The sequence below is a fragment of the Phyllostomus discolor genome, chromosome 4, assembly GCF_004126475.2.
Source record: "Phyllostomus discolor isolate MPI-MPIP mPhyDis1 chromosome 4, mPhyDis1.pri.v3, whole genome shotgun sequence".
Lineage (NCBI taxonomy): Eukaryota > Metazoa > Chordata > Mammalia > Chiroptera > Phyllostomidae > Phyllostomus > Phyllostomus discolor.
Genome location: NC_040906.2, coordinates 168,566,314 through 168,833,031, shown reverse-complemented (window position 1 = coordinate 168,833,031; position 266,718 = coordinate 168,566,314). Strand labels below are relative to the sequence as shown.

The 266,718-nt window shown below is 38.0% G+C and overlaps 3 protein-coding genes and 2 pseudogenes across 8 annotated transcripts; 2 read left to right on the top strand and 3 right to left on the bottom strand.

The window, feature by feature from the left end:
- The first annotated feature begins 68,804 nt into the window (after positions 1–68,804).
- On the top strand, positions 68,805–240,426 carry REV3L (REV3 like, DNA directed polymerase zeta catalytic subunit). 6 transcript variants are annotated; one of them, XM_036024575.1, is made up of 33 exons: positions 78,333–78,628; positions 81,314–81,386; positions 117,160–117,349; positions 125,460–125,534; positions 137,246–137,406; positions 139,322–139,418; positions 143,788–143,882; positions 144,453–144,557; positions 145,608–145,692; positions 145,776–145,927; positions 164,050–164,169; positions 165,170–165,407; positions 166,213–166,355; positions 166,989–171,138; positions 174,803–175,710; positions 177,519–177,598; positions 178,878–179,003; positions 186,214–186,406; positions 187,711–187,822; positions 191,333–191,448; positions 193,545–193,663; positions 200,596–200,714; positions 211,951–212,092; positions 213,855–214,099; positions 215,635–215,743; positions 217,542–217,748; positions 224,397–224,506; positions 226,840–226,954; positions 231,571–231,708; positions 233,062–233,252; positions 235,821–236,067; positions 237,519–237,728; positions 239,828–240,426. In XM_036024575.1, the coding sequence occupies exons 3-33, from the start codon at positions 117,255–117,257 to the stop codon at positions 239,966–239,968; spliced, it is 9,144 nt and encodes a 3,047-aa protein (XP_035880468.1). In that variant the 5' UTR covers positions 78,333–78,628; positions 81,314–81,386; positions 117,160–117,254; the 3' UTR covers positions 239,969–240,426. The 6 variants fall into 6 exon arrangements, with proteins under 6 accessions (XP_035880469.1, XP_035880465.1, XP_028364849.1 ...); XM_036024572.1 differs by lacking the exons at positions 78,333–78,628; positions 81,314–81,386 and adding an exon at positions 68,816–69,284 and having other exon boundaries at positions 239,828–240,304; XM_028509048.2 differs by lacking the exons at positions 78,333–78,628; positions 81,314–81,386 and adding an exon at positions 68,817–69,284 and having other exon boundaries at positions 145,779–145,927; positions 239,828–240,304.
- Positions 84,626–85,428, bottom strand: LOC118500307 (annotated as a pseudogene).
- On the bottom strand, positions 94,443–94,985 carry LOC114494156 (60S ribosomal protein L23a-like). The gene has a single exon (XM_036024577.1). The coding sequence runs from the start codon at positions 94,970–94,972 to the stop codon at positions 94,496–94,498; it is 477 nt and encodes a 158-aa protein (XP_035880470.1). The 5' UTR covers positions 94,973–94,985; the 3' UTR covers positions 94,443–94,495.
- LOC114495909 lies at positions 186,765–186,942 on the top strand (annotated as a pseudogene).
- A 16,627-nt stretch (positions 240,427–257,053) lies between the features above and the next one.
- On the bottom strand, positions 257,054–264,633 carry MFSD4B (major facilitator superfamily domain containing 4B). Its single transcript, XM_028510439.2, is given in 5 exon segments — positions 257,054–258,801; positions 258,803–260,022; positions 261,310–261,426; positions 262,485–262,653; positions 264,425–264,633. Coding segments are annotated over 4 exon segments (1,413 nt in total). The 5' UTR covers positions 262,507–262,653; positions 264,425–264,633; the 3' UTR covers positions 257,054–258,747.
- Between the last annotated feature and the right edge of the window lie 2,085 nt (positions 264,634–266,718).

Here is a 266,718-nt window from a genome sequence, read left to right as displayed (position 1 = left end):
GCTTGGGAGACCTGTTTTCTCATCTCGGTTCTATTGCTCACTAGCTGTGTGACCTTAAGCAAGTCTTTTCACCTCTCTGAACCTCCAGGGACTCGTTTATAAAATGACATGGACAAAAAAGTATCTCTGATGACCCTAAAAGGTTTAAGGTCTAAGATCTAAATTCTAAATACTCTTCAGGAATGACTGAGTTTTCATTTTCATAATTATATTTCTCTGGGGATGAAATTACATTTTCTTAACAGGGACATTTTCTTCCTGTGTTTTAAAATCTCTTCAACAATATCCTCACATTCATAATTTTAGGGAAAAAATGTATCTCTTGTTCATCTGGTCTACAAAAAAAAAATATAAATACATATAAATATATAAAAATATAGTAAATTCTATGATATAGAACAAGGAGGGATGATTTACTTATGGCCTGAGATGAATAAGGCGATATGAAGACTTTCTGAGAGAGACCTGCCGCTCCCTTTGTCTGCCTGACCTCTTACACAAGGTTCAGCTGCACTCTGAGACAGGTCAGCCCTTATATGTCACCAGAGGGAAGACACGTACTTCTCCACTATGAATAAGGAACTTTGCTTATGAAATGTAAAGAACACTCATTATATTTACATTATAACCTAGATGTCTACAGGGTAAGATGAATGTCTTTGATTTTTTTTTAAGATTTTATTTATATTTAGAAGAGAAGGGAGGGAGAAAGAGAAGGAGAGAAACATCAGTGTGTGGTTGCCTCTCACGTGGCCTCCACTGGGGACCTGGCCCACAACCCAGGCATGTGCCCTGACTGGGAATCAAACCAGCGACCCTTTGGTTCGCAGCCCACACTCAATCCACAGAGCTATACCAGCCAAGGCAATGTCTTTGTTTTTTTTTTTTTAAAAAGAAAAGAAAAGCTAGTATACTTTAAATACTCATTTGTAAGATTCAATAACAAGTACCTTTATCTTCTCTCTTTTTCTCATCTTTTTTGCCCAGAAAAGATAGCATCATTAAGGATTCTACACACAGTTATAAATAGCATGACCTCAGCAATTAGTTCTCGAAAGTGCTTCTAGTTTGCAAAACTTGAGTAATGTGATGCTATTAGCCCTTCCTCCCTTCAGAGACTGTGCTGAGCACTCAGCCACTACACAACCCCAGGTAGATAAGGAGGGGCGGTCCCTGGTGCACCACAGATAGTCAATGAAGTGTTGCAGCTGGCAGCGACACAACCCAAAAGTGCACGTGCGTGCGCCTGCACACGTGACACCTGGCCAAGAGATGAAAGTGGACCCCTGAAGTTTCTATGGAATCTGATGACCGCAGACATCAAAGGAATTGCAGCAACAATTTTAGAGCACTGGCGCTGAGGTCCACACTCGATCCACTCAGACGTTGTCCTGGTCTGCGTGCGTCCGTCTGCAGGTGTTTGGGTGTGGAGGGGGGTATGGCTGACTCTGTAAAAATAATCCCTTAGCCTCCAGCTTTATTCAAACCTAGCCTGATTTTAGGGGTGACATGTGCAGAATGCAGGGTTAGATTCTTGTCTAATAATATTTAGTGGCTAACTTAATATTTAAAATGTAATTTTTAATTTCAGTGACTGGTTTCAAAATGTCTGCCAGCTTAGTTTAATTTCACTTCCATATTGTTCAAAGACATCTCGGTTCATGGCTACAATCAAAGTATCACACTAGCTATTTCTCAGCTCAGTCCTCAGAAAAATGATTGTAGTTGATAAGCCTTTTCTTTTTTTCCTATTAAATAAATCTCTGTTTTGAACTTTCCAGACCTTGTTTCATGGTCTTGCCAAGTGTCCTTAACCTGAGTCATTTCATCAACCATCTCTTCCACTTTGCCAAACACCCCACTGTCATCATCACCTTTGCCAAATGGATGACAAAGTCCTGTGATCACTGGGAAATGATCCAGAAAGAGTCTCTCAAAACACAGGATCTTTCTGTTTCTTCTTAATAAGCCAGGAAGAATCAGTGAGACCCACCTCCCAGGGGCAGCTGAAAAGACAAGGAAGGTTAGACGGTGGGAAAATATCACCAAGTGGCAGTGCCACTTGTCCTGAAGAACTGCGCACTGGTTTTCAAGAAAATCGCTCTCAATGAGCCCACTGACCAAATAAATAAAAACCAGGCAGGAGAAAGAAAGCACCAAGACCACAGAGATCGGCAAAGCCAGAGCAGTGCAGGAAGTAAAACCGCTTGTCTCTCACGCACAGATGGGCAGAGAAGGGATCCACCAAATACCACACATAACCAAGGTCACGAGGCAGCTCAGAAAGATGAAAAAGTCTCCGGGAAATCAATGTTCAAACACATGGAAATAGGTGATTTGAACAACAGAATTCAAGACTGCAGCCCTGAGAAAACTCAACAAGTTCCAATACAAGAGACACAGGAGGCCATCTGACGAACTCGGAAACAGACATCAGTGAACAAAATGAGTACTTACCGAAGAGACTGAAACTGTGAAAAAGAACCAAATAGACACTTTGGAGATGAAGAACTCCATAAAAGGGATAAAGAATGGACTAGCAAGGGGGGAAAAACACCAACATTAATTTCATTCCCATACCATTTATTTCTGTCACAGAATCTTTAGTCTGGAAAAGCCCCTAGAAATCTGAACACCTGCTGTTTCATTTTCTGAGTGAGAAACTGGGGCTCTGGGAAACCGTGGCTCCTCCAAAGTCGTGCTAGAACCTAGATGTCTTGGTTTCCAGTCTGCGGACATTTATTTGGTGAACATAGAAAGCTTTCTGGGTTTTGATGGCAGATTTGTTCAACAACTGACCCGGCATCTCCCAGAGGTAAACTGAGCCTCATGGACTGAGGAGGCCTGGGGGAGGGTGCACCTCTGGCCTCCAGTGGCTGGAGGATTAAACGATCATGTTGCAACTTGTTCGGTGGGAAATTCTTCCGGGAATTAATTACTGCTGTGATTATATGGAGTGTGACTTTTCTTGGAGTACCTTGGCATGTTTATTTTGTACTGGTATTATATGAAACCAAGGCACAATTTAAAAAACCTTGACAGCTTCCTGAAGCTTACAGTCAAAACCTGCTACTAGTCCAATCAATTTCTCTTAGTTTTATCTGGCCAATCTCCAAAACAAAAACAATAAAAAAGGTTTTCATTTTGAAATATGCACTACTCATCTTTCCCTCACATTTCTGATGCTGCAAGGGTGGCACTGATTTGAATAACACGTAGCTGTTTGCGACACCTGCACTGCCTTCCAGATGAAGAAATGAGAAATGTGTGGGTCACTCGACCTCTCCTTTGGGTGGGGGAGGCTGCAGGAAGGGCACCTTTTATCAGGAAGTGTATCAGCAACACAAAGGAGCCTGGCTCAGTCAATAGGGCTGGCATTCAGGGAGGCCTTGTGCCCGGGCAAGATAGCGTGTTCCTAACGTCATACGTATTTGTTCCAGTTTTCTATTGGAAAAAGCTTTCAGAAAGAATCCCAGAACACTTGGTGGGAGGCTTTCACAGACCTTGGACAGTCACCTGCAGCCAGCCCACCCACGGGTGCCACCTAGGACTGTGTACTTGCTCCCAAATTCTTAGTCTCAGCGGAACACACAGTGCTGTTTGGTTCCCTACTTACCTTCCAAGGAGTGCATGAGATGGGTCTAGGTCATTCCCACCCCGGTGTTTAGGAAGTGTGATATTTGAGCCCTGGCTAAACAATGACAGTCCTGGACCGAAGTGTACCTGGGCAAAAGTGACCATGTTCTGGGCTTGCCTGTTGTTTTCTAGAAACATGCCTATGGAGAGTAATTGCAGTCCCCAGATCTCCCAGGGCTTGCAAACTAAAACCTGGAGGACACACATTTCTTGTCCCTTGCCTGACCTCCCTTTGCTCCCACCACCAGGAAGGCAATGATGGCAGCTGGGGAGACAGAGGAGAGGGAGGGAGGGAGGGGGAGAGGGAGGGAGGGAGGGGGAGAGAAAGAGAAAGAGAACTCATGCCTGATGGATCCCATTAGGCTTAGTGTACAGAGTAAGTTGAGATGAAGTAGCTGCTCTGGTATGCATCCAAAACTGCTGTTCTATTTTTAGTTTCTCCTGCGTGCTTCTTAGCCCCGCGTTGTCCGCCTGGGCACCTGGATCAGCAGCAAAATGTGGAACTGAGCCACTCGTTTGTAAATCTGGAAGGACAGAGGCCATTGATGCAGGGCTTGTTTATGGCTGACAGGGAAGAGGGACCTGGAATGTTAATGAGGACGGCTCTCTGAAGCATGCCTTCATGGTTAGCTAGGAGTTCAAAGGAGGAGGCAGCCTCCGTCCTGCACAGAACAAATGGGACCCGTTGATAGAGGGAAGGAGAAATCAATTATGCTGTCACAGGCGTCCATGTCATTGTGTTGGAGTTGTTAGAAAAGGTAGGACAAGGACCAGATCTCAAAAGGAAACAAAGCCACATGGCCTTGAAGTATAACGAGTTTGCCATGGCAACTGATGGAAATGAGCCTCCCGGGCACTGAGCAGGTGTGTTATCTTACAGAATAAACATACTTCTCTCACTCCCTGGTTTTTATAATAAAACCTGTGTTTGGATTACTTTCCCCTCCTCTTTGTTACCCAGAGAGGTTGGCTGTTGCTCAATCAGCCCAAGGCTCTAGCGAAGGAAATGTAATCAGTGTTATCAAAAGGGCTGCTTTTGAAAAGCTGGCACTGGGCTTGGCTGCCGGCCTTGTCACTGAGCAGCAGCTGGGCCGCAGGTACCTGTCTGGCCTTTGCACTTTTCAGGCGATGTCCTCCAACAGAAAGCCTCTTGTTCACTCATTCATCCAGGCATATGGTGAGGCCAGGCTCTCCCATGGGTGATGCAGTCTTCCAAGGGGAGGAGAGTCATGTTTAGGGGAGGCTGGGACCTGGCCAATTTTCAGCATCCTGTGTTTTCTGGGAAGGGTCCCTGGAGTTCACAGATTAACTGATTCTTTCTTCCAATCTGTTGTTACCTACGAAGTTCAGTTACTCAGAAACTTGCCGAGAGCTGCTGTTTTCCTGAGCTTTAAATGCCTCTCGACTGGGTCCCGGGGTGGTAGATTCCCGTGTCTGAAATGCGCACAAAATGTGGAGGGTTTATACAATCCTCCAAAGTGAAAAAGAAAAGTGTATTTTTTATTGTTGCAAGGTCAAAACTGATGATAAAGTAGGATAGGCATATTTTCGTTGTTCTCCTTTGTGTCTACAAGAAAGCTTCTTCCACTCTGACTTCAAATTGGTTGTCAAAACAAGATGCTCATTCACAATAGGCTCCTAGAACACAGATGATTCTGAAGTAGGTTGTGGCCAAACAACTGAACTGAAGAGAACCTGTGCAGCGGGGACCAGCCAGCACAAGGCAGACCTGGCGCTCGGAGGCTAATGTTCCGCAAACCCCTCCCCTGCTTCTGTCTGTGCTTCTCTCCTCCACCCAGCACCACCCCCAGCCCCTCACAGAGCCCCTGCCTCCCGGACGACACCCTGGATGCCCCCTCACACATCACCTTAACTTTGATCCTAATAAGAAAAAAATGGGTACCTGGAGAATAGAATCTCTGGTGTCACTGGGGGAAAGGGTTTCATTCACTAACCCAACCAGGAGAAATAGTATCGCAAAGTTCAAGTATGAAACCATGTTGTGACTTCACTTTAAGATGGGGACATTCCAAAGTGAGTGGGCAGGGCCTTTCCACATGCAGGTTTTTAAAAATCCAAGATTCAAGCTAGGACACAGGAAGAAGTCCCCGCCTCTCAGGGTGAGCATGAAAGTTCTGGCCCCATCATGCTACCATTTCTAATAAAACTGTCATTCAAAAGCTACGCTCAGAATGGTTACAGAGTGAGTTAAGCAGCAGTTATAGTCAGCAACCAATCTCCAATTACTTATTAAATGCCTACTATGTACCAGGTACTACGCTTGGCACAAAAAGGAGTGATACGTGCTGTTGCCTTCCAATTATTTAAACTCTAGCTGGGGAGATAGGGCACGGCATGTGAAAAGATCTAACCCAAGGCAGCGTAGAGTAAATGCTAAGCGAGTGGGCCAGCAGATCCCTTTTCCCTGACCCTCAGGATGACTCAGGACTGGCCTTGCATTTAAGCACTTTCAAGGTCTGATCTTTAAGGAGGCAGATGACTGGAGGTTTTTCCTAATAAACATTAGACCTGCTCACTTCCTCTTCCCACACATACCTTTTAGATTGTAATATTCAAACTACCGATAAATCACCATGTAAATGAGATCTGAGATTAGGGGACAAAATGTAAGAAATGGGGAAGTATGAAAAAGCATGCAGAGCATGCATATTAAACCAATAAATGATAACGCAGCCCTCAGGGCATATATCAGCCCTTTCTAAAGAGCAGCTTCGCTCCATGCCTCAAGAAGGGCCAGACAACATTGCTGCAAGCAGGCAGGGGAGAATGTGCTTGTTATACTGCAGCCTCGCCATCTGCAGAACAGAAACCTGGCCGGTGCTGGGGTCTGCTGGGAGAGAGCAAGTGGATTTCTGCACTCCGCTAAGTAGGATGTGGAGAATGTTTAAAGTTGAGCCTGTCAGCTAAATATACAAATAATTGAGCAAGAAAGCAGAAAATGATCATTTGTTGCAATGGGCAAAAATACACTCTCCATGAATGAATATTGGCACTGTCCAATTTCCCCAAACAAAACATGTGGCATGGAGGCAGAAAATGCTGACCAAGTTGAGTCTGTGATGTGTCCTAACATGTTTCTCGTTCGTGCATGCGGTGTCGCTTGGTAATCAGACAAACCCGAGTATGAATGAATCCCAGTTCACTTACTTACAGGTTGTGTGGCCTTAGGCACATCGCTTCACCGCTCAGAGTCTCAGCCATAAAGCAGAGGACAGCCCGCCTCCCAGGGAGGCTGACAGAATAAGGTAAGAAGTGTGAGAGAAAGCCCGGATCGTGCCTGGCATGTAGTAGATACTCAAAAATGTTTCTTCTTTTCTTGCCTTTTCCTTCTTGCTTTCTACCTCACAATTAATAATTATTTATGGGGACTTTAAATGTTTTCTTATTTCCAAAAAGGCAAATAACAAATCCTAACCAAAAAAAAATTTTTCATTTAAAAAATGAGGCCTTAGGAGAGGTCAACACATAAACTTTTAAGCTTAACACTTCCATCTAGTTTTTCAGAGGCACTGATCAGTAGAGTCTGTTTTCTTACTAAGGCCTGGCAGAGGCTGCAGCCGACTCACAGAGCTGTCGCAGCACCTGGAGACAGCCCTCTTCCCTGCCCTAAGGCCTTGCCACGACGGAATGAGACTCCCAGCAGCGCTGGCTGGGATGACTAAAAGTAGAACATACCAACCTTAGCAAAGATGTTTGACTTGAAAGGAAAGTAACTTGTGCAATTCACAGTGGGGCCTCAAAAATAGGATAATGGATTTGAACATATTTAGAAAAGTAATTTGAGAAGCATTATTGTGTTCATATTATACCTATTATTAAAAAAGGATATTTTGAATTTGGGTGAGTGAAACTGCTCTGCTCCAGCTCTGCTTTTCCAAAAAATGAAGTATCACTATCATCACCAACACAGTCCATTCGGAACTATCTAGCCATGAAGTTGGTGGTTGCCGGGGTTGGGGGGATGGCGGGGTGCTGATTAAGCAAACATTTAAATTGAGAGTTACTGTACTGGTTAGTGTTTCTTAAATCTCTTTTTTGTTTTCAAAAGGGAAAAGCTTCTCTTGAAACTTCCTTCATGTTGACTTCGGTAATTTTTATTGTATTATTCCTTAAATATGTACAAAACTAGCTATAACTAAGTATAAGTGCTTTATGCATATAGATCATTAAAAACTATAAGAACACAAAGTGAAAATGTTCTAGAGATTTGCTGCACAACAATGTGGCTGACTACAAGTCACTACCAAACTGCACACTTAAAAATGGTTACAATGGTAAGTTTTTTAAACTATATTTTATTTTAACTAGCTATATTTTATCGATGATGCTATTACAGTTGTCTCATTTTCCCCCTATTCCCCTCTGCCCCACACACCCCCTCCTACCTGCATTCCCCCCAGCCCTACTTAGTTCATGTCCATGAGTCGTACATGTAAGGTTTTTTGCTTCTTCATTTCCTATACTATTCTTAATCTCACCCTATTTTGTACCTACCGTCATGCTTCTTATTCCCTGTGCCTTTCCCCTCCGTACTCCCCTTCCTCTCTGATAATCCTCCATGTGATCTCCATTTCTGTGATTCCGTTCCTGTTCTAGTGCCTTTCCCCCCGTACTCCCCTTCCTCTCTCATAATCCTCCATGTGATCTCCATTTCTGTGATTCTGTTCCTGTTCTAGTTGTTTGCTCAGTTTGTTGTTTTTGTTTTTTAGGTTCAGTTTTAACAGTTATGAGTTTGTTGTCATTTTACTGTTCATATTTTTTATCTTCTTTTTCTTAGATAAGTCCCTTCAATATTTCATACAATAACAGCTGAGTGATGCTGAACTCCTTTAACTTGACCTTATCTGAGAAGCACTTTATCTGCCCTTCCATTCTAAACAATAGCTTTGCTGGACAGAGACATCTTGGATATAAGCCTTTACCTTTCATGACTTGGAATACTTCTTTCCAGCCCTTTCTTGCCTGCAAGGTTTCTTTTGAGAAATCAGCTGATAATCTTATGGGAACTCCTTTGGAGGTAACTGTCTCCTTTTCTCTTGAGGCTTTTTTTTTTTAAATATATTTTATTGATTAAGCTATTACAGTTGTCCCATTTCCCCCTTCACTCCCCTCCACCCTGTGCCCCCTCTCCCACCCACGTTCCCCCCCTTTAGTCCATGTCCATGTGTCATACTTATGAGTTCTTTAGCTTCTACATTTCCCGTACTATTCTTGCCCTCCCCCTATCTATTTTCAACCTACATTCTATGCTACTTATTCTCTATACCTTTTCCCCCTCTCTCCTCCTCCCACCCCTACTGCTAGCCCCCCCATGTGCCCTCTATTTCTGTGGTTCTGTTCCTATTCTAGTTGTTTACTTAGTTTCTTTTGGTTTTGCTTTAGGTGTGATTGTTAACAATTGTGAGTTTGCTGTCCTTTTACTATACATGTCTTTTCTTTATCTTCTTTTCTTAGATAAGTCCCTTTAGCATTTCATAAAGTAAGGGCTTGGTGATGATGAACTCCTTTAATTTGACCTTATCTGAAAAGCACTTTATCTTCTCTTCCATTCTAAATGAGAGCTTTGCTGGATAGAGCAGTCTGGGATGTAGGTCCTTGTCTTTCATGACTTGGAATATTTCTTTCCAGCCCCTTCTTGCCTGTAAGGTCTCTTTGGAGAAATCAGCTGACAGTCTGATGGGAACTCCTTTGTAGGTTACTGTCCCCTTCTCTCTTGCTGCTTCTAGGATTCTCTCCTTCGTTTTTACCTTGGCTAATGTAATTATGATGTGCCTTGGTGTGTTTCTTCTTGGGTCCAACTTCTTTGGGGCTCTCTGCGCTCCTTGGATTTCTTGGACAACTGTTCCCTTTGCCAGTTTGGGGAAGTTCTCCTTTATTATTTGTTCAAATAACTTTTCCACTTGTTGGTCCTCCCCTTCTGATACCTCTATAATTCGGATGTTGGAACGTTTAAAGGTGTCCTCTATGGTCTTAAGCTTTTATTTGATTTTTTGAATTCTTATTTCATCATGCTTTCCTGCTTGGTTGATTCTATCTTCCTTCTGGTCCACTGTGTTGTTTTGAGACTCAGATTCCTTCCTTTCACAATTGGCTCTCCTCCGTGTGTCTTCCTGCATCCCTTTTATGGTAATCTGCATTTTTTCATGTAATTTAGATCCAAAATCAACCAGTTCTGTGAGCTTCCTGATCACCAGTGTTTTGAACTGTGCATCTGATAGATTGGCTATTTCTTGGTCACTCAAAAGGATGAGTCCTGGGGGACTGATCTGCTCTGCTGGAAACATGTCTTATGTCTTTCCCTATCTCTCCTATTATTTTACTTATTTATTTATTTTTTCTCCGGTCTGGTCGCTCTTGTTACGGTGGGGGGCGGAGCCTTAGGTGTTCACCGGGGCTGGGCGCCCCAGTCGCTAGCTTGTGATGTTATATGTGGGGGCAGGGGCAGGAGTGGGGACAGGAAGGATCAATGGTGACCCTTCCGTTCTCCTGGAGTCAGACACTTCCCTGGGCTTCTGGGCCGTGAGCTCTGCCCTGGTCCACAGTCGCTGCCCCACTGATTCCCCCAGCCGCTGCTTGCATACTCAGGGATTACCGCTGCGCTCCTGCGTCCCGGATTGCTGTCGCGCCGATTTTGCGCCAAATTTCCCCTGAGCTACGCGCGCCTGCGACCTGCGCCAGCCCCTCGCCCGCTCGCTCGGCTTGTCATCCCCTACCAGTCTGGATGTACGGGTCTACTTCAACTTCTTGGCTGTCCGACTTCCATTTAGATAAATCCTCTGACAGTTCTGATATTATGACTGCAAATCATTGTTGTAAATTATTGTTGTTCTGTTCTTGGTTGTGCAAGGAGGTACGGTGCGTCCACCTATTCCTCCGTCTTGCCGGAAGTCCTCTTGAGGCTTTTAAGATTCTCTACTTATCTTTCTTTAATCTTGGGTAATGTAATTATGATGTGTCTTGGTGTGTGCTTCCTTGAATCCAACTTTTTTGGGACTCTCTGAGCTTCCTGGAATTCCTGGAAGTCTATTTCCTTTGCCAGATTGGGGAAGTTCTCCTTCATTATGTTTTCAAATAAGTTTTCAATTTCTTGCTCTTTCTCTTCTTTCTGGCACCCCTATGATTGAGATGTTGGAACATTTAAAGTTGTCCCAGAGTTCCTAAGCCTCTTCTCATTTTTTTTTTCTTGTTTCTTCATTTTGTTCTGGTTGCATATGTATTCCTTCCTTCTGGCCCAAACCATTGATTTGAGTCACAGTTTCCTTCCTGCCACTATTGGTTCCCTGTACATTTTCCTTTATTTTACTTTTCATAGCCTTCACTTTTTCCTCTATTTTGTGACCATACTCAGCTGTTTCTGTGAGCATCCTGATCAGCAGTGTTTTGAACTGTGAATCTGATAGGTTGGCTGTCTCTTAGTCACTTAGTTGTATTTTTTTCTGGAGTTTTGATCTGTTTTTTCATTTGGGCCATCTTTTTTTGTCTTGGGGCACCTGTCACATAGTAAGGGGTGGAGCCTTAGTTATACACCAGGGTGGGGCAACCCACATGGCTGCATTGTGATGTTATATGTAGGGGAGGGGCCCAGGAGGGAACAGTGCTGCTTGTTCAACTCTCTGCCGGCTTTCAGTCACTTCCCCCACTACCTACAATTAAATTGGGCCCTTCTGGTGCTGATTCCCATGTGGGTGGGCTTGTGTACATTCTAGGACCCTGTGGGTCCCTCAACAAACTCTCCTGTGAGGCTGGGAGTTTCTCCTGCTGCCACCTCAACCCCCACAGGTGTTTTCACTCAGAGGTTTTGAGGCTTTATTTCTCCCACACTGGGACCCTGGGTTTTGAGGTCTATCTCGCTCCCCAGTTGTTCCTCCCAGTTTATCTGCACACAAATGTGCGACTGCCAGCTCCACCAGCGGTCGTCTCACTCATCCTGGTCCACCAGCCACCACCTTGCTGCGAGTCCTCTTTGTCCAGCTGCTGGGCTCTGCCCCTCCTACTGGTCTGGATGAACATTTCTTCTTTAACTCCTTGGTTGTCGGACTTCCATACAGTTTGATTTTCTAGCAGTTCTGGTTATTTTTTTGTTTTTAAATTGTTATTGTCCTTTTGGTTGTGCAAGGAGGTACAATGTGTCTACCTATGCCTCCATCTTGTTTGGTAGTGGTAAGTTTCATGTTATGTATTTTTTACTACCATTTTAAAAAACTATAACAAATGAAAATTACAAATCAAACAAAAACAAAACATCAGATGAATTCAAATAAAAACATCAACTTAGTGTAAATGTGGTAACATTTTCTGAAACTAAAGCCAATGTTTAATTACAATTTATACACCTAATTAGAAAAGCATAATAAGATGCTTTTATGTATTTTCTCTTTCAATTGTTGACTTAGATATTTGATTTTGGGCATGACAGATGGTTATTTGAATCATGGTTATTATCATTGTAATTTTTTCCTCCTATCAGGTTACTCATTTGAAACCATCAGTTGATTATTTTAATTGGTCCAACTGACTTTAAAATAGGGCTCTCCAAAATATAATATTCATAAATAATGTTTTAAAAGCTTCTAACACAAAGTTCTCAATGAAGAATATTTGTAAAGTGGTATTTCATATAAACACAGAATCAAATACCTCTGTTTACAACCTGAAGAAAGTGACTACTTTGCCTAGTTTCTTTTGAGTTCAACCTATGCTACCACGAGACCTATAGTGACTCAGTTTCCTCACCATTTTTCTGTGTTTAAACTACCGTGAACTATAAAACTTCCTTTATGTTGGCGCCGTGAGTCATCAGCCTTCACTTTGCATGAAGGCATCATTTCTGCATTCGGCCAGTCTGGCTCTTTTCTCATTAGTCACTGCCAGTTAAAGCAGCATGATTGTTTTTATGCTAGAAAATCAGAACTAATTTATTGAATAAATTAAGAGGTTGAACTTCATCACATCTTACCATATCATTGAAAAAGAACAGTTTTAGCTTTATAACTTGGAAGGTAATTAAATATGACCTTTATCAAACAGTAGGCAAGATGTTTTTCTCATGTCAATACCAGGAATGCCCATCTAAAGACTGCCAACACTGTAATGCATAGCACAGTGACTAGAGTTAATAATACGGTGTTACATATTTGAAAGTTGCTAAGAAAGTGCATCTAAAAGAAAGAAAGACTACTAACACATTAAAAGTTAAACATTGGCACATCAACCATCATTTGGTGCCCCCTCAATTTTAAGCACAAAGCACTAACACTCCAAGTACGTGGTTATAATATGAACACCCCAGGCAAGCCAGATAAGCTTATATTTTATTACATTTTTCAGATCATCGTCAAATGGAAACACATTATCACTAATAGGCCGTCAATAACAGGTACATAGACTGTTGTAGTTTGAGGAAAAGCTCATATATACAAATCTTTAAAGAATTAGAACACAGAGAAGTGGGATGAGAAGGGCACCCATGTGAGAAAGGCCTGCGCGGGTGTCAGGCCCAAACAGGACGGGTGAAAGGGACATCGCTGCAGAGCACCTGCCTGGCTCCGGGTCAGAGCTTCAGCAGGCTGAGAGGATGGCTTAGTGCAGAGTGTTGAATCCCAAGAGGGTTAAGGATGGAGGGCAGCCTAGCATGGGGTTTCAGAGCCCACATGGGGTAAGGAGAGTGTTTTTGTAAAAGAATAGCCTAGTGTGGAGTGCTGGAGACCAGGCAGGCTAAAGAGGGCACCGCTGTAGAGAGGTAGACTGGCATGGGATTTCAGGGCCGCACCTGGGCTGAGGGGCGTGTCTGTGTAAAAAGGTGATCCAGCATAGGTTGCTATAGCCAAAGCAGGTGTGCTACCTAATAACAGAGCACCTAATATTCCTGATAAACATAGTGTGTCATATTCCTACAGATACATAACTCTATCATAAGGCAACACTAAACGAACACAAATCGAGGGCCATTCTACAAAAGGACTGCCCTATATTCTTTAAGTTTCAAGGATCTGAGAGTCAAAGAAAGACAGAGGAACTATTCAGACTGAAGGAGACTCAGGAGATGAGAAATAATTGCATGGTGTGGCTCTGAACTGGAATCGTTTTGCTATAAAGTAGATTATAAGGCCATGGGGAAACTTGACTGAAATCTGAAGATTAGACTCCAATATATCAATGTTAACTTCCTAATTTTGCTCCTCTGACTGGAGTTAAGTAGGGAAACATCCCTGTTTCAGGAAATACTGAGGTATTCAGGAGTGATGGGAGGGAATCAGATGAGCAGCTTCCTTCCAAAGGGTTTTGTTGGGAACTGCCCTGCCTGGTATCAGAAGCTGTAACCCCTGCCTAGGGCCTAGGCTAAGGCTAAGGGAACGCCCTTGGAACTGTAAGCCAACAAGGAGACCAAAGCTTATCTCCCTGGCAGGAGCACTGCTTCTGCTGCTTCATTCATAACTGAACCCCAACGCTTGGTCGGTTAGCCAATGACAGGTAAGATTCCCCAAGGGGGCAACAATCTAAGACAGGCACGATCACGTGGGAACCCCCCAAAAGAAGGACTTTGGGGGCTACAGCAAAAGCGGGTGATGGGCTCTCACTCCTCAGCTTTGACATAGCCTGAGTCCTCATCATCTGGGAGAAAATCTCCTTATCTCTTGGTTGCCTTAGTTCCCTTGCTCCACTAAGCCTGAAACAATGACAGGGTGGTGCAGCTCTGTGCTGAAAAGAGCGGGTTCCCAGGTGATCAGGCCTAAGAAAGAACATGTAAATTCCTGTGAAACCTTTGTTTAGAATGCTCTCAGTTGAATGAGAAAGGTCCAAGGAGGAAGTTAGTTTGTTCCTTAAAAGTCTTATAGCTCTTTGACCCTGACTCAAAATAGGCCCTCAGACCTCCTTGTTTTCTATTGTTTGATCCTTACTTCCTAGCAATGAGTAATAAGCTTTTACCTGAATTCGTATGCAAATGAAACCAATAAAAAGCCTCTCCAGAGGGGGAACGGGGCACTCTCCCCACCAGGGAGGGTGGCCATGGCTCCCTCCAGGAGACAGGGTGGCCAAGCGCTCCTCACGTGAGGAGTGGCCCTGCTGATCCTATTCCCCCACAGGACCTGGTTGTCTCTGTGTATGTTTTTCTCGTGTTTCAACAAGCCATCCGTAGTGTTCCGTGATCACTGCTGGCCGGTGACCCACGCATCAGGGTTTGGCAAAGAAAAGGTCTTAGTACTTGCAAATTTTCTCAAAATTTGAGATTGTATCATAATTTAAAATGTAACAATACTAAGTTTTAAAAAGAGATGAAAATCATGTATAAAGCATGACCAACTGTACAACAAACAGTACAGGCCACACAGCTGTAAATGTTCCCGTATTGAGCACTTATTATGTGTCAGATACTGGAGTGCACAGTTTGCGTACTTTATCTTACTGAACGTCACACCAGTCTTACAAAGTGGGTATTGCTAGCTTCATTTTATGCATGAAGAATCCGAGGCTCACAGAGGCTAAGTGATTTGCCCAGGTTCTTAACTAACCTATTGACCTGCTCAGAGAAAAGAGCAGAAAAAATGCCCAACGTGTTAGTAGTAGCAGTCCCTGGATAGTGGGACTATGAACAACTTCTGGTTTTTCCTTTTGTAGTTTTCAGTATTTTCCCAAATATCCACCCTGGCATATTGCTTTTGAAATTATGGGGGAAGAAAAGAGAAAGTTGTCATTTAAAAAGTAAACCATTTGTTGTGGAGCAATGTAAAAATATGCTGATCATTCAAAACCATATTGAACAACCCAAATTACTAATAGTGATACTATCTCTTAGAAGTGATATTACTGCTGATTTTCATTCAAAAAATTTTGCTTCTCTGTAATTTATTAAGTTTCTATAATTGCTTCATTCACTCAACCAATATTACTGAGCATCTGCTATGATTTATTTTTGTAAGAAAAATTGAACGTTGCTAAGAAAAAATGTGCAGTATAAGTCCAAAGGTACATACTATATTAAAAAATCAGGAAAGAAGAATATATATGCTTAGAAAAAGACTGGGCAAAAAAATGATAGTATCAGTTATGTTTCAATTGTGAATTAGAGAAAAATTTCATCTCCTCCTAATACTTTTTTCTACACTTTCCCAGTTTTCAACAATATGTGTTATTTATATAGTCTATTCGTGATTGGGTCTCCAGCGCTCAAGGAGCACCTGACACACATGGGAGTCAAGGTTTGTTGAATGAAGAAATGCTTCTGAGTACCAATGCCCCCACAATATAGCTTTTAAAAGCATCACTGCCCTTTATGTATTTATTAGCTTATGGTAGTTGACAAACTTTTCATTCAACCTGCTCCGTTGTGTGGGAGAGGGCCAAAGAGAAGGCCTAGCTGCCATTTACTGGATGGTGGCGTTGGGGAGAGTAATGTTACAGAAAGACAGGGTGGGCAGAAAGAGGAGACACACTATTTATGTTGCTTTACTGTATTTCTTAAGATGTCTAGTCAACCAATTTCCAGGAGAATTGGAGTTGACACATCACTGTCCTTGCATCCATGGAGGGTAGACTTCGTGCCGTAGTAGCTGGGTTCCTTGGGAGTGACATCTGAAATTCACAAAGGAATGGGTGCGGGGAGGATGAGGTTAGGATGACTCAGCCACAGCTCCTATGTTGCTTGTAATTATGAATCTCATTTCTCTGGTGATATAAATTAACTTGGATCATAAACCCTAAGAGAGACCAGATATAAGGCTAATGGGAGGTCATAAGTCCCTTAGCTGGTACGTGAACCCAGCTGAGTGCCCAGCATCCACGTCTGCACTTGGCTGTCCAACCCTGAACTCACTGACGGGGGGGTCATGTGCTATAATGATATTGCCAAGTTTGGAGATTCTCAAACATCATATGAAGCAGTCCTTAGGCATACCCAGGGATTATGAGAAGAAACAAACATTGGAAGTCATCCTTGAATCCTCTCTTTCTCTTACATGTATACATTGGAAAATTCTGTTGCTTCTGCTCTCAAACTCTATCTACAACCTAACCACTGCCCTCACTTGGATTATTGAAGGAGCCTCTTGACTATGCCCTGCTTCAACCCTTGGCCCCTAGTATATTTCCCATAAAGCACCCACAAGGATTCTTTGAAAATCTAACTCAGAGTCTGTCTTTACACAGAAATCTACAATGGCCCTTGCCCTTGGGCCCCACAAGTCTGTTATCTTTCTGATCTAATGTTCTACGGCTTTCCCCTTGCTCACACCCCTTTAGCCACCTCGACTTCCTTGCTCTTCCTCAGACAGGCCAGGCACACCTTTCCCTTACTCTGCCTTCAGCAGGAAGTTGCCCTGCCCCCATCCAGTGGCCCTCTTTCTCACCCCTGAAGTCTCCTCTCAAGTGTCACCTTACCAGAGAGACCACTCCTGACCATCAATGTCAAGTAGAAACCACCTGCCTAGACACCATCTCCTTCACCTGGCTTTTTTCTTCATAGCAATCATCATCATCTGGAACAGTTCTGCTCACCGAGTGTGTCCAGCTTTCCCTAACACATGGTATGAGTGCACTTCCTCACCTTTTGAAGTTGGGTGCAGCCATGTGACTTGCTTTGTCCTGTGACATGTGAGTAGAAGTGTCCTGTGTCACTTTCGGGCATAAGCTTTAAGAGCCAATATGCAATTGACCACTCTGTCTTCTCCCTCTGCCATCGAGATGAACCACATGCCAGACGGTCTGGGTCCCTGGGTGAAGCTGCACAGAGCACAGCCCCCAGCTGACCTGCAAAGAGCATAGAGTGTCTGGTGAGAAATAAATGATGTTGTCTTAAGCCACTGAGACATTGGGGTGTTTGTCGCTGTAAACAACCTAGCCTATCCTGACTGACATACCACATATTTATATGTTCATTGTCTCCCCTGTTTCTATCTAGAATGCAATTTCTATGATGGTAGGACTCTGTTCACTGTTAATTTCTAGTGCCTAAAACAATGCCTGGAGCATGGTAGGTATTCAATAGATGTTTGTTGGCTGACTGAATGATAAGTTGATCACATCAACTGAATTAGAAAGATTTAACAATTGCAGGTGAATCTAATCTTGGACTCACCTACAGAAACATTTATTCTACCTGATCTGAATGTGAACAAAATGGCTCCTGATTCAAGATCAGAAATGTGGCTGTTTATCTCACCAGACACAGCGGGAAAGCACACATCGCCTGTGGGTATATAGCTAGTCACAAAAGCACTAAAGTAGCTGAAGTCACAACACAAATAGAGATCTGGCACACTGCTGAGGGGACGCAGTGACAACATAAATAAAGAGCATTAGCAGGGTTTGTGTGGATGCTGAATGCTGATGTGGTTTCCTTTCCCTGCATGGACATTAGCATTGGTAATGAACTGAGCTTCACAGGCCTGGGATTTTATCTGTTGTTATCACAAATTGGTGGATGAGCCCCTCTCAGGACTTTTGCAAAAGCTGTGTGTGCTTTTGTGAGCTGCTTTCTTTTCATCTGCTTCCTCCTGGTCGTCCTGAGTCTGTGTGGGGATAATGCATTTCCTGTATCATGTGGCACAGTACAAGGAAACTCATTGTACCCCTTTGGAGGAAGAGTACATCTGTAAGTAGTTTTTAAGAGTGTACTGAAGGATCTTGTTAGGGTGACTTATTCTCTCAGTTCCATTTGGTTGATGAAGTGGGTCACGTGACAGATGTGCATAATGAACTGCTTCAGTTGCTGCCAGTGGGAAGCTCAGCCTATAAAATGCAAAATTTCATGGACTCGCTGAAGGCATAGCAAGCTGATCACATAAGAGAGAAGTCTACCTCATTCTGAGTTGTCATTTCTTACTGCCACATACAATGTGCCAGTGTTGCTAGGCTTTTACTTTCCCCCAAAGTAATTGCCCTTCCAGCTTATTCCTCATTCAAACCGGAAAGGCAGTTGTTTCTGCATACAACTCCCTAAGGAACAAACATTCTTAAGATGTGCAAGTAATCATCCATTAAATGCACTTGCAAGGACTCTGTATGTTTTGTGTTTTAAAAAGGAAACATATTTACATCACAGAGCAGGATTGCTGGGTTTTGGGGGGCTTCGTTTTGTTTTCTGCCTCTTCGCCATCTCTTTTCCTTTCACCCTTTTAAACAATTCTTTTCTTTCTCTGTTCCATTTGCTTATTTTTCCTCTTTAAACTTATTGGTAATTCCCCAATGGCTACAACATATGGAATATAATTTACCTCCCATTTTCTGTGGGTGGTGCAGAATAGTGATGTCCAAGCCAAAAAACACAAGCGACAAACCTATTCCAGGAGTAGTCCAACTTGCAGCCCCCTCCAGATGCTCCTGAGTCGCTAAGGAACAGATAGCGAATGAAGAAATAAAAGACAACAATTCAAACTCTAGCCCTAAATACGATAATAGGGGAAATGATTAAAAAGGGCACAAGTCAATTCAATTCATTTCTACCATGGAGTGTCCACATGTACTCAACACTCTGCTAGGCACTGCAGGGAGTTGAAGAGACAGAGCACATGGCCTTTGCCTTGGAAAAAGTCAGTGAATAAATGATGGTGTATGATCAGATATCTAAATGCCATAACAGCTGCACAGAAAATAGAGCTTTAGGTGGTCCCGGAGGAAAGAGCTCAATGAGAACTTAAATTGTCAGGCAAAGTTTTAGGCAGGCAGCAGGAACTGAGCTAAACCTTGAAAGACAGGTAGATTTTAGATGCTGTCAAAGAGCAAAATACTGTTCAAGACATCAGGAGTCATGACATCTTCATCAAATTCAGCTGTTTTGGGCACCTCACTTCATGACCCCAAATTCCCAGATAATCACATAATTTAGCCACACAAATTATCTAAAGAACATTTAAAAATTAATCAGAAGTTAGCATTGGGTTAGCCAAAAAGTTCATGTGGTTTCATATAATAAAAGACACATTTCTCATTTTCATCAATAACTTTTTGATTTGAATATTTTGGGTGTGTCAGCTATCTCCCCCATGGTATAATATTGATTGTTCTCAATTAGTGTCTCAATTTGATTGCTGTCAACTTCAGCTGGTCTGCCCGACCACAGAGCATCGTCCAGGGAGAAATCTCCAGTGCAAAACTTCACAGTCACAGCAATTTCTCCATATATTACACAAATCTCTTTTTGCATATCAGTTGTGTTTTTATATTTCTTGGAATAATAGAGCATAATTTGCTGAAAATGTCACTTATTTTCTTCCTTCTTCAATATTAAAATGAGTATATGAAAATTCACCAATCTTTATCTGTTTTTTTTAAATGCATGCTGATATGACAGCTGTCACCATATAATCCAACAAAATTGTTTCAAATGAAGTTAAAGACAACTAAGTGCTATTACAGCCTAATAGAGCACTATCTTATGGAAAAAACCCAAACGAACTTTTTGGCCAACTCAGTATAAGGCAATGAATCACAACATAAAGTACTAAGCTGTCACAGCTGTAAGCTTCAAACTGATTATGAAAACAGGAGGATTGTTTCTCTTGTACACCCATGAGTGTCATGGATTAAAAGTGCTGCTGAAAACTTAAGAAAATAGAAAATATAATCTGGGAAACAAGAGCTCAATCTTCCAGTAGCAAAACAGCTTATGAAACGTCTTTGGAGCCTTTAAAATATGTTGGATTTGGCTTCAGTGAGTGTAGTGAATTTTCCTTTGTAGACAGAAAGCTGGCACCGGGGCACAGGAGAGCCCCCGGCAACACGGCAACCTCCTTCTGTCTCTGATGCTGGCCAGCAGCCTCTGGTGAAAACCCCTGGCTCTTCTCTGCAGTGGAATGGCAAGACTTGGCAGCAACTGTTGAGTTCACACAGAGACCAGAGTGACTTGTTCTCAGGGTCAGCAACAGTGGAGGTGAGAGGCAGCTCGAGGCCAAGAGTTTGCCTTTCTGACCCTTCTGGAAAAATGTAGCACTGTTGCATTTATTTCTAATTGTAATACTTTGCTGTGGTTTTCCTGGCCACGAAACATGCCCTTTCAACCATTTGCTTTCAAAAGACCTTTGTTAGATTTGACCTGGTTGTTTCAAGTCAAGAGTCATGTGCTGTCTCTTCAGCTCCCTGCACGGTGCCTAGCCTAATGCTCACCAACCACATCTGGATGCTCGTGGTGGAAGTGAATTGAAGTGACTTAGAGTCTTTTTCATCAAAATAGCTACTCCATAAAATTTATTACCCCAAATGCCTCTTATTCCTATTTCACAAAAATTGGTAATATGGTTTCTAAGGTCTTGAGCCCAGAATTATTAGTCCTTTTGGTTATGAAGGGCTGGAAGGAAAAATTAGAGCTTATGAATAATAGAAAGAAACCCTTTTGGACCATCTCCCTTATTCTGAATGCCGTGAATATTTAAATGTGGGAGTACACGCACATGGTATGCATGTCTGTGTGCCTGTGCACAACACACATTCTCACACATCACCTATTTTACTGAAAATGTCCTGATAGAAATCTTTATTTTTATTTTTAAGTCATGGTTGTAGTCCTTTCCTCATGGGCACCTGAGAGGTATATGTTTGCAGGTAGCTGAACATATAGCTAAGTGGTCTGCCTAGAACCTAAAATGAGAATGAGTGAATGGTTCTACTGGGAAAGATTCTTTCCCTTGATGTTTTCGTTCCCAAACTCTGCTACTCCTGATTCCTGCAGGGACTGAAGTCACCGTAGATACTACTCAAAAGTAACAACTCCTGAGAAACTGTCTGGAAAATCAACGTGCGAAAGGCAGTTGGCCCCAGAAACTGAGGACTCTTGGCTACAGCAGTGGCATGTTAAAGCCTCAGAACAGTGAAAGGAACCTGTATTTCCTATAGTTTAAAATGTCTACTGTTTCGGCCTCAGCTTTTGTGAAATTGAGAGAAATGAATTAAAGATTTTGCTTTTAGCATCTTTACATAAATAAAGGATTATTACTGTTATTCCTTAAAAGACAATGAAAATAGGTGCTGAAATATAGATGCCTTCTTAAAATGACTTGGAGTAATTATATTTGTTAAACTGGGCAGCCCTGATATTATATGCTATATAAATCAACTTTCATTATTCTTTAATGATTCCACAATTCTTTTTTCCAGAACTTTGCAAGCTTGACTTGTGTTCACCTTGCTGTGGAATGCTTTTAAATGGCATTTCATCAAAGGGCAGAGGAAAATGATAAATTATAGATGCCAAATCATATAGTAGTGATTTAGGCAGTAATAAGGTAAGGTTGTAAGCAATAAAATAAAAATTTTCCCAATCAACCTCTACATTAGGAACAAAATACAACCTGTCTGCATAATTAAAGAGAGACATGTCAACATGTTTGTTAATATGCTATTCTGAGGGCTTAAAAAAAAACACCTTGAAATCATAAAGCGAAATGCTGGGTGGAGAGTATTATGCTAAGTGAAATAAGCCAGTCAGAAAAAGACAAATTCCATATGATTTCAGTTATATGGGGAATCAAACAAACAAAATAAACAAAAAAGGCAAAAATACTGGGAATATTTGTCAGTTTAAGTGAAAAAATTCTGTATTTATGAATGGGTATGAGGTAACTTTGCTGTAAGTATACTCTGGAAATATAGCAATCAAGAAAGAAAAGAAAAGAACTTGGTTTCACTCTCTTAAGCAGCTGGTGGGGTCAGGACAACGGGGTGGTTAAGAGTGCACCTGGGTCTAACTTTTGGCCAAGTCCCTCCTAACTTTAACTTTTTGGGGTTTCAGTTTCCTCAGCTGTAAAATGGGGAAGACAGTGAGTCCTACCTCATAAGGTTCTGTGAGAATAACAAGTAAGCATTTAAAATAGAATCTAACAGAGGAAGCACGCAGTAAAAATGGGTTGTACAATGTCCTACCATTCCTCTTCCCCAACTCCCTGGCAGCTTCCCTTCTCACCCTGAGTGAAAACCGAAGTCGCTGCCGTGTTCTGAGGCCCCACACAGCCCCCCGTGTTCTCTCTGACCCCACATCTCTGCGTTTTTCCGCCCTCTCCCAGCTCGGCATCCTGGCCGCCCGCCTATTCCTCAGACTCGCCAGGCACCTTCCCATCTCAGGACCTTCAGTGGCTGCCCACCCTGCCTTGAAGACTGTCCCTCAGACATGCTCACAGCTGGCTGTCACTTCCTTCAGGTCTGTGCTTCAAAAGCACCTTATCAGTGACACTGATCCTGAACTGTTACCTAACGTTTCATACCTCATCTCCACTGACATTTCACAGTGTCCTTTCCTGGCTTTTTTCCTCAGCACTTCCTACTTCCACAACATCTTCCTCCTCAGCACTAACTACTGCCCACCATGCTACATATCTCACTAATTTATGTTGTTTATTTCCTACATCTGCCACCAGAATATAACCTCCAAGAAAGCAGGGACTTTTGTTTCAGTCACCGTTGTATCCCCAGTGCCTAGACTGTCTGTCACAATAGTAGCTGTCAATACATATTTAGAGGCTGAATGAATGGATAATGTTCCTTAACGAAAAAATAGTAAGTACATGCTACACATATATTTCCTCATTCCAAAGTGTAATGAAATACAATTTTTTGCCACATAAATTTTTCCTGGTTGCCCTGATGATGGTGAACCATAGATACAGTGACAAGCACTCCTTAAAAGCCAACAGCTCTGTAGTGAAAGTGAAAGGACAAGGTTAGGCCACCCTGGCCGCGATGCAGCAGCAGCTTCTTCTAAGTCTTCATTGGTTCCTCTGCAGGAAGAAGTAACACTGCGTGCGGGACCTCCCTACTTCCTCCCCAGCTGTGGATAAACCAGGGAAGGCTTCAGATTTGCCCTTTCCACCTTGTCCTTTCAGTAGCTACAAAGGAGTGGAAAAGCTTTGTAAGTAACCATGGCACACTATTTCCAAAATCTGAACATGTGCAAAGGCAGAGAATATAGAATACTAGACGTAATTACTGGGGGAAAATTTCTCTATCTACCTCTTTCCTTCTCTCTCTCACTCTCCCTCCACCCCCACCCCCCACTGAAGAGATGGTATTTCTACACATAGACATGTTTAGAGGGGCACAGGCAAGATGAAAAATAAAATTTCCTGAATGCCTACTGTGCTCCAGGTGTTCCACTAGGGGCTTTACACACTTCATGTAATTACATGAATCCTACACTGATGATACTACTATATGCAATCTCTAGAGGAGAAACTGAGGTGAAACCAAGGCTCAGAGAAGTGACCTGCCCACGGCCACCTGACTAATAACTGGCAGAGCAAGGCATGGAGCATTTATCAGGAACCAGATGACCACTTTCATCTTCTCTTTGCCCCTGTAAGCAGTTTCCTAAGCGTTGGACCAATTCGCGTGTCTTGACCAACAACTGCCGAATTAGACAATTAGTGTTCAAGATGGATTTCTGCAACAGAAAGCTGTTGGCTCAGAGCTACTGGGGACTCAGCAGCTTCCCCTACTCTCATCAATGAGGTGAGGACATGTACACCAGGAATGGGCTGATATCAGAGGAAGAGCAATGTCTGGCCCCTTCCATGGTCCCCCTCATCAGTAACCAGATGTGATCTTTCCCTCCCCTAGCAGTCTTAGCTCCTCGTTCTACTCCTTTGACACACTTGTACTGCTCTGCTTTGTTTGATAAAAATGAATATATTCATCTTATTCTAGATCCCTTGAAGGCACAACTGTCCTTTCTACCTGATTCCAGGTAGGATTCCACTGAAAGAGTTAACACCCCTTGCATCTAACCACCAGGCAATGTTAGAGCGAAAAAAGATCACCCCATCCAACTTCCTAATGCTGTTAATGGGGAGACCACAGAAGCAAGACCAAAACCCTGGGTTTCTTGGTTCCTTAGTTTTCCATTATACCACAATACCTCCATTGTCTTTGAGCAGAAGTATGATATATGTCGAATGTGTTTTAAGAAGAAAGTCACCTGGTAAAAGTTGTGTAGGCAACGCAGGGGCCTGCAAACACTGTAGGTGGGGATAGGACAGCAATAGTTCAGGAAGTAAGTAGCAATCACTTTAACTAGGTAGATGGCAGCAGAAATGGGACCAAAGGGGGCCAAATTCAAGAAGCATGATAATGGACTTATGGAGACTCATAACTGATTCAGGAGGATGCATTTATGGGATGACAAAAGGAAAGTCAAAGCTAAAGGAAGAGCAAGTATGGTATAGTTGTTAAGCCAATCTGATTTCAAATCCTAGATCCCATGGGTTTGTTGTATGACCCTCCATTCATTCAATAAATATGTACTGAACGCCAGTATGGGCCAGGCATTGCTCTGGGCCCTTGGACTGTATCAGAGAGTAAAACTGACAAAGATTCTGGAGCTTACTTTCTAGCTATGTCTTAACCTTCTTAAGCCTCAGTTTCCTCATACATAAAATGGATAGAAGAGTATTCATTCATAGAGTTGTAGTGAGCATTAAGTCCTCAACAAGTATTAGGGAACACCATGCCCAAGTTTTGGGTCTCAGTAACTATGATAAAAAAATGACTTTAACAGAAATTGTGAAGTTATACAAAGAAGGTGGTCTTGAGGCAAGATTCAGTGTTGGTGTATTGAGTTATTAGCCCTTTATCATCCCAAATTCCTAATAACATATGTAATCCAGGATCATCACAGAGTTTGATCTGTATGTTTATCTTAGGGAATAGTGGTTTGGATTTGCCTATGTGCCCTGATGTCCTTTAAATAAAGAAGTTGAGACTATAACAAAAAAAAAAACCTCAGATTTTTTAGTTTGACCTGAGTTAGGTAAGAGTGAGAGGCTTCTGTGGAAGGACGCTCATCCTGTTCTGCTGGATCTGGGCTCTGTCGTGATGTGCAAGAGCCCCGGGGGAGCTGGGAATGAGGTTGCACACAAATACTTATCCCTGTAGGATTTTCCACTTACTTTCTGATTTACCAGTCTTCTCTGCAAGACTGTGAACAGGATAAAATTGGGCCTTAGAAGCATTATGAATTAAAAGAATTATGGATATAATAATAATGATAATAATAACAGCTATAATTAAATATTCACTAGGTGGTAGGCACTCCACTGTATTTTACACAATATATTTAATTTAATCCTCTGACAACCCTATACTTAACTCTTATTAGCCCATTTTACATATGAGAACACTGAAGCTCAGACAGATTAAGTAATTTGTCCAAGGTCAGGTACCACAAAATGGTACCTCTGTAGATTAAGTCTAAGCAATTTGACTCCAGATCCGTTTTCATCACTATACCACTGGTCCTTAACATAAGAATCACCAGGGAGCATTCAAAAAATATTCCTGCCTGGGTTCCACCCCAAGAGAGTCTGATTTAATTGGTCTGGGTTGGGGCCCAGGCAGAGATGCTTTTTAAAAGCATCCAGGTGGTTCTACAACAGCCAGGTTGAAAACTCCAATATATAACACAGTCTCTGACTAAGTATACTACCCAAGGTCAGCTGCTAGGAAAAGGTAGAGCTGGGTTCTGAATTCAAATCTGTATGGATCCAGAGTTTGGTTCTATCAACACAATTCCCTTAACCACAACTTCTACCACTTCCACTCTATTGTCATCTTACATATGAAGTAGTTTCACAACTTACACAGCATATTCAAAGACATAGAAAAAGAAGGGTTCTCCAGTCAGCGTAGCTTATGAAAACTGTTGCTTTCAAGAAATATTTCTTCTTAAATTCTCCTCTTCCTCCTAGGATTGTCCTCTGAAAAGTATTCTAAGTATAATGGTGAAACATCCAGTTTTTCTATGAGCTTATAATTGAAGTGGTTCTTTGGGGCAAACAAAAAAATCGTTTTATCTAAAATTTTAATTGAGACCAATTCAGTGCCCTGGGAATCAGTTCCAATGTTTGGCTCAGGTTTCTGGCACTGAGCACTGGGCCCTGGCCTCAAGCCTGCACCGCGTAACCTTACAGCTGCACCGCAGGGCTGCCCGCCAAGAAGCTAGTCTCATGGCAGCACTGTCCTATGGCTTCACACCAGAACATTAAGCCTGAATACCCAGCCTGGCTGAAAGCAAGGCACATGACTGCAACTCACAAGAAACAAACAACTTTCTGGAGTCACCTCGTGTGTCATGGTAGCAGGCTCTGACATTTCTGGGAGCAAAGAGGACTAATTTTCATTTGCTTGTGGAGGAGCAGAAAAGGGTGTTTTTCAGAAAGGGTGTTAATTTACAGCCAGAAAATTGTGAGTTGATATAACCATCACATAAAAGGGAAAACCGTCCATCCCTTCCATTTGTAGACAAGTTTGTAGCAGCTCTTTCAAAAATGGAGAAGACCAGAAACCAGCTACCCTGGTTTAGGGGCAAGAGAGATCAGAGTCTGAAATCTGGTCTTCCCACTAACCAGTTGGGTTTGGGCATATAACTTAATCTCATTGTGCTTCAGTTTATTCATATAGAAAATAAGCTTTGGGTTTATTAAGTGAACTTTAAATCTTGGTCCTAAAATTATATTATATATATGAACATATATTTATAGGTTTTTCTAGTTTGGTATAACCATTTGAAACACATCCTCTTACTACAGAAAATTTAAATTTCTGAAAGTCTGAGGTTGATATTAAAGGTGAATTTAAGAACAAGGAATTATAGAGTTTTACCTGTAGGAGGCTATTTTGATAATACACTCCAACTTCCTCCTATTACCTTCTTCCTTTTGTCTTCTCTTTCTTTTCTTCCTTTTTTCAACAAATATTTTCTGAGTCCTGGTATGCACCAGACACTGAGCTAAGCACTTGGGACCAAGACTGTGAGACCTAGCCTTAAAAAACTTCCAGTACAGTAGAGACAGACCAGTGAACAGGTGATTAAAACACAGTGAAGTAAGTGCTACAGTAGAGGTGACCATAGGGAGCAATGGAAAATAGAGGCCAGTCTCAGGGTGGGTAGGGGTGGGAGTCAGGGAAGCATTCCTGGAGAAACGACATCTGAGCTGAGGCCAGGAATGGAGGCCACCTTTGTAGGCAGAACACAGCATGTGTCTTTGAATATATTACAGAGGGAACTCTGGAATGGTGGGAGGATTGCCCAAGGGCATGCAGCTGGCCAGTGGCAGAGGTGGTAGTGGAACTAGAGCTCCAAAATGATAAGTTTGGGTGAATGGCAATGACATAAATGAATAGTTTTTGCTTTGTGTTTTGGGAGGGGTGAAACATCTCAATTCCTGCCTTTGCTGCCACCAATTTAAGAGCCAGGGCTCTTTTCTGGGGCTCTCTAGGCTTACGATCTCCTGTCTCAGGCTCCAGTGCCTTCAGCAGTGGCTCATCAACACAGCACAAGCACAGCTCAAGTCCATCATCTGAGAAACACCACCACTGATCTGCTATGGATGAGGATCTTCCAGCTGCTGAGTGGTGTGGATGGGTAAAGAACCTGGCTCTGACTGGTTAGGAGACAAGTCTTGGTTAGTGATGGCTCAGTTACAGTTATAAGTCATGATGATTGTTTTCAAATATTTGAAGGATTAGAAGAAGGGCTTAGATTCATTCCGTGTGGGCTGACGGGAAAGAAAAAGAACCGAATGAATGTATAGATACAGATTAGTATATCTTCCCCCAACTAAGAAGGACTGGAGGGTAGTTGCACTGGTAAGTAGTATCACCACCCCAAAAGTATTTTAAACCAGAGCAGAAGCACCACTTCACTGGGGTGTTACAAAGGGGAGTCACGCCTCTAATAAGATTTGGATCACAGAGGCCTAATCAAGTCTTTCCAGCTCAGAACTTCTACGATTCTGTATTTTGACAGTTGCCTGGGCCAACTGAAGTCTAACTGCCGTTCTAATTTCTTAGCTATTCATCACAAAGTATTTACTTTCATTTCTAGTTCATTAGCATTTGCAAGCACACTGTTTTTACATTTCTAAGCAGAGATATACTTATTGTATTTATCACAATATCATATAAGAACACAAGCTAGTGAGAGGTTTTTCCCCCACAGAATACATTAATATATTTACCACAAGGTACTGAAGCTGCCATATTTATATGACAAAATGGGCAGTTTGGTGCGTGCACTGTGTGTATACTCAACACCCACATATTCAGTCTGGTGAGTGTGTACTGCCTTATTTTAGGTATAATTTGTCTGTGTACTTATATGCTGTTTGCTAGGATCTATCCTCTTACAGACCCAAAAGAAATTTTATAAACTTCCTTCCCTTTCTTTGACTTTGGATTTTATTGTGAAAACTGTGCTGCTGTCCCATTACTCTAAATATTGAGCAAGAGAAGGGAGAGTAGAGAAAGTAAACATTGAAGATATTACTGGCAGTTCTGACAGGTAGAATTTAGATTTTAACCCCCAAGTTATTTTGAGAGATCAGTGGTAAAGAGGACTTAACATTGTTTTTTAAGGTAGACCACTCTGTTGTCAACATAGTGAAATAAAACATATCATTTGCTTTTACCTGCTTTATATGCTTGGTGCATGCAATGTGTTATAAATTTATAAAATATATTAAATTATATTACTTAAATATATAATATAACATATATTAACTAAATTGTTTTAAATTAGTGTTTGGATAATATATTACCTGAGATCTAAAATGTGTATTTTTATTCTTTTTTTTTAAAGGTGTTTTATTTATTGATTTTTAGAGAGGGGAAGGGAGAGAGAACGAGAAGGAGAGAAACATCAATATGTGTTCCTCTCACATGCCCCTGGCTGGGGACCTGGCCTACAACCCAGGCATGTGCTCTGAGTGGAGATCGAACCGGTGACCCTTTGGTTCAAAGGTCGGCACTCAATCTACTGAGCCATGCCAGCCAGGGCTGAAATATATATTTTTAAGACAGCATAATAGCTTTTTCAAAAAGGGGAAAAAATGCAAGTCCATTTTCAAAGTGTTCAAAATCAAACATTAAAAGGACCAGTCCAAATGAGCTGCCTCTTCCCTAAAAGCCAGGGAACAGAAATTCCTTTAACATATTATGCAAAGAAACTTGTCCTATACTAGCTCCCATAGTCGACCTCAGAGAGAAGCTTATGTTCAATTATACATAAAGGAAGAAGGAGCCCAGGCCAGATAGATCAGTTATATGGAGCAGCGTCCCAACACGCCAAGGTTGCAGTTTCCATCCCCAGTCGGAGCATACACAAGAAATAACCAATGAATACATAAATAAGTGGAGCAACAAATTGCTGTTTCTCTCCATCTCCCCAATAAATAAAATAAATTTTAAAGAAGCAGATGGAGGTGGAGGAGATGGAGGAGAAGGAGGAGAAGAGTTCCTTAGCTGCTGGTGTAGCTGTGCATTGTGCCCAGGAGGAATGCTGGGAGTGGCTCAGCCAGTCTGTGAGCACAGTGTGTAAAGTCACTGAGAACAGACTCTGGGGTAGCTGTTTACTGTGCATCGGATGAAAAAATCACCTCTCTCAAGGTAATCCTGTGTAGGGCTTCTCCTCAAAGAGTCATCGTTGTAAGACCTCTCCTACAAATGCACAATTTTAGCTTTATAATGTACTGATATGTAGCACATTGAAAAGGGCACCACTAACAAGGGCCAGCAGAACTAGCGAGTACAGTAGCAAGGAGCGATAGATTGGCTAATAGGCTATTTTTTCCCCTTCCAGTTGTTTTTCATAAGATAAAAATGTTTTTGCTAATCATATTTTTACCAGAATGGCAAAAACAAGGGGATACTAGGCAAAATCCCTTGAAATCACTGCAAGGACAAAGCCAGAACCAGGTGGGGCACTGGCAGAAGAGGGCAGTGGGCCATTCTGGGAGGACGACAAGGACAACTGGGAGCAGAGGATGGGACGAAGTCTGCAAAGCAGAGGAGCAGATGACGGAAGATTCTACAGCTGCTCACTGCAGCTGCTCTAACAGTCGCCTCTGCTTCAAAGGAGACACAAATGCGTTTAGAAATGAAAGACATGGGGGCATAGGAAAAAAACGTACCTTCCATTCCCAACCAGCTGGAATATAATCTTCACAAAGCTCATCCTGTTCTCATGAGATGGTTATTTTTAGGATTCAAATATAGGCAAAATACTAACCAGCAAACCCTATGTGCTGCTTAGCTGCAAGCACAATGGATACTCCATTACTGAGAGCACACGGCAATCTCTATGGACAAACTTGTAGTTGGAGTCTTGAACATTAGAAATGATAGCAAGTTAGTAATATGTATGATAGTTTATGGCCTTGCCCACCTGGTTTTGAACTCATAAAATGCTTTGTCACATGTAACCTTCATTTGTATATGTTTTAGGCCACATATGGTTTTAAGTCTTTTTTTTTTTTGACTCAGTACAAATAAGGGTAGTTTATTTCTCTACTCCAAAATGATGTCCAAGGGCCGTGAACCCTACTGAACTCTATACTATCCCAAGGATTGGCTCTGGTTGACTTGAAGTCTTATCCTGAGGAAGCCAATACATTGTTGGGGAGCGAGAGGACAGGGGCAGGCCAACCCCATCCACCCCCGGGTTTTCTCGGGATCCGCAGGCAGCCAAGGCAGTACAGTTTGACCTCCTGATAGGGGCAGCATTTATGATTGGAACTAGGTGTTCTTCAAAAATGTCAGGGACTGAGAGAAGTCACTAAAGACAGGGGAGAGAATTAACAGTAACTGCATAGTTACTGGGCTGTTTTACACATTAAAAAATAAAATAGGCTCATAAAGATTAAGTAATTTATTTAAAGTCACATAGGAGGGTCGGAAGTCAAATAAAGGCCTGTGATAATCCAAAATTTCTTTCTACTACCACAAGACACCTTGGAGGTCTCATAATTCTATAGACCTCTTTCTTCTTAATGTTTATAAAATGCTGACAAAGAATGCTTATTCCACTGACTCAAAAAGTTGAAGCCCATTCTCAGGTGACAGATGCCTTTGTAGGGCAGTGGCCCTCTCCTGAGACTCCAGTCAGGCACTCAGAACCACTTAATTTGCTCCAAGGCCTCCAGCCAGGCCTGAGTCTATGGAGGCCTAGGGCCACTATCTCCCAGCTCAGTTAGATGTGACACACTTCTGGAAGGGACAGTGGTCCATGAGGCATGTTGTCCAAACGGCCCTAACGATAACATGCTACTAAATGCAAAGCACTTAGTTTGGTCGAGAGGTGTTCTTATGAGCATGTGTAGAGAACTGAGATAATTTCAGTGAGCAATTCAACTGACAGAATAACAATGCTGACCTCTAGCATGAAGCCATATTCATCATCTCATCCCATTCTGTCTGATCCTAAAATGCTAGTATATCCTATTACTCCCCAACTCTGTCCCTTTCAGAGAGGATGTCTCTTCATTGTTCTCACATGCTTCCCTCCTTCTTCCCTTCATACCCCAGCTGCTACTGAATCTTCTGCCTAAAATGCCTTCACTTCTCCAGCCAACAAATCCCACCCCATCTTCCAAAGCCCTTCTCAATACCCACCTTTTCTCCACTGAGTGAGCCTTCCTAACTGGTCAGCAGTGGCCTCTAAAATCCCAAGTAACCATAAAGTATCTCCAGCTTTATTTTCAGATGTGATTATGTTCAACTTGGAACTTGACCGAGTGCTCTGTAAACTCTCATTATCTCATCTTTAAATCCTCCCCCCACCCCCAGCTGCTAAACTCAGCATCTTGAAGGCAGAAGCTCTGTTGACATACTAAAATGATCGGCAAAGAGAGAGCACCACAGCAGTATTCCCTGACCCCAAATCTACTCTTTTCTTTTCTTACTCTCTTTTTTCTACTCTGGGTTTAAACCAGATGTGAGCAGAGGAACACTGTCCTTTGAGGCTCACCTACCTTGGCTCAACTCCCATTCCTTCGTGCAGGGGGAGCCCCACATTCCTTCCTAACTGGGGACTCTGGACAGGGATGGGGTGATTTACAGTTTCTTGTCCTAGTCATCTCTAGCTCCAAGTTCTGGCTTAAATAGGCTTAGTTCAGTGGATGGAACAAACATATTGCTATCCCTGAGCCCGACTCCTGACATAGAACTCACTCTTTCTCTGCATCAGTACCACAGGCGGAAGCAGGAGGGATGCCTGCTTGGGAGAAACACCACGAGTGAGGCGTGTGTGTCCTAGACCTTCAACCGTTAATGCTTCATTGAGGGTACTATTTGCTTTTGAGGGTTTAGAAGAAAAACACTTTGTATTAACTCTCTATTGCATAAAGTAGAATACTACAAATTTATTTAGAATTTTCTTTGCCATTTTCTAAATGACTGCTATATTACTTGTGCCATAATAAATAAATGAATGAAGGTACCTTTATTATTTTTCATGTATAACAACCTAGTGACTGCTAATCAAACATACACAGGCTTTTGAAGTCAATCATAATTTTACCTCAAATAGTTATACTGTGTTTTCTGTTTCTTCGGTCCAAATGGGATGTTTCTTGTTGAGAGGAGCAATCTAACATAGTGAGTGGCTACAGACTATGGCGTCAGTTGTGAATTCAAACTCTATTGCACTGCTTACCAGTTATGTGACTCTGAACAAACTACTTAGCCTCTCAGTATCAAATGGGGATAAGAATAGTACCTAGCTCACATGGATTAACTAAAGAAGTGTGAAGTATTTTAATAGCATTAACCCATAGTGAACACTATAGGGGCTAATTATTTATTCACAATGAATAGTTGAAGGCCTAAGACATACATGCTTCACTTTTGTGTTTTTTTTTTCCTAAGTAGGCATCAATTTTTTATTTGGTATCACATAGTTAATGCTACATATGCATTGTTATGGGCTGAACTGTGTCCCCTCAAATCTGTACATTGAAACCCTAACTTTCAAGATCTCAGAATATAACTGTATTTGGAGAGAGGGCCTTTAAAGGAGTAATTGAACTAAAATGAGATCATTGATCCAAAATGACTAGTGTCCTTATAAAAAGAGGAGATAAGGAGACAACAGCATAGAGAGAGGGATAATCATGTGAGGACAGAGAGAGAAGGCAGACAGCCGGAAGCCAAGGAGAGAGTCCTCTGAAGACGCCAGACCTGTGTACACCTTGATCTTGGCCTTCCAGCCTCCAGAATTGTGAGGAGATAGTCTTCTGTTGTGTAAGGCACCCAGTGCGTGCTGTTTTGTTATGGCAGCCCTAACAAACTAGTACACTCATCAAAATTAAATTTCTGTAGCAAAATTAAATATGGCAAAAACAAATGGTTTGGCATTACATTTCAGACAGTACTAAACTGGTAGGATGTCTCTAAGAGGCTGTGATTTTTATGGGGCTGAAATCAGAATGGTTAAGAGCACTGGCTCTAGTCCTTGTTCTGCCACTTTCTAGTCAGGGACCTCCAGGCAAGCAAAACCTAAAGATGCATATAAGGACTGCATAAGCTCCAGTACTTCATGGGTGTGTCAAGACCAAATGAGACAATGTTTACATATATACACGTACATACATACATCTACATATTTTGTGCATAAGGGGTCATGGAGCCAGAGCACTAGGAAATGAAATATAATTTTAAAAGGGTCTTCCCATATATGAAAGAAAAGCAGAAAAAGAAAAAGTAAAACAAAAGCCAACCTTTAGGTGGAAGTAATTCCAGCTTCAGTAACTTTCCTGTCCTGTAATGGAGACAGCTGTGATATAATGGCTTCATGTCCTGATTTGAACCAACAAACTGTGCTTTCTAAAGGATTGCAACTGGCGCTGCTATTGAACCTATCTCAGTGTCTAATTTTAGCAAAAACTTGCTTCCGCAGTATTTAGTCCTACTTAAATAAACAAAGTGTGTTCCCAATTACTAAATGATAGCTCTCCAGTTCATTTTGTAACTTTTCCACACCCCAAGTCAAAAATCACAGACCAGGCATTTTCCCAACTAGTTTCTTTCATGAAACAAGCAAATAAACAAAATAAGTAAGATAATCATGTCTTGAACTATTTCGTTTTTACTAAATAATCCCATCATGTGAACAGATAACTCACATATTTATTTTATTTTTGTTAAAAACAGACTGGCTCTATAAAGATGATACCATGTACAGTGTTTTTAAAGGTCTGACTGAGAATGGCCACACACATGTTCATACCACTTCAATTACAAACAGAAGACCAAAGCTGAGTGATGGGAATATTTTTTTAAGTAGAACTATGATAGCGTGAACTACTTTGGTCTAGGAAGTATTTTTGCTACTTCACTAGTTTGTAATATGACAGAAGCTTGGTTTGCATGATATTTAGATACTTGGCTTTGAAATGTGAAAAATCCTATGTTCAAAAGCTCTTTAATTCAGTGGAAATATTTAAGATGCTTACTATAAATCACAGTACAAATCTGCAAGACAATTGAATTGTTACTGTCAACAGAATAGAAGAACAAAGTCTGAAAATTATTTTTAAAAAATCTTCACGTATAAAAATATAGATAGAGCATAGTTTAAGGCTAATAACAATAACAATAAAAATAATAATAATAATAATACCAGGAAGTAGAAAGGATTTTCCTACTCCTTTTGCCCAATGTGAGAGGCAGTAACTCTTTGGTAGGGCTCCAAAGTTACTACAAAGGCTCTAAAATTCCACATGTTCTCCAAAAACATTAAAGCTGTAGGCTGGAGCAAAGCTAGGATGCTGTATTTCTTCTTTGTGCTATTATAACTCAAGAACTGAGTTATGATGTCCTCAAAGAATGGCACCACTATATGGACAGCGACTACATTTAACTTGAATTTCTGTGATCTGGGGGTCTCTCAGAATGACTGGAAGAGCCGAGGGGGTTTCCTAAATAAAGCAAGCTGTTAAATGATATTATTTCCAAAGCCAGACAAAATCAAATAGAAAAAGAATCAGTAGAATTTCCAGTCAAGGTGACACAGTGAGTTCATGCTTCAGGTTACCCTATATGCTCTAAACACATAGTAATGACAGGTAAAACAGGAAAAAAAGAAAAGCCAAAAGGTCATTTCTGGGTTCAAAAAACGAAGATACATATCTCTATGGACCAGAAACAACAGAAATGCAAAGCATTGAGCTGGGTTAAAGTCGAAGCCTATTATGGTGTGGGTCTTGACAAAGCAATTAGTGGCAACAGGAAATTCAGCCCTTGTGGAATACTGGGACTAAATAGCTCTACTCGATAAGAGACCAAAGCCAGTATCTCAAAGCCAGGATCTGGGGAAGACCAACCAACCTGACTTTCTCACTCCCTGTTTTAGCACTAAAAACACCAAAGCCTTGGAAACCCCTTAGTTCAGAACAAACAGCAATGGTTGGTCAAACAACTTTCCCCAGCCCCATAAAAAGAGGGTGACTAAAACTGTGCCAATGTACTGCTTAAAGCCATGAATTTGTGGGAAGCAGTGGGCCCAGAGAAGCAAAAGGATAGAAGGAAAACATCACTACAGCAACTGAATTGATGTATCAGCTGGCGCAGTTAGTACATTGGCCATATTCCCAGTGACAGTAAGGAGCAGGCACCCAACTAAAGCCATTTTAAGATCTTGTTCTGAACTGGGGTATGGGTTGGGGATAAGGGAAGATGGAAATATTCATCAAATCGGAGACAGGGTAAGATAGGATGACAACAAAAATATCTCCCACTCAAAGTAACTGTGCAAATCAAAATTCTAAAACATATAAGAAGTTTTAATGCTGAAAAAAACAGTTGGGCAATGATGGAGTAATGGTACCAGGCTGGCTCTACTATAAAAAAAACTTTTTAAATAAGCAAGGTAGATAAAATAACCATCTTCAGAAGATGAACAACAGGCAGTATAGATTATGTTTCCTGGAAGAAAGAAAACAAATGAGATGAGTTCCACAGACGCCCCAGCTTTTGCCTAGGGCTCTCTGTGGATTGACATACAAAGAGAGAGAACTCAAGCAGGGCAGAGTGGTTTTGCTGAGCTTAGGGACTGAGGAAGGCGACTACAATTCAAAGAGAAAGATGTGTACAGAAGAGCTCCAGAAATCTGCATAAGGGTCATCTTGAGCGTTTGAACAGTAAGATGCACGTATATGAGGTAAGATTCCATAAGGCCTGGAAAAGAACAACTACTCAGATAACAGCTCTCAGACAACTGCTGGGGACCTAGGACTTGGGCAACACTTTCACAGATCAAGGAGACACTTGCGTTCCAACCAGTGGAGAGACCTCTTAAACACGTGGGTGCTAAGAAATAATCTTCCATGGCATTTCTACATGTCTCTTGACCACTTTTGTCCCAAGCTGTCTTTCCAAAGATGTTTTATAGGCAACAGCCTTTGGTAGGTATACTCTTGCCTGCTAGGATTGTTTCCTGACCAGGATAATAAAGAAAAGGGTTCCTTCCAGGGCGAAGTTTGGGCAGATTTGGTAGCAGCTACTTTATAAGGTGGAAGGTTTCCTAAGCTTAGGGTTCTTCTTCTGTGATGCAGACCCATTGTGTGTATGACTCCCACTTGGACCCTCCCTGCATTGCCCTCATGCAGTTTGGGGGACAAGGAAAACCAATAAGAACATGAAGCTCATGAGGTGGGCTGTGCTGTGAGTAATCAGGTCCTTTGTCTCTGACCTAGGAGTTGCATAGGCAACTGTTGTAGGCTCACTTGCTGGTTTGCAAGAGGGGGTAAAATCTCAGACACTGAATAGTCCCTGACCTGACAGCAGGTACTTCACAGAGACCTCAGAAAAGCCTTATTATAAGTGTACAGCCAAGCATCCCTAAAGAATTCTTTAGAGCAAGTTTGGCAAATCTGTTACACAGGCCGAATTCAACCAATAGTATAGTTTTGCATGGCTTTTAAGCAAAGAATGTTTTTTTGTTGTTGTTTGGGGTTTTTTTTACATATTTTAAGGGCTGTGAAATAAAAAAGAATATGCCAAAGAGACCATATTGGCCTGTAGAGTCTGACATATTACCAGGTCCTTCAAGGAAAAACTTTGTTTACTTCTGAAGGTCTAGACTGTCTTAACATGGCTTAAAAACAAGACTTGAAGTGATCAAGCTGATTTGCAAGTTAATTAACTGCCTGCTGGTACAAAATACTCCTGAAAGGAAGACAAGAAAATCTAGACACTTAACAGCATAACAATCACAATTTCTAGCACCAATACAAAATTATTAGTATGTAAAGAAGCAAGAAAATGTAACTCATAACCAGGATAAAATCCATCAATACAAATAGTCCCAGAATTGACAGAGACAGTAGAATCAATAGAAAATAACTTTAAATAGCTATTATAAAATATATATAAAAATAAAGTAATAGCTATATAATAGCTATTATATATAATAGCTATTATATATAATTATATTATATTATATATAATAGCTATATTTATAATAGCTATTATAAATATGTTCAAGGATGTACTGGAATACATAAAATAATTTGGAAAAAAGAAGGTACCTCAATAGAGACAATAAAATAATGTTAAAAAGAATCATGTGACTTCTACAGTGGAAAAATACTTATCTGAAATTTAAAAAAAAACTAATCTCATCAGATGGACTTAACAGCAACAGATTAGACACAATATCAGATAGTTGAACCTGAAAAATAAACAATGGAAATTATACAACCTGAAGCACAGAGAAGGGAAAAAAATACAGAGATCCCATGACCAGTGGGAAAACATCAAGGAGTATAATTCAGAAGGAGAACAAAGAAAGGTTGAAGTGTTCCCAAATTAGATGAGAACTCTAAACTCACAGACCCAAGAAACTCAATAAACCCCAAGAAGGATAAACACAGGAGCACCACACCAAGGAATATCATAATTAAGTAGCTGAAAACCAGTGATAAAAAGAAAAATTTTTGTTTTTATAAAGAGAAAATCTTGAAAGCAGCCAGAGGGGAGGAAAAAGACATCTCATACAGGAGAACAGAGATAAGAATGACTGCTGGTTTTTCATTAGAAACAGAGCAAGCCAGAAGACAAGTATTGAAATAAAACAATAACAACAACAAAATATTTTCAACTTAGAATTATTTATCCAGAAAATATAACCTTCAAAAATGAAAGCAAAAAAAAAAAAAGGACACTTTCAGACAAAGAAAAGTGAGAGAATTTGTCACCAGCAGACCTGGACTACAAGAATTATAAAGAAAAATTCTTCAGGATGAAGAAAATAACAACAGAGGGAAAATCAAATATACACAATGGAATAGACATTGGAAATGGTATATATGTGGGTAACTATAAAATAAATTTTAAAAAGATTATTGACTGCTTAAAACAAAAATAATTACAATGTATTGTAAGTATATATAATATACATAAAAGTAAAATGTCTGAAAACAATAACAAAAAACTGAAGGGGAGAAATCTAAGTATATCATTGGAAGGTGAATAGAATAACAGTGTTTGAAGGTAGACTGTGATAAGTTAGAGATGGGTGTTTTAAGCCCTGGAGTAACCATGAAAAAGTTAAAACAAAGAGGTACAGCTAATAAACAATAGAGAAGATAAAATGATTAAAAATACTTAAATACTCCAAAAGGTCGCAGGAAAATAATAAAAAGAAGTAAGAATAGATAGGATAAATAGAAAACAAATAGCAATATAGATTTAAATCCAACCATACCAATAATTATATTATCTATAAATGGACTAAGCGTACCAATTAAAAGGCAGAGATCATTTGATTGGATAATAAAGCAAGACCAAACTTGTATACTGCCTATGAGAAATACATTTTAAACATTAAGGTAGAGATAGATTAAAGGTAAAAGTTTTGAAAGAGATATACAATGTAGTAATAATCACAAGAAAACTGAAATGACTGTATTAACATTAGACAAAATAGACTTTAGCTCAAAGAATATTACCAGAAATAAAGAGGAACACTTCACAGTAATAAAAGGGTCAATCATCAAGAAAATATAACAATTCTAAATATGTATGCACTTAAACATAGAGCTTCAAAATGCAAGTAAAAACTAATACAACTGAAGGGAGATACATAGAAGTTCACAGTAATAGTCAGAGATTCCAATTCTTCTTTGATAAAGTAAGTGATAGAACACATCGATGGAAAGTCAGCGAAGATACAGATGACTTGCACGACACTCTCAGCCAGCTTCTTAGTCTACCTGACACTAACAGGCTCTCTGAAACTGCAGACACACACTTCCTTTCAAGTGCACAAAGAGCATTCACCAAGAAAGACCATTTTCTGTACTACAGAGCAAGTCTCAAATAATTTAGAAGGACTTAAATTATACAAATATTGTTTCAAACCACAAAATGGAATTAAGTTGGAAATCAATAAAAATATTTGGCAAAATGCCCAAATATTTGGAAATTAAGTAACATATTTTTAAGTAGCCCATAGGGCAAAGAGAAAATTACAAGAGAAATCACAAGAAAATATTTTGAACTGAATAATAATGAAAACACAACATATAAACATTTGTGTAATGCAGTTAAAGCAGGGCTTAGAGGGGAGTTTGTAGATCATCTTTGAATAGGGACCATGAAAAGAGTAGGTATAAATACCTGAATGTCTGAATTGAATTTTATTTTTATTTTTTTAAGATTTTATTTATTTTTTTTTTAGAGAAGGAAGGGAAGGAGAAAGAGAGAGAGAAACATCAATGTGCAGTTGCTGGGGGTCATGGCCTGCAACCCAGGCATGTACCCTGACTGGGAATCGAACCTGCAACACTTTGGTTCGCAGCCTGCGCTCAATCCACTGAGCTACGCCAGCCAGGTGAATTGAATTATAAAAAATTTTAAATATCAAGTCATTGGAAGCAGAAGAGTTCAAAAGGAGTTAAGATACAAACTTTTTGTTTCACAGTGTATTTCTCTTTAAGTGTAGAAGAAGAGAGCCCCATAACTGCTCCATAGGAAGAGGAATGCCTACAGAGTCCCAGGTAAAGCTGAATGTATATTTAAGTTAGGTCTATAAAACAGAATTGACAAAATAGATTAAAGAAGTTTAGTCAGCATGATTAATACGTCCATGTAGTTCTCAATTACACGCTTATGAAGATAGGTTCATTCTTTCAACACACATTTATTGCGCACTTACTATGTTGCACTAATATAGAAGGGAGGTAAACAGGGATCCCAATCCCAATTGGGATCCCAATAGGGATCCCAAAAATCCCAACCATTCAGGAATCTCACTTTGGGTAGGGGACTGGGGGAGACATACTATAAACAACAATTAACAAGTAAAAATAGGTAGCATTTCACCACACGGACATAAATGTAATGGAGAAAAATAGAGCAGGGGAGTTGGGAGGGTTATAATTTTTAAAGAGTGGGCAGGAAAGGCTTTATTGCACAGGTGATATTTGAAGAAAGATAAAAGAAAAAGTAAGGGGGCAGAGAAGATTAAATAGGGCCTTGAAAGCCTTTGTAAGGACTTGAGCTTTGACACTCAGTGAGATGTGAAGCCTCTGGAGGGTTTTGAGCAAAGGAGCGATGAGACTCTGGACTTTCACAGAATCACTCCAGCTGTTGTGAAAAGGACACCACTTAGGAGGCTACTGCAAGAATCCAGGGCCGATAGCTGCTTCCGCTCTAGTGGTAATGGTTTACGTGGATGGGAATGATCTAATAGAGAGGGTGGGGATGATAATACTGGAGAGAGCAGAAAGTGGCTGAATAACTTTCTTTAAGTAGGAGAAGGTGTGGGATTTAGTGCCCAAGCCACAGGGATTCCGTCCATAGTTACAGGATATCAGTGGTGGGGGGTGGGGGGGACGGGGTCTTGGGAAGCACCTTTCTATTTATTCCCATTTCTTAGCAAAATAGGAAACAAGGGCTGAAAAGGAAGATGGAAGAGGAGGTGTTGGTGGCTGGAGAAGAAGGTATGAAATAAAAGGTTAGGAGAATAAGAGAATGAATAGAATGAATTTGCTATGGTTAATCTTTTCAGCCCTAGATACTTTTAAAACAGTTCTCTTAACATTATTGCTCCTGAATATGTATACATGAAGAAAACGTCATTTTGAAGACAAGTAATTATCAATGTCAATTCCCTCTTTATTTGCATATTCTATTCCGGAGAGAGAGAAAAATCTGTCCTGTAGTAAGGGTAATGTGCCTAAGAAATACATCACTAACTGTGAAGGGAATGTTGGCAGATTTGTAGCTTTCTTGTACTTTCGAAGACATTAGATTGAGGTTCTCCGTTTTGAATTTCTTTTTTATGACAAAACTACTTTCGGAAAAGATTGAGTGTATTATAAATTTAAATGTACTTATGTGTATTTCCCTTTACCCTAAAATTACAGCTGAAGAAAAAATGTTAAGGAAGAAATTAATGTCATTCAGAAAAAATGATTATTTACGCAGCTGGATTACAAATTTTTTTAAAAAGAACATGAAGCTTTCTAATGACCACCTGGCATGGAAAGCTTAGAAAAGATAAGTGATTGTTTTTCGTGGCCTGAAAATATCATCTCAGATAAATAAGTTATATGTTGTGTCATAAATGTGCTATACATTAAATTATAAATCTATAAAAACCCTCATGATGTAATAAGGAGATGAATTATCATTTTATATATTTTTTCTATGGATGCAACTCAGGAAAATATAAAAGCAATCTTGTTGTTTTAGGAGACAAAGCAGTGTGTTCATGCTCCTAAAACATCTTATTCTCCTAAAATTCTGTATCTGAGAAAAAATTCATACCTAAATTACAACATTTATGGACTACATTTACATATATATATGTGTGTATATATGTATATATATAATTTTCCAGAATCTAAGCCTTTTGTAAATATCTCATCAGCCCAACCCCCCCGCCCATTATGGCATCTTTAGGACAAGTATTCCAAGACAGGACTCTCCTGCACTACCCAACATGCTGGTCCAAAGGACAGGTTCTTTACAACTGACACTTTTTTAACAATGAAGTAATGGATTTTCCTTTTGTGTGTGTGGGGTGGGGGGTGGGGGGCAGAGGGCAATGGCAGAGTATTATTTAAGAAAATTAGGCCTCTTCCTATAAACAATTACTGCTCATGTTTGGGAGTGAGATGTTTAAAAAAAATCATTAGAAAAATTCAAAACCAACAAAAGACTCACTATATTGTACTCTACTTTTTGGTATGAATGAAGCAAAAATTAACCAAAGTGAGTCACTGGTTCCTAGAAAACATTTAAGGTTCTGAAAATGCTCTTTCTTTAAAAAAAAAGATTTTTATTTATTTATTTTTAGAGAGAGGGGAAGAGAGGGAGAAAGACAGGGAGAGAAACATCAGTTGGTTGCCTCTCACACATCCCCAACCAGGGACCTGGCCTAAAACCCAGACATGTGCCTGGACCAGAGATTGAACCAGTGACCTTTGTTTTGTAGGATGATGCCCAATCCACTGAGCCACACTCGTCAGGGCTCAATTACTCTTACAGACAAAGGAAAGCAGTTACAATGTTTGGGCAGAACTATTCGTTCTGCTTAGTTCAAGTTTAGTTTTGAATAGCTTTAGGCAGTTGCTCACTCTTGGGCAAGGTCCATCCAGTCATCTCAGGTAGGTTTGATTTTTTTTTCCAGATAAGCAATTTAAAAAATATTGGTTGGAATCGAGACAACTGTACTTGAACAATAATTTAAAAGAAAGAAAAGAAAATCTTTAACCTAATCCCCAAAAGAAGAAAAAATATGATTTACTATGCATCTAATAAATTATGATCCTAAAAAGAGGAAAGAAAAAATATTGGCTGGAAATGAATGACATGAATGGTCAGAGTAGATCCACCCCATGACCACCAGGGCCTTGGGGTCTGTGCAGGTGGTGAGGGAGGCTTGTCCTCCAAAGCTGTTTCTCCACAGGTTAAGAGGGACAACCAGAGCAACCTGGATTCCTTTAATACTACATTATAAATGGTTGAAACGTTATGGAGAGGACTCAAGAGTTTAACTCAAAAAAATTTTGAAGGGCCATTCATATTTTCAGTCCATACCACTTCTTGAAGTTAACAAGAATAATCATAATTCACTGAAATGCTTTATTATTTATCCAACACTTGTCTTTTAATTCCCTCACAGAAAGGAAATGCAACTCAAATAAAAGCAAATTTCAGTCATAATGCCTCTAATATAAGGTATTCCTGATAAGTTTTTTTTAAAAATTGCTAAAATGAGCTGTTTGTTTTATTCATAGCTTGTAATCATCTCAGCGATCCTTGCCCCTCATTTGCACACACAGTTGAAGGCCAACTGTGCTACTCTGCACTCCTGCTTTCGTTCTGCAGCCACCAACCACGTTCAAGCAAGCTTTCAGCATCTCGGGCCTGACTCTCCTCTCTTTCTGATGGGAGTGCATCTATCTTGTGTGAGAAAGGACAGCGTGCCTTACATCAATTGTTGAAATCAACAGTTAATCCTAAAGCCTTATTTTGCATCATTAATATTAGACAGAAGCTGTACAACCTGAGGAAACTCAGAGCCAGCCCACATAAACTTCCTCGCGTGGGGACCTTGCCTTATTCTTCCCCAGGGAAGCTGAGTCTGCTGCCTCTGCGAGCACTCTGTGAAGGCGCTGCAGCGGGTGCTGTTTGAGACCACCACCAGCCCTCCGGGCTTCTCCAGGTTAGGCACCTCTCATTACTCACTTACTTACCATGTAAGTATGTACAGATATTAAATAGTGAATACACCTTTGTCAAATTGATAAATAATTCCACAAGAGGTTTGAACTTGATGACTTCAGTGTTCCTTTCCTGATCTGAAATTCTATTTGTCTCAACTGCCAGCTACAGACTGTAAGAACTAGGAATGTTTATGTGATTATACGGAAGTTGGTCATTAATGGAACATTAATAATTTTCCTGCATTATGTTGGTAATTTAAGACCCAGAGTGAAGTAAAATCCTGTTAATGGTCATTCTACATCAGTGCTGTTCAATAAAAATATAACACAAGCCAAAAATACAAACCACAAATTGAACTTCAAATTTTCTGGTAGCCACATTAACATGGCAAAAAGAAACAGGTGAAATTAATTTTAATAATATATTTTGTTTAACACTACTACACATCCAAAAATATCATTTCAATATGGGATTGATATAAAAACAATTGTAAAGATATTTTACATTCTTGTGTTGCCTTCACACTCCAGTGCGTATTTCACACATGTACATCTCAATTGGGACTAGCCACACTTCAAGTGCTTAATAGCCGTGTGTGGCTAGTTGGCGGCTGCTCTTTTGACAGCGCAGTTTCAGAGCCTGATACTGGAAGTGCTGGGTGAACCAGGAGCTTTTTAGGAATGCAGATCCTTGGAATCAGAATCTGCATCCCCACAAGCACTCTGGGTGATTGTGTGGGCATTAGAACTTTGAGAAGCACTCTTCTAGGGAGAATCCCAATTCTTGTGCCAGTGAAACTTTGTTTTGAATATTTTTATAACTTCTACAGCTCCAATCTGTATAAAAGTTTTGAGAGCAGTATGCTCCCTCTCTCCCCTTTAAAAAAATAATGTTTTCTTTTTCTGGTTACAAAAGCCTAACTTGTTTATATAGAAGAATTAGAAACTAGAAATAAGAACAAAGGAAATAAAAATCACTCGTCGTCCCACCAACCAGAGATAACTAATATTGACATTTTGGGTTTTATCCTTTCGGTTCCTAAAATGTTTATCTCATAATTATGCAATAAATTATTATAAATAATTTAACAGTAACATAAAAAAGTTCCCCTTAATTACTTCCCCAAATGGAGTGCTAGCTTGATCTGTTTATCAGGTGAAGGACATCTGGGTTTTTTCCAGTTTGGGGCAATTAAATCAATAAAGTTGCTGTAAACATTGGCTTTCAGGTTTTGGGGTGAATATATAGGAGTCGGATTCTATTAGAAAACATCTTTTTTTAATGGCTGCATTGTACTTCTGGACTTGAATGTATGTGAATATATAACCATTTATTCATTGAATCAACAAATGTTGGATGCTAACACTGTGTTAGCAGGCAGTGAGAACACTGTGACTGTAGTGTTGGGCCCCATCCCCACAGAATTTGTATTTAATCAAATCCTTATTAGTAGACATTTAAGTTATTTCCGATTTCTTTTTCATAAACAATGAGTTTTGAAATTTCAGTTCAGTCATTACTGATCATTGGCTATCTGCCCCAAATTTTCCTGTGAGTTTTCAAGGGAAAAAGACGAGCAACTAGTCAGCACTCTTCATTGGAGGGTCACTGACCTACAACCACAGGACGACTTAGGGTTGGGTGGCGGGGTGGGAGGACAGACTCCAGCCCCAGGCAGCTGCTGCAGGTTAATTCTAGGTTAAGGTGGAGAACCTGGGATCACCCTTCATATTCCTGGGCCAGTGGTGTTCAAACTTTAGTCAATAGCAGGAACACCTGGAGGGCTTATTAAACACAGATTCATGAACCCCACTTCTGACTCACTAGGTCTGGGATGGGAACCAATAATTTGTATTTTTAACAAGTTCCCAGGTGAGGCTAACACTGCTGGTCCCAGGAACATACTTTGAGAACTGCCCTAACCTATTTCTGGGAGTCTCTGAGCCTGAATCTGAGAATGACTCTCCTTCATCAGTGGTTAGGAATTCAGAGACCTACAGGTAGTTATCTTTGAAGGTATTGAAGTTATTGATGCGGAAGAAAGTTCTGTGGGCCTGGAAGTTCCTTTGTAGGAACACATGACAACTCCACTTGTTCTTCTTGAGCTACTATCTCTAAGTAGGTTTTTCCCTGAGTTGCTTTGGTTGGCAGAGAAATTTGTCCTCTGGTGCTCTCAGCACTGCCAGGAGGCAGGGAGGGATGTCACACTTGAAGGGTTCTTCTGGAGCAGTGTCTTAATATTAAACTCAAACAGTCTCTTTATCTGGGTTAGAGGTGACCGGGTTTCTAGCTGCAGGAGTCTTGGGAAAGCTGCAGGGCATTCACCTGAGACTTCAGAAGGGCTGGGAGAGGACACAGATTTGTGGGTGAGTGTAAAGCTAACCCCAGAGATGGCTTTTTGGTTTCCTTCCCTTAGCTACTTTGGTGGGCAGGTTCAAATAAGGGATTTGTGTCCATTTCCTTCAATGGCAGGTTTGAATCCAGTTTTACCATTCAGTGTCTCCATCAATAACAGTCTTGGGAAATTTCCTAACTGTGAAGTGAGAACAGTATCTTTCCTTAGGGTGACTGCGAGGATATGTAAAGTTACCTCATTAATGCAGTGCTTAACACAATTAGGCCAGTCTTTTTGAAAATAATTATATTTTTATTATTTCTAGAGAGGAAGGCAGGGAGAGAGAGATTTGTTGTTCCACTTATTTATGCATTCATTCGTTGATTCTTGTATGTGCCCTGCCTGACTGGGGATCAAACCCACAACTTTGGCTTATGGGACAATACTCTAATCAACTCAACTACTTGGCCAGGGCAGTAGGCCCCTCTTTATCTCATGGGGCATGGGCCAATAGTGAGGTTGTGGTACACCATGCTGTGGGACCTTCAGTGAACTCATCACAAAGTATGCCTGGTTCTCTTTGTATATAGGGTACTGGTAGTACTCTCTCTGGAAAATGAAGCTGCTAGCTTTGGAGGCCTGCTGTCAAGCCACTCACAAGCATACGCATTCTCTGAGGGGGATGCAAGATTGGAACCTATATTGAGTAACAGCTGACAGAATAATAGCCACACCACACTAGCATTTGAAGGCTTGCCAGGATCTAGGGCACAGGTGGCAAATACAAGGCCCGCGGGCCAAATCCGGCCCTCCATCTTGTTTCATCTGGCCCAGCACCTTGTTTCTACCTGGCAGCAGCACCAAGCTCCTTGCCCCTAGTTAAGGAGTAGTTACATTTATATAGTCCTAAAATTACATTTGGCCCTTTGAAGGCAACTGCGAGGCTAATGTGGTCCCAGGTGAAAGAGTTTGACATCCCTGGCCTAGGGGGACTATTCACAGGTGGGACTTTTAGAACTAGAAGGATAGGGCTGATTCATTTCATTTGATTATCCTGGGAGGTTAAGTGATTGTCTCAGGGTCAGAGAATATTGTAATATTTAGAGTTCCTAACTCTGAGTTGGCCTTGTTTTCAGCTATTCCATCCTTTCTGAAACTTGCCCATTGCTCTATCCATAAAGTGTTTGCTCTGTCTCCCTTGCCGTATATATATTATATGTACAATATGAGAAGGACAGTTCTGTAGCTCCAAGTACTTATTTAGAGAACGATGTTGGGTGAGTAGGAATTTAAGGTCAATTGTGGAGAGTGAAAGTATAGGTTGACAGAAAAAGCACTGGATTCCATTTTCACCTTCTTGCTTTTATATGCCATTCCCAGATGTTCTAAATGGTTACTACTACTTACAGGTTCACTACAAACATTATTCCAACAACCTAATTTTAGCTGGCTGGCATTTTAGTACCTATGTTCATATTTCAATTTTGTTTTAGTAGTCAGGAATCTTTTTCTTGTTGTTTTAGGTGATGTGGACTCTGACCAGTGGGGTCTGTGTGTTGTGGATGCAATGAACAAATTCAGACGGACTGCAGAAGTCCTGTGCAGAAAAGGGACGGCACAGCCACTCTCTGAGAGAGGGCGCCCCGACCCTTGCCAGGACAGGCTTTTATTGCTTTTCTGGGAGCATTACATCAAGGATGGTCCTCATTTACTATGCACAGTTTTGCTTTAGGTGACTACCTTTTATAAATAACAAAGGAAAGGATGTTGCCGATTACTTTCAAGAAAAGGATATTGCAAATGCAAGGGGAAAGGTGGTTGACCTGGTTACACTCGTCCTTGGGAGCTTAGCACAGATTTTAGGAAGTTATTTTAAAGATATGCAATAAACATTTGCTGCCTCAATTCAGGGTGAGGGAGTTTCAGCAAAAAGCAAGCCTCAAAGCAGCCTAGGTACAATGCAGGCCTGGTTCCCCACAGGAAAACTGATCTGGTGCCGCTTCGCTCGCACCAGTTTTCTGAATCAGAGGCTGGGCTACATTTGCCATGTCACATAGATCAGTTCCCTCTTTTTTAGGCATATCTCAGCCAATAACGAAAATTTTCCGCCTGTGTCAGAGACTTACTTAAAGAACAAATAATCAGAAGTCTACTTTTTAAAAAGTCTATGAAATATGAGTTTTAGATAAACATAGAGTATTTGTTTTACAAAGGAAGGTTTCTTTTTTTTCTTTTCTTTCTTAAAAATAAACAGGCTTTGCTTACAACAACAAAAAAAAGCACAAAACCAAACCACTAGCAGAAGAAATGGTAAGAAACTTCAGAATGGTACAGAGTACACTCCACCCTGCTGCCTTCTGAGTTTGTGCTAGTTTGCGGGGAGATGTCAGGCCACCATGGACATGATCTCTGTTACAGGAGAGCTTGACCCCCTTCTCTCTTATCCCCCATTCTCCATAGAAAGAAATTTCACTGGTGGTGGTTCCCCTGTATTCCAAATGCAAAGGAGGGATTTTCTCATTGAGATTACATTAAAAATGGTGGGTTTCCATAAAATGAGAATTGGATAAATTATTGAGAATTGGCCTGAAGAGCTGATGGCCCTTTTATTTTATAGGTCCAAAAACTGGCTGACCACCAACAGACATTTGATGTACAATCTGCCACAGGTTGGGAAAAGGTTATTTGTAAAATTTTGATTTACACAAATTCTTGCAAGTGTGCATTAGGCACACGTGTTCCTCGGGTTCCCAAACTTCCGCTGCACCAACACGTGCGGGACCCGCGCAGACACCCCGCTTACAGCCCAAACATAACCGAGGGTCTGCCACTCTGCTTGCTCTACTTTTGTGGATGTTTGAAATTTGTCATAATAAAAAAGATTAAAAACCTTCAAACATAAACTTTAAAAACCTCCAAACAATTAACCTAAGGCAAAACTGAGAGGCAATCTAAGAACCCCTAATAAGAAGCAAAAACCTTGAATTTTGAATTGCATCTGTAATACAGATAGCAAACCAGTTATCCAAATGTTGAAAACATCTGAAATAATGGACCTATTCTGAAACCTTGGAAATCTCATAGCATTGTACTATTGTTCATAATTAAGAATGTCTTTCAAATGCCTGTAATATTTTTTTAAATCCAGCAATATAAAAAGGAAAATTAAATTCCTCTTTTAAGTACCTTTTCCATATATTTATCTCCTTAAGATGTAGCTTAATAAGTTTATTAGAATTCCTAAGACATAACTTTATTAAACTCAGAGTTAAGACATTTACTCTTTAGATATCTATAGTCAACTAATAAATTTTCTACAACATCCCTTCATATCTTTCATAAACAAAATATTTTAAAACCTACAATGGCATGATATAAAAAGGAGCAATAATTATAGTAGACAAAATAGTAAATGAAATATGATATGCCTTCTGCTCTGTACCTATGTGTTTTACAGAGTAATCATCACAACAGACGTCCTTAGAGAGCAAAGAACGGGAAAGTTTAACAGAGGGGGAAGGCATGGAAGGCATTTTCTGTTATCTTCCACTGTGTGGTCTTTTACTGCACTGTTCTTTAAACAAAAAAAAAAAAAAAAAAAAAAAGGTCTCCACAAGGGCAAATCCTGCTTCAAATGTCCCCTTCCCCTCCTGACTAGAGAATAATGTGTTTGTGTAGTGTATGATTACACCCGACAAGGCTGTGAACACATGTGATTTACTCAATGATCCTATTCTGCTTCCTTTTAAAGATAAAGAATGCATTTAAGTCGATTCTGCATGAGACTGTAATAATTCCTTAGCAGGCTCCATTCTAACAGACATCTTACCTTATTTTAAAACATTAAGAGAAAAGCCATTTCCTTGGTCTTCATTTTCTTTCCAGACAGTATCAATTAATACTTTCATTTATTTCAAAAGACAAAACTATGACACAAATAATTACTTTCAAATCTTTTTAATTTTTCTTTGTATAAGCAAAACATCCCCATAAAAGATTCACTTTTTAAAAATCTTTATATACAAATAACTGTGTAAGAAGGAAAAAACAACTAAAAACAACACAACCACCAACACAGCAGCCCCTGACGGCAGGCCAGGTCAGGGTGCAGATCTCGTGAAAACAAGCTGCTCACATTCCCAGAACCACGATCCCCCAGGAGGAATCCTGTCCTCATCAACTTGCTGGGTGGCAGAGCCCAGAGGAATTACTCAAATGGTGAAAATCTCAAAGCATGGTCACCTAGAGGGAAATGAAGAGACAGATATGATGACTTGAGCATAATTATTTTCTTGTAATAATAGTAAAGACAACAACCTTAAATGGTAACAGTTGCATTAGCTCTGACTTCAACAGGTAGCTATGTGTGTACTTACCAACCGTAGCATTTGTTGGCCAAGGTGGAAAACACAATGTATGCTTGCCACTTGTCTGTAAAATAATATTCTCTAAAGCACTCACCTTTATTGATTACAGATACATGTATGTGGTATTTAAAGTAATAAAACAGCAAACATTTGAGGGCTTACTGTGGACCAGACATACTGTTCTAGGTACTTCATCTGGTTTATTTCTCTTAATACCAGGTACCTTGTCTCCAGAGGTCTTGCTTTTAATTTAGCTCCAGTTTTGTAATGTAAAGTTGGATTTTTAATTCCATAATCACACAGAACAGTTCTTTCAATACTGTAAATTCTATTTCTTCTCTGTGAACTTCCATCTCTCTGATTCATTGTTCACCTTCTGCCTCCCAATTCACCTTCTGGTTTTACCTGCTTCCCAGTACAAACTGGACCCCTAGTCATTTCAGTTGTGCCCCAAACTCCTGCCCAGGCTTCTCCTGCTGAAACCAAATGAGGTGGTTGCCTGCACCAGCAATCTGTTACTACTACTGCTTCCCAGCAGTGAAACATGACTGCTGATTTAATCCAAGAACACTCATGCTGCCTGTTGTTAAGTGGGCCTTCACTACTGCTCAGCAATCCCTCCACCACACGCAGCGGCGTCCACAACAGCTGCTCCGAACTTCTTCCAGGATTAAACTCCCAAATGCCCTCTCTATCCCTTTGTTAACTGTCTTACTGTGGGTTTATCTAAAGTCCACCCAAAGTAGGATTGCCAGATAAAATACAGGATGCTCAAGTAAATGTGTATTTCAAATAAGTAAGGAATCATACTTTAATATAAGTATGCCCCAAATACTGCATTACAGAAATATTTAAATGACATTTAAAATAATAAATAGCAAACTATATACTGGGAGCCTACCAAATATTATACAGAGCATACTTAATACTAAAAACTTATTCATTGTTTCCCCAAAATTCCAATTTTACTGGGCATCTTGTATTTTAATCTGCTAAATCTAATTCAGTCAAATTCCCTTTCTCTCCATTTTCAGAAGTGCCCTTCTTTCTTTTCAAAGGTTACTTCTCTGACCTACAGTAATGATCTTTCTCTTTACTTCATTTTCTTCATTGTACACATTCCTTCCCTTTTACTTTCAACCATCAGGTCATCCTTACTATGATTTAATGGTCCCAATTCTTCATCCCTCCATGAACCCTTGCCTTTTGCCATTTCTCTAAGGTGGTGAATTTCTCTAAGGTGGTGAATTCTATTTCCCTTTCCCTTGAGTCTGGGCTTGGCCATATAACCTGCTCTGGCCAACAGAATGAGGCAGAAGTGCCAGTGTGTCAGTCTGGAGTGTAGTTCTGTTTGTCTTCTTAAAACTGTTCTTCTATCTCCGTGACAAAGGTATGCCCACACAAGCCATATAGTCCTGGGAGGAGGACGATAAGTAAGGAAAATAGGGCCCAGTTTAGTAGGTTTGCAGATGCACAAGCAAGGCCAGCTGACATCAGTCAACTCTCAGACATGTTAATGATAATTATTACTCTTTTAAGCCACTGTGTTTCAGAGTGTTTGTTACGCACCAAAAGCTAAATAAAACATCTGAAAAACCTTTTCTTGGTCTTTCTACCCCAACTTCCTCTCTTGCACTTCCAACCAGCTGCAGAAGACGGCCTTGTTTTTTGGCCTCTGCTCTCTGCTACCTATTCTTGTTATCTAAACTACTTATCTCCTAAATGACACCCCAAACCTAACAATGGTCAATCCTTTGTCTTTGGCTCTGTCCTCATCCATCTTGGCCTCTGTACATCACTTGATACTGTAGAATCACCTGGTCCCTCAGTTAAATCACCGCACCCCCCCTCCCCGCCCTCACTATACTGCACTCGCCTCAATTTCTGTTTCGTCTTTTTAAGAGGCTCGCTTTTTCTCTTCCACTCTTCTGGGAGTTTATTCATTCTCCTAACACCAACTATCATACATTTGACTCACACATCTTTATCTCCATTCCCGATCTCCCTTCTAAGCTCTATTTCGGTTGGTTCTCAAACTATGGCATGCATTAGAATTACTCAGAGGGTTTATTAATATTCAGACTGCTAGGGCCCCATTTCTCAAGTTTCATATTCAGTAAATCTGAAGTGAAGCCTGAGATTTTACATTTCTAACGAGTTCTCAGTTGATGCTGATGCATCACTTTAAAAATCACTATCCTAGTTTCATATTTCCAACTACCAGTCTCTACCTGGTTATCCACAGATGACTCAAACATCACATACAGGGCCAAAGATTTTTAGTTGTAAGCCTAGGAACCAATTTGGGCTAACTAGAGCAAAAACAAGATTTTACGAGCGAGCTCACAGAATCTATGTGAAAGCTACTGAACTATGCTCCAAATAATGACGTAGGTGCATTACCTCTAAGTCTGACAAGGTAAGCAGAGTTTTTTTTATGTTTTTGAGTCCCTTTGTTCAAGATTCAGTTCTAAACAAGTGTCCCTTACAGTTGTGCCAGAGCTCCTCGTTCAGGCCCTCAGAATCAAGCAGGTGGATTATTAAAATAACCTCTTAACTGGTTTTCTTGCCCCTAAGCTAACCTCCAATTCTTTCTCCACATCATCTTCAGTTATCTCTTTAAAGCACAAGCCATCTTCTTCGCCTTGTCTGGTGTCATGTTCCTGTCTTGTTTTAAGTTAAAAAAATTGTTTATAAATACAAGTGGTTGGGGTACTTTTGCTTTAGCAGACTCATAAAATGGGAAAGTAGTTTTAGAAGGTGGGGAATACTTTATATTGTTATGAGAGGACCTTAGTAACTGGGCAAGGGTCAGAGTGGTCCCAAAATTTTGCATAGAAACCTCTCTAGGAGCCTTTAAGAGATCAACATCTCACTGGACTAAAAGTCCCTCAATGACAAGGACGACCTAGTCCTGATTTTATCACCAGTACCTGGCACCTAAGGAAATGAAGAATGTCTTCACCTCCAGGCCCTCCCTACTTTAGATTACAGGCATACTGCAGAGATATTGAGGGTTGGGATCCAGACTACCACAATGATATGAGTATCACAGTAACGCAAGCATTAACCTTTTTGCTGGTGTAGGGTCCAGCCTTCAATTTTTTTCTTTTTAAGAAAAAAGCAACATCTGTGAAGCTCAATGAAATGAAGCCTATTAAAACAAGATATACTTGTACTGCATTGTCTCTTACTTGATTTCCTCGTCTGCAGTCTCTGCCTGCCTACCTCCTCACTACCAGACCTTGCTGTATACCACTACTAAATCAAGCCAACTGTCACATTCTACTCAAAACTTTCTGACTCCATTGTACATGTTTGCCAACTCTCAACTCCGCAGTGTTCAAAGTCTTCCATAACCTGGTTCCAACCATTTTCCTAGGTTTTCTTCCACTCCTTATATTGTCAACCAATCTGGATGAATATTTCTTGAACATAACTTACTTTTTCTGCTCTTGTTAGTTTGGTTCCACTTTTTGGAATGTCTTTCTTCCATGGAGTACATCCTACCCTACATTCAAAGTCCAGTTATACCAGTCAGTGTTCTCAATCTCTTTAAATCCACGACAAACCATCTCAGGTTCTTATTGGTCCTTTTCCCTTGTCCCCCATGCCCCTTAACTTGCTGGTTAAGGATCTTTCTATTTGAAGATTTTGTTAATGTCTTGTTGTATACATACTTCATAAGAGTCAAACACACACCTTTTAAATGATCACTGTATACTTGTATTATTTGTCCTACCAGATTTTAAGAGCTTTTAGGAGGTTTCTGTCATGAATGAATCTTCTGTATTCCCTTGAAGTTTAGTGCCTTACACATAGTAGTGATGAGTAAAATCTGTTGAACAGATAATTAAATGGATGTGGATAATGCAGGGGTTGTGTTCGGGGCTGGTTCCCTTGAGGGAGCAGCCAGTGGCTATGCCAGGAATTTCCAAACTGCTGGAATCAAGTTTAAATCTTGGCAGTTTGGAACAGGAAGGTGAATCTAAACCAAAGATGATCAAGTTGACCAGAGAATCAAATGCTAGGAAGCCAAAAATAAGCATCAAGTAAAAACACCGAAAGGTTGAACATGAGATAAAATATACAGCAAAGGGTATGGAATCAGGCAAAGACATAGTAGAAGCAACAGTTTAATAACAGGTCGATGGGAATCTAGGACAGTGGACTTCTTTAGGGGCTTGTGTATAGATTTACCAAGTCCACATGAGTGGTTTGTTAATAAAATGTAGTTGCCTAAGAATCAGAAGTTGGGTTGGCAGCCATTTATCACTTCTAGCAAAGAAACGCGTACTTGAAAATAAGCTTGTAGTAACAAATACAGTGAAATATAAATAAATCCACTCTGAGAGGTAGATTTATTCTGAGTTCCACTTTTTTGCTTCTGCCCTATCACCTTAATTTGTTTCACAAATTTGTACAAGTTGACATTTAAGTTCTATATTTTTTAATTCTTCTATATTATGGATAAAAAATATTTTAAGAGATACAATATCATGGTGCCCAATACCAAATACAAAAACTCAGAATTTTTTTGCTACATTTTTTTAGACTTTTAATCTACCAATCAGTAAAGCTATAAGAACACTGTACCTAATAACCACTGATTTTTCTGCATTAACTGTTCATAGACTGCAAAAAAAATCTAAGAACATTTTACACATTTAAAAAAACTTAAAATGTAAAATAAAAAATCCTAACTATAAGAAATGCGTATTTTATTGCTGAGAGCTTTAAAGGGTTTAATTTCTATAGCTACCTTGCTCTAAAAAGCATTTGTTTGCCTGTCAATCTGTGAGGTTGGGCTGAGCAGCTCCTTGCCACACACAGTGCTTTCTTGTACTAATTAGCAGCGAGCATTGTGGCAAAGACTAATGTCCACATGAAAAGCACTGCAAATTCACTTTAAATCTTATTGTAAATGTGCAATCGTTCTCTGTGTGAATTGTAAAATAAATTTTGTTATTTTGAATTAAATTAAATGCTGAATAATGTAGTGTTTTAAAGCCTATATTATTCTTCCTGATATCACTCAAAGAAGGATAAACTACCATATTAATGTCTTTAAAAATTAATGTATTTGGCAAGCAATATAGAAAAATAGAAAGAATACTTTTTAAGGAGCTAGGTGACCAGGATCTCACTTACACTGTGGGGTCACAGGCAAGTCATTTATTCTAAGTCTCAATTTCCTCATCATAAAAATTAAAGACATAAAGTTCCAGTGATTCCTGTGAGGAAGACTGCATTGGAATTGCCTGCAGATATTTTGATTTGGTAGATGTGAAAAGGGAAGGCCTTAGTAAGTGTTTACAACACTTCATTAGTGATTTTGTTGCATATTACTGGTCAAGAACCAATGGTCTAAATAATTTCCTGGGTCTTTTGCAATTCTAAAGCCTACTTTTTATATGCAATCAATGGACAACCTTTCATCATTATTCTCTTTTTGTTAATGAATAAATGTGTTTTAGGAAATAGACAAGCTGTTTCTAAATAATGACTAATACTGAGTGCTTACCAGCTCTAAGGTATTATCAACTCATGTAACATAAGTAGTTCAATCCTCACAACAACACTGTGAGGTAGGTACCAGTTTGATCATCTGTATGTTACAGATGGGAAAAACTGAGGCTCAGAAAGTAATTTGCCCAAAGTCACAGAGCAGGTAAGCAGGGAAACTGGCTGGAGCGGCTCAACTCTTAACCAGTATGCTACACTGCCAAACACTACCCACAAGTGTTCCCCAACCAAATAGCACTGCTTTCCCTGCTACTTTAGGGGATAAAAGGATGTTTTGTAGAAATTTTGTGTCGTCAGATGAGGGAAGGCAGAAGCTGGGAAAGGCAAGAACGAAAGGAAGCTGAGCCTAAGGCCCCTGGCCCTGAGTTACAACAACTAGAGACTGCTAAGATTCGCAAAAGCCTCTCTGAAAAGGGTAAATATCCCTAGGAGTGATTTTCCTTCAATTATCATTTCATTCCATTATATTTGAGACATGTTCTTTTTGACTGATCAAATATTAATTTGAAAAACATCAGAAATTTACCTTATTGGATGAACTAGCCCCAAAACAGATTAAGTAGGCACAAAAGCAAAGTTAGAAAGTCAGAGAGAGGGTAACGATAACTGAAATGATTAAGCCTATGACTAGTTTTTGGTATACAAAGGAAAACCTATAACTCTCTGCCTTGGCAAATGGAATATGAGGTTCAGATGGTAGAGACTAATACATTATAAGGATGACCTTTCCTTCCCAACAATATGGAGAGTGATCAGCTGAAATTGGTGGCCCCGCATGTGCAGTATGAGGTGCTAATCTGCACAGCAATGTTACTTTTCCTGTCTGGGTGCACTCAGCAGTCTGGGTATGGGAACCCACTAAGAGCTGGAGTTTTGCCAGGTGAGTGATAGGACACCAACAGAGCAAAGGAAATATGGTTCCTGGCAAAAGAGTGGTTAAGTAATTTAAAATAGAATGCAGCAGGAGATCAAAGGAAGTGAGGTCAGGAGAAGGCTGATAGGGGAGAAGAAAGAGAATTCTGTGGACTGGGGTCCCAAGCCAGAGAAATCTGAGAAGGGTGAAAGGCTGAAGCAGAGTGGGGGAGAGTCTCACTGGAAACGAGGTTCAGGAAACTGAGGACGCTGCACTGGGAGTAACAGTGGGGGAGCCATGATGCAAGTTCTGACCAGGAAATGTGAAGGCTGCATTTACAAGGTTAGAGGTGAAACGCTGTGTGTATGACAAGTTCCAGGGTGTGACAATAGAAGCAAATGGCTCAAGATCACTGGAGACAAGCATGTCAAGGAAATTTAAGGCTGGTGCTTGGTGGGCTGTCTACTTGGGTGATGAATTCACTCAGGATGAAGACAGGAGTTAAAGTAAGAAGACTCTAAGTCATGTGTCACAGTTTTTAATAAATTTAGTCTTAAAAGACTTTGGATAGGCTTAGTAAAGGCAACTAAATAGTCTAGAGAGGGAATGCTTCTGCCTTACTTGTGAGCTTTTAGTCTAAAAACAGTTCATACTAATGCAGAAAAAAGCAGCAGCTTTACAAAAGTGAGTAAGGTTGCCTTTAATTCTTAAGACAAATCTTTGCTCCACTTTTCAAACTTGGCAAGAACCTCTGCTTCACATTTTCATCCTAAGGCTTGGTTTTTACTGAAGTGAAATTACCTGCTAATGCAGGCAAGAAAAACTCAGTTCCCTGCTCTCATAAATTTGTGAAAATAAATGTTTTTAAAATAAATTACTACTCATTACCCCAGCTCTGATTTTAAAACATCTGGTGAGACCAGTGGGTACAGTTCCCCAATACTTTTTTTTTTAAGTATAAAAATACACACATTCAAAGGTTTCTTATAATCTTAAAAGAATGGGGTGGCATGCTATTTACTGACAGGCTGAACTTTACACAAAGAACCTCCACCTTCAACAAGCTGAAATTACTGATACCTTTAGAATGCCACTGTCTTCCTCAGAAAGCAGCATATTTTGCCCAAGTCATATAGAAGTGACTAGATGGTCACCAAATGGTGCAATGCAGAGGGCAGGGAAATACTATTTCTGCAGTACCATACGTCTGATACTGTGCAAGGAAAAAAGAAGGAAATGTCAAATATGATTCCTAATGTCAAGAAGCTTATAACTTGTTGGTCAGTTACATAATGCTTGAGCCCAGAGCCACATCTTACATTTTTAAAAATCACCCACAGTATCTATAACATAAGAGTTTATAGATATCAACAAGAAGTTAATAAAAAGTAAAAATGACAATACAAAAAGTTTAGAATTAAGTAATAAAATACACATATTTAATGTAAGTGGCTCGGAGAGGAGATAATAGTTGAGCTGGTATCACTGTAATTTATGAAAAATTTTGCTCCTATCCTAATTTTATAGTTATTTTAAGCATGTACTGATACATAAAAGTCCCTATTCCTACTCATTGAAATCTTCAGGGAAGAAAAGAACCATGCCAGCTTCTCCTAGAGGTAGGAAATAGAGGTCAGATTTATTCTGTGTTAGGGCATAAGGAGTGACTTAACCTGCACCTTTCCCAGATGCCCAAGGAAGCCAGCTTTGATCAATAGCTCTTTTAAGCCAGCAAAGTTATTAACCAATTTGTTACTGAAACCTTTTCCCTCTTGAATTCTCATATGGTTATTCTTCCATTCATTTATCAAATTATTGGTGCCCTGGCTGGTAAGGTTCAGTGGACTGAGCGCCAGCCTGCAAACCAAAGGGTCGCTGGTTCGATTCCCAATGAGGGCACAGGCCTGGGTTGCAGGCCAGGTCTCCAGTAGGTTGTACATAAGAGGCAACCACACATTGACATTTCTTCTCTCCCTCTCTTTCTCTCTCCCATCCCCTCTGTCTAAAAATAAATAAAATCTTTAAAAAAATTATTGAGCAGTTACTATATACCATATGTATACAACAGCAATGTGTTCCTATCTCTATTATTTCAGATTCCTTCACTACCTTTTCATTCTCTACCCTACAACTCCTCTTCACCCTGTGCTTGGCCCTCAGCTCTATTCATCGGAAAGTCTATCAGTTCTCTAAGGTTACCATGGTCTTTAGGATAATATCTCGCAACCTACATATCCTACACATCCAGGTGGAAGAGGAGGCTAGAGTATCTGAAAGGTCTTAAACTTCCTGATACCACTACGCCTCACTGAGTGTTCCCTCTCAGTCTTTCCAGCTGGCAACACTTTCTCTAGGGAAGTATTAGGTGCTGAAAATTTTCAGTACTCTGAGTCTGTTTTTTCGATATCTTCATGCAATTTCAGCTCCCACTCCCTATCAACTGCTGAGCTTAAGAAATTTTTCTGTTCTTGCTCTTTCCATGCTTTAGGTCTTCACTGAGACTGTTACTCCTATTTCTATCCAGATAACTCCCTTCTTCCTTAAATCATGTTCTTCGCAGAAGCCTTTATTCCTCTCCCTAGACTAGTTTAGACAGCTCTGCTGTGTGACCTTATTGCACTCTGTCCTTTTCTTTTGAAGTATTCATCATCTCAAATGATCTGTTAAACGGCTGTCTTGTTCACTAGACCAGGGGTCAGTAAATAAAAGCCCATGGGTCAAATCTAACTCCCCTGTCTGTTTTTTTTAAATAAAGTTTTATTGGAATCCAGGTATACTCTTTCATTTATGAATTGATGATTGCTTTGGTGTTTCATCAGCAGAGTTGAATAGTTATGAAGAGAGACCATGTGGCCTGAAAAACCAAAAATATTTATCTGTTCCTTTACAGAAAAAGTTTGCCAAACTAGACTAGGTGCACCAGGAAGGCTGAGATCATGCTTGTTGTCTTCACTTATGTATTCCCAGCACCTAGCCTAATGCCTGCCACATATGTATTTTGGACTAATTGTATTTCAATCTCAAGCTTTAACCTATCTTGTCAGTAATGTGAATGAGATCACATTAATTGGCTTTAGAATGCATTGTAAACAGCCTTATAATCATTGTTCACCCAGATGATTGTAGTATTCTAGTCCAAGGAGGGAAAGAGAAATTAATCAAATAATACACAACAAAATATATTACTATAATCAGAGGTAGGTGTTATGGAAACAAAGGAACACTACAACCAGAGTATGGAACAGAGACCCACAGTCAAATATAGAATTTAGGAGGGCTTCCTTGAAGAAGTGATCTTTGACCTAAAAGCTAAAGGTAAACTAACTGAGCAAAAAGAGGTAGAGAAAGGAAGAGCAAACCAGGCAGAAAGAATATCACATACAATTCTCTCTTCTTTGGAGAGGAGCAACATGGCTCGTACCAGGAATTGGATATAGTTCCAGGTATTGGAACTATAAAGCAAGTTCCTTGAAAAAATAAGTGTAGAATCCAAAATGGAACAAATGCTCACTAGGCTATCTGTAATAATATATAACACGAAATAATCTGTTGTTGGCCAACAGGGGGAAAATAGTAAACTATCACATGTCCACAGCACAGCATAGTCTGCATTTGTTAAAATAATGTCTATGGCCCTGGCCAGGCAGCTCAGTTGGTTAGAGCACTGCCCCGATATTCCAAGGTTGCGTGTTTGACTGTTGGTCAGGGCACATGCAAGAATCAACCAGTGAATGCATAAATAAGTGGAGTAACAATCAATGTTTCTCCCTTTCTCTCCTCCCCTCCCTCTCTCTAAAAAAGAAAAAAATTAATGTGAAGAATTTTAATTTTCATGGGAAATGCTTCTTCTATAATATAAAGCAAAAAATAAACAAACAAAAAATCCAGACATTATTTCCACTATGCAATATATTTCTAGAAGTTTTTTTTTAAAAGAATAAATTGCTAAATTTATTCTAGGACTACAATGTTAATAATGACTGCCTCTGGGTGGGACTGAGTGTTCCATATATTTGTTAATGACTTTCCATATTTTCTGTGCCATGCATTTAAGATTGCAGAAATGCATTTTACTGAGAAAGTAAGGAAATTTAAGTGTTCAATCTATATCTACACATCTGAGAATAGTCTTCTCTGGCCCGTGGAATAAGGATATAAAATGAGGATCAAAACCCAGAAGAGTTCACTGTCAATAACAAAGATTATTAGTGAACATTTTCTTGGAATGTGATTTAAGCTGAGAAAAGTGCAGTGGGGCCTTTGGGGCCAGAGAAAACTACACTGAGATATGCTGCTCCATGTAGACACCATGTTTTTGTATCTTGATCAAATTGGGAACTCAGTCTGACCTTACTCTGTGTGTGTTTGGTCTCTTCCTTTCTAGCCATAATCCACTGGAAATGCTCCAATATCAATTCTGGATAAGTAATTTAAATGAGGGTCCTGGAGAGCTCAAGCATCAGTTCTAATATTGCTCTGTTTTGAAAGCTTCTTTCATTTTTTGTTCCCAAAACATCATCTTTAATTTATAGGCTCATTGGTCTCTCCCTTAAAATTATTACTGATAATTTATGGAAGTAGGAGAGTTGAGAGTTGTTTTTAACAAGTTTTGCTTCTCCTTGTAACTGAGAAAATTAATTGATTAAAAAGATGAGAGAAATTCATCTCCTACCACAATGATTAATTTGACTTCCCTTTGGTTTAAAAAAGAAAGAAAACCCCATACTTTAGCCAAAAAATATTTTATTAACCATTCAGGCAACACATATTTATGTGACTTTCTTACACCAGGCAGGTACTATGAGTAAATTGGGGGAACCTGCATAAAGTCTTTTGAGAGTGGATGGAGTTAATAGCAATTGCCCCCAGAGTTTACTGTACTTATTACTTAGGGCTCCCAATCCCTTCTGGAAGCAAATGAGTTTGTTTTCCATCATGGTTTCATATAGGCAAGGCACTGGAAGGAGGGCTGGGTAAAAATTTGGAATACATCAGGGTTTTCATCCTTGGCACTGTTGACATCATGGACCACATAATTCTTCCTGTTCTGAGGGCTGTTTAGCTACATGCCTGAACTCTTACCCATGAGATACCAGTAGCACTCTTTCAGATGTGATAATAAAAAATGTCTCCAGATTTTCACCAAATGTTTCCTAGGAACCAAAATTGCCCTGGATGAGGACCACTGAACTAAATGTATCAGACATTTAAATACAATAGTTAAGAAAACTGAGTTCTATGAAGGTAAAGGAAAGGAATGACACAAAGAATAATTTACCTTGAATTTCACTGAATTTACTAAAAAACAAATAAAAGCAGCCAATTAACTGAATAAGGGAGAAAACCTTGTCAAATTACTATGTCCTTCTGCCTATGCCTTGGTTAGAGATGAATGGAGAGACACTAACAAGACAGGCTATTTCCTACAAGAGAACTGACTAGTATATAGATGCTACTCAGAAGATTCTCTACAGCAGAGAAATAAAAGTAATAGATCTGAAATTATAAGTCATGGGTTCTCACCAAAAAGCTTGATTTCTTTGGGCCTCAGCTTCCTGAGCTGTAAAACTGATGTGTGGTAGGAAGGTGGTAGAGAGGGTTGTAAAAAGAACTTTTAATTTTTTAATTTAACAAATATTGAAGATATATTCCAGGCACTATACTTGGAGTTAGTATATAAAAGATGAAAAATATGGCCCCTTCCTTCAAGGACATTAGAGTCTGTTAGAATGACAGATAAACTAACAAACTAAATAATCTAAGAGTTATAGCACAAGCACGTACAAAAAGCAATGGAAGTCTAGAAAGAACACCTAAATCTGCTTGGAGAAATCAGGAAACCTTTACACTGAAGTGGCATTTTAGTTAACACTTGAAAGATTAATAAGAATTGAATTTTGACAGGAGACATGAAAGGGAGAGATATTCCAGTTAGAAAGGCAAAGGCATAGAGATTTGACGCTTTAAAAAAAAAAAAGTACATTTAAGCAATTACGAGTATGCCAGTGGTCCTAAAGGATAAATGGAAAGGAAGGTGAAATAAAACATTATATTGTAGATGATAAGTTAAAATTTATGTGGTAGACAGATCACCCTTTCGGTAGTGAGGTAAGTAAGTTGGAGGGGAATGAGCCTAGAGACCAAGTAAATAAATGATTGCAATGTCCACCTAAAGGGAGTTAAACCTACAGAAGGACAATAATTATTAGGACAAGAATGGAAATATTCAGGAGAAAGAATGGGCAAGACTTGAAGTCAGGATGTTGTAGGGGTTATAGCTAAGATTTTTTGAGCATTTTGCTAAGCACTTTTTAGTTTGCAATATTTCATTTAATCCTTATAATATGCCTAATAGAGATGGAAAACAATTGCTTTTGATAAAAACTAATTTACCAAAGAATCAGTACCAAATACTTGTTTTACAGAATATTCACCTTGAATTTATTTGACAAATGTATTCTTTGGTAAAATTACCTTTTAATGAATCAACTTTTGGTGAAAAGACTTAGAACCTAAGATAACATACTTTTATATTCATTTTATTGAGGAGAAAACTTATGTCCAGAGTTAGCAAAGGCAGGACCAGATCTACAGAGCTAGAGCTTTTAATCTCCACATGGCTATTTGTATAGAGATAAAGGAAACACAGTGCTTTGGGATATCTTGCTTTAGCTTTAATATGCATGACGTTAATATTCTTAAATCAAGAATTAAAACTTAAAAAAATAAAGACACAATGAAAGCAGGCTCAAAATCTAATATAGTAGAAGTACCATAGTTTCTAATGACAACTTTCTTAGTTTTCTTTTATGGCTTCCCCCCTCCCCCTATCAGCTAACTGATAAAGGTAATGAAAGTAGATGGTCCCCACTGCTTTTCTGTGGTTCTCTGCTCTTTTTGTTAATTACCAGAAATTGCTGTCTATCTGGAGTCAATTACCATTTATATGCATGTGACATAGAAGACCCACTGATCATCTTTAAACTTTCATCCCAAATATTTGTTTCATCACCAGTGTAGGTGGTATCATTTTTCTGGCAATGGGGGGAGGAGGTCACTATATTTCTGCTCTTCCAGGCATACGAGTTTTTACATCTTTCTAACTTAACTATGTATTTTGTTCTGCTTGAGAATCACTATCAAAAACTGCACATGACCTTTCTTGGTGCTGTAATGATTATGGTTCCTAGCTGCAGACAGTGGAGTCTACTCTAGTTCAGTGGAGAGCAGCAGCTCCTCTTTGGGGGCATTCTGTCACAGAGGCCTGGGATGTTAAATATCCTGCACAATGAACTATTTCATTCAAAATACCGAGAAGCCCCTTGAGAAACACAGAGCTCAGGGTTAACTTCATGGGCATGTCAACTGTGTGGTCAATAGGGCCCAGTGCTCGGTTTAATGCTCTGTAGCCACTATTTTGAACATCTTAATAACTTTATGTTTGAACATCTGTTTCACAAGTGAGGTCCAGTGATACAAAGGATTATACATGCAAACAGAAGAGGCAATATGTGTGTTCTTTATTCCTCATCACCCCCTTTGCTTACAGTCTTCGTGATGCCTCATAAGTGCAGGATTCTGGTGACACTACAACATATAGGAACCCTGGGAGTCACGAAATGAGTACAAGGCAAGCATGTTACATTTATGACTGATTTAATAGGGGTACTGACAACTCCAAGAAGCTGTGCTTTCCATTTGAACCAAAATTGGCTTCAGGTATAGAAAGAAGGCAGCCTAAGAAATACAAATGACTAAGGAGCCCTAGCATATCCTTTCTTACTTCTGTGTGTTACTTCCCTGTATTACCTTTTACACGGAAAATGTGATATAGAAGGAAGAGGAATCGTAGGGCAGCCAATAGTTCCTTTTCCTTTCAGTTCTTCCTTACTCAGGTTGGTAGGATGTGTGCATATCAATAAGGGAATTCAAAAGTCGAGTTGGTTTTGTGCAGCATTTACACTGTTCTGATAAGCATGATATGTGCATGCATGCAAAAGCTATGAAATACGTGTAATTTTGGTGATTCCATGTATGAGTTAAATGCTCTTATATTTGTATTTATAAATGGCATTGCATGATATAAAAATGAATGGTAAAATTCATTCTAGTAATTTACAATTGGAATTTTTCTTCACTTAGAACGACATTAAAAAACAAATAGAGATATCATGACAAGTTGAGGGAGGGATGACAAAAGACAGAAAAAGCTTTATATTTTAGTATCTATGGCACTTTTGTCCTGTTTTTTTTTGAACAGAGGACCCTACATTTTTCATTGTGCTCTGAACCCCACAAATTATGCAGCTTGCCATGAGTGAACTAATTTAAGAGAAATAAGTTAAAGGGCAGTATTTAGGTCACAGATCTCCGAGAGGCTAGAGAACCACACCATGGATAACACATATATAGAAACAACGTCCAGGAAAAAACAAACTAGAAAGAACATTCATCTCACATCACAGGGCTGTACTAGTGGAAACCCAGCCCAGCACCACCTGCCAGTCAGCACCTATAACTCTAAAAAGGGATGTCAGAACTCCTCCCCAGTTACCCAGAGGAACCAGACGCCTCCACCATGGTGTTTGCCAGGAAATCCCATCTCCTTGAGACATTAGTTGAGGTACCACATTGCTCACTTTCACAACCACATCATGAATGGGTGCATCTGATTGCTGGAGAGTAGGTCATATGTAGTGATATGCTAAAGCCAACTTATTATCATTAGCATCTTCTCACTAACTCCACATTCAGTGAAGTGACTTTGGTAGCTTAGGGGTATTCACACCATGAAAACTGCCAGTTCTACAAGTCAATCAGGGTCTTTTCCCCTCCCAGCCATTGGTTAAACCTTCACCAGCACATCACTCACCTCATGCCAACACTCTTGCTGCAAGGGAGTCTGGAAACTAATTTTTAATTTTCTAGCTTCTGATGTACAAAAAAGCAACTTATAGGGGTTGGATGAGTGTTGAGTAACCCATCTTACAGCATCTGCCAAAAAATTATGGTAGCCATTGCCTTCTATTCTAGGTTATAAATTGCTAACAGGCAGATGCTAACAGACATTGAACAGTATTGGTGCAGGAGGCTGGGCTGGCTTTTACTACAGGCATGCAGTACATGATGAGCACAGGTCAGTGAACTAGAAGAGATAATAAAGTGTCAACTGATATGACTAACATAGGTACATTTCTAAGATGCTAGAGTATAACCTCTATAGGGGCAGGGATCATGTCTGCTGTGTTTCCCATCTCAAATCACCTGGCAAATAGAAGCCACTCAACAGCAACAACCAAAAAGGAGATGCTTTAAACATATCTAGAGTTCAATTTTGGATTTTTCACATTGTATTGGATAAGACAATTTCAAATGATTTTACTGTTTTTAGATGAGTTAAACTTCTGAATGTCAACAGTTTATTATGATACTTTCGCATACATTATCTCATTTGAACCTTATAAAATCTCCAACTGCCTTTTCTAAAAGTAAATGATGTTGATTCAAGAAGTAGAAGGAAAGAAACCATTTTCCAGAAATAGCTAATCTGTGAATTTGATGCTTTTACCCTTTTCTAGTTAGGAATGGTATAATTTAAATATTACATGCTTGATTATAATACAGTATAGTGATCCTCAATTTTGTTATTTTAGAATGATGACAGTGGTGGGTGGGGTTGCTAACAATAAAGACTTCTAGGCTCCACCCCCCAAAATGTGATTTAGTAAGGGTCAAAATATTCAACTTTAAAGAACACTCTAGTGCCAGAGAATGCTATGAGAATCCTGGCATTGTACATCTGACATTCAACTTGTACAAAATATTTATTTTGCCAGAAAATGCATTTTAACGCGGTAGTCCTATTTTTAAATCATCTCCATAGCCTTCTAAGAGTTAAATCAATTTAAGAGATTTTTGCCTCTTAAAAATATTATTAGGCAATTTCCTGTATATTAGTAGAAATCTTGCCACCTATTTTATAATCATGCTCTGAGGATGAAAACTGCAGGCTAATTTACTGTGGTAATCAGTCTCAAATCCCTTGGAGCATAAATTCTTATTAGTATTATATGTTATGGAATTTACAGACAGCTTCTTATCAGTGATCTATCCCTTTGAGCCTTTTGATTTTCTATTTGAAGAACCACAATGGTTTCCAATAAGGATCTCTCACACCACTTCAAATAGCAACTTACTGCCCATTAAAAGACCTGTATAACACAAGTGTGAAATAAGGATCTCTAATTTGGGTAGATTGAAGATGAGTCAACGGTCCTAATTTAGGGGCATATTTCGAATTTGAAGCCATGATTTCTGCTTCCTATTGCTTCATCTTCTTGTTGGAAAGAAACTCTTATGGATTTTTAAGTGAAACTCTCATTTCCCAAAAGAGAAAACTGAGTCCCTAAGAAACCAAATTATTTGTTCAAGGTCACGCCCAATATTAGTGACCAAGTTATACAAAACAAACAAAACCCTATCAGTTCCAATATAACGGCCACCTCAGCAGCCTGCCTCTTTTTCTTCGATTTCACAACTGCACCCCTACTCTCACTCCCTCGCTTTGAATAAAGTTGTTGAGTCTAACGGTTCCTCTCCACCCCCTTTTGCTTTTATGTGTTGAAATAATAAAACCTAGCACAACCTGTTAATGAATAACACTGGGAGTCCACAACCAACACGGTGACTTCCATCGCTTTTTTTTTTTTTACCGAAAATTTCTCGGAAAGGCTAATCCTCTCCAAGAGGGAGAAGGAAGTCAGTAGCTGACAAGTCCCTACTTGTATGTGCGCGCGACCGGGACGCAGTTTGCCGACCCGGGGCGCAAACCAAGGAACGATATACTACACCAAGAGGGCAGAAAAGGGGCGGGGCGGGTTGGGGGGGGGGGGAGGAAAACACAGTATGGGCATTCCTATGCACTGGCTCTGCCAACTCCGAGCAAAGCTGAACAGAGCGGAGCGTGAATAAATCTCATTACGCAGCCGGGCGCACACACTGCAGCACCGTGAACAAGAAAAGAGCGTGGCGGAGTGCGCGGCACGTTCAGGCAGGAACGCTGAGGCGGCCCTTTTATAGGCCAAAGCCCCCGCTCGCGCGCCCTCACCCCTCCCGCGAGGCCGCGGCGGCACGAGATCTGCGCCTCCGCTCCCTCCTCCCGCGGGCGGGTTTCCTTACCTTGTAAAAAGCCGTCTCCACGGCTGCCCCCGCCTTCTCTGCGGGATGCGAAATGGCGGTCGGCGAGGCGAGCGCCGCAGCTCCGGCCAATCCCGCCCAGCCGCCAAAACGGCCCTGAACACTGGCACCACCCTCCCGCAAGCCCCTCCGTGCCCATCTATGACATCGGCACTCCACCGCCCCCCTCTGCTGCCCCTCACCCAGGTGGCCGTGCCCACTGGCCGAGTCATCGATCCCCTGCGTCGGGCGCGGGCCCAGCTTTCCGCCAGCCTCCACCCTTTCTGCGCGCCCGGGGAAGGGAGAGAAAACACCGTCTCGGCCTGGGTGTCCCGCTCAGGAGCCCGCCCGCACCCTCCCTTTCCCGCCGCGTCCCCTCCCCCAACTACTCGCCGCCCTCCCTTCGCTACACACACAACCTTCTCCCCTCCCCCAGTGGTTGCGTCCGTGACATCATCATCATGGCAACAAGAGCTGCAGCCTGGGACCGAGGAGCCCGTGTGATTCCCGGCGGCGGCGGCAGTGGCGGCAGCACCAGCAGCAGCACCGACGAAAGCGCGAGGGCTTGTCTCCTGTTACCCTTCACCGGGTGCTCTTGAGAAGGCGGCGACAACAGTGCCTACACCGCCCCGCCCGCCGCCGCTCACGGTGTCTGTGTGTAAGGGGAGGGGGACAAGCTGAGGAAGGGAGGGGGCGCCGCCACTGCTGTGGGGCCGCCGCTGCGGAAGGAGCTGCCGCCGCTGCTGCTGCCACTGCCAGGTCACTAGTGAAAAGGAGGCGGTGGTGGCGGCGGCGGCGAACATGTTTTCAGTGAGGATAGTGACTGCCGACTACTACATGGCCAGCCCGCTGCAGGGGCTGGATATCTGCCAATCCCCCCTCACCCAAGCCCCTGTCAAGAAGGTGCCCGTAGTGCGAGTCTTCGGAGCGACCCCGGCAGGTAAGCGGGCGCGGGGCGCGGGCGGGAGCGGGGCGCCGGGGCTGCCCTCCCCGCCTCGCACACGCGCGCACGCCGCCGGCCCTCTCGGTGGAGCTCTGCCGCGTCTCCCTTCCCTCCGCCCTCGTCTTTCCTCGCGTGCGTGACAAGAGGCGCAAAAATGTGGGTCCGCGCTAGCGCTGCTGCCCCCGGCGGGGAGGCGGCGGGCGCCTGGTGTTTACACTGCGTGCGGCGGCCGGGAGCAGGACGCGCACTCTCGGGTTGCTGGCTGGGGAAATGAGCGCCCGCGATCACAGCTCTGGCCCTGGAGGTTGGGCCAGGTGGCCGCACGACGTCCTGCGTGAACGGGTCCCAGGTCCCTGCTTCTGAGATCTGTCGCTAGTGGGACCACGGACCACCCTTTCCCCCAGCGCGTCTCCCAAGTGCCCCTTTCTAGAAAGGGTTTTAAGAGTGGGAAAGTGTCAGCTCTGTTGTCGATCGCTCTTCGTCGCCTCTTCTCACCAGCGCTCCCCTCTGCCCCTTCCGGAGATGCAGTAGGCGGAAGAGTGGCGCCTGGGGCCAGATAATCTTTCTCATTGAAGTGACCGTGTGGTTCCGCTCTCTGTGTGTGTAGGTCGTGACTCTAGTTTACAGACTCGGAGTCTGGGGACGGGGCGGCGTCTTCAGGTGCAATGCTTTCAGGGAAATTTGCGTCCTTGAAAGTATGAAATGCGTGTTGACGGTGCCCGACATAAAATCTCTCACTTAATAACGTACATTTTTTAGGGATACAAACATTTTAAATGCCCTTATGTTGGGTTGTAGAGTTGCATTGTAAGTACACGTATATTTAAACCAAAAAACTATTTTGAAAAACGAAGTGGGGATATAACGGTGACAGAAGCTACTTTCTCAAAAGCTTTTGGGGGTTTATGGTAATATAAATAGGATAGTGGCCAAATTTACGAGGTATTTTTCGTTGTTTTGCTTTTCTACATGCTTTGATCTGCCTACGTGAAATAATGGAGCTGCGTCCAGAAAGGGATGATCTTACTTCTAGCTGTATATTGTCCTGTGGGACTTTAGATGATAGCATTTCCCACTTGATGCTCCTTGTGCTAATCACCGTTCATCCTATTACTACTGTGTCTGTGGACAACCACAATAATAGCCCTACTTTGCCAAACGTAAGCACTCATTCCAACCAGTTATCTTTTCATGTGGATTCTCTTTGTTACAAATGTCAGTGTTTGAGTGCTGTTAACAATTTGTTCAAGGTGTGACACTTTAGATTTTCTGCCCTTTTAAATATAGTGGTGCTGTCTTTGTGTCTAATTGGAATTTCAGTTTAATATACTGTTTGTTTTTACTTCAGGTGCAGAGAAGGAATAAGAGTGATGTTGATATAGCTTTGTTCTGCCAGGTTTCCAATTTATAAATGGACATGTTCATAGGATATACTGTGGCATTTTTGTATATTACAGTTTGTAAGATTGGAATACTTTTCTACACATAGTTTTCTTTCTCCACACAGGTCATTAAATATGTATCCCTGAGTGATTTTCAGGCTCTGTTTTATAGGAAAGTTTTGTTTGTGAAAATAAATGTATTTTACTGTGAGCCAGCAATAATTCTATTACATGAAAAAAATATTCTTTAAAAATAAAGACTATTCTGTATTTGCATTTCTTAATATTTAAAAAGTATACATGTAAACTAATTTATAATAAATATTTATTCCCTCCTGGACATATTACAGTAGATTACCCCTCCCCCCCCCAAAATCCAAATTTTTAAAAAATATATATCTTGAAATATATAATGTAAATGAATATGAAAATAAAACTTTTTGTACATGTATTGAGAATATAAAGCTTGCTACAGAGAAACCAAACTTCAGCTTGTTAAGGATTATCAAATTGAATTTGCTGTCAGTATAGTTCAGTTTCATATGTTAAAAAAAATGTTTTTTCTACAGGTAAAAAAATTTGAAGTCACTGGAATACATTTAGAGAGTATAGCTTTCAGAAATCAAACCAGCATTATTAGCATGTCAGAAACTCCCAGTAAAATTAGTATTAATTAAACATAACTAAAAACTGTTCAATTATCTGCTTCTGAATTTTCCCCAGAGAAGACTATTCCAGTCCACCCAGTAAAATAAAACTTGAAAATAATTAATATAAAAGGGAGGTCAATCTGGTGTAGTAAAAATCTGAATGCTGGAATTTTTAATGAAGACACCGTTTGAAAGTACAACCTGTATTAATAGATCCACAAATTAGTAAAATAAATTAATGAAAAATTGTAACACCTAATAAACCTGTATTAATACAGTACCATACCTAAGCCTTTCACATATAGTAATTAATTTTGGAAGCCCTTAATTCTTTGTCTTGGTTTGGAGACAAGATGTTTTAAAACTGAATTTGCTTTACAAATGAGATCCTGAAAAGGGGCAGCAGAAGAAATTTTCTCCTCCAAAAGTGGCGACTTCAGATTTACCTAATGAATTTGGACATGTTTGGTTTATTATATTTTTACTAGTCAGTTTTTCTATTATTGCATGAAAAGAATTTTTCTGCTTTAGAAAACAGTCCAGTTGGCCTCAGGTTGTCCTGTTTTTTGAGGCCATATCTTGAGTAATTTAAGAAATAAATTGTCTTGGTTTTAAAAGGTCCTATATCATCTCAAGATTGTGGAATTTGAAAAAAGTGTAAAAAAAATAGCATGTTCAAATTTGAATGATAAATCCTGACAGATTTAAATCCTTGTTGACTGAAGATAATTGGTTCCTGAGAGAATCAGTTAAATTTTCATGTGAGTGATGGAATTATTTTTTTTTTAAAAAAACCCTCTTCTGCTTGCTTGTCTTTTGGTCATTTTTAAAATGTCGTGAACATTGTTTTGATATAACAGTATATTGAGCAATATAACAACATTTTGGTAACTTGTTTAATGGAGGGGAAGTAAGGTTATAAATAAGTACAGATCCGTGTTTTTTAGGCTTCATTGTGAGGACCTGACTCACTTGACTTCACCAGGTCCACACCTGGGAAGATGTCCAGTCAGTTTCCACATCCCAACTTTGCTTAGTTGTTTGATGTAACTCCGTGTTGTGTTGAGCTTAGATGGCTCTCTCAGTTTTCTCAGCACCAAGTTAAACAGAATTACCCTTTCAGAAAGCTTCCCTGCTGAGAGGCAGAGTAGGAAGTAAATAGAGGAGTGTGAGTGAGAGGTTCAGAAAGCAAGTAATTAAACAAAGTAGGCCAAACAGACTATAGAGGGAGCTGCTTGTCTTTAGCATTACTCTAAGGAACTCTGCCAATCCACTCTCTAAGTCTTTCCAGCGAATGAAAATTTTAGATGTTCTAGATGCTAACTGTAAAACATGAATCAAATATTTCAACATAACAGCTTGATAATTCAGAAATGTTCTATAGACTTTTGTAGTTGCTTAGTAACCTCACTATTTTTTTTTAATCCGTGGACTATTAAATACGTTTGAAATGACTAAAAATTTGAAAACTATGGCATTTACCAACCATTCAGATTATGAATAATTTCTCTAATAAAAGTCTTGTTTGTTCATAGTCTTTGCTAAGCTATTTTAAAATTTTAAGAATACATGATGCCTATTTGATATAATTCATAGAAAAATTCAGGAGCACTACTGAGATTTAATGATTTACCACAAAAAAATTACTTAGTACGTATTTGAAGTCCTGAGTAGCAGAATTTATTAGCTTTCTCTATTATATTTGATTTAAAATAACAATCAGTAAATCAGAGGCTTAAGCAAGAGCCCTCTTAAATCTACAGACACAATAGAATCTGCTAATAGGTGATTCCATTCGTTCAGTGAACACTTAATGAGAACCTACTGTGTAATATTGAGCCTTTTTTTTTTAGGTGCTGTCATTATGAACATCTTTTACCCTCCAGAAGCTTACAGTATGGTAGAGATGATAGATATGTAAACGTATGTCAGACATAGTTTGGAGTATAGTAGAAATGTGTATAAGAGCCAGGCCTCAAAGAATGACATGTTTAGTGACATGTTCAGGTGGCAAAAAGGGGAGTCAGGGAAGGCTTCATGAAGGAAGTATGGATTAAGTCATTTTAAAGGAATTTTAATTCTGATAGAGGAACAGATACAAGGTAATTTACAAATGAAGCAAAAATTGCTCTCGGAAGGGCAGCTTGGCAATGCATTTAAGAATCCTTAAAGTGTTCTTTTTTTTTTTTTTGACCCAATAAATCCAGTTTTAGGGATTTTAATCTATGAATGTAAATCTTTTGGCAAAGTTTGATTATCTTTTGAATCCATCTACTTCTTTTCATTATTCATTACCACCCTAGTCTAAACTAGTGTTTTTGGATGCATTTGCAACAATAGCCTCCTAATCTTGGCCTACCCCAATCCATTCTGTTCCCTTCCAGTCTATTTTCTACACTGTAATGAGAGGGATCTTTTCAAAAATAAAAACCTGATTATATCACCCTACCACTTGATATGCTTCAGTAACTTTCATTGCATTTAGGATAAGGACAAAGCTATATGTCTTGTGTGATGGCATCTACATTTCTTACAAGGTCTTTCATAGTCTGGCCCCTACCTTTCTATCCAGTCATGGCTTGGGCCATATTCCTCTTGCCTTTGCTCTTTGTGTTCCAGCCACATTGGCCTTATTTCAGTCCCTTATTCTTGCCATGCTCCCTCCCACAATGAAGCCTTTGTACCTGCTGTTCCCTCTGCCTAGAATGTTTTTCCTTTTCTTTCACCTAAACTTTGATTTATCTTTCCTCAGGGAAGCCTTCCCTATCATAGACTCTCAAAACTCCATAAACTCTCCTTCATAACACCTGCTATAGTTGTAATTTTATATATGTTGGAGATTAATGTCTTTTTTTCCCCCAATAACCTCCCTAAATGCTGGTTATGTGTTTATTTTTGCTCGCCATTATACAGGCAGAGCTTACTACAGTGCTTGAAACAAGCATTTGTTGCAGGAATTAATCAACAGATGATAGTCATCACAGAGAACAACCCCAAATGTCCAACAGTTGGGAAACGGTTACACAAATCGGGTATATTCATATAGTAGAATTTGTCATTAAATCATGTTTTAGAAGAATGTAATATAATACAGGAAAATGTTGTCAATATATTATGTGAAAAATCAATTACAAAATAGTAATTTATTAAATATAGAGAAAAAATACACCAAAATATAAAGGTCGTTTATCTCTGGGAGGTGTGTGTTGTATTTTCCAGATTTTCTAGAGAACATGTATTGATTTTATAATTTGATAAAAAAACTGACCATGGACAAAATTAGAAAAACTGGCTTTTTAGATATGGTTCCTAAAAGTAGTAGAAAAGAAAAGACCTGAGGTTCATACTGAACACCAAAATAAGTAGCAACCAAAATGCTTAATTGCATGATAATAGTGTTGAACTTGATTATATAAATTCAACATAGGAACTGCAAAGATGATTCTTACACTTAAGCAAGCCAGTAATTTCTGGCTTTATTATACGCATTTATATGTAAACTGATTTTTAAAATGTTCTGAAAAGTAGTGTGATTTTGGCATATGACATCAATGAAACAACAGAGACCAAAAATATATATAAGAACTTAGTATATGAAAAAAAAAGAACTTAGTATATGATAAGAAGACTGACTTAATAAATAGTCTTAAGATAACTACTTAGTCATCTGGAAAAATAAAAAATTGGCTTCCAGATGAGTCAAAAGATTTAAATATGAAAACAAATAAGCAAAAAATATAGGGTAATTATTCAGTGAAGGCCTTTCAAAGTATGAAATAGAACCAAAGCCATATGGCTGGATTTTACAACATAAAAATAAAATCCTGTATAGAGGGAAAAAAATCATACAGTGAAAAGAGAAACAGACTAATAAATCTTACTTGTACAATTTTCACAAAGGACTAATTTCCTCTTAATATACAAAGAATTCCTAGAAAATAACCCAGTGAAAAAAGTGATCAAAGAGAATTCATGTGAAAAGATGTGCAGTTTTATTTATAATGAAAATATAAATGAATTTAACATGCCTCTCATTACCTACCAAAGGAAAGATTGCCTCTCATTACCTACCTAGGAAAGATTGGTTCCAAGTACAACTTAGGGTAAGAGGAAGGGGAAATGGTCATTCTCATTCATTGCTGGTGGGAATATGAGCTGTTCATTTTCTGTGGAAAGCAATTTTCAAAATTAAAAATGCACATAGATTTTGAACTAGTAATTTTATTCAAGAATTTCATCTTATAAAAGATTTTATATATGTATCAAATGAACATATAAGAATAGTTGTGGCAGCATTATTTGTCATTGCAAAAGATTGAGAACAACCTAAACATTAATCCATAGGGTAGTGGGTAAGTAAATGATGGTATGTCTATTCAGTGGAATACTAGGCAGTGTTTAGTAATAATACTGAGGAAACACTATGTGTACTGTTACGATGCCATGTCTAAGATCTACTAAGAGAACAAAGCAAGATGTAAGACTCCATGTATAGTATCCTTGCCATTTGTGTGATTTTAAACATATAAAATATGTACTTAACATGTAAATATCAATATATATTATATAGATAAATAATATATTTCTGGAAGGATACATGAGAGTTTGGTAATAGTGAGAGGAACTGGTGGCCTAGAGGACAAATGTGGAAGACTAAACTTTTTTAGTAAACTGTTGGATAATTTTTGAATAATTTTACCATGTGCATGTAATACCTACTCAAAGTTAATTTGTTAAGTTACGTTGTGCTTGCAGGAATTGATAAGGAAGAACAAAAATAAAAGATCCCATGTATTGTAAACACTTGTCGAATGATTACTGCAATACTGTTTAATTTTAGGTTTCGCTAGAGGTCTTCTAAAATTCAGAGCTTCCAGTTGATGTTACGCGGCTTACTGGAAGGTGCCTCTAGTGGAGTGGGATCTGAAGGAAGGCTTATAAGCATAAGCAGATAAAGTGATGAGCAACTAGCAGTTACTTTTGTTACTTTTCCTTTTAATATTTTGAATGTGTAGAAGGAGGTGCTTTACTTCTGAAATTTACTTCAGCCAGCCACAGAGCGTATAGCTACTTGTGGAGAAGGGTCCTGGAGTTGCTCTCGAAGTTTGTATTCTGGGTGCCTAAGGAGCATGTCACCCAGTGCAAGGTGCAGCCTACTAATGATGAGAGGACAGGGTAACAGGGATGTTGCCTAGAGGGGGCCAGCTCTTGCCCTGAATCTCTGTATTTGCTTGTAATTGGATCCTCCTACTGATGTGTGTCTGAAATGCCATTTAGCTTGCTGTGAGATGACTGCCTAAAAGTGCATGTGTGTTCTGCAAAAATGAAGTATGGTTGTTATTTTGAAACATTGTTCCTGAGGTGGAAAAGGTTGGATTTGAAATTAATTCACATTATTACAAACATATTTAAACTTTTTCTTCCATAATTATTTAAAGAATAACATTTTTTTTTACCAAGCATTATGTCAATGCTTCCAAATGCCCTCCTGTTGGCCAGTGTGCTGAACAAATATTATTTACAATGTGAAATAGGTTGGAAAATGCTATTCTGGTCACATCCTTTCATTTTATATAAAGAAAACAGAAATCTAAATAGGTAAACTCAGGGATTTGTCCAGTATCCTTTACAGTTGGTTGGTGTGGAGCTGGGTCTGAAAACTCGGGATCTTAACTCTTAGCTTTCGCTGCCTCACATTGGCCCCCAAAACCTTAAGGATAATTGGAGGAAGGTGGTGATAGTTGAAAGATGAACGTATAAAACTTTAGAGGAACTATTAAAAGAACTACATGTACACAGCTTAGAAATCTTTGAGGGCCTACTGTGTGTCCAGTAGTGCTTAAAAATCTGTAGAACAGGATATAGTAGGATTTGTGTTATGATGATTGTAGCTTATTACTTTTAAAAAGTAATAATAATAAAGGTTAGATTATAGCAAGAGGAATTTAGGAAAGACACATAAAAATTGACATTAGAATTGTATGTAAAATTTTTTCCAAAGAAAAAGGGCATTTCTATCAGGAGACCTTTCAAGTTCTGGTGCTAATATTAAATTGTCTCTGTTTTGCTTTTGATTGGATTAAAATCTGTTCAGTTAAAATATGAGTGGGAAATGATTTGGGTTTAAACTGGTTGGGATTAAATAGGCTTCAAAGAATATTGACATTAGGCCTAGGTATTTTAAAGAAATACTTAGAAACATTAAAATATGGGATACAATGTGTTATTTTGTCCCTTTGGCACCTGGCAGCCATTTGAGTACCACCACAGTGATATACTAATAGGAGAGGAAATAATGGGAGTTAAGGTACAGTAAACTTTGGGTAAAACTGTGTTAATCTACAGTTTTCTAGGTAAGATTCAAATAAGACAGGGCTACATGTCTTAGGCAATCAAAAAACAAAAAACTCCACTGTCCAAACATTAAAATGGATGTATGAAACAAAAATGAATTGTAAGTGAAGTAGAATCTTCTTGCGACAGTCTATTTAATCTTTTGATGTGGGACGGTATTTTGTTTTGGTTTGGGGGGGGGGGTCAGTCCTTTTAAGTTTTACAGATGATCTTCTGTATTTCTTCCAGTTCTCTGTAGATTTTTAAATGTTTCATTTTTTAAAGAAAAATATTTTATTGCTTAATTAGTACTGGCAAACTGGAACTGTTTTCTGCAGCAGAAATTGGATATATGTCTAGCAAAGTAAATTCTGAGAAAAAAGTCATAATTGTCATTGGAAAATTTAGGGTTTATTTTTGTTCAATTCCAGTTTCTTTTTAGATAATAGTTGTGGGAAATACTAAGCATTTGAGGTCAATTTCCTTGGAGGCAGTTTTTAAATTTTCTTTGGGTTGAGAGAACATTTACTATATAAACAATTCAAATAACAAAAGAAAGCGTGTTACCTCAAAGATGCTTGTGTAATATATAACAATATAACAATAGTTTTCTATTTGTCTTCCATTTATCAAGGCAGTATAAAAAGAATTAAAAGAAATATATTGCATATATATTTTCACTTCAAAGTAATTTATATATTAAATTAGGTTTTGTTTGAGATGATGAAATGAAAGACTTTGTAAGTAAGAATACATGTTGATATGTGAAAGAAATGTGAAGTTAAAACATGTTGGCATACTCCTAGTTTCTCAGAACAAGAAAATGACTAATCTAAATTTCATTTCAGAATAAAAACCAAGACAAGCCACATAAAAGCAACCTAAAAATTAAACTGTCATCATATTATTTGTTTTAAAACTATGGAGTAATATATCTGAGGAAGATTTCTCTCAAAATTGTTTTTCTCAATTTCAAGTAAGTAATTTATTTTGGTTAATATATTGGGGATGAGGGGGGTGGGGGTGAGCCTTGGCATTGAAATTGATAAATCCTACTCATCCTTAAAGTGACAACTCAAATGTCAAACTCTTTAAAGCCTTCTGTGACTCTCTTGCCCATTCCTAAAAGATTATCTGTTTGGTTTCCCATAGTTTTAGCCCCCTTTCATATTGTGATAAAGGAATTACTACACTAAGTGTTGTGTTTGTCTGGAGGACCAAATCACAGGGCACTACCCTCTGGTGCCTCCCTGCCCTCCCCCAGTACTCTCCACCCTGTTGTCTACTGCGGAGAGACACAGAGAAAGTTATTTTACTTCTGTGAACCTTAATTTCCTCCCCTGTAAAATGAGTTAATAATTTCTGCCTCTTTGGATTATTATGATTATATACAATTACCAGCAAATGTCTGATGTATATAGTAACGTAAGTTACTTTACCCTTCTCATGCCAGAATGGCCACATTACTTCTGTATATAGTAAGCACTCTTTAAAATTGAACACAGTACAATATGCAGATAATGTATTATAGAATTGTACACTTTAAACCTATAAAATTTTACTAACCAATGTCACCCCCCCCAAATTCAATAAAATTTTCTTAAAAAGAAAAAAATACTTACCTCACTTAAAAAATGTTTTGACTTGAAAAATGTGATTTTGTAGCATTTATTTATTCCTCACAATAGGACAAACTAAAATACCTGCACATTGTGGCATAAGGCTTTTTACAGTTGGTCACCAGCTCACACATCTACAGGCTAGATAATTAATTACTTGTTTAAAACACTTAAAAAATGATGATTTTTCATAAATACTTCACCCAGGCCTGATTTTTTTTTTTTAACTGTGAGACACATACAACCACACAGAAAAGTATCCAGGCTGAACTTGCCTTGAAAAGGGGCAGTGTTAAGCCATTGATCAAGGAGTAACTGTAGTTTTCCAATGCTGCAGATTAGGTTAAGTGTAATCTCTTGTGAAAGAGCCTTATTTATCAAAGCTCTCAGTAATGCCTTTTTTTTACATGATGGTGAACATGTTGACAGTGTGGGCCCCAGAGGTCACAGTAAAAGTGACCAATAGGGTTTATTGCTCTCTTCTTGTTTTTGCCTTTTGTGAATTGGTAACACACACAAAAACTGAAGCCTTTGGTTTTTAAGCCTATTTAGGATTGTGGGATATGGCCCAAGAAAATTCATTAGTGCCTGGAGTTTCAATTCTCTTCACCATATTTTTTCTACATATATTTCCAGGTGTTACTTTGTTTTTTAGTAACATTGTCTTTTCATTTTTCCATGAAGTCATTAGAAGATTTTCAGATTAATTTTGATGATCACTCCTTGGTTGATGATGTTTAGTAATTTTAAACTAGAAGTCAGGTTAAGTTAGTCAAAAGATCTTAATTTTACATCATTTAACTAAGAGGTGATACGCCATTTATTGAGAGTCCTTCCTGTGTGCCCTGTTTTAAGTGATTTAATTTTCACATCAACTACAATAGCTACTGTTATCCCCATTTTACAATTGAGGAAATGCATGCATAGGTCAATTTTTGTCTGAAGTTGAATCCCTTTATATGTTCATTTCATAGCATGTGAGGATTAAATTGAGAGAACATGTATTACAATAAATGGTTGTTACCTGCCTAAACAGAAGAAGTGGAGAAGCAAAATATGAGATGTATGTCTCCTAATATTTACAGAATTTGATAGTAGTCGTTATTGAGATATGGCAATGACCATGAATATATTCTTACTACTTTCTTGTGTGATAATATACCCTGGTACTCTGTACTGACCCATTTTTTTCTGAGCATTGTTAATGTCTCCCCCAAATTCATATTCCCATTTGGACTGAGTTATTTTGTTTTATCTATGTGTCTTTGTAAGGTGACAGTAGGACTTTAATATCAATTTAATATAAAGTATTTTTATAAGTTTAGTTTAATTAGGCAGGTAGTACATGAATATATTTTCATTGCAAAATTTTAAAAAACTGAAGCAGGTAGAGCAAAAATTTTCCTTGACCACCAGTCAACGTCTTTTGGTTTTTATAATAACAAACCTCCCCAAAACTTAGTGGTATAAGACAGTAGCCACTTTTTAGCCCATGATTCTGAGCTTTCAGTTAAGCTCTGTTCCTGCTTCTGGCTGGGCTGGCTTGTGTGGCTACAATTAACTGATAGGTCAGTTGGAAGCTAATTGATCTAGGATGGCCTTACCCATAGGTCTGAATATTGGTGTTGGCTGGTGGCTTGGGGCCTGGGAGGGCCATGTGTCTCCAGCAGGTTCTCCTTCATCTGGAGGCAGGACTAGGGTTTACAGGAGCAGCAGGTGAAGGCAAGCCCCACCCATGTATTTTTGGTTGTGCCATGGGCCAAAGCAAATGACATTGCCAAGCCTAGAGTCAGTGTGGGAGAGGTTTGACTCTAGGTTTCCATCTAGGTAGGTTTGACATCTACCTAGATGAGTAGGTTTCCTACTAGTGTATGACTCATGACAGGGTTGTTAACTGCAACAGTCTACTATCCCACTGTTGCTGGCTGTCTCGTTTTTCAGGAAACATTTGTCTGTGTGACCATGCCTGTAAGCAGTTTATTTAACAATTCAGATAATTTAGTTGATTTGTTTTTCTTGTTTATTTCATTCTCATCCCTTAGTGTCATTCCTAGTCCTGTTCACTCAACAGGTATCTACTGAGCACCCAGGAAGTGCACAATAAGTTATCACTAGGTGAGCAGCAGATGGAACAGGACTGCTATGTTCATTATCCAAGTGTGTTAAATTTGCCTACCTATCTGCTTTAATATATAAACAATTCTGTAAACGCAGACAGTTGATATCAGGTGTTGGGGTTTTTTTTGATGACCAACAGCATATGGTCAGTGTCTCTTGTGTGCAGCATTTTTAAAATGTCTTACAAGGACTTCATCAAGTAAAAACTATAATACGAGATTGTTTTGATCTATACTCCCACCAGCAATATGAGACTTTTTTTTGTGTCTTCACCAAGATTATGTTCTCAAATATTTTGACCTTTGCCCATTTATTAGGTAAAAACATGGGTCTCAGTGTAGTTTTATTGTGCATTTCTTTTATTATGAATGAGAGTGGGTGTCTTTCCATATTCTCAAAAGCCATTTGTATTTCTTTCAGTGTACAACTTGTCTATCTCTCGCCCATTTTCCTGTTGCCAGTTAGTCTTTTGCTTATTAATTCCATAGAGCTCTTTATATATTAGAAAAATTGAGTTGCAAATATTTTCCCATTTCGTTGATTCTTATGGTAAATACCTTTTATTTAAATAACTTTCTTTTATAAAGAGCTTTTATATCTTAAACGAGGCTTTTAGATCATTTAGCTGAAGTTAGATTTAAATATTAGACATGGAAATAAAACAGATCCTGACACTATCCCATATTATTTAGAGACGTAACCTTTCAAAACTCTCAGACTTAAAATGAACAGTTTCAGAAGGATCCTATCTTTGATTTACCTTTTTCTCTTCTAGGTTTGGTTTTATTATGAGACCACTCCTTTTGACAAACAGTCCAAGAAGTAGTATCATTCTTTGGAGAGGTTTTTATTAGATGATTAGACTGTATAGCATAGGTGGAAAGTATTTTGTCACATAGAATAAATTGTTAATAATGTTGCTTTGAGTTTTACAATACATATAGTGGTAGCAGTTCAAACAGTGCTCTAATTTATATATAATCCTTTACCTATTTATTCAGCCTTTTACAATGTAGCTGTGTTAGGGTGAGTAGATTAAGCTCACCTTTATATCCAGTGGGCTCCAAAGAAGAAAGAGAAGGAGACTGTGAGGTTTTCGAGAAAGCAATAGTATTAACTACTACCTAAATACTCTCCTTCATTTTAAATCAGATTGTAGGGAGCTAGGAGGAGAGGGTAGCAGAGGTATATGTGACATGTGTAACATCTGACATTATAAAATACTTCTGAGTTCTTCCTTTGACTTCTATATAAAAGGAGACCAGAAAACTGGGAGGCTGGACAGATTAGAATGTTGTGAGTCATTTCATTTGTTTTTCAAAAGTCTTCAAAGTTGGCAGACCCTTTCTTCATATGTAATTTTACCCAGCAGCATCAAAAAAGCAAAACAAACAGGAACCTTTAAGTGATTTATAGTAAGGAATGGCTGAAAGCCAGTTTTTGCCATACTTTACATAGTTTTTAACTTTTCAGAGTTATTGAGATGTTCTTTAGGGTCTGTTATATCATCATTGTTTCTTTGGCAATTAAAAAGTTTCTTATTTACTTGATATCAAATTATTGATATATTATTTACTTGATTAATCCTTTAAAATATTTTTTAACATTTCTGAGGGTATATTTCACAATGTGTACATTTAATACAATAATTTTCCCTCCTGAAAAGCTGATATTAAATGATGGGGCATCTTATAATGAATGACTTTCTAAAGAAAATACAACAGATTGTAATTTTCATCTTCTGTATACCTTTTTAAAAAGATTTAATCTCTCATGGAATGAGATTCTTCCCACTTTCATTTTGTTCTATATTTTTGCTTTGCATGTCTAACATATATTTGATGTGTTATTTGGCACAAAAATCTTCATAACTCATGGCTTTAAGCAGTGCTTTTCAAACTGTGGTCAAGAATCAGCATTAAAAGTAATTACTAGAAAAACAAAATGAGAAAGAAAAACCAACATGCAAAGTATAAGCTCTCTTTTTATTATTATATACACAGATATAGAATTCTCCTGTCAGATTGCTGTTAAAAATCCTAATTATTCTCCAGTTTTGTACTTGCCATGTTGCAGACCTATAAAAAACCGCTAGTTCACAGAATGCATTTGAGTAGCACTGTAGATATCTTTTTATTAAAACTGGAGACCCTTTAATTCTTTTCTTCTTGAGCCCTACTTCTTACCCTATGTCAAAATCATTCATGTTTCTTTTTAGCTTGACTCTTTACATGATATATCATTACTCTTCACTATTTCTAGTTCTCTTAGTTTTACTTTACTGATTCCTTTGTTTTGGGGGCACCTTGCAGCATAGACTATGTTTTGTGTGTTTTTATTTTTATTTTTTAAAAAAGGATAGATACAGCACTGGCTGGTGTGGCTCAGTGGATTGAGTACTGGCCTGTGGACCAAAAGGTCGCAGGTTCAATTCCCAGTCAGGGCACATGCCTGGGTTGCAGGCCAGGTGCCCAGTTGCGGGTAGTACGAGAGGCAACCTGTCGATGTTTCCCTTGCACATCAGTGTTTCCCTCTCTTCCTCCCTTCCCCTCTCTCTAAAAAATAAAATATTTTAAGAAAAAAAGATAGATACATAAATCATTTTAAAAGCACATATACAGAGATATAGTTGTAATTATAAAATTCAAGAAAAAGTATTGTTTTCTTTTATGTGTAATGCAAGGAATTTAGCTTATTTTATTTTCTTCCCTCAACTCCCCAGGTTAATCTTTAAGACTAATTGTTGGAAGTTTTAAACTGTATATCTTTTCTTTCAAAAGTTTTTTAGTTTATTTATTAAATTTCAATACAACAATTTGGACTCAACTTTATGTATTAATTTGTTATGGAGCATAACCACTAATCTATTTAGACAACAGCGTCTATAACCATTCTTGAGTTCCAATTTTGATTTATTTTTTTGGTTGCTTAATATGTTTCCAGGAGAGGCACATGTGGTTTACTTTCTGAACCCCTGAATATCTCAAAAGGACTTTTTGTTGCATGCTCTGTTAATGACAACATGACTCAATGTGGAATATTTTTGTATTTCAGGCTTTTTCATTTAAAATTGTCTAAACATTATTCTGGTGTCTGTTAATATTGACTGAAACAGGAAAGTCCTTTTCATATAGAGATGCTGGTGTTTTTTATTTGGGTATTGTTCTTCTTTGATTATTGTTTCTATTTGAATTGTTACACTTTTTGAAAAAAAATCTATTTGTCAATTGGATCTCTTTTTTTTGAGATTTGATGTCTGATCTTATTTGTTACTTTTAGAAAATCTCATTTTTGACTGAACTCAGACTTAGATGTAGAAGCTGTCAGACAGGACAACCTCCATCACTTGGCAATCTGTTCCTGGTGATTTTCTTTGCCCTTCTATTCTTTTAGCCAGCAGTTAGCATATTCTGAGACCCCTTCCTTATTTTTTTTTAGCACATTGTTTCAGAGCAATACACCGACCCACTTTGTGTTGCAGGACCCATGGAGTAACAAGATGCTGAATCTTGGGTGTTTTGGTCCAAGGTTTATTTACCTTCTTTAGGGGCTTTTTCATGACATACTGATAGACATCATCTTGAGAGGGATTGAAAAGTTTGCAAATTCTGCTATCTCTTTTGGGCCCTGATAGAGCCACAATAGGAGTATCAGTGGAACCAGGAATATCTCCCCCAACCTCCACCTTTTTTTTTTTTTTTAACAATGACCAAGTTGAGAACACTGAGACTGGCATCCCTAGTGCAACCCTGAAGAGATTTGCACTTTGTTTCTCCAGTCCTCTCTGGTCTAAAACAGGAATGGCCATTACTCAGTAGCAGGCTGCTTACTTAACCATGGGTCAAGACACCCTGCTTCAAACCTAGTTTGTCATTCCCACCACTCATGCAAACCACATACCCTTCCATTCTCCACCCAGAGTGTTGGCAGCAACTTCTTTGGCCATATGCTTCTCATTAAAGGTAAGGGGTTTGCGTTCATTGTCCAGTTCAATGAGCTTCTGGCAGCCAGTGGCTGGATAAGAGACGGTCAGCTTCATTCTGAAACATCCTGTCCTCCAAAGCAAACAAAAAAGAGCCACAGTTTTTTTTTATACCTATCTTCCCTCTGATTTTTAACTTTGTCCTTTTGTATTCTTGGTGGACATTTTTGTTTTCATATTCTACATTACTGATATATCTTTTGTAATATTGATTCTATTTTTTCTGACCTCTAGTGTGGGTTTTGGTTTGTTTATATTCTTTTCTTTTTTCTTATCCCTTTGAGTTCCATTTAATCTTTGCATATTTCTATTGTGTTTTTATTCTTTCCTGGTCTTTTTAGCTGATTGCCATGCTTACGAAAGATGTTTCACAGAAACCTTTTTTCTCATTATCTTACTGAGAACACACAGCAGATACTTTCTGCATTTCTTCCATTTCCCAATATATATTATTACAGATTATTTTCTTTGGCATTTTAACAAGATGTTTTGTCTATGCTGCTAAATGTTTGTGTAGGTTCCAGGCTTCACTGTCTATGAACAAGAGGCTATTTATCCAGTTCTTGTGTTTTGCCAGTAGGCAAAGTATGGGAAGTCCACTTAATCATCTTCATTTTCTACTCATAAACTGATAGAACTGCCCTCCAAGATATACAAAGCTAATAATTATGCACAACTCACTTAAATGAAAACATTCATCTAGTGTACCTCTGTTTGATTGACGTTTAAGAGTTTTTCTCTGTTCTCACTGCACAGTCTATTTTCCCTGTTCATACTCACTGACTGTCTACAGTCTCTCCGTTTTTTAGAAGAGAATTTATTCCTGGATAACCTGAGACGATGTGGTGTATGTGTTTTTTCCCAGAGCATTACATGAAAGTCTCCAGGTTATAAAGGTCCTTAGAACTTTTGGTGATTTCATCCGTAGTGGAAACTAATTTAACATCTAGGATGGAGAGAGCCATGCCCCATCAGTTATGTTGAAACTGGAAGTTGTGTTTTTAGAATAGAAGAAAGAGGTATTGAATGAAAGAATATAACTGTGGACATCTAAGAAAGTCTTTAGTAGGCATCTGGTTTATTTTGGAGCAGACTGTTTTTCCAAGTTAAGGCTGTATATCTTAAATATTTAGTGAAAAATTAGGAGATGGGTTATTATGTATTTCATTGATTCTAAGAAGTGCATTTCCCTCCCATTTTTATATCTCAGTAATTGGAATGTATCTTACAATCTAGCAGCATATTTTCCTTAGTGCAAAAATTAATAGTGTTTTATAATCACTAGCATTTTAGATTAGGTAAACTATATTAATAGATATATAGCTTAGTATCATTCTAAATTGAATCTCTCTTTGTTTTGAGTATAGTTAATGATAGCTTTTCTTTTCTTTGGTAAATTTTGGCCTTCCTTGCTTTATTCACTTGGAAACCTGGTAAAGACAGAATGCCAATTATGTACCCTAGCACCATTGCATTTGGTAAAAATGATTAGTGATTTTACTAATGACTTGTGATTAGTAAATTACATATGAACTGCGAGGGCTGAATAAACTGTAAATACTGGCTGGATATTACAGCTTTGGACTTCCCTGAGTTTGATAACTCTAATAATTGAGAAAGTTCTGTTGTAAGGCTCAGGAAGTTGTGTCTGTGGGACTGGATACATTGATTGCTATTTGGTACTTCTAAGGTAGGATAGCTACTATACCAATTCTTGTGATGGCATTCTGTTACTTTTGACCTGCCACTCAGGGGTGCCAAAGGAGCTATCCCCTGATTTGCTGTGAGGATTCCTGCTGAAGAGTAACCACCTGATACTGCCTTGCTGGCATGTTTCATGTTTTATATGCTGCTAGGTATAACTAAGGTCTAACGTGGCCTCTTTGAGTAACGTGAGTCTCAGTGTCCTAGTTGAGCCTAACAAGGGGTATTGTACCAGTATTTCATGATTTTATTTTTTATTTTTTTGTTTGTAGTAGTTGCTGAGTGAATCCATATTATTTACTGTCTATAAGAATTTTAAATTATAAATATATGAGAATATCTAGAATATGTATAGATTAAGGAATAATATAAAACACATCTGTCTACTACCCAAGATAAGAAATAGAATATTATAAATATCTTTGAAGTTCCTGATTGCCTCCTCCTCTCCTGTCTGATTTTGGTTTCTAATATTGGTTACTCATTTACTTGGTTTTCTTTATATATGTGTATATATATACATAGCAGCATATTTGTATATATCCCTAAACAATATACTTGGGTTTTTTTCTTTTTTTTTTTTCAGAGCTACTTATGTGTTTTTTTCTGCTGTGAATCTTTTTTTCTCCCTACAGTATGTTTTTGGGAGTCATCTGTGTTGAAATAGCTGTAATTCATTCATTTTCACTGCTGTATGGTATTGTATTATATGACTTATGCTACAGTTTCATTTATTCATTCTATTATGGATATTTGTGTTTTTGTTTGTTATTTTTATCCCTAATTACAAACAATACTGTTATGAAGACTGTTGTATATGTCTGCTACTGCATGTATATGCAAACTTAACCATAGTTATACTGTAAGCAGAATTGCTGGTTAGGGTATGCACATCTCTACTTTATTAAGTAATGCCAACTTGTTTTCCAAAGTGATTCTACTAAGCTACACTTACATCAGCAGTGTATGAGGGCTTCTGATATTTCATATCAGCATTTAGAATTGTCAGACTTCTGAAGTCTTAAATTAATTCTTGTAGGTATAAATGGTATCTCATTGTGAGTTTGTACAATTTCACTAGTAAGGTTGAATTTTTCTCAGTGTTTATCATCTGCTTATTTTTATCAAATATTGAGAATGGAGTGTTGAAGTTTCCAACTTGTGGATTTGTCTAGTTCTCTTTCAGTTCTGTTATTTTTTGCTTCATGTATTTTGAAGTTTTGTTAGGTCTTTGTGTTTAGGATTATTATGTCTTCTTTGATGAAATGGCCTCTATCCCTAGTAATATTTCTTGTTTTGAAGTCGTCTCTGTGCACTTTTAATATAGCCACTCCAGCTTTCTTTTGATTAGTATTTACCTGGTATATCACGTCAGGAATTACGAAGGGTGTGAGATTTTTACAAGCTAACAAGTTAACTTGCCAAAAATTTAATAGATGCTGGCAATAGACATGAGATTTCTGGATCTCCACTTACCACCTGTTAGTAAGGAGGAACTGGAGAGATGGTTGCAAGCCGGATACTGAGAAGTCAGTTCAAAGGCAGCCACCTCAACAGAGACCCATGGAGAATTCTCTCCCAACATATCTTTTTACACTTTTACTTTCAGCACATTTATGTTCTTACATTTAAAATGCCTTTGCTGTAGACAGAATAATATCGTTGGATTTATTTATCTAGTGTGACAATCTCTGTCTTTTAATTGTGTTTAGATTGTTTACATTTGATGTAATTAGTGATATGGATGGACTAAAATCTATCACTGTGTAAGCTGTTTTTTATTATTCTGCTCTTTTCTCTTTTATCCTTTTTTGATTACTTGGGTATTTTTTTATTATTATTACATTTCCCTCCACTATTTGCTTACTTATTTATACCTCTTTTTGAAATTATTTTAGTGACAGCCTGAGGGTTTATAATACGTGTTTGTAACTAACCACAGTCTTGCATCATATAATAGCATGTAACTGTGAATACTTTATTATGATGGTTTATTCCCATTCTTCCTGCTCATCCCTTGTGCTTTTGTTGTCATTTGTATTATTTTTATGTGCTATCAACAACCAAATTGCTACTGTTTTTGCTTTCAACAGTTACTTTTTTAGAGTAGTTATAAATAAAGTGATATATTTACTTTCATTTATGTCACTTTTAGTGTTGTTGATTTTTTTGTGTGGATAAAATTTTTGTCTGATATATTCTATCTGTCTGAAGAACTTCCTTTAACATTTATTGCACAGCAAGTCTGGTGGTAATGAATTATTTCCTATTTGTTTTTCTTAAGGACTTTATTTTTCTTTCCTTTTTCTTTTCCTTTATTTTTGTGAAATATTTTTGTTAAGTATAGATTGTGGATTGCCTTTTTTCTCTTTTAGCACTTAAAAGATGTCATTCTATTGTGTGGTTTGCATTGTTTTTCTGATACTCTTATCTTGATTTCTGCATTTAAAGTGGCTTGTTTTCTTGGCTGTCACTAAGATTTTTCTCTGTCTTTGGATGTGGTATGTCTTTGTGGATATGTGTCTGTTTTGTTTGATGGTCTCTGGACATCTTGATTTTTTGGTTTGGTATGTTTTATTTAATGTGTAAAATTCTCAGCCATTATTTCTTCATGTATTTCTTTGACCTGTTTTCTCTCTTTCTCTTTCTGTAATTTCAAGTATATGTATGATAGACCGTAAGATACTGTCTCATAGCTCTTTTATGATTTGTTCTGGGTTTTTTCTTTTTGTCCTACTCTTTTTTCCCTGGTATGATGAGACTTATCCTTCAGGGAGATTTCCTTAGTGATAGTGGTTGTTACTGCTATTACTGAAATACTGATATTTTAAAAGGTAAATCTTTAATATAGAGGCCTTTCAGATTAGTAAAACAAAAGTTAATAATAACTTTTTTTTCCAACTGAAAATAGGTTAATTTGATTTTGGAACCACAAGATATGGCCCAGGATTGTGTCTGTTGTGAAGGTAGAATATAATGTCATAGTTCTAATGACTTACAAACTAAGTAAGCTGTTTTTTAGTTTTATATGTCAGTGTTTTTTTATTTTTCTATATGTTAATCACTTGAAAGTCATTAGATTTTCATTGTGAATTATACTTGTTATAATCATAAATATTTAATTTGGAATAAAAATAATATTACTGTTATCAAATAGCTAGACCCAGATATGTTTATTTTACTATTTTAGGACTATGTAGAATTAAATAGACATGAGGTGTACAATACAAATAAGAGATCAACATGTTTTGTTTTGTTTTTTTTTTTTTTTTTAAAGATTTTATTTATTTATTTTTAGAGAGGGAAGGGAGGGAGAGAGAGAGAGAGAGAGAGAGAGAGAGAAACATCAATGTGTGGTTGCTGGGGGTTATGGCCTGCAACCCAGGAATGTACCCTGGCTGAGAATCGAACCTGGGACACTTTGGTTCCCAGCCCGTGCTCAATCCACTGAGCTACGCCAGCCAGGGCTTGTTTTGGTTTTATAGTTACTAATTGAGAAAGGGGTTTGGAAGTGTAAATGGAATGCCTTTTAAAGGAGAGATTTTTCTACATATGGAAAATGTAAGACAATGAAAAATTAATAGACCAATTAGAATAAATAAAACAAACTTAGAATTTGAAAATATCAAAGTATGGAAAAATTTTGAGTATGTACAGATGCCTTGAATTACCAAAAGTGATAAAAGATTTAGTTAGTTCTTTTCTTTAAATTACATGTAGGTGAGTAAAAGATAATGTTATCTCAAAAGGAAAGCAAGATAATGCTTCTAATTTTTTTTCATTTACATCAATTGAGGTGTGTCAGATTTACAAAATAATAAATATTTGGGTGTGTCTGATTCAAGCATCTAAAAGTATAATCATAAGAAATTCTTACATTTCAAATCTGAAGCTTATAATTGTAGAATGGGTATTAGTATCTTTTAAAAAGTTGTTTGGGGGAACTGACTAATTATAAGCACTTTTATGTGATCTCTGCTTTACCTAGTAAGAGTCTTTGTCTTGGTACATCATACTTACTCACACAGGAAAAGTTTTGTTTGACACATGTTTCAGTAGCTGGCAGATTTTGAAATGGGGATATGTCCAAGTTGATACTAGAGAATAGTCATATAAAAGGACAAGGAGCCAAATGCATGAAGCATTTGCTTTTTTGGCAGATAACCCAGTATATACAGATTCATTATAAAAATTCAGGTAAACTTGATAATGGACAGTTTCTTGGTTAAATTCTCACTACAGCCCCAGTATGCACCCAAGAACAGAGGGTCAAGCTTCTGTTGACTACTCTGTTTTCTGGTTCTACTCTTGCAATTATTTTTCCTTTGATCCAGAGGAAGATTCTGAATTAGTTAAATGCAATTGGAACCTTGACTGTGTACATGCATGTACACACATGCACAAAAAGTTGAAATTGCATAGTGTTCTTTTATCTTTTTTTTTAATCTTCACTTGACATGTTTATTCATTTTAGAGAGAGAAGAGGGGGAGCCAGAGAAACATCTATGTGAGAGAGAGAGACATAGATGGGTTGCCTCTCGTACACACCCCATCTGGGGATCAAACCCACAACCTAAGTATGTGTCCCAATGGGGAATCCAGCCTTCAGCCTTTTGGTGTACAGGATGCTACTCCAACCGAGTCACTCTGCCAGGATGTGTTCTTTAATCTTAATATGTTTTTCTCAGTAATTATTCTTTGATACATTGTAGGGCTTTGGTAAGTATTTATTGAAGAAAAGAAGAGGAGTTATTTCTTTGTATGTAACTTAAACAGATGGAAAACCCTTACATTGTAGATTAAGGACTTTCAAATTCATTCTCTGTTTCCATTGTTTCTAGAAATAATTCGGAGTTTTATTCTGGGAGTGATTTGACACTTTTAATGCTTACTTTTGGAAATAGTTTGGCACTTTCAATACTTATTTTTATGCTTGGATAGGTGGGACCAGAGCAAACTTTATCTAGGGCTAATACTGCTCTAGTGCTGAGGCTACTCCACCTGATGTCCTGTGAAGTGTGAGATTTTTTCTTGTCTGAATGAAACACAGATTATTCCCACTACTGTCTGAGCCCCTGAGATCATTCCCTATGTTCCTTCTAATTGGTTCTTTTCCTTTTTCAGGTAGATTTTTCAAAAGCATGTGCTGATATTACTCAGTAGAGACTTGAGAAGGGAATCCTCTGCATATTTCTCTTCTCTTCTCTTCTTTCTCTTCTCTCTCTGCAGTTCTCTCCTCTGTGGTACTGTACTAGGCAAATTCTAGCAAGTTTGACCTCCCAATTTTCTCAGCTCAGGGAGCTTGCTGGGTTCCACCTGGGTTCCTTCTCCCTCTGCTCTCTGGAAACTAAGCAGAGAGCTGTTGGAGGGACACTCATTTTTTTTCCTTTCTTTTAAGGATTATTGAGTGATGGCCCAGCTATTGTCCAATGTCTGAAAATTATTTCATATATTTCTGGGTTTTTGTTGTTGTTGTTGTTTTAAGTTATTTCAGGCGGCAGGGTAAATCTGTTCCCTATTACTCCATCTAAAATGGAAGCTCTGTCAACTCATTTTTTAAAGATTCAGTTCAAGCTAACTCCTCTCCAAAATGTTTCATAATACATGTTCTAGTCAGGAATCATTTAGTTACAAAGAACAGATGCCCTTTCAAAGAAACTCTAATAGAGAGAAGATTTATTATTATAATGCAGGAAAATCTCTCAGATCTTTATCACTTGGTACAAACAGGTCTGGCTTCTCTTCCATTCTCTCTCCTGTGCTTCAGTGTCCTCTGCAGGGTTCTTCCCACTTGCCTTTGGCTCTCACTTGCCAAAGTATTAACTCTACCTTTCAGCTCTACTCCTTATACTATGTCATCAGATTATCTGTCTATGTGAATGGCCCCAAGGTGCCAGGAAATTAATATTAGTCTTGGGTGAGCCAAGTTCAGTAGTGACATGACCATGATTAATAATAAAATTTTTAATTAAAAAATTTAAATAAGTTTTTTATGTAAGAATACCAACCTGTAAATTCCAAGTAGGAAGTTCAAGTCTCAGATAATATTCAGGGTAGCTCAGACATTTTGCTTTTGGATTATTAAATAATATGATTCATCTATAAACATTTGCAGAGCATGTGTTATATACCAAACACTGTGGAAAGCACTAGTGACACAAAGGAGCTTATATTCTAGAAAAGGGTTTGACAAACTATAGCCTTCAGAGCCAAATCCAGCTCTACCACCTGTTTTTGTAATGTAAGTTCTCTTGGATCACAGCCCCTCCCGTTTATTTGCATATTATCTGTGGCTGTTTTCGTGCTTCAGCAGGATTTAAGTAGTTGCAACAAAGACCCTAAGGCCCACCAAGTCTAAAAATTTATGCTTTGTCCTGTTACAGAAATTTGCTGACCCCTGGCATAAGGTGGTTATTTATTTACGTACATACAAATATATATATTAATATAAAAAGTTTGAGTTCTTTTTGCAGTGTCAAGACCTTCTTTAATCAGGTCTTAGACTTTGACCATTAATATTTATGAAGATGATAAGTTACTTTCCTAAAGTCTTTACATTTTATAAGTTCTTTGTTTCATTCATTAAGACCATAGGGTTATTTTGTTTCTTAATTAATTCTGGTTGGATTCAAAATATCTTACATGAGGGCATCTGGGTTTACTGATGATTCAGAACACATGTGGTGTGGTATTTGGCAAGAGCCTAAAGGCCAAGTGTTGTAACCACCCACATAACAATCTTTTGCAAACTAGCAAGTGTTTTTGTAATTTTAGCAATAAAAACATTTTTTCCCTGCAGTATGTTAAATCAAAAAGTAATATACTTTGAGATGGTAGATATACTTGAAAATTAACTTGTTCTCAAATATAAAACACACAAAAGCTCAGGAAATGCCATCTGTGTCTAAAAGTGCTTGTGAGGTTAGTAACAGTATATAATTCCTCTGTGTTCGTGGTAGCTATTAGTTAAGGCCAAGAAGTCTTATACAGATTTGCATGAAGTTATTCACCCTTTAAGTCTCTGCTACTATAGCAAGAAGAGATCTGTTATTTTTAATATGTGCCTGTCTCTTTAAAATGTGATTGCCACTAATCTGAACGTCAAATGCTCGATTCTTCTACTGTTCAGGAGATTCCTGCTGAAAAGCATCTAAGATAGAAAAAGTAGAGTCCCTGTGATTTGGGGAGTTTTTATAACTAAGGTAAACCATCCCAGTGTACCTAAAATGATCCTAATTAGATAATTATTAACAGTGTCCCCCGTTAGTCTCAAAAACCCTAATTTGGATGATTTATTTAACCCTATTAATCTATAATCATGTTGACCATTGAGCAGCTGGATCTGCTTTATTTTTTTATTTTATTTATTTTTTTTTTAGTACAAAATTTTTATATTTAGAATTAGCCAGCTGGACTCAGTTTAGATGATCCCAATTTTGTTGGCAATATCCAAAGCATCATAGTCTGGAGCCAGTCGAACATATGCCTTCTTCTCCCCATCAGGTCTGATCAGGGTGTTGACCTTGGCCACATCAATATCATACAGCTTCTTCACAGCCTGTTTGATCTGGTGCTTGTTGGCTTTGACATCCACAATGAACACAAGTGTATTGTTGTCTTCTATCTTCTTCATGGCTGACTCAGTAGTCAGGGGGAACTTGATGATGGCATAGTGGTCAAGCTTGTTTCTCCTGGGGGCGCTCTTCCGAGGATATTTAGGCTGCCTTCGGAGCCGCAGTGTCTGAGGCCTCCTGAAGGTGAGTGACGTGCGGATCTTCTTCTTTTTGTGGCTGTGGACGCCTTTTAGCACTGCTTTCTTTGCCTTCAAAGCCTTTGCCTTGGCTTCGGCTTTGGGAGGGGCAGGGGCTTCCTTCTTCGCTTTGGGCGCCATCTTCATGAAAAGGTGGATCTGCTTTAAAGTTTAGCATTTCAGCAGTCTGAGCATTTATTCTGATTCTAAATGTCACAGGAGAGTTAGTGGATATAGGGCTGCAAGATAGCACAGTTGTTAAAGTGAAACTTAATTCGGACATAGACTCATCTGATAGTAGAAAACCTAGATTATGTGTCTCCCTTTGGCACAAAGATCATTGAATCCCTAAAATTATCTTTTTGTGTAGTGTTGAGGAACTTCCTTGGACTCTCTCCAGTCTTCGTTTCTAGGCTTTTCTTTTCCTGTTTTTCTCTTTCCCATGAGCCCCATGTTTCAGACCAGCTTATATACTTGGGTTTTTCTGAATATATTCTAAACTTTTTCAAAGCCTTATACCTTTCCTATTTGTTCCCTCCATTTTTTCTTGCTCTATCTTTTCAAGTCTGTGCCTATTAAATTGCTACCCATCCTTTAAGTCACTTCCATGAAGCCTTTTTTTGCTACATCCCCATTCTAATTCATTTTTCTGGGCTCTCTGAACATTTTGTTTCCACCTGTGTTATGTCTTATAATGTGACTTGGTGCCCAAACCTTATTCCCAGGTCTTTAATGGCAAGACTATTTAATTCACTGAAAAATCCACATTACCTATACAAAGCCTTTTATGTATTAGGTATTCAGTGAAAATGTATGCTCAGTTGTTGGCATATTCCCCTCATTTCTTTAGAATAACTAGAAAATGTTTTGGAAAGAGATTATCTTTGTAAACTTTGTAAGGGTAACTAATATGTCAATTTCTAAATTTATTTAATGCCTTTAATTTTTTTTTACCTGCGTTATTAACACTTTTTTCTTCAAATAGAAATATAGTCTCATTGACATTTTAACTAGGACAAAAAGTTTTCATTTTTCCTTCCTTCCAAGGCAGTTTCCCATGTTCTAAGATCTTCTTACATTCTTTTCCCATTGCCATCTTATTTAGTTAATTCCAGAAAATGATGATCTGTTGCCTTCCATAAATCTCCCTCACTTTGGCTACTATATTTCTGGAGAAGAAGTAAGAAGAAAAGTATTAAATTCTCATTGCCAGATGAGGAAGGCATACTTTAAACATTAACCTGGTTTGTAAAATTTGCTAATGGCAGAAAGGAACAATAAGCAGGTGACATTACATCCTTGGCGTTTTCTTTTCCTTTCAAATGAGTCTAATTTCATAAGACATGACTTGGGGAAGCTTGCAGCTAGCTTCTTAGGCATGTTATCTGGAGTACATAAAAATTTCTTACTTTGTTTTGGTTTGGGTGAAAGTAGAAGTTTACTGGAATTTTCAGAACCTGAAACCAAAAGGTGACCTTGATTCTAAACAGTTATCTTTGCTATAGCTGTTAATAATCAAACTTTCACTTGTCCTTGATCTAGACAATGGCAGTTGGGATGTTTTGTTACAGAATTCTATACATTGCCTTTGTCACCTTAAAGTTTTACTTTTATTCACTTAGAATAATAATTGGCATTTTACTTCATATAAATTATAAGCTAAAGGTTGTGACTTGTAAATGAAATAGGATAAATCATTTGGTCTCATACTCCTCATTTGCGTAATAGAATAAGTTCTTGAGTCAAAATATGTGTGATGATTGCTTAAATCTAAAGTTAATCTGTTCTCATGTTAGGAGAATTATGATTATAACACAAAGGCTATACTACTACTATCCCTGATTTATGGTGAAAGCATTTCAAATTAATATAGCATCTTCAGGTGCTCAGCAATTACACTTTATATTTTACTTTGTTCTGTGAGTTGGATATTGTTTTGGAATACCTGAGAGTTCTGGAAACCTGTCAGAGGGGAACCTTACAGTGAGGCTTACATCAATTATTATAGATTCATAGATTCATTGATAGCTTCTCAGGAATACATCAAATTCAACTTTAGGAAATTCATTTTGATTTGGGCAAGAGGCAGGCTATATATGTTTAGGGCAGTGGAAGAGGTGATTGGACAATCCAACTAAATGTTAATCTCACTCTTGGTGTTTCCCTACTTTTGGCTTTTCAGTCTGTAGTAATGATTTAGTCATCTTGAATGGTGCCACCACAGACTCATCATGGGAGGAAAGAAGTAATATTTGACAGAGAAATTCTCATCTCTAGATCAGAATAACTAAATTAGTTGTAGTCTAACAACAAGTTTAAAGGTTATGAGTTGAAGTGTCTTTTATGTTGTTTATGGAGATAGATTTTCTAAATACAGTCATACCTCAGTACACATCGGCTTCAGAACTTATCAAACCTTGTACTCGTTGCATTTAGACGGAAAAAAAAAAAGTTTCAGCACCCAGTGCTTGCTCAGGACTCATCACACTTGCTAGAAATTATATGAGTCACACCACCACCCCACTAGAGAACATGCCTCATGAGCCAGTACTCATCCATTTTGGCATTTGTCACGAGTTCCAGAACAAATTAACGAGTACTGAGGTACCACTGTAGGGGATTTAGAAATGGGCGACTTAGTAGGCTTGAGAAGAGACTCTGAAGACTATTATCTAGAAATGCTAGAATTAGGTACTCCTCTTGGCATTTTATAAGATTAAACAGGACAAATTGGTGAACATATAAATTATTTTTATTTAAAACAATATAGGATAGATGTTTAGGAGATGTTATTTGAGAAATAACAAGTAAATTTGGAATCAGCATTGACAGAAGCAAGGATTAAGGAAGAGTATGGATAGTGGAAGAACTGTCAGTGTTATTAACTACATAGATATTCTTATTAAAGATTTTTAAATGTTTGCATTTCATTCAATGACCTTTTAGTTTTGAGTTCTTTTTTCTTAGCTGTTAATTCATTGGAGAGTGTCTTAGCAGTGATTTTTAAAATAGGTACTTTCTTATAAATCACTGATTTTACTGGGTAAAAATTATATCCCAGGAGGCTTTTTTTGTTTGGTTTTTAACTTCTTTGAAGTGGTGCTTTGGTACAGTGAAAAGAACACTAACTAGGAATCAAAAACTTAGTGCTTCTGGGTCTGAGGTCCTTGGACTTCTCATTAAATTAACTGTGTGACTTTGGGTTCTCTGAATCTCTTCTCTCATGTATAAAATGGGTAAACAAATTGTGATATATCCATACAAGAAGTTACTATGAAACAATAAAAAGGAATGAAGTACAATGCAGGTGACACCATGGATAAACATCAAAATCACTGTGCTGGGCAAAAGAATTCAGGCACAAAAAATTATGTATAATGTGATCTCATTTTTATGAAGTGCTAGATAAAACTATTGTGAAAATCAGAACAGTGATTGCCTTGGAGGAGGTGGGATCAACTGAAAACTGGCACAAGGGATTTGGGGGGTAATGGAAATGGGAAATGTTCTGTGACAAAGATACACATATTTGTCAAAATAAGTCAAAGTACAGTTAGTATTTATATATTTTCACAATATGGATATTTTATTACTCTTCCCTCCCTTCAGAAAAGAACAGTAAATAAATATTAAATTCTAGTACATATGCCTTTCTCAGTGGTAGTAATTCTAAACTTAATTTTTATGTTTGGTAGGCTTGTATAAATAAGTAAATGTGTTTAGAATAATGGAATCCACTTTTCTCACTGCTGGACAAGAGAGAAACATGGAAATGGGGACAACTAGAATGCCTCTGGGGTATTGGGTTGTAATTGGAGGTATCAGTATGAACTCATAGTTTTTATATATAGAAAAGGATGGACGGATAGATAGAAATGTGAGGGGGGGGTTACACGCATATATATAAATTTCCTAGCTCTGTGTTCTTAGAAGTTCTAAATGATATTCCCGTAATAGTAAACACACTTTGTGTCCAGATCTCGATTTCTAAATAACATTCTTGTCTAAAAGGATCCCAGGCTTCCAGCCCTGGCTGGCGTAGCTCAGTGGATTGAGCTCGGGCTGCGAACCAGGCATTGCAGGTTCAATTCCCAGTCAGGGCACATGTCTAGGTTGCAGGCCATAACCCCCAGCAACCGCACATTGATGTTTCTCTCCGCCCCCCCCCGCCTTCCCTCTAAAAATAAATAAATAAATAAAATCTTTTTTTTTTTTTTTTTAAAGGATCTCAGACTTACTTAAGAGATAGCTATGCCTGTCTATGCCTGGGGCAAAGTACAAGATGAGCCTATCTGATAGGTTCCAAAAATAAGGAAGTGTTCAAAGAATGATAGGAACATATCAAAAGAACATAGGAGTTCTGTTTCCACCCAGACATGAAAGAAATTAGAAGTCATCACTACTGTCCTCACAGTCAGATCAAAGTGGAACAAACTAAAAATCAACAACTCTTCTTGGATCCATCAGAGAATTGAGGTCACAGATTAAACCATAGCCCACAAAACTTGGAGAGACAGGTGAATTTAGAGAATCACTGGGAGCGGAAGCTGATGGAGCCAGAAACTGGTTGGAAAGCTTACATTGTAATTGATGAACTGCTGAAGCTGACTGTGGATTAGCCTGAGAGTTAAAAACTGCTGGGGGCCCAGTGTTGGTGGGGTGGGATGGGGGGGGGGGGGGAGAGACCACTGCTGGGTGGTCTCTCACACTTTCATGAGTTTTTGCTCTGTGGGATTTACCTGGTTCTCCCAGTAAATTTTTTTTTTGGGAGGGGGCATGGAAATCTCATGGTCCTAGTAAAGGGAGAGGAATAATAACCATTTTGAAATATGCTCACAGCATTCTGGTCTCCGTCTGCCCACCAGGGAAACTACTAGCCTAACCACTTTAGAGAAAGGTAAATACCTAACTACAGCTACCTCTAGCTTTGCTTTCTCAACTAAGCCAATGAGTGAGAAAGTGGCCCACTAAAAGCCCCAGGCCTAATCATAGGATTATAGAACCTTCCCTCCTCTCCCCCAGTTTACATATCAATAGGGCTTCTCCATATTAATAGAGGATTACAGATGAAAGAACTGCAAGGCTTGTATATTAAGGACTTTATATGCAAATCCAGAGACAACAAGAGACAAAAATAAGGATACTAGAAGAAATTTTAGCCCCTGATACCTATAGCTAGATTAAATGCAGCCCAACTCCTGGTCAGATACAGCAGAGGTTTTGGAATTATCAAACTGCATATTTAAAATAACTGTGATTAATAGGCTAAAGGCAAGAACAAATGGGTAATATAAGCAGATGGATTGAAATTCTAAGAAAGAATCAAAAGGAAATACTAGAAATTAAAAACACTGTGACAGAAATGAATGCCTTTGATGGGATTATTAGAAGGAGAAGTGAGAAAGGAGTGAAGGAAATATTTTAAGCACTAATGGCTGAAAAACTTCCAAAATTAATGACAGACACCAACCTATTGATCCAGGAAGCTCAGAGGACACCAAATAAGATAAATACAAGCCTACACCTAGGCATATCATATTCAAACTACAGGAAACCAAAGACAAGACCTTGAAAGAAGCCAGAAGATAAAGAACACCCTACCTATACAGGAAGAAGGCTAAGTGTTCTTTGGACTTCTCTTCACAAACCAGGCAAGCAAGAAGAGAGTTGAGTGAAATGTTTTGTATTAATAGAAAAAAATCACCAACCTAGAATTCTGTATATATTGAAATTATTCTTCAAAAGTGAAGGAAAAAATAAAAACTTTCTCAGACAAAAATTCAAGGAGTCTGTCACCAGTAAGAAATGTTACCTGCCTTGTAAAAATGTTAAGAGAACTTCTTCAGAGAAAAGGAAAATGAGTAAGTCAGAAACTCGGGTATACATAAAGAACATTAGAGAAGAAAAAGTGAAGGTAAAATCTTTTTTCTAATTCTTAACTGATATAATAGATACAATGTATTGGTGATTATAGTTTATGGATAAGTGAAATGAATAATAGCAGTGTTGTAGGTGATAGTAGGAAGGGATTTGGAAAACTTACGAGGTACTTATACTACCTGTGAAGCATAGTGAACATAGAGTAGATGTAAATGTATACAGCAAACTACAGAGCAACCACTAAAAAATTTCAGTTTTTTTAAAATACTTTAAAGATGTTGCTCTAATGACTTCTGGTTTGCTTTGTTTTTGATAAGTCTGGCAATATGTTTCTGTCCAAAATTTTGTTATGCTTCTAATTTTTATGATTTATCACTCTGTCCTATTCAGGGCCTCATGTGACCTATTGTATGCTTAGTAGAACTACTGGCCATATCAGTCTGGTACACTAAATGACTAAACATTGTGCTAAGGAAACTTCCCTTTAATTCACATATAGAAATTGTAGGATATGTGGGGGGAGGGAAAAAAATGGGTATAGGGACCCTGTGCTGCTTCTACCTTTTGGTAGAGCAAATACTGCCCACAGGGGTGGGCAGAAGTAGGTTTACGGTGGTAAGTACACAACACAGAATTTATTCTTGTATTATCATTTATTCTCAATATGTTTTTCCATGCAAACAACTATAAACCTAATTTTGCCCATCCCTGTACAGTGAGTAGTTCATTTTCATTGTTTTATTGTCTAAAAAAACTTTCTTCATTGACAGTTCTTTCATAATCTTTATTCATTCATTCATTTATTTACATATTTATTTTTGGTAATGATGATCACTTTACTGTAAATGAAACATCTCTCTATAATTTGACAAAGTATCTTAATGTGATGTAAGGTTTAAAAATACTATACTGGCTTCCAGTCAAGATGGCGATGTAGACAGACATGGCTTGCCTCTTCATACAAACCACATCAAAATTACAACTAAGCCCCAGCTGATGTGGCTCACTGTATTGAGCATCGGCCCCTGCGAACCAAAGGGTCAACGGTTCAGTTTCCTATCAGAGCACATGCCTGGGTTGTGGGCCAGGTCCTTGGCTGGGGGCCTGTGAGAAGCATCCAATCAACGTTTCTCTCCCTCTCTTTCTCTCTCCCTTCCTCTTTCTCTAAAAATAAATAAATAAATCTTTTTTAAAAAATTAGAACTGAAATATAGAGCAGCCATCACTCAGAACAGTCAGAAATCAGGTTGAATTGAAGTCTGACAACTACAGAATTAACAAAATCACAATCATTCAGACTGGTGGGAAGGGCACAGACACGGAACAGGCTAGTTCCTCACCCATGTGTGGTGGATAAAAACTTGGAAAGGATATCTTAGGAGCAAACAGTCCCAGCCCCACACCAGGCCCCCCAGCCCCCCGCCCCAGGGTTCAAGTGCCGGAAGATAAGTCCCCACAATGTCGGCCTGCAAAAACCAGTGGGGATTGAGTCAGTGGAAGAAATTTCTGGACCCCCCCCCAAGCAGTTCCTCTTAAAGAACCCACACATGGACTCACCTACTCAGACTCACTCCCTCTGAGCTCTAGCACCAAAGCAGCAGCTTGAAAGGTGTACTGGAGCCCTGGCTGGCGTAGCTCAGTGGATTGAGCGCGGGCTGGGAACCAAAGTGTCCCAGGTTCGATTTCCAGCCAGGGTACAGTCCTGGGTTGCAGGCCATAACCCCCAGCAACTGCACATTGATGTTTCTCTCTCTCTTTCTCTATCTCCCTCCCTTCCCTCTCTAAAAAATAAATAAATAAATAAAATCTTAAAAAAAAAAGAAAGAAAGAAAGAAAGAAAGGTGTACTGGAAGAGGCTGAAGTGTCTGGCATTGGGGCAGAGGACATTGTCCCTTTTCTGAGCCCTCCCCACCCAGCCACGGAGCCTGCAGGCTGGTGCCATATTTGAGACTCCATCAACCTGGCTAACACTGTTTGCCTTTGAGATCCCCAGAGACTCCGCCCAACCTAATCTACAGGCCCACCCAAGCTGCTTTTCCATAGGAATGCCTAGTCTTATTTCCTGTTCCACAACTGCCTAAATCCTATCAAACAAGCAATAGCTGGCCTCCATGAGCCCCAGGCAGGGCCCTAGCAGCAATCAGTTTAGTTTCACAGTTTAGCTTAACCTGGGAACCTCCCAGCCCAGTACAAGTAGCATTCTTCTCAGAATGCTTTATAGCTCAGGAAGGGTGGCCCCTAGCAAAACACAAGTGAGTGGCTGACTTTGCCCTGCACCGACCAAGAAACCCCAGGGCAAGCACACCCAGTGGACAGCTACAAAGCATTTTGGAGCACCATCACCCTGCTCCTCCTGCACAGCTGATCCTCCACAGAGAGCAGAGGTTGATGGTCAGTGGTCACAGCCAGTCCTTGCAGCTGACTGGCCTGGGTAAATCCCTCCTATTGATCTGCCAACAACAACCAAGGCTCAACTACAAGAGGAAGGTGTACTCAGCCCACATGAAGGGCACACCTCAAATAGCCAGCTGGGGTGATAGGGGCAGCTGTACCACTGGACCCTACAGGACACCAACTATATCAGGTTGCATTACCAAGGCACAGAATGAAAGCAGCTCTAACTAATACATAGAAACAAACACAAGAAGGCTGCCAAAAGGAGCAAAGAAATATGGCCCAAATGAAAGAACAGATCAAAACTCCAGAAAAAGAGCTAAATAAAATGAAGATAAGCAGTCTATCAGATGCAGAGTTCAAAACACTGGTAAGGATTCTCAAGGATCTTTGTGAGGACCTCAGCAGCATAAAAAAGATCCAGTCAGAAACGAAGCATTCCCTAACTGAAGTAAAGAACAATTTATAGGAAAATAACAGTAGAGTGGATGAAGCTGAGAATCAAATCAATGATTTGGAGTATAAAGAAGCAAAAAAAAAAGAAGAAGAAACAAGAATCCAAAAAAAATGAGGGTAGTATAAACAGCCTCTGGGACAACTTCAAGAGGTCCAGTGTTCACATCATAGGGGTAGCAGAAGGAGAAGAAAACGAGCAAGAAATCGGAAATCTATTTGAAACAATAATGAAAGAAAATTTCCATAATTTGGTGAAGGAAATAGACATGCAATCCAGGAAGCACAGAGGGTCCCAATCAAGTTGGACCCAAAGAGGACCACACCAAGATGCATCATAATTGAAATCCCAAGGGTTACACATAAAAAAAGAATCTTATGAGCAGCAAGAGAAAAACAGAGTTACCTACAAAGGAGTTCCCACAAGACTATCAGTTGTTTTCCCAAAAGAAACTCTGCAAGCAAGAAGGGACTGGCAAGAAGTATTCACAGTATTGAAAAACAAGGACCTACACCCCAGATTACTCTATCTAGCAAAGCTGTCATTTAGAATGGAAGGGCAGATAAAGAGTTTCTCATACAAGAAGAAGCTAAAGGAGTTAATCATCACCAAGCCATTATTACATTAAATGTTAAAGGGACATATCTAAGAAAAAGAAGATGATCAAAACTATGAGCATTAAAATGATAACAAACTCACAACTATCAACAACTGAATCTAAAAAATAAAAACAAACTAAGCAAACAACCAGAACCAGAACAGAATCATAGGTTTGGGGATCATAGGAGGGTTATCAGCGGGGAGGGTAAGAGGGAGAAAGGGGGAATTGGGGGGAATTGGGATCAATTTCCCAATTGATACCCAATTGGGCAGAGGGGTCAAGAAGCATAACTGGTAGGAATGAAATAGAGAGGGATGTTAAGAATAGTATAGGAAAGGGTGAAGCCAAAGAACTTAACATGTATGACCCATGGACATGAAGTAAGGGGTGGGGTAACTGATGGAGGGAAGGGAAGTATGGGGTGGAGGAGGGCAAAGGGGAAAAAAATGGAGACAATTATAACAGTATAATCAATAAAATATACTAAAATGAAATAAAAATACTATACTTAGTACATCATTAAAGGGATATAAAGATGTATAGTAGTGCTTTTAGTGGCTAATGTTTGTATATTTCTCAATTTATTTTTATGGTACAAATCCAGTCATTCATTTTAATGAATATATTGATTCTACTGGTATCTTCAATTAGGTAATCTCATTACATTAAAGACCTTCAAAGAAAACAGTGAGTATAGAAATGTTAAAAATTATAGAACAGCTTTACTCATACATAATTCACATACCATACAATTTATATATTTAAAGTAGACAATTTAGTAATTTTTAGTGTATTCACACAGTGGTACAACCATCACCACAGTCAGTTTTAGAACATTTTAAGCACTCTCAAAAGAAATGCCACATTCAGTAGCAGTAACTACACATTCTGTCCAATCCATCAGCCCTTACAACCACTAAAAAACTTTTTGTCCCTGTAAACTTACTTATTCTGTACATTTCACATAAATGGAATTATACAATATTGATCTTTTGTGTCTGGCTTCTTTAACTTAGTATCTTTCCATGGTTCATTCATGTTGTGGCATGTATCAGTATTTCATTCCTTTTTATGGCTGAATAAATATTCCACATTGTATGGATATTCCACATTATATTTATCCATTCATCAGTTGATGGACATTTGGTTTATTACCACCTTTTGTCTATTATGAATAATGCTGCAAAGAACATTAATGTATAAGTTTTTGTGTAGAAGTGTATCTTCATTTATCTTGGGCATATATCTAGGAGTAGAATTTTTGGTCCTAGGATAACTGTGTTTAACTTTTTGAGGAAGCAGCTACACCATTTAACATTCCCACCAGCAGTATATGAGGTTTCCAGTTTTTCCACATAATTATTATGACTTTTTGATTATAGCCAACCCAATGGGTGTGAGGTGGTATTTCATTGTGGTTTTGAGTGGCATTTCGCTGATAGCTACTGATATTGAGCATCTTTTCACATATTTATTGGCTATTTGTCTATCTTCTTGAAGAAATGTTTATTTAGATCCTTTCCTTTTTTAAAATTGGGTTCTTCATATTTTTATTATTAAGTTGTAAGAGTTGTTTATTCTAGATACAAGTTTGTTATCAAGTATAATTTCCAAGTAGCTTCTCTTACTCAGTGGGTTGTCTTTTTACTTTCTTTTGGATGGGTAAAATTTTAAGGTCTTCTAGTGTTCAGCTACCAGAAAGTATAGTTGATCAACTTACTAGATTTGTATAATCTAATTACCTGTAACATTATATATGTCTTTGAAAGAAAATTTAGGCTTTTATATGTAAGTTTGGACAGTAAATTTATTTATGTTAGCTATTAATATTATTGCTTTAAATCAGGTTATCAATTGTAATCAAGTTATTAATTTTACTTTGAGACCTTGTATTACTTCCCTTTTGATTGAAATACCATGAAGGACCATGAAGGTTAATGTATGTGACTGTTCTGGCTAAAATGTCTGAAACTAAAACAATATTTATTTTATAAACCAGAATTTTACTTTTCATAGTGAAGGTTAATAAACACTGGTTATTTTTATGACATTTAGTCTAGAAAGTACTTTTTTTTTCCTTTTGAGATTCTAGCTTTGAAACGACTGTTTGCAGTTTAATTTTTTAAGGCTGGGCTTTTTAGAAAAATATGATGATACACTGTGGTGTATGGGTCTTCAAGCAGTACCCAAACTGAGATTCACAGTCACTGTGAAATCCAAGTTGTAATTACTGATTTCCCTGCTATAATAAAAATTGCAAACTACATTATATATGAACTTTGGACATGTCATTTCATCAGATTCTGGACATATTAATCATAAAAGAATTTGTATGTTATATTTTGCTTTTTTTACTGTTGTTTAATATGGCAAGTTGGTCCTTAAGTAAAAATTCAGTCCACTTAGTCCCCTTGCAAATAGGGAAAGATAGGAAGGCATTTATTACAAATGTCTCATTAGCATTTATAAAAAAATTATGAGGAGAAAATAAGATAAAAGCAGTCAAATTTTCTACTAGTCGCAGTCCAAAACCCTCTTAGGAGTTATTCAATATGAAAAAGACATTCATTTGTGTCAGTTTTCCAAAAATAAATTTTCAATTCTCTGACATCAACTTAAGAGTATTCTATAATTTAATTCAGTTTTGACACTAACTACCTGAAGTTAGTACAGACCCCACAGGGTAAGGGATCAAGACTACCTCTACTATAGGTGCTAGTCACAAATGAGGTCTCCACGTCACCTGTACTTTCACCTGGCTGACTGAAAATTTAGGAATTCCATGCCCCCTTTCTCCTTCCCAGGTTTGATAAATTGCTAAAACAACACAGAAGTCAAGAAAATGGTATACTTATACAGTTTATTACAAAGGATACAAGTGAACTGTCAGATGAAGAGATACATAGGTCAGGGCTCAGAAGGGTCCTGAGCTGAGATGCTTCTGTCCCTGTAGAGTTGGGGTGTACCATTCTCAGTGTGTTTACTAACTAGGAAGTTTCCCAAAACTTCATTATTTGAGAGAGATGTTATTGAAGTTTCACTACAAAGGTATTATTGATTATATCTTTGGCCATTGATGATTGAAGTAAATCTTAAGACCCTCCCCTTCCTGAATGTGATGTTGGAGGGATTGGAGCTGAAAGTTCCAACCCTCTAATCATATGGTTGATTTCCTCGGGCAACCAGCCCTCGTTGCATAGCTATCTAAAGGTCCCACTAAAAATCATTTCACTAGCATAAATTCAGGTATATCAAAAGGGGTTTGTTACAAAACACAAAACATACTCCTATCATAAAGGAAATTCCAAGGGTGGTAGGAGGTCTGAGCCAACAACTGGACACAAAGACTCTCTCCCCTTCCCTCCCTCCCTCCCTCCCTCCCTCCCTCCATACACTCACGCACTGCATGTGCTTACCCAACATGTATTAAACACCAACTATATTCCAGGCTCTCTTCTAGGCATTGAGAATAGGAAGAATAAGAAGACATAATGCATGTGTTCAAGGAACTTATACTGTAGGTGTAGAGACTTTACGGAGAAGTAAAGGTATGAGATTAAAATCTCCTAGGCACAGTTTCCCTTGACAGTATCCTAAATTGCATGATATCCACCATATTATCTTTCAACAAGTCCAACAACTTAGTTTACCTCGGATATAGACATTGTTCACTGTTTCCTCAGTTGAGCCTAGTTGAAATAGTTGGCCCACAGTTAGGGCCATGTTTTATGAAAGCTGAAAACTGTCTTTTAAATAGTAGAGTCACACTAGTTGGCTCTCTCAAAAAGAGGAGATGCTTCCACTGTTAGAGACACAAAGTAACTGAGACCAACTAAAAAATGATAGATTTATATATCCTACATCATGTCACTAGAGCATAAATTCATTGACTGGACACACTGGCACCATTTAATTGTGTTCTCAAACTCCCTTATTTGGTCTCTTTCTCTGTTTCTCTACCTTTGTCTTTTCCCATTCCTGTCAGTCCCTATCTACCCAGTTAAAAAATACACGTATGATGTGATTCCACTATGTATGAACATATATGTAGCAAAATGTGATAAATGCCATAATAGATTTATGCAGGCGCTGTGAGGACAAAAATGAGAAAACAGGTTTTTTTAAATTTACTTTTGAGGGTTAAGGAAGGTGTGTATAGTTGAATTAGCAGGTAAGCTGGTTCTTCAAGAATGACAGTTACAGTGTTTTTCATCTAAATACTAATCATAGTCTTTGTTTTCTTCAAAAAATTGCTCTTTACATCAATCTTTTTCTTATTCAATGATGATTCTTCTGGCTATAAAGTATATTAATTCAAGGAAATGTACTTAGCACATCTGAGACATGGCTGAGGCATAGGATTCCAGTACCTAGAGTTGCTTTGGCTTGTGATGCTTCTGTAAAGTCTCCTCATTGGCAAAACATCCCACATTGTACTGGTAAATGTGAAAATGTGAAACTTGATTTTTCCCATTGAAAAGAGAGCTTTATGCTAACATATTATTTGTCCTTCAGCCACCTTCAGCTCTGTATAGTTTTATACCTTCCATTCTGCTATTTGTTTTCTCTATGTTTTATGCCTTTTTGTTTCTCCATTTTTCTATTACAGCTTTTTTAATGCTAAATAGATATTTTTTAGTATACTATTTTAACCGTATTGTATTTTATAATTTTTTTTAGTTATTTGCTTTGTGGTTGCTCTGTGAATTACTTTTAAACACTATAGGTTGGATTAATCCCAATTTAATTTTAATAGCATATAAAATCTTTGCTTTAATATACCCTCATTTGTACACATTACATCTCTATACATTATAAGCATGTTAACACAATTATTATTTTATGCACCTTTGTTTAAATGAGATAGGAAGAGAAAAAAGTTAAAAATACATTTCTATTTTTTGTATTTGCCTATCTACTTACCTTTACTCATGCCTCTTTATTGCTTAGTATGGATTCGAGTTACTGTTTATCATCCTTTATTTGAGCATGAAATTGAAGACTCTTTAGTTTTTCTTGTAGGACAGGTCTGCTAGTGACAAATTCTCTCAATTTTATTTATCTTAATTTCTTTTTTCCCACTTCACCCAGCTCTTCTTTATTTTTGAAAGCTAGATTTCCTAGATACAGAATTCTTGATTGACAGTCTTTTTCTTTGATCACTGTAACTATATCATCTCACTGTCTTCTGGCGTTCATGGTTTCTAATGAGAAGTCAGCTATTTATCTTATTGAGGAAACTGTAAATGATGAATTGCTTTTGCTGCTTTTCCTTTGTCTTTTGATAGTTTGACTGTAACAGGTCTAGGTTTTATGTACTTGAAGTTTGTTGAGCTTACATGTGCAGATTAATTTTCCCCATCAAAATTGATAAGTTTTGGGCCTTATTTTTTAAAATATTCTTTCCACTTTTTTCTCTCTCCTCTCCTTCTGGGACTCATGTATATGTTGGTGTGCTTCATGGAGTTCCACATGTTAATTCTTCTTCATTCTTATTGTTCCTCAAATTGAAGAATTTCCACTCACCTGTTCAAGTTTAGATTTTTTTCTTCTGCCAGTTCAAGTGTGCTATCAATCCCCTCTAATAAATTTTTCATTGTAGTTACTGTGCTTTTCAATTCCAAAATTTCTGTTGATTTTTAAATCAAATTTATCTCTTCGTTTATATTCTCTATTAGTGAAGACATGACTCTCCAACTTCCCTTAAATTCTTCAGACACGATTTCCTTTAGTTTGAAATATTTATAATACTTGTTTAAAGTCTTTGTCTAATAAGACAGATGTCTGGACTTCTTCAGGGACAAGTTCTATTGACTACTTTTTTTTCTATGTATCAGTCATACTTCTCTGTTTCTTTCTATGTTTTAGATTTTTGTTGTGATTGTTGAACACTAGATATTTTAAATAATATATGGAAGTTATGGAAATCATACTTCTCCTTAGTCCCACGGTTTGTTTGTGCTCTGCTGGTGGTGGTGGTGTTTCTTCAGTGACTTTCCTGGGCTAATTCTGTGTATACAGTCTCTATTCTTTGACCTAGCTAACTGGACGTTTTATGACTGGTCAGAGACGTCTTTACATGCTTTGAACCAGCTGGTCTCCTACAACTTTTACTGGTGAGCTCTGTCCTTTTGTGTTGGAGCTGAGCTTCAGGTTAGCCAGAAGTGAAAGATTAGGGGCTTCTCTGGTCTTCCCGAGCATGCATACAGCTCCACACATGTATGTAGCCCTCTAAATTCCCAGGACTAATTTAGAGCTCTTTAAAGCCCTTTATGGACATTTTATTCCTTAGTTTTTTCTTTCAAGTTTTTTGTTCAGTCTCTTGTTAGCTGCAACTGATAAATTTCCTTAGACAATGGTGATGTTTAACAATTGTTGCTAATTATTTTCAACAAAAATGCTGTGGGAAGAACTATGCACATAGAATGAGCTAAGTCTGAGCAAATAAAGACAAGCCCCTGAGAATGGAGCTTTTCAGCAAGGTGTGCCGGACAGGTCAAATAGTGACAGTTTTCTGAGAATGGGCTTTAGAGAACTCCAAAACTATTCTGGCCTCTCCAGTGCCTGTTTGGCTGTTGGTTTTCACAGCTACCATAGTTATACAAGGGTTGGTTTTCAAGGCTTCTGGAGCTTGGGGAGCAGGGGGATTGGATTAGGGTAGGTTAAAACACCACAAAGCTTGCTGTTCTTGCTGAGAGTCAACTGTTTTGTTTTGTTTTTTTCAGTAAACACTGCTTAGGTTATCACAACCTTTAGTTAATTACTACAGTACTGAAAAAAATTTGATTTTGGCAGTATTTGTAAGTGTTCTTATTGCTTTTCGAGGAGCAGGTTTACAAAGGTTCTCCCTCTGCCATTTTGGAAATACCTCTTCCCAGTCTTGTATACTTGAATCTGCATCCTGTTTCCAGTCTCCGATCCAGGCTCTTATTGCTTGCCCTTCTCTTACGCATTTCTACTGGATCCCTGAAACTCTGATTCCATGGCTAACATGCTTAAATGCCCAATTATTTACTAATTGTTACTTTTCTTTCTTGCCTGGCAGCCTCAGGCTCATTCTCTCATATACCACATAAATTGAAACCCTCTGTTTTTCCCTTAGGTATTCGTATTTCTTAAGTTTCTGGCTTAGGGCCCGTCTCTTGTCTATTCTTCATGATCACCCCATTGTTACTCATACTTTCAAATCTTTCTTTTCTAGCCTAGATCTCTCTCATAAGCTCTACATCTGTGTACCTACTTGTGCTTAATGTAAATATTTGGAAATTCTATAATAGGACATAAAATTTCCTCAGTTCAAAACAAAAATCAACCTATTCTTGTTTCTCAGTTTTCTTTGAATGGCGTCTCCTTTCAACCAGTTGCCTAAACCAAAAATTTAGATCATCTTTGTTTCTTTCTCCTTTACTCTACCCCCTATAGCAAGTCAGTTAGGTTCCTCTCGATTCTATGCCCCAAATCCTTCTTGATATTTTCTTTATCTCTACTGACATCTCTCATGTGAATTATTCCAGCGGCCTGCTTAACAGAGCTTCCTATTGTAGTTCTCTTCCCAGCTTCTCCACAGTGTGTCCACAAGGTAATTTTACAAAATGTAAAATAACACAGGTAGAGTCTGCATGTGCACCCACATATACACACACTTTGCCTTTCTCTACATTATATGCCTTGCTCCATGCTAACTACATTTTTCCTGTTTCCAGACCATGCCCTGTTTTCTTTTGCTTTCAGGTTTCTGTGTATACTACAACATTCTTTCTCATTTTGCTTTTTTGTTGCTACCTCTGGGAAGCCTACCTGTATTCTCATAATCTTAGATACTTCTGGGTATAGAATTACCATACCATAATTGCCTATTTACTCATCTTTATTACATGCAAAAATAAAAATCACCCATTATCTGATTTAACGTTTGTATATAGTTTTATGATCAAAATAAACCTAAATGTCACCTGAAATAAATAGTATAGCATATACATTGTTTCATGCTAGAAAATATACATCAACATTATTGATGTATATTGCTGAGGTTGGCAAACATTTTCTGTAAAGGGCCATGTGGTGTATATTTTAGGCTTTCAGGGCTATAAGGTCTCTTTGCAACTACTCAACTCAGAGTAGAGCCTGTAGCAGAAGCAGTCCCAGACCATTCTAAGTGGATGTGATAGAGTCCAATAAAACTTTGCTTACAAAAACAGGCAGCAAGCAGAATTTGGTGTGGGAGTCATACATCTATACTAGTATACCATAATTACTTAATCTCGTATTTTGGGAAATTTATATAGTCTTCATCTTTTTTCACTGTTAGTAATACTATATTAGCATTTGAATAGCTGAATCTTCATGTATATTCTTATTTTTTTTCCTTAGAATAAAATCTGAAAATGTAATTTCTAGGGCTAATAGTATATTCCTAAGGCTTTTAAAAATGATAATAAATGACAATACTTGCCTTCTAATTGTAACTATGAGGAGTTCTGTTTGGTTCATTTTGCAGTTTTGTGGGGTGGGGAAAGAATTATGGAGTGAAAATTTAGAAAGAAGCAAAGAAAGACTGGAGGGAAACAGATCGAGTTAATGGTGATGATATAAAACTTTTAGAAAAGATATTCTAGAAAGAAAATCTGAAAAATTCTATGAATATGAATTTTCCTGTTCATATATCAAGTATTTTTACAGGATATCTGTAGAGTTTTATTTAAAATTTTGGTATATTGAGTTTGATATTGGGAAGTGGGGTTTGCAAATTACAAAATAAGCATTTCTTATTCAATCTCCTAGGATAATAATCAGCTTGTTTAAAAAAACAAAACAAAATAAAAGAAGACAATAAGCTTTTCCATTCTGGATCATGATGAAGTCCTGTTAGTTACAGCAGGAACTGACAAAATACTATTCATGGACCAAATCCCTACCATCCCCTCTTTCTGTAAATGAAACATTATTGGACCCCAGCCATTCCCATTCACTTAAGTAATGCCTATGGCTGTTTTCAGGCTACAGCAGCAGAGTTAAGTAGTTGTATCAGAAATAGTATGGCCCACAAAGCCTAAAATATTTGCTGTCTGCCACTTTACACAAAATAATTTGCAGACCCTGGAATTAGAATAATGGTATGTGTTAGTCTTTCTGTTCATCGAACATGGGTCTTCAAAAATAAAGGTAATTTGGTTATGAATTAATAAGATTTTAGATGCACATTTTAAGAGACCAAATCCAGGCACTTAAAATATAGAAGAAAATATGGAAAAGCAATATAAGAAATCTTGGAATACAGAGGACTTAATGTTTAGTGTAATTCTAGGTTCTATGAAAGATTAGATTTAGAGCACCCAAGTACTTGCTGTTACAAAGGCACCTGCCTTATTTATGCAGTCCCTGCTTACACACAGCTGGAAAGTAGCCAGCTCCACAGAGTTTTGCCATAGTGTCTTTAAAAACCAGCAGTTATTCTGTGACCAGTTTCCATGGGGCTTTCCTGAAACAACTTTGTTACAGTTTCTGAATTAGACATCCGTTAAATTGGAAAATTCAAACTCTTAAAAATTTTTGGAAAACTGTGTTATGTACATAGGCTTATTCTCTCAAATATAATCTTTATTTCTACTGGACGTATGCCTTAATTCAGTTTGACATGAAAATAAGGGGGAACATTCAGAAAGTAGCGATATTTTCTTTATCTCTACATCTTACCTAGAAACAGCTAATATCCTAAATCCTTTAAGAATCTCAAATCATCTAGTAATGTTTCAAATGGCATAGCTTTCTCTAACTATAAACTTTCTTTAAAAACTGTGTGTGGAACTCAGTATAGGAAAAGCCTTAGGACTGAAGACACAAGTTCCTCTTAACTAGGCGACTAAACCTGAGTCCCTAGTACCAATTACCTTCCTGTGGACTTCTTTTACGATACAGAAGCCTCCAATTTAATGCCGAAGCCGCTGATTTTAGGGCATTTTCTCATAGCTGAACCTAATCCTAACCGAGGAGGTACAGGTAGACTAGTTGAACTCTAAGGGACTGTGCCTCATGTGGTCCACACATCTTTGAGGGGTGGAGCTGTTGGAGGGAAATAAATAGAAGTTGTATCTTTGTCGAGATAAAGCAGTGCTATTACAGAACTACAAGTTTTACAGTAATAAAGGATATAATGTTAAGACATGACTCACATTTATTTTTACACATTTTCCCTTATCTTTCTGAATCTTTTATCTTCTCATTTTATTTCCTGTGATGCTGTTCTGTATTAGAGTCGTTAGTGCTATGCCAAGAATTTTTGTGCTGTGGTTCTTCAGGAGATTGTTCTTGAGGGAGGGTGGTGAGAGAGACACTGGACTGTCATCCAGCATCTCCAAGCTGCTGGAGAATCAGGAAGGTACATCTGTGTGGATGCAGTGGCTACAGACTTGCACGGGACCTAGGGTCATTCAGGGTAGGAAGTGCAATAGGCTGAGGACCCTTCACAGCACCCATACTTTCTACAGTAACCCTGGTGGAAGTTCCATTAGTTGTATCAGAGTCCCTCTGTTTTTATAATTTTTTTTTCAGATATTCAAAGGCTTTCACATCATTCCCTTCTCCTTAAGCAGTTATTCTGTTATATTGAGAGTTTGTTAATTCATTTAATATATGTTTATTTAACACATACTGTGTGTTTGTGCAAGGTCCTAGGGATATTAGAATCATTAAGGAAACAGGTGTTTACAGTAATACATAAGAACTGAGAAATTAAGGATTAAGGAAGCCAATGTTAACTTTTTTTAATTGAACTGGCATGGTTAAATGCAAAGACCATTAGTTTTAGGTTTTGTTGACCTGTTTTCAAATCCTGATTCAGTTACTTAATAGTTCTGTGAAACTTTGTGATATTTGCAAGGTTATTCTAAGTTGTAGAAATAAATATATGTAAAGCACTTAGTCCAGTGCCTGCTGAATAACTTATTTCTGCATTTGTCCTAAGTAATTGTAGTTCCAAAGCCTATAAAGAGAAAGATAATTTCTCTGGCCCCTTACTTCACAGGACATGTGAAGAATAAATACTTTTTTTAAATACATGAACTTTGTGATCACCCTGTAATGATAAAGAAATCATTAGTAAAAATCACATTTTACAATTTGGTGTCATAAAATTCACCCAAATTTTCATTAAAATAAAGGGTCTGTACAATTAGTATTTTAGGAACTTACAATATTTCTTGTAAATATGCTGTTATACTAGTAATTCTGTCATCACTGATCTTAGACTTGTCAACTAAAAAGGGAATACTTCTCTGTCTCTCTACGTCCCTCACCTCATGCTTCAGCATGCCAGTCATTTTAACCAAATTGTGGTTTATATCCAGAAGAGTAATGGTTATAACTTTTTAAACATGAGGTGTTTAAAAAGCATTCAAATAGATCATCAGTAAACTGATTAATTATATTTTCTTTGACTCATTCATCATTACAACCTGAATTTTTTCTATGTGAAGAATTCAAAAACTTCAATATTTAGAAAATAGTACCATGTTGTATTTAGCAGTTAAACTAAATAGCCAAAGAATTTGCTTTCCATTGAAATATTTTTTCCTTTGATACTAAGTAGCGTAACTGCTGCTAAAAATAGAAACTGAAATTGGTCTAATGGCAAGACCATTGTAATTCTTCAAAAGTGTGAAAATTGATAGTTTAAATCAGAACTCTATACTGAGAAGGGTGTTGATCTTACTCTATTGTGACTTATCTTTCCAATTTTGCTCTATGGTATGTGATAACTTCTAGACTTAGTAATTCTGTTATAACTACTTTCAAAGTAAGAGAAGCCGATGTTACTCATAAAAAGTGTAAAAACACAGTTATCAACAGAACATTGAATCATTTTTGTACATTTTATGTAAATCATTCTAAATTATACTTAGGAAATACTAAACAATTACTTCCTTTCCTATCAAAAGAAAAAGCCCAGTGAAACAGAGTACAATAAGGGTTGGGCAAGAAGCCCAATAAATTGTGTTGGCAGGAGAGTACAGTGATAGTGAGTGACAGCATGAGAAAAATGGATGTGTTCTTCCATCACTGCTGCTCTCCTCTCTGCTTAAATTAGACAAATAGCATGGACGGAAGGGGAACTAGGGACAATGCTCAGGGAACAGGAGCCGCTTCCACACAGCTAGCTCTGCCAGATTCATGTGAGTAATGGTGCACCTGCTTTTTGTTGTTGCTGTTGTTACTTAACCTCGTCATGGATACATTACTGTTTCTGTGGCACTTCTTTTGTGGGTTCTTACTCATATTACTTTCTTTATCATGGCTGTGCCGGATTGTCTGTTGGCAAGTCTGCACCATTTACCCCTTCTACTCCTTGCTTGATACAATGGCTTCCTGGGAAGTGTGCGTGCTTTTTTTCCCCTCCTCTCATTGTGTCTTCTTGTGTCCCACTCCATCAGATGTGCAATTTAGATATCCAGAAGTCTATTACAGACAACTGATCTGTAGAGATTTCCTTTTGATTTGTTTGTGTCTGGTTCCCCCCCACCCCCATTTTCCCCTTCCCCTAGTAGCAAAATTCCACACACTGAAACTGTTTTTACCTTCTCCTTTCACCTAGAGCTGTCTCTGCCTTAGGGAAGTCTCTTGTTTGAAAACATTTATGCTGAGATAAACATTCATTGATCTACTTAGTCAACTTCCAGTGAATTTTTGTTAAGATTCATAAAACTGCCAAGTGGTATTATAGGACTGTTGTACATAAAACTAGTTAGATTGTGAAGGTGAAATAGTCAAATGTATTTTCACCAAAACTACTATTTAAATCATACTATAATGCTTATGTTTATAAAATGCTCCTAAACGTTCTATTGTAAAATACAGTTAATACAGGTGGCTTTAACTATGGGTTAATTTTTTCAACCCTTACCTTAGATGTGTTGTCATTAGAACACTTAAATGATGTAATTTTGAGCTTTGTACTGTTAAAATGTTTAAATGTATTCTCAAGACTAAACTTTGTAATGTGTTACATTTTAGGTCAGAAGACATGTCTTCATCTGCATGGCATCTTTCCTTACCTCTATGTGCCATACGATGGTTATGGACAACAGCCAGAAAGCTATCTGTCTCAGATGGCATTCAGTATCGACAGAGCACTTAATGTGGCTTTAGGCAATCCATCTTCCACTGCTCAGCACGTGTTCAAAGTGTCGTTAGTATCAGGAATGTAAGTATATGATATTACCTTTTAAATTTTTTATTTATCTGTATTTCTATTGCCATTCTAATTAAAAGAAAATATATCCAATTAAAATATGCTCTTCATTGTTCTTTTACTTCTAATCCTATGGAACTGGGGCAAATTTCTTGCCGTAAATTTTTAGAGTCAATTTTTATTGCAATACCATATAGATGGTTAACGATGATTTTTGTTTTAATCTTTTGTGTTTCTCTGCTTTCAAAAACTAGAAATTCAAGTAATTCATTCAACAAATATGAATTAAGCACCTCTGTGTGCCAGGCATTGCTCTAGGCATTTGGAGTATACTGGTGAACAAAACAATGATTTCTACCCCCATGGAGGTTACATTTAGTAATGGGAAACAGAAAATACCAATAGATATAACATGAAATAAATGTATTTATTACATGATAATTACTACTATAGAACAAAAGATGTGGGGCAGGATAAGAAGGATTAGTAGTATAGGATGGGGAAGTAGGACTGGTGGCAATTTTATATAAGGTAATAAAGGGGAGGTCTTATTGACTAGCAGTTTGACATTTGAGCAAAGACTTAAATGTGGGGGAGTAGGAACAGCATAGATGCAGGTGGCTGGAATGGAGGGAGGAAAGGAGAGTAGAACAAAATGAGGTGAGGGAGATATGAGAGGATGGAGATCATGTTGGCCAATGGTGCTCAAAATACGATTTCCATACTTTGGTTGCCAGGATCACCAACATCAACTTTTCCTGGTTTGACAGCCGTGAGAATGTACCTCTGAGATCTCGAAATATAGAGAGTATAATTGAATAACAGCCCCAGCTGCTGCACTAAAATCCATCTATCATCCCGTAGCTGTAAAATTCCTTTCCATAGACTATATCCCAGTCCATGGTTCAGCATGGCAAACATACTAAGGCAGTCCTGTTCCTGGGAGACACTTGAGGACTCCTGACAGCCTTTCTGAGCTTTCATTACAGTCACACTGCAATAGATGACATCTCTACCAATCTTCCCTCTCTCTGTCTCTCCTTTACTTGGGATCAGACCTGTATCTAAGTCTGGTGGCTACTAAAGTTTGAGAACTTCTGCCATAGGCTGTTCTGAAGACTAGCATTTACTCTGAGCTATTCCATGATTTTGAGCAACCATTACCTAGCTTAAACCTGAAAGGATTACTTTAACAGCTATTAAGAATAGACCATAAAAGAATAAGGATGGAAGCAGAGAGAGCATTAGGACTCTGTTTCATTAATCTGAGTGAGAAAATACACTGGCTGGAACTAGGGTAATTGCAGGGGAGTAATGAGAAGTGGTTAGCTTCTGGATCTGTTCTGAAAGTTGAGTCAGCAAGATTGGTTGTCTCATTGGATAATGGCTTTGAGAAGAATCAGGGATGACTACAAAAGTTTGAGTCTGTACTGCTAAAAGAATGGAAGGTGAAGGTAGAGCAGGCTGGCAGGAAAGATTTGGAGCTTATACTTGGACATAATGAGTTTGATATGTTTGTATGAAATCCAAGTGGAGATCTTAAATCTGTGTACTACTTCTACCTTAATCTAGCCTATCTTCTGGACCACTGCAGTATCATTTTAATTGAATTCCCTTCTTCTATTCTTGCCTCACTCCAAAGCCACAAAATTACTCTTCTTATAATGTATATTGATACTTTTAAAATCATTTAAAATCCTTGAGTGGCTTCACATTATTCTTGGAATAAAATTTAAACTTCTGACCACAGCCAGTGTGATCTGGCCCCTGCTACCTCTGTAACTTTGTTCGCTATGTTCCATCCAGGAACATTGGTCTTTTAGTTTCTTTGATGTGCCAAGCTCTTTCCCACCTTTGTACATGCAGTTGCCTTTCCTTGAGTTCTCCATCCTTCTCCCATCCTTCAAATCCTCTAACCTGTCCAGAGAAGTTTTCTCTGACTTCTCCACTTTAAATAGATTAATTTATTTTATATCTCAGCCTATTCCTTGTTTCCTTTAACACTTAATAGAGTTTGCAGATATTTTAATTTTTTTGTTTATATGCTTAATTTTTATGTTTCTCCCACCATCAAGTAAGCCTCATGAGAAAAATGACCATATTTGTCTTGTTTATCATTATATGCCCAGCACCTTAAATGGTGTTGAGCCCCTTAGTGGATAGGGCTCAATAGCTATTTGGTTGAATAAGCAAATGAGGTGAAAGTTCATACCTCTCTTATGACAGCTGTAATTATGTTGAAGGTAATCATCAGCTTTGTATTCTAACTTTTTTATGTTTAGTGGTTTCTAAGAACTTTTTCATACATACTATTTCAAAGTCGAATCTCCAAACAGCCTAGTAAAATGAATAGTTAATTACCAATCTTTCTATATTTTTGGTAGGTATTTGCTAAAGGCATTGGCATGTTTTTTAATAAGTCTGGATACCCAGGGCAAAAGATGAGCTATTCAATCTAATTTATGACTGCCATTTTTTTCTCATATTTCAATGTTTTGGGGGAGGCTTTTTGCTTACTTAGATCCCTTTTTCCCTTACCGTACATTCTAGCTTCTGGGATTCCTTTACTCCTTCAATATTCTTTACTTCTTTAAGATAGACAAGGTTGCATCACCTACCAAATTAAAATTTGTACAAGATGTATTAATTCCAGTCTCCCTAGACTATGCATTATCCTGAGGCTGAGTTAAGAGAGAGGACCACAACATGGCCTTAGCCTTATTTCTGGGATTCTTTGACACTTGGGTGTTAGGAATCTTTGAGTCAGCTTGGACTCCTGGTGACCCTACTAATAGTGATTCCACAATGTTTTGTCTTTAACAGCCCTGCTTAGCTCCTATGCCTATGTAGGAGCATGCCTATGGCTTCTTCTATGGAGTTAGTCCATCTCATATTTGGTCTTCCCCTCTTCCTACTCCCTTCTATTTTTCTCAGCATTATTGTCTTTTCCAAGAACACTACCTTCTTGTGATGTGCCTAAAGTAGGACAGCTCCTGTTAAGAGATTCTAAGTTCATCTAAGTTAATTAGCTGACATTTTTTCCTTATTTGTGCTTATTTTTCTTCTCATTGTTATATTAAAGAACTAACTTTAATTATCAGATATAAATTTTTAAGCATAAAAATATCTGCCCTCAAACTCTGCTCCATTCTACTTTCTTCCCTCCACAAAGTCTCTCTGTTGAAATTTTTCTGGCAAAATCAACCACAGCCAACAATAGGAATTAAGGGTTGCCAGGACAATTATGCAGAGATTTGCTTGGCCAGAAGAAACACGAAACTGAAATTATGGAGTTTTCAGGTTATATTTTGGGGCAATAGATAAGAAAACAGAATCCTAGATTTACAAAATATTTTAGAGGTTTGATAGACTTATATTCAGTTTTTGAAATTGTGAGATTGTATATGTAAAAAACTAAAGATTGTTAACAAAACTGAAACAAAGCTAATGTGGACTACCAATTCAGATTTAATTGTTTCCCCCATTTATCTGGCTAAAGATAAGTCATATCTCCAGACAGAGAGGGATATTTATATATATGAAAAATACAGCATAAGGAATAAAGAGTTGAATTTTGCAAATGAGAGAGATAAGATTATTTAATATGTCTCTCACCCCTTTCTTCATGGCAAACAAAATGGGGTGTACAGCAGCAAACAAGACAGTGAGTTTTAAGTGTTATAAAAAACAACAAAAAGGCAAGGAAGGGTGAAGAGTAAGGGATAAGTAGTGATGGTCAGAGAAGGGCCTTCTGAGGAGGTAAGTTTAAGCAGAGACCTGAGTGCATATTGAAAGCAAGTCATGCAAAGGTTTAGGGCAGAGAAAATGGAATGGCAAGTTACTTGAGAGTGGATCAAGTTGGAGGGGCTGAAATGTTTAGAATGGCTGAAGGGAAAAGGAAGAGTTGTATGATGTAAGATTGGAGCAAATGACAAGGGCAACATAAAGAACCTTTCAGACCTTGGTAAATAGTTGGATTTTTAAAAAATAGAAATTGCTTTACAGGAATCATACAGATGGCACTGATCTAAAGCTTTAAACAGCTTTTTTAAAAAGTTGTTTAAATATACTTCATATACTGACTCCACTGCCAAATTTCTCCTATATTTGACATCCACTAACTACACTGAAACATGATAGAGAGAAGTGGTATCCTACTAAGTTTCTCTAGTGCCTATCATAAGAGGACACTTTTTAAAATGAAAGGTAAAGGATTGCCAGTCAAGATGGTGGGGAAGGCAGACATGGCTCACCTCTTGGCACAGCCACATCAAAATTACAACTAAAATGTAGAGCAATCATTGTTCAGAACGGTCAGAAATCGAGTTGAGTGCTTGCTGGTATGGCTCATTTGATTGAGTGCGGGCCTGAGAACCAAGGGGTCACCGGTTCAATTCCCAGTCAGGGCACATGTCTGGATTGTGGGGACAGGTCCCCAGTAGGGAGTGTGTGAGAGGCAACCACACATTGATGTTTCTCTCCTCTCTTTCTCCCTACCTTCCCCTCTCTCTAAAAACACACTTAAAAAATCTTTAAATAAAAAGAAGAAATAGAGTTGAATGGAAGTGTGACAACTATGGAATTAAAGAAACCATATCTATCCAGACTGGTAGGAGGAGCTTAGATGCAGAATGGGCTGGGCCCTCACCCACGTGTGGTGGATAAAAATTCAAGAGGGATATCTCAGGAGTCCCAGCCCCACACCAGGCCCCCCAGCCCAGGGTTCCAGTTCTGGGAAGATAAGTCCCCACAACTTCTGGCCACAAAAACCAGTGGGGATTAAGTTGGTGGAAGAAACTGCTAGAGCCCTAAGCAGTTCCTCTTAAAGAACCTACACATGAACTCACCTACTCAGACTCACCCCCTCTGAGCTCTAGCACCAAGGTAGCAGCTTGAAAGGCACCAGCGGTATTACAGGAGAAACTGCGAAGTATCTGGCATCAAGGTAAGCAGAGGCCATTGTCCCTTTCTTATACCCTCCACCCACAGAGGCAGCAAGCTGGTGCCATATCTCAGACTCCATCAACCTGGATAGCAGTCTTTGACCCTCCTTGGAGATCCCCAGAGACTCAGTCTCACCCAACTTATGGGCCCACCCAAACTGCTTTTTCATATGAATGACTGGTCTTGGCTCACGTTTCACAACTGCCTAAATCCTATCAAACAAGCAGTAGCTGGCCTCAGTGAGTCCCAGGCCCAGCAGTAGCAGCATCCAGTTTAGTTTCACAGCTTGGCTTAGCCTGTGAATCTCCCAGTCCAACACAAGTAGCACAAGTAGTAGCCTTCTCAGATTGCTTTATAGCTTAGACAGGGTGGCCCTGGGCAAAACATAGGTGGGGGCCTGATACTCCCCACCCCCAGCACACCCAGTGGATAGCTACAGACCACATCAGGGCACCACCACTCTGCCTTTGTACAGGTGATCCTCCATGGAGGGTAGAGGTTGGTGGTAAGTGGTCACAGCCAGTCCTTGCAGCTGACTGGCCTGGGTAAATCCCTCTCATTAATCTGCCAGCAACAACCAAAGCTCAACTACAAGAGGAGGGTGTACTCAGCCCACAGGAAGGGATACTTTGAGTACCCAGCTTGAGTGATAGGGGAGGCTGTGCCACTGGACCCTACAGGTCACCAACTTCATTAGGCTGCAGTAGGACACAGAATCAAAGCAGCTCTACTTAATACATAGAAATAAACACAGGGAAGCTACCAAAATGAGGAGGCAAAGAAACATGGCCCAAATGAAAGAACAAATCAAAACTCCAGAAAAAAAAACTAAATGAAATGAAGATAATCATTGTCAGAAGTAGAGTTCAAAACACTGGTTATAGGGATGCTCAAGGAACTTAGTGAGGACCTGAACAGCATAAAAAAGATCCAGTCAGAAATGAAGAATACATTAACTGAAATAAAGAAAAAACAGAGAAACAATAGTAAAGTGGATGGAACTGATAATCAAATCAATGATTTGGAATACAAGGAAGCAAAAAACAACCAATCAGAACAAGAAGAAGAAAAAAGAATTTTAAAAAATGAGAGTATAAGGAGCCTGTGGGACAACTTCAAGAGATTCAACATTCACCTCATAGGAGTACCAGAAAAAGAAGAGCAAGAAATTGGAAATCTGTTTGAAAAAGTAATGGAAGAAAATTTCCCTAATTTGGTGAAGGAAATAGACATGCAATCCAGGAAGCACAGAGTCCCAAATAAGATGGATGCAAAGAGGCCCACTCCAAGACACATCATAATTAAAATGCCAAAGGTTAAAGATAGAATCTTAAAAGCTGTAAGAGAAAAGCAGTTAGTTACCTATAGGAAAGTTCCCATAAGATTGTCAAATGATTTCCAAAAAGAAACTTTGCAGACTAGAAGGGATTAGCAAGAAATATTCAAAGTCATGAAAGGCAGGGTCCTACAGCCAAGATTGCTCTACCCAGCAAAGCTACCATTTAGAATCAAAGGCAGATAAAGAGCTTCCCGTACAAGAAAAAACTAAAGGAGTTCATCATCACCAAACCATTATTATATGAAATGTTAAAGTGACTTATTTAAGAAAAAGAAGATCAAAACTATGAACAACAAAATGGCAAAAAATACAAATCTATCAACAGTTGAACCTAAAAAACAAATTAAGCAAACAAGAACAGAGACAGAATCATGTATATGGAAAGTGTTTTGATGGTTGTCAGGTCAAAGGGGGTTATGGGGAAATGGGTAAAGAGGTGAGGGGAGTAGGAAGTACCAATAGGTAGTTACAGAATAGCCACTGGGATGTAAAGTACAGTATAGGAAGTGGAGTAGCCTAAGAACTTACATGCATGACCCATGGATGTGAACAACAGTGTGGGGATTGCCTGACAGAGTAGGGGGTACTGGGTGGAGTAGGGGCAAAGAGGGAAAAATCAGGACAATTATAGTAGCATAATCAATAAAATACAATTAAAAATAGGGTTATATCACAAAAACCAAAAATGAGTTAATATATATTTTAAAGATTTTATTTACTTTTAGAGAGAGGGGAAGGGAAGGAGACAGAGAGGGAGAGAAACACCATTGTGTGAGAGAGAAACAGTTGCCTATCATACACCCCCAACTGGGGACCTGGCCCATAACCCAGGCATGTACCCTAAGTTGAACCAGCGACCTTTTGGTTCACAGGTCGCCGCTCAATCCAGTGAGCCATGTCAGCCAGGGCTGAAAGTAATATTTTTAAAAAATGAAAGGTGATTGGGTATATCCACCTAAAGATTTAATCAATCACTTATTTACAGACATGCTAAGCAGGTACACAACTATTTATTTAGTCTACAGATTCCTACCTGTTCACATATTGTGTCTATTTACATTGTCTCTGAAAAGAGTCATGTGTATGTCAGATGTACATATATAGTTTCACATCCTCCTGAAATGATGAAACATGATAGTCCAACTTATTTTGTCTTGTATTGAGGACTTGTTTCCCTATCATGTAGATTTTTGTTTCTTCCTGTCACATTCCAGTTGATGCTCCGTGAAAAACCCAGCCGCAACACAATTAGGGTCCTTAAGTAAGTCCATGGTTTTTTCGGTCTCCTAAGTTCCTGTCTACACAGTTTTCAAAGGCTTCATTTGAAACTTAAATGTGTGTGTGTGTAATAGTTATACACAAACATATACATAATAGATAAACTTTCTGCCTAATGAACTTGCAAAATTAATAAACATGGTTGAGGAAAATGATAAAATGCTGTTTGTTAAAGGACTTTGCAGATGAAGAACTTTTAGTTTTTGACAGAAAAAATGGTAAATGGGAGAACATGCTGTTTTGTCTCATACACGGTCAGAATAAAAAGTGCCACTTTTGAAGAATCATTATGATTTGCTGCTCTTTTTTTCCTCTAGTTTTTAAAAGTGGCATTTTTAAACTTTTTTTTGAAAAGTAACCATATTTTAATATTTCACATGTTAACCTGTGGTAGGTTTTAATTGCAAAGATCTTGGAGTTTTTGTATTGGGGCCAGGGTTTGGGGTAATATTTAATATAAGTAAGACTGAATTAGGTCAGCTGAGTTGAATTAGAGCAGTAAGTTACATTATTTCATCTCTGAATGAAGAAAATAATTTGATTTTCTTTCTTTTATTCCAGGCCTTTTTATGGTTATCATGAGAAGGAAAGACACTTTATGAAGATCTACCTTTATAATCCTGCAATGGTGAAAAGGTACAAAGTTCAATGAAATAAAAATATGAATAACTATCACTTAAGTATTTTAATAATAAAAAGAGAAATCTAGAAGAAAATCTTATGTAGTTTGTAGCATTAATAATGAAAGAGACCATAATAGGTACATCTATGCATTGGATTTTTTAAGGGTGAAGGGACCTTGGTTTATAGCTCCTAACTGCTGCTTTTCTGTCTTAGATTTAGAGAGTTGTGGAAGTCGATAAGGAGACATCATGGCTGCCATGTATGATCTGAGTGCCCTGTTGGCCAGACCAGATGTTCAATACCGAGAAAAATTAGCTCTTTAGTTTCAAAAGAATGGAAAAAATATGTGAGAGTGAGGTCAGAATGGGAGGGCTTCTGAGGTCTCAGAATCCTGTTGACTCCTTATTGGTAGGTAGTTAGTGAAATTTTATATCCTGGATTTGTTGTTGGTTTTGTTTCTATTTGATTTTCTTGCTTTTCTCATTAAGTCTCCCTTAAGACCTATAGCTTATTCTCTCAATCATCCTGAAGCCAGTGTTATTGAGAGCAGGAAGGGCAGGTATAGAGAAGACTTCAGTCATCCTCTAGGGTTCAAAACAGGTGTTTCCGTCCTACCCAGGGTAAAAGTAGCCCTGGAGAAGTAAGTGCTGAGTGTTGTTTTTTTCAGAAGAGCTGCTCTGCCAGTAGGAACTAGGTTCCAAAGGTAACCTTTCCATAAGATACGAATTGGATGTTTCCCCAGAAGGTATTTAGGTATAAAGGAGATGAGGTTTTCCCCAAATTAGTCCATGAGTACACTGAATCACAGTGGTTATTTCCTTCTCTGGGTAAACAGTGAAAGTTAGTTTTCTTTATTATCTGACCCCAACCTTACCCCAAACATTTCTGTTACGTCAGGTAACAAAACAGTTTTTAAGAATAGGCAGTGATGCGTTCCATCCCATATCCCCTCCAGTCACACTTTCTGATATCCATGGAGCAGCCCCTGTGGATTCTCAGCCAGTTTTGCATACACAGTGGCAAGAGTAAACATCAGTCACTTTTTTCTCATTTTTATCCCCAGTTGTGCTAAGGGGGAACTATGAACAAAATTTGTGTAAGTCTTTTATAAATAACCTGTAAACTATAGTTCTGCTTGAAGTATAAATATAACCTATTTTTCTTCCTGTGACTATAGCAATCAAATATCTAGTAAACTATTTCCAATAAGTTTGCTTTAAATTATATAGTCAGCTTCTCACAGTGCCTATCTGAAATTCCCCGATTGATTGATGGATTCATTAATTTATTTTTAATACTTATAAAATGCCTACATTTTTTGATGTACTATGGTATTTGCTGGGTAAACATCAGTGAACAAAGTTTGTGTGGTTTCTGTTCTTAGGAATCTTATAGCCTAGCAGGGGAGACAGATAATAAACAAGTAACTTAATATCTAACCTAAAATCATGATTTATGCTATGAACGAAAAGAACAGAGTTCTGTGAAAGAAAACATTTTCTCTTGTATGTTATTTTTTAATAATACCTTTACATGTGAATCATTTGTTATGGTATTTGACTAATACATAGTGCAATGGTTAATACCCCAGACCAGATTACCTGCACTGAAAATCTGGCTCTACTACTTACTAGCTGGGTAACTTGGGAAATTTGTTTAATCTTTCTTATCTACAAATAGTGTTGATTTTGGTACACATTGTTCTGATAATCAAAATCTATAAATCACTCAGAACAATGCTGCCATATTATAAGTTCTGTGTAAATATTGACTATAGTATATAATATGTAAAATGTTAAAGTACAACTTTTGGACCTTACCCTCACTCACAACTCTCTTCCCTAGAGGCAGTCACTTTTAAGAGTTTGTATACATTCTTCTATTTTTATATATATACATATATACACATATACACACACAAATATATATACACACATACACACATGCACATATCCTCTTTTTTAAATTTCCATACAAAATTGGTATCACACTAGAATGTAAGTCCACAAGGGCAAAGATTTTTCTGCTAAAGTTTACTGATGAATCCCCAGTTTTTAGAAGTGTCTGGCGCATAGTAGTTAATGAATAACTATTTGTGAAATGAATGAATACTATACTTATCATTTGGGGACTGGCTTCTTGATTCCTCTAGTTGTTCATCACCTATGATTTTTGCTTCCATTCTCCTTAAACTACTTACTCTATTGACCACACCCTAGAACTTCTCCTACCTTTGAGATTTTAAATGCAAGCATCTTGGTTTCTGACTACAATCTTCCATGTCTTTTTTAACAAGTTTTTGAAATAATTTACATGTCACAAAATAAACATATATACACACATAATTTATGATTTTTAGGAAATGTATGGAGTTGTGCATCTATCAGTGTTAGAACCTATTCATGGTTCCAGCAAGATTTTTTTGTCTCTTTTTTCTATCTTTTTAACTCTATCCCACTCTACTGGTTTTTAGCCTTCAAACTCCTTGGCCCCATTCTACTACTTCCACATTTTGTACCTCTCTCCTGCAACTAATTTCTTTTCTTTCCATCTTAGATTCTATTCTTTTACCTTTTCAACTCCTTTTCCTGTCAGGTGAAACCATCAATTCTGAATTAATCTATTTATTTACTTTCTGCTAAACTCTATTTTCTCATTACTGCAGGATACAAAAAAAAATCACAACAGATTGGTGCCACTGTAAATTCATGGTCCTCAACTACACCTGGGCCCTTCTCTTACTTGCCTTACTTCTACTTTTCTCTAATTAAGCCTCTGCTTATCATTCCCTACCCTCTTTATTCAAATGTTAGGTCCATCCTAAAGCTTTGCCTCCTACCTCATAGAGAAAGCAGAACCCATCATACTAGAGCATTGGTTGTTAAAGTGTGGACTGGGATTTCTGAGAGCTTTTGGGGAGATCTACACAATCAAAATTACTTTCATAGTGATACGAAGATGTGATTTGTCTTTTTCACTGTGTTCACTGGTTGGGGGGCTAAAATCCTGGCACCTTGGTCCATATCAGGGTAACGGCATAAAACTACAGTACCTTCCCCCTTATTCATAGGACATATGTTCCAAGACCTCCAATGGATGCTTGAAACTAGGGATAGTTTCAAATCCTATATATATAGTATGCTGTGTTTCTTCCTATACTTACATATGCTTTACCATTTTATTTTGGCATAGCTGAATTGCCAGCATCACTATTCTTACACTTTGGGACCATTATTAAGTAAAATAAGGGTTACTTGATCACAAGCAGTGTGACAGCAGTCAGTGTGATAACTGAAATGGCTACCAAGTGACTAACAGGCAGGTAGCATGTACAGCTGGGATACGCTGGACAAAGGGATGATTTACATCCTGGACAGGATGGAGCAGGACTACAAGAGATTTCATTGTGCCACTGAGAACAGCATGCAATTTGAAACTTAAGAATCGTCTGTTTCTGGAATTTTTCTTCAGTATTTTCAGACCATGGTTGACCTTGGATAACTGAAACCATGGAAAGCAAAAGTGGATAAGGATGAACAGCTGTACTTAGTAGTTGTATTTTTCACCACTGAACACTCACAGATTTAAAAAAGAAAAAAAAAGCCAGTTTTACTTAAGAGCATTTATGAGAATATGGTAAAAATTACTGATTTTATTAAATCTTGACCCTTGAGTATACATGTTAATGTTTCATGTGACAAAATGAAAGTAGGCAAGAAACACATCTTCTGTGTGCTGAAGTGTTATGAATGAATATCTCAAGGGAAAAGCACTTTTATGATTGTTTTTAGTTACAAGCTGAGCTAACCACTGTTTTTGTTCATGGAACACCATTTTTACTTGAAAGAACATCTGATAACTAAAAAAAGTTACAGTGATCTGCCCATTTGACAGACATCTCAAAAATGAACAAAGTGAGCCTGTCACTTAAAGAAGAAAACTCATAGTATTTGTTGCTAATGATAAAATTTGACCTTTTAAGCCAAACAGAGCATTAGAATTTTTGAAATATATATTGGTACTGTGAACTTTATTTTTTAATTATTTTTTATTTTTCAATTACAGTTGACATGCAATGTTATATTAGTTTCTGGTGTACACCCTAGTGTACATTAGACATTATATAACTTACTAAGTGATGATCCCAATAAATCTCATACCTGTCCGACACCATGCATAGCTATTAGAACATTATTGACTGCATTCTCCATGCTGTACTTTACGTCCCATGACTATTCTGTAACTACCAAGTTGTGCTTCTGAATCCCTTCACCTTTTTCACCCATCTCCCAACCCCTCTCCCAGCTGGCAACTGTCAAAATATTCTCTATGAGTTCGTTTCTATTCTGTTTGTTCATTTATTTTGAGTTTTAGATTCAATTGCCACTTAATTGTTCATATCTTTTTTTCTCTCTCTTCTTAAAGAAGACACTTTAACATTTCATGTTATACTGGTTTAGTGGTGATGAACTCCTTTAGCTTTTTCTCGTCTGGGAGATTCTTTGTGTGTCCTTTGATCCTAAATGACAGCTTTGCTGGATAGAGTAATCTTGGTTGTAGGTCCTTGCTTTTCATCATTTTGAATATTTCTTGCCACTACCTTCTGGCATGTGAAGTTTCTGTTAAGAAATTAGCTGACAGTCTTATGGGAACTCCCTTGTAGGTAACTAACTGGTTTTCTCTTGCTGCTTTTAAGATTCTCTCTTTGTATTTAACATTTTGCATTTTAATTATTATGTGTCCTGGTGTGGGTCTTTTGGAGTTCATCTTGTCTGGAACTCTCTGTGCTTCCTGAACTTATATCTGTTTCCTTCACCAAGTAAGGGAAGTTTTCTATCATTTTTTCCAATAGGTTTTCAATTTCATGCTCTTTCTCTTCTCTATCCAGTATCCCCTTGATGTGAATGTTGGTATGCTTGAAGCTGTCCCAGAGGCTTCTTATACTGTCTTCATTTTTTTTTCCTATTTTTTTCTTTTTCTATGCTGATTGGGTGTTTTTTGTTTTCTTATATTCCAAATTACTTATTTGATTCTCAGTGTAATCTACGTTCCTGTTGATTGGCTATAAATTATTTTTCATTTCAGTTATTGTATCCTTCATTTCTGATTGGTTCTTTTTTATGGTTTTTATGGATTTCGTGCTCTTGAAGTCCTCACCAAGTTCCTTGAGCATTCTTATAACCACTGTTTTGAACTCTGTATCTGGTAGTTTCTTTGTCTACTTTTGATGTAGTTCTTATTCTGGAGACTTCTGTTCTTTCATTTGGGACCTGTTTCTTTGTCTCCGCATTTTGATTGCTTCCCTAATGTTTGTTTCTATGTTTTAGGTAGGGCTGATGTGTCTCCTGGACTTGTATGCTAGGTGTCCTGTAGGGCCTAGTGCCACAGCCTTGCCAGTCACTTGAGCTAGGCGCTCCAGGTGTACCCCTTTGTGGGCTGTGTACACCATCCTGTTATAGTTCAGCCTTGATTGCTGTTGGCATCACTGGGAGGGATTAACCACCTAGGCCAATCGGCTTTGAGGTCCAGCTGTGACTATAGTGGAGAAGGAGCTGCTGTACAGGAGTCAAATCTACAAAGAAGAACTTGCCTCAGTTGGGTTTTGGTGCTCACCAAGTCCGCACCTCGAGTACATTGCTGGTGGATGTGGTAATGTTGCAGTCTGGAATGGTCTGAAGCTGTTCACCATGTGCACTGGCTCTGGGGCCTCCTAGGAGGGGCAAAGTCAGCCACTCCCTGTGCCCTACCTGGGGCTACCTCGTATGAGCTACAGAGCAATGTGCAGATGGCTGCTACTTGTGTTGGGCTTGAAGGTGCCCAGAAGAGGTCAAAGTGTGAATCAAGGTGGGCTTCTGCTAGTGCCAGGGCCACTTAGCAAGAAGTAAGGGGTATGCAGAGACCAGATGCTGCTTGTTTGAAAGATTTTAGGAAAGTCGGAAATATGAGGCAAGAGAGGCCAGTGACATGGAAAAGCCACTGGAAACGGCTTGGATGGGCCCACAGGTTGGTTGGGACAGGGTCTCAAGGAATCACCAGGGTGGGACAAACAGTGTGAGGTAGATTGGTGGAGACTTAGATATGGTGCCCACCTGTCAGCTCTGTGGGAGGGGGGTCTCAGAAAAGTAACAATGGCTTCTGCTAGCACTTTTGTCTGGCAGAAAGCTGTTCCCCTCCCCAGCTCTCGCTCTGATGACTGACAGTTCAGTTTTTCCATGTATGGCTCTGGTGCCTTTCAAGGTGCTGCCCCAGTGCTAGAGCTCAGAAGGAGTGAGTCTGTGTAAGTCCATGCATGGGCCCTTTAAGAGGAGCTACCTAGGACTCCAGAAGCCCTCTGTCTCACTCAGCCCCAGTCCCTGCTCTTTTTTACACCCAGAAGTTATGGGGACTTCCTGGCACTGGAACCCCGGGCTGGGGAAGTCTGATGCGGGGTTGGGATCCCCTCACTCCTCAGAGGGGACTTTCATAGTCAAGATACCTCTCACTATTTCAAACTGCCACATGTTTGGGTGGCAGGTGAGATCATCCCATGGGTGATGATCATCCCATTTTGCATCTCCACCTCTCCTACCAGTCTCAATGCCGCTGCTTCTTTGAATCCTCAGTAGTAGGACTTTCATTCAGCTAAATTTCAGGCAGTTCTAAATGGTGGTTGTTCTATAGTTTAGTTGTATTTTTGATGTGGTTGTGGGAAGATTTGAGTACCAAGTTTACCTCTTTCCAGTATTGTGAAGTCCAGTATTGTGAACCTGAATAGCTTCCCATACTTAAGAGATTTGCCCTGGCTGGTGTGGTTCAGTAGATTGAGCACCGGTCTGTGAACCAAAAGGTCACCGGTTCATTTCCCAGTCAGGGCACATACCTGGGTTGCAGACAAGGTCCTCAGTTCAGGGTGCATGAGAGACAACCACACATTGATGTGTCTCTCCCTCTCTTTCTCCCTCCCTTCCCCTCTCTCTAAAAATAAGTAAATAAAATGTTTTTAAAAAGAGAGAGATTTTTCTTATAAGATAGATGATACTAACAAATAATTTTCATGTTGTTTAATGACATATATCAACATTTAGAAGATCTATTTAACTTAGTAGATCTGTATTTTCAAAACGACCAGTGTGTGATGTTAGAAAATCCTACATGGGGGGACTTCCGGCAAGATGGAGGAATAGGTGGATGCACAGTACCTCCACGCACAACCAAGATTAGAACAACAACAATTTACAGCCAGAATAACACCCAGAACTGACAGAGGATTTATCTGAATGGAAGTTGGACAGCCAAGAAGTTGAAGTAGACCCGTACATCCAGACTGGTAGGAGAGGACGAGCCGGGCGGGCACGGGTCGGCGGCAGTGGAGGTCGGGGAAAAATTGGCGCAAAATTGGCGTGAACTCAGCGCGAGAGCCATTGGGGCTCATGGGAATGCAGCGGTGGTCCCTGAGTACACAAGCTGTGGCTGGCGGACCCAGTGAGGCGGCGATTGTGGACCAGGGCAGAGCTCGAAGCCCAGGATCCCAGAGAAGGGACTGAGATCCCAGGAGAACGGAACTGCCGCCATTGTTCCCTCCCGTTCCCGCCCCTGCCCCCGCCCCTGCCCCCGCCCCCGCCCCCGCCCCCACATATAACGTCACAATCTAGCGACTGGGGTGCCCAGCCCCGGTGAACACCTAAGGCTCCGCCCCACACCGTAACAAGAGTGACCAGACAGGAAGAAAAAGAAAAAAAAAAAGGAGAGACAGGGAGAGATATGTTTCCAACAGAACAGATCAGTCCCCCAGGACTCATCCTTTTAAGCGACCAAGAAATAGCCAATCTATCAGATGCACAGTTCAAAACACTGGTGATCAGAAAGCTCATGGAATTGGTTGATTTTGGGCGCAAATTAGATGCAAAGATGCAGGTTACCATAAAAGAGATGAAGGAAGATACATGGAGGCGAGCCAATAGTGAAGGAAAGGAAACTGGGTCTCAAAACAATACAGTGGACCAGAAGGAAGATAGAATCAACCAAGCAGGAAAGCATGATGAAATAAGAACTCAAAAAAACGAGGAGAAGCTTAAGAGCATCCAGGACATCTTTAAACGTTCCAACATCCAAATTATAGGAGTACCAGAAGGGGAAAAGCAACAGATTGAACACGTATTTGAACAAATAATAAAGGAAATCTGGCAAAGGAAATAGTCTTCCAAGAAATCCAGGAAGCTCAGAGAGCCCCAAAGAAGTTGGACCCAAGAAGAAACACACCAAGGCCCATCATAATTACATTAGCCAAGGTAAAAACGAAGGAGAGAATCCTAGAAGCAGCAAGAGATAAGGGGACAGTCACCTACAAAGGAGTTCCCATCAGACTGTCAGCTGATTTCTCCAAAGAGACCTTACAGGCAAGAAGGGGCTGGAAAGAAATATTCCAAGTCATGAAAGACAAGGACCTACATCCCAGATTGCTCTATCCAGCAAAGCTTTCATTTAGAATGGAAGGGCAGATAAAGTGCTTCTCAGATAAGGTCAAGCTAAAGGAGTTCATCATCACCAAGCCCTTATTTTATGAAATGCTAAAGGGACTTACCTAAGAAAAGAAGATAAAGAAAAGACATGTATAGTAAAAGGACAGCAAACTCACAATTATTAACAATCACACCTAAAGCAAAACCAAAAGAAACTAAGTAAACAACTAAAACAGGAACAGAACCACAGAAATGGAGGTCACATGGAGGGTTAGCAACAGGGGGGTGGGAGGAGGAGAGAGGGGGAAAAGGTACAGAGATTAAGTAGCATAGAATGTAGGTTGAAAATAGACAGGGGGGAGGGCCAGAATAGTACGGGAAATGTAGAAGCTAAAGAACTCATAAGTATGACACACGGACATGAACTAAAGAGGGGGAAATGTGCGTGGGAGAGGAGGTACAGGGTGGAGGGGAGTGAAGGGGGAAATGGAACAACTATAATAGCATAATCAATAAAGTATATTTTAAAAAAAAAGAAAATCCTACATGGGTAAAAGTATTTAAAGTGTAATATAGATCAGTAGATTTTAATGTAACATAATGCCAAAATTGTTGGTATAGTTTCAAATTTCACATTGTTGCTAATTTTTGAGAAACTATCAGTCTACTCCTTTTCCATATGGTATCAAAGAAAATCAATATTAATCTGTAAAGCTTAGTGATTCTTCCTTTTTCCAACTGCATATCTATGTGAGGCTGGACAAAATGTCATAATAGGTTAAGCAGAAGCAGTTGTGAGAATCTGTCTTCTACTAAAACAGAAGTTTGCAAACATGTAAAACAATTATTCTTTTCTCACTAAATTGTTTTTTGTTTTAGGAAATACAGTTTTTTAAGCAAATAATGTTAACATAATGGGTTTATTATTTTTAAATTAGTGGATAGGTTTCTTTAAAAATTTTCAGTTTTAACTTTTAAGATGTAAATATCAGTGGATATAAATCACAAGCAAAAGCTCTTTGGTGCTGTCAGTAATTTTTAAGAGTTGAAAGAGTTCCTGGAACCGAAAAGTTCCAGAACCCCTGGAATAAAGCTCTCTTAATTTTCTATCGAAGACCCTCAAACTCTTTTCACATCCATTTTCTCCTTTTCACTACCTGTTTCGGTGAAAGTGATTCTCTTCCTCACCTCCAAAGCTCAAGATCCACCCTCTTTGTCCTTCTCTTCCTCTCTTCTCCTCATCTCCTTTCCCCACACATGACACACACATTGGTACTCATAACCATTCTCCCTGAAGGATTTATCTATTGTTTGTGAATCCAATTTCTTACTTCCCAGTCACTCTTCAGCTGACTCCAGTATGGCTTCCACCCCAGCCATTCTTCTGAAATTGCTTTCACTGATGTTGTTAAATCAAATTAACACCTTTTTGTCCTTTCCCTTGACCTCATGTCAGTTCTTACACTACCTTAAAATAATCCCAAATGTTTATATAATCCCAATGTTATCCTTGTTTTTCTCTTACTTACCTGATCAGTTTATATCTATGCCACTTTGTTGGTTTTTTAACATTTGTGATTGTTCCTTGGGGTTCTAAGACTCAGTTTCTCTGTTTAAAATAGAGATAATAGTACCATCAGTTTGTAGTGAGGATTACTTGAGATTAAATATTAAAGGCACTTAATACAGTATCCAATACATACTGCTTAAAAATATCTTACCTGCCTTTGCTGTGTTAATAAAATTATCTTCATCTCCATTATCATTTATTTTTAATATATTCTTAAAAATCTACCTGACTTATCCCATTATACCTAAACCCCAGTATGTCTAAAACTCAGTTTATTTTTACTCAAAAAAAAAATTCCCCCCAAAAGGCTGTTTTCTTCCGTTCCTTTCTATTTCAATAAATGCAACACCACCAACTAGCTGCTTAAGCAAGAAATCTAGGTGTTATAGTCAGCTCCATAACATATATTCTGCCTTATCCTCCATATCTAGTTAGCCATCAAGTCCTGACTTATGTATTTCTAGTATATCTCCTGAATCAACACTTTTTAAAATCTTATTAAAACTACCATCATCTTAGTTTTTCCACAATAGCGTCTCACTCACTAGTGTTGTGCATTCTCTAGCTAATTTGGTCATTTCACCTTTATGCTTTTCAAAAAATTTTCTGAATTTTTAAAAGAAAAATCTTACTTTAAAAACCTTTTTGGCATTTTGTCTTTTCCAAAATATTGGATTAGCCAAAAAGTTTGAATTTTTTTTTTCCATAAGATGGCTCTAGTAGTGCTTAGTTGTCTTTAACTTCATGCAAAATAATTTTGTTAGATCATATTGTGACAACTGTCCTGTCAGTGTGCATTTTAAAAAAACTTACTAAAATTGGTGAATTTTTATGTAGCCATTTTAATATCAAAGATGGAAAATAATCATTTTCTGCATATTATGCTTTATTATTTCAAGAAAGGTAAAAACAACTGAAATGCAAAAAAAGATTTATGCAGCATGTAGAGAAGGTGCTGTGATTAATGGAATGAGTCAAAAGTGGGTTGCAAAGTTTCATGCTGGAGATTTCTCTCTAGACGATGCTCCATGGTCTGGTGGACCATTTGAAGTTGGTAGTGATCAAATCAAGACATTAATTGAGAACAGTCAGGCTTATACCAAGTGGGTATAGCCGACATACACAAATTACTCAAATCAATAGAGTTATTGGTGAAAATGAAAAATGTGTCTTTTATTTTACAGAGAAAACCATATGGACTTTTTGGTCAACCCAATAGTTAGTTATTAAACTAGGTTTAAAAGTCAAAATACTCTTGCCCTGGCTGGTGTGGCTCATTTGGTTGGAGCACCATCCCGTACACCAAAGGGTTGGGGGTTTGATTCCCAGTCAGGGCACATACCTAGGTTGCAGGTTTAGTCCCCAGGTGGGGTGCATATAGGAGCCCAACAATTGATGTTTCTCTCTCTGTCTTTTGCTCTCCCTCTCCCCCCCCGTCTCTATTCCCCCCTCCATCTACCTTCTTCTCTTTAAAAATCAAACATTTTTAAAAATGGAAAAAAATACTCTTCATCTAAGGTTTTCCTCACTTTCAGAGCATGCAGCTTACTCTATAATTTGATTTAAGCTTTTAATTTCTTACAAAATACAAATGTCCAGTAAATTGAAGTTAAAATTTGAATGCCAATATGATGTTTTATTCTCTGTTAGTATAATCATTTCACTTAACTTCCTAGGAAACATAATTTTATTATATAATTTTTTTCCTAATTTAGGATATGTGAACTCTTGCAAAGTGGAGCCATAATGAATAAATTTTTTCAGCCTCATGAAGCGCATATTCCCTACCTCCTGCAGCTCTTCATTGACTACAATCTATATGGAATGAATTTAATAAATCTGGCTGCTGTCAAGTTCCGAAAAGCAAGAAGGAAAAGTAAGGTTAATTTCTCAATTCAAATTAAAGCATGAAAACAAGGTTATGTAATGATGATTTATAAAGTAACATATATTAATATTGTATAATTGCTGAATGGATAAAGAATAAAATATACAAAATGGTATTAGAGTTTATTAGGAAAAGAATCTCAATTGAAATTTTTTTGTAACAGCTTTATTGAGATATGATTCATATACCACACAATTCACTCATTTAAAATGAAAAATTCAGTGGTTTTAGGATTTTGAAACAAATTTAAAACTTCTCAATATCTATAATAGAAACCCCACAAAAGTTTGTTTCCAATAGGTGAAAAGCATGAAAAAATTTTAAATAAGCAAATATATGTGAGCCATTTATTTTAGTTATAAAAGCCAGATAAGTATTGGAATGATCATTAGAAGGGTTCTCTTTTTTTAACTATGGAAAGTTTTTATAATCTGAAGGCAGAAATATATGAAATTTAGTTGGGAGAAATTAAAAGCAGGGAAATTGCAAGTATGATGAAATAAAATTTATACCTTAATTCATTATACTAAATAGCCCTCAGGTTTTTGTTTTATTTGTTTTGTGCAAGATAATAGGTTACACTAAAATCATAGAATAGATGAATCCGTTTTTGTATTTTATTTTGTCATGTTATTTCAGACATATCACAGTTAAACTGCTAGTAAACTTAATGGCAAATTAATATATATGTGCATAACAACATTTTATCTTATAAGACAAGTTAATATATACATAATGTATTTTTACTTTCAAAATTGAGGTAAATTCAAAAGTGAAAAAGTTAGAAATTTTAATATTATATATGCATATATAATTCTGTCTCAGTATTCAGTTATGTAACCAGTTTTCAAATGAAATGCAAATTACTAATTGCTATATTTGTTAAGGTGAAGTATATAGAAGTACTTATGTAAATATTCTGAATACCACAGAGGCATTTTATATTGTATTTTTTGACATTCACAGTTGAAAAGAAATTATATATTTATTATATGTAATGTATATATGAGTTTCCATGTTCTTTAAGGGAAATACGCTAAAATATACATAAACTATAGGGAAGAATTAGTTACCTGTTGTGAAGATATGTGTTTCGTTGAAATAACAAAGATGGTAATACCCGATCTTAGTCTAATTATAATATTTTGTGATCAAGCCAGCCAAATAAAATCAAAGTATTACATTTAGCTGGAAAGGATTGCAAATTTAATATTTTTCATAATGTCAGGATTCAAGCTTTCTCTTATCTGAAAATTTAAATTTCCATAAGAGATCACAGAAAAATTGCTAAAATTTAGAGACTACTTCCGAAGCATGACCCTAGGACTCACTTTCTGAAAGTGGGACAATTAAGCAAACAAGTCACCTTTTCAGCTGTTGGTCAGATTGTTTTTGCATATGCCGCAGGTTTCCATTCACTGTTGTACTGCCATTACTTCTGGAATGCATTGTGTATTTCTTTCTTTCTTTTTTTTTTTTCAGGGATTAGTATTAAAGTATGTTTTGTATGTCTAGTGGATATCTGGAATCTGATATCCACTAGAATTTTAATTAAGGCTTATACAGAATATCCTAGGAATTTGGATTAAAGTCTATAAAAATTTTTAATCCATCTTTATTTATAAAATGAGATTTTAAGCATACCTATTGAAACAGCCCATTTAAGTGTATTCCTTTTATTCTAGTATGAAAGTCTTGCAGCCATTTCTCTCTCATGAGCATGTAGCATAAACATTTCTTTCCCTTCTTAGTTTGGAACCTTTACTCTCAACTGTGCATATACATTCCTACAGATGTATGAATTTTTTAGGAACTAGTCATATAGGTTATATATTATTTACTTAAAGAGTAATTATATGCAAATTAAAATTAAAATTTTTCCCTTTTACTTTTCTATTCCCAGGTGATTCATTGCATGCAACTGGATCTTACAAGGGTCGGCTACCAGGAAATTCTCTTACTGGTACCTTGTTTCGGTGGGAAGAAAATGAAATACCAAGGTTAGTTAATGTTGTAAAGAAGAAAACTTATTTACATATATCTGGCTGTATTCAGAAATTAGTGGTTACCATCATTTAATGTTAACCTTGTATTTGGTGTTTTTAATATATAAATTTATCAAAAAAGCAAATTTCAACATTAGTATGTTATACAGAATCATACATTTTAAAAAGAGACCATGACAATATACCTAATTATCACTTAATTAATAAAAGGTCTCTGAATGTAAATTTTTATACTTCCCTCCAACATTTATCTTCATTGTGTATTCTAAATTGATACCCTGTAACTTGTCAAGTAAAAATCACATAATAAAATATCAATTGAAAACCTAAATAGTAAATATTTTTAGTAAAAATAACCCTTTAAATTTCTAAATACTAAATATTGGTGAGGAAAAGCGAGTTGACATATTCAGTATGAATAATATAATCTGTGATTTCCTATTATTTATGAGATTATTTTATTAATTTATTTTGAGGAAGTTAACATATTCTAAACATTTAGATTTTCCTACCATAAAGCGGGTAGGTAATCAGTACCTATAAAAATTATTAGTAATAGCTTTATCTACCTAGAACTCAGGGGGATTTCTGTTTTATACCATAAAGCATTGCCCAGACTTTCTTGATCCTTTTATTGATCAATTGGGTATTGACAGGGTGGTGATGGTTTTCCTCTTTTCACTGCACATATGTCATCTGATGCTTTTTTATGAAAAATGCAAGTTGGAAAAAGTGTTTAAATGACTTCATTTTTTATTTCATGAAAGGAAAATGTGAATTTATTAATCAATCGAAGAGAGACTATCAAAATATGTTTTTACAGCTTAATTTAGGTAGTTTAAGACCCTAATATGTACTTAACAGAATTTTCATATTATAGATTTACTTGGGATTTTTTTTAGTATCTAAAATTAAGAAAGAATATCACTAAGTAAACATCAATTTGAAAGAATACGCTGTGCTCATGTGCTCATAGCAGCCTTACTTACAATAGCCAAGATCTGGAAACAGCCTAAGTGCCCATCAGTAGATGAGTGGATAAAAAATGTGGTGTAAATGTGGTGCATTTACACAACAGAATACTATGCAGCAGTAAAAAAAAAAAAAAAGAAGAAGAAGGAACTCTTAATTTTTGTGACAGCATGGATGGAACTGGAGACTTTGAAATAAGCCAGTCAGTGAAGACAAATGCCATATGATCTCACCTATATGTGGAACCTAATGAAGAAAATCAACAAGGGAACAAAACAAAAGGATTTTCAACCTTTTGAAAAAAGAAAGAATATCACTAAGTAATGATAAATATAATGTTTTCTGATTGGAATGTTATCCCAGAATGAGACTTACAAGACTTTGAAGTGATGTGGACAGTGATTTGCCTTACCTCTTGATTCAGCTTAACAAGTATCAGGACTGTTTGATAAACACACACATGTACACATACACATATATTCCTTTGCACTTCTTGGTTTCTTCTCACATACAGCAGAGTTGTTTTTATAATCATGTTGAAATGGTATTAAGTTTAAGAGAGAATATTATTTACCACATCAGTTCTAATGAGTCCAGAGCAAAGTGACCAACAAGCTATTTTTTTTGTCTCATTATTTTACACCTGTGATACTGTCCCTCCGTTTCTCTAAAATGGGAACAAATCAACTTAATCCGAGGATTGTATCTGTTCTCTAGATCCCTTGGTTTTAAAAGTTGTACATTTAGTAACTTTTTAATTCAAGCTCAAGTCCAAGTTTATATGTATTTCAAGCCCTTTTTGAACATACATCTTGCCCTGGCTGGTGTGGCTCAGTGGATTGAGTGCCTGCCTGTGAACCAAAAGATCACTGGTTTAATTCCCAGTCAGGGCACATGCCTGGGTTGCAAGCCAGGTCCCTGTTGAGGGCATGAGAGAGGCAACAGATAGATGTTTCTCCCACATATCAATGTTTCTCTTCCTCCATCCCTTCCCTTCTCTCTAAAAATAAATAAATAAAAATCTTTAAATTAAAAAAAAAAAAGAACATACATTTTTTATGGTTAGGTTATAAGATTGTAGTAAAGTTTCACTGATAGTGAGTTTGGGGAAACCCTGTGTGTTATATTGAAAAGTTTGAATTTTAGAATGTTTTTAAGGAGACTTTTATTAAGAGTTCATGCATCATAAGCAAAGATATAAATAGATAAACCAGTAAAATTAGACAAGGTACTCAAAATTAGAACTTAAATATAGGGATAACTACATATTTTTGTCTCATATTAACCTATATTTTGTGTTTTGGGGATGCTTTTATTGTATTAAATGTGAAAATCCATAATTTCATAAAGTGCAGATAATATATCAAAAAAATTGCCATAAATCATTACTTTTAGATTTTATTAGTCTCATTTCTATCTCCAGTGCTAGCACCTTCTTATCTGTACTTTTTTTTAACAAATGTTTTATGTCCTTTCACAAACATTATTACAAGGGTCATAACATAGAGCACCAGACCTGTAATGAGGTGAGAGTGCTGAGTTGGCAGCTCTACTAACCTTGCTTACTAGCTCATTGCCAATTACCACATGTCATAGACCTTCAGGATCATTGGCTGGAGTGTTGAACCCACAAAAATGGAATCTTCTACAGTAATCTCAACCCTGGCTGCTCATCAGAATGATCTGAAGAAATTTTTTAAATTACAGATGTCTGAGCTCCATCAACACTGATTCTAATTAGGAGGACTGTTTTGTTAAGCTATGAACAGAAGTGTTCAGAGAGGTACAATTGTCTACCATAGTTATCTCTTATCTTTCATGGCTTAAAATGAATGTGTTTGCTTACTCAAATTTTTACGCACTGTTTCTGTGTACTGGAAAGTTTTAATTCTGAAAACTATTTCATTTTCCTAGGATCACCTGTTCTGAATGTCTAAAATAGCTTTTTATTAAGGGCAAGAAATCGCTGTAAATTTCTACTATGAGATTGTAATTTTTGACTTTATTGTTTCCATCCTTTGTCACAGATGTGTTACTCCTTCAAAATTTACCTTTGAAATTCACAATATAGTTCTTTCAAAACTTGTGAAGTTTTTTAGTATAAGGAGAAAATTGTTGACCCTAAACTGTTTATCTGGTATGTTATTTTATGGCAAAATTGATTTTGTTAAATTATATGAATGAAGAAGATAGCATTGAGGAGTTAGTTTTTTGAAAGTGAAATGGGTATATAGTGATAGTTTGGCTAATATGTTTCTTTTCTATCAATGATAAAGATATGTTTTATGTTTTATCTGTATATACATGTATATGTATTTGAATTGTAAAAATTCTGTGGTTTACCATTAATTTCTAATGTTTCATCAAAATTTTCTTAGGGACAGACTATGGAAAATGAGGTTTTGCTAATATATTTCTTCTAAAACATTAAAAAATTCAAATACAAATGTGAATGAAATCTGCCATCATCCACTTTCTAGTAAAATCATGGTTCTCTCATTTTCATCTGATGTCTGTATGGGTAGGACATCTAAATTTTGGAATGAGTGAGATTCACCCTAGAAGATACTTGTATGTTTATTCTGTCAAGCAGGAACAGTTATTGATGTCCTAATCTTTTTTTGTGGCTCTGATTTAAAAAACAAACAAACTTTTGAGTCAAAGCACATTAGCAGGAACAGCCTTCTGTAGTTCTCATAAAAATTAATGACTTTGTGGTATTACATTTCCTAGCTATGATCCTACTATTGAACACATGGTTTCTCAAATCTGTAGTTAGGGAGAATTTTAAAGCATTCTCCAGCTTAGCAGTAGTTGGGGGCAGGGAGAATAGTATCATTTGCACACTTTTCAGTGTACTCACCTCCCCTCATCTCTTGTTGCATATTCTCTCCTCATTTTTTTTTATTATTGTTCAAGTACAATTGTCTCTATTTTCCCCCTACCACGCCCATCTCCATCTCCTTAGTTTTTAAACAATCTGTGATTGCTGAGAAAGATGCCTCTGGGCAAATGATTACATATCTGTATGGTTTTTGATACATCTCTGAGTTACCCGCTGTTATCCCATTCTGTACTGGATATGGCCCACATGCTGAAATGTTGTACATTCCTTATATATAAAATATAATGAACCTAAATGTATAGAATGTACTGCAAATGGATCTCAACTGAGTTGTATGTATACTAGTATTTTTTATATTTTTCTCTTCCTGTTTTCTATTTTTTATATGTATATATACAACATCAATTATGTCATGAATACTTGTGAATTAATATATCACTGACTTTTCTGCTTACCACCTAAACATAAAAAATTATATAGAAAATATTTTTAGAAAATTTGCCCTTACATAATTACTGTGATTTTTTTGGTATGTTTTTAATACAGCTCATTAATACTGGAAGGTGTTGAACCACAGAGTACATGTGAATTAGAAGTAGATGCTGTAGCTGCTGATATCTTAAATCGGCTGGACATTGAAGGTATATGTGTGTGTGTGTGTGTGTGTGTGTGTGTGTGTGTGTATAGTTATTCTTAATATAACTTTTTATTTGTAAAAATTAATGACCAAAGTAGAGTGAAATAATAGGGAAGAAAACATTATGAGAGATATAAGATGTTATAGAAGGAGAATACCAAATGTTATGAAGAGGTACAACTGCTTCTGTACCTCTGATGAGATTATTCTTTATTTGTATTTTCATTCATATGGGTATGTTTGCACAGTCATGGACCTACAGTAAATGTTACAAGTAAATTAGCCAGTATTTTAAAAATTAATATAATCTGACTTCTAATATTTGGGGTATGTGCCAGGTCGTAGGTTACTGGCTATCATCAAATGTTTGAATCTTATTCACTTGTTGGGTTTTTGAGAACCACTGGGAAGAAAACTAAAAACAGAGTAGCATAAGAAATGTAGGTTGGGATAGCTTGTCTGCTTTGTTTTTCTTAAGAGATGGTATTTATTTTTCTAAAAGTTTGGATTTCTTTTTTTAAGTAAGTATTTTTTACTCTAACCTTGTAGTAGTGAAGTATTCTTGTGATTACAGCTCAAATTGGTGGAAACCCTGGTCTGCAGGCTATATGGGAAGATGAAAAGCAACGGCGAAGAAACAGAAATGAAACTTCTCAAATTAGCCAACCTGAATCACAAGGTATAAACCACGTAATACTCTAATGATTTTTAAACAAGATATTTTAATAGAAAAGGTTAAGTCATTGAGTTTTTACCTTGACCTTAAAATTTACTTTTTAAGTTACCTTCAAATTTTCTAGATGTTTTTTCTATTATCATTGCTCCAAACCAGGAATTTGTTACCTTCAGAGTCACTCATTGTCTGTTTTCCCGTAAGAAATTGGTGTCTTCGTTGCCCTTGGTTTTCACCATACCTATGTCCTCCTGTGTCACATTTTTGCTCCTTTTTCATTCTCTAGTATACTTTAACCTTCTGTATTTCTAAATGAGCTACAGAATACTCATAGAAGATTATGAATCCCAACTTGAAAACACTGTTTATTAAGCTTTGAAAATGTACCCATGAAATATGGCCCCAAATTATTATCCCAGTATATCATACAAACTCTCACTTTGATCATCTTCTTCTGGACCTCTGAGGAAAGTACTCATTTTGTTTATTATGAAACCCTGCTACTTCAAAAAGGATTTGAGGGGGCTTAAATAAATGCCATGGACACAACAAAAATATTAAATTAAAGATAAAAGAATAAAAAGACAATTCACAGGGCAAAAGTATTTGAAATACAGTAGTAAGCCTATACTGAAGTCCAATCAAAATTTCAAAATTTTATTATAGTGTCTTGGACACTAAAAATGCTTTGATAAATTTTGAGTGCGTACTTTGATAAATTTTCAGTGCCTTTTAAAATAGAAATATTTTATAAGGGAAAATTTCTAGTTTCAGTGTATGGTACATGTCTATGTAGAGCACAGTGTTTTTCTGTGTTAGATTTAAGTTATAATTGCAGAACTTAATCTTGAACTGACTTTAAGTGCTTAATTATATAGCTTCAATAACAACCATTTCTCTTTTGTTTGTTTTTATAATAGAACTACTTTTAGGTGGTGTTATATGTGTCAAGAGAAGGATAGGAAATTGCTATTTTAAAAGCTATTTTAGGAGAAAAGAAAAAATTTCATTCATTTGCTATCTACATTTTTCTTAATGCACTTTTAAAATTCAAAGATCGCAGGTTTGTGCCAGCAACAGAAAGTGAAAAAAAATTTCAGAAGAGACTTCAGGAAATTCTCAAACAGAATGATTTCTCTGTGTAAGTGCTTATTTATTATAGATCTTAGAACTATTTTACTGCTTTGTTATCCAGTTTATCATAAAGGATGTGTTTTAATTAAGCAGCACGTTATCAGGATCTGTAGACTACAACGATGGATCCCAGGAGTTCTCTGCTGAGTTAACATTGCACTCTGAGGTTCTGTCTCCTGAAATTCTTCATTGTACACCAGCTAATATGGTAGAAGTCCACAAAGACACAGAATTGAGCAAAGGTGAGGTTTTCTTTTCAGGCTTGCAGAAAATACCCTAACAAACTGCATAAGATATTAGTATTTGGTTGGGTTTGCTAAGTTTTTCTTTTTTTTTCCTCCCCTAAGAAATAAACATCATTGATATAGCAAAAACCTCTCTCCCATTCATTTACTTTTTTTCATCTCTATAGGTAAGCACTATTCTGTAGTTGGTGCAAACTGTTACCCTGTATGATTTTATATATTTTTATATATAGCATGGGACTAAAGTAGGTGTACAGTTGTGAGTACAAGAAACAGTGTAATCTTATATTACTATATTTATTAATTATTGTATTATTATCCATACGAATAACTGTAAACTCACTTTTGCCCTACCTTGTATGTATGCCCACAACATTATACTATTATTTTAGATTTTACATAATGGTACCCCACTTGTCATAGATCAGACAACTTGCTTTTTTCATTGAACATATTTTTAACAACTTAATTGAGGTATAATTTACATAACATAAAATGTACTCATTTTAAGTTTATAATTCAGTGATTTATACCAAATTTATAGAGTTTTGCAAATACCTACATAATTTGATTTCATAACATTTTCTTGACCTCAAAAGATTTTGTGTTCTTTTGCAATCACTGTTTCTAAGATTTACCTTTTCTGGACATATACAAATGAATGGACATAAATAAATGAAATATAATATGCAATTTTTTGTGTCTTCTTTCAGTATAACATTTTCAGGTTCATCTATATTGTAGCTATAAGCATTTTTTTAAAGGTTTTATTTTTTTTTAAGATTTTATTTATTTTTAGAGAGAGGGGGAAGAGATGGAGAAAGTGAGGGAGAGAAACATCAATATGTGGTTTCCTCTTGCACGCCCCCTACTGGGGACCTGACCTGCAACCCAGGCATGTGCCCTGACTGGGAATCGAACCAACAACTTTGGTCCACAGGCCAGAACTGAATCCACTGAGCCACACCAGCCAGGGCTAGAAGTATTTTTATTATTGATAAATATTATTATATTATTGCATTGTATGGCTATTACCATATTTTATTAATTCATTCACCAGTTGATGAATATTTGAGTTGTTTTCACTTTTTGGCTCTTAAGAATAATGCTGCTAGGAACATTTGTATGTAAGTCTTTGTGTGGATATATATTTTCATTTTTCTTAAGTAGATACCAAGGAGTGGAATTGCTGGATCATTTAGCAAATTTGTGTTTAATTTTTTAGCAAACTGCCAAAACTGTTTTCTAAAGTGACTACATTCCCACCAGCAATATGTGAGAGGTCCAGTGACTTTCCATCCTCACTAACACTTGTTATTATCTGTCTTTTTTACAGTCATCCTAGTGTCTGTGAAATTGCATCTCATTATGGTTTTAATGATCATTTCCCTCATTACTAATGATGCTGAGTATTTTTATGCCAATATTACAACTTTGAAATCTTTTTTTTTATTTTATTTTAATCGTTGTTCAAGTACAGTTTTCTCCCACTTACTCCCATTCCAGCCCACCCACCCAACCCTCCCCTCTTGCCCCCCATTGCCCCCCACCCCTAGTTTTTGTCCATGTGTCCTCCAAATTTGTTCCTGTAATCCCTACCCATTCCACCCTGGAATTCCCTCTTCTCTCCCCTCTGGCCACTGTCAGGCTATCCCCTATTTCAGTGTCTTTGGTTATATTTTGCTAGTTTTTGTTTTGTTTTGTTTTGTTTTGTTGTTTAGATTCCTGTTAAAGGTGATATCATGTGGTATTTGTCTTTCACTGCCTGGCTTGTTTCACTTAGCATAATGCTTTCCAGCTCCATCCATGCTGTTGCAAAGGGTATGAGCTCCTTCTTTCTTTCTGCTGCATAGAATTCCATTGTGTAAATGTACCATAGTTTTTTGATCCATTCATTTACTGATGGGCATCTAGGTTGCTTCCAGCACCCAGCTATTGTAAATTGTGCTGCTATGAACATCGGGGTGCAAAGGTTCTTTTGTATTGGTGTTTTAGTGTTCTTAGGATAGAGTCCCAGCAATGGAATTGCTGGGTCATAAGGCAGATCCATTTTTAGTTTTCTGAGGAAGTTCCAAACTGCTTTCCATAGTGGTTGTACCAGTCTGCAGTCCCACCAACAGTGCACTAGGGACCCCCTTTCTCCACATCCTCTCCAACACTTGTTGTTTGTTGCTTTGTTTATGATGGCCATTCTGACTGGTGTGAAGTGGTATCTCATTGTGGTTTTAATCTGCATCTCTCTGATGGCTAGCGATATTGAGCATCGCTTCATGTGTCTTTGGATTTTCTGTATGTCCTCCTTGGAGAAGTGTCTGTTCAAGTCCTTTGCCCATTTTTTAATTGGGTTACTTGTCTTCTTAGAGTAGAGTCGTGTAAGTTCTTTATATATTTTGGAGATTAAACCCTTGTCTGAGGTATCATTGGCAAATATGTTTTCCCATACAGTTGGTTCTCTTTTTATTTTGATACTGTTTTCCTTAGCTGTGCAAAAGCTTTTAATTTTGATGAGGTCCCATTTGTTTATTCTTTCCTTTTTGTCCTTGCTCTAGGAGACAAGTCATTGAAAAAGTTTCTGCGTAAAATATCTGAGATTTTCCTACCTACGTTCTCTTCTAGGACTTTAATGGTGTCACGTTTTATATTTAAGTCTTTTATCCACCTTGAATCTATTTTTGTATAAGGTGTAAGTTGGTGCTCGAATTTCATTTTTTTGCACGTAGCTGTCCAGTTCTCCCAACACCATTTGTTGAAGAGGCTATTTTTACTCCATTTTATGTTGCTGCTTCCTTTGTCAAATATTAATTGACCGTAGAGGCTTGGGTTTATTTCTGGGCTCTCTGTTCTGTTCCATTGGTCCATGTGCCTGTTTTTATGCCAGTACCAGGCTGTTTTGATTACAGTGGCCTTGTAGTATAGTTTAGTGTCAGGTATTGTGATCCCTCCTACTTTACTCTTCTTTCTCAAAATTGCAGCAGCTATTCGGGGTCGTTTATGGTTCCATATAAATTGTTGAAGTGTTTGTTCTATGTCTGTGAAATAAGCCATTGGTACTTTAATAGGTATTGCATTGAATGTGTAAATTGCTTTGGGTAGTATGGACATTTTGATGATATTAATTCTTCCAATCCATGAACACAGTATATGTTTCCATTTGTTTGTGTCTTCCTTGATTTCTCTCCTCAGTGTTATGTAGTTTCCTGAATACAGGTCTTTTACCTCTTTGGTTAGGTTTATTCCTAGGTATTTTATTTTTCTTTTTGCTATTTCAAATGGGATTTTTTTCTTGATTTCTGCTTCTGCTGTTTCATAGTTGGTGTACAGAAATGCCTTTGATTTCTGGATATTGACTTTGTATCCCTCTGTTTTGCCAAATTCATTTATTAGGTCAAGCAGTTTTTGGTGGAGTCTATAAGATTTTCTACGTACACTATCATGTCATCTGCAAACAGTGACACTTTTGTTTCCTCCTTTCCAATTTGGATTCCTTTTATTTCTTTTTCTTGTCTGATTGCTGTGGCTAAAACTTCCAGTACTATATTGAATAGAAGTGATGAAAGTGGACATCCTTGTCTTGTTCCTGTTCTTAGTGGAAAAGATTTTAATTTTTGCCCATTGAGTATAATGTTGGCTGTAGGTTTCTCATATATGGCCTTTATTATGTTGAGGAATGCTCCCTCTATTCCCACTTTACTGAGTGTTTTTATCATAAATGGGTGCTGTACCTTATCAAATGCTTTTTCTGCATTTATTGATATGATCATGTGGTTTTTGTCTTTGCTTTTGTTTATGTGATGTATTACATTTACTGATTTGCAAATATTGTACCATCCTTACATCCCTGGAATGAATCCCACTTGGTCATGTTGTATGATCTTCTTAATGTACTGTTGGATGCCGTTTGCCAGTATCTTGTTGAGGATTTTAGCGTCCATGTTCATCAGTGATATTGGCCTGAAGTTTTCTTTCTTTGTTGTGTCTTTATATGGTTTTGGAATTAGGATGATGTTGGCCTCATGAAAAGAGTTTGGTAGTCTTCCATCTTTTTGGATTTTTTGGAATAGTCTGTGAAGGATAGGGGTTAGCTCTTCCTTAAATGCTTTGTAGAATTCTCCTGTGAAACCATCTGGTCCAGGGCCTTTGTGTGTTGGGAGTTTTTTGATTACTGCTTCAATTTCTTTTGCTGTTATTGTTTGTTCAGGCTTTCTGCTTCTTTTTTATTGAGTTTTGAAAGATTATATTTTTCTAGAAATTTGTCCATTTCATCTAGGTTTTCAAATTTCTTGGCATACAGTTCTTCGCAGTAATTTCTTACAATCCTTTGTATTTCTGTAGTATCTGTTGTAATCTCTCCTCTTTCTTTCTTTTTTTTTAATCCCTTTTTTTTTTTAAGATTTTTTTATTTATTTTTATTGAGGGAAGGGGGGGGGAGAGAGAGAGAAAGGGAGAGAAACATCAACGTGCAGTTGCTGGGGGTTATGGCCTGCAACCCAAGAATGTACCCTGGCTGGGAATCGAACCTGGGACACCTTGGTTCCCAGCCCGCGCTCAATCCACTGAGCTACGCCAGCCAGGTTAATCTCTCCTCTTTCATTTCTGATTGTGTTTATTTGGGTTTTCTCTCTTTTTTTCTTGATGAGTCTGCTTAAAGGCTTGTCGGTTTTATCTTTTCAAAGAACCAGCTCTTGGATTCATTGATATTTAGAATTGAGCTTTTAGTCTCTATGTCATTTAATTCTGCTCTGATCTTGGTTATTTCCTTCCTTCTGCTTGCTCTGGGCTGCCTTTGTTGTTGTTCCACGAGTTCTTGTAGATGTAGGGTTAGGTTGTTTGTTTGAAATGTTTCTAACTTTTTTAGGTGGGCCTGTATCACTATGAACTTCCCTCTCAGGAATGCCTTGGCTGTGTCCCATACGTTTTGGGTTGTTGTGAGTTCATTTTCATTTGTTTCCAGAAACCTTTTGATTTCTTCCCTAATATCATTCTTGACCCATTCATTGTTTAATAGCATGCATTTAATCTCCATGAATTTGAGTGTTTTGGGTTTTTTCCTTGGGGTTGGTTTCTAGTTTCAGTCCCTTGTGATCCAAGAAAATGCTTGGTATGGTTTCAATTTTTTTGAAATTGTTGAGGCTTGTTTTGTGTCCTATCATGTGGTCAGTCTTTGAAAATGTTCCATGTACATTTGAAAAAAATGTGTATTTAGCTTCTTTGGGATGGAGGGTTCTGTATATATCAGTAAAGCCCATTTCATCTAGGGTATTGTTCAATGCCACAATATCTTTGTTGATATTTTGTTTGGAAGATCTGTTCATTTTTGATAGTGGGGTGTTAAAATCCCCCACAATAATTGTGTTGCTGTCCATATCTTTCTTGAAGTCCTCTAAGATTTTCTTTATGTATTTGGGTGCTCCTATGTTGGGTGCATATATGTTTACAATATTTATGTCTTCTTGGTGAATTCTTCCCTTGAGTATTATGAAATGACCTTCTGGGTCTCTCTTTATGGTCCTTTTTTGGAAATCTATTTTGTCATATATGAGTATTGCTACCCTGGCTTTTTTTTTTTCCTGTCCATTTGCTTGGAAAATTTGTTTCCAGCCCTTCACTTTCAGCCTGTGCAGGTCTTTTATCCTGAGGTGGGTCTCTTGTAGGCAGCATATGTGTGGGTCATGTTTGCTTATCCAGTCAGCTATTCTATGTCTTTTGATTGGAGCATTTAATCCATTTACGTTTAAGGTTATTATTGATAGGTACTTATTCATTGCCTTTTATTTTATTTTATTTTTAGATTTTATTTATTTATTTTTAGAGAGGGAAGGGAGGGAGAGGGGGAGAGAGAGAGAAACATCAATGTGCGGCTGCTGGGGGTCATGGCCTGCAACCCAGACATGTACCCAGACTGGGAATTGAACCTGTGACACTTTGGTTCGCAGCCCGCGCTCAATCCACTGAGCTACGCCAGCCAGGTCATTGCCTTTTATGTATGTGTGTTCCTCTCTCGCTCTCTCTTTTCCTTTGTTTCCTTAAAGCAGTCCCTTTAGCATCTCTTGCAGAGCTGGTTTAGTGAAGGTGTATTCTTTTAGACTTCTTTTGTCTGAGAAGCTTCTTATTTGGCCTTCTATCTTGATTGAGAGACTTGCTAGGTAAAGTAGTCGTGGTTGCAGGCCTCTGGTTCTCATTACTTGGATTATTTCTTGCCATTTTCTTCTGGCTTGGAGTGTTTCCATTGAGAAGTCAGCTGTTAGCCTTATTGGGTCTCCCTTGTATGTTACTTCCTGTTTCTCCCTTGCTGCCTTTAAGATTCTCTCTTTGTCTTGAAACTTTGCCATTTTAATTATGATGTGTCTTGAGGTGGGTCTCTTTGGGTTCCTCTTGATTGGGACTCTTTGTGTTTCCTGGATTTGTGTGACTTTTTCTCTCATCAAATTAGTGAAGTTTTCCATCATTCCTTTTTCAAATAGGTTTTCTATCCCTGGTTCTTCTTCTTCTCCTTCTGGTATCCCTATTATACGGATATTATTACATTCCATATTGTCTTGCATTTCTCTTAATCCCTCTTCATTCTTTCTGAGCCTCTTTTCCTTTTCTTGCTCTTTCTGGGTGTTTTCTTCTACTTTGTCTTCTAGCTCGCTGATCCGATCTTCTGCTTCATCGATCCTCCTTTTCATTCCTTCTACTATGTTCTTCAGTTCAGAAATTGTATTCTTCATTTCCTTTTGGCCCTTGTTGAGAGTTTCTATTTCCTTTTTTATGCTGATGTAGTTTTCAGTGAGTTCATTGTAGCTTCTCTGTAGTTTCTGGTAGCTCATTGTGAGCTCATTGAGCTTCCTGACAATCATTGCTTTGAACTCAATATCTGATAGTTGAATTGCCTCTATTTCATTTAGCATTCTTTCTGAGGCTTCCTCCTTTCCTTTCATTTGGGGATTGTTTCTTTGTCTTCCCATTGTTTGTGAGACTCTTCTTGTTCACCTCAGCTTCTTATATTGATCTGTTCTGGCTCCTTGGGTTTATGTTGTGAACTTCTTTAATAGAATAGCAGTGAGTTTCAGTGGTGCAGTTTCCTTGATCTCCCAAGCTCACTGATCTTGGGCTGTCGTTGTGTTTGCCTTTGGGTTTTGATTGTTGTTGAGTCCTTCTTTGGTGGTTCCTTCCCACCAGCTGGTTAAATGAGGGTCACTCTGTCCACCACCTTCTGTATTTTGTTGTGCTGGTGAGGGCAGGTTGTGTTGAAGCTGGTTCTTCTGTGTGTATAAGGTTTAAAGAATTCTTGTGCAGTTGTTTGTATTGGGTACTGTCTCTACTGTTTAGTTGTATTTCCAGATAGGTCTTGGATTGAGGTTTGTGTGGTTACTACTCCCTCCTTCACCGTCTTCTGTTGTTATCTGTTAGTGGTTCCTTTGTTGTTGGGTTTCCTCTTCCAGTGGGTATCCTGGTGTTCACCTCCTCCACCTATTCTTTTTTGTCATCAGTTGGAGGGGGGAGGCAAAATGGTTTAAGACAGCAACAGAGAATTCTATGCTATTTACAGTAGTAGCAAGTAGGGAAGAGATAGGAGATCCTTTGACTATGTATAGTGTTAACCGTGATCTTCCACCCAGCTAGCTGATTTTTAGAAAGGATGGAAAGATGATAAGACTCTTGTTGGGGAAGGAAGGATTGTGAGTTGGATCTATAAAGCAGGGAGGTTGTGGGAGGTCAGATTCTGGGGTAAGGTGAGAGTAAAGGATAGTAAATACACGTAGTGTATGAGAGAATAGAGTTAACCACTACAGTAACAGAGTTCAGGAAACTTTGAAATGGGCTAAGATCTTGGGGGGGGGGGTGTTGGGAAGTAATTACAATTGCATGGAACAGCAGTTATTTACAATAATATTATGGCAACAATCATATGACAGAGTCTATGAGATCTAGGTAACAAGAATAAGGAGTACAGAACCTCGAGTAGTGTGCTAATGGGACACAGGTGAGTTAAAGGACAGTAGATTAGTAATACAGTATGGAAAGAGATATCAGAGGAAAGCTGTCAGGTCATACAATACATCCAGCCTAGCAAAGCAGACTATACAAAAAGAAGAGGGATATAAAAATACTATTAAAAAAAGATGTAGGAACACTGGAAAAATAATAATAATACAAATATGCAATAACTTGCAGGTTCTCTGTAATAGCAGAGTGGAATTTATCTCACTGTCCCAGCTGTTGTGATGCCCCTTCTTTGGGTTCAACTTTGGTCTTTTCACAGATCCAGGATTTTGTCTCACTTGTAGGTGTTTAGAAAAAATTTTAAAAAAGTAAAAATAGAAAAGGTAGACGAAGGAAGGAAGAAGAGATAAAATTGGAAGGAAGGAGGAAGGAATAAAACAAGAAATCAGGTAAGAGAGGAAAAAGAAATCAAAAGAGAATAAAAACAATAAAACTTAAAAAATTAAAAATTGTTAAAAAAAATAGAATCAAATTAAAAAGTCTCTTGATTTCAAAGTGGCCAAACCCATTTTTCTGCTCTTGCTGGCTGAGGCAGGCTGAAGGATGATTGGTTTGGCTTTTCTTCCTGGGCCAGCAGAGCTCTCACTGGCTCCTTAGCCTTGTGCCCTGGGTGTGGGAATCAGGTCTTTCCCCAGGGTTACTGCTGTGGACTGGGGTGCGGGAATGCTCTCCCTGCACGAGCGCCCCTTGCGCTGGCACGCCCACGGCTGGGTAGCAGGGAGGCTGGAGCCACTGATCACTTTAGGAGAATTCCCCAAACAGCGTCTGTGTCTATTCACTCCTTCCTCTTGAGAAATGCCTCCTGTTCAAGCCTGCTGCTCCCCACAGTGGCCTGGCTTCTCCCGCCGCCAAACGTTCCAGCCAGACCAGTGACCATGGGGGTCCGGGTCACTGCCTCCAAAGGTGCTCACAGCCCCCGTGTGTTTGCCAGCACCTGGATTCCTCCCAGAGCCACTCAGACCTTGTTTGGCTGGGGAGGGAGCAGTTGACCTGGCTCTCCCCCAAGGACCCTACGGCAAACCCAGCAGCAGCCCGGGCCTGGGGCTGCAGCCCTGAGACCACACGCTGGTCCCGGGACCCCACCTTGTTGCAGCACTCTTCTTAGGGTCCATTCTTTGGTCTGTCGGTTCTGCCACAATCCTTGGTCCCCTATTTTCAAAAATGCTGAAGTATGTTGGTTGCTTGCCTCTCTACTCAATAGATTGGTCAGGATTTTCTCCCCTGAGCAGAGGAAAGCCAAATCTGCTCCTTCCTACTCGGACGCCATCTTAGCCCCCCATCCTGAAATCTATCTTTGTTTATCTTTATATATATTTCTAGATCATTCATTTTAGCTACTGATGAGTGCTCCTTTGTAAGACTAAACAAATTTATTGGTTTCTCTACAACTATTAGATGGTGTTCTTCACGTTAGCACTGTTATAACATTGTTGTATCTGTCATTTTGTGACTGTGCAAGAGTTTCTCCACAAAAGATATGTAGAAGTGAAATTTGCCAAGGTTTAAGGTGTTTGTAGTGTACTATTGTGTTCTGGTAGGGTTTCTGTAATGCAATTACTTTATAGATAATTGGGAAATGAGAATAATGAAAGCTTCACTTAGAAGTCACATTGTTTCATATGCAGTTTTTCTAGGCAAGGGGAGACAAACGAGCAGGAATAGAATTACAGCCTTCAGCATAAAAGGAAAAGCCCTTTTTTCACTGCTGCATTGGAAGCAGGGGCTTTTGACTGTATTAAACAACCAAAAATGAGTATCTACGCCCAGATCTTCCTCCCTCTTTAAGAGTTGAATGCCAGCACTGTGCCATCTCTGACTAATGGCAGGTTGCACCATCTCCTGAGTTCACCTTAACGGCAGTCCTCTCTCAGAGCTCTTCCATTTGCTTTGTTCTAGCATCTGCCAGCTGCTCTCTATAATCGAAACGTAGCCAGCATTTCCATACTATTATTTTCTGTGTACTTTTAACATTCACTATGACAGCCTCTAGACACACTGAGCTGCCTTCCTAACTGGTCAGGATTATCTCCCCTATACCAGTTATTGATTTTGTTAGTGCCCTGGTCACACAGTTAGGTAAATTTTGCCTTAACATTATTTTCCTATAAGCCCTGTTATTTTTAGTGCTCAATTTTTCAGATTTTGAGATATGATAACATTATAGTAGTAATGCCAATGTTACAAAATGGCTCTATAAAATGTACCTAAGATGATATTTTCACAATATATTAGAAGTTGTATTTCCCTACCTCCTCAACATTAGAAAATGTCAGATACAAAGTTTTTTGCCATTTTGATTAGTTGAAATGGTATCTTTTTAGTTTAATTTGTGTTTCCTGATTATTAATAAGTTTGAGCACTTGGATCTCTTTATCTGAAAATTGCTTATTGGTGTTCTTTGTTCATTTTTTATTGGGTCACTAGTCTTTTTTTTACTCATTTGTAGGAGTTCCTTATGTTTTCTAGATATAAAGCCTTTACAGTTACAGATGTTGTAGAGATATTTTTCCTCATCTAGACTTGTACTTTAGAAGTCTTTGAAAATATTTTTAGCTTTCTTTCCCATCATTTTTTCTTTTTTTATTTCTTTCTTTGTCTTCTTCCTTCTTCTTCCTCCTCCTTCTTCCTTCTTCTTTTTCTTTCTTCTTCTTTTTCATGTCTTCAGTTTTAATGTCAATTTAACAATTTTTTTCTTTATGATTTGCTTGTTGTACGTGATTAGTGAAGCCTTCCGTACCTGTATTTCATGAAAATTTTCATCCTTAAGACTTATGTGAGCTTACAATTTGGTTTTCCACATTGAGTTCTTCAATATTTTTGCCATTCTATTTCCCCATTTCAATCATGTTTCCCCTGTGTCAGCAATTTTTCAACCAGTGTGCTGTATGAATTTTTAAAACATGCAATACCTGACTTTAGTCAGGTGCACTGTCCTCTTTTCCCTTAGTATCGTCAAATAAAAACATGACAACAGCCAACACAACAGTTGCTGTCTGGTGCGAATGAATCAAAACTATACCTATTTTTTTGTCAAATTGGCAAAAAATATATTTTTTCATTGTGCCACAGAATTTTAGTAGTTTATGTGCACCATGAAGTAAAAAAGGTTGCAAATCACTGCCCTATGTTAATAATATTATACTGTTGTAATTACGGTTGCTTCATCAAGGGCAGATTTCCCCTTATTTGGCTTCAAAATTGTCTACTCTTGATCTTTAAAAAAAGCTCTCTCATGTTAATTTTAGGATCAGATTATTTCATCTCTGGGAAGAACCCTGTTGAGATTTTATTAGGAATTTATTGTTAATAGACCAATATAGGAACATTTCTTAAACCCTATTTTTCTTTTACAGTTGACATTTAATATTATTTTATATTACTTTCAGGTGTCTACCATAGTAATTAGACAACCATATAATTTACAAAGGGGTTCTCCCAATATTTCAAGTACCTACCTGGTACCACGTATAATTATTACAATATTGACTATATTCTTTATGCTGTACTTTACATCCCTGTGACTTTTTTGTAACTACCAATTTGTCCTTACTTAGTTCACTTTTTTCACCTGCTCAACAACCCCCTGGCCCCTCTGGCAACCGTCAGTCTGCTCTCTTTATCTATGTCTCTATTTCAGGGGTTTTTTTCCCTTTATTTTGCTCCTTAGGTTCCACATGTAAGTGAAATAATACAGTATTTGTCTTTCTCTGACTGACTCATTATACTTAGCATAATACCCTCTACATCCATCCATGCTGTCACAAGTTGTACGTTTTCATTTTTACGGCCAAGTAATATTCCATTATATATATGTACAACCTTTTCTTGAGTGTATTTTACTGATTATGCTGTTACAGTTGTTCCTTTTCTCCCCTTTATCCCCCTTCACCCTGCACTCCCCTCTCACCAGCATTCCCCCCCACTCCTTAGTTTATGTCCATGGATCATACATGTAAGTTCTTTGGCTTCTCCATTTCCTATACTATTTATTCTTAACCTTCCCCTGTCTATTTTGCACCTACTATTTATGCTTCTTATTGCTTACACCTTTCCCCCCATTATCCCCCTGCCGCCTTCCCATTGATAACCTTCCATGTGATCTCCATTTCTATGATTCTGTTCCTCTTATAGTTGTTTGCTTAGCTTTGTTTTCTAGGTTCAGTTGTTCATAGTTATGAGTTTGTTTTCATTTTACTGTTCATAGTTTTTGATCTCCTTTTTCTTAGATGAGGCCCTTTAACATTTCATATAATAAGGGCTTGGTGGCGATCAACTCCTTCAACTTCACCTTTTCTGGGAAGCACTTTATCTGCCCTTCCATTCTAAATGATAGCTTTGCTGGAGAGAGTCATCTTGGATGTAGGTCCTTGCCTTTCGTGACTTTGAATACTTCTTTCCAGCCCCTTCTTGCCTGTAAGGTTACTTTTAGAAATCAGCTGGCAGTCTTATGGGAACTCCTTTGTAGGTAACTGTCTCCTTTTCTCTTGCTGCTTTTAAGATTTTCTCCTTATCTTTAATCTTGGGTAATGATGATATGTCTTGGTGTGTACTTCCTTGGGTCCAATTTCTTTGGGACTCTCTGAGCTTCCTGGACTTCCTGGAAGTCTATTTCCTTTGCCAGATTGGGGAAATTTTCTTTCATTATTTTTTTAAGTAAGTCTTTAATTTCTTGTTCTTCATCTTCTCCTTCTGGCACTCCTATGATTTGGATATTGGAACATTTAAAGATGTCCTGGAGGTTCCTAAGCCTCTCCTCATTTTTTTGAATTCTTGTCTCTTCATTCCATTCAGTTAGATGTTTATTTCTTCCTTCTGTTCCAAATTGTTTATTTGAATCCCAGTTTCCTTCCCTTCATTCTTGGTTCCCTGTATATTTTTCTTTATTTCACTTTGCATAGCCTTCATTTCTTCCTCTATTTTTTGGCCATACTCAGTCATTTCAGTGAACGTCCTGATTACCAGTGTTTTGAACTTTACATCTGATAGGTTGACTATCTTCTCATTGCTTAGTTCTTTTTCTGGAGATTTGATCTTTTTTTTTTTTTGGGCTTTTTTTTTTTTTTTTTTTTTTTTTTTTGTCTCAGCACACCTGTTATGTTGTGAGGGGCAGAATCTTAGGTATTGGCCTGGGCAAGGGGAACCTACATCACTGCATTGTGGCACTGTATGTGGGAGAGCAGTGCAAGAGAGAGCAATGCCACTTGCTCATCTCTAGGCTGGCTTTCAGTCACTCTTCCCTCTACCCACAAGCAAATTAGGTCCTTCTGGTGCTGATTCCCATGTGGGGTGGTTTGTGTACCTTCTAGGATCCTGTGGGTTTCTCGAACAAACTTTTCTGTGAAGCTGGGAGTTTCTCGCACTGCTGCAACCCCATAGGTATTTACAGCCAGAGGTTTTGAGGCTTTCTTTTCCTGTGCTGGAACCCTGGATTGCATGGTCTGTCTCACTCCCTAGTTGTTCCTCCTGTCTTATCCACATGCGAATGTGGGACTGCCGGTCCACTGCCACTGCCTCAACCCCTGTGTGTCTCCTTGCCTTGTGTCTTCTCTGCCCCTCCTACCAGTCTGGATTAATGTTTCTTCTTTAACTCCTTGGTTGTCAGACTTCCATACAGTTCAGTTTTCTCGCAGTCCTGGTGATTTTTTGGTTTTAAATTTGTTGTTGTTCTCCTTTTGGTTGTGCGAGGAAGCAAAGTATATTTACCTACGCCTCCATCTTCTGTATGTACCATGTAGCTTTTTTTATCCACTCATCTGTTGATGGACACTTGGGCTGCTTCCATCTCTTGGCTATTGTAAATAATGCTGCAGTGAACATAGGGGTATATATATTCTTTTGAATTAGTGTTTTGGGTTTCTTCAAATATATACCCAGAAGTGGGATTGCTGGGTCATAAAATAATTCCATTTTTAATTTTTTGAGGAACTTCCATACTTTTTTTCATATGGCTGCACCAATTTGCAATTCTACCATAGTGTATGAGGGTTCCCTCTTCCCCACATCGTTTTCAACACTTGTTTATTGATCTGTTGATGATAGTCATTCTAACAGGTGGGAGGTGATATCTCATTGTGGTTTTAATTTGCATTTCTCTAATTAGTGATGTTGAGCGTCTTTTCATATGTCTGTTGGCTGTCTGTAGGTCATTTTTGGAGAAGTGTTTATTGTCCATTTTTTTTTAATTGGATTGTTTGTGGGGTTTTGTTTGTTTGTTTGGTGTTGAGTCAAATGAGTTCTTTATAAATTTTGGATATTAACCCCTTATTGGATGTATCGCTGGCACATAGGCTCTCCCATTCAGTAGGTTGTCTTTTCATTTTGTTGATGGTTTTCTTTACTGTGCAAAAGGTATTTAGTTTGATGTAGTCCCATTTGTATATTTTATTTCTTTTGTTTCCCTTGGTTGAGGAGATATATCAGAAAAAATATTGCTAAGAAAAATATATGAGAGAGTTTACTACCTGTATTTTCTTCTTGGAGTTTTATGATTTTCAGTTTTACATTTAGGTCTTTAATCTGTTTGGAGCTTATTCTGGTACATGGCGTAAGAAGGTAGCCTAATTTCATTTTTTTTTTTTTTTGCATGTTTCTATCCAATTTTCCCAACACCAATTTTTGAATAGACTATCTTTACCCCATTGTATATGCTTGCCTCCTTTGTTGTATATTAATTGACTATACTGGCTCTCTTCTGTCCCATTGATCTGTGTGTCTGGTTTTATGCTGTTTTGATTACTATAGCCCTTTAGTTTGATGTCAGGTAGTGTGATGCCTCCAACTTCGTTCTTCTTTTTCAAAAATTGCTGTAGTTATTCGAGGTCTTTTGTGGTTCCATATAAATTTTTGGACTGTTTGTTTTAGTTCTATAAAAAATGCCATTGGTATTTTGATAGGGATTGCATTGAATCTATAGATTGCTTTGAGTATAGTAGGAACATTGTAACAATGTTAATTCTTCCTGCCCATAAGCATGATGTATGCTTACATTTATTTGTATCTTCTTCAGTTTCTTTCCTCAGTGTCTTATTTTCCAGATACAGGTCTTTTATATCCTTGGTTAAATTTATTTGTATGCATTTTCTTAATGTAATTACAAACAGGATTTTCTTAGTTTCCCTTTCTGACAGTTAATTATTAGTGTATAAAAATATGACCAATTTCTGAACATATATTTTGTATCCTTACTCTCCTGAGTTTGTTAATTCTACTAATTTCTTGATAGAATCTGTATATATAGTATCATGTCATCCGCAAATAATGGCAGTTTTACTTCTTCCTTTCTGATCTGTATAACTTTTATTTCTTCTTGACTGATAGCTGTGGCTAGAACTTTCAGTACTTTATTGAATAAGAGTAATAAAAGCAGATATCCAGTTTTTTGTTTCACGTCCTAGGGAAAATACTTTTAGTTTTTCCTCATTGAGTATAATTTCAGCCATCTGTGGGTTTGTCATATATATGGCCTTTAGTATCTTGAAATATGTTTCCTCTATTCCCACTTTGCTGAGAGTTTTTATCATAAATGCATGCTAGTTTTCTCAAATGCTTTTTCTGGCATCTATCGATGTGATCATATGATTTTTATCCTTTGTTTTGTTTGCGTGGTGTATTGTATTAATTACTTTGTGAACAGTGTACCAGCATTGCATTCCAGGAATAAGTCTCATTTGATTGTGGTGTATAATTCTTTTAATGTGTTGCTGAATTTGGTTTGCTAATATTTTGTTAAGGATTTTTGTGTATATGTTCATTAGTGATGTTGTCCTATGATTTTTCCTCTTTGCAGCGGTTTTGTCTGGTTTTGGAATCATGTTAATGACCTTATTAAATGAGCTTGGGAGTCTTCTCTCCTTTTGAGTTTTTGGAATAGTTTGAGGAAAGGTGTTAATTCTTTCAGTGTTTGGTAAATTTCACCTGTGAAGCCATTCTGTCCAGGACTTTTGTTTGTTGGAAGTTTTTTTTATTACTGTTTCAATTTCATTGCTTGATTTAGGAACATTTTGAATCTTTCTATATATCAAATCATTTCATCTTTGGACATGCTATATTTCTCACTCTATTTGGTCTTCTTTTATGTTTTCATTAAAGCTTTGAAATTTTTTTGTAAAATTATTTTATGTCTCGTTAGGTATAATCCAGGTGTCTTACAATTATTTCAATTCTAAGTTTTATCTTTCAAAAATTACACCTTCTAAATGCTGCTATTTAGGAACTTCACTGACCTTTGTATGTCAGTCCTATATCCAGCAACTTTTAATAGTGCTGCTAGTTTATATGTCTTTTCCATTGAATTTTCTGTGTGTGGAGTCATTATCTGCAAATAACAATTTTATTATTTCTTTTCCCGTCCTCATACTTTTCAAAACATATTTTAATGCACTGCTTAAAACTCTAGAATAATGTTAAGTAGAAACAGTAATAGTCTTTTTCCTGGCTTTACTTGGAATGCTTCTGTGTCTCATTATTTAATAAGTATGAACTTTACTGCAGGATATCAGTAGATACACTTTAATCAACTTATTACCTCCTCTCTTTCTTGTTGACTAAAAAGATTTGTTATTTTAAACATGAATGGACATTAAATTTTACCAAATGTTCTGAATTTATATCAGTTTTTTCTTTACTGTTAATGTAGTATTTAAAATAATTTTTATTTTTAGTGTTAAACCATTCTTACACTCCTGAAATAAATCCTTCTTTGTCAAAATGTGGTATTTTTTTTAGGTATTACTGTATCTACTTCACTTATATTTTATTTAGAATTTTAACTTTTTTAATAATCAAGAAAGATCCACTAAAGAGTTGTCCCATTAAATAAGTTGTGGAGTATTTTTATTAATCGATATAATCTGTTTTTTGGATATTTGATAGATCTCACCTGTAAAACCTTCCAGGTCTAGTAGTATTTTTTATGGATGGATTTGGTGTTGGGGGGTGGCAGGTAAAGGGAATGGATTTTAAACTACTAATTCAATTTTCATAATTACTGTAAGTTTCTTCAAGCTGTCTATTTCTATTTGAATCAGGTTTTATAGCATATTTTTCCTACAGTTATCCTTTTAATCTGATTTTTCCATGTATTTGGTAGAGTTATTCATAGTATTTAACATCCCTTTGACCTTTTGGCACTTTTCCTTTTATTTCTAACATTTACTTACACCTTCTGTGTTATTTTGCTTATTCTTGACAGTCTTGTCTATTATATCCTTAGTTTCAGAGAACCAGCTTTTGTTTTTATGGTCCTCTCAATTGTCTTATTTTGGCATGAGCTATTTTCACAGTTTTTTGTTTGTTCTTTTATTTTATTAAACATTCTGTATTAGCCCAGCTATGTCTAGAATGTGTTAAAAATATTTTGTCCTGAAGCTTTTAACGACCTTTTAAAAACTGTTGAAAGCACTTAGTTAACTACCTTATAACTGCCCGAAAGTTTCTGCTATATAGCCCCCACTACTATGTGCTTTTATTCTCCATCTCTTCCTCTGACTACATTGTAATGAATTTTATCTTTATTTATAAAATTAATGTTTTTAATTTTATTTTAATTGTTCAAGTACAGTTTTCTGTCTTTTACTCCCATCTCTGCCCACCCCGTAGCCTAAAATTAATCTTAATTAACTTACTTACTTTAATCTTATTTAATTTACTTTCTGTAAAAATGATATATTGAAGACATATTTTTAAATCTTGAAGTGAAACTTCCTGAAAAATATATACTAATGTGAAATGAATTTCCTTTAACTTTTAAGCCATAGAGAATAAAGAAGTTTATTATTAAAATAAGATATTTTGTCTTTTTCCTTTGAGTATTTTAATGTGCAGTAATTTTTATCAGAGTAATATAACTATATGCAAACTAGGTAGGATTGAAAAGGCTAAAGAGGTTTTAAGTATTTAGTTAATTACTAAATTACTAAACCCTTCAATAGATTGAAGGGTTTTTTAATTATTCCTTGTGACTAGTTAGATATTCTTGTGGCTTTTATTAAGTTTTATTATGTTTTTATTTAACATATTTCACTAATACTTCAAATTTTTAAATGGGTTTGCATTGTAATGCTTCCTAATTTATGTAAAACCTAAACAGTAAGTTTAGGCATTGCCTTAATGTTTATATATTTTGTCATCTTAAGGTCATACTAGACACAAAGTAGAAGAAGCTCTTATTAATGAAGAAGCAATTTTGAACCTCATGGAAAATAGCCAGACTTTTCAGCCTTTGACCCAAAGACTGAGTGAGTCACCAGTTTTCTGTAAGTAACAGCCTACCATAAACTTTCCATATTTATAATCAATGAAAGCGCATATGTGAACAGTTTTTTTTCCCCTTTACTGTTATTGTTTACACTATTACAAGTGTCCTGTTCCCCTCCTCTTTGCCCACTTCACCCCAGGGTTATTTTTTTCTTTGATTTGAAGAGGTTAATGTTGCATGTTCCTTACTCTACTTATTATAAAAATGAAATTTTTTATTAAATGGAGTAGTTTTGGTTTTGTTTTCCACACAGCTTTTTCTAAACAATTGTGTAAGAAAATAATAATAACCTTTTTTTAACTTCACTTTTGTTAGAGGAAAACCATATTACTTTAGGGGAAAATGGCTTATTTTGAATTAAATTTCCACAAAGTTAAATATATTATTAAATTATCATAGTTGATTCTTGGTGAGTATCAGAAATCTCCCTGGACGGTTTTTTTTTAAGTGATTAATTTTTGGCTAGTGTAGAACATAATGACAGTTATTTCTGAGTGTCTTTGCACCTCCTTAAACGTCATTTGCTGAATGAGCTAAATAAAGCTTAAGTAAGGGATAGGGTGTTTGTATGTATTGCTTTTAGGGCATTTCCTTAGCATTAATTTATATATTTATTACATACTTTATATTTATTTTCACTATTTGTGACCATATTGGTTTAGTGCTCCTCAAGCTTAATTATGCAGTAAGAGCTTGGGCAGCTTGTTAAAATGCTAGTTCCTAGGTTCTACCTCAGAAATTCTGATTGATATACATCTGAAAGTAATACAAAATAATACTGAATATAAATTGTAATTGAAAAAATATTTTAAAATATTAGAAAAAGATACTCTGATTTAGTAAATATGGGATAGGATCTGGAAATCATCTAATAAGGACACAGTCATTCCAATGCAGATGGTCCAAGGATCTTTTACTTTGTTGTTGTTTTATAATTGATCTGAATTGTTGAATTATTTAGAACACTTATTTGTTGGTGTACTTCACTTCTTTTATAGTGGACAGTAGTCCTGATGAGGCTCTAGTACGTCTTCTTGCTGGTTTGGAAAATGATGGATATCAGAGGGAAAGAAATGGGATGCCATCGCAATGTCTTTCCTTTGGAAACACTAAAAACCCCCAAAATAGTGATGATGAAGAAAATGAACCACAGATTGAAAAAGAAGAAATGGAGCTTAGTTTGGTTATGTCTCAGAGATGGGACAGCAATATTGAGGAACATTGTGCCAAAAAGAGGTAACTTTTTTGTTATTTCAGTTGCTTTACTGTATCATGCAGCAGAGGTAAATGATGTCATCAAGGTGTACATCACATTTCTACTACTTACTTACCTAATAATGGAAGCCTGTACCTTTTGACTACCTTCCTGCAGTTCTCCCTTCCCCATAAACCTAACTTTTAGAAATCATCTATTTATATATGAAGTATTAATATGTGTTGGTAGTAAGTGGTGTCTCCTTATACCAGAAGTTGAATAAAAGAGAGTTAAACTGTTATAGATTAATTAGAACAATAATTATAGAGTCATCTTGACAAGGAATGGCTTCTAGGTTTCATCCATGTTATTTTTTGTCTTTCAACCCTAACCTTATTACCCCTTTTTATTTGCCTTTTCTGATTGATAATGTAGTAATCATGTATTTATGGAGACTTCTTAAAATATGTCAGGCACTGCCCTTTTAGAAATTACCAGGTTCTCTCTCACCCAAGCTGTTATATATGTGTATATCTAATGATAGAATGAAGGGAGAGTATAAGGAAGAACATGATTAAATATGGTGATCCAGGGTATTACAGAGCTTTGAATACAGGAATGACGGTGTGTTGTAGCTCATATGAAAGGGATCATGAAATCTATTTACAATAACTTTTTGTAGGACATGATACTAAACAAAGTAAAGCTGCTTTTCTTTTTAAAGTTACAATTTTCAGATTTTTTTTAATTGTTTTACTACTAGAGATCAAATTAGGCAAATTATTTGAGTCCAACATGCTTTTTTCTAATGGTCATATTCAACTAGTGAATCTTAATATTCTCTAGATCACTGTGCCGAAATACCCACAGAAGCTCAACTGAAGAAGATGATTCATCTTCAGAAGAAGAAATGGAATGGAGTAATAACAGTTTGCTTCTAGCCGATCTTTCTATACCTCAGTTAGATGGAACTGCAGATGAAAATAGTGGTAAGTAAAGAAGTCTCCTGTGAGCATTTCTTACTTTAGGGTCTAAAAATAAATTTCACTTTAAAATGACAGTTAAACTTACGGGTAGTTGGCTGAGTAAGGCTATAACAAGATTGTTATGTTACATTCTTCTCTAGAATTTTTTCTTTTGAGAGAATGTAGATAAATTATTCTTTCTCATTTTTAAGAGGATAACATTTGTTAATCACTGATTTGAAGCTTCATAAACTTTAATCAGTTTATCATGTTATATAAGTAGCATAAGAAACTGTAAGAAATATGCTCAGCTTATTTGAAGTGCTAAAAGGAAGTATATTATTTTATGAAAACTTTTTAAGGTGACAGTATTTTTTCCTTATTTCTCCAAAGGCACTGAATATTAATATAATCTATTTATGATCAAAGGACTATGTGTTTAAAATAATGACTAATACTTAAATGTAACTAACTATTGATTACTTAGCTTGAGTTATTATCCTAATGATAAGAGTAATCTTTCTGTTAAACTAACCATATTAAACACACAAGTTTAATTTCATATAGTTTCTTTTAGGGTGATAGTATCATGATATGGGAAAATATTTTAAAACTTAAGAATTGAAGTGAAATAAATTCTTCTTCCCTTCATTTCAGACAATCCATTGGACAACGAAAATTCTAGAACCCACTCTTCTGCGATTGCAACAAGCAAGCTATCAGTAAAACCTTCCCTCTTTCACAAAGATGCTGCTACATTAGAACCCCCATCTTCTGCTAAAATTACCTTTCAGTGTAAACACACAAGTGCCCTTTCTTCCCATGTTTTGAACAAGGAAGATTTAATTGAAGATCTTTCACAGCCAAACAATACAGAAAAAGGTGTAGATCATTCAGTTGCTTCTTTCACAAATGAAAGCACTTACTCTATGAAATACCCTGGATCTTTAAGCAGTACTGTCCATTCAGAAAACTCTCATAAAGAAAAGAAAGATATCCTCCCAGTATCCTCCTGTGAAAGTAGTGTTTTTGATTATGAAGAAGATATTCCATCTGTTACAAGACAAGTACCAAGTAGAAAGTATACAAACATTAGAAAAATCGATAAGGATGCTCCTTTTATACATATGAACTGTCATACTAGCGAAAGTACACTGGGCAAAAATTCTTTCAACTTTTGTGACTTAAGTGATTCAAAAAATAAATTACCTGAAGGAAATGAAAAAGGAAACAGCACAGCTCTGAACAGTTTATTCCCTTCATCATTAACTGAAAATTGTGAATTGCTGTCATGCTCAGGGGAGAATAGAACTATGGTACATTCGCTTGATAGCATTGCTGATGAAAGTGGACTAAATAAACTTAAAATTAGATATGAAGAATTTCAAGAACATAAAACAGAAAAGCCAAACCTCAGCCAGCAAGCAGCACATTATATGTTTTTCCCCAGTGTTGTTCTTTCTAATTGTCTGAGTAGACCACAAAAACTCTCTCCTGTCACATATAAACTGCAACCAAGTAATAAACAATCCCGATTAAAAATTAACAAAAAGAAACTTGTAGGTCACCAAGAGACTTCTACCAAAATTAGTGACACTGGATGTGCAAAAGATAATTATATACAAAATAATCCTTGTAATGGTAATTCTGAGAAGAATAACATACTGGCCAATGATTTAACTAAGGTCCCCCGTGGAGCTGTTGAAAACAAAACACCTACAGAGAGTTTTATAGATTGTCACTTTGGAGATGGAACCTTAGAAACTGAGCAGTCGTTCGGATTGTATGGAAATAAATATACACTTAGAGCAAAACGCAAGGTAAATTATGAGACTGAAGATAGTGAGTCAAGTTTTGTAACACACAACTCAAAAAGTAGCCTACCTCATCCCATAGAAATTGGTGAAAGTTTAGATGGAACTCTCAAATCACGAAAACGAAGAAAAATGTCTAAAAAGCTGCCCCCTGTCATCATAAAGTATATTATTATTAATAGATTTAGAGGGAGAAAAAATATGCTTGTGAAACTAGGAAAAATAGACTCTAAAGAAAAACAAGTAATATTGACAGAGGAAAAAATGGAACTGTATAAAAAGCTTGCACCTTTGAAGGATTTTTGGCCAAAAGTTCCTGACTCCCCTGCAACCAAATATCCCATTTATCCACTAACACCAAAGAAAAGTCACCGAAGAAAAACTAAACATAAATCTGCTAAGAAAAAAACTGGTAAGCAACAAAGGACAAATAGTGAAAATATTAGAAGAACTTTGTCTTTCCGGAAAAAACGTTCACATGCTATTCTTTCTCCTCCCTCACCATCTTACAATGCTGAAACCGAAGACTGTGACTTGAATTATAGTGATGTAATGTCTAAACTAGGTTTTCTTTCTGAGAGAAGCACAAGTCCCATAAACTCTTCTCCACCTCGTTGCTGGTCTCCCACAGATCCAAGAGCTGAAGAAATTATGGCCGCTGCAGATAAAGAAGCAGTGCTTTTTAAGGGTCCTAATGCATATAATAGCAAGACTGTTAATTCCCACATAGAAAAAAATAGTCGAGCAAGAACGCAAGTGAAGAAATCAAAAACAAAGCTTGTTAATCCTTCTGTAGTTCCTAAGAAAAGGAACAAACGAAATCAGACAAATAAAGTGGTAGATGATGGGAAAAAGAAACTGAGAGCAAAACAGAAACAAAAAACAAATGAGAAAAGTACACCAAGAAAGCACATAATGCTTAAAGATGAAAAACTAAAATCTCAGTCTAGTGCCGAAGTTAAGTTTGTGCTGAAACATCAGAATGTGTCTGAGACCTCACATAGTTCTGGAGATTCTCAACTACTCTTTAAACAGAAAGATGTGTCAGTAATGGGTTCTGCTATAGATCACTCCCTTTCTGCTCCCCAAACCACTGGAATTCATGCACAACAGAATTTACCTGGCTGCTTTCCTTCTTTCTTAGAAAGCAAGAAACCAGTAGATTTGCAAACATTCCCCAGTTCTCGAGATGATTTGCATCCATCAGTTGTTTGTAATTCTTTGGGACCCGGAATCTCAAAAATTGTTCAAAGGTCTCATAATCAAAGTGCTATGTTTACTCTAAAGGAATCAACCTTGATTCAAAAAAACATATTTGACCTTTCGAACCATTTGTCTCAGGTTGCACAGAATACACAGATATCTTCGGGTATAATGTCTCCAAAGACAGAAGAGAATGCAAATACACAAAGGAACTATTTGTCATCTATCGGAAAGTTAAATGAATACCGTAATTCCCTAGAATCAAAGCCAGACCAGGCATATGCCCCTAATTTTTTGCATTGCAAAGACAGTCAGCAGCAGCTTGTATGCATAGCAGAACAGTCAAAGCACAGTGAAACTTGTTCTCCAGGAAATGCAGCATCAGAGGAAAGCCAGATGCCTAATAATTGTTTTGTGACTTCCCTGAGAAGTCCGATCAAACAAATAGCATGGGAACAGAAACAAAGAGGCTTTATTTTAGGTATGTCAAATTTTAAGCCCGAAAGGGTAAAACAAAGGTCATTGTCAGAAGCAGTTTCACAAACCAAAGCACTTTCTCAGTGTAAAAGTCAAAATGTATCAACACCTTCAGCATTTGGTGAAGGACAGTCCGGACTGGCAGTTCTAAAAGAATTGTTACAGAAAAGACAGCAGAAAGCACAAAATGCAAATATTTTGCAAGACCCATTATCTAATAAACATCAACCAAACAAAAATATTTCTGTTCCCCTTGAGCATAACAAAACAATTAAGCGAACACGATCAGTAACATCTCCAAGAAAACCTCGAACTCCCAGAAGTACAAAACCTAAAGAAAAAATCCCCAAACTTCTTAAAGTAGACTCACTAAATTTACAAAACTCTGGCCAGTTGGATAATTCCATGTCGGATGATAGTCCCATCTTTTTTTCAGATCCAGGTTTTGAAAGTTGTTATTCACTTGAGGATAGCTTGTCTCCTGAACATAATTATAATTTTGATATTAATACAATTGGTCAGACTGGATTTTGTAGTCTTTATTCTGGGAGTCAGTTTGTCCCCGCTGATCAGAATTTGCCTCAGAAGTTCCTAAGTGATGCAGTTCAGGATCTTTTCCCAGGACAAACTATAGAAAAAACTGAGTTTTTAAGTCATGATAACCAGAAGTGTGATCAAGACAAACATGCCTCAGACTCATCTTCATGGATTAGATCTAGTACTCTAAGCCCTGAACTATTTGAGAAATCATCCATAGAAAATGAGAACCATCGCCACAACCAGTGGAAAAATAGCTTCCATTCTCTAACAACTCGGTCTAACTCAATAATGGATTCTTTCTGTGTCCAGCAGGCAGAGGACTGTCTAAATGAAAAATCCAGATTGAATAGGAGTTCATTAAGCAAAGAAGTATTTTTTAGCCTCTCACAGCCTGGCAGTTCAGACTGGATTCAAGGTCATGCCAGAAAAGAAATGGGACAGTCTCTTGACTCAGTCAATACCTCTTTCACTACAATACTATCCTCCCCTGATGGTGAACTTGTGGATGCAGCCTCTGAGGATTTAGAATTGTATGTTTCAAGAAATAATGATATATTGACACCAACTCCTGACAGTTCACCAAGGTCTACCAGCTCTCCTTCACAGTCTAAAAATGGCAGTTTCACCTCTCGAACTGCTCACATTCTGAAACCACTTATGTCCCCACCAAGTAGGGAAGAAATTATGGCAACCTTGTTGGATCATGACCTTTCAGAAACTATTTACCAGGAACCATTTTGCAGTAATCCTTCTGATGTACCAGAAAAACCCAGGTAATCAGAATTATATTTTCCCCTTGGGTCTCTGAATAATTACAGTGTGTACAACATTTGATACCTGACTGCTAGTTGTCTGACTAGTACTGTATTTGTAAGTAGTATATCATTGTGAAAGCTATTCATAATTATGGACTTATTAAGAAAATTTACAAAGCAGCTGAATGCTTACACCTACAGAAATTTCTTTAAATCGATGAGTATTGGTTTTGGATCTATTGTATCTCCATTAAGGATTACAGATGCAAAGGCTCTCTATGACATGATTCCACATTAAGAAGGATGTCATGATACTTGCCAAGTATTATAACTATCATTTTTAAATGTTATTTCTAAATGGTAAACTTAAAATTTTTAAAAAGAACTTGATTTTTTAAGTGAAAATGAGCATAGATATATTTTAAGCACTCTTATGATATATATCTCCAAATGAAAATTAAGTTGTTTCTAATATACATATACCACTTCCTTGTTGTCAGCATCTTCAGTCATATTGTTACTGTTGTTAGTTTGTACAGTTGTTACGGGTGCAAGGTGGAAGTAATTCCCATTATCTCTTTTAAGAATCTTCTCAGAGAAGTAATAAACAGATACACACACAGCTAATAGCAAAATGGGCAGGAATCACAATACTGGTTTATTTATAAACTAATAGTTAAGAAGGTATTCTGTACCACCTGTGTCACCAAGCTAGAGTACATCTAATGAGAGCTAAGTTGGGGAACATGACTTCATTCAGGTTTAAGTGATAGTTTTCTGCCCTGCCCCTTGTGTCCTCAATCTCATTTACCCAATCAGTTTCAGAGAGAGAGGCAGTTCATTTCAGCCACCCAGTTTAGAAGCAAAGGAGGTCGGCTGGAACTGCTGAGGCAAATGATGGAAGGAGATGTAAAGAGCCAACTGAGGCAAGAGACTACACTGCATATATGCACTTGACCTTTAGCAGCACCATACCGCTGACCCTAGGGAAAAAGGCATAACAAACGCCAGGTTTTTACCCAGCAGATTAGCAGTAATTCCTGCAATAGCCCTTTAAGAAAGGGGTGAGAAAAAAGTGATCATAGCCCTGGCTAGGTGGTTCAAAAGGTTGCAGGTACAATTCCTGGTCAGAGTATGTAAAGGAAGCAACTGTTGATGTTTCACTCTTAACATCGATTCTCTCTCATACCCACACCCCTGCCACTTCCTCTTTCTCTAAAATCAATAAATATATCCTTGAGTGAGGGTAAAAGTTTCCTCCTCTAAGGACTTGAAGAGGACAGAAACACGCCCCCTACACACACACACACACACACACACACACACTGTTTTTTGGGTGGTTTTGCCTACTGCCCCCAGTGGTCTTTTATCATGAATATACTTTCCTTATTTCACTGCCAGAATATGCAAATGTCTCTTCCTTAGACATTTGTTTCCATTGTTTGGGGGGCTTTGTCTTTATTAGTGGTCATGATGTACTACAGGGTCTGGCAGAAGTAACACCTGTTTGAGTATGGTTGGTAGGGTTATAATATGGGTGTAATGATTTATAGTTTTACTTAGAACATTTCACCTAAAATGTCATGTGGTGTGCTTGAGTGTTATACTGTTATGTTACACAGTTGCATGCTTATGATTTTGTAATAAAAGATTTTGTAATTAAAAAAACGGGCATTATTTGTGCCAGACCCTGTATTTTTTTCATTGAAGTACTTTTTTCTGCCTCAGCCTTACACATTTCTTAAATCTTAGTTAACTTATTATGGACTAGTCATTAACTCTGTATAGTTGTTGTCTAACTTTTGTCTAACTGTTGTCTAACTGTTGTCTAACTAGACATTTACTCTGCAGCTGAAATAGAAGGATGATAGTCATCATTTTTGAAACACAATTTTTTATATAAATCGGTGTATTATAGAAAATTTATGAGGTACAAAAGGACAAAATCGCGCCATTTCCATACCTATGACAATTACTAATAGTATTTTAATAGTTTTCTTAGGTTTTTGAAAATGTATATACAGTTTTTATTTTGTTTTATGAAATGTGATCTTACTGTAGTCACAATATTGTATCCAGATTTATTTACATAATATTTATAAACATTTTCTAAATGTATGGCCTTCTTTAAATATTTTACTGGCTGTATAATATTCTCATGTATATTATTGTACAGAAACGTTGTTCTCTGTTTTGCCACTATAGATAACTATGTGATTAGTATCTTCTTCATAAAGCATTTCTTGTGTTTTGGAGTTTTTTCCTATAGTCCTAAAAGTAGGTTTACTGCAAAATTTAAGGTTCTTGGTATATATTTTGACATGAGTTGTAATAATTACTATGCTACAGACAGTATTCAAGAAAGCTGAATTTACCACATCTCATTTTTTAGTTTTGGTTTTATTATGATTTCTGTATGAAAATATTAAGTTGGATATGGTCACATTCCATAGGTATTCAATTCCTTCAATAGTAATAATTCTGCTTTTAATTTTTCACTTAGCTGGGAGGTGGGTTCAAGGAAGATGCTAGATCCTGGTTACATAAGTAGGATATCATTGTGAAAACAATTCATAATTGTGGACTTACTAAGAAAATTCACAGACTAGATGAATGGTTGCACCTAGAGTTAACTAGTAAGGACCAAAATCTTCCCATATAAAGGGGAAAAGGAACTATAGTAACCCTGATGTTCCTTCTTCAATGCCAAATCAGAAAAAAAGAGAATCCAGTTCATTGAGTTTTGTCTAGAGAATGACCAGACATTTGGGAAACCATGCGCAAAGAGAAGTAATTGGAAAAAAACTGAGAAGTATCTTCATATCAGTGAAACACTTCCTACAAAGAAGAAAACAAAGACTTCTTTTATGCTGCTATAGAAGGCAGGAATAGTACCAATGGATTTGTTAGAGAAATGGAGAGGTTTATCTTAATATTTATGATTATTGGAAACTAAATTGGGCTCCCTTTTAATCAGTGATTCCCCATATACACATACATTTAAGCTATGCATTCTCTGGTCTCTGCCAACTTTAAAAAAAAAAACTTAGTGTTACAGTGTAACACTTCTAAGTGTTAAACTTTGCCTTGTAAAGAGGAGAAAGAATTATGGTAATTTACCTCAATTGTAAGTGATTTTTTTTTTTAAGTTTGAGGGAATGGCGGGGGCAAGTGTCAGGCTCAACGTTTGTTTGAACCAACTGCCTTTGCTAAACTGTAGACACTAGAGAATGTAGAAAGAGGCTATAGATAAAATCCAGGGATATAGTATGTGATGACAAATTCTTCCACAGTTTTTATTTATATATGGTGACAATGGAAAGTTACTGAAAATAAGTAAGAGGAAAGGCATCCAATGACTTTGTCCTACCTCCATGAAGAAAAGAAACCTTTGTGGGCACTTAAAACAAACAAAAAGGCTTTTTCTCCCTGGTATTAATAATGATTTTCCTAAGGAAATTAATTTAGTAGTCATATACCTGTAAGGAAAAGCATATTGAAACTAAAGATAAGTATACCTGCATAAAGTTTGTGTATGTAGGGAGGTGTGGAAAGGGAGGAAAGAGATGGGCATTTTTAAGACTTTAAAAGGGAGTTGAAAACTTTCTAGGGTAGAAAGCTAAATATTTTAGTAATTGCTCTGTGAGACAAAACAGTTGTTCTAAAATATGTTGTTTTATAGGGAGATCGGCGGACGGCTTCTCATGGTAGAAACTCGACTTCCAAATGATCTAGCTGAGTTTGAGGGGGACTTTTCCTTGGAAGGACTTCGTTTGTGGAAAACAGCATTCTCAGCAATGACTCAAAACCCAAGACCAGGGTCACCCCTTCGCAGTGGCCAAGCATTTGTCAGTAAAGGGTCAAGTAATAGCCATAAAATGGTTGAAGATAAAAAAATTGTGATTATGCCTTGTAAATGTGCCCCAAGTCGACAACTGGTTCAAGTATGGCTTCAAGCCAAAGAAGAATACGAACGTTCCAAGAAACTGTCTAAAACTGAGCCAGCTGGAGTTGTAAAATCTGCTGAGAACTTCAGCTCTTCAGTTAACCCAGATGACAAACCTGCAGTGCCTCCAAAAATGGATACAACTCCCCATATACACCCTATTACAGCACATACCAAGGAAGATGTTCATAATTTTCAGATTGCTTTACAAGTTCCAACCACAGGATGCACTCAAACTGCGAGTGAAAGTCAGATGCTGCCACCAGTTGTTTCTGCAAATGATCCTGAGAAAGATGAAGATGATGATGACTATTATGCTAGTTACAGCTCCCCTGATTCTCCAGTAATTCCGCCTTGGCAACAAGCCACATCCCCAGATTCCAAAATATTAAATGGAGATGACAGACCCTTATCACCAGAAGAGGAACTATGTTCTCTGACTGTTGAAAACTTCTTAAAAGTAAAAGATGATATACAGAAAAGCCCCTGCAGTGAGCCTCAGGAGCCTCTAGTGATATCTCCAATTAATGTTAGGGCAAAAACGGGGATATGTGAGCCACTGTGCCTTCATAGTACGCCAATCATACAAAGAAAACTTCTGGAAAGACTTCCTGAAGCAACTGGCCTTAGCCCTTTATCAACAGGTAAGTTTATAAATAACAGAAAGACTTCGTAATTGTTCTGCAAAGATTAAAAATGAAAATAATATTAGACTATGTTAATGAAAATTAGGGCTTTTTAAATGAAATTTTAGCTCAGTAAATAAGAGTATTGTTTATCACATCTTTGAAAGACATCATCACATGGAAACTTTGCTTTGAAAGCATATGTGAAATGTATTTACATGTGCTTTCATCCTATATTCTTGCTTCTTGGTGAACCATAGGAGCCCTCTAACAAACCCTACCTCCTTCTCAGCTTGATTTTTCCCATTGCCCTTCTTTCCCATTTCGTTTTCCCATTAATATATACCCAAGTCTCTCCCACCCTTCAAATAGAAACAAAGCCAAACAACTGCTTTGACCTTAGACCTGTCAGCTTCTACTCTTTTTTTCTCTCCTTGAAAGCCACATTTTTTAGATTTCTGTAATTTGACAACTCCATTTCTTTACCTCATGTTCATTTTTCTACCTACTTTATTTAGCTGGATTCCGCCCCCATAATTTCGCCAGTATGACCCTTGCAAGGACTCTCAACCTTCATGTAGCTAAAGCCTATGGGACGGTTTCATCCTGTCTCATACCCTGTAAGCAGCCGTTGTCCGATTGACCACACCTTCCTCCTTGGAGCTTTTCCTCCCCTTAGCTTTTCACATACTCCTCTCTTCCCACTTGCCTTCCACTGAAGTTTATCTCACATTTTCAGTTACTACCTAAATGCTGGGATTTATTAAGGCTTAGCCTTAAGCTTTCTTTACTGTTACTTTATATTCTCTCCCTAAATTATCTAATTGCTGCCCACAAAATTATTACAGATAACTCACAAATTTACATTTTCATTCGGAACTCTCTTAAGTTTCAAAATATATCCAACTGCCTATTTGGCAATTCTACTTGAACACTCAAAGGCACCGCAAGGTCAGTATTTATGAGAGTCAGTGCGTGATCTCACTGTACACATTTACCTAATGTACACATTAGGTGCCTGGCACCTAATATGCATGCCCACACATCAAGATCCTTTCAGTTTTCCTCATTTCAATGAATAGTACCACCATCTCTCTGTCACTGAGTACCCCAAGTCAGGAACATGGGATTTATTTGTAACACCTACCCAGTTCCCTCACTGTCATCCATCCTCCAGTTTCTAGTCCATTACCAAGTCCTATAATCTCTTAGTTTCCTAAATTACACCACTCTCTCTACCTCTACTGCTACCACCATAACCTTAGGCCAAGCTGTCATCATCTCTCACCTGGTCTTCTACCATGGCCATCTTATCTACCCTTAGCAATTTCTAGGTCTTTTGCTCTGTAATTGGGGAAAATCTCCATGCTATGCCTACTTAATACTGTTTCATCTTTGTATTTTGGCTCAAAAAGCCTCCCTTCATATATAAAAATTTCCAATTATATTCTCTTTTGTTGTGTTTACCCCAGTTAAATTTTTATTTTTGTGTGTGTATTTAATGAATGTTTGATTCTCCCTAGACCCCATGAGGATATAGACTGTGTCTTTTCTTCATCATAATAATTACTTGATAAATAAATGAATAAGTGAATTAAATTATTCTCTAAGTTAATGACTAAGGAATAAAACTAATATCTAAATCTTTTTATCTAAATATATAAAAATTTGAAGTTATTTTGGTGGGGATCAGAAGATTGAATTAGTTTTACTTAAGTCTTTGGAGGGAATTTATAGGGTAATACTAATTTAGAACAACAAAAAAAATTTTTAATGGAAGCATGTAATTTTGATATATATTTTAAATATGAAATTTCTTTTTACAGAACCAAAAACCCAGAAATTGAGTCATAAGAAAGGAAATAATACTGACACTCGTAGAAGAGTTTTCTTAACACAAGCAAAGGTAACTATGCTAAACATATTTAACAATCAGTGGAAGATCCATTCTGATTCTTAGATTTCAGTTAGATAATTGATAACTTTGTGTCTCAATTTTTTTAAATTTTAATATATTTTTGCATCATTTTATTTACATGTCTTTGAGACAACAAGAAATTGCCTATTTTTTTTTAGTTTTTTTGTTGTTATTGTTGGGATCTAAAAGATTCTTATATGTAAATACAAATATTACAGAGAAAGTGAATATGATAGCCAAAATGTGGATTATGAGGATACAAATACATTAACTGATTACTGGCAAAATCAGAACAATCCAATGACAGCAGAGCTCAAGTAAGTGATTTTTGATCCCACCAAAAATATATCCTTTTTCTTGGTTTATTACTTTTTTCTCAAATAACATTATTGATTTTTTTCAGTTTATGTTACTAAATAATAAAAGAAACATTACCATTGAAAGTCTGAAAAATCATAAGTATCTTTATTCAAATACTAAAAATGTGGTAAAACTTCAAATATATGGTTGTGTGAAAAAACGTATACATTAGACTTGTATCCTTGGAAATATATGATATAAATCACTTCCATATTATCCACTTCTCATAAATATCATGAATTACATAAAATATATTTTAGTATTTCTATTTTGAGATTATAAATACTTTTTAAAAACTTTTCTAATTAAAGCAGTATTGTTGAATTATAAGCTATTTATATTAAAAACAATTACCAGTATGTTGTGAATATAAATAGTTAATGGATTTGGAAATCAGAAAAAATATTTTTAAAAAAATAGGAAGATTCGATTCTTTCTAAACCCTTGAAGATTACTTATGTTTTAACTCATCTTTCAAACATATCTTGTATTAGGGTATAAGACAAATCGAAAATTTCAAACCTTTTTTATATTTTAGCCAAACTTATTGCTTGATTGTCATATTTCCAGTAAAGGTCAAGATAAATGTTCATGTGGTATAAATGTCAAGTCTCTACAAGACTATTATTTTCAGTATTTGAGGTTTGTAAATTCAAAGATCAACACATGGTTTGCTTACAGATTATATCAGCTATTTTACATATATCTAGTTCTGGTATCTTGAATTACTAGCATGAAAAGAATGTTAATGAAATACTTATGGTTTCTTTTTAGATATAAAGAAATATTAGTTTATCATGTATTACTAAACACATAAAGCATATTATTTAAGTAGGAATAAGTAATCAAAACAAAGAAAATGATTGCTCATTTATTTTTTTTCTGGCTATGTTTTTTTTTTTAATAGAATCAATTTGCACCAGTAAATACCCCAAAGAAAGAAAGTTCTCAGATTGATGGACCATCCTTAAACAATACTTACGGTTTCAAAGTCAGCATACAAAACTTACAAGAAGCAAAAGCTTTACATGAGGTAAAATTGCAACAGTAAGGACACATACACTGTTTAACTCCTATGTTTTGTGCTGTGGAATAGGAATGGGAATTTTTTACTGAGGGGGTAAAACATTGAATTCTATACCTGTTAATCATTCTGTTCTTACAATTTTTACCATTTTATATATTAATATATTTGTATAAACTAAGAGAAACTTCTAAAGCAAACATTGATTATTGAGTCCACTTTGTGGTTTCACAGTTTTTACAAATCTTATAACTGAAATTTAGTTTGTAGAAACTAAAGTTAGAAAATGGTTTTGCCCTGACTGGTGTGGCTCAGTGGATTGAGCATCACCCTGCAAACCGAAAGGTCGCCAGTTCAATTTCCAGTCCGGACACACACCTGGGTTGCAGGCCAGATCCCCAGTTGGGGGGGTGTGGTACACAACCTGATCAGTGTTTCTCTCCCTCTCTGTCTCCCTCTCTTCCCCTGTCTCTAAAAATAAAATCTCTTTTTAAAAAGGAAAATTTTTTAAGTATTGGAAAAAATCTTATTCTGAATTGCTATATTAGGATGTTATATCCCATTCCAAATATTTACTTGTATTTTCTACTTAGTTGGCTCAGTGGGTTAGTGCTTGCTACAGTTCATTTGTTCACATAATCTTTATATAAACCAGTTACCTTCACTACACAGACCATATGCCAAAGACTAAGAATTTGTCTTTAAAATGTACATCAGTCAGTCACATGATGGACTGGAGAGTATTTGTCAGTCACTGTAAATTTATCTCTGTTAGAGAAAACAACTCAAGAGCATGTATCTGACTGGCAATAGGTGGAAATTAGAGTATTTTTTATTGTTTATACCTGAGCTATCAATATGGTAACCACTACCAATGTGGCTATTGAGAACTTAACATTTGGCTTATGTGTCTAGGGACTGAATTTTAAATTTTTTAAATTTAGGCATGTAAACCACTTTTTCAGCTGTAAATTTTATGATACCTAAATACAGATCAAGTATTTCCATAAAAAATTTGGCATCCACAGTGAGATGTGCTATGAATGTAAAATGCACACTAATTTTGAAGACTTAATTAAAAAAAAGAGTGTAAAATCTGTCATTCATAACCATTTATATTGATGACATGTTAACAAGTAATATTTTAGATGTATATTGAATTAATGAAAATATTTTTAAATTAATTTAACTTAGTTTTTCTTTTTAAACTTCTAACTCACAGGTGGCAAACACAAAGCCCGCAGGCTGAATCCAGCCCTCCGCTTTGTTTTATCTGGTCCAGCACCTTGTTTCTGTCTGGTGGCAGCACTGAGCTCTTGCTTAACTGTTAAGGAGTAGTTACATTTATACAGTCCTAAAATGACATTCAGCCCTTTGAAAGCAACCATGAGGCTGATGTGGCCCCCAGTGAAAATGAGTTTGACACCCCTGATGTAACTACTAGAAAATTTAAAATTATGTATATGACTTTTCATTGTATTTCTGTTGGAAAATGCTGGTTTTTAACGTTGTTTTATATCTCTGCCCTGAGAGCAGAGAATTTGGTTTTTCATGTTTTGTTTTTTTGTTGTGAAGTCAATTCTGTCTTAAACCATTCTAAGGATTGGATAAGCATAAACTAAGAAAAAATTTAAATATTGTCCTCATTTTACCCTAAATTTGAACTAAGAATTGTATATTTTTTAAATTAAATTGTAATATAGTCTAACTTGCTAAATATTTACTTGTACATTTTTTCATTCAACAGCATTCATTTAGTTCCTGCTTTATACCTGGCCCAGTATTATCCCCTGAATTATTGATAATAAATTAATAATTTATTATTAATAAATTAGTAAACTCAGAAATACATATTTCATCAAGTATAGACCCAAATTAGAAAATTAAAATACTGTGTTAAAAATGTATTTTCATTTATTTAAAACAAATTGGATAGACCTTATTAGCAAAAAGACTTGTTAAATCTCATAACTTTTATTACTTGAAAAACCTGTATTTCTTTTTATACGGCTACTGTATCCTTCATAACTCCATTTCAGAATCATGAGCCTTCTTGATGTTAAAATCACTTGAGAGATTCTGACAGGTTGCTTATAGCTTCTTCCCAACACAGGCTTTGTTAATCTCAAGGCACACTCCAAACAGCCACCTGGTGGTCATATTAGAAATGAACCCCAAAAATCTCTACACTACGTTCTGTTCCTTTTCTAGGAATTTGTGCCCATAGCATTTTTATTCTGTTTCCCATTACCCTGGGCTAATCTTTCTCTTCTGCATATAAATACTCGATGCAGGCCCTGGCCAGGTGGCTCACTTGGTTGGAATATTGTCCCATATACCAGAAGGTTCAGGTTTAATTCCCCATCAGGGCATATAACAGAGATTACAGGTTTGATCCCCGGGGTCAGGGTGCCTAAGAGAGGGAGCTGATCGCTGTTTCTCACATAAGATGTTTCTCCCTCTCTCCCCCAACTCTTCCTCACTCTCAAAAACCAATAAACATATCCTTGGATTAGGATTTAAATAAGTACTCAATGCAGAAGAAAAGGGTTGTTAATTTCTTGCCCCCTGTCCTTAGCTCTTGCCTATATACACTCAATAAATCTCCCTCAGTCACTTCTTTCCATATGTTTGCTTTAAAAAAAAAAAAAAAGCCCCTAAGTCCGTAACGCATTTTATATCAAGGGATAAAAAGGCAAAATCTGACTGTGAAATTTGGCCTAGTAAGTAAATGAATAAATAAGTAACACTCTTTTGTCTTCTTTGTAAAAGAAGAGTTATAAAACTCTTCAGTCTTCTTTATAGACTTTCCACATGTTCGTCTTTTTCTAATTAAACTGGGGTTTTTGGTTTTGTTTTGTTTTGTTTGGGTTTAAGGAGAGTTTTTCTATTTTACATTTTTGTATATGCTAAACTAATGCATGCTTACTATTAAAAAAAGAAAAAATAATTCTGAAGGGTATACATTTAAAAGTTCTGTCTCTGGGCTACCCTCTAATGGTTTGATTTTTTCTAATCTTTGTTTGGGTTTTTTTAAAAAATAGAAACAGCAACATATTTCTTTTTTAATATGTTTTATTGATTATATTATTACAGTTCCAATTTTCCCCCTTTGCCCCCCCTCCACTCAGTACCCCCATCCCCCCCAGCAATCGCCCCCCTTAGTTCATGTCCATGGGTCATATATGTAAGTTCTTTGCCTTCTTCATTTCCTAGTAATCTGTACTTAATCTTTCCACCTTTTCCCCCTTCTTCCCCCTTCTCCCTACCAACTGGTAACTCTCCAGATGATCTCCATATCTGTGATTCTGTTTCTGTTCTGCTTATTTGTTTAGTTTTTTTTAGAGTCAACTGTTGGTAGTTGTGAATTTGCTGCCACTTTAATGTTCATAGTTTTAATCTTATTCTTAAATAAGTGCATTTAACATTTTATATAATACCAGTTTGGTGGTGATGAACTCCTTTAGCTTTACCGTACCTGGGAAGCACTGTATCTGCCCTTCCATTCTAAATGACAGCCTTGCTGGATAGAGTAATCTTGGATGTAGGTCCTTGTTTATTATCACTTTGGATACTTCTTACCAGTCCCTTGGATACTTCTTGCCTGCAAAATTTATTTTCAGAAATCAGCTTATGGTCTTATGGGAACTCCTTTGTAGGTAACTAACTGCTTTTCTCTTGCAGCTTTTAAGATTCTCTCCTTATCTTTAACCTTTGGCATTTTAATTATGATGTGTCTTGGTGTGGGCCTCTTTGCATCCATCTTGTTTGGGAGACCCTGTGCTTCCTGGACTCTCATGTCTATTTCCTTCACCAAATTAAGGAAGTTTTTTGTCATTATTTTTTCAAATGGGTTTCCAATTTCTTGCTCACTCTCTCTTTGCCTTCTGGCACTCCCATGATGCCAGTGTTGGTATGCTTGAAGTTGCCCCAGAGGTTCCTTACGCTATCTTCATTTTTGGGGGGATTGTTTTTTCTTCTTGCTGTCCTAATTAGTTGTTTATTGCTTCGTTATAGTCCACATCGCTGATTTGATTCTTGGCTTCATCCACTCTACTGTTGATTCCCTGTGTAAATTGTTCTTTTTTTCAATTAGTGCATTCTTTGTTTCTGACTGGGTTGTTGTTTTTCTTTTTAAATGCTATTGTGATCCTCACTAAGTTCCTTGAGAATCCTTATAACCAGTGTTTTGAACTCTACGTATAGTAGATTGTTCTTCTACATTTTGTTTAGTTCTTTTTCTAGAGTTTGTTCTGTTATTTCATCTGGGCCATATTTCTTTGTCTCCTTGTTTTGGCAGCCTCCCTGTGTTTGTTTCTATGTATTAGGAAGAGCTGCTACCTCTCGCAGGCTTGGTAGAGTGGCCTAGTACAGTAGGTGTCCTATAGGGTGCAGCGGCACAGCCTCCCTTTTTACCCAAGCTAGTTAACTAAAGGTTCACCCTTCATGTGGGCTAGTACACGCCCTTGTAGTTGAGACCCCAACTATGTCTTTCTGGAGTAACACAGCATAAGCCACAAAGTGATCTACAGATGGCTGCTACTTTTGCTGGGCTTGGAAATACCTATGCAAGTCCATGCAGTGAACTAAGGCTGGCTGCTGCTAAAGCTGGTGCTAGGGCCACTTACAGAGGGGTATGGGGCTCACTGAAGCGAGATGTTGCTTGTTTGAGAGAATTTGGGAGAATCTGAAGCATGGGCCAAGACAAGTCATTTGTATGGAAAAGCTACTGGAAACAGTCTGGGTGGGTCTGAAAGCTGGGTGCGGGAGGGCTTCATAGAACCACCAGGGTGGGGCAAACAGTGTGAGTGAAGTTAATGGAGTCTCAGATATGGTGCCTGCTTGCTGGCTCTATGGCTCTGTGTGGGGAGGGCTCAGAAAACGAAAAATGGCTTCTGCCAGTGCTTCTGTCTGGAAGAAAGCTGCCCCCAGATCTCTCCCTGAGGCTGAACAATTCAGTTCATCCCTGTATATCTCTGATGCCTTTCAATCTGCTACCCCCATGCTGGATCTCTGAGGGACTGAGTCTGAGTAAGTGCGTATGCAGACCCTTAAAGAGGAACTGCTTGAGACTCCAGAAGTTTCTGTCTCCATAGCCTCAATCCCCACTGGTTTCTACAGCCAGAAATTATGGAGACTTTTCTTCCTGGCACTGGAAAAACCTGGGTTGGGGGGGTCTGGTGTGGGAATGGCACTCTTTGCTCCTCAGATATCTCTCCTGATTCTTATCCACCTGTACCACGTCTCTGCCCCTCCTACCAGTCTCGATATGGTTTCTCCCTTAATTCCATAATTGGTTTCTTCTTTAATTCCATAGTTGTAGAATTTCCATTCAGCTCAATTTCTGGTGGCTATCCTTTAGCTGTTGTAATTCTGATATGATGGTTGTGTGAGGAGGTGATCCATGTTTACTTATACCACCATCTTGTCCAGCCCAAATGCCTTTTCCAGATTTGGCTCATTCGTTAGAAAATTTTAAGGGTTACAGATTTTTCCATTATGTGGGGTCTTTATGGATACCACATAATTTATGAAACCAGTTCCCAACTGATAGACAATTTAGGTTGTTAGTCTCTTATAGCTCATAAAAGACAAGGAATATTATAATCTTTAGTGAACATTCTTGTGCATATAATTTGGCTAAAAGTATGGATATAGCTGCAGGATATATTCTCAGTAGAATTGCTGCATCAAAGGATATGTCCATTTTTAACTTTATATGTATTTCTAAATACATATTAAAGGGATTTTACCAAAGAGATTCACCAAATTCTATTTCCATCACTAGTGAGAACCTTTCATTTGTATTTCTTCAACTATTAGCATGCAAGATAGGTACAAAGCCTTTATTAAATATATAAGATCTGAATAATTACCAGTATTTTAATGGTAGTCTACTATTTTCCATTGCCAGATAGATGTACCTTGCTGGTACAGTGATGGCTGTAATTCCAGCTATAATCATATTTTGTTTTTCTTACCTAGAGTTTTTACTACTGTGTCTTGATTTTAGAAAGAGAACTAAGGAGATTAAAGTTAAGGAAAGTTTTTATTAGCATAGGAAAATAAGTTTAAAATGAAAAATACTACATTTCTTGCCTTATGTGTCAGAGAGAAAATGTGCATGGGCAAAAATCCAGTGATTGTGTATTTGATACCATGCAATTCTTACAGTTTTGTTTTTGTTTTGTTTTTGTTTTTGTTTTTGTTTTCAGGAAAAACTAACAATATGCCTAGTACATATAAAAGGCTTACATTTAAGTACCCTCAAGTAGTTATGAGCTTCAGAATTTAAGATTTCATTTTCTAGTTTAAACTATAGTTAACTAGGTAGAAAGTAAAAGGTAACAAACTTTGGCTTTAAATATATTGGGTTGGCCAAAAGTTTGTTTGTTTTTTCCCATAAGATGGCTCTAATAGCACTTGGTTGTCTATAACTTCATTCGAAACAATTTTGTTAGATTGTATTGTAACAGATGTCATATCAGAGTGCATTTAAAAAGAAACATTAAAATTGGTGAATTTTTGTGCAGCCATTTTAATATTGAAGATGGAAGAAAGTATGTGACATTATGCTTTATTACTTCTGGAAAAGTAAAAATGCAACTGAAACACAAAAAAAGATTTGTGCAGGGTATGGAGAAGCTGCTGTGACTGATCGAACATGTCAGAAGTGGTTTGCAAAGTTTCATGCTAGAGGTTTCTTGCTGAACAGTGCTTCGTGGTTGGGTAGACCAGTTCAAGATGATAGCAATCAAATCAAGACATTAATTGAGAACAATCAGTGTTAAACCACAGGAGAGATAGCCAACATACTCAAAGTATCCAGATCAATAAAATTATTGGTGAAAATGAAAAATGTGTCTTTTACCGAAAACACTGAATGGACTTTTGGTCAACCCAATACAACCACTTAGACAAGTCATTCAAACAGGAATTGAGAAAATTGAGTGGTACTGCCTGTATTTTAAACAAATAGTTTTAAATATATAGTAACATTGAAAATACCATATAAGTAGATTTTCTACTACAAAAATATGAATTGATTTAATTTAATGTTAGAAGTAAAATCTTAATCGGTAGAGTATTAAACTATAGCTGTGTCCTTTGCAGCCATTTTTTCTGTAATTTTACTTAACATATTTACTTGGAATCTTAGTGAAACATACTTTTTTCAGCATAAAACTGTTTTAAAACATATTTTAATTTCTTTTTATAGATACAAAATCTTACCCTAATCAGTGTGGAGTTACATGCTCGAACTAGACGAGACTTAGAACCAGATCCTGAATTTGACCCAATCTGTGCTCTGTTCTACTGCATCTCATCTGATACTCCACTACCAGATACGGACAAAACAGAACTCACGGGTGTGATAGTGATTGATAAAGACAAGACAGTCTCCAGTCAAGGTAGTGTTCACTTCTGTTAGTTTTATGCCTACATGCCCTAGGATGAACCTTTAAATGGGGCCATCTCTGTGCTGGAAATTTAAACCAAGCAAGTGTAAGGAATTTCTTTCTAAATTGCTGAGATGCGGGGGTAGGAAGTCTTGCGTACCACTTTGTCCTAGATTTATTATTCTTACTTAAATAATTGTCAGAAGCAATACAATATAAAGACTTTAATAAAATTTTGCAATTCAGATATATAGTTTTTTATAAATATAATTTTATAAAATACTAATTGTTGATACTAAAATCAAATGATTGTGTGTCTCTTTGCTGCTAATACAGTTTCTGTTTGCTTTGAGAAGTTACTGTTACATATGTACTTACCTAGCAGGGGGGATACCATGATCCCAAAGGGGTTTTTCCCAGGGCGAGGCTTATCCATTGCACTCTGGATGTGCTGGCGCCTGCGATTTCCCCAAATGTGGGGAGCTCGACTGCATAATTTGTGATAGTGGGGGAATTTGTAGTTGGGGGGGCCTGCGTTTGTGCTCTCTTCTTAAAAAAAAAAAGTAGTAGTTACTATTACAGTATGACTTAATGGTTTATAAGATAGTTTTAAGACATAGTCCAATTTTGCTTATATCTCTCCCTAAATACATACACTTCTGGTTCAGAGATTCCTTATATAGTACACCATAGAAGGAGGTCTTAGCACAGAACAAAACTATATAGGAGCTTGCAGTTTAATCAATGGTGTGCTTGAGCTGACTTGTTTATGCTCACAAGCCAATGAATGTTTCATGGCTTTTACACTTGATTTTAGCCAAGAGGCTAAGAAGCGATCATGGCTTTTTTTTTTTCCATGAATTTTTTCATGACATTTTCGTGAATTATTCTTGTTGATGTCACATTGGTCACTTGAAATCAGCTGCAGTGGAAGTCTTTAAGGCAAGCACTACTGATCAGGGCTCCCCCTGCCAGAGGTGGTGTAAACATTTTCCAGCATACCACTGACTAAAATATTCTCTGTGAAGCAAAGCTCTTCCTGTAGGAAGAGTAAAGACAGAAATTAAGTAATAAAATTTCTTTTCAAGTGACACATTATATGGGGAATTTTGTGAATGAAACTTTTCAGGAATATAACAACATAGGAAATTGAAATTTTTAATTTTCTTAAAGATTTCAAGAAATTGAGGTAATTATATATTTACTTTGGGGAATGCTCTCTTAATTTGAAATTTTTCGGTAGCATAATTACTCAAAAGTAAGGAGTAGTATTACTTACACAATTATATATAATAAACACTTTGTTTATTTCTTAGATATCAGATATCAGACCCCATTACTTATTAGGTCTGGAATTACAAGACTAGAAGTTACCTATGCTGCTGATGAGAAGGCACTTTTTCAAGAAATTGCAGATATAATAAAGAGGTACCATTTTGTATTTTCTGATTTTTTCCCGTTTTGTTCAGAGAATCCTTTTGTACTGTTGCTGATTAATATATTATAGATGGAGGTCGAAAAAAGAAAGAGAATCCCTTGATGTTGCTCTTGAAAATAGTGTTATCCCTGGAAAGATTTTGTCCTGACCTCCCATTACCTCCATCAGGTTAGGGACAGGAAAAAGAATATTTTATTCTCAAGATTGTTGGTTCCGTGAAAGAGAAGTATTAGCTTAGCCTCTAGCTTTCCCAGTTGGATATTAGCATGCTTTATTTGTAATGGTGAAATAATGGGGAACTGTACTGAATTTATTCATTAAATAGGTATCTATCTTGGAGGTCAGCCACCATTCCAATAAACGTTTTATTTTTCCTAAAAAAAAAAAATGTTTTCTAAGTCTTAAACAAACCAATATTTCCAAAAAGCTTTGGATTTAATCTGTTCATAAATTTAATTTAAAAAGAAAATAATTAAATGGCTCTTTTGCATTTTCTCAAGAGTATTACTCTGGGTAGCCATGGACTCTCTTATTAAATGCTTCACTTTTCTAGAAACTTAAGATTTCTTCTCATTGCTAGCCTTAGGTTTTAAATGCCTAAATTAGGCTAGAAAATACTCTTTGGGTCCTGATGTGTGGATAAAAGCTGCCTTTGAGCATTATATTATACTTAATCCTCTCTGTGGTTGAACTCATGTAAAATTTAGTAAAACTGAGACAGTCTTCCTCATTAAAGATCAGGATGATACTCTACGCACTTAACATCTGATTGAATCCAAAATGGGTTAACATAAACCATTTTGAAAACTAGAATGTGTTTTGGTTTTTTTCTAATTAAATGTCAGAGCATCAAAAATTATGTGCCCACTACTTAGGGAGGAAAATGTATTCTTAGTGTTTATAGCACTGATGGCTGGATGGGTTCTTACCCGTTTGAGTATTGCCGTTGTCTGTCCTGCCCTTTATCTCTTCCAGAGGTTGTCGTTAACATGTCAGATGCCTTCCTGCCCACACTTTTATTTCTTCAAGCAGCTTAGCAAAAGGAAAATATAAAGTTTCAGTCAATATCATTTTGTATGCCAGCACAGAGCCAGTAATGTCCCTGTGCTTTGTACTCTTGTCTTCTCCTTGTTAGGCATATTCCCAGCAATCAGATTACCTGCCAACATGGAGAATTATTTCAATCATTTGCAAGTGTAGTACTTTCTTAAATATCTATAACATGAATTATACTAGTCATTAAGAAAAAATGCAGTAAACAAAATAAAACTAACTTTTGGTGCTTACTCTAAAAAATCATGTAATTAAAGAGAAGAAAATCCTTATATATCAACATTTTAATTTTGAAATGTTCTTTCTATATTAGTCCAAACAACCCCCTAAGTGCTTATTTCATTTTTATACCCCCTGTGTTGAGTACCTCCACAATACAGGCTTTGTTAAAAGCTTAGGCTTTGAAGTCAGCTGGCTCTGTATTTTTGTATCCTGTAAAAATGTATCTAAGTTTTAGTTTCCACATCTGTGAAATGGGTAACAGACATGAGAATTAAGTGAGATAATGTACATGAAACTCTTAGCCTGGTCAATACTTAAATGTTAACTCTGTGTATAATGTACAGTGCTGGATGCTAAATATCAAATTGAACAAAACATACATGCATACTCACAGAATTTTATTATCTTTATTTTTCCATTCTTAATATTTACCTTCTCTGGTGGCAAACACAAAGTAGTATAAAGTAGTAGTAAACAAGTAAAACCAAATCCATTATCATCTTGTCACAGTCATTTCTCTTTCTATATTTCCTTGAACTGTTAATAATTTTTCATTTTCCCAGTCTCCCTAATTTAAATATAAGCTTTGATTCCTCCCTTTTTCTTTTCCCTACATCCATCCAGTGTATTTTATCCACTTAACTTGTTATTTTTCAAGATAATTTCTTTCTCTCCGTGCCTATTACCACTGCCCTAGTCAGAGCCCCCTCAGCCCTCATCTGTGCAGATGTCAATGGGTTATTTAAAATAAATATTGGTTGTGAAATAGTTCATTTTGCCTAAGCAAATAATTTTTGCCTAAGCAAAATCATTTTCATGTTTCTGCTGCTTTCATTTTCTCCACATGTGTTTTTTTTTTCTTCACCACTAATCTTCTCTACCCAACCTTCTTCTTTTCTCTAACTTCCAGAAAACCCGATAGACTGAATAAAATTCACAAAAATTAAAAAACAAGTTACCAGGATTTTGTTATTGTCACCAAATGTTTCCACAGAAGAAATGTAGAATCCTGGGGATTTTGAACTTGAAACAAATGTTTTATCATCTTTAAGGGTCTCAAAACTAAACAGCCTCCAGGTCAAAAAGTAAACATATGTAATAAAGCTGAAAAATATTGAAACAATGAAATAATTTTAAAAGAACAAAGTCTATTTAATAAGTCCAGTAAAAAAGCATAGGCCAACTTTTTGTTGTTTTTCAGCCATTATCTCCAACCAGTAGCAGTTTATAAAATAGACAACTTTTAAAAAATCTTCACCCAAGGATGTGTTTACTGATTCGTTATCAAAAAATATGTGTTCTTAACCAGCTCTGTTATCTGTTAGTTGCCCCAACAGAACAAGTAGCTGACTAGAATAATTATTGTAATAACAAGATGTTTTCTAAATCCAAGAAATTCAGATGAAGAAATCGGAAATAACTGTCTTTATAAGAGTTGTGAGCCCTGGCTGGCGTAGCTCAGTGGATTGAGCGCAGGCTGGGAACCAAAGTGTCCCAGGTTCGATTCCCAGCCAGGGTACATGCCTGGGTTACAGGCCATAACCCCCAGCAACCGCACATTGATGTTTCTCTCTCTCTCTCTCTCTCTCCCTCTCTTCCCTCTCTCAAAATAAATAAATAATATCTTTAAAAAAAGAATATGTTTAAAAAAAATAAGAGTTGTAACAGAAGGGCTCTGTAATCTGACATTCTCTTCATGTTGTACCTGTGCTTTAGAAATGGATGTGATAGGAGCTCCAGCTTCCTCAGCATTAAAACTGTTCAAGGACAATATAGGTTAGAGAGGTGGAGAAGTGACAACAGAATGACCCTGGAAGGAAAGGCGGGGAATCTTTTCAAAATACACTATCCACAAATGCCCTTACATTTCGTTCACCCTGCCCCTTCCCGCATTACGTTACCATCCATACCCTCGCTCTCATTCTTCAGTGGTGACTCCTCCATCCCACCCCAGTTTCTATCAATCTCTTTCCCAAGTCATCAAATAAATATAGTCTAAGTAAAAACTGGTCTTGCTTTATAAGAGCAGCTTCAAATCAAGAGCTCTGATTGCCCCATTCCTTCCTATATACAAATTCTGTGAGTACTGCTGTATCATCCCATCCCCCTCTGAGAAACACAGAATATAGATTTTTATTTTTATCCTTTATGTCATGGAAAAATAGTTCTTCTACTTAAAGGTTTAAATGTATGGCTCTTGTTTAATTTTTTCATTCCTTCTTTAGGTATGATCCTGATATTCTGCTAGGTTACGAGATTCAGATGCATTCCTGGGGTTACCTCTTACAAAGGGCTGCTGCCCTAAGTGTTGACTTATGTCAGATGATCTCTCGGGTGCCAGGTATGTAGCATTGTGAATGTTTTATAGTTCAGCTACAGAGCAAATTACAAAGTAAATAAAGACAGGATGTTTAAAAGTACTATTGTTCTAGCCTAATTTTTAAGACTAAATTTTGTAAATCTAGGTATATCATAACTCCATTATAGAAAATTTAAAAATCAAGAAAAATAAGGAAAAAATACCCCAGTTTCACTACTACATATACTGTTAATATATTTACTTGTTTCCTTTAGTCATTTTTCATAACGTGTATAGATTTTTATTTTTTATGACTTTCATCATACATATATCCCATTTTCTTCATGCTTCCTTCATCCAGCATCTCAAGTATTCTATATTGTGAAATAGCCTTCATAATCTTTATGAAGAACATAACATTTTTTGACTTGATGTACTATAATTTTATTTGTCTGGTTCTATATTTTGGGCTGTTCCCCAAAAGTCTGATTCTGACTTAAGAGGGGGGCAATAATGGGAGTCATATCAAAATTACAGTTTATAAAATACTTTAAAAATATTTTTTATATAACTTCAAAATTTTTAAGAGGTTCATTTTAAAGGCTCCCCATATGTTGGACAAGGACAACGTAGAATATACTTTTAGGAGGCTAAAAGACCAAATACAGAATTGGTATTAAAAAAAAAACTAATCAAGAGAGTTTCTGGGAGAGATTATGATTTCAGTGAAATATCTTAACTTGGTAAATTTAAAGGGAAAAATTGAAGCTAAAATACTAAAAGGACAGTAAATGTTTTTGAGCTTTGCGAAGGCTTGGAATAAAAAGGCAGAGATACTTTACATTTTTTCATAGCATGAATTTTTTGTTGTTTCTGTATCCCTTGAGTAATAGGAACAGTGGTATATCTCAATTTTTTCAACATTTCATTTGGCATAGGTTTCAGGAGAGGAAGCATGAATGTTCAGGTGCACTCATTAACAGTTTAATTAGTTTTAACAGGTAAGATACAACTTCAGATCAGAAGAGTGAATGAAAGCTTGTGCTCTTCTAAAATCACTGCAAAACCATTTTTATAGGCAACGTAATACAGTAGAAAGGGCCTGCTGAGGGAGGCAGCTTAGTAAAGAGCACAGGTTCTGGAGAAAGATTATGTGGGTCCTAATCCTGGCTGTACAGCTAACTCACTATGTGGTGTCAAGCAAGTTACTTCACCTATCCATACCTCAAATTGTTAATCTGTAAAATGGGGGTAATAATAGAACGTATCTTGGGACAGTTGTGAAGTACTTAAAACATGAGAACCCAGTAAACATCGTATAAATGTTTGCTAAATGAAAAAGTTTTTTCCAAATATTTTCTCTTTAAAATAAAGAAAGAAGAGTGAGGTGGTATGTGTACATACATCGTCTTTGGATCAGGTAACCCTGATGTAGAATACTGATTCCATTGCTACATGACCTGGGGCAAGATAAAACATTTCTGAGTACAATTTACTACAGTGCAAAATAAAAAGCTAACAATAAAGTGACTGTATTAAAATAAAATAATGTTAGTACAGTTCTTTTTTTTTTTAAGATTTTATTTACTTCTAGAGAGGGAAGGGGGAGAGAGAGAGAGAGAAACATCAATGTGCAGTTGCTGGGGGTCATGGCCTGCAACCCAGGCATGTACCCTGATTGGGAATTGAACCTGCCATGCTTTGGTTCCCAGCCCGTGCTCAATCCACTGAGCTACGCCAGCCAGGGCTAGTACAGTTCTTAGAACATAAGAGCTATTCAATATATGGTAAATATGTTTACTATTCCGGAGCCTCTAATCAGCAACATTTGTATATACCCAGTGTTATATACGAGAAACATTTTAATTTCTATTATAGTAAAATCATCACTTAAGAAACTAGGCTCAGGACTCTATTTACTGTAAGAGGAACTCTCCATCTCCATATGTTATTAAGAGAATGTCATCCTGAATAGCATCATTAATTGATGTCAACAAAAGGTCTGAACAAAGTAGACTGTGAATCACATTTCATCTTTAATCTTCATCTTTAATTTTTATTGTCATTTTCTTCAACATAATTTGCTTGGAAATTTGGCTTCTTGTGAGTCCTGATGCAGTATATTTTCATTTCTAAAGATGACAAAATTGAAAACAGATTTGCAGCTGAAAGAGATGAGTATGGATCAGATACAATGAGTGAGATAAATATCGTTGGCCGAATTACACTAAATCTGTGGCGAATCATGAGAAATGAGGTAAGGTGCTTTAGATAAAATTCTGTTTGGAAATAGGAGGTTAGCTTAATATAACAATTTTAGTCATTATCGAGTATTAGTATAGCTTACTGTGTAATCTATGTGTCTTTGTGAATTGTTTTACTTAAATAGAGTTACTTTCTAAAATACACAGCTACGGAAGTATTTAACTTTTAATGTTTTTGATTAATTTTAATTTTCTTTTTGATTTGTGTTTAAGGTAGCAGTAGCTAGCAAATCTAAGGCCATCATAAAGTAATATGTTGTATGTGTTAAATGTTGTATAATTTTGTCATTTTTGCACTTAAATCATTTTTTAATTTAAGGCCAGGTGAATTTAGTTGGCCTTTTTCATTTCTTACAGTAAGCAAAATTTAGTCTAGATACCCAAGGAACTTTTTGAACTAAGGATATTTAAAAACTGGGTCAGACTGATAAGGTAAATTGGAAAGATGATACCTAGAAATAGTTGATTGTAGCACCCAATTGAGGCTTTGGGAGCCCCCAGGTAAGGATTTTTGGTAGTATGAATTTCCACAGACTATCTTACTAATTTGCAATCACTCAGAAAAACAGTTTGCACCAAAAATGTTAGATCATAGAATCCTAGATTATATAACATTCTTGAAGTTGCCCAGTTTCTCTTACTGAAATGTAAAAATAGTACCTACTCTAAATTGGTCTGTTCTCAGATTTGGGACTTTGGATAATGTCAGATAAAATGTTTGTATTTAAAAGAAAGCTCTATTCCACGCTCCTCCTTTTTGAAACTCTCTGTTTGTAGACAACTCTCTTTTACACACTCACTGTGATCATCCCGGCTCCCCTAGATCTGTGTGAGACATTCGACTTTCTGAGCGTGTCCTCCGTAACTCCGTGGGCATTATCACACAGTAGTTCTTTCAGATAAGAAAATATGTCCTTCATATTAATTTCAGGTATTCCCATTGTTCATTGCAGTTCCTTTTTGTTCCATGAGCCTAAGGTTTGATGCCCACATATCATCTACTTTGAAAATGTACAATATATGTATTTGCTTGAGGATAATGTTATTGTTTTCTTCTTAAAATATTGTCAGAGCACAAGAATCCCTAATGACTTCAAAATAATTTCTAGTGACACAATGTAGAATATGAAGGTACAGAGACTGTGATATATTTGTTTTGCATATCCTATTTTATATTTCAAACTGTAGTCTCTGATATCGTCTGGGATGAACATATAAATGAAGTATATAAACACAAAATCAAAATCAGATTATTGAATCTTAGTTTCAGGAGCCTTTTTATTTGTGAAGATCCAAAAGACAGCTGTAGCAATTATCAATTATTAGTTTAAAATGAAAAATTCAAGAGTAAATATTTTTCAAAGTTTGGTGCTTTCTTTAGTCCTTACTGAAAACTCAGGGTCAAAGTCTTTCTCTAATTGTGGGCTGAATATATAGTATATCTGATCTTTATTTGGGAATGTAGGGAACAACTGTGAGAAAGTTATGAGTTGGCTAATTTATACCCCTTCCCCCCTTTTAGACAGCCAAATAAATTAGATTGCCCCCCCCCCTTTTTTTTAACTAACCCAAAGTACTCCTGGCAATTTGGAAATTTTCATGAAATCCTGAGTGAACCTGGGGGAAGTACTGTCTTGTATCTCAAGCTATTCTGGAACTTCAAGGGTTATGACTTTCGATAGAAGCTGGCCCTGTGAATTTTCTTCATACTCCAGGTCCTCAAACTATTTTTTCTGCATTTAAACAGTTCCAAAGGCTCCCTTTTATCTTCATTTCATTTATCTGTATCTCCTTCATAACACTTAGCAGCTTCAAACTTCTGTTATTGTTTTTTTAATCTTTATAGTTTGTTTTTACAATATGCTTTTTATATCTACTATATAAAAAATAAATGCAAAAGACTACATATAAAAAAAGTGAAATCCCCTGTTCTTTTTAAGACATCTACTCAAGAATTGCATTGCACCTCTCAGTTTACAGTTGAAATGGATATCTTTTTGTCTATGCCTAGTTGGGTTTTTTTATAATTTGTTTTGTTTTTTAAATAATATGATAGTTTTCATTCTCTTGCTTAACATTAACAGAATTACTGGTGTTCCCTCTGGAGTTTGAGTCCTTAGTAACAAACATGGTGCCTGTTAAATAGTGCTCATGACATATCCGTTGACTGCTTGAATGAAAGAATAAATTACTCTTCCCCAGAAAATTATATTTAGAGTCCTTCTGGATATCAGCTTAATCCAGGCCTTTTAAGAATTTGCCAAGTAGATTGGAAATAGACCTGATTCAGTTCAACAAATATTTATTAAGTGTTATCTTTAATGCATGAATTTCGGCCTGGTTTAGATGGAGTAAGAGTATAGCAGGTTCCTCTCTATTTTAACAGTCAGGGAAGTAGATTATATGCATGCAGCAGATGCTGGAAGGTTGAGTAGATATGGCAGTGAAAACTTCTGATTGTTTCAACTTTCTCAGTGAAATAGGAATCACTTTTCTCAGCTGAAAGTAAGCATAGTGAAGGAGTTTCTTGGATTTGATGAGAAGAGTATGCAATAGTTATCTAGGAGAATTTGAGAGCAGATAATTAAGAAACTATAAAAACTAGGCAGCATTGAGAGCCCATTAGAAATTTGCATTAGGAAATTAAAGTGATACCTGCCAGGTATGTTCAGATTCACAGATGTAATGTACAGAGTAACGGAGGGTTAGATTGGTCTACAACTTAAAAGCAAAGGGTTATAGCTTAGTTAAACAGTTAATCACAGCTGAAGCAGGAGAGAAGCAAGGAACTGAATGGTATGTGCAAGATTGTGATCATAATGATTCACTGGAATTTCAGCTAGATAGATAAGGAGCAAAGAGATCAGGGCACTAGAGCGGGTAAACTGGAGGAAGGATAGGAGGTGGTGGTCAGAGAGTGGGGTGGGTGGGGTTATGGAGGGATACCGTTATTGGTAATCATAGATCTTGGAGTGTGATTATGGGAGTGGGTGGCTAATGTGGGATGGAAGCAGTAACATGAATTTACCTCTGAGATCTATCTGTCTGGTAGCAGTATAGAAGGGGACACAGCCAGAAGTAAGGAACCCATAGAGAAGATTATTAAGGCAACAAATGAAAATGAGTGATGGGATTTAAAAACAAATTAGTGGATAAATCAACAAGAACTGGATGCACAAAAACATAAAGAGGTGTCAAGAACAATTTATCATGGTTCTGACATAGATGGTTTAAGGTCATGTTAGGTGGGAAAATGATGATTTAAGAATATAGAGCATGAGTTATCAGTAAAATATCTATGTGAAGATACCTAATAGGCATTTAAATAGTAAAGTCCCAAATATAGGGTAGAGGTCTGGATTACAGATACAGCCTGGGAAGTCAGATGAAGAATGGCAAAGAGAGTGATGAGCATTGAGCCAAAGACACATTTTTGTGAACAAACCCATTTTGAGGAGTAGACAAGAGTAATCAAATCCTAAGAAAGAGCAGTCAGATAACGAAGAACCAGCAGAGAACACTCCCAACGGAGTCACTAGGAAGGTCATATGCTTCCACACACAGCACAGTAGCCTCCCATTTTCTCCGTTTGGCAGCATTAGAATCTGCTTCTCATGTTCCCTATCATAATTTCAGTCTGTCAATAAGCATGTCAGGTGCTTTTAAATATTAAGACAACGGGATGGGCAATGAAGACTATGTAGAGGTAAAACAATATACTTCCTTGCATTCCTATGTTTTACCTTTTACAGGGCGCTTTTATAGATTTGTCATTTTTAAATTTTGACATAAACTTGCATGGTAAGTAAGGCAACAGAGTAGTAAGATATTATTCCCAATGAGGAAACTAAAGTTCACAGAACTTAAGTGACTTGCCTATAAAGCCTCATAGCTAATAACGGGTCTAGGCTTAGTTAGGCTCATTGTTGGCATGCTCTCCATGCTCAGAGAGTTTTTATATATTTTATTTTACATATGTATAAAATAAAACGTGCAAAATTATATAATACGCTCTTTGAGGACAGAGAGCATGCTCATAATAAGTGTATGTGTATCTCTCAAATATATCATGGATTCAATAGGGTATCTATCATTGAACCTACAGACATTATGTAAGAGCCAAATGAGACATAAATGGTGTGTGCATTGGAAGGAAAGAAAACTGTTGAGTCTTGGAGGGGAGTAAGGAAAGAATGGAAGCAGGTACAAAGGGTGCAGAGTACGTAGCTATAATAAAGGAATACCACACAGCAATGAAAAAGAATGAAATACTGTTCAGTACTACAGTGAACAACACAGATGAATCTAAGGCATAATGTTGAGCAAAAGAAACCAGATAAAGAACAACATATATTAAATGGTTCCATTTATGTGAAATTTAAAAATAGTCAAGACTATATTGGTAAACCTTGGAAGGTATTGACTGGGAAAGAGCACAAGGGAGCCTTCCAATGTCCTAGAAAGTTTCTGTGTCGTCATATGGATGGGCATTACACAGATGTATACACACATAAAAATTCATGTGTACATTCTCTATGTAGAGTATATGTCAACCATAACATTTTTTGTTTAAATTGAAGACTCCAGGAAATGGGGAACAACTGAGGGAATAAAGTGATGGAGGATATAGGCCACAGGTGCTTATTTATGGCCTCCTTCCATTTTTTTAAATCTTTATTTCCTGTGTTCCCCTGCACTAATTCTCACTGCCTCTCCCAGTCTGAGTAAGTTTGTTTCCGAGATGATTAACCATTGTTTTGCACATTGACACTGTAAATGGAAAAGTATAATCGTACTTCTCTCAACCCATTCCTTTATCGTTAAAATAAATGGACAAACACTGAACACTTTCTTCATTTATATTAATTCTGGCTTTTATCTACAAAGTACATTAACCCGATGTTTAACTCACTGAGATTTCTGCCTAAGACAAGTAACAAACTCCTAATTCATATTTTTAGATTCATATTTCAACTTCTAGAGTAAATCACTTTGAAGATTAGAACATTCTGAAGATAGATTATTTTAAAGAGCTTGTTTCTTTCCTTTAATTTTATTGTAACTGAGATTATAGCTGTGTGTTGTTATGTTTCTGTGACACCAAGAAAACCCAAAGTAGAGTGAGTGACTGTTATATGATGTAATATGTGTCTAGTCTTAATCTAGTTTATGAAATTGTTCTGTGTGAAATAATATTGGCCCAGAACATAGGTTTGTCATCCACCTCAGATAATGGGGACGAATTCCTCTGATTGTATTTAAGTTTAGTTTGAGGTCACGAAGTCCTCTAGGTCAGTCCTCATAGATCAACTTACATAGCAAACTTCAAATTTTTCCCTAGTGAGAGAACTGTAGGACAATAAGGTGATCTTTTCTGTATGAGTTGTTTTTTGTTTTTTTAATGAAGATGTATACTCCAGCAGAAGTTGAGATTTAGTCTAAACATACTCTGTGTCAATTAGGTAATCATGCAACCACCTGAGATCAGATGTTTGGCTCCGTTTCCTATAAAACTAAATGGGAATTTTAAAAAACTAAATGAAAATATTAGAAAGTAAAAGAGTCATTTAGATATGGGATTTGATTAATAAAAAGAGTTATTCATTCATTGTTGAGAAGTACTTCAGGTCAGTACTGATTGCAGGGGGCGGAGGAATGGTGATTTACTTACAAGATAATGGGTTTGTACCTGGTGACTCTAGAATAGCCTCATTAAGGTTTACAGCTATGTGTGTGAGTTTGTATGCTCTGAAGTACGCTACATTCCAGTGCTGCTGTTCTGGAGACCGACAGAAGTTAAAGATAAAGTAAAACCAGTTTGGGTCAGTGCACTGAGATGAACTTAACATTCCGTCCCTGTTTTGTACTTGATGGATTGTAGACATGGAAAAGTAAAGATTTTAAAGATTTTATTTATTTATTTATTTGTAAAGAGTGGGGAAGGGAGGGAAAGAAACTTTGGTGTGTGAGAGAAATATTGATCAGTTGCCTCTTACATGCCACAATGAGGACTGGGCCTGCAACCTTGGCATGTGCCCTGACTGGGAATTAAACCAGCAACCTTCACTTTATGGGACAATGCCCAACCAACTAAGCCACACCAGTCAGGGTGAAAGGAAATAATTTAAAATTGTAATATAATATACAAATGTTTGAAGTGCTATTTGAACTATTCTTCAGAATCCCAACCTGACCTAAAAATTGGGACTGTTGGTTCCTTAGTTTCCATTTTGCATTGAAATACCTGCCATTGTCTAAATTACTTGTGTCTTATAGCTATTTCTGAGACTATCTAGATGTATGTTTTATGAATTTGGACTTTTTTTAGTATTCTTTTCCCATTAACACAGCTTTTACCTATGTACTTTGAAGACGGGGAAGCATTTCTGCTATATCCTTTTAAATCTTTTGTTTTGGAATGAATGGATTCCATAATGTCCTTTTATTGGGTCTTAGTGTTGATGTAATTCTTGGGAGCAGGATGAATGCCTGCCTTTAACTAAATAACTCATCCTCGAATCTGTGGGATCCTGTTAATCAGCATGTGATCAAGGACCAAACAGTAAGTATGGAAAGAACAAAAAATTAACTTACTTTTAACAATGCTCCTGTCATTATTTGTATTGGCATAGAATATAAAAGAAAGTGATAAGAACTAGGATCTATTAAGTAAGTTTTACATGGCCAAGTTGAATTTTAGCAGGTCAGCTTTTTTTCCAATTAAATATTAATTTTTTTAACATTTCTATCCAGTAGGCTATATATACATAGCTTTAAATTAATTATAATTCAGTTGTAACACAAATTATGGTTGCAAGTAGCTGTCATATCTACTATGAAAGATTTAGAAGTAATATTTAGAATCTTTTAGAACCAAATTTGCATATAATACAAGCATTATTATAATAGAGTCTCTTTCTTTTAGGTGGCTCTAACTAACTACACCTTTGAAAATGTGAGCTTTCATGTTCTTCATCAGCGTTTTCCCCTCTTTACCTTTCGAGTCTTATCAGATTGGTTTGATAACAAGACAGATCTGTACAGGTAATGTTTTATTACTCTAAAGAAGATACTGTCTTTTTTTAAAATCAATATTATTGGAGTATAATTTATATACAGTAAAATGCACATATTTAAAGTTTATTATGTGATGACTTTGAAAAATGTATATACACTGTAACCAGTACCCCAAACAAGATAAAAAACATTTCTAACACCCAGAAAATTCCCTTTAACAGCTTTGCAGTCAATCTGCCTATTCCTGTGTAAGTACCCACATGCTTAGGTAACTTACAAACTGCCCACATAAGTATTAATTGAGTTTCTATTGCTATAGATTAATTTTGCCAGTCCTAGAACTTTTATATAGAGTTCTTCATAATCTACACCCTTGTTTCTGGCTTCTTTCAAGGAACTTAGCATAATGTTTTTTTGAGATTGAACCATGCTGTTGCATAAACCATTAGTTTTCCTTTTTATTAGTAAATAATATTCAGTTACCACAACCTGTGTATCCAGTTACCTGTTGATGGACTATTGGGTTGTTTTTAGTTTGAGGCTATTAAATAAAACTGTATGCAAGCCTTTGTGTGAACATAGTTTCATTTCTCTAGGAGTAGAATTGCTGGGTCACATGGGTACTTGTTTAACATTTTTAAGAAACTGCTAAATTGTTTTCTTTGACAGTTCTTCTATTGCAAGTCTAGTGTCAGCAAATTGTCACAGGCTTTATTGTTCTGAAAATAACTTTCACCCTTATTTTTTCATATTTTTACTGTGTAATTCTGGAGATGAGATTTTTTTTTCTTTCACTACTTTAAGGATTTCATTCCCTTTTCTTCCAGCCTCCATTGTTTCTGGTGAAAAATCAATAGTCATCCTCCTCATGTTTCCAGTGTATGCAGTACATGTTTTTTTTTTTCGAAGTCCAGCTTAATGAATGGTTGGCTGCTACTGTTGTTACTCAGTGTAAAAGGCTTATAGTGGAGGCAGGGAGAGTTACTCACCTCTGCTCCAGACTCTGTCTTTGGCAATTCCTGTTCTCCTGGGGCTGCTCTTTCCCCACTGGCGATGGACCTCAGCTTCGTACACTGCTGGATCCTGGCCCCAAACAGGTTTCCTGATGCTCCCCCAGGGGATGATGGCTTTTGCTTCTACTCCTTCCTCAGCAGCAGTGTTTCTGGGAAAGTTTCCTGCCCCTTATTCAGTGTAGACAGCCTTTGCTTGTTACTTAGTACAGGCTCATGGTGGGAACAGAGAAGATTTCCCGCCCTTCCCTGAGGCGCACCTTTTACTACTGTCCCCGTTACATCTGTTGTTCCCCAGTGAGACAGGGAATCTTTGCTTGAACCCTGAGGAGGGGAGAGTTTCCTTCCAGTCCCACAGCAACTCAGGGCTCTGCCTCATACAAGACAAGGGCTGGAGGAAGTTACAGTGTTTCGTCCTGTGTGCCCTGCCAGGCCTGCCCCCAGTCTTTCTCACCAGTACTTGGTGAGACCCGTGGAGAAAGAGTCCCCTAGTGTCTGGGCTCACAGTGATTCTAAACTCTCACTCCAGCTTATATATGACCTTCATATACTTTATTAAAAATTTAACTGTTTCATTCTTATCTGCTTTTATGGCAGCTGCCTCTCCTGCCTATGCTCTATACCAAACAGGAAATAGGTTATGGGTCCTGTCTGTCGTCCTTAGATGGTTTTGTCATGCTGTGAAATTTAGTTCACCTGATTCTCTTGTAACCTCAACTTTGTGATGACCTCAAGAAAACTTGTAATTTTGTAGATAATGCACCTTTTTATCATTGTTTAGACTAGGGTGATGTTCTTTTGGAGTTTTCTACATCCAAAGCTGAACTCTAATTTTTTTTCCTGGCTGCTTAGAAGTTATATAATATAAATAAAATGAAACTTGATATTAAACTTAACATTAGAACAACATTCAGTGGTTTGTTCCTAGAATGCTATAAATGCAAATTTTGCTACTTTTAATTAGGTATTATCTAAAATGGTAATTAAATCTGCTTTTGCCAAGGAAGATGAGAACTGGACCTAACTATTACATAAGGGATTTGGACTAGACATTAGACCATTTATGTTAAATAGATTATGTTACATGAAGAGACCATGAACTTTTTTTTGAGACACTTTGGAATATCAGATAATTATATTTTTAAATTTAAGGAAATTCTTACCAAGAATGTAAATCATACTTTTTAATTTATATTTGCTGTCTCTAGTGTTTTAAGGAAAAATGTGTCTGTGTGTGTGTGTATATTTTGCCAATTGACTCAGAAATGAAGGAACTCTTGCTAGTCAAGAATTTGCTTGTATTAAATCTGTTCGTAAGGCACAAAGATGCCTGATTATTATTATTTTGTTTTTGTAAACTTGGATTTGGGTCTTCTGAAGCCCTTGATTATTATGAATGAGTTAGTATTCAAAGTTTTATTTCTTGTCCCTGGCTGGTGTGGCTCAGTGGATTGAGTGCCGGCCTGAAAACCAAAGGATCACTGGTTCAATTCCCAGTCAGGTTACATGCCTGGGTTTCAGGCCAGGTCCCTGGTATGGGACGCATGAGAGACAACCACACATTGATGTTTCTCTCCTTCTCTTTTTCCTTCCCTTCCCCTCTCTCTAAGAATAAATAAAATAATTTTTTTAAGTTTTATTGTTTGTGACTTTTAAACACATTTTTCTATAAAATGTTATTTCTCATGATTAAACTCCTAAATCAGACTATAAAGCCTTTTCTGATCCCTAATATTACTAATCTAGAGAACTCATAATAGCATTTTTATTTCATCTGCTATCCAAGGAATAGTTATTGCATACTGTGTCATGGTAGTAAAGGCTTATGGGTAGCTCATGAAGATAGTATTAGAAATTTTCAGAAAAAGTTAGTTTGTACTTGGAATTCTTACATCTTTTTTGTCAACCTCTTCCTAGATATCCTATCCCCCAAAATACCCCATGCCCTTAAGATGCTCTAAGTCCGGCCATTTCAGCACCTACCCAGGCCTGTTTTGAGTAGCTTATACTTTGTAATTCCCTTCCTCTACCCTAAATCAAAATTTGTATTTGCTTATTATAACACAACAAAATTAGCTAAAGAAATTCAATTTTGTGATGTTATGTTTATTATTTTAAAGGCCACAATTACTCATTCTTTTTTTAAACAACATAGCTTGCCAAATAAAACTAAAACACAGGAATGAATGTGATTTGACTATTTCAAAAATAATCATTTTTTTAATTTAAACAGACCACTTTTTTGTTGTTTTGTTTTTATTTTTTAAAATATATTTTATTGTAGCTCAGTGGATTGAGCGTGGGCTGCTGCGAACCAAGGCATCGCAGGTTCGATTTGCAGTCAGGGCACATGCCTGGGTTGCAGGCCACGGCCCCCAGCAACTGCACATTGATGTTTCTCTCTCTCTCTCTTTCTCCCTCCCTTCCCTCTCTAAAAATAAATAAATAAAATCTTTTTTAAAAAAGGAAGCTAAACAATATGTATTTGTTTCCTTTAAAAAATTAATAAATATATTTTATTGATTATGCTATTGCAGTTGCCCCATTTTCCCCCTTCACTCCCCTCCATCCTGCCCCCCTCCTACCCACATTCCCCCACTTTAGTTCATGTCCATGTGTCATACTTATAAGTTCTTTAGCTTCTACATTTTCCATACTGTTCTTGCCCTCCCCCTGTCAATTTTCTACCTACAATCTATGCTACTTATTTTCTCTACCTTTTCCCCCTCTCTCCTCATCCAATTACCCTACTGCTAACCCTCCATGTAATCTCCATTTCTGTGGTTTTGTTCCTGATCTAGTTATTTGCTTAGTTTGTTTTTGTTTTTGTTTTAGGTGTGGTTGTTAATAATTGTGAGTTTGCTGTCATTTTACTGTACATGTTTTTTATCTTCTTTTTCTTAGATAAGTTCCTTTAACATTTCATATAATAAGGGCTTGGTAATGATGAACTCCTTGAACTTGACTTATCTGGGAAGCACTTTATCTGCTCTTCCATTCTAAATGAAAGCTTTACTGGATAGAGCAATCTTGGATGTAGGTCCTTGCCTTTCATGATTTGGAATACTTCTTTCCAGCCCCTTCTTACCTACAAGGTCTCTTTTGAGAAATCAGTTGACAGTCTTACGGGAACGCCTTTGTAGGTAACTGTCTCCTTTTCTCTTGCTACTTTTAAGATGCTCTTTTTATCCTTAATCTTGGGTAATATAATTATGATGTGCCTTGGTGTGTTCCTCCTTGGGTCCAACTTCTTTGCAACTCTCTGAGCTTTCTGGACTTCCTAGAAGTCTACTTCCTTTGCCAGATTGGGGAGGTTCTCCTTCACTATTTGTTCAAAGAACTTTTCCACTTGTTGCTCTTCCTCTTCTCCTTCTGGTATCCCTCTAATTCAGATGCTGGGACATTTCAAGATGTCCTGGAGATTCCTAAGCCTCTCCTCATTTTTTTTTAATTCTTCTTTCTTCATTTTTTTCTGATGGATGTTTCTTTCTTCCTTCTGGTGTGCACCGTTTATGTGAGTCTGTTTCCTTCCCTTCACTATTGATTCCCTGTACATTTTCCTTTTTTTCATTTAGCATAGCCTTCATTTTTTCATCTAATTTGCTACCAAAGTCAGCTAATTCTGTGAGCATCCTGATCACCAGTGTTTCGAACTGTGCATCTGATAGGTTGGCTATCTCTTCGTTGCTTAGTTGTATTTTTTCTGGAGCTTTGATCTGTTCTTTCATTTGGGCCATTTTTTTGTCTTGACATGCCTGTTATGTAGTAAGGGACAGAGCCTTAGGTATTCACCAGGCCGGGGCAACCCAATCTCTGGGTTGTGACACTGTATGCGGGGAAAGGGTACAAGAGGGAACAATGGTGCTTGCTCCACTCTTTGCCAGATTTCAGTCACTTCCCCTGCTTCCCAAAAGCAAATTGGGCCCTTCTGGTGCTGATTCCCATGTGGGTAGGCTTTGCACATTTTAGGACCCTGTGGGTCTCTCCCATGAACTCTCCTGTGAGGCTGGGGGTTTCTCCCGGCACCTCAACCCCAACAAGGAGTTTTCAGTCAGTGTTTTGAGACTTTATTTCCCCACGCTAGGACCCTGGGTTGTGAGGTCTGTTTTACTCCCCATTTTTGCCTGGTTTATCTGCACACGAATGTGGGACCACCCAGTCTGCCAGCTACCTTGTGCGCTGCATCCCTCCACAATCTTTTGCCTTGCATACCTGGGGTCCACCAGCCGCCACTTTGCCAAGACCCCTTTCAGCCCAGCTGCCCGACTCCACTACTCTTACTGGTCTGGATGAATGTTTCTTCTTTAACTCCTTGGTTGTCGGACTTCCGTACAGTTCAGTTTTCTGTTGGTACTGGTGGTTTTTTCTTTCTAAATTGTTGTCCTTATTTTGGTTGTGTGAGGAGGTACAGTGTATCTACCTACGCCATCATCTTGGCCGGAAGTTAAACAGGCTACTTTTTAAGTACTTTTTAAAAATATTTTAGGAAAGATATGGAATGATGTCAGCACGATAGCAGCGTAGGAAGCTCTGGAACCTCCTTTCCCCATACAAATGCACTGATTCAGCAACAGCTCACAGACAATTTCCCTTGTGAAAAAATCCAGAAAGAAATTAAAAGCTTCTGCACCCTGGGAAAACACAGAACCAGGCTCACCAAAGCTGAGAGGGAGATTCGGGGCACCTTCGTGCCAGAGTTCTCCTCCTGGCTCAGAGCAAAATGATCAGGAAAGGGCTCCTAGCTTCTCCCAGGGGAGGGAGGGATTGGTTCATGTGTCTAGCACCCCAGCTTTTCCAAGGGAGCTCTTACAGGTCTGAGACAGTCTAGCTGGTGGAGCCTAATGTAGGCAGGTAGACACCATAGATCCTCCCCTGCTGCTCAGCACAGAGCAAGTGATGAGCAAAATCTCAGCTCTCAGTTTATTCCTGGGGTGAGAAAGACTTGATCCATGCATCCAGAGTCCCAATTCTTCCTAGGCTACCCCAAAAACTGGCACCTGTCTTTCCCAGTCTTGGTGCTCCAACAGGCCTGGAATAATCTAGCTGTTCTGGGAGCACACACAGGGGTTTGGACTAGCAGGCCGTAACTCCCCTCCTGCTCCACACAGAGTAGGCAGTACAAAAACCACAACTGCCTGCTTCTCCCTGGGAAGGGAAAGAGGCCCCGAATCTCTGTCTGGGTTGATTGATGGAGGTCTGCTATAGAAGACTAGTTCATGAAGACTGGGAGAAGTGCCACCTTTGTCTAATGTGGGACACCAACACAGTGAAGAAAAATGAAGAATCAAGCAGATATTCCAAACAAAGGAGCAAGATAAATCTCCAGAAATTGATCATAATGAAACAGTTATACAATTTACCTGATAGAAAATTCAAAATAACTCATAAAGATTCTCACCAAGGTCAAGACAACAAAATGAGAATTTCAACAGACAGAAAATATTTAAAAGAACTGAACAAAACAGGAGCTGAAAAACATAATAATTGAACTGAAACTTTCACTAGGGTTGTTCGACAGTAGACTAAGTCAAGCAGAAGAAAGGATCAGTAAACTTTCAGACAGGTCATTGACCATGTGGAAAAGATGAGCCATTATATCCCTTATGTCCATTTTGTTTTATTTTTTTAAGTATTTTTATGGATTATGCTATTACAGTTTTCCCAATTTTCCGCCCTTAATCCCCCCTCTACCCTGCCCCACAACCCTCCAGCATTCCCCTCCCCCCTTAGTTCATGTCCATGGGTTGCACATATAAGTTCTTTGAGTCCTCTGTTTCCTATACCATTTTTTATCTTTCCCCATCTATTGTATGCCTATCAATTATGCTTCTTCTTCCCTGTCCCTTTTCCCCCCCATTCCTCCCTTCCTCCTCCCCACTGAACACCCTTCAGGCGATGTCCATTTCTCTGATTCTGTCCCTGTTCTAGTTGTTTGCTTAGTTTTTGTTTTCATTGTTTTCTTTTCTTTTACATTCATTTGTTAATAGTTGTGAGTTCGTTGTCATTTTATTGTTCATATTTTTTATCTTCTTTTTCTTAGATAAGTCCCTTTAACATTTCATATAATAAGAGCTTGGTGATGATGAACTCCTTTAACTTGACCTTATCTCAGAAGCACTTTATCTGCCCTTCCATTCTAAATGAAAGCTTTGCTGGATAGAGTCATCTTGGATGTAGGTCCTTGCCTTTCATGATTTGGAATACTTCTTTCCAGCCCCTTCTTGCCTGTAAGGTTTCTTTTGAAAAATCTGCTGACAGTCTGATGGGAACTCCTTTGTAGATAACTGTCTCCTTATCTCTTGCTGCTTCTAGGATTCTCTCCTTCATTTTAATCTTGGGTAACTTGATGATGTGCCTTGGTGTGTTCCTCCTTGGATCCAACTTCTTTGGGACTCTCTGGGATTCCTGGAAGTCTATTTCCTTCACCAGATTGGGGAAGTTTTCCTTTATTATTTGTTCATATAAGTTTTCAATTTTTCGCTGTTGCTCTTCTCCTTCTGGCACCCCTGTAATTCAGATATTGGACTGTTTCAGGTTGTCCCAGAGAGTCCTCAGCGTTTCTTCATTTTTTGCGGGGGGATTCTTGTTTCTTCATTCTGATCCAGTTGGATGCTTGTTTCTTCCTCTTGTTCCAAATCATTGCTTTGAATCCTGGTTTCCTTGTCACTGCTGGTTCCCTGAATATTTTGCTTTATTTCATTTTGGGTATCATTCATTTTTCGACCAAGCTCAATCAGTTCTATGAGCATTTTGATTACCAGGGCTTTAAATTCTCTATCAGATAGGTTAGCAGTCTCCTCATTGCTTAGTTCTGAGGTTTTGCTGTGTTCTTTCATTTGGGCCCTATTTCTCTGTCTTGGTGCAGTTGATAGGTTGTAAGGGGGCAGGGCAACCCTCCTAGCTGTGCTGCCTATGGGGGAGGGGCCAGAGAGAGAACAATGCAGCTTGCCTGATTGTCTCTAGCGCACCTTCCAACAGACTCTCCTGTCAGACTGGAAGTATCTCCCACCGGGCAACCCCAGCCTAGCCCACACTCAGCTCTGAGTCTCAGTTTTCCCCTCAAGCTGCCTCACTGCAGTTTGTCTGAGTCAGCCAGTACCGTCTGCCTTACCTGTCTGGTAGTTCTGGTTGCTTTTTTCTTTAATTCCTTGGTTGTTGGAGTTCCATGCAGTTTGATTTTCTGGCAGTTTTGGTTGTTTATTGATTTTAGATTGGTTGGTATCCTCCTTTTGGTTGTGCAAGGGAGCAAAGGGTTTCTACCTACGCCTCCATCTTGGCTGGAACTCTCAAGTATGCATTTTGTTTTACCTTAAAGGGACTAATTGAGTCCACACATAATGCATTTTCTCATATATGTATATTTGATAAATCTGTATTATTAAAGCATTTTATTAATAATCTATAACAGATAATCAACAAGATTACAACTCACTCTATTGCAGTACTTGCTTTATTTTGATAGAGTCTGGAACTGAACCTGCAATATCTCTGAGGTAAACCTGTAATAAAAGATATTCAATAACAAATTCATTAAATGAATTATGTTATTATCATATAATGGTATACTCAATAGCAATAAAAAATATGTAAATAGTCACAATATAATAAGCTAAGAATGCAAGTGGTCCCCAACTTTTTTGGCACCAGGAACCAGTTTTGTGGAAGACACTTTTTCCATGGAGTGTTGGGGGATGGTTTCAGAATGCATTATATTCAAGCTCACCTCCTGCTGTGTGGCTGTTTCCTAATAGTCCACTGACTGATATGGGTCCAGGGGTTGGGGAACCTCTCAGTTATAGAACAGTATTTGTCTGTTTTGTTTAAAAATTGAGTCTTTATAAAGTTTAGGATATTCTTATATTTGCCTAATTCTTTTTAACGGTTTTATTCAGATATAATTGACATGCCATACAAGTTACCCATTTAAAGTGTACAAGTAACAGTTTTTAGTATATTCACAGTGTTGTGCAACCTTTACGACAGTAAGTTTTAGAGTATTTTCATTATCCCAAAAAGAAACCATGTGTCTCTTAATCATCATCCTCTAATCCTCCCTTTTTCACCCACCCCTCCCACCTTAGACAACCACTAATCTTTCTCTCAGTATAGATTTGCCTATTCTGGATATTTCACGTAAGTGAACCATAACATGTTGCCTTTCCTGACTGGTGTCTTTTAGCATATACTGTCCAGATTCGTGCGTGTCAGTACTTCATTTCCTTTTATTGCCACATTTTGTATCAGTTGGTGGACACTTGAGTTATTCTTACTTTGGGGCTATGATGAACAATGCTGTTAAAAACATTTGAGTACAAGTTTTTGTGTAGACATGTGTTTTCTTTCCTCCCGGATATATTCCTGGAAGGGGAATTGGTGGACTATATAGTAACTGTATATTTTACAATTTGAGGAATCGTCAGACTCCCAGTGCAACTGCACTGGTTTACATTCCCACCAGATTGTATGACAGGGTTATAATTTCTCCACATCCTCACTCACACTTGTTATTATCTGTCTTTTAAATTAGGTGGGGTTTTTTTTAATTTCATGTTTATTTTGTAGTTTTTCTATACGCATTTGTCATGTGTTGTAGGGACACATTTTTAAACTTTTATATTTAACTGTTTGTAGCTATATTGTCCCAAAAACCATATAATTAGAAGTTGCAGTATATGTGAACCTATACATTCTTTAAATGAATAAATTTTATTCTTTATAGTATACCTTTGGATCATTTTTACATTTTAACAACATAATATTAAATCAAAGCGTCCTTTTATGGCTCTGGTGAGGGTGGTTGTTTGCTTGTTTTCTTACCAAAAAGGAAGGTAAAGAGATCAATTTTGTTTTAAGTTTAAATCAAAGAAAACATTTCACTTAGCATACTGTTCTCCAGGAAGCCAGTCAGAGAAAGACAAGTGCCATATGGTCTCACTCATATGTGGGATCTAATGAACAGACTGAACTAACAAGGAACATGGGGACGGACGCATGGACGGAGAGCAGGATTATAGCTGGAGGGCCGGGTTGGGGGTGGACGGACCGAGCAAAAAGGAAAAAGGACTTGCAGACATGGACAACAGTGTGGTGATTATGGGGGTGAGGGTATAAGGGGACTAAATGGTAATGGAAAAAATACATGAAATCAATTTAAGAAAAAGTAAAAAATAAGTCAAAGAATGCAATATTTATGTTTTCATAGGGAATACTAAATTGACATACATTTATCCCATGTATGGTCTCATTAATATTTTCCTGATCTTTCTAAATCTTCAAATTATTCTGTTTCTTCCCATGAGAAGACACTGCATGCTTTTATTGGGTAGGCCAAAAAGTTCATTTGGTTTTTTTTTCTGTAAGGTGGCTCTAGTAGCGCTTAGTTGTCTGTAACTTCATTCAAAACAGTTTTGTCAGATTGTATTGTGACAGTTGTCATGTCAGCATGCATTTAAGAAAACACCAAAATTGGTGAATTTTTATGCAGCCATTTTAATATTGAAGATGGAAGAAAATAAGCAACATTTTTGGCACGTTATGCTTTACTAATTCAAGAAAGGTAAGAATACAACTGAAACGCAGAAAAAAAAAAAGAGTTGCTTGAACATGTCAGAAGTGGTTTGCGAAGTTTCATGCTGGAGATTTCTCGCTGGACGATACTCCACAGTTGGACAGACCAGTGGAAGTTGATGACCATCAACACAAGACAGTTGAGAACAGTGAATGTTATACCACATGGGAGACAGGCGACATACTCAAAATGTCCAAATCAGTAAAGTTATTGGTGAAAATGAAAAATTAGTCTTTTATTTTATGGAAAAAACTAAATGGACTTTTTGGCCAACCCAGTATTTTAGAATAGTACTTATAATGATAATCTAAAGCTTCCATGTTCTCAATCCTACAGATACGATGAGTTGTCATTGTATAATCACTGCTGCATCATTAGCAGTGGCATCTAGGAGGAGATGATAATTTTTTATAACAAAAAGTAACACCAAGAAAAATATTGAAAATAATTATCTTTAGTCTTACCACCTTATCAAAAGTACTACCTCAAACTTTACATATTTTCACTGTTTTATACCTTTAAAATATGTGAAGCTTTCTAATGTTTAACTCCTTAATATACCTTAATGTACATCATTACTCCTTAAATAACCTCACTATTAATGTGCACGTTTTGGCAGAATGAAAACACTACTAAGTGTCCCAATTTTTCCCTGAGGTTCACAGCATGGATTGTCTTTTAACAGATGGAAAATGGTTGATCATTACATCAGCCGTGTCCGTGGAAATCTCCAAATGCTGGAACAGGTGGACCTAATTGGAAAAACCAGTGAAATGGCTAGACTTTTTGGCATTCAGTTTTTACATGTACTGACAAGGGGTTCTCAGGTAGGAAATCTATTTTTTTTTTGTTTGGTTGGTTGGCTTTTTGTTTGTTTTGCACACTTTAAAGTTCTGTGTGAGTGATATACTTCTGAGATGTTTGAAGTGATTTTATAATTTTGAAATTTCTGTCTGGTACCAACTAATATATGTAGCTGGTTGCTCAAATCTTATTTTCTGGAAAAGCTTTAACAGCTTTGCTTAACAGCTGCACTTTTTTTCTCAATACCAGCTCTCTAGTCACTGTTAAATATTTCATGGTATCAAGAAAATAAATGGCTACACCCTTGAGGATGATACCGTGTTCCTGAATATCGTCTGTGTGATTCAGGACGCCTTCAGTGCCCCCTTAGAACTGAGGAAGCAGCAGAGAAAGCCCGTGTCTCTTTTGTTTTACATCCCTAATTTTGGTTTGTTCCAACTGCCAGCAGATAATTTTAATGTTTTTTTTTTAAATAGAAGGATTTGGAAATCAATACAAGTAGACACTTACCATTTTTTTAAATATTAAAAAAAATGATACCTTATAAGCCATTTAATTCATATCTCACTTAATTCTCAAGGATATAATGCTTTTGTCACATGCCTTGACAAATGATTTCATGCATTCATTCAACAAAGAATTATTTGATGCCTTTAACATATTAAACGTTGTGCTAGGCCTCAGGGAGGCTACACTAAATCACTCAGGTTCCTTGACCTCATGAAATCTTTTTTTTGTTTGTTTAAGATTTTATTTATTTATTTATTTAGAGAGAGAGAGACAGACAGACACATCAGTGTGCGGTTGCTGAGGGTCATGGCCTGTAACCCAGGCATGTGTCCTGACTGGGAATCGAACCTGCGACACTTTGGTTCACAGCCCATGCTCAATCCACTGAGCTACATCAGCCAGAGCTGAAATCTTTTAATTATTATAATTGCTCTATATACCTTATAGAGTAAGGTATACTCTATAGACTATAATGTTCCCCCAATCTATGAGTTCAGTAATTATAGCAAAAATAGAGCTCTAACTACTTTAGCATTACCTGTTGGTTTACTTAATTTTATTGCATATAAGCTATTTTATTCATTTATTTATACCCCCACAAGTTTTAAAAACTGAGCCAGCTTATAATTTTTAAAAAGTTGGATATTTTAAAACCACATGAGAAAATTTCACAGAATCCATGCTGATTCTTGCAAGTGCTGTTTTTATCTAATATTCCAAACCATATGCTTAATAATGGTTATTTATAAATAGTCAATTGCTTGATTCAGTGAATAAAAGCTAATAAATAACTTTTAATTCTGGAATCCTTGTCTTTCCTTCTTGAAAAATTGGGATAAAATTTACCATCTCAAGTCTCCTGAGTTTCATTCTCAAATTTTCCCAATTCAATTTCTCAAAGATTGACCTGCTTTTTAAAATAAATTGACAAACTGTGCGGCTCTCTCTCCTACATCTGTTAATTGTTGTAGAGCTGTGTTTAAATATGAAAAGAAGTCTAACTGTATCTGTCTTTTCAGTATTGCCTATGATGTAAGCCTTTTGACATATTTTACAATTTTTATAAAAACTTTAGGAATATGAAAAGGATTCACAAATGTCCCCTCTGGCACCTAAAAGCTAGCTAAATAACCAATACTATGTAATTGTGTTGTAAAAAAGTCATGCAGCCTTATTCTGAAGAGCAAAACATGATGATTATCACATATTAAAAAGACCAGCATATTTATAACCTGTTTTCTTCTTCTCTGCCTCCCTTCGCCTCTCTGCCCGCAGTACCGTGTGGAATCAATGATGTTGCGTATTGCTAAACCAATGAACTATATTCCTGTGACACCGAGTGTACAGCAGAGGTCCCAAATGAGAGCCCCACAGTGTGTCCCGCTCATTATGGAGCCTGAATCTCGCTTCTATAGCAACTCTGTTCTTGTTTTGGATTTCCAGTCACTATATCCTTCTATTGTGATTGCGTATAACTACTGTTTTTCCACCTGCCTTGGCCATGTGGAGAACTTGGGAAAGTAAGTGTTTTGCATATTTACAATTATGTTGTGCTTTGTGCTTCTTACTAAACTGGACGTTCTTTCAGTGTCTTTTTGCAATTGAGACTGTCCTTATGAGCAAGATAAATGAATGGGATGTAGCCTAGCTAATTTGTTATTTTAAGTTACCATTTTGGCTTGTATAATGTGCCCCCATGTATACTGTGTACCCACATTTTTGGCCCAAACTTTCAGGGAGAAAGTCTTTCATTTTAATTTTTAATTCAATTTTATTTATTTATATTTAGACCCAAAATCAATTTTTATATTCCAGGGTATTATATTGCATATGGATATCATTATTGCTTTCTAGACTACATTTTTAATGCATAAGCATAAATAAAATAATTAAAAATATTCATATAGATACAGAATTAGTACTGCCCACATATAATAATATGCATCCTTATTTTACCCTCAAAAATTTGGGCAAAAAAGGATGCATTATATGTGGCAAAATACAGCACCTTACTAATAGACCGAGATCACCATATGCCTCAGCCTTACAAATGGATGAGACATGGGGAGAACACTGAATACCTCAACCTTGCACTATCTCTTGCACATGCATACCTGTGGTCTCTTTTTAAATGGGAGTTATAAGACTATATTTCCAGGGATCATTTCTATAGTTCATTAAATGAGAGTTATATTTAATTCATAGATATAAATTACCTTTCAGTGGAACGGCTTGAGAATTATGATCTTACAACTCCAACTGTCAACTTCTCTTGACTTTCCTTAGCAATAGTTTTTTTTAACTTACATTGTTAAATGTTTTAGCTGTTCGTGTCAACAAATTTTATAAGCTGAGTGAGAATAACATTTTTAACTCAAAGGAGTAGATATTTTTCTCATAAGAAACAGAGTCTTCCTTAATAATGATTTTTATATATTTAAACCAAGTGTTATTGTTTCATCTAGAGTATACTCCTTAGAAAGCATTTGTGGAAATTGTATTGGTAATACTGTCTTTTTATTAAGAACAGAAATTTGGAAAGTTATTTACAGTCTTTTTATTTAAGGCTTGAATTTTTCTTTAAGAAACTTAGTGTAAGGTAATCATGTGTTGAGTTGAAATTCAGTGTTTCAGTATAGATGTTATCCATGCATTTTAGGATAGTGCCATTTAAGACATATTTCTTTTAACAAATTTTGAATATTTGGCACTGGCCAGGTAGCTCAGCTGGTTGGACCATTGTCCTGTTCACCAGAAAGTTGGGAGTTCAGCTCCTGGTCAGAGTGCACACAGGAGGCAGCCGATCAGTATTTCTCTCTCCCTTCCTCTCTCTAAAATCAATAGACATATCTTTGAATGAGGAGTTTAAAAATGTGAATATTTGAAGAACTGATTTTTTATAATTAGACAAATAAACTTATTACTAAGTACATGAATTCATGTTTAGATGTTTGAAAATGAATTCCTAATGGAATTGGAAAGATTCCTAAAATTGCTTCGAATTTCTATTCTGTGATTGGAGAAAGTTTTTGCTTAATGTTTTCTTTCTTCACAGGTATGATGAATTTAAATTTGGCTGCTCCTCTCTAAGAGTACCTCCAGATTTACTTTACCAAATTAGGCATGACATCACAGTGTCCCCCAATGGAATAGCTTTTGTCAAGGTAATAGTCTCTTATAAATGAAAGGTATCTACTGTGGCTTAACCTTTAGAGAGTTAATGGTTTAGATGTTCTTGGCCTATAATACAGGAAAAAAATAAATAAGTTTGCTTGAGTATCTTATCTCAAAAAGTCAAAGAAATAGGATCTTCTAAGAAATCATTATTTAAAAAGTCATCTTTTTGTGAATTTAGGTTTAAATTCTTTTGTTAGATTTTAGTTCTCAGTGAAATACTAGAAGAAATGTACACATATACTTTCTGCCCTCTGTTAGAACCTGGCAGACTTAAAATGGATATTTTATGATCACAGTTTTGTTAACTTATAAAGGTTTAAAGTGCTTTAATGTGTAAACTCAACTAATTGTTCTTCCAAATTATTTTAAATTACATTAATACTATCTTAGAAAGAATGATGCTCTTGTTTATTGATTGCATTTCTATAAAGATATCCAGACTAATAATAGGGTCTCTTTTTTTTTTCTCCCTTATCTCCCCTTGAAAGAGACTGAGGAAAGCCTCATAAATGAATAAATTAAAGACAAATAGGAGGAATATAGGAGAATATTATATTGCCTCTTCTTTCAGTGCCCTTAGGAGTGGGTCTGTACTAGAATCATGGGACAGTAGGGTGGTTGATGGTAGCATGGACCTCACTTGCCCTCAGATTCATTCTGTTGTACTCAGCAAAAGCAGCATCCTTACTCACCAGTAAGAAGATGCTATGTTTGAAGGGCACCCTAAAATCAGCCATTTACATAAGAGGAAAATTTTTACCAGATAATAGTCCTTTGGGGGAAATATTACATCTTCACATATCATGTATATTACGTCCTAACATAAATATTGTGGCTTCTTTAAAAGGTACACAGAATGAATTGGAGGTTAGATTATGTCTTCATTGTCACATACCTAGCAGCTTACTACATCATCTCCCTTTAACAGCATTTTTAAAGCCTGCATCTACATTTTGACCCAAGTGTAAAGCTTAATGAAAATAAGATTTTTTTTAAATATTCAGGAGTGTAATTTTCCTATATCGGAGGTTTTAATTGTTCAGTCCAACATGCATTATTACCTTGCACGTGTCTGTGAATCATCTTCAAAGTTAATACTGTTTTGTGGTTTTCATTCCTACTGGAGTTCTCATAAATTCTCCCTAGTCTTAATTAATACAAATGATTCTTTTTTGGCATCTACAAATTTTATCACTTCACTATTCATCCCCTCTTCCAGATTGCTAATAAATATAGGCCGGAGGGGATGGCTTAGTGGTCTAAGCATCAGATTTGAAATACCTAGAGTCCCTGGAACTGCAGGTTTGAATGTCAGCAGAGTCAACCCAGCTCATCATTCTTCCAAGGTAGATAAATGGAGTTCCATGCAGATTACTGGGGTCGTAGGATGAGATCTTTAAAACTGAGGTTTGTTATGAGTGAGACAAATCCCGTGTGTCTTTCTGAAAGAGTGGGGGTTTAGATCAAAGTTTCTAACAAAATTTCCCTCTGAACTTGTTGTATGGTCTCTTCTTATGCACTAGTCGACATCCTCCTTCCTGGAGGTCTTTGAACTCACAAAATAGTAATTCACTAGATTTATAAACGTTACAGGAAACTTAGGGAAAAAGTCCTCTGCAAAAGAAAATGTGATTTTATATTGACTGCCATTAATCTTGTGGCCACTTTATTGTTAGTATGTTTCAATTCATGACGGTTGGCCATTGTTATACTTAGTGCTTCCTTCTTAATTATCTAATTGTAATGTTTGAGGGATTTGAAACATTCTTTTTTTCTTTATGATAGCCTTCAGTAAGAAAGGGTGTGCTACCAAGAATGCTCGAAGAAATTTTGAAGACTAGACTCATGGTGAAGCAGTCAATGAAGGCTTACAAGCAAGACAGAGCCCTCTCACGAATGCTCGATGCACGTCAGCTAGGACTTAAGCTTATTGCAAATGTCACATTTGGCTACACAGCTGCTAATTTTTCTGGGAGAATGCCATGCATTGAGGTAAGCAGTGCAGTTCTGTAGTTTTTTTCAAAAGAAACTGAAGTAGCATTAAATGAAAACCTGTTCATTAAAGCGTTAGTTTTGTTTTGAAACTTTAGAGTAAGGGGTTTCATGTCCATGACATAGGATCAGTTTTTCTCAAACCGGAGCTTGTGTATTCACATACTCTTAGAGATTTGTGGGTTTTCTCTGTGTGAACTTTTATGTCTCTGATAATTTTAGAAACTAGCATACACATATTTCTACATTATCTGGATGGCTGTATTGTAACCAACTATTAGCATGAGATTCCAGAACCAAATTGAGAGCAATATTTCCAACAACCTTGGTACTCAGTAATTCCTTCTCATTCATTGATAGAGATCGGATGGTAGTTAGGTTGCCGCCAGAATGAACAGTCATTGAATATTTATTCATGTACCAGTAGATACAAAGCAGAACCTTCTCTTGTAGTGGTAGTTGCAATTGAAAGATACTTTTCATAGAATAAGACTAATTTCTTAGTATTTAATAAAGTGGGATGTGAATCTGACATAAACACAATATAGTGTAACAGAGTGATATAATAATTTACTAGTAATTGAGAAAGGCATAGTGTAAACTTGTTTTGTTAATGACTTTTTTAACAAATAATTAACAAATGAAGGCCAGAACGTTGTGGTCTACCATAGTTGTAATAGTGCAGTAAGGGAAAGCAGTGAAAGAATCAAGTCCCCACATATCTCATAGTAGGCAAAGTGAACTCCAAAATCCTGTGCAAGGGACTTCAGTTTAAGGCCCAGCATGTAAGAAGCTTGAGGTCACCACTCTATCCTCACAACAGGTAAAGAGCTGAACAATCTGAACACCTCTTCTTAGATCCATGAGAGAAGAGAGGAAGAAATTATACCAACTCTATACAATCTCTTTCAAAAGGTACATGCAGAGAGAACTCATTCTTGGAGCCCAGCATCACCCTAATACCAAAACCAGACAAAGACATTACAAGGGGGAAAAAACTCGACACCGATATCTCTTATGAACATATATGCAAAAATCTTCAACAGATATTAGCATATTGAACCCAACAATGTATAGAAAGTTAAGCACCACAACCAAGTGGGATTTAGCTCAGGTATGCAAGGCTAGTTTAACATTCAAAAATCAGTTAGCGGGATCCATCACTTCACATACAGGCTAAATAAGAAAAAAATCACACAATCATATCAGTAGATGTAGAAAAAGCATTTGACAATACCCATTCATAATAAAAACTCAGAGTAAACTAGGAATAGAGGGGAGCTTCCTCAGCTTGATAAAGAACATTTACCAAAAAACCTAACATCACACTTTGTGAGAACCTTGAAGTTTTCCCACTAAGATCAGGAACAAGGCTGGATGTCCCTCCCACCACTGCTTTTCAGCATCACACTGGAAGTCCTAGCTAATGCAGTGAGACAGGTAAAGGAAACACCAGGTATACAGATAAAGAGGGAAGAGATAAAACTATCTTTGCTTACAGATAAAAGAGACATAATCCTCTGTGTAGAAAATCCAAAAGAACTGACCAAAAAAGTCCTGGAACTAATGAGCAGTGGTAGCAGGGTTGCAGGACACAAGTTAGTAGTGACCCACCCCATCCACAGTTTACGCAGTTTCAATTAACCCTGCGCATCAACCACAGTTTGCAAATATTAAATGGAAAATTTCAGAAAAAAACAAATAAGGTTTAAGGCTGCACACCATTCTGAGTAGTGTGATAAAATCTTACTCTGTCCCACCCCCACCCAAACACACACCTGGTATGTGAATCAGTGAATCATCCCTTTTTCCAGTGTATCCACCCTGTATATTCTATGCTCTAGTTAGTAGCCATCTTTTATTATATCAGAATATGTACAAGATCTATAGGAGGAAAACTGTAAAACTCTAATGAAAGAAATCAAAGAACTAAATAAATGGAAAGATATTCTGTGTTCATGGATAAGAAGACGCAGTATTGTCAAGACATCAGTTTATTCCAAATTGATCTAAAGATTAAATGCAAACCCAATCAAATTCCCAGAAAATGATTTTTTAAATATATTTTATTGATTATGCTATTACAGTTGTTCCATTTCCCACCCTTCACTCCCCTCCACCCTGCACACCCCCTCCCACCCACATTCTCCCACTTTAGTTCATGTCCATGTGTCATACTTGTAAGTTCTTTGGCTTCTACATTTCCCGTACTATTCTTACCCTCCCCTTATCTATTTTCTACCTACCATCTATGCTACTTATTCTCTGTACCTTTTCCCCCTCTCCTCCTCCCACTCCCTTGTTGATACCCCTCCATGTGGTCTCCATTTTTGTTGTTCTGTTCCTGTTCTAGTTGTTTGCTTAGTTTGTTTTTGTTTTTGTTTTAGGTGTGGTTGTTAATAATTGTGAGTTTGCTGTCATTTTACTGTACATATTTTTAATCTTCTTTTTCTTAGATAAATCCCTTTAACATTTCATGTAATAAGGGCTTAGTGATAATGAACTCCTTGAACTTGACCTTATCTGGGAAGCACTTTATCTGCCCTTCCATTCTAAATGATAACTTTGCTGGATAGAGCAATCTTGGATGTAGGTCCTTGCCTTTCACGATTTGGAATACTTCTTTCCAGCCCCTGCTTGCCTGCAAGGTCTCTTTTGAGAAATCAGTTGACAGTCTTATGGGAACTTCTTTGTAGGTAACTGTTTCCTTTTCTCTTGTTGCTTCTAGGATTCTGGCCTTATCTTTAATCTTGGGTAATGTAATTATGATGTACCTTGGTGTGTTCCTCCTTGAATCCAACTTCTTTGGGACTCTCTGAGCTTCCTGGACTTCCTGGAAGTCTACTTCCTTTGCCAGATTGGGGAAGTTCTCCTTTATTATTTGTTTAAATAACTTTTCCACTTGTTGCTCTTCCTCTTCTCCTTCTGGTATCCCTCTAATTCAGATGTCGGGACATTTCAAGACGTCCTGGAGGTTCCTAAGCCTCTCCTCATTTTTTTTGAATTCTAGTTTCTTCATTCTTTTCTGATTGGGTGTTTCTTCCTTCCTTTTGGTCTCCACCATTGATGTGAGTCCCAATTTCCTTCCCTTCACTGGCGATTCCCTGTACATTTTCCTTTATTTCACTTAGCATAGCCTTCATTTTTTCATCTAATTTGGGACCAAATTCAACCAATTCTGTGAGCATCCTGATTACCAGTGTTTTGAACTGTGCATCTGATAGGTTGGCTATCTCTTCATCACTTAGTTGTATTTCTTCTGGAGCTTTGATTTGTACTTTTATTTGGGACATTTTTTTTGTCTTGACACGCCTGCTACATAGTGAGGGGTGGAGCCTTAGGTATTCACCAGGGTGGGGTAACCCACGTTGCTGTATTGTGACGCTGTATGTGGGGAAGAGGTATGAGAAGGAACAATGGCACTTGCTCCACTCTCTGCCAGATTTCAGTCACCTCCCCCACTTCCCACAAGTAAATTGGGCCCTTCTGGTGCTGGGAACGTACATGGGAATCCATGTGGGTGGGTTTGTGTACATCTAGGACCCTGTGGGTCTCTCCAACGAACTCTCCCGTGAGGCTGGGGGTTTCTCCCGGTACCTTAACCCCCACAGGTGTTTTCAATCAATGGTTTGAGGCTTTACTTCCCTGTGCTGGTACCGTGGGTTGTGTGGTCCATCCCACTCCCCAGTTTTGCCTGGTTTATCTGCACGTGAATGTGGGACCACCCACTCCGCCAGCCTCTGCCCTGCCAGCCTGGGGCAGCCTTGCACGCCATGCCTGTTTCCACAGTCCGCCAGCTGCTGTTTGGCCACAAGCTGCCCGACTCCACCCCTCCTACTGGTCTGGAAGAATGTCTTCTTTAACTCCTTGGTTTTCAGACTTCCATACAGTTTGATTTTCTGTCAGTTCTGGTTGTTTTTTGTTTTTAAATGTTCTTCTGTTGTTGTTGTCCTTCTTTTGGTTGTGCGAGGAGGCACAGTGTGTCTGCCTATGCCTCTGTCTTGGCCAGAAGTGCCAGCAAATTGTTTTGTGGACATCGACAAATTGCTTCTAAAGTTTACATGAAGATCCAGAAGAGCCACATGGGTTCCCTTTTCTCTACATTCTTACCAACACTCTTATTTCTTTTCAGAGAACTTTTACTTTTAATATTTTTATTATGACTTTTCAGCATCCCAACTATTGCCTAAATTGTGAAACCAATTATTTTCTTCTTTTTATATACAGTCTCTTTGCATTGGAGTAATAATTTTCAAATTGGAAACCATGGCACAAAGTATCAGATTCAGTTTTAATTTAATCACCATTCTTTCTCTTTCCCTTTCTTCTTGCCCATCATCCTCATGCCCCTGAACCCTTCACACTGCATGGTCTTCAGGGGCAGCTGTGGGAGTTCTGACTCTCCCTGGTGTAACTTCAGTGGGTCAGAGCAGGCAGCAGGAGGCAGACAGGATCAGTATGTGCACGTATCTCAACAGCATATTTGACTCTGACACTTGACGGCTCACCTATCTATTTGTCATCACACATTTTAAAGTATTTCTTGTTTGAAAGTGGCAACAGATGACTGATTAAACATTTTATTACAACTTGAATCTCAGTCACATAACATGATTTTTTAAGTGTATTAGGTTATAGTTGACAATTCTCAAGTTCTTCCAGTGCACTAAAGGTCTCAACAGAGACCTTTAAGTTTCTGCTACAAGTTGTTTCTGTTTATTCCTTTATTCATAAAACAGTCCTTTAAATACTGTTTAATCCTACATTTAGTTCAGGTAATTCTAATTTTACAGTAAAAGGGGAAGGATCATTATAACTATTGCCTGCTTCTTAACATGAAAGAAAAAGTACATAATTTTTATTTAATATTCTGGGAAGCATGCTCCATTTGTGCTGACAGCAAATTTTCCCCAACTCTTAGCTGTAATGAGTTTAGTAAAGGAAGAAGCAGTGCTACACTGTGTCACTTTATGCCACAGTCACTGTTAAAACTCAGCCCTCACCCCTGAGAGAACCCTTGGTAGGCATGTATCTGCCTACCTGAGTTAAATTGAATACTTGTAATATATTTTCCATCACTATAATTATACATTTTTTCTTGTTTTACTGTTACCTAAAAATTAGGTACAACCAATCACTGAGATTTCAGTTCAGCATTAACTTTAATGATACTGAAAGAAGTACAACATTCCAGCAAAATTTTGAAAGATACACATACACACTGTCATGCATACACACAGGAACTTCCTGCCTGGTTGATTACAAAGGCATATTAACACATTTCGTACCGCTCACGAGTTTTCTAGTGTTTCTCGTGCCTCAATCCACAAGCAAAAATGAAGTATAAACAGTTTCTGCTATCAGAAGAGTCTCACAAACAATGGGAAGACAAAGAAACAATCCCCAAATGAAAGGAAAGGAGGAAGCCTCAGAAAGAATGCTAAATGAAATAGAGGCAACTCAACTATCAGATACTGAGTTCAAAGCAATGATCGTCAGGAAGCTCAATGAGCTCACAATGAGCTACCAGAAACTGCAGGGAAACTACAATGAGCTCACTGCAAATGATATCAACATGAAAAAGGAAACAGAAACTATCAACAAGGGCCAAGAGGAAATGAAGAACAGTCTCTGCTATCGGTATAGCAAGAGACTGGATAACGGATGACAATAGTGAAGGCTCTCCGGAACCAGAGACAAATCTGTCCAGCCCTTCCCCTGGGGGTACAAGGAGAACACCTCATAAAGATCCACCCAAAAGGTTGTCAGGTGATATGAAGCAGCATGAACCTACGTGTATTCCAGCAAGTGGAAAGAAAAAATTTCCTAGGAGAGCCTCCAGAGTTTGTGCCGCCCAAAATCTAGTTACTTATGTAAATTTTGTTTGGTCCCTCTTCATAGAGGAAAATGTTTTATACAGTACCATACGTTAAAAAAGAACTAGGAACTTTAATTGTTTAATTAGTTGTTTAATTGTTTTTGTAAATAAAAATGTTATAATTATTGAAAAACACCTAAAGTGCATTATAATCTGTAGTTATGATGATTTAAATAACATGCAGTTTGCCCAAAAACGTGCAGTCCCTGGTGTATGTCTTAGAGATTTCTGTGCGGTACGCAATGTGTTAAAAAGTCCTTGAGCCCTGGCCAAGTGGCTCAGTTGGTCGGAGCATCTTCCTCTACACCAAAGGTTGTGGGTTTGATCCCCAGTCAGGGCACATACGAGAGTCAACCAATGAATGCACAAATGGATGGAACAGCAAGTCAGTGTTTCTTCCTCTTTTCCTCTCTCCCTTTCTCTAAACTCAGTTTTTTAAAAAGTCCCTGAATAACGAGATTTATTCTCCCAGAAATCAAATGTAGCTATGTACCTGGTATAAAGTGGAATCCATTACACTTCATGTTATACTCAGAGGCAAGTCTGCATGTTGATTGGCTCTTTATTTTAAATTTTTCATCTCATTTTCTCCTTGAGTACTTGTAGAAAGAATAGTGACACTGATGACTATGGGGTGGGGTTTTTTTAGTTATTTTCCCTTTGTTTATTTTTAGAAATCTTTCATAATTAAAATTGTGTTATATGTTAAAAGTCTACTGATTTTACTAAACTATGGTAAAAAATTATTTCCAATGTGCTTGTTCCAACAGGTTGGTGATAGTATTGTTCACAAAGCCAGAGAGACCTTGGAACGAGCCATTAAACTGGTGAATGATACCAAGAAATGGGGTGCCAGGGTTGTATATGGTGATACTGACAGGTAATGAACTTTCGGCTTTGTAGCTGTCTTTTTGCATCTCTTCAGATATTCATTTCAGTGTTTGGAATGACTTAAGAGTAATCCTTCCTAAAATAGAGTTCTACCTAAGTCCTTTCTGGTTCTTATTGTCAGAGTTGGGACATGTCCTGATTTACCAGATAGGATCTTAAGGGAGAGAAAACATAAGTGTCCTGAGCCAAAAACTGTGAAGATTCCCATGGCATCTCTCTAGGTTGCCGAGTAGATAGTAATGTGTAAAAAACTGTATAAACAGGAGTGTAGCCTGTTTAAAGAAACAGTATTTAATGTGACTAATTCCTCATACTCATATAGCTGCAGCTCTCTGAATTTAAATATTTTTGAAGGACAATTGCCAAAGCTGTTTTACTAGGCCTCAAAGTCTGTTGTTAAAAATAATTTTTTCAAAAGGAAATTTTATAACCCCTTTTTATAAGATTTTATTTATTTATTTTTAAAAGAAGGGAAGGGAGAGAGAGAGGGAAATGAACATTGATCTGTGATTGCGTCTCCTGCGCCTCCTACAACCCTTGTACTGAGCCACACCAGCCAGGGCTACAGCCTGTTTTTTAAAATAAGGCTGTATTGGTGTAATGAGCATCAGATGGACCTAAACAGAAGATACTATAAATGACTATCTAAGGCCTGTTTGTTCTGCCGTAGTGAATGTTGAAATTAATTCAGATTTGAGATCAGTTATTTTAAAGACCCTAAGTAATATTGAAGAAATTCTCCTTTTCTTAACCTTTTCATATCAGACTCTAAGACAAGTATTGTCTCCAATATTGGCAGAGAAAGAGCATTCTAAAGAAGCCATCCAAGCAACACTGAACTCCAATATAAAAAACACTTTAAGAAATAGGAGATTGATTTATGTGGCTCCAAGACTAGAAACAAAAATCTTAATGTTTCAAGATATTGTCCATTTCCACTATGTAATGTCTTTCTACTGAAATTATAAGTGCCTGCCCTGGGTGGTCTGGATCAGTGGATTGAGCAGTGACCCTGAACCAAAGGGTCACCAGTTCGGTTCCAGGTCAGGGCACATGCCTGGGTTGCAGGCCAGGTCCCTGGTTGGGGGGTTGTGAGAGGTAACCAATTGATTTCTCTTGCACCTCACTGTTTCTCTCCCTCTCTTTCTCCTTCCTTTCCCTTTTCTCTAAAAAAAAATAAATCTTCAAAACAATAAAATTATAAATGAAGATCAACTTTATATTCTTTCTTAAATGAGCTAGCCATTATTTCTGTTGGTCTCAGATTATGATACATACTGAAATGTAAAAATTGCTATTTTAAAGTTAACTGGATTATATTAGGAAAAATACCCAGTACTTTTGTTTGTAAGTTACTTGGAGTGTTTTTGTATTGGAATTTTTTATCCATATTAGAAATTCTTTGCTCTTGACCTGCATCTCTGGCTGGTAGGATTGTATTTCAGAAATCTTTCTGGAATTCAGTTTGATAGTCTCTTTAAAAAAATATTTTTGGTGTATACCATTTACCAAAAAGTGTTTTTTTAAAAAATTCACATACAGGTAGGAGTTTATTCTGAAGTCACAGAGGTGTGCCACATTATTATATATGAAATAGCAAAAAAATTTTAATAACCTGAATTTTCTGTGATAAGAATTTTGTTAAATAATAAATGCACACATCAAAATATAGTGTAACTGTTCAAATAATGTAAAAGAACTAAGTGACATGAGAAATGTTCACAATATACTATTAAATGAAAGGAGAAAGTTATCAAATATTGTAGTATGATCTGTAATCCCAAATGAGAAAAGATTTGCAGATGCACACAGTGACAGAAGGTTTGGAGTATCTTTTACCTTCTTTGTGACTTTTTGTGTTTTCTAACTGTTTGTTAATAAATGTGTTACAAAATAATATGTGTCTTTTTTAAGTTGAGTGGTTTTAGAAGGAAATTTCCTCCTACATCACAAGTAAATTGTCCATTTCTTTATACTCACTTTTTCTCTTCCTCTATGATTGACCTAATTATGTTCCATACAAACCCGTTAACGTCTCAGAATGACCCAGGACCCTTTTGGCAACTGTGATAATCGAGCTGGTCTGTGTGTAACTAGACTAGCGGTATTAGATGTCTTAAAGAGCTGTAACAAGATATACCATGCACACAAGGAAAGTGTGATAAAACAAGAAGGCTTAGATTAAAAAAACAACTTAATAAGAAAGAGTAAGGCAGGGAAGGGTTCTTTAGTGTTAGAACGTTAGCCAGGAAAGCTACTCTCGGTGAAACTTTGTCCTTATAATGATGTCCTCATTACCCTGCTCTCTTTTTAATCCTCTAGTATGTTTGTGCTGCTGAAAGGAGCTACTAAGGAGCAGTCTTTTAAGATTGGTCAGGAGATTGCTGAAGCTGTAACTGCCACCAATCCAAAGCCAGTGAAACTGAAGTTTGAAAAGGTAAGAGAAATGTAATACTAGTAATGATCACATACAAAATTCACATAGCTTCCAGACATTTCTGATTTGTTCAGTATATTTTCAGAATCAATAAAAGGTCTATTAAAGTGTTATGTTTAAAATATTTTCTCTTAGTTTTGTATAATTTTCTCAAATCTTTTTCTTTTAATTCTATTTTTTTATCCTCATCCAAGGACATGCTTATTGATTTTAGAGAGAGGGGAAGGGAGGGAAAGAAAGAGGGAGAGAAACATCGATTTGAGAATCATTGATCAGTTGCCTCTCACACACACCCCAACCAGGGACCAAACCCACAACCCAGGCATGTGCCCTGACCGGGATGAAACCCGCGACCTTTCAGTTTATGGGACAATACTCCAACCAAGTCACACCAGCCAGGGCTCAGATCTTTTAAGTACTGTCTTTACGTAAAGAAATGAAAAGGTTGTTTATGAAATTATCTGCACTATTGCTGTGTAGCAGACCACCCCAAGTGTAATGGTGTAAAACAACCACCATCCTACTTACAGATTTCATACCCCAGGAATTCAGAATAGTGGCAGTCGGGCTGGCAAAATCTCCACTCCACGATGTTCTCAGATGAGAAAACTTAAAGGTTGGAGGTGACCCAGCTGACAGCTAAGAACCAAAGTCACCTGAAGCTTGTTCCTGCTCATCTGGTGTTGATGTTCACTACTGTTTGGGACATCTGCTGGGGCTGTCGGCTGGAACACCTGCGCGTGGCCTTTCCCGGGGCTGCTTGTTCTTCCCCACAGCATAATGGCTCAGTTACAGGAATGAACATCCCCAGGAGGAAGAGAGGAAAGCTGCTTTGCCTTTTGTGACCTAGCCACAAGGTCACAGCGTCATTGCCTATGCGGGTTTAATGGGAAAGATGTCAGAGTCACATTGTAGAAAGACCAGGTGCAGGGAGATACTATTTCTTTGAAAATGCAGTCTGCCACAAAGACCATCAACTATTGTCACTTTACTGTAGACCCCAAATAGGTGATTAGTGCTTTCTATATAAAAGATGGTAAACTAGGAGGGGTATAGAATACAAAGAAGCTTAAGACAGAGTCCTGCCTTCTAAGAGCCAATAATCTAAAAGGAAAGATTAGAAATGTATATAAGTGATCCCTTTTATTGTAAACTTACAGAAGTCTCATAAGAACAGACCCCTTAAGCACTGTAAGAGCACAAAGAAAAGGTGTGTTGTCCTCCTGGCTAGATGGGGACACTCCATGTAGGAGGTAATACTGTACTGTGTCTCGGAAAATGGTTAGAATCTCAATGGGCAGCCATGGGCTGCAGTCCTTCTCATAGAAAAAAAATGGCATGTGGAAGGATGAAGAGTTGGAAAAGCCTAAGGTGAGAATATGGAGCAGCAGCAGAGACATCTGGAAAAATAAAGACCAGATTGTAGAGAGCCTTGAATACCAAGGCAGAGTGTTTAAACTTCATTCAGGAAAGTTTACCAAACAAGAGCATGACGTAGGCAGAGCTATTTGGGGAGGACTGGCCTCACATGAGGGTAGGAGAGGGACTGGGAGAGGAGAATCACGGCAGGATGCATCTTGCAACCTGCATAGCCCGAACTAGTTAGTGAGATGAACTGATGGAAATAAAGGACAGTTGAAGAGACATTGAGAAAAGAAGGATGAGTAGGAGTTAGAAGTGGTTGATTTAGGATAAAAAGGTATTAAAAGGAAGAGAAGATGAAGAAAAGACTCGAAGATGACTCCCAGTGTTTAGCGTGTATCCACTCTGAAGCAAGAATTATGCTTGAAGAGATTAAAAGAAGACTTGGAGCTGGTGTCTGCCCTGAATGAAGAGTGAACATTCTAATTGGTGGGCCAGGGGAGGGGAGAAAAATTAGAAAACAGTGATAATGTGTGCTATTATAGAAGCGCGTGTGTGGTGCTGTGGACACCCAACCCATCTGGCAAAGTGAAGAGCGCGGCGTGCTTAGAAAATAACACCAGACATAAAAATTTACCTGCAATGCATCACAGACATAAACATAAAAGCAAAAACTGAAAAACTTCTCAAAACAAACATTTGTTAAGAATTGTGATGCTTTTGTTCATGATGAATATTAGTCTATAGGTTTTTGTTTGTTTGTCTTGGATTGTTTTGCTTTCAGGACAAAAAAAAGTTGGCCTCATTAAATGAGTTGGGAGCGTTCCCTCTTCTGTTTTCTGGAAGTATGTAAGATTAGTGCAATTATTTCTTTCTTAAATGGTTGATGGAATTTACCAGTGAAGCCATCTGAGCCTAGCATTTTATTGGGGGATGCTTAATTACAAATTAAACATCTTTCATATATATTGAATTATTCAGGTTTTCTTATGTCAGTTTTGATACCTTGTGGTTATCAAGGAATTTGTCCATTTCTTCTAGGTTGACAAGTTTATAGGCATAAATTATTTATAATTACTGCGATTTTGATATCAGTATGATTCTTAGTGACATCCTTCCTTCCACTTTAGAGATCCATAATTTTCCTTTTTTCTTGATCATTCCAACTAGAGATTTACCCATTTATTGAACTTATTAAAGAACTATTTCATTAATTTTCATTCTTATACGTACCTCCTTATATGTACTTTGGGCTTATTTTGCTTTTCCTGTCATCTTAATTTAGAAGCTTAAATCATTGATTTCAGACAAATATATATTTTTAAAGATTTTATTTATTTTTAGAGAGAGGGGAAGGGAGGGAGAAAGAGAGGGAGAGAGGGAAGCATCAATCTGTTGCCTCTCATACACACTCCCACCAGGGACCAAACGCAAAACCCAGGCGTGTGCCCTGTGACCTTTTGCTTTGCAGAACAATGCCCAACCAAGCCACACTGGTCAGGGCCAAACACATGTTTTTTAATATAAGCATTTACAAATATAAATTTCTCTCTAAATACTACTTTTGCCTCAAATTTTTGTATCACATGTTTTCATTATTAACTTCAATGATAAGACCCATTGGTTATTTAAAGTGTGTTAAGTTCCAAATATTTAAGGGTATTCCAGAAATCAATTTATTATTCCCAACTTAATTCCATTGTGGTCAAAGAACATAATCTGTATTATCTCAGTGCTTTTAAATTCAAAATGTGTTATTTGGTCCAGCTAATAGTCTTAATGAATGTTTTCAAATAACCTTGAATAGTCATGTGCTTTCTGAATGTTCTATAAAGGTCACTTAATTGATAATGTTGTTAAAGTCTCCTATATTCTTATTGATTTTCTGTCAATTTTTAAAGAGAGGTATTAAAATTTCCAAATATAATCATGGTTTTGCCTTTTTCTTTTAGTTCTGTCAGTTTCTATTACATACACTTTGAAGTTTTCTTATTGCATATATTCAGGATTATGTATCCTTTTTTTTAAGATTTTATTTACTTATTTTTAGAGAGGGAAGGGAGAGAGATAGAGAGAGAGAAACATCAATGTGCAGTTGCTGGGGGTTATGGCCTGCAACCCAGGCATGTACCCTGGCTGGGAATCGAACCTGGGACACTTTGGTTCCCAGCCCGCGCTCAGTCCACTGAGGTACACCAGCCAGGGCTAGGATTATGTATCTTTTTGGCGAATTGATATACTTCATCTTTAATAATAGTCATTGTCTTGAAATCTACTTTTCTGATATTAAATAGACACTCCAGCTTTGTTTTGATTAATGTTAGCATGTGTATATTTTTCCATTTTTTATTTTTAACCTTCTCGTGTCCTTATATTGAAAGTGGATTTCTAGTAGATAGCTTATAGTTGAGCCTCGCTATTTGATCATATCCAGTCTGATCATTTCTGCCTTTTTGTTGGCATGTTTGGACCATGTACACTTAATGTGATTATCAATAAAGTTTGGGGGCAGGGGAATAGATCAATTTAGTAACTTAAAAAAGGGAAGGGCACACACCCGTTGATCTAGGAAGTCCACGTCAACAAGCTTTCAAATTTGGGTGGATGGATTAATCCACCCAAGGTTGTTGGGGCACTATTTATAATCCCAAAAGATTGCAAACATCCTAAATGACCCACAGTGGGTAATAGGCTACATAAATTGTGATAGTCTCACATAACAGAGTACTACTTTCTCCAAGATAGCTTATTAAGTGAAATAAGCCAAGTGCAAAATGATGTATGTCGTGATCTACCATTATGTGTCCACAGACACGTGTTTGCACAGAATATCTCTGGGGGGACACACAGGAAACCCCAGGGCAGGGAAGGCAGGGGGTGGGGACCAGGACTGCATTTTGTGTGTTCTCTGTAACTTTTTAATATGGTGAGCTGTCTTCTAGAAACCCACTTTCAGTACATGTGTAGGTGTTGCTTAATTTTTAATTGTTTAAAAAGATATGATGATGATTTTTCAGAAAGCAGTGTCAGTAGAGGTAGGAGCAAAAGTAAAGGAGTGATAAAGAATTAAAGACAACTCATTGTCTTTAATTTAACACCTCCAGGTGTGGAGTCATGAATTCGTTGGTCCCTAAGCCATATTTAGAGTTTTTCTATAATTGACACTTGGTGAAAGAGAGAAAAAGAGACAAAAGTAAAGATACGCATGGTAGGGAAAATGGTTATTAAGAGATGTTCTGTTAATTTCATCCCAGGTATATTTGCCCTGTGTTTTACAAACAAAAAAGAGGTATGTGGGTTACATGTATGAAGCACTGGATCAGAAGGACCCAGTGTTTGACGCAAAAGGAATAGAAACAGTCAGAAGAGATTCCTGCCCTGCTGTTTCTAAGGTAAGTTTTGTCTTTCTTGTTTTTATCTTTAAGAAATAAGTGGCTAAAGAATCTAGTGAAAATCTTTAAGCACATACCTAGGCGGAGGAACTACAGCCTATGTGACTATCTATAACCGTAATAGGAACTAAATGATTTTTGAGAATTCATTTCTAATGAAACAACTTAATTTGATTTTAGTCCTTCATTTCTAATTTCTTCCTACACCTTACCTTTTTTCACAATTGCTTAAAAAAAAACTGTGAACTTCATAATTATTACCTACCTGGCACCTGGAGGTGATAATATATATTATCATATGACAACACCCTAAAGCTAGGGAGCTTTTGGATAAAGAAGAGAAACTATATTTCATAAGCAATATAACAGAGATATTTCATAAGCAATATAATACATCCTAAATTAACTGAAATGTTATTTACCTGGCTTATCAAATACAAGTTAGGAAGATTTCTGAACAATGGTACTATATTAACCATAGTATTTTATATTTAATTTTTCGTTACTCAGTCCTAGACTCTTCCTATAACCAAAAATAAAAGTACTCTGAGTTTTAGAGGTATTAAAAGCATAATAGATGATTGCCTATTGAACTATTCATGTCAATATGTCATTATGTGATGTCATACATGTATTATGAATTTGAAATAATATTTAATACTAGTTTCTGGAAGAAATATCATCCAGTGCATTCTTTCTCTCAGGGACGAATTGTATGTAGGCTAAATTAGCAGACTTCTTCTGTAAGTATGTTTGGGCTCCAGTACTCAGAATGAGATACAGAACTTTTACCTGGAGCTAATTTAATTTCAATCCATACATATATCTACTGTATGCCAGTCATTTCCTAGTAGAAATATTGACAGTACAGAAACTTCTGTTACAGTTGGTATATATTTATTGACACTATTAACAGGCAAAAAACTAATTTTTATTTCACTGCTTAGTGATATTTAAACTTCTTTCTGTCTTCCTGAATCAGGCTTTTTTTTTATAACAGGACAAACAAACAATAATACGTGAAATCATGTCCGGCTTCTTGGGCCTAGAGTGCTTTCACCTGTTTAAGAAAATTTAAAGGTTTCTTGTTGCTCATCACATAGCAAATGTTTCATCTGCATGACGTTTCGATACAATTTTCCTCAAACTATGTGATATTCTATTTTTAGGAATAGCAAACTATATAAAGTCTCAAATATTTTCCAATTTCTAATAATGTGATTACCCAGTCACTGTAAATAGCACGTTTAAGTACATCAAGTTATCCAGTAGTTACATAATTGAAAATATAACAATAATGATGATATGCTAGGGGATATTTTATCTTTATGAGCATATCCTTTTTTTTTTAAGATACTTGAGCGTTCTCTAAAGCTGCTATTTGAAACAAGAGATATAAGTTTAATTAAACAGTATGTTCAGCGACAGTGTATGAAGCTTCTAGAAGGAAAGGCCAGCATACAAGACTTCATCTTCGCCAAGGAATACAGAGGAAGTTCCTCTTATAAACCTGGAGCTTGCGTGCCAGCCCTTGAACTTACAAGGTAATGATGTATTATAACTGTCAGTACTTACCAAGTGCGGTCCTGGGATTCTGAGGGGTTTAGCGTAGATGCAAAGACACTGAGTCCCTCGGCACAGACACACGATTGTTCATCACCTGCCCACATAAAGCCTCACTGAAGGTGAATGGGTGACCCCCATACTTGGTAAGCTCTGAGAAGGAAGAAGGAACTTGGAACTCCTGTGGGCTCCCTCTGTGTAACTAAAGTCAGTGAAATTGTAATCTAGTACAGAGCCTGAACTGTTGTTTCTCACATCCAGAATCACTGGGTCACCCTTAATATCGATCTACCAGAGCACTTACCACAGTATCGTTCTGGAGTCAGATCACCTAACCAGCTACACATTCTCTTCTCTTTCATTGTTAGATTTATAATTTTTAGTTCATATTCTTAGGGGATAGAAAACATTTTTAGCTAGTTGAAATCTGCCAACTCATATTGTTTTCCAGGTGGCAGTGAGTTACAGAGTAAGTTTTTTTAAAATACATTTTATTGATTATGCTATTGCAGTTGTCCCATTTTCCCTACACACCCCCTCCCACTCACATTCCCCCCCCTTTAGTTCATGTCCATGGGGCATACATACAAGTTCTTTGGCTTGTACATTTCCTATACTATTCTTAACCTTCCTCTGTCTGTTTTCTACCTACCATTTATGCTACTTATTCTCTGTACCTTTTCCCCCTCTCTCCCCCTCCCACTCCCCTGTTGATACCCCTCCATGTGGTCTCCATTTCTGTGGTTCTGTTCCTGTTTGCTTAGTTTGTTTTTGTTTTTGGTTTGGTTAATAACTGAGTTTATTGTTTTACTGTTCATATTTTTTATCTTCTTTTTCTTAGATAAGTCTCTTTAACATTTCATACAATAAGGGCTTGGTGATGATGAACTCCTTGAACTTGACCTTATCTGGGAAGCACTTTATCTGCCCTTCCATTCTAAATGATAGCTTTGCTAGAGAGAGTAATCTTGGATGTAGGTCCTTGCCTTTCATGATTTGGAATACTTCTTTCCAGCCCCTTCTTGCCTATAAGTTCTCTTTTGAGAAATCAGCTGACAGTCTTATGGGAACTTCTTTGTAGGTAACTATCTCCTTTTCTCTTGCTGCTTTTAAGATTCTCTCCTTATCTTTAATCTTGGATAATATAATTATGATGTGCCTTGATGTGTTCCTCTTTGGGTTCAGTTTCTTTGGGACTCTCTGAGCTTCCTGGACTTCCTGGAAGTCTATTTCCTTTGCCATATTTGGGGAAGTTCTCCTTCATTATTTGTTCAAATGGGTTTTCCACTTGTTGCTCTTCCTCTTCTCCTTCTGGCACTCCTATGATTCAGACATTGGAGTGTTTAAAGTTGTCCTAGAAGTTCCTAAGCCTCTCCTCATTTTTTTAATTCTTGTTTCTTCATTCTGTTCTAGTTGAATGTTTCTTTCTTTCTTATGGTCCAAACCATCGATTTGGGTCCAAATTTCCTTCCCTTCACTGTTGGTTCCCTGTACATTTTCCTTTATTTCACTTTTCATAGCCTTCATTTTTTCCTCTAATTTGCAACCATATTCAACCAATTCTGTGAGCTTCCTGATTACCAGTGTTTTGAACTATGCATCTAATAGGTTGGCTATCTCTTAGTCACTTAGTTGTATTTTTTCTGGAGCCTTGATCTGTTCTTTCATTTGAGCCATTTTTTTTTGTCTTGACTCGCCTGTTACATAGTTACATAGTGAGGGGCGGAACCTTAGGTATTCACCAGGGCAGGGCAACCCACATCTCTGCGTTGTGACACTGTATGTGGGGGAGGGGTACGAGAGGGAACAATGGTGCTTGCTCCGCTCTCTGCTGGATTTCAGTCACTTCCCCCACTACCCACAAGCAAAGTGGGCCCTTCTGGTGCTGATTTCCACGTGGGTGGGTTCGTTCTGGGACCATGTGGGTCCCTCCAACGAACTCTCCTGTGAGGTTGGGAGTTCCTTCCACTGCCACCTCAACCCCCACAGGTGTTTTCAGTCAGAGGTTTGAGGTTTTATTTCCCCGTGCTGGAACCCTGGGTTGTGAGGTCTGTCTTGCTCCCCAGTTGTTCCTCCCTGTTTATCTGCACGGGAACGTGGGACCACTCGGTCCACAAGCCACCACCTTGTAGCACTGCGAGTCCTTTCCACTCAGCTACCCGTCTCTGCCCCTGCTCCCAGTGTGGATGAGTGTGTCTTCTTTAACTCCTTGGTTGTCGGACTTCATACAGTTCGATTTTCTGTCAGTTCTGATTGTTTTTTGTTTTTAAATTTGTTGTTGTCCTTCTTTTGGTTGTGCAAGGAGGCACAGTGTGTCTGCCTATGCCTCCATCTTGGCCAGAAGTCCAACAGAGTAAGTTTTAAATTCTTACAGCATATCCACTTGGTGCCAACTGAGTGAAGTACATAGTTCTCAAGAAAGTTGTGTTCTAACTCAGAGTACCCCTTGTAGATTTCTCATGGTTTCATCATTTATTTCTCCTTTTATTTTCTGGAAAGGTGCCTTCCATGACAGTCTTTGAGTGAATATTTTATTTGGATTTAAACAGGAAAATGCTTACTTATGACCGGCGCTCTGAGCCTCGAGTGGGGGAGCGAGTGCCATATGTGATCATTTATGGGCCCCCCGGAGTGCCCCTTATCCAGCTGGTGAGGCGCCCCGTCGAAGTCCTGCAGGACACGACTCTGAGATTGAATGCCACTTACTATATCACCAAGCAGATCCTCCCACCCCTGGCAAGAGTCTTCTCGCTTATTGGTATTGATGTCTTCAGCTGGTATCATGAATTACCAAGGGTAAGTCTGCTAAATAGTACTTGTGCAGTGACTGAGGAGAGAAATCACATAAAATTCCAGTAGAAGTAAGTATTTCATTCATGTGCCGTGAGAGGCAAAGCAGATGTTCCATTACCCTAAACTGGCAAAGGTACCATACTCTTCCAGTTTTCTAAAAGGAACTTAGGTTTTCTACAAAAACCTTCTCAGCTTATTCCAGTTGGCCAGATCATAGAATATTGAAAGAAATCCCACAAGTGTTTCAGTGGTAAACATTCAACTACAAAGTGTCTCAGAATAAACCAGCTAATAAAAAATAAGTGAAAGGAAGTGAAAATTCCTTCAAAATGGGTATTGAATAAATGAACAGAATGGAGTAACTAGACACAGTCCTGAAGAAACCAGACTAAAGAAATAATGTTAAAATAGCATTTTACTAAAGTAAAACGTGTGGTGTGGACTCTTAGCAATCTTAGTTTACTCACTAGGAGCCCAAAGGAGTGACCTGACTCTGTGATTGCCTGGGATGCGTGAGGAGAGGCGTAGTTTCCATCTCCTGTTTAGACTTAGACCTGCTCGGTCATTTACAGTTCTCTCAGACTGTGAAAGGCTGGTGGTATTCAGGCAAACTGATACAAGTTGACACCCAGGCTATTTTCACTTTCTTAGTAAGCACTTATGGCCCCAAGGAAAAGAATAACCTCAGTAAACTGAGGTTGAGGGTTGTGCTTCAGGGAAGCTGTGCTGGGGAACATCTGTGGCGCTGTGTCTGGTGCAGGCCGGGAAGCTATTCCCGGTTTCCGTTCCTTTCCATTCCCAGCAAGAATGTTAAACTGCTGGCATTTATAACAAGCTGACCGATGACTTTTCTGCAAAGTGATTCATAAGACACCAGGAGAATACACCAAGGGTATTATGGTAATATGATAATGTTATGTCAGTGTAGAAACCCAGAAGACAGATGGTTCAAACCAGTATTAACTTCAAATGAAGAATGCTTAGGTGACATGTATTCAGTTATATTTGAAATGCTTCAGGTTTACTTCTGCTTGAGTTTTGCACTCTGCTGCCTAACAAATTATTTTTAACCTTCTGCTTGCCTTGTGGCCATGGCCCACATTGTGCATTCTTACACAGCCTGGATTTCCTCCATTGTCCTCTCTGATCCCATTGCCCTACAGGACCTAATACATCTGCACACCTCAACCAAAACAACTGAGTTGCAGGAGATGGGTTTTTTTTCCAGAAGAAAAAAGCGGTATCTGATGATAATTAAAATGTAATCCCTGTGAACGGAAGGACTTGGTTCATTTCTGTAACCCCACTGTCTAGAACAGAGCCTGACGCGTAGTAGCTACTCGGTATTTGTTGCGTGAATGACATGATGCCTTAGTAAACCTGCGGTCAGCATGAAAATAGTCGCTTTGCTATGAAGCTGACTCAGCATTATCTCTGAATTGATGTTTTTGTAGATCCAGAAAGCCACCAGCTCCTCTAGAAGTGAACTAGAAGGGCGGAAAGGCACTATTTCCCAATATTTCACTGCCTTGCACTGTCCTGTGTGTGACGACCTGACTCAGCATGGCATCTGTAGTAAATGTCGGAGCCAGCCTCAGCATGTTGCCGTCATCCTCAACCAAGAAATTCGAGAGTTGGAACGTAAGCAGGAGCAACTTCTAAAGGTACAGCCTTGCTCGGTAGACCCAGAATCCCACGCAAGCTGGTTATTCAGGGAAACGTAGTCAACGATCAAGGTATTAGATATAAAACTGGTGTGGAAAATAGAATACGGATTCTGAGTTAATAAGCATATTAAAATCTCAAAGTATAATTGAACTATTTTAAACAGCTTAATTTGTTTTAGAATTTTTTTGTTTTTATGGACTAGTGTATTGTGTTTATTAAAACCTAGAATCCAACTTTTTATGATAGCATTTTTCAAAGAAAGAAAAGTACCAATTGCTTTATCTACCATATCTACTTACCATTCTCATAAAAATCTCATTGTCCTAGAGAATGGCTAGTAAACTTGGAAGGTTTGCCATTCTAGGAGTCCAGGTAGAAAATCAATATTACCAGGAATCGATCCACAGACTCTTAGTAGGAAAACTTGGCTGCGGTGAACAGGTAGAGAAACCATCTCGGAGGAGACTAGGCTTTTAAGAATTCACATGATGATTACAGAAGATTGGAGACAGCTATAGCAGATCTCAGAAATATTCATCATCTCAAACACTTTTAGTAGTCAACATGAAAAAATGAAAATGAATTTAAGCATCTGACTGAAAACTTGAAAAAAATAAGCCAAAGGATAGCAAAAAAGAATCGACAAAGATTAAAGCAGATATTTTTTTTAAATGTCTGCCTCCTTGTGAGCTAAAAAGTGTCCAAGTTGTAGTGTTGAAAGGTATAAATGTAAGCTGAATTGAGCTATATAATGCTCAGTGTTTAAATCACCAGTAAAGGATCTAGGAACTAAATATAAACATTGAGTTAAATTTAGTGAGGCAAGTAATTCCATCTGGGCTTATCTGCCAGACGAGCGCAGAGAGTGCATAAATATTTACCAGCTTGTCCTGGCACCTGAGTGAGCTGCAGCACACAGGGCTGCGGCACAGACATTCCGTGCTTGGGGACGGACTGAGTCTCTTTGTCAGGGACTAATTAGTGGAGGGCTTCACAGCGGAACAGCATGCTTCGTTTCAGCAGTTTCTCTGTGGCAGTATCATATTAGATACAATAACCGGTGTGCTCAGAAAAGCGTGCCCTTCAGTTGACTAGAAGATACTAGGGCAAAGAACAGAAATGTCTTGCCCCGTGAGACGTCTCTAAAACAGGAGCTCCTCGGGGTAGATGAGAGAATTAACCAGAGCAGATTTGATTCCTCTTAAATGAGAGCTAGAGTGGTAGCTGTTCAGCATTCCTTTTTTTAAAATCACTTGGATACACTATTCAGGTAAAAAATCAGTCTGTATTTTCTTGACCCTTGGGGTCCTCACTGTGAATCCTTTTTCATTTTTCAATGTTTCGCACATTCTAGAATCATTTTTTTAACTGTTTGACTTGAGGCTTTACGTATTAAAACCTGATCATGATGTAAGAAACAGCACTTCTCTCTCTTTAAAATTGCCTTATGGTTCATTATTTTTCTTCAGATCAGATCTTCTTATGCATCAGAATCACCTGGGAGCCCTAAGGAGTAAGGCTTCTTAGGTGCTGTCCTCATCTCGCTCTCTGCTCTGTTCATTGATCTGGGGTTAAGCCCGTGCAGAGCCAAGGGTGAGAAGCGCCAGTCAGACTACCACTTTCCCATGCTCGTCCTTCGGTTTTTCTCACCCTGACATTTTTTCTTCTGAAATAAGAAAATCTTTTAAGGGTAACTTTTTTATGATTGGCATATTATAAGTTAAATCTAAGTAAGTTGGAAAAAGTGTTTATAGTTCTTTTAAAAGACAGTCTTTGGTAATTGGGTAGTTTATTATGTAGACCTTAATATAATAGCATTCTATTATAAATGAAAGTTGATCTCAAGAATGAAATGTATCCTTAGGGAATTTCAAGCTCTTTGTTTTGTGAAATAACATCCTTTAGAAATACCTAAACTTAGAATATAGCCTAGGCTTCAAAGAGATGAAAATTAATGAAATGTTCTGTAATATATTATGTCAGATGTCTGCCAGTAATCCAGGTAGGTCCGAAGGAAGGGATTATAAGAGTTTATTGTTTACACATATACAGAGGAATTTTCCTGACGTTTTGTGTGTTCCTCTTCTACTTCCAGATATGCAGGAACTGTACAGGTTGCTTTGATCGACATATCCCGTGTGTTTCTCTGAACTGCCCAGTACTTTTCAAACTCTCCCGAGTAAACAGAGAACTATCCAAGGCACCATATCTCCGGCAATTACTAGACCAGTTTTAAATTCTCAATATCACAGAATCCCAGGTGCTATTTTTCAGTGTTTACCACTAAACTGTTGTGCATGGTGCTTTTTCAACTTTCATCGAGTCAAGTGTGTTCATTGTCTGTCTATTATCTGAAGACTATGAAGACTTTTATGCTAACTGAATTAAAACTGTATTTGTTGATCTCTGAATAGCTCACTTCTTACGATGTACAAATTCCTCATCCTTTCACCTTTTAACCTTGTTTCCTGATGCAGGTGTGGGGTTTGCTCCAGTGTGTGTGCCATCTTGTAGATCCGTTTGAGTAGCCCATACTTACTTCCCTGTGGAAGGAGCACTGAAAGCCTCTTTTGAAAAAAACCATTCGTGTGTTTTCCTCGAACTGTCTGTATCAAGACGTGTTACTTAGAGACACCCACTCACTTTATAATTTTGACTGCAAAATATTTTGTAAATACACTTTTTTACTTTTCAAACAACTGAGTAAAATGTGCAATGAATTTTATACAAATGATTTTCAAGTTGTTTGGTATATTTCCTCTAGGTTTTGCTTGACTCAGAGTAGAGTTGTTATTCTGATCAAACTGTGCAAACAGTAGTACCATGTGTAGCATTTTGAAACATTCTTTTCTAAAACCGCTGTCTTGCTTTAGCTATTAATGGGGCATTGTGAGGAACTGTGCAAAGACATTTTTGTTACAAACCTGTGGGCCTGTTGCAATACTTTAAAAATAAAAACTTTTATTCCATTTTTGCTTGTTTTGTATAGACATTTCTATTGCTTCTAAATATGCTCAAAATATTTTCTTTCCTTACGTACTGTACAGTTAATCTTATTTGCCATCACCTTGAACACGAAATGTGTATTTAGAATATTTGTATAACTGTAAAATGAAGAAGGAATTATGTGGTCCGTGCATTGTTTTTTAAACTGGAAATCATTTTGTTTTAAAAGTTAATAATGGAAAGCATAATAAAATTGAATAAAATACAAAATATGGCAGTGTGATTTTTATCTTTCTGTAAATGGTATTGTCTTCATCTGTTTTATAAGCCTACATTGGTTACTTCCTGCTCTACCCTTTTCTGAATTTTAATGAGGTAAATTTAACTGGTTTTATCCTAACTGGTGTTATTCAGGATTTTTTTAAAAAGGCAGCAAAAGTTGTCTAGGAAAAATTTAGCTCTCATTTTTTTTAGAACTCTGAGAATCTACTTGTTAGATCTCTTGAGTTCATTTTAATTTAAATGTAAGTAATCTGGAAGCTAGGATTTTCCAGAAGGAAACAAAAATTACATTACTTTTTAAAAACTTAAATGCCAAATTTTTCAGTAGAAAAAATTTCTTACATTAACATAGAAAGCTCCAAATACTTATTCAGAGGATCCGTTTTCTGAAAATGACATGGTAAATACGGAATCAAAGATACACAAAGATACATGGCTCTGCACATATCTCTCCTCAGTGCCACAGAGATGACATAAACCTCCCTTCTGGGATCTCCCTTTGTCCGGGAGTGGTCCGCAGCAGTAGGGTTTTCTTACCCTTGTGTGGGTGGCCGCTGAAGTTTGCTCTGCTCTTTCCCTTTTCTGAGTTCCGTGCTATCAGCTCTTCCACGTACATCATCGGTCTCTCATCACAGCGGCTGGACACAATATTCTCAACAGAATAACCATTCTTCACTTTGTTTTAATGGGGCACAACTAAACTAACAAATGGATGTTCAACACGAGTGCCCCAAACAAGCTCAGTCTCGGAGTCTGCCGCGCACCTGCCCTTTAGTGAGATTCACTCACTGTTTCAGTAACTGTCACCTGTAATGTACTGAAACTTGGACTTATTTTACAAAAAAAAAAAATTGTAAGAAGCTTTCAGTATATTTTCATAGTTATTTTTCCTCTTTTTGATAAGCTTTCCCTTTTAACCCAGAATGCCCACACATATATAACACACACAACTCCATTTTCTGAATAATGCTAAAGAAATAATTTCATTATTCTCAAGTTTGTTAAAACCTCATTTCCTCTCATTCTGCCCGCTTCCCACCAGTGCCTTTCCCTAGATGTGAAGTATTAACAAAAGCTACTTACAACTCCACCTGCTCTCCCGGCCCCAGAGCTCCCGGTAAACAGCAGGAAACAGGCAGGTGCCGGCCTCCCAGCACTCAATTCCACGTGGTCACTTCTCTGGCAGTGTCTGTGAAGGAGGCCAATGTACTGGGAAAAGCAGGTAAAAATGTGAACAGGGCAGTTACAAAGAATCCTTGGAGGAGTAATTCTGTGAGGGGTGGAGCAGACGACCCAAAGGGTTTGTGGACTCTGGTGGTCACGGGCCACGTCCCCATTAGTCTCAGAAGATACATTCGCTGTCATCAGCATGTTGCCCTGGGACCTGAAATCCCCTGTTGTAGCTGTGCAGTCTTGATCTTTCCATCTACCCATGTTTTTGTTGGTTTTTGATTCTAGAGAGGGAGAGAAATGTGGAAACATCGACTGGTTGCCTGTTGCATGCACCCCAACTGGGACCCGAACCCACAACCCAGGCATGTGCCCTGACCCAGAATCAAACCAACGACCTTTGTGTTTGCAGGATGATACCCAATCAACTGAGCCACACCATTTTCATAATAGCTGAAGCAGCCATATTTCTTTAGGGCCTGTCAAATAAGGTCTTAAATTGGTTTCTCACTTTCAAAATATTTCTTAAAATATTTGTGTACTTGATCTCATAAAGTAAAAACTAGGCTATAAATGACATTCTCAGGGCCCTGCCGTGAACAGAGGGAAGGGAGTAGGAAGGCAGCCGTGCGCCAGTGGCTGGTTTTAGGCTGGATGTATCCCAACCGTTCTTGGCAAGACCAGCTCTTGCAGGAGAGTCTGCTAAGAGCACTGTGCTTACTCTTATCCCATAATACCTTCTCTTTCCGCAATGTGATAGGACTTGTTCCCTTTAGCCATTTTTCGTTTTGGAAAAGTGAATGAAGTCTAATACCATTAATGCCCCCAGAGCTCTGCTTAATGAATAGCTTTATACGGGAAAATAGTCCTGGGTTGTTTCTAGGGTTTGAGACCAAAGGAGGAAGTCATAAGTCCCAGTATTGCATCCACTGCATCTCATCTCCACACTCTCACCCAAAGCTCTGTTATACCACTTGGGCCAAGTCCCAGAAGTGGCTTACAAAGCAAAATATTTTGTAGGGGAAATTCAGATTTATAAAATCAGGTCTCTGTATATATTCAGGAGATAGTATGACCAGGCAGACAAAGGCATTTTTAAGTCACAACACCATCCTATTGCCACTGAGTCTTCACCTAACTTGCTGCTGATGCCACCGCAGGTGCCTTTCGTTGGAGGCAAAGGTGGAGGTTTCCAGGGGGGGAATAATGGGCTAGGCATAAGGAGACCCCATGCCCTGGGCTTCCTCATGATCTCTAATGGGAATACAACTCTGGGAAACCAGCAACTTGAGTCACAGATACTAAGTTTAATAATAGTTAACAGTCTTTGAAAACAGGACATTACCACCTGCCTTGATGACCCAATAGAGGCTTTATGAATGGGAATGAGGGTGAATGCAAAATAGTTACACAAATGTAAAATATTAGTTGCTCAAAAAGTATTTGCTGAGCACCTATCGTGTACCCTGCATTTTTTTGCTCATCTAGAAATACCAAAATAATCCCCTGTCCTCAAGTATGTCACAGTCTGTCGGGACAGACATAAAAATAACTCAACATTGGTTTTGAGATGATGAAGTAGTTTTTGCCACCTCGTCCTCTCTTGGACGAGCACAAAGATGAGAAAGAGAAAGCAAACATGAATCGTTCAGGAGCTCCAGAAAGGCGTGGGTTCAGAAGATCTCGGGTGGGAGCTGATTGTATGGAAGGAGGAGTTAGTCTCCACAGGCCAGCTTGACTGCATGTTAGCTATGCCCTGTCTCGCCCTCACATGCACAGTTCACTCAGGCTTATTCTATGGAGAATGAGAACCAACGAGGCAGTGAGTGAGGCGGGGACCCTGGGCCGTGAAGAGGCAGGATGAGGTACGGCACTGAGAACAGAGATTAAATGGGAGTCTGCATCCTCGGCTGTGAAGTGAGCCCCTCTGCCCACACCTCGCCAAGGCACAAAATGGCAATAGCCTGGTCTGTGCTCCCACCTCCCTGCTTCTTTGACTCAACAATTGCAGTTAATTCTTGATGACATTTGATATCAACTTTTCTATTAAAGTCTACAGATCATGAAGTCAGAGACATGGCTGGTGTGTTTTCCAGCATACCCCAACACCAGCATGATGCCTGGCAGGGAGGGGGTCACTCAGCTGACTGATAAACAACTGAATGAATTAAAGAGTTTTAAATGGCCGTGAGGTCTAGCAACAGCACTGTCATGAGCTAGAGCTGTTCTGTGGACACATTACAATGGACCAAAAGTGAATGGGCGTGTTGAATGACCCGCCGCAGTCAAGAGGTCAGTTCACATGTGGAGATCTTCAATACAGAAGTAAGACAGCTCAGTAAAAGGAGCTCAAGCTTTGGAGTCCTCGATTTCAACAAATCTCAGTTTGAACTCTAGCTCTTTAGTGGGGGATAGGCCTTAAAGGAAAAAAAAATGGATTTAAGCCCATAGCCTCATCTATAAAACACCTGCATTAAAAAGAAGAAAGAAGAAAAAAGGGAATATCTCACCCTGGCCAGGTAGCTCGATTTGTTAGAGCATCATCCCAATGTGCCAAGGTTGCAGGTTCAATCCCTGGTCATGGCACATGTGAGAGTCCGCCAATGAGTGCACAAATGGGTGGAACAACAAATCAACCTTTCTCTCTCTCCACCCCTTCCTCCCTCTCTCTCTCTGAAATCAATGAATTAAAAAAAACACCTTAACAAACTTAACACTACACCTCAAGGAACTAGAGAAAGAGCTAGTTTTTTTTTTAAGATTAACAAAATTGGCAAGCCATTAGCTAGACTCACCCAGAAATAGAGAAAACTCAAATTCTGATGTAATGTCTCCTTTCATCAGAAGTGAAAGGAGACATTACAATTGATACCACAGAAATACAAAGGGTTGTAAGAAACTACTATAAAAAATAATGTGGCAAAACTGGACAATCTAGAAGTAGGTAAATTTCTAGAAACATACAACCTACCAAGACTGAATCATGAAGAAACAAAATCGAACAAACCAGTACTAGTAAAGAGACAGAATCAGTAAACAAAACCTCCCAACAAACAAAAGTCCAGGACCAGATGGCTTCACTGATTAATTCTACCAAACATTTACAGAAGAATACACACTAGTCCTCAGACTCTTCCAAAAGGAGAAGGAAGGAACACGTCCAAACTCGTTTCACAAGGCCAGCATTACCCTGACCAAAACCAGAAAGGACACTACAGGAAAAGAAAATTCTAGGCGTGCACTTTCTTTCCCTTTCCACTGAAGACTGTGTGTTCCCTGGCTGAGCTGAAACACCAAAAACGTCTCACCAGAGCAGAGCAGAGCAGACCAGCGCAGGCCAGAGCAGGCTGCACCGGACAGAGCGCACCGAGGCACCGCGGAGCAGACCAGCGCGGAGCAGAACAGACCGCAGGGGAGCAGAGCAGAGCTGTCTGGTCAACAAGGGAGGCCTGGCCCCAGCACAGCTATATCACAATGGAGCTGTTTTGAACTCAGTAAGGCTTCCTTCCTTCTTCACAGCAAAAAAAGAGAAGAAAAGAAAAAGGAAAAAGAAAATCATAGGCTAATACCATGATGAATATAGATGCAAAAATCCTTAACAAAAATCTTATCAAATTAAAATCACAATACATTAAAAGGATTATACACATGATCAAGTAGGGTTTATCCTCGGGATTCAAGGATGGTTCAATATCTGTAAACCAGTGATATACCACATTAATAAAAGAAGGGATAAAAATCATATGATCACTTCAATAGATGCAGAAAGCATTTGTGAAAATTCAAAATCGATTCATGATAAAAACTCTCAATAAAGTGGATCTGGAGGGAAAGTACCTCAATATAACATACGGCAAGCCCACAGCTAACATACTCAAAGGTGAAAAAAAAATGGAAGATCTTTCTCTAAGATCAGGAAAAAGACAAGGATACTCACTCTAACCATTTTTATTAAGCATACTACCAAGAGTCCAAGCTAGAGCAATTAGACAAGAAAAAGAAATAAAAGGCATCTAAATCAGAAAGGAAGAAGTACAATTGTGTATCTATTTGCAGTGACATTAATTGTAAAAAAATACTAAACTGACTAGCACTTAGCTAGACTCTCCAAGCAAAGAAGAGAGAGAACTCAAATCAGAAGCAGGAGGACACATTACAACTGATGCCACAGAAAAACAAAAACAAAAACAAAAAAAAACCCTATTAGATTTAATACATAAATTCAGTAAAATTACAAGATACAAAATCAATACACAGAAATCTGTTGCATCTCTATACAGTAATAATGAACTACCAGAAAGAGAAATTAAGCAAACAATCCCATGTACAATTGCATCAAAAAGAATTAAATACCTAGGAATAAATTTGACCAAGGAGGTGAAAACCCTGTTGTCTAAAAACTATAGGACACTGATCAAAGAAATTAAAGATGATACAAATAATGGAAGATATTCCATTTATGGATTGGAAGAATTAATATCATTAAAATGTCCATACTACTCAAAGCAATCTACAGATTCAGTGCAACCCCTACCAAAATTCCAATGGATTTTCCACAGAACTAGAAAAATTCTAAAATTTGTATGGAACTACAAAAGCCCCTGAGTAGCCAAAGCAATCTTGAGAAAGAACATGCTGAAAGCATCATGCCCCCTGATTTCAAACTATATTACAAAGCTATAGTAATCAAAACAGTATAGTACAGGCATAAAAGCAGATGTATAGATTAGTGGAACAAAATAGCCAAGAAATAAACCCATGCATACATGGTCAACTAATTTCTGACAAAAGAACAGTCTCTTCAATAAATGGAGTGGGGGAAACTGAACAGCAACATGCAAAAGAAAGAAACTGGACCCCTATCTTACACTATACATAAAAATTACCTCAAAATGGATTAAAGACTTAAATCTTAATATAAAACCTAAAAACATAAAACTCCTAGAAGAAAATATAGGCAATAAGCTCCTTTCCATTGGTCTTAGCAATGATTTTTGGATTTAACATCAAAAGCAAAGTCAACAAAAGCAAAAATAAACAAGTGGGACTACATCAGACTAAAAAGCTTTTGTACAGCAAAGGAAACCATCAATAAAATGAAAAGACAGCCTACCAAATGGTAGAAAATATCTGCAAATCATAAATATAATAATAGGTTAATATCCAAAATATATAAAGGACTCACACAGCTCAACAGCAAGAAGAAATCCAATTAAAAAATGGGCAGATCTGAACAGGCATTTTTCCAAAGACATACAAATGGCCAAAAGACACATAAAGAAGCTACTCAACATCACTAATCGTCAGGGAAATGCAAATCGAAATCAAAATGAGATACCACTTCACACCCGTTGGAATGGGTATCATCAGTGAGACAGTAAATACCAAGTGTTGCTGAGGATGTGGAGAAAAGGGAACCCTGTGCACTGCTGGTGGGAATGTAAATTGGTACAGCCACTACGAAAAGCAGTATGGAAGTTCCTCGAAAAAATAAAAATAGAACTACCATATCACCCAGAGATTCCTCTGCTGGGTATTTATCAGAAGAAAACAAAATCACTTTCTCAAAAAGTCTGAATCCCACATTCATTGCATTACCTACATCAGTCAGGAGGTAGAAACCACTTAAGTGCTCACTGACAGATGAATGGGTAATGAAAATGTGGTTATATATACATACACAATGAGATACTGGCTGGAAAAAAAAAAGGGGAAATCCTGCCATTTGCATGGATAGAACTTGAGGGCATTGTGCTAAGTGAAGTAAGTCAGACAGAGAAAGACAGTAATGATCGCATATGCGGTCTGTCTGGAAAAAGCCCAGCCATTGTTAATATAACAAGAACAGTTTACGTGACATCAGTGTAACCTGCCAGCCAAGGAGAGTGGGCAGGAATGTGCATGTGTGGACAAGGATGACTTCACTGTGCTGGTCGGTGGGAGCAGTAGATGCCATTGAGTGAGCATGTGTGCTGGTGGCTGTTGTGTTCAAAGTGACTGAATGAGTAGAGCAATGAATCTGCATCAAATGTTGCATTAACCTTGAGGTCTGGCTGATGTGGCTCAGTGGATTGAGTGCAGGCCTGAGAACCAAAGGGTCACTGGTTCAATTCCCAGTCAGGGCACGTGCCTAGGTGGCAGGCCAGGTCCCCAGTAAGGAGGGGCGCAAGAGGCAACCACACATTGATGTTTCTCTCCCTCTCTTTCTGCTTCCCGTACCACCTCTCTAAAAATAAATAAGTAAAAATTTTTTTTAAAAAAAAAAGCTTGAACAATCTCCACGGAAAGTATTCAGATGATTCAGAAGGCCTCAGCTGGTGGTTGGCAGCTTCATCACAACATACCCACTTATACACCTTGCCTCATGCAGTTTTTTGTCAAAACATCAAGTCACCCAGGTGACTCAGCTCCCCTATAGTCCAGATTTGGTGCCCTGAAACTTCTTGCTTTTCCCAAAACTAAAGTCACCTTTGAAAGGGAAGAGATTTCAGACTATTGATGAGATTCAGGAAAGTGCAACAGAGCAGCTGATGGTGACTGGGGAGAACTGTGTGGGGCCCCAAGGTGCCCACTTTGAAGGGGACTGAGACACCATTGTCCCATGTACAGTGTTTCTTGTTCTTTTTCATATTACAGGGCTGGACACTCTCTGGCAGACTGTGGAATACAGAGAAAGAAAAACTGGACCCCTAGATACGGAGAACAGACTGGGGGTTGCCAGAGGTGGGTGAAATGGGAGGAGGGATCAAAAGGTGTAAAGTTCCAGTTACAAACGAGTCCTGGGGACACAGAGTACAGCGTGGTGACTACAAGTTAACAATATTGGGTTGTGGATTTGAAAGTTGCTAAGACAGTAAAAGTTCTCATCAGAAGAAAGAAGATTTTGTAACCACATAGTGAGGGATGTTCAGTAAGCCTACTGTGACCATTTCACAGTACATGCACATTGTTACACTGTACATACAAAATTAATACAATGTTATATGTCATTGTACCTTAATAAAAATAAGACAGAGGATATTTATTTATATTCATTTTTATACACGTATGAACACATTTTTTGTATATACACTGTTACCGCTAGAAGATGCACAAAAATAACAAGAGCAGTTGCCTTTATGGGGGCTGGGGTAAGGGTTAAGGGTAAGACTCATTTTTTAACTTCCCTTCACACTGTTTGTTTGTTACGTACTATAAGCATATATTATCCATCAGAAACAACTTTGCACTCTTGCTGATTTGAGCTCTTTTGTTGCTAATGGGTTCCAGTGATCTCAGCTGCTTGGTCGGGCCACGGGAGTCCATCCCTGCAGGGGCCTGAGCAGAGAGTGCCCGGGCCAGGCATGTGAGGGCCCAGCCACACATCTTCTCACTGACTTGCCAGGACAACTGAGTGTCCCCGTGACCCGTAACCTTGTTGGCTTAGTCAGGGCGTCCCACCTGGCCTTCCCAGCCAAGACCGTTACACACACTCTTCTTACGTCCCTTTTGTGGGTGGTCTCTTTTCCTGAACTAGTGAGCCCTATTTTCTGATTAAAATTCCCCATCTTTGGCAGGTTTGTTTTTTCTGCAGCCAAGTGGTTGTGGAACCGTAGCAGCAAGAGCAGCTAACATGTATTGCATACATTGTGTACTGGTTTGCCAGGGCTGCCACAGAGGACCACCACAGACTGGGCGACTTGAACAACTAAAACCTCCCCCACAAGGCTGAAGGCTCAAAGCCTGAGCTCAAGGCACTGGAGGGCTGGTCTCCGCCGCGGCCTCTCTCCTTGAGGACTCTTGGCTTGATGTAGATGACTGTCTTCCCCCTCTGTCTTCTTCACACAGTGCCCCTCTGGGTCCCTCTGGTCCAAATTTCCTCCCCACATAAGGACGGCAGTCATACTGGATTAGCGTCCACCCTAATGACCTCATTTTAGCTTAACTGCCTCTTTCAAGACCCTGTCTCCAAATAGTCCCAGTCTGGGGTTCTGGGGTTCTGGGTTCGGACTCCGACATGGGAACTGGGGGCCGTGGGGACACAGTTCGGCCCATAACAGTGCGTAGGAGGCAGCGCGCTAAGCGCTTTACAAACATTACCCATTTAGTCTCACTCCCTACACCATGGAGGAAACCGAGGCACAGAGAAATTAAACGAAGTGGTCAAGGCAGTAGGCAGCAGAGTCAGAACTCGAATCTAGGCGGACGAGGCTCCACAGCCCACACCACACAGCAGCTGTTTCTGTGTTCCACAGAACCATCGGAGTTTCCGAGAGAGAATTAAATGGTGGCTGTAGTGAGCAAATCGAGAAATTCCACTCCCGAACCATCCTCTTTTCCAGGAGGAGGGAGCGAAGGGGCCCCAGTCCGTCCGGCAACCCACAGCCTCTTAGCGCCGCCCCCACCCCCCCCAGTGCTCAGGCTGCTCCCGCGCCTGACCCACTCCCGGGAAACGAAGTGGGAGTGGAACAACGAACCAAGCCCCTGCTCCCTCAGGGAACGTGCCGGGGACCCTTGGACATCACGGTCAGTTAAACTTGAAATCCGGTCACATCTGGCCCATGCCAAGGCTCCTACAGTTTTGTATATAGGATCCAGAAAAGCCCAAACTTTGCCGAGAGTCCCCGGCATAAGGCAAAGGTACAAAGGGTCCCGGCCCGAGTGAAGTGCATGGCTACACTCAGGCTGCTGACCCCATGGACGGCAGAGGTCAAACGAGGACACTTGGAGTGAGTGTCATTAGTAACTGCTCCGATGCAACAAGGGTGAGTGTGGTCCTTTCGTTTCTCTCAGCTTAAACTTGCCTATTTTTAAAAAACGTCTTCCCAAAACTCCAGAGAAGTGTGAAGGGGTGAGGAGGCTGCTGTGCACCTGAACCTTGCTCCAAGTTAGAAGCATTTAACCACATCATCACTCTAACTATTTTAACCAAATAAGAAAGAAATAGGGCTGTGGGGACTAGAGCCAGCTTTCAGCTGCAGGGCCCTGTGCGTCAGGGAGCAAGGAGAAGCACCCCAGTTTCTGCAATTCCGAAACCCTCCTTTCCATTCTGAAACACGGATCTGTAATCATCTAGATGAGCAAGTTATTACTCAAGTGAAACATTAAGATATCCAGCTCATAACAGCTTCTGGGGTGGACTTGTAAGTTTAGAAATCAGATAATAAATGTAAGAGAAGCTGAAGGGCCAAGTATGTTAGATGTCATCACAGATGTTAGATGTCCTTCCTAAAATATCTGTGAAATGAAAATAAAATACTATTAACATTTTAGGAACCCCATACTGCTATCACATACATTTTGGAGAACTCACAGAGTCAAACCTGGAAATATTCTTGACTAATTTCTGGAGAGATGCCTAATTTTTAAACATCCATGAAATGAGAGACAAATTTTATATTAAATCAACATCAATGTTTATTTTATTCAAACAAGCTTTCACACTGTACAAAGCCATGTAAACAGTCTTAAATCCAGCTGTAATGAGTCTACAAGATCACCCCCACCCCAGCAAGCCCCCCAGGTCAAAATGGCTCAGTGAAAACCTGTCTCGAGGGCAGCCTCCAAAGGCTTGTTCGGGGCAGGATGTCAGATAGTGCTAACTGCTCCTTCCCTGACCACACGGCAGTAAAGGTAACAGGAAATGGGGGAGCTCTTCCTCTCCAGTTTCCCTTCAGAGAAAGTGCACAAAATTTTAAGGATCTACAAAAGCAGCACAACTTCACCTCGCTGCAAATTAGTCTTTAAAAAACCACCGTGACCAGCAGTTTCCAGGTCTCCGCACCGATAAAAGCAGCGGTTCTCTCCACCTTGAGTGCAGGTTACACTTACTTGGGGGCACTCTGAAAAATATCGATAATCAGGCTCCAATCTAGACCAATTAAATTCTTATTTAAATAACAATGCTGGGCATCAGTCTTCCAAGGCAGTCAGGGTTGAAAACCACCGAGCAAAGGCTTATTATCACTTGACCAGGAGCGAGGGTGCAATCACGTTTCTCCCCAGGGCCCATTCCTCCTAGAGGCTGCAGGAGCCAAGTGTCACTTCGCCCTGCTCAACGTGACTAAGCACTAAGCACGTCCGTATCACAGCCGGAAGACACTTTGCACCCCAAGATAAATAAAAAGTAACAGGGTCGCTTGACTGGTTCTGATCTCAAAAACAATAAAACCTCAAACATTTCCCATAAGCCTGGACTCCCCAGCAAAGCAATTTTATCCCTGGTTTTTGCTGTGCTGATGTCTGAAGACTGGTCACGGCCTTTGTGACTGTGATAATCATGTGGGAAAGCTACTGCTTTTCCACCACGAACAAACGGACTAATGCGAACTTGGAAGCCCTGGTGGGTCCTGCTTTTTTCCTTTAAATACATGTGATTTATTTGGCCAGTCCTCTTGCTCTTCACAGGTAAACTTCCTTTCCTAAATGCTCCAGTCTCTGAGTCTGTCTCCAAGAAGGGTCAAGTCCCAAAGAGTGCTTGGACTTGGAACTGGGTAATCTCCTCCTAAGAGTAGAAAGTTCTCAGCAAGTGATAAGTGAAGGGCTGAGAAATGAGAACCATTCAGCTAGCCCACAGGTGTGACCCAAGATGCAGTTCAGCCAGAACCGTGACCTTCGTGCTGAACAAACCCCCCGGCTGGCACCGGGCTCCCGCGCTGCAGACTCTTGGAGCAGCTTTTCCCTAACTGAACCTCAACGGCACTGGGCTAAGTAATTTTTACAAAACTGTACACCAAGGACGACCCCAAAGATTACATGTGAAAATATGGAAATGAACAGACACAAACACACACCATGGAAACAAGAGCTCGCTGTTTTACAGACTTTTCAGGAACCTAGTAAAACCTGTTACGATCAGATTTGCTGGCTCTTCAGCTAACAGAAAGTAGTGAGAGCAAATCTTTTTTTTTTTTTTTAAAGATTTTATTTACTTTATTTTTAGAGTTGGAAGAGGGAGACAGAGAGAGACATCAATGTGTGGTTGCTGGGGGTTATGGCCTGCAACCCAGGCATGTGCCCTGACTGGGAATCGAACCTGCGATGACTGGTTCGCAGCCCGCGCTCAATCCACTGAGCTATGCCAGCCAGGGCAGCAAATCTTACTGAAACAGTAAAACACAAGCCTGGTGAAGGCAAGGCCCTCACGAGTCCTGTCCTCTGCTACAGTCCCAGGGCGGCTAGTCAACACGGTCGGTGTGCGCTCATGGCCCGTCCAACTGGGCTGGAACATGTGGAGCTGGAAATCCTTCTGGTCGGCAGAGATCAGAGCTGTGATAGCCTCTCTTACAACCTGGGAGTCCTTCTGTAGCTCACTCGTGCTACCCTGCTGGGATAGAGCTTTTTTCCTTGGTAAAAAATCAAACTGTCCGCTACCAACCTTGCCTAATAAGCTCTCCAAAAGAGTTCTGCAATTTGCATCGCATTCAGACATCCACTAGCAAGCAAACATTCACCGAGCCCAGAGCCCAGCACTACCCCAGGTACAGCGCGGACCGGGGACTCCCCTTTTGGGTACGACAGCGCCAGACTCCGGGCAGTGGGGGAAGGAGTGCAGGGGAGGCCACTCTCTGGATGGGGGAGCAGGCACCCTACAAACTCAGCATGTTTAAACTCAGAACAACTTCTAAACATCCCTCCAGGCTACCCATTAACTAATATAATCAGGCCTTTCTTAAGTGCCATGATAATTTATATTACGCTATTTGACAAGCTATCTAGCACAACCTTTCTGACCCTAGATATATGGTAACTTCTAGAACAACAGGAAATAAAGCCTTTTTGGAAACACCTTGTGCGATTACCTGTTTAACGCCTTGTTTCTCCCCCTAGACCTGTGCTATTCAATATGACAGCCACTAGTCAATGTATTTAATTTACATTTAAATTAAAAATTCATTTTCTGTGTCATACCAGCCACCTTTCAAGGACTCAGTTCAGCAGATGTGGGAGCAGCTTCTGGGCGGGGAACAGACACTGAACATTCCCGTCAGTGTGGGACCTCCCACAGGACAGGCCTGGAGCACACCAGAGGGGCAGTCCCACGAAGATGGAACCTTCTGCTCTTCTCACCGGTGAGCACCCAGCGCCTCCCACACAGACCGCCAGAGGGGAGGCACTCAGTAAGCACGTGAAGTTAAACGGCCAAGGGCCAACGCGGTAAATGGAAAGGGCTGGAGAAGACAAAGTCCTGGAGTGTGCGCGTGAGGAGCGGGTGCCCGGGGACTGTGCACTCCCCAAGGCTGAGGGTCAAACCTAGGAAAGCTAAAACAAAACAAATGAAATCCCCAAAAGTAGTAAAGAATTTGACACTCCCGAAAAGGGGAACTTGCTACCCCGAGTCTGGTGAGCCCATGGGCCAGAAGCACCCGTCACCAGGAGCTTGTTAGAAACGTGGGATCTCGGCCTCCACCCCTGTCCTACTGGCTGGGAATAGCAATTTTAACAAGCCGTTTTTCAATTTATTGATTTTAGAGGGAAGAAGGGAGAGAGAAACATCAGGTGGTTGTTCCCCTTATTTATGCATTCATCAGTTGATTCTTGTTATGTGCCCTGACTGGGGATAGAACCCGCAAACTTGGTGTATCAGGATTATACTCTAATCAGCTGAGCTACCCAGCCAGGGCTTAACAAGCAGTTTTAATGAACACTGACGTATGAGAAGCACTAGTCTAATTCTCTCTCTGTCCTTTCAGACTGAGCAAGTGTCTGTCAAATAGCAAATGTGAAACAACCACTATGTACAACTGCATATAAATCTACAATTAATCTCAGTAAAGGAATATTTCTCACAAAATTTGAGTCACATCTTAAGGCTTTTTTATTTAATTTTTATTGGATTTTTTTCCATTACCACTTAGTTCCCTTATATACCCCTCCCCCAGCAGTCACCACGCTGTTGTCCGTGTCCATGAGTCCTTTTCCCGTCCCTCACCGCCTACCCTCCCCCGCATTTAGCTTTTTTTTCCTTTCCTACTACTCTAACCCCAGTGCACCCCAGTATCAGAAAATACCAAACCCACAGAGTATCTGTGGGTTCACACATGCACACACACTCACACACACACTCGCACCACTGTGGACAGAACCAGTAGCACGGAACCCACACGCCAGAGAGCGCCCCAGAAGAATGTGCCTGTTTCCATTAAGGGTCTTAAGCTCTATTTTACTAATAACTGTTAAGTGTCAGGACTGATACATTACTATGGTAAATCCAAAATTCTGGTTATGAGAAAATTACCCTAATTATTCAATGAATCTACCTGAAATGGAACCATTTCACATGTAATCTGAGTCTCACACATCTTTCAGGGCTGTGTTGCCACTGCTTGTTTTTAAAAAACTACGATTCTTCAAACTAATAACCAGTCCACCAACTACAGTGTCACGTACCCTGCACACAAAATTCAAGTTGTTTCTGATACTATCACATTTTTTTACCCCTTTACTCCTCACTTAGGAAATTAAGTTGATGAGAAATGTAAGAACTTTTCCAGGTGTTTAGGATTATGAATCACTTATACTTGTCCCTTATATTTTTATGTACTTACCTAATCTTCTACCATGACCTTTTTAAACTACCTGCATTACTTTTATAATAGAAACTGACTTTTAAAAAAGATTTTTCTTTAAAAAATAAAGAGTAATGGAAAAATGCTTTCAAAATGTTCTTGCACTTTATTATGAAAACACAATAAAACTGAAATTTACCTATTTCCCTCATATTAAGCTGCATTTGAACAGGTTAAAAGCACAGTGGTGAAGGGCATAAAATAAAATGTCAAGAAAAAAAAGGCATAACTGAGTTAACCCATCCAGTGCCCCACAAACAAAAAACGATTCCCCCAACCAGGTCTGCCGCCCGGCCTGCGTGCAGGAAGCCTGCCATTCCCACACAAGTGCCCCCCGCCCCCCCCCCCCCCCCGCCCCCTGCTCTGCCCCTGATCTGTGAGTGACTGCTGAAGTTTCCATTTCTCCCCAGAGCCAGCTGTTTAACTCTCCCAACATATATTTTGCAGGTACCTGATTATATAACCCTTGATACATCACACCCCTGTACTAGCCTCTCCCTCTGGACGTGAACGGAACCTGTGCCTTGCTTCAAGATAACAGGACATGGCAAAGGTGATGGGACGGCACTCCCGTGACACTGTTACGTAAGATTCCATCTTAGTGACTCTTAGTGGGCAAGAGATTCCTGCAAGCTTTGAAGAGATGAGCTGCCAGGTTGTGAGAGCACCTGTGAGCACCACATGGCAACGAACTGTGGGAGGTCCCAAGAACTGACGCTGGTGCCAGCTGACAGCCAGCAACACATGGGACCTCCGTCTACCACAGCAAGGAGCTGAGTACTGCCAGCAACCTCGTGGGCCTGGCAGGGAACCCAGGCTCTGGAGAAGAGCGCGGTCCACCCAACAGCCCTGCGAGACCCGGAAGTCACGCCCAAATTCCTGACCCAAGGAAACTGAGATTTTAAGCGGCTAAATTTGTGGGAATTTGTTACACAGTAATAGAAACTTCGGTATTGGTCATTTCTATATCAGCAGCTACTTACCTAAGAATCGATTACTAGGATGAATGCTGATTCTGGGAACTGTGCTCAGTCTTACTCTTCCAAAATGGAAATACATAATCAAACTTTAACAATACCTTTAATCTCATATTGCCATTCACATTTGTTTGTGGGACTCTAGTGGATTTTCCAGTGTGGATTTCTAAATTTTCTGCGATGTTCGTATTAACATCCTTCTCTCCCTGAGCTGCATCCTCTACCCTCCAATGCAGACACTGCGGGTGGAGTCCCTGTTCCAGCCAGGCTCCCAGCTGCCCAGTAGCTGCTACTGCCTGAATACCAACAACCCAAGGAAAAGCAACAGATGGTGCAGAGGCGACCTCCAAGTTCCAGCTAAGAGAAAACTACAGTATAAGAAGAGCAAGAAGCACAGGCTTTTCACTGTTAATTTATCCCCCAGCCCTCTCCAAACCCGTTAGATCATTAACATGAACTAGTGCACTGGCAGGTTTATAAAGCAAATGGGCAGTGATCAATAAAAGCACTGTAATGCACTTAAATAAAAAAAAAAACAAAGGCAAATTTACATATTTAAGGAGAAAAAGGAGACACACTGCAATAAGGTAGAATTTCCATGTTATTCAGCATAAAACGTGGTAAAGAGATGTGAACAAAACCTGTCATCAATGCTAGTCATTTTTCAAAGGGTCGCCCGCACCAGCTCTGCCACCTTCGCAGGAAGCACTCTTTGTGACCCCTGACTCCTAGGCCACCAAGACGCCTCTCACCATAACTTTGGTTTCCTTGGTATTTCAGACTCACGAAGGAGGAGCCCTGCATGAGGGATGCAAGTATTCCAATCACTAGAAACTGTGCCTAATTGTCCATGAAGCTAACAGCCTGGTCTCAGTGCTTACAATGGGACTCAATGAGGGGGAGATTCTGCAACAGCAAGGCTCAGACCCAGGCTCTGCCACTGAGGTAGGCAAAGGACCTCAAGAGACCCTGAACACAGTCCTGCTACTAACGCAGCAGTTCCAAAATATGGATTTGGAACACAGCATTTCCAAATCTTATTTGAGCATCGAGGACATTAGCATATAAAAAAAACTTTTCCTTTTAAAATGGCTAAAAATAATCTCTATAATTGAATGAAATACTATATTCCACAGAATCTAAGACACTGATTGTAAAATGCAACATTATATATATATGGAAAAGAACTTTCAATTAAGTTTGTCACGATGTTAAATGATCATTGATTTTAAGATATATTCTGATTTCAGAGATGTTAAAAATGTGGGAAAAAAGGTGAATTTTTGAATCAATGAAATTCAGAACTTAAAAAATTTATTCCTCAGGTAATTATTCAAATAAAGTAGTAAACACTGAGTTTCTTAAACTCACATGTATTTATAATCAGCAGCACATTCCTGAAGCTATGGATTTTATTTCACTTCTCCTTGGAAATGAAGAGTGGAGTGGCACTTACACTAATTTCTAGCAGATACCTTACACAAATTTTAAAACTTACGGATTCCTAGTTTGAAAACTGTCTTATTTTCACTTACGGAATCCCAGATCGACAGATGAGGTAAAGGAGGCCTAGGCCAGGTGAGCGACCGCGTGCAGGGCCAGAAGGCCAGGAAGCGGCAGTCAAGGCTTGAAGCCATGTCTGTAGGGCCTTGTTCTGTGTTCTCTTCACGGGAATCGAATCACATGAGGCATCAGCACTCTGCGGCCCAACAGTACAGGCAGGGTAAAATAAGTAAACACAATCTCTGTCCAGGTTCAAAGAGGCTATTCTATGCAATGACTCTCTTCCACTTTCCTGGTAGAATACTGATGATTGATAACTTGTTCAACTAATCAATCTTCTTTGCATGCTCTGAGAGGGGAAGACAGTAAAATATTACCTCATCAGCCACATGCCAAACACCAGCCTTGCAAGATCCTGCTGCACGAGACCACTGGTTCTTCATGGAAGATGCTGGGAATTACAGAACATATCAAAACCTTCTAGCGTGTGCTACACTCTGCCCTAGACATTTCGACCCCCAAAGTGTGCTGAAAATCTGCTAATGCCCTGCTCTGGCTGGCTTCTTGAGAACTGGCAGTTATTCAAAAAGTCAGTGAATTATCCATCTCCTCTCAGTGCTAGTCCCTTTTGTCCTGGTTTCTTGAAAGCTGATCCACAGGGCACTTGCCAGTATTAACCGGAGAGAACTCACACACTAATGCATGTGACTGGAACTGGCTGGAGATTTCCGCTGTGGGCTCCATCAGAATATTTCTAGATGTCTCTATTACAGAATTCCTCATTGTGTCATTCATTTCAATCACTTCAAAATCCATTTCATTCCATTTTTCTGCATCATCATCTTCATTCCCTTCCTCATAGTCATTTAGCCCAGAGCTTGGGAGCAAAGCTTTCTGGTCCTCACTTTTTCTGTGCTCTTTTCGCTGACGACTGAGCGGTGAGGTGGCTAACTTATACATCACAGGAAACAAAACAGCAGTAGCTACTGCCGCCCCCAAAGAGGTGTACAAAACTACAGGTAGATCGGGATATTTTCCTTGAAGAATGCCAATGACTGCAGGAATAGCCATTTCCCCCAGGGCAGCACCGACTACAAAAAACGCCGCTGCTTTCCCGTGGATGGTCGTGTACTGCTCAACCCAAGAAATACCGCTGGGGAACGTGGTCGCCATCGAGGCCCCATACACTGAACTTGCGACCCACAGACAAGTCGCATTCTTGTTAAAAATCACCAGAAATAAAGATGACGCCAGGCTGCCAATATTGCTCAACACAATCATCGTTCCAGGTTGTAAACACGTGGCAAAAAAGATGGCCAGGCCCCTGCAGGCTGCAAAGGACCCCCAGAATATGGAGTTCAGCCCAGCCGCTTCACTCTCGGCCATGCCGGCATGGGTGACTGCAAACGAGAAAACGTAAGAGCCATAAGTGACCTCGGCTCCGACATAAAAGAAGAAGAACACAAAAAGGAGACAAAGAAGGACGTTGTGATATTTAGCTCTTCGGGACCTCTGGGCAGATGCTTTCACTTTTTCCTGCTGTGAGCTTTTCTTAAAAAACAGAGCAAACAGAAAGAGGCAAACTACAAAAATGTAAGTACCGATAATAACATACGCCCAAAGCAAATGCATATTGTCAGGTACTCCGAACAGAGATTCCGAGTCAGCTCCAGGTGACTGGCTGAGAGACGAGCGGTTAGCGTCGGCCTTGGCCTCGGTGTGGTTTCCAGCCGCCTCCGGCGCGCCCAGAGCCACTTTAGCCAGCAGGGGAGCCAAAAAGGCCCCCAAGGCAAAACTGAAGTGTAAGGCCTGCATGTGTGGGGCTCCTGAGTCGCCCCAAATAGCCAAGATTAAGACGTTACCACCTACCGATGAAAAGACAGAAAAAAATATTTAATCATGTAACTTAGTAAGGAAGATGAGTCTATTTTACATGGCACAAAGATTATAATATTCTAAGTTGTAAATGTTGCTGCTAAGTTAATTCTATGATTAAGGAACTCTAACCCACCACCACCAGAGAACTCTAAGCACTGTAACATCAAAAGTTCACAAATGGAATTCCACCCGCTACTAAACCACCGCCTCCTTGGGCCAGGCACAGGCGGCCAAGGCTTTTTATAACCCAGTTTTAACATCAGGCGGGGGGAGAGGTGAGTGTCTATATATTTGTGTATAAATATTTCAAATATCTATTATCATCAGGGAGTGGCCAAATTACCAACTCTCTCTGTATTTTCAATTGGTAGCCACTTGAAGAAAATGATCAATGTGCACAGCAGGTGTAAGGCACATGTTCAGGAATCTGAACGCTCCGGGATTCCGCTGTGCCCATTCCAGGAAACAAGGGCACCGCCTGGCACTGCATGTGCACTCTCTGTGCGCCTGGCAAGGCGAGAGGCAAGACCCATCAAGTCTTGAATTGTCTTTCTCTTTTATTTTTTAAATGTATCTGCGGATAAATTCCACCCCATAATTTTACAACCAAACTAAGCCTAAAGTATAAAATATTTCTTCAACCTTTCAAATAACAGTAGAGCAGACAACAGGAGGAGAAAGGTGGTTTTAGGGGTGAACAAATGTCATGTACATTATTTAGTAGGGTTTAAAACATATCAAGCTGGGGGGGGACCAGAATTGAGGAGGGGGTGGAGTCAAGAAAATAATAATAAAATAAAACATGTCAAGATACATGATACATAGAGAGGATCTCCTGCAGGAGGGCAGAAACTTTCAAGAGAAAAGGAAAAGGAGCATAACATTTGGCACAAGTTTCTCTTAGGTCAAAAGGCAGAGTGCACTTTACATGAAAGAGGTGTTTCTATGATTCCCCAGCCAAACAGTTCTTCCCACCGGCAACGATAGTTCTTCCCCAAAGGGAAAGCTCGCTCATCTGCAGGGCAATCACCCACATGGGGGCTGGCTAACGAGTCCGTATTCGGATGCTGTGATTCAACAATCTCTCACAGTGCAAAATTCTTTACATTCCCTCTTCTTGACAAGGACAGTGGTTACCAGGAGGGTTCTATTCTGTCTGGGTGACCTGGTGTCCCACTCAGCAGGTCAGTGTCCACCAGGGACACATCATCCGCTCCAATCTTTCTAGCAGCAAGTCTCCTACGCCCAGAGATGACGCCGAAAGGCTCACTAACCTGTATCCAGAATGCCAATCGAAACACCGAAGACGGCCATCATGACAACCAGCAGCACTGCCGTCTTACAAAGCGGCACGAGGTAAAGGCCCACGGTGGTGGCCAGCAACGACAGCCCTGAGGAGAGAGGGGAAGTTGGCTGTCAGAGTCGGTGCTCACGCGGACGGGCGCGGGGCACGCGGGCATCAGAGAGGCTCGGCTTCCACAAGTGGTCATCTCATCTGAAAGCTTTTATAGTCTTCATGGACTATAAAAATTATTCTAATGTGACTATATTTCTAGCACTACTAATAATCAAATTATAAAGTACACCACAAGGCAAAGTTTTATTGCAAAACAGACAGCTCAAACATTACTTAAATGTTTCATATTTAAGGACCTAGAGAGAATTTTAGATCTGAGGCAAAAAAAAAAAAAGACAAAAAATGAAATGCAGTTACTACAATACTTGGTAGTGAAATGGATTAAATAAGTTAAGTTTGGGGGGTAGGGAGGGAAACCAAACAAGTTTATTCTTTCAACCCACTTTGGGAATCAGAGGATTATTTATCAACAATCAGTTTATTATTCATCAACAATAATAAATCATTCTCCTTACTTCCAAAGCAATTTTATCACATTAACCCAAACTTTCTTTAAACATGTCCATCTGTTTTTTTAAAAAAAGGATTAAGTTAAAAGCACTGCCATCCCTTTCAAGGGTGAGGCAGAGAAGTCTGGGCTCATTACTGACAGGGGGCAGCAGGAATGCAAGTTCTGCCTCTGTCATTTCACACCCACACCACCCTTCTCTCTCCTCAGCGCAGGGTTTGGCTTGGGCAGGTTCACGGAATTCATTTTGATCTGTGGTGACCCCAGCTCTGCCCCAAACCCTGACAAGCAGAGCTTTTCAGATAGCTGGCCTGTGGTCTGGGGCTGATGTCTAAATTCTAGTCATAGCTGGGAAGGCCAAGGATGGCTAAGCCACCCCAGGGCAAATCTAAATGTCCAGAGGGGCCCAGCCCAGACTCCTTGAACTGCCAAAATGAAAGCAGGCGGCAGGGAAACCTGGCTTCTAAGGACACCTAACACTACCCCCTTGAAGCATCAACCACTTGGCATGCAAGTATGTTTCATGTTTAAAATCAACTTGTAAATCCCTTGAAAGTCATAAAGCAAAATTTGTGTTTACTTACCCAAAAGTAAAAAATGATTCATAGCGTCAAAAAGAATTCCACCGATCACAGAGCCACTCAAATATCCAAAAGCACGGCCCACAAAAATCAGAGAAAGACTGCTGATGTTACGGTTTACATTTGCTGCCAAATCTGGAAATGTGGGTCCCAGGATAGAGACACTCAATCCCTAAAATTTTGAAAGACAAAAGCTTTTATTTATAATCATTAAATAATGTTTGTTTGGTAGCTCTTTTCACCATTCAAAAGGGAGGAGGGGGTGTGCCTGCAATGCGCGGATCACCTGCAGTCCCACAGTCAGGAAGAACTCCCGGCGCCGGTGACGACACCAGGGTGCCTGGAGCTACACTCCTGTTTCAGGGGCGCCAGCTCCTCCTGTTTTTCTAATTTTGACAACTCTCAATTTTTTTAATTTCTTTAATTCTCTTGGTTTTTGCTACAACTGTTTCCTTTTTGGACAATATCATACATGACTATTTTGTATCAATAATAAATGTAATGTTGAGGTAATTTTTCAAATAGTTTTGTATATTTTGAAATATACTACATGTACAAATAACTAACACAAGAATTTAGATGTTAAATTTTTAATTATTAACCCGTCAAAATATTACTTCCATTTTTGACGTTATTAAAACGGCAGTACTTCCGGATATACATGGGGTCCTTCCTCTGAATTACATCATATAAAACATGCAGGAGATATATGTTTAGAAACGACTTATATATTTCTAAATCCACACTTTTTATGTGTGGGGTTAGTGTATTTTTTCCATTACTGTTCATTCCCCTTATACCTTCTTCCACTTCCAACCACACCTCCCCTAAATCTATGCTTTCCTTCAAAGAAAAACCCGCTGCCATCAGAAGTTGTCTATAAGGCTTTCTTTGTAAATAGTACATACACATGTATACAATGACTTTAACAATAAAATTTTACTGAAAGACAACATAGTGTTAGCAAGAATTAACAGTTTCAGTTGGCTTTCAGAGGAAACTTTAAAAAAATATTTCTAATTGGTCTACATGTCAAGAATAACTTATTCAAATTGCACTGCTGTGCTCTAAAGGCTTGGGTGAGTCCCCTGCCCACACCCGAGCAGTCCCCAAGGAAGGACCCATGCGCCTGGGCACAGGTGGAGAGGAAGCACCCTGGGGGGAAGCCAAGCCCCAGCTGTAATCAAATTAGTTCCTACCCTCAGAGCTTTTACAACAGGATCTGGCACACAGTCAGGGCTCATCAAGCGTCTGCAGTTTTTCTCTTTTCAGATCAAAATATTCTAAGACTCTCCTCAGAAGACTCATCCTCCCAACTCCCCAGGGTCCCAATACTCAAGACAAGGGATGAAGGATAGGCTTCCGGAAATACGGGAATCACAGGGAGGCCAAGGGGATTGGCAAAAGCAGCTTCTAGCCTTGCAGTTTGCTCTAAGGAAAACATTGAAGTTTTCTTCATTAAGGATCTGAAGTTTGTTTTACATGGGATTGTGATCAAAATAGATTATTTCTAGCTCTACCACTTAACCAGCTGTGTCATCGGGAAATCTCACTGTCCCTCTCTGGCTCTGTTTCCCTATCTGCAAAAATAAGGGGTTGGCTGAATTTGGTGAAAAGAGAAAATCCCAGAAAACCAGCTTCGTGTAGTAATTTGGTTTGGAGGTTGGGAGGGGACAGCGGCTATAGACCTGGCAACCCCGCTTGCATCTCCCCACCCCACAGAGGAGAGGTAGCTAGGTTTGCTGGAGCTGGGAAATCAATCTTGCACTTGACAATAACCTCCAAGGTTAGAATTGTGCCCATTTTCCAGATTATGAAACTGAGGCTAGGGCAGATTAACGCGCTCAAGGTCAAGCAGTTTGCAAACGGCGGAGGCGAGATCACATTCTTTACAGAAGGCCTGCTCATGCCCCGGCCCTGGAGGGCTCCAGCCCGGCTCTCACCAGCCCCAGGAAGGCGGCACACAGGATCACGGTGATGAACCAGCGCAGAGGGCTCCCGCCCCCGCCGCACCGCCGGGAGCCTGCCACAGCCTCCGGTTCATTCTCCGCCGGGACCTCATCCTGGAGAAGCGGGTTCCCAGCAGCCGGGGACCCGGTCCCACGGAGTTCCAGATCCAACTCCAGCTTGGCGGCTCGAGAGAACCTGTCTTGCTACTTCCCGGCTTCTCAGCGGGGCCTCAGGAACTCCAAGCCTAGAGCCGGCGGGCTGGGCTAGTGCCACCTCCCTGGGGCGGGCCCTTATCAAAGCACACAAGTCAAACTTCGGAACCCTCGGGTCGCAGCAGGTTTCTGACGCGCGCTCTCCTGCACCCTACACGCCTGCGCGTATCACGTGATGGAAATGTGGCCACTCGCCAAACACCTCCTCGCCGCAAACCGGAAGTTGATGTGGTTGCCTAAGAGACTGGACGCTGTACTCCCCCCCTCAGCGTCAGGCAAAGTTGGACCCGTAGAAGCTGGCGCCCCTTGGCGTAGTGAACTGGAGCTGCAGCCTGGGACCGGAGAAACCGTTATATGAAAATACGGAACAAGAATTGCAAGACCTGGCTTCGCGTCCGCTTGTCGGGCCTCTAGGGCGCAAAGGGAGCCCAAAGGTCTGTCCTTGAACAACTTTCTAAGATTCCCTCCCTCGCTCTTTGGAAATCTGTCGGTTATCTCTCACTTAACATTTATTTAAACGCACATGTAAGCGCGTGTATAATCTCACTTATCCCTCGTAACACTGTAAATTCCATGCTATCCCCTTTTCACAAATAGGAGGATTAAGTCATAGACAATTAAGTAGCATCTTGCCCAAGGTCAGGGAGCAAATCCGTAGCTGTATATTGTAACAGTATAACAGTACTCAAGGAAGAAATCTGGAACCAAAGCTGCAGTTTCAAGTGCACTCTCACCCCAATCCCTGCAAACAATTCCGTTGTTTAGGGAAGTGGAGCAGCGCATCAACTTGCAGAATGCCTGAGTAAAGCTATGCCAGCAGAGAAGGAAAGGCCTTCTTTATCAGACACCAGCTCTTAGTTTCTGTTTGCTCTTTGACCAGACCACAGCCTCAAAATGTATATTTTTCTTTACCGTCTATCTGAAATATTATTTTCCACCCGATCCTCTCCAATCCATTTAGGCTCCCAGACTACAAACCTGAGTCTCATTATCACTGCCCTTGCAACCCATATCTCCAGCCCCACCATCCACTTGGTCATTACTTCCCTTTGCAATGTACCTCAGAAAGTATGCCGATGCTATGGTTTAATAGCATCAAACCTGTTTTTTTTTTTATTTCAGAACCTGTTTTTTTATTTCAGAGGCAAGAATGGTCCATTTGAGCCCTGGCTGGTGTAGCTCAGTCGATTTAGCGTGGTTCTGTGAACCGAAGGGTCACCAGTTCAATTCCCAGTCAGAGCACATGCCTGGGTTGCAGGTCAGGTCCCCAGTACTGGGTGCTTGAGAGGCAACCACACATTGATGTTTTTCTCCCTCTTCCCCTGCCCTTTCCCTCTCTCTAAAAAATAAATAGATTAAATATTTTTTAAAAAGGCTCTCTGAGTTCGATATGGTTAAAACAGAATAGGAAACGGTGTGGGAGAGGTAGGTTAGGTGGAAATTGTAAAGGGTTCTATATGCGCACAGAACGCAGTTTAGACTTGAGCAACACGCTTCTACTGGCACGCTGAGATCTAATGAAATTAAACTTTTCGGTAGGGATTCAAGCTTCACCATATTTCATCTCTATCCCCTCAATCTGAACTCACCTTTTTTCTCAGCAAACCTGCTCCTATTCTGACATGCCCATCCACTGTCCACCCAGCCATGAGGAATCTGAGGTCCTCCCTTGACACTTCCTTCTTTCTCTCTTGTTGGTTCATCACCTGGCCCTGGCAATTTTATTTCTACAGATCAGCAACTTTTGACCTTTTTCATGTCATGGCACATATAAACTAATCACTAAAATTCTGCAGCACACCAAAAAAATATTTTTTTTGCCTAGCTAACAAAAAAATAGGTATAATTTTGATTCATTCACTGGATGGCTATTGTTGTGTTGTTTGTTGTCATTTTTTAATTTAACAATCAAGGGAAAAAAGAGGTCAGTGCCCCTGACTAAGTGGTCAGATGCTGTGCATTTTAGACATTCCTGCAGCACACCTGTTGAAAATCACCGCTAGAGATGTTTCTGACATCGAGCTTCTGTTCTATACTATTATCATAGCCTGCTTTTATAACTTTTACCCATAAGT

Excerpts from the sequence above, each read along its gene's own strand:
- REV3L (XM_036024572.1), top strand. The coding sequence starts at position 69,146 with ATGTTTTCAGTGAGGATAGTGACTGCCGACTACTACATGGCCAGCCCG. Across the intron at positions 166,356-166,988 it reads AACTGCAGATGAAAATAGTG|ACAATCCATTGGACAACGAA; the intron begins GTAAGTAAAGAA and ends CCTTCATTTCAG. Across the intron at positions 217,749-224,396 it reads GGAGAATGCCATGCATTGAG|GTTGGTGATAGTATTGTTCA; the intron begins GTAAGCAGTGCA and ends TTGTTCCAACAG.
- LOC114494156 (XM_036024577.1), bottom strand. The coding sequence starts at position 94,972 with ATGAAGATGGCGCCCAAAGCGAAGAAGGAAGCCCCTGCCCCTCCCAAA.